Here is a 288,358-nt window from a genome sequence, read left to right as displayed (position 1 = left end):
CATTACATCACTCACCTAAAAAACTGCAGAACAGATGCTGCAGGATTTATATTTTGCATTAAAGAGGACAGTGAATCCGCCTTAATGAAAGTCACAAAACCTCTGTTTCCAGACACAAACCGCCTAAATGTGCACTTAAATTCATACATTTTCCTTCGCCAAATGTGACATGCTACAGACGCTGAAACATCTCTTGTGAAGATAGATAGATGTGATCTACACAGGGCAACATGTCATTTGTGAACCTCTGGATCCCCATGGTGGGGGGGGGGTGAGGTTTAACAGTGGTTTTAATATCTAAAACAAGTGTTGAACCTCATCCAAATAGGTAGGATTCAGAACAATGTATCAAATGTTGTTTTTGTTTTCCTTGCCCATAAAACATTACATGGACCTTGATCATAATGGGAAGATGGGCGACAACTGGAGGGGGGTGGAGACAAGCACAAAGATGGGTGAAACAGATCAGGATGTGACAATCACTTCAAACGGCTTCTGTAAGCCTAGTTACCTGCACACATTCACTCTAAAATAATTCCCGTATCCATACACTGCACATGCCATTTGATGAATGGAAAGATGCATATGTTACAAAAGTTTATTGAATGACATTTGGTAATTGTCAAATAGGGCTACACTTTTAACCTGAATTGATGTGTCCACTGCTGTCCTTGCACGTCTCGGTCTCGGCCACTCATTTCTGCCTTCGCAAAATGTCTTTTTGTTTTTGAAGACGATTCACAAAATTTTCAATAAATGCAGTAATGATAAATAGTATAATAGCCTACCGTTTTCTTGGCATCTTTGCTTTAACTATTGTGATATATGTTCAGACGGTACGGCATACCCCCACTATTAATTTTCCCGGAGGACTGGACCGCTCCGGCTTACTTTCACCTCTGCTTCCATGAGAAATTCCATAATTTGGTGTTTTGTTGATGGTGGGCGAAAGTGCTGTCTCAGGCGCCGCTCCAGAATCCCCCTTAAGTATTCAATTGGGTTGAGATCTGGTGACTGTGACTGCCATGGCATATTAGGTACACCCATCTAGTATCGGGTTGGAGCCCCTTTGCCTCCAGCACAGCCTGAATTCTTCTGGGCATTCAACAAGGTGTCAGAAACGTTCCACAGGGATGTTGGTCCATGCTGACGCGATGGCATCACGCAATAATCCTTAATGTTATCCGGGATCCTTGGGACATGCCTAACCCTAACCTTTACCCCTACCCTTACCATTTTAAATGTCAACTTCAATAGGGTAAGGTCCCGGATAGCATGGATTCCAAAATAATGGCCTGCCCAGCATTTTTATACATGAACTTAAGCGTAATGGGATGTTAATTGCTTAATTATGGAAGTATGCATGGAAGCACCTGCTTTCAATATACGTTGTATCCCTCATTTACTCAAGTTTTTCCATTATTTTGGCAGTTACCTGTATGTAATAACTTTCCATTTTATTAGAAAATAATCAATTTATCTTAAATAATCAGATACAAATCTGTAAAATGTATGGTGTGTAGTGGCATGTCCTGAAATGCTTCCAGATTTCGAGAGCTTGGGACTATAAGGTTCTATCTACAAAAATATATTTCGGAGATAATTGGCTTTAAAGTTCCGAACCCTCAGTGGTTTGAATGGTGTCAGCAATTTGTATAGAGTATTATTTTGAACTTAACCACATTAGTTGGGCGTATTTAGAGTACTATATAGGTAGAGAACATTGAACAGAACAAGGCTATGTCAATAACTCAATTTAGACAAAGATAGCATCTTTATAGTCCCAAGCTCTCTCATTTCTCCAACGCATAGGCTTAATACATCATGTACTTCCACTGTATAGACACATGGTCAAGTAGCCTATCCATTTTCTCCACCAAAACGTGATTATGGTAAAGCAGTAAAGCTTGGAAATATAATTAATGATAGGTATTCATAGCCTAACAGCCTGCAACATTGATGTATGATAATAACTGAAAGGGTTCTATGTTCCCTGTAATATACCACAGATGAGGGCTTTGATACATAAGGCTAAAGATACCAATGTCTATTTAGGGGAGGGGGGGTGGTCAGTTTTATCCAGGGACTGAATGACATATTCTGTAAGGTCCGACGTGTGCCGTGCAGACAATCGCCTTATTTAATGTCTCTCAGTGTTATTACTGAATCTTGCCTACTACTGACTGGTGATGAATGATTTCCTCCAACTCATTTTTGAGAGTATAAAATCTAACTCCTCCACTCTCTCCATCTCCCCACCAGTTAGACATTACACATATCGGAAAGATGATGTTACATTATGTTGCAGCTTAATAGGAAACTATTTTGTTTGGCACATAATGGTGCACTAGTTACACTGACTAGCATTACATCACTCACCTAAAAAACTGCAGAACAGATGTTGCAGGATATATATTTTGCATTAAAGAGGACAGTGAATCCGCCTTAATGAAAGTCACAAAACCTCTGTTTCCAGACACAAACCGCCTAAATGTGCACTTAAATTGATACATTTTCCTTTGCCAAATGTGACATGCTACAGATGCTGAAACATCTCTTGTGAAGATAGATAGATGTGATCTACACAGGGCAACATGTCATTTGTGAACCTCTGGATCCCCATGGTGGGGGGGGGGGGGGGGGGATGAGGTTTAACAGTGGTTTTAATATCTAAAACAAGTGTTGAACCTCATCCAAATAGGTAGGATTCAGAACAATGTATCAAATGTTTTTGTTTTCCTTTCCCATAAAACATTACATGGACCTTGATTTTACAAGCACATTTAAACACTTACCCAAAATAGGTCTGGTTGCTATGTGACTGAGAGCTGCATCACTGCCTCATTTACCTATTTATCTCACTGAGCCGTGGATTGGTCTATTGAGGGCCGTATCAAGTTCTATATGTAGCATGTCTCCCAATGGAACACACCCACCTATGTCGCTGTTAGCTAGATGGAATGACAGAGCTTGATTCAATGCACCCTGCAGTTTTATTCAGCTGGTAAAAATAACTTTATAAGATACTGACCGGATGAGTATCCTGTAGATTAACCCCAGATGAATTGCCCAACAGAGAGGTTCTGGCCATGATCACCATCTTGGAGCATTAGGAGGCAGAGAGGAGAGGTCCTGACTCAATTGTTAGTAATGAACAGTGCTTTGGTTTCCGCTCCCTGTGCATTAGCAGGGCAAGGAAGACTGTAACCATAGCCACAGTTATGAGCAGATTGCACCTTCACCCTTCATGTTCCGGAAAGACTTTAATAAATGAACAATGAACTTCCAGTTGTCATGATACTGTTGTTAGGCTACATGTCAGAATGAAGATTGAAGGGGGACATAATAATGAAAAAGGATAGAAGGATATTAGGATAGAATTAGGATAGAATTGTAGGGAAACGGCAGTATGTCATCTACACGTAAACATTCTCACCAACCACTAGATTAATAAATACTTGGACTTTGAAACAGTTTGGTCACTTTAACAGCCATGTCTCTCAAGTGACTCATGTTAACCACAAGTGCAACACTGAATCTCAATGTAAGGATCACCATCAGCGCTGGGCTAAAAATATAGAATGATCCTTTTAAAACAACAACATCGGCTCTCGCACCAACTTTATGACTTCATTGGGGCGTGTGGATGTTAACATTCAAGTAGAATAAGTTGTGCATTAGCAGGACCTCCATGTGAACATATACATCTGTTTCTGAAGTACTGAATAGCATTACAGTAAGCAAAGGGTTGTGTCCCAATTAGCAGATGCCATATTTCAACAAGGAGACCTACCAACTTAGCACCTGTCTGAAGTTCCAGCTTTCATGTGTCATTATAGAAACTACTTGATTAATTGAGCTTTAAGTTAGTTTTATTGGAAAGAGTCGACAAGTTGAGTTTATTATTTTCTATATAATCGTGAGTGGTGATGCGGCTGGAGTTTCTCTCACAGTGAATGTTTACGGTACATGAATACCATAATTGAAACAAAGACATGTTGTTCAAGTGGCTCGGTGCGAAAGCCATTGTAAATTACGTGACCAAGGTCATACACTCCTGCCCAATAAAGTCGATGACCCTTTGGTGTCAACAGAGCCTATATTTGTTAAGACAGCAGAACTCTCACAGGAGTGGATAACTGCTCTTCATTTATATTTCCATGTTTTGACTTGTATTTATTGGGAACAATAACAAATAGTCATGGCTCTCGATAAATTATTTTGTTTGAAAAGGCTAACTTGGCCCCTGTGCAGTATCAGTAGTCTAATCCTTCTTTTGAAAAATTGTTGAGCAAGCCAATGGATGCATAATGTTGGACTACCTTTTACACCAAATAATAAACTAACTTCTGAAGGGTTGTGTAGGTTACCTTCTAAATCTAATCCGTTAGTTACTAACTACCTGTCCAAAATTGTAATCAGTAACATAACTTTTGGAATACCCAAACTCAGTAATGTAACCTGATTACTTTTGGATTACTTTCCCCTTATTAAGAGGCTTTAGATGAAGATTAAATCAAATGCATTTGGTGTGTCATCATAGTGGTCTCTGACTTGTGCTCATCATAGTGGTCTCTGACTTGTGGTCAGACTCGCTCAGGTGTCATTTTGAAAGCAGGAAGGTGTCATAATACATTTTTATGCAAACATACTTCTTGAATTTATAAGTATTCCAAGAAGTAATCATCTAGTTTTTCAAAAGTATTCTTAATCTGATTACAATATTTTTGCTGGTAATGTAACTGATTACAGGGCAATACTTTTTTGTAATCAGATGACATATAACTGATTACATGTAATCAGTAACTCCCCAACCCTGCTTAAATGGTTGAAGGCAAAATGGTGATCTCATATTATTTATCTGCTATTTTCTCATTTGCTTCTTAGAAAAGATTGAGCTCTTATTGCTAACCCTGCCTCTACTCTGGTGGGAGTGGTTGAGCTGGACTTCCCCTGCCTGCTTCAGAGTGGGATAGTTCAGCTGTCTGAGAGGCTTGGAAAAGCCTCCTTCAATCTGCTCAGCTGCTAACAGCCATGAGTGACTGAGAACACTTGTTAAATATAGCTTTCCAATACACTCAAGAGTTCTACAGTCTCCTGCCCAGGAACAACAGGTGAAAAGTCAGGGTCTTGGCTTCTGACAAAGGCTGTCTGCACTTACAGTATCTACCCTCCTCTCCATCTAACTCTGGATATCTCTATTTGAAGGGAAAACGGTGGCAAAAAGTGACAGTTGAAGCAACTCTGACCACCTCCTCTTGTCTGCTGGTCTCTCTCTCGATCACTCACTCACTCGCGCATCGCCTCACTGTGACTCTGCTGGGCCAAACCCCTGGGTTAGGACAAAGCTTGGGGTTTATCTTCAGACGGCTTTTCATTGCCTCTGTAACTTTGACAGGAGAGAAGAGGAGAAGCAAGGTAAAAGAGAAGAGTAACAGGAGAGAGGATAGGTATCTTTTGACAAATCTACCTTTATCATGGTGTCTCTTTTTGACACACACAGTCAAGGTAACTGAAGTACATTGAGACATTGAGGAGACACTGTTTTTACTGTGGGACTTGATTCTCAGTAACTCAGATATTCACCTTTTAACCTGTCGTCACCTGTGATTTGGAACCATTGAGAACAGGTAAGGAAAAATTCCATTCATAAAGTGGAATGAATTGTTACATTCACTGCTGTATTTCATGAAAGACTTGTGTCTACTGAGAATGACTTTATATACAGTAGTTCTCTATAATGAATAAGATGTTACTTAGAATTAAAAATACATGCCGTTTCAGTCCATGGTTCAGTATTGATTCATTCTTGATAACATCCACTAACCCATGTGTGTAGAGGATGACCCAGTCATGAATGGGTCAGTGTGGAACACATTGTGAATCAGTGAGTTGGTAAAGAACATTAGTTTTGTTGCCACTCGCTCTGACGTCCGGTCCAGGCTCAACACAGGAAATGGTACGTTAGGAGGTTAATTGATTACATCTTTTACCAGAAGAAAGCTTTAGCTCGCTCTCTCTCTCTCTAGAGGAACTCTTAAAAGTACTAATAGCAGAGTAACAAAACAGAGTAGAGAGAATAGTTCAAGGGTAAGCAGCTAGATTTTTGTCGGAGCGGATTGTCAGGGGGCCGGAACATAATTATAATAAATTGTACACTGCAAATTGACCACAACTAAGCCCAGATAGAGATTGTATTTTCAAATACAATAATTTTATACCTTGATTACATTGAGACATCGCATCTCTTTTTTTATTTGTGGGAATACTTGGTGAACAGATTTCTTCAATGAAACTAATTTTCAGCAGAATTCCTGGTGATTTCAATGTTTTATGCTAAAAAAACGATGGCTTGTCGGTTTTTGGCCCGCGGGCCACCTGTTGCCGACCCCTGCAATGGTTGTTCAACTTTCTCAGGACTGTGAAAATCCTTGAAACGTCAAATGTGTTCAAGTTGAATGACAGTTGAACTAAGAACAAGTTAAATTGAAGTAATTAGTGTTCACGAATATCTCACCTTCTTAACCTAAGGAGACATCCATTACATTACATGGACAGATAATATCTTGTCTCTCCACTTAGACGTTTTCCCATGTGAAAACAATAGCTGTACACAAAGGGCTTTATTCTGATAAGAGCTTCCATGAGAGCCCCCTCTGTTTGAAGGCACAAAGTAAACAGTGGAGCTGCCTCACCCCTTCTGTTACTCCAGTGGCAGCCAGTGGTCCCATGTGGCGCAGTCGGTCGAGCATGGCGCTTGCAACGCCAAGGGTTGTGGGTTTGATTCCCAGGGCCACCCATACGTACAATGTATGTACGCATGACTGTAAGTCGCTTTGGATAAAAGCATCTGTTAAATTGCATATATGATGTGGGCTCCGCCAGCCTGTGGTACCATTCATCCCTAGGCGGACTAAGGAGCGTTTCATTAATAACTTTTTCCACTGTTTTTATTGTAAGTTATTTTGAATCAGATCTAAAGAGTTTTCCCCTCTGTGATGATACAATAAATGTCTGCTGTCCATGCGGGTTAGGGAGGGCTTCAGTGGCTTTGCGTCATCCCATCATTGTCATCGGTGATAGGAACTCCACACAGAAATCCTGTGTGTTATGTGGGGGATGAACAAGGGGTTTAAAATGTCTATTGTCATTTGTAATAGACAGCTCATAGGTCAGTTTGTTTTGAAATATTTTTGACAGTGCCAATAGCGTTCAGAACAACTAAAGACATAGTGAGGTCCTGTTGCATATAAATGCCAATTTCTCAGAGTGCAATTTACAAGGACCCCTTTTTTTTGTAATTTATAAGAATATTATTCTGGACAATTTTACACTTCCTCCTTAATCTAAATTAAGAAGCTGGTATGACTTTAATGGAGTGTACCTTCTTGGACAGATTACTGACATGTTGGGTAGTTAACGGGTATTACGTATGAACACTCGGGAACCCAGGGGCTCTCGAGTGGCGCAGCAGTCTAAGGCACTGCATCTGTGCTAGAGGCGTCACTACAGACCCTGGTTAGATTCCAGGCTGTATCACAACTGCCCGTGATTGGGAGTCCCATAGGGACACAACTGGCCCAGCGTCGTTAGGGTTTGGCCGGGGTAGGCCGTCATTGTAAATACGAATTTGTTCTTTAACTGACTTGCCTAGTTAAATAAAGGTTAAATAAAATGACTGCCTGTGGATGTCTCTCCTCTACTCCAGTCTGTCTAGAACTCAGATTGTCATTCTGCATTCCCTTGTGGTCTTGTAAGTTTCTCTGACAGCGCTTGTCTCTAAATCATCTGATTTACTGTGTGTCGGTGGCATCACTTCACTGGCAGCCAAAGCCCAAGTGATAAGACAGTGAACCATGAGATCACTTAACTAATTTAGCTCAGCAATCTTCCAGTGATGGAAACAGCAGTGCAGGTCCTCATGTTTGGTTTCATAACAACAGCACCTCTGTTCCCATGACAACAAAATAAGGGACTAGAGAGAGATGGATTACATTTGCCTTCTTACCAGATAGGAGATCACAGTGAAATATTACTATATTATCCCTTTCTGTCCAGAGACCAGTGAAATATTACTATATTATCTCTGTCTGTCATAGTATGTGCACTTCCTTAAAAAAAGAAGTATCTCAAGAATGTTGAATGGAGATGACTGATGTGATCGTTTGAGTGAATAACCCATTGACAGCAAAATGCTGTGGGTGATTTTACATCCCTCAAGGGTGTGCCTCATAGAAAATGATCAAGGGAAGCAATGCATTGCCACCATGCTATTTAACATTCCATATCAACCCACCCTTCATGAAATCATCCAGCTTGCCTACACACTGAAGAGTGGAAGGTGTGGTACATGGGATGGACAGCAGGACCAAGACATGCACAAACGCACACAGACACGCACATACACAGAGCGATTTAGAGTGGTGCTGGACTCATGCAACGTCTCTGGATTCTTCACTCATTATCTTCACTCATTATCAGCTTGAACAGCTGCATCTGAAGCAACACAGAATCATTTCCAGCCCTTGCTACAGGACTGGTCCTAACAAAGGGAATTAAAGTCCTTGAAATTATAGCAGGTCAGCTGATTCAATTCAGCTTTGTAAGAGCCGCTGTACTATGTGTATTTTCACCTGAATGAGGGACCATTTTGAAATGTGTGTTCAGAATATAACACATCTTTCAACTCACCTTTACTAATATAAAGCCTTATTAGCATGTTATATAGAAAAAATATTATATTTACTGTAAGATAATTTTGTGAGCTGTCTTTTTTTTTTTTTCTCTTGCAAGAATTTAGTCCTCGCCCCATTTGTCCTGACTTTCCTAGAGGTTATGACAGTATGTGTTTTCTGGGAAACTGATGACAACCAAATAGTTGAGTGTTTCATGCTTAAGGAGAAAATAGGCTGTAAATACCAAAATAATAAAACACACAGTCAGCATTAATCCCCCTGCTCACACACTTTCCTCTCTCCCCCTTTCTCCTTCCTTCACTCTCCCTCGTAGATGTCTCTCGCTTTAAGGGAAGTGACTTCATCATCATTCCACTAGAAAGGCATTTGAGACTGGCCAGCTTGACAGAGGACTGCAGCTGGCCACTGATGTCAGTTTGCTAGACCCATAGCCACGTATTAGACATTAGCACATAGGCTTGTGAAGATAGATACAAACATGCCATACATTTTGCTCATTCATTTTCATTGTTGTTTGACTGGGAATTGAATTGGATTGTGAGAGGAGAGGCATGATGATGTTAGGGGAAGTCAAGTCATGGTCAATAGGATTTCTGCTAAAACCCCTGGCCTGGCTTCTTGTTGTTTAGAACTTTCAACTTGGTCAAGAGTCTGATTTCTAATTTTATACCAGCCTTTCCATGAACCCTGCTGCTCACTCATTGTCTGACTTCACATACCCTTGTAAGGTGGCAGATAATTATGTAATGTAATGTTGCCAAACGGATGTGGATCATCAACTCAAATATACCACTCTACGAATCACAGAAGTGTCTTCTGTGACTCAGACTACCAGATAGCTTCCTTGTACAGTGCTCCTTCAAATTATAAGGCTATCTTGATAACCCTGACATTTCAGGAACCATTTAATCTTCCCCTTTGCTTTTCCGATAAGAGTAAGAATTAATTCTGTCCAACTCCAATGTTATAAGCCCTACAGATGATGATGATGATGATGATGATAGAGATGTACTATATGAATGAGTGTATGTGGGGGTCCAACACTAGCAGGTGGGTTCTGCACGGGCCAGGGGGGAAGTTGTCAGTAGCGAGGTGAGATTAAGATCTGAAATGCTACAGATTGGAACCTGACCAGGACCCAGTGATATTCTACTCTCAGTCCACTGTATACATCAGCACTTCATGCAGTAAGCACTTAATATTAATAGCAGACTATATCATTGTACAGTGTAGTGTGTTGATGTCTGCAGAGTTACATTTACACAGTGGTAAGCTGTCCCCAGAGGTTTAGTAACATGTATATCAGTGGTCTGGACATTTTTATATGGTATGATAGCACATAACAAACCATAGCATTACTAACAACATGGCGTTGTGGAATATGTAACCTAACCAGATGCATATAACCAGATAACAATGTTGTTCTATTTACACAGTCTATAACTTTGGTCTCAGCTTTGTCTGTCTGAAACCATGGAGACAGTTTTCCTTCTTGTACAGAGTTTCACAGAGTTTTGTTTTACCACCCTGGTCTGGACCCGCAGTCACTCGTGACCCCACCTGACCTTTGGTCACAAGGTTGTCTTGGTCCTGGGATGGTAGGAGACTTCAGGAAGTGACTGCTTTCCATTGCATTTACAGAGAGTTGTGACATCGAAAAGACAGAGTGACCTCCTCTTGAACCTATAAACTCTGTGATATGCATTTCACAGAGGGAGACTGAATAATAATATGCTGTAGCTAATCAGTCTACCCCAGAGGTGACCAGGGTTTGAAATGTACAGAATCTCCACACAGAGTAATGGGGGTTCCATTCGAGCTGTGTTCTCATTAGAAGTGACTTATTGTAACTTTGTTTTAGTTTTGATAGCTTTGTTTGGATTGTTCCACCCCCCCCCCCAACCCCAGCTGGCAGTGGTACTTACTGACAGTGGCAGCTGAACTCATGAATACAACATGGTCCAAAGCAGACTCCCAGAGAGGGCTCACTCAATCATCTGATAAACGAAGTGCAAAGCTGTGTGAAGTTCTGATGTTGAACACAGCTCTCTCTGCTGTGTACCCCATACAGGGTTGTCAAGACAACCACAACATAATATTTAACTTTTGGAAATGGGGTGAAATCTAGTCAGCATATTATCACCATTATTATTCTCAGAGGAGTATAGCTATGGCAAGTGTATGGTCAGTTATGCCTCTAACTCCAGTTACGCTGATTTTTACCCCTTCACTCCGAGTTACTGTACAGCAGCAGGATTGGATTTTAGGTCTTCAAAATAAAGTCTCTCCACAATCAATGTACCTCTTCCAATATGTAGTCACATTGGGAGTCTTCAGTCGCATTCCATTTCAAAGGCATTTTTTTAATAGCTACAAATTCAAGTGGGGAGGATTTGGACAGCTGCCAGCACCTGTCTGTCATGCCTACTCCTGCTCCCCCTCTTCAGCGCTCGACGTCGCTGGTCTACTAACCACCGTCCAGGGACCGTCATTACGTGCACCTGCTCCCCATCATTAAGCACACCTGGACTTGGGATGAACTGAAAGCAGTTATATCCTACCAACGGGACATTAAAAACTGTAATATCTTATATTTCACCGAATCGTGGCTGAACGACGACATTAAGAACATACAGCTGGCGGGTTATAAACTCCATCGGTAGGACAGAACAGCAGCCTCTGTTAAGACATGGGGCAGGGGCCTATGCATATACTGTATGTAAACAACAGCTGGTGCACAACATCTAAGGAAGTCTCGAGGTTTTGCTCGCCTGAGGTAGAGTATCTCATGATAAGCTGTAGACCACACTATCTACCTAGAGAGTTTTCATCTGTATTTTTCATAGCTGTTTACATAACACCACAGACTGAGGCTGGCAATAAGACCACACTGAATGAGCTGTATTCCGCCATAAGCAGAAAGAAAACGCTCACCCAGAGGCGGTGCTCCTAGTAGCCGAGGACTTTAACGCAGGGAAACTTAAATCCGTTTTACCAAATTTCTATCAGCATGTTAAATGTGCAACCAGAGTGAAAAAAAACTCTGGATCACCTTTACTCCACACACAGAGACGTATACAAAGCTCTCCCACACCCTCCATTGGGCAAATCTGACCATAATTCTATCCTCCTGATTCCTGCTTACAAGCAAAAATTAAATCAGGAAGCACCAGTGACTCAGTCTATAAAAAAAGTGGTCAGATGAAGTAGATGCTAAACTACAGGACTGCTTTGCTAGCACAGACTGGAATATGTTCCGGGATTCTTCCGATGGCGTTGAGGAGTACACCACATCAGCAATGAAATGCTTTGTAAATCTGGTCATGCTCACATCAACACCATTATCCCAGAAACCCTAGACCCACTCCAATTTGCATACCGCTCCAACAGATCCACAGATGATGCTATCTCTATTGCACTCCACACTGCCCTTTCACACTTGGACAAAAGGAACACTTATGTGAGAATGGTATTAATTGACTACAGCTCAGCGTTCAACAACATAGTGCCCTCAAAGCTCATCACTAAGCTAAGGACCCTGGGACTAAACACATCCCTCTGCAACTGGATCCTGGACTTCCCAACGGGCCGCCCCCAGGTGGTAAGAGTAGGTAACAACATATCCGCCACGCTGATCCTCAACACGGGGGCCCCTCAGGGGTGCGTGCTCAGTTCCCTCCTGTACTCCCTGTTCACTCATGACTGCACGGCCAGGCACGACTCCAACACCATCATTAAGTTTACTGCTGACACAACAGTAGTATGTCTGATCAACGGCAATAATGAGACGGCCTATAGGGAGGAGGTCAGAGACCTGACCGTGTGGTGCAAGGACATCAACCTCTCCCTCAACGTGATCAAGACAAAGGAGATGATTGTGGACTACGCCCCCATTCTCATCGACAGGGCTGTAGTGGAGCAGGTTGAGAGCTTCAAGTTCCTTGGCGTCCACATCCCCAACAAACTAACATGGTCCAAGCACACCAAGACAATCGTGAAGAGGGCAGGACAAAACCTATTCCCCCTCAGGAGACTAAAAAGATTTGTCATGGGTCCTCGGATCCTCAAAAGGTTTTACAGCTGCACCATTGAGGGCATCTTTATGGGTTGCATCACTCCCTGGTATGGCAACTGCTTGGCCTTTGACCGCAAAGCACTACAGAGGGTAGTGCATACGGCCCAGTACATCACCGGGACCAAGCTTCCTGCCATCCAGGACCTCTATACCAGGTGGTGTCAGAGGAAGGCCCTAAAAATTGTCAAAGACTCCAGCCACCCTAGTCATAGACTGTTCTCTCTGCTACCGCACGGCAAGCGGTACCGGAGAGCCAAGTCTAGGTCCAAGAGGCTCCTAAATAGCTTTTACCCACAAGCCATAAGACTCCTGAACGGCTAATCAAATAGCTACCCAGACTATTTGCATTGCCCCCTGCAAAAAACTCAGTTTCTGCACCTGCTTCCTAACTCCAAGTGCGTACGTTACACTGTTAGTACCTAGTTTCACATGGACTACGTAGGCTGGTCTGGGTGACCGTCCACAAGTAGCCCTGATTGCACCAGACACTGCATCAAATCTTCCACTGTAACTATACAGCAGAAGAGGCTGGTGGGAGGAGCTGTAGGAGGACGGGCTCATTGTAATGGCTAGAATGGAATAAATGGTGGTTTCCATATGTTTGATACTGTGCCATTTATTCCATTCCAGCCATTACAATGAGCCTGTCCTATAGCTCCTCCCGACCAGCCTCCTCTGCTATACTGGAACAAAATTTGCCAAAGAATAGATTTCAAATGAGTTGTCTGACAACAGGACTGCCTTGAACCAAACCACCAACTGCCTTGGCCCACACCGCCAGTCTGTTTCCCAGATTAGCTGCACTGTCCACATGCCCATGGAGGAATGTGAGTGCGAGAGAAGCCAGGAAGTGCTATCATTATCCACCATTTGTTTCTATAAATAGCAGAGGTCTTTCAATATTAGACGATGTAGCATAAATCTTGAAAAAATGTGTGCAGAGAATCATAGGAGCGAATTAGTGAGTTAGCAACTGTGTGATCATATGAGCACTGCAGCCCAGTCTGACAAGCAGCAGCGAAGATTTATTTACAATTGTTGGCTGGTGTATGTGAGACCTATAGTTGTGGAGTAAAAGTATTGTCATCTGTTTAGAATGCTGATGGCTTATAAAGTGATAGTCTTTTGGAGTTTCCCCTTCTGGATCCCACTGCACAAGTGGAGGGATGGGGTCCACTATAAATACTTATGGAAAACTTCACCAGCAGACAGCTGTGCATGCCGCCCAGCCCAAGGTCCAACTCACAAATAGGGGTCTTGCCCTTACTTACCTCCCTCTTTTCATGGGCAGAGAATTCACATACAAATGTAGGATTTTAATTTGAGCCAGTTTGCTACAGCAGAAAAATAATCCTGCAATTATTATGTGGATTATAATTCATGGACATTTTTGTAGGGGTTAAAGGGAAATCAAGTCTGAAATTTCAAAGTGAAAATGACAACAATGCCTTTTTAAACCTCAAATACACCAAGTTTTAAAATATAAGTTTTCATAAAACAGGATGATCAAATTAAGATCCTACATCTGTAGTTCGCATCCCAAATGGCACTCTACTACCAATGGGCCCTGGTCAAAAGTAGTGCACTATGTAGGGAATAGGGTGCCATTTGGGATGGACTTAATGGTACACTGTACCATCAGCGTAAGTGTAAGTTGGGGACACCAGCCTGGCATGATCACATCCCTATAAGTGAAATACAAGTTGTGAACAACAGCAAATAGTAGATTTATTTTCTGTTTTAACTTCACTGTTATTGAAGGATGGGCATGAGACGGAGGAGAACATGTACATTGTAGTGGGTGACTTCATATGGTTTGAAGCAACTTCTGAATAACATCGTAAATATTGCCACCCTTTCCCCAGAGCCTGTTCAAGATATTCAATACAGAGCCTTTAGGTAAACGCCCCAACGCAATATTCTACCTGCTGTCACCCACAGCTTGTCTTAGCTTTATTTTCTTTCCACATTTCTTCATTTTGGTTCAAATCAAACTGACGCTCCATGGCTGTACCCGCGGGAGCGCTTGGCTTCTCCCCTGAAACAACGACTATTAACGCCCAGCTCTAAAGTAGCTGCTACTGTTTTGCTGACAAGATTCTCTAAGTCTGAGTCACACACTTCTTTCATCCGAGACTGTGCGAACTTGGGGCACTTTGGCCTCATTCAGATGAAATGGCTTCTTTCCCTGAGCACCCTCACCACAGATTATGGATCCCCTGTGTCTGCTCTCTGGGCTATTGTGTTGATGTGTCATCATCATCATCATACCTGGCATTGTCCCAAAGCACGACTCCCGAAAATAGTTGATTATTTTGATTCAAACAAATAGATGAAAAGTCATCTTCCATATTCAATCAAAATTGCCCATCTGTTATGAGTATATTGCGTGATCCGCCTCTGATACACAGAGATAATGATGCTTCTGAAGCTGACTCATTCCTTAGACTCTAATTACAGAGTTACAACAAACACACTGGTCAGATCAATGTCCATACAAGGCCAGCCAGGCCAGGCCTACTGTAGCCTAGCTCCCTGGTGTGAGATGATGGAAAGCCTGTCTCTGGCTCTCTAGATTGTAGGGCAATGGAAACAATGGATCTGACTTGGCTGGCACCGTTGGGGGCCGAGAGCGCTTGGCCAGGAAATGTCCTCATTTCTCTTTCATTATAAGTGCAGAGTGTCCAAGCAGCAGTAAAGGCATTAACTAACCCACTACATATACTGTAGTTACAATTACAGTAACCTTGTCCCCAGGCTAATTGAACATAGCGGGGAGGTGTCTGGTGAAAGAGATTAGAGTTACACATGAATATTGTAAAGTCATGGCAGTCCTGTATTGGTGTGGGTTTATATAGCCTACCATTCAAGGTCACCTGTTTTTTGATGCATTAACATCACACTGAATATATTACTTTATCCAGGTTAGAAGAACACAGTTGCTATTATAGCTACTTGCCTCATAATATTCATTTGGTTCCAGATGTTGTTAAAAGTCCCCATGAGAACATTCTTCTAGAACATTCTCACTCCTTAGGTTGGGTCCCACACCTAATCACAATCAAGAACAGCAATTTAAGAAACAGAAAAGGGGAGCAGTATGAAATGCTATGCACTCTGGGAGTACAGCAGGAATGACACGGAGCATTAGTCAGAGGTGAGGGAGAGTATGTGAGATCACAGAGGAAATACTGTGAATATGCTGCATTTCTGCTATTGATTAAAAGTCTGAGGTCATACTTAAACGTGGCTGAGATTACATGAAGAACATTTGTTCTCTTGTACAAGCTTTTTTACTGGCCCCCATTCACATCGACTGGGCAGTAGTGGAGCTGGTCAAGAGCTTCAAGTTCCTTGGTGTCCATATCACTAAGGATCTATCATGGTCCACACACACCAACACAGTCATGAAGAGGGCACGACAACGCCTCTTCCCCCTCAGGAGGATAAAAAGATTTGGCATGGGCCCTCAGAACCTCAAAGTTCTACAGATACACCACTGAGAGCTTCTTGACTGGCTGCATCACCGCTTGGTATGGAAACTGCTTGGCATCGGACCACAAGGTGGTACAGAGGGTAGTGCGTAAGGCCCAGTACATCACTGGGCCCGAGCTCCCTGCCATCCAGGACCTCTATACCAGTTAGAGGAAGGCCCAAAAATGTTTATATCAGGCGGGGTCAGAGGAAGGCCTCCAGCCACCCAAGTCATAGACTGTTCTCTCTGCTACCACGCGGTCTCGCTCTCGCTCCGTCTCGCTGTCTCTCACGCTCTCGCTCGTTCCCTCTGGTTTGTTCAAATTTGATATCAATGGTTTTTGTTTGGCATACATTTTAAAGTTAAAAAAACAGAGACAAAGTGCAATTCCGTTACCGTGGAATTGCCCATATTCTATTTGGGCTGTGGATTCAGAGTCCCTCTCGTCCGTCTTCCCCCTGCAGGTGAGAATGCGGTCCAGGAGCAGCACAGCCATGGAGGACCCAGATGACAGACAGATAAACCGGGCTACCCAGCCCACCAAAGCCTTCAAAGAGGAGGAGGAGAACACACTAGAGAAACAGAAAGAGGGGAAGATCCAGACGGTGGAGCCTGGAAAGGTGAAAAGGCCTAGTAGAACCCCAGAAATCAACAGAGGACAACAGAATGCAGCATGGGTGATGGACCTCTCTAAGGAGGACTTTCTCCGTCTGCTGGGGGTCATGGAGGGAGAGGTGCAGGTGAGAGGTTCTCCACTGACACTGTGCTGCTGTTTGCTAGCTACTGTAACTTCTAACATTTCTTGCGTCCCAAATGGTGCCCTACCCCCTTGATAGCGCTCTGGTAAAAAAAAGAAAGTAGTGCACTAAATAGGGAATAGCGTGCCATTTGGAATGCACACAGAGTTTCTTCACACTGTGCTGCTGTGTGCTAACTGCTAACATTGTGGTCAGTGGTTTTGGTTATATTTGGCAGGTGGTAACATCTCAGTGTCAGGCTTGACATGTTAGTGTAACCAGGAGTCATCCTATTGATTCACTGCTGGGGAGTCAACCTCAGTGTCAGCGGCCATGAACTCTGGTCCCTTCCAACTCTGCCCCACTCTGCAGATCCCAATGAGCAGGAAGCAAAGACCACTAAGGGCTGTCCAGTGTTAAGCCTGCTGCTAATTATTTTCTTAACAGAGTTCCATTTCTAAACAAACCTCCAGGGAGAGAGGGCTGCTGCTGCTGTCAGTTCTATCCTCAACCCTCGCTCCGTCCAGCTGACTTGTTTAGGTGTGTTGATGACTTTCCAAAGTTGCAACTTGGGGTAAACAACATGCCCTCCTACTACACCGTATGTTGAAATCTAAACCTGAACATGTTGAAATCTAACCCTGAACATGTTGAAATCTAACCCTGAACATGTTGAAATCTAACCCTGAACATGTTGAAATCTAACCCTGAACATGTTGAAATCCAACCCTGAACATGTTGAAATCTAACCCTGAACATGTTGAAATCTAACCCTGAACATGTTGAAATCCAACCCTGAACATGTTGAAATACAACATGCTCTGAACGTCTAATCAACACTGAAGAATGGTTCATACTATCTAAATGACTTGCTAATGATAGTACAGTGGTGTGACGATAACTCAACTCTCTATTAACAGTTTAAGGAGTGAGATAAAGAAGGGTTTTGTTGTATAACTGTGTCCTGACTGGCACCCTATATGGTGCACTACTTTTGGGTTCTGGTCAAAAGTTGTGCACTACATAGGGAATAGGGTGCCATTTGAGAAGCAACCTGTGTTATGAAAATTGCATTTGAATGAAAGGAGACACTCAGGAGTCTGACTAGAACAGTGCCACCCTGTGGGGAGAGTTAAGATCACAGTGCTGGAAAAAACACCATAAAATCTACTGTTAATTTTCAATAGTTGCCCCACCCTGTGGTCATGTCAATATGATGATCATACTTCAAAATAATTGTATATGGTTTCTCCTGGATTTTCTCTAACCATTCTGACAGCTCATAAACCACTTAAAAGAACTAAAACCTCAATCTCTAATCACAATAACAAAGCCACATCTGTCAGTTTGAAGTGGTTTTATTGTCATCTAGAATAAAGAAGATCAAAGTAAAAAGAAGGTTATTGTCTTTGTCTCAGTTTAAATGGTTCTTAGATGACCTAACGTGTCCACCTGCTCCTCGTGTCTGTAGGCCAGAGAGGATATCATCCACATGCTGAAGTCAGAGCGTACCCAACCCGAAGCCCTGGAGGCCCATTACGGCTCAGCTGCCCCAATCAAACCCCTCCAGGCCCTGCAGAGAGACAGCCTACTGACCAACAACACTACAACGCTAGGGGACGACGTCTACCAGATGCCCATGCAAGAGGTAAGGCAGTGCCACGATAGAAATGTATATCAAAATGAATATAGATTAAAGATAGCTAGCCATTAGCTACCCTGTGTTAGTAAAGAAGTCAATGTTTAATGAATATATTGGATAGATACCAGTGTATGAATGAGTCAGACAAATGGCTTCCTATTCCCTAATTAATGCACTACTTTTGACCATATGGGCCCTGGTCAAAAGTAGTGCACAAATTTGTTATTAGGGTGCCATTTGGGACGAAACCATGGTGGTTGTCATTGAAGACCCTCTAATATGTTGATTAGTTGGACCGGTTGGAGGACAAGCATCGCGAGACTTATAGGCGTATGCTGGAGCAGCTGCTGCTGGCTGAGAAGTGTCACCGCCGCACAGTTAACGAGCTGGACAATGAGAAACGCAAACACACCGACTTCATGAACAAGAGTGATGACTTCACCAACCTACTGGAACAGGAGAGGGAGAGGTGAGGGGAAGTGTGTGTGTGTGTGTGAGTGAGATTTGCCTGTTCCTATCGCATTCCATGTGAGTACGCACATCATGTTTACTACAGAATTGGTTGCGTGTCACGGGGACGTTGAGAAACAGGACATGATGAGGGATGAAAGAGAAACCAATCTCAGCCATGGTGGGAGAGGGTTGGCGTCACTATCACACCGTCACACACCACAGCCCTCTGCTCTGATGCCAGCTCCTCTCTGTCTCTGTTTCTCACACACACACGTTTGTTTTCCTATCCTTGTGGGGACCAACCTAACCCTTAACACCTAATTCTAACCCTAAACTATAAGCCTAAAATAGTTTTTGTTCCTTGTGTGGAACGGCGAAATGTCCCAACTTGTCAGAATTTTCCTTGATTTACTATCCTTGCTGGGACTTCTGGTCCCCACATGGATAGTAAAACCAAAAAAACACACACAGTCTCCATCAAGCAGTTCTGCCAAAGCAATACCGGACAAAGAGCGAGGGACAAAGCTGTACATGAGACAGAGGCAGCTTAGGAAGAGGCCTGACGTAGCGTGTAAAGACACCCGAGCAAGTTAACCCCTCAAAGGGCTGGAAAGAGGTCCTAAGGGGTCCTGCAAGGCCCAGTTGATGAGGGCGAACAGTCAATGCTCAATAGAGTGATTGAATAGACTCAACCAATAAAAAAATGACACACCAGGACCAGGCAGTGCCACGTTCTCCAAACCTGTTCCTGGAGAGCTACCCTCCTGTAGGTTTTCACTCCAAACCTGTTCCTGGAGAGCTACCCTCCTGTAGGTTTTCACTCCAACCCTGTTCCTGGAGAGCTACCCTCCTGTAGGTTTTCACTCCAACACCGTTCCTGGAGAGCTACCCTCCTGTAGGTTTTCACTCCAACCCTGTTCCTGGAGAGCTACCCTCCTGTAGGTTTTCACTCCAACCCTGTTCCTGGAGAGCTACCCTCCTGTAGGTTTTCACTCCAAACCTGTTCCTGGAGAGCTACCCTCCTGTAGGTTTTCACTCCAACCCTGTTCCTGGAGAGCTACCCTCCTGTAGGTTTTCACTCCAACCCTGTTCCTGGAGAGCTACTCTCCTGTAGGTTTTCACTCCAACCCTGTTCCTGGAGAACTACCCTCCTGTAGGTTTTCACTCCAACCCCAGTTGTAACTAATCCGATTCTCCAGGAACAGGGTTGGACAGCCCTGACGTAACCATTGTCAATGAACACACCATATAGAAGAAGTACTGACATAGTGAAATATATGTTGCTATAGCTATGAGTCACAGTATTATGGCAATATTACTTAGATTACTTTTCTAATGGCATTGCTGTTATATTAATAACACACCCATTTACCTTTATTATTAAAAAGCTGCCATTTCCCATCAAATACACTTATCCTACTGTGAGACCAACTATGTTTTTGGCTATGGCTTTAAAGTAACTGTCCAGTGAAAATCTCACTTTTAAAAGTTCATATTCTGTTAACTCATACCCAAATAATGTTGTTGACCCATCCTATGCTCGTATTTGTGGCCAAAAAATAAAAAATATATATATATATAAACACAGAAAATGTGTATCTGAAACAAACTGTTTAAAAAAGACTTGCTATTTCCTCATGGAGGATGATGTCATCCTAAGCTGGCCAATCAGCGGTCTACTCGCATGAATATTTTTTACAACTGGTATACGCCAACACCATTCTGTTGTTGGGGTACGCCCACACCATTCCAACACAGAAAAGCAGATTTTTAACATACTTAATTACCATTTTCTGGAAGGGAAAACTATTTTACCCATATGGTAATTATAGGGACAGTTACTTTAAAACAAGAAGATGTAGAAGAGATTTACAAAATCCAATACCAGCATGATGCTCCAAAGTGGAATTTATGAGGCTCATAACAGAGGTGGAATCCAGATGTCAATCTAATCTGGCCCCCAGTAAAGTGCCTCAGTGGTACCCTGTTCCGTATGTAGTGCACTAGTTTTGATCAGGGCCCATAGGGCTCCGGTTAAAGGTAGTGCACTATGTAAGGAATAGGGTGCCATTTGGGATGTAGACTTAAAGACCTGCAAGTCAGGACAGAACCACTGACATCATCACCTATGTACAGAAGGGAAAGGGGAAAGGGGGATACCTAGTCAGTTGCACAACTGAATGCATTAAACTGAAATCAGTAATCTGAGTAATGTGATAAGACCCAGAGCAGGGATCTGTCTATCTGATAATGCATGGCCATGAATGGCCCCTCACCATCAGAACACTACAGTGCTACTCCAGGTGTAAAACACTCCCCAATGGAAAGAACTCATGCCTCACTGAACCGTTTACCCACAACATGAAAATATGGTAGTGTTTTGACAGTGGGTTGCATGCTTATTGACTAGTGGGCTTATGTAAGGAACTGATGGTTGGCCGTTCCTATTTGAGGAACAAATTGTGTTGTATATGTCTTCTTCTATGAGAAAAAAGCTGCCCTGCGTTTCCAAATAAACGCTGTGTACGCAAATCATTTCTGTCCATTATAATTTTCTATAATGAATGACCTTGTACTTATTTATTTAATTGCCTCTTGTTCATATGTTTTTCACATGTTGTTCGTTACATTTCCGTACATGCAAATACATACATGCTCCTTCAGTAGTGCACTGTCTGACTTCCCATTAGGCAGAAGAGATCATTGCCTCAGGCCTCACATCATCAAGGGGCCTCATGAGCTGTGCATAAAAAAATAAAAACATTTTATTTTCTCATTTCTCCACTTGAGGCCCCCTCATGCTCCACTTAAGGCATTAAAACAAAAATCCACATCAAAATGTATCTGCGGTGGAAGGTGGCTGAGCTTCAGTGATGTTTTTCAGACCAGGAGACATCCTGAAAATCTGTCTTCTCACGAAAGCATGTGAAGTGTCCGAACGGTTTGGGACGTACCCCTCTCTGGAAAGATAAGAATCTTATGAGCACTATCTGCTCTACAACCCCCACAAGTGCCACGAGACTCGTCTGAAAGTAACCCCGGTAGAGGGACGAAAAATATATGGGAGTGACTAGGGCATTTCCACGTAAAAGGTATACATCTTTTTTGAGGGCTTCTTATATCGCTCAGATATAGGACAGACACTTCAAAACATACTTCCTTTCGATTACGTTTTTACTATCCGTTTTTGCATGTATGAATCTGTTATTAAAAGGCTTTTCTATGGGCTAATAGCAGTGTTTGATCAAATAATATATACCTGTAGTTTTTACTCCTGCAGGGTTACTAAAAATGTAAAATCAAATAGCTAAATGATCATTGGTATGACCATCTTAAAACAATTCCATATGTTAGCTTAGTAGAAACCCAGCCTCGGGCCCTTAGACTCTAGGTGGATACAATAAGCATTTCTTTAGTAAAAAGACAGGTGCTGCTGATAATACTGCAATCGTCATCGAGGCAGAGGACATGTACGTGTAGCCCATGTATCTGATGCTGTCTGGCCAAAAAGATTATGGCATGTCATACTCTTTGTCTTGACAGCATCAGATACATGGGCTACATATAGTAAGACAGAGGGGGCCATGTTTCGCTTGCTTGGATGCTGTTTTCGGTGAGAACATGCAACAATTGCAAAGGAGTTACAGTTCATGTAAGGAAATCAGTCAATTGAAATGAATAAATTAGGCCCTAATCGATGGATTTCACATGACTGGGAATACAGATATGCATTGGTTGGTCCCAGATACCTTAGCAAAATGAGGTGATGTCGGCGGATGAACAGCACAACAATGGGCTTCAGGATCTCATCACAGTATCTCATTCAAAAGTGCATTCAAATTAACGTAGATAAAATGCAGTTGTGGTATGGGCAATTGTGCCCATACCATAACCCCACTGCCACCATGGGGCACTCTGTTCACAAGGTTGATTCAGTGTAGTTTCAGTCACTTGCTAATTAAAGGAAAGTTGGCGGGTGCACAGTGCACTGTTCGGATGCTGGAATTACTTTGGATGAATGTGACAAGGACATTTTTTAAGTGATTTGTTTGACAATCAGATGAACACATGACTGTTTGTGTTCATGGCACAATAAAAAGGTAATACATTTTTTTTTATATAGTTAAATGACATGTCTTTACTATAAATCCTGAGGGGGTCCTCAGACTGGCCTCTGCCTGGGGCCTCCAAATCACTAAGTCCACCACTGCAGTGGTGAGACTTTTCTCTCTCTGTTTGTGAGAATTAGACAAGAGGATGTTACCAGTAAATGCCAGACAGACGCTTCCCGGCATACACTCTGTGTTTTTCAGACATACAGCCCAGCGTCCAGAATGGCACCCTATTCGCTACATAGTGCACTATTTTTGACCAGAGCCTTATGGGCCCTAGTTAAAAGTAGTGCATAGGGCTCTGGTCAAAAGTAGTGCACTATATAAGGAACAAGGTGCTATTTGTGACACATCCAGTCTTTCCATGGACCCAATACACCTCTGCATAGTCAGGGCTTCACATTACTTAATGATTTTGAGGAATGCCCTTGAAATCCTAGTACCCCACCTGTGCTCAACCTGAGAACTGCCTTGTTTTTCTGAGTTGAGGACATGTAGAGTGGTTGGTTCAGTGAACTCGTGATCAAATTCACGGAGGGTTCACGGTCTGTTGGACGTAGCGTGGAGAAGACAGCCCATGACTTCAGTCTAATTACCTTGTTGAAAACAGCCAGCATGCTAGCAGATACCCATAGACTTCCAGTCACTGCGCTTACTTACGCTAGTTAGCATTGGCCCACGAAACTACGTCGAACTTCCTTCATACTGGACATAAAAATGTTATCCACAAGTTGATTTGACTTAAAGGGCCTCAAAATCCCAAAGTATTCCTTTAAGCAGGCTGAGAACAACAAGCTGACCAACAACCATACATTTAGTTAAAGCCTTTAGCTAGGTTTATATGAATGGAGTCTTAGAGGGAGTGTTAAAAATATGACATGTTTAAATAATACATTTGAGGGGTTTTATATTCCTATTTGGTTTGAGTGGGTCACATTCAGCAACATGGGAAATGACAGACTAGTGACCTCTGCACGATTCAAATGCATGAAAGTGATTATACTCCATCTCCAAACATGTTGTCACCTCAACATCATTACTCATTTGGTGAGCAGATGTCCATCTCTGGTTTCTCTCAGTCTCGAGTTTTGAAAGATTTTGTAAAGCAGCATGTGCTTTGTCTGTGGGAGTCTGTATACTGCAAACTAGATACTTACATGCTCTTGTCTTGTGCTCTCTGACGCACAGATTTGCAGTTGCCCCATCAACCCCCACCCCTCACGGATGACCCTTCCCCTCCGCGCCTCCCCCATCAACCCCCACCCCTCACCGATGACCCTTCCCCTCCGCGCCTCCCCCGTCAACCCCCACCCCTCACGGATGACCCTTCTCCTCCGCGCCTCCCCGTCAACCCCCACCCCTCACGGATGACCCTTCCCCTCCGCGCCTCCCCCGTCAACCCCCTCCCCCGCTCTCTCAGCACCGTGTGATAACACATTCCTCCCAGCTGCAGTCATCTCAGAGATTCACTCACTGTAGGTGATGTCATAGACTTGACAACCCTGAGCACCTGTGAAAGGATGCAAGTCAGCGCACATACAGAGACGGAGACAGAGAGAACTCTGCCTCCACTCTGATGGAACCTCTCCCTCTACCACCACTCCTTTTCTATCAGGTCTTCTGTCAGTAGTTATTCTTACAAGAAGATAGATATGTTTTCCCTAAATGAAAATATAGTGATATGGCCGTCTCTGTGTTACTTTAAACTGAAACAAAAAAAATCTGACAAGATGATACTCTCCCAGAGGAAAACATTCTCCCTGAGTAGAGTAGTTTTTTTCAAATGTGACTTCTTCCTTTCTGTTGAAAGTTTTTTTAATTTTTTTTATAGTAATCGTGATTGTTATAGTAATTGGTGTGTCATTAGTTTTGTCTATCCTGTGGCTTTGGCCACAGACATGTGGTATGGGAGGTTTGGACCTTCTCTGCTAGACGTCACTGATAGGCCTCTCAACAGAATGCCGATGAATAGCCCTGCCCACCAGGAAACACACTCGTCATCTGCTAAAGGACGTATTCATAATGCCATGAAACACTACCATCACCACTGATAATGGTGGAATCCAGGGAGTATCTTGTATCACAACAATATTAGTCAATAGTAGTGCACTATAAAGGGAATAGGGTGCCATTTGGAACGCAAACGTGGTCTCCCCAGTAAGATTTTCTGCATACCTTGAAGTAGCCTTGTTGTATAATTCCTCTCTCCTGAAATGCAGTGGTAGCTAATGGTAAATATTTGCAGAGAGTCATGCAACAGTTAATTCCTCTATTTCCTTTAATCTGGAGCCTTTTCTCCTCGACAGCTGCCAGGCAGATTGTGTTGAAGGCCACCCTGGACCTCGTGACGCAGGTTTTAGGATTCATATGACAAGTGACATCGTCTGTGTGGTATTTGCATGATTCCATTTTAACAAGACCATAAGTGTTGCTCCCTAACCAGGAACTGTAGTGTGGGTGTGAGATCCTGTATGTGCTTTAATGGTGAGAGCATTGCAGTGCTGCAAATATCTGCAACCTTCCTGCGACAGACTAGCGTTCTGTCCAGGGGGTGTATTTATTCATCAAGCTTCCTTACAGTACAGAAACGGGAGCTTGGCCCATAGGGCAGGAGTCTTTCTGGTCTACTTGTATCCCACCTTGGGATTTGGCATCTATTAATTACACTGTGTACTATGGATGTAGCATCCTACACAGATAGACATTTGGGTTTTGTTCTACCACTTTGCTTCCCTTTGCATTCAAGGGACAGAAGATAATGAACTAGAGGGTCTGGCACTAGTGTGACATTGTTCTCCCCGAAACAAAACTTTCCCCTTGTTGCCTTGTTTCTATGGAAACACGATTGGTCACAAGAAGGACAAGAGACAATTGGGTCAGGCAAGACACCAGCTAGTGTATGGGAAGTGGAAAGACACTGCTAACTTAGTATCACTTTACCTCTGGTCTAAAAGGCTGCTGCAAATCTACTGTATTTCTCACAAATACAATTCCCGCTCTCTGTTGGAGGAGAGTGAGAGAGAGAAAGAAAAGAAAGAGGGGAACAGGAAAGAGTGTGAAAAGCCTTCCCCCCTGGCTTGAACTCCTCCTCTGTGGCCAAACAAGGGCAGCACCATTCTGTTCCATGAATGGGAGGAGGGATGACATCACCACCCGCTAGTGGAGCAGGGCTAGTTTTACACAACATTCACCTTTCATTGTCCATTGATGACATGTTTGGAATGTGATGGCTAAGTCCCTGTGGAGTGGGGGCCCTCTCATGACCCTGTGAGAGAGCTGCTGCCTGCCTGCATACAGCTCAGCTCCTGCACTATCCAAAACACACTAGGCATGGACCTACCTGCTATGCATCCCTCCTGACTAGCAGTCGGTAAGTCTGATAGCTTAAGCTGTTGAAACTTTAAGAAAACAGTGAAATCTGCCTACGATCAATGTTGTTAGACCGGCTCCTGGTGGATTTGGGTAATGTGCCATGCAGGGAGAATGTTTGTAATACAAAGTAACAGGCTTCAACAAAGGACAATGATGTGCAGGACTCACTCCTGATTATAATATGTTTCTAGTGTGTCTACCATATGGATGGGGACCTGTTGCAGGTAGCAGACTCTCTATAGCACTTGGACAGAGAGACTCCCGCAGAGATTAGTTAAACATATACTAACATTATTCCGTTAAGGTTCACTCGGTGTCCCTGGGTTGGCAGTGTGCCACATTAAGAACACTGGTTGTGTTTTTACAGTTTAGCTAGCATATCTCTGATGTTGTGGTCCTTTGCTTTGTGTGAAGGGCAGGGTTACGGGTTACCCCTGTTGAGGAGAATCACGAGGGTTCAGGCTTCTAATCTGCCCTGCTGTTGTTCCCTCCTATCATGCCTTTGCCATCTCTTCTGCTTGCCTGCCTCCCATTCCAGCTCCCACCACTGCCCACGGGACTCTGGGCTGGGGGTAAGGAACTCATTTTGAGTCTGGTCAGGCTCCTCTACTCTGGGAACTACAGAGATGTGAAAGTGCACACTAACAGGGCAATCTATACAGTATAGTTCACTTCAGTGTCTCACATGCTACCTATCACAAATAAATGTTAGTCAACTTTGGAGATTTGTGAGAAATGTTGAGTTAGAATACTTTTTCATTCATTCTGTTAATCCTTTTTTATTTGTACTTTACAAACTCATAGGTTCAATAGTTGTAAGTGCTATGTAGCAGTAGTTGACTACAGTGTTCCTGTACACTGTTCCTGTGGGTGTAATTACAATGTAGTAGATTCACAGTGTCTTAATATAGAAGGGGATCAATCATTATTACATCAGGAGCAACATCTGAAAATCTCAAATAGAGAATTTCAATCACACTTCATATCTCTCTCACTCCCTCTGTCACTTTCTCTCTCTCCCTCTCCCAGATTAAAGGAGCTGTTGGAGCAGGAGAAGGTGTACCAGGCTCGTAAAGACAAGGATCAGAGCAGGAGGCTAGAGAAGGTCCGTGAGGAGCTGGTCAAACTCAAGTCCTTTGTCCTGATGCTGGTGGACGAGCGGCAGCTCCATATCGAGAAGATTGACCAGCAGAGCCAGGAGGTCCAGGACCTCAGCAGCGAGCTCCAGGAGAGAGAACAGCGACTGGTTGCTGTCAGCGGCAACGCCAAGGAGGACAGCCAGAAGGTCCTCAAACTCAAGGCGGAGCTAGAGTGCAAAGCTGCCAAGTTCACCCAGGAGCGTGAGGAGATGACTGCCAAGCTGGCCAACCAGGAGTCCCAGAGCCGCCAGCTCCGCCTGAAGCTGGCAAGCCTGGCCCACAGGATCGAGGAGCTGGAGGAAAGCAACAAGGCACTGCAGAAGTCAGAGGAAGATCTCCTAGAGCTGAGGGACAAGATCAGCAAGGGGGGGTGTGGGAACTCCAGCCTCATGGCGGAGCTGGAGACACTGCGCAAGAGAGTCCTGGAGATGGAGGGCAAGGACGAGGAGATCACCAAGACAGAGAGCCAAGCCAGGGAGCTGAGGAAGAGGCTACAAGATGAGGAGACCACTGGCCGGGAGCTGAGGCTGGAGGTGGAGAAATTGCAAAAGAGAATGGGGGAGCTGGAGAAACTGGAGAGGGCTTTCAACACAAACAAATCAGAGTGTGCAACACTTCATGTTAACATAGTAAGAGAGAAAGGACTGACAAATGACTTAGCTGGTGAGCTGGACACAGTGAAAAAACGTATGAAAGAACTGGAGAACTCTGAATCGAGACTTGAGAAAGCAGAGATGGACCTAAAGGATGACCTGATGAAGCTGAAGTCATTTACAGTGATACTAGTGGATGAGAGGAAGAACATGACAGAGAGAATTAAACAGGAGGAGCTAAAGAGCGATGATTTAAATAAGATGTTCAAAACTGAGCAGGGTAAGGTTATGGAAGTCACAGAAAAGTTGATTGAGGAGAGCAAAAAATTCCTCAGACTGAAATCAGAAATGGAGGTAAAAGTGACGTCTCTTACTAAAGAGAAAGATGAACTGAAAACGAAACTCGCAAGTGAAGAGGAAAAGTGCAGGGATCTTAGCTTCAAGGTCGGCGTGATGAAAAAACAAATGAAGGGGCTAGAGGAGGCAGAAAGAGAATCATTAAAAAGCAGAGCTAATGAGTACAAAAGATCCCTAGATGAGCACAACAAAGTCAAGGAGCTAACGCAGGAAATCGAAAGACTCAAAAAACGCCTAAAACAGCTAGAGGTGGTGGAAGGTGACCTGATGAAGACAGAGGACGAGTACGAATTACTGGAGAAGAAGTTCCGAACGGAGCACGACAAGGCCAATGTTCTCGCTCAGCTGCTGGATGAGATAAAGAGTCAGACCGCCATGAACAAGGCCATAGAGAAGGGAGAGGCAGTGAGCCAGGAGGCTGAGTTAAGGATGCGCTGCAAAATAGAAGAGGCCAGAACCAGAGACCTGCAGGCAGACGTCCAGGCCCTCAAAGAGAAGATTCACGAGCTGATGAATAAGGAGGACCAGCTCTCCCAGCTGCAGGTGGACTACTCCCTCCTCCAGCAGAGGTTCCTGGAGGAGGACGACAAGAAGAAGAGCCTGAGCCAGGAAGTGGTCAATCTCACCAAGGAGCTGGAGGTCACCAAGCGCTACAGCCGCGCCTTGCGTCCCAGTATGAATGGGAGGAGGATAGTAGACGTCCCAGTCACCTCCACCGCAGTGCAGACAGATGTAGTGGTCAATGAGCCTGTTGAGGAGGACACACCTGCAGTGTTCATCAGGAAATCTGTCCTGGAGGAGAACCATATTATGAGCAACCTGAGGCAGAGGGGTCTAAAGAAGCCTGCAACCGTGCTGGAGCGCTATCCCCCTGCAGCCACTGATCTGGGCCTGAGAAAATCTTGGATACCTTGGATGAAAAAGAATGATGCAGTGACGATCACTCAGACCACCCCAGAGAAGACCCTATCCCATCAGGTTAATGGGAACTCTTCCCCTCATCCACCCGAGCTGACCATGTCCCAAAAGCCAGGCCAGCCGCTGCACATCCGAGTGACCCCCGATCACGAGAAAAGCACTGCCTCCTTGGAGATCACTGGCTCTCGTGCTGAGGACTTCTTCTCCAGCACCACCATCATCCCCACCCTGGGCCTTCAGAGGCCCCGCATCACCATTGTTCCCAAGCCCACCACCGTGTCCTCAAAGAGCAAGCCAGGTGAGGGCATGATGGGGGGGCCTGAGCGGTGCAAGTCTCCAGTCACCATCACCACCATCTCCAGGGCCAAGTCCCCAGACAGGAGTAAGGGCTCCTCCTACTCAGACTCAAACAGACCTAGAGAGGCCCCCGTCTCCATCATCACAGTGAACACCACTCCAGTGGCCTTTGCCTCCGCATCCCCTGAGCCCCATGACATGAGCACCATGGGCAGGGCTGTGTTCAAGGTGACCCCTGAGAAGCAGACAGTGCCCACGCCTGTCCGAAACTACAACTCCAATGCCAGTATCATTACCACCACAGAGGACAACAAGATCCACATCCATCTGGGAGCTCAGTTCAAGAGGCCATCACACCGCAGCAGTAGCAGCCCCACGGTGACAGTAAGGCCCCTTAGTGTGAGCACAGAGAGCAAGGAGGCACCCACAGGTACGGTGCTGCGCTCCCCATGTCACCCCAACAACACCACCATGCCTGGGAAGACGACGCCAAGCAAATTGACCAGCAGCATCACCATCACCCCCATCACCTCTGCCCTCTCCAGGCCAACTCAGTCTGTGGTGAGTATTCAAAATCGAGTATATTTACATAAGCTCTCTCTCTCTCTCTCTCTCTCTCTCTCTCTCTCTCTCTCTCTCTCTCTCTGTCTCTGTCTCTGTCTGTCCCTTTATATGATGATTTGAACAAGGACTGTCTCACTAACAGATGCCTTTTATTGCACAAGAAATAAAAGAAATTGATTGGATGTAGTCATTTACAGATGGTAGGCTAAGTACATTCTATTCCATTATTAGTAACAAAGTATTTGTTCAATTATGTAACTTTCTTTTCAGATAAAACAATCTAAATGATATCCAATCTTCTATATTTCAGTTGCTTCTTAAATGTTTCAAAATGATATCAGGTGGGGTCTGCTCCCTAGATAGCACTGTTTCCAGGTATACCAAAATAAATACACTTCTTATACTATGTATTACTGTACCAATACTAACACTGGAATGAATTGAGATGCATATCCCCAACATAAAAAGGCCACTCTTAAAGGGCCTTGTTTTGACACACCAGTTTCTACTGGCACAAACTGACATGTTCCTTCCTTTTAACCCAAAATAGACCAGTGATGACCAATTTGGATGTTTGACTACTAAAGTGGGCTGACCTGCACATCAGCAATAAGACCAGCTTACTGTAGTGTATAATATCTTATCCCAGGTTCTGTTAATGGGATGCTAGCTTTGAAATGCACTTTCCTAATGCTGTGAAGTGTGAGGTGAGCTATGGTAACTATGGTAACATTGTGGCATTTCATACAGATAGATTTAAAAGAAGGTCTTTATGGATGGAAGCTTTTTGAAAGATAAGAAATGCAACACTTCAATTATATTGCAATTCAAATCAAAATCAATATCCAAGATGGCCAACTCTTGTCATCCCTCTTGAATCGGTGTGAATGTATTTCTTTCATTTACATGTAATTCTGCAACACTGTTTTAACAATGATAAAACAGTGGTCTCACAGCAACAAGTATATAGCTTGCCAGCTTGAATTTGCTTCCACCAAATGTACACAAAGTTGTTGTTGTTGCTATTGTGCTTGTCTATGATACTATGATAATAATACTTGAAAAAAACTTTTCTGTCTGTGCTTTTGTCTTACTTTGTGTAATTCCTTTCAGCCCGGGGCAGATGTGCAGTCATCTCGGGCCACGGCCACACGAATCCCTATGCCAAAAGGTATGAAAACAGGCAAGGCAGTTGTGACAGGCGTTTCCACTGTGACACGGTTAGAGTCGCGAGCCGAGAGCCAGTCTATGAAAATTGAACTGAAGAGGTCGACAGTCTGCAGCTCTACCTCCTTAGGGGGAGGGAAGTGCTGAGGGCCACATGCTGCCCCCACTATCTATCTATGGACTCAGAGTCACCCATGATTCAATTCTGACCAGTCTGTTGCCAGCCAAAAACAGATAGAATAGGATACTGTAGCCGGCACTGGACTTTATCTGCTCACAGATACACACAGAATAGCTCTATCAGAAACACAGACATGTCCCTTTTCTCCATTTCAAACATTGGGGCAAAGCACATTGAAATGTGATTGTATTGTAGTTATGTATGTTTTCCAAAAATATTTGTATATCTATGTTGATTTCGATCAGGCTGTGTGGCACGTTGACCAGAATGCATTTCCATGCATGTTTTAATCTGCCCAGAATGCAATGCTTTTTGTTTTGATTGACACAATGTTATTAGTCCCTCATCAGGCTTGTTGTCACACTGAGAGTTGCTGATATTTTTTGGTTTCATAATTCATGTTGTTAAAGGTCTAATGTAGACATTTTTTATCTCAATATCAAATCATTTCTGGGTAAAAATGAAGTACCTTAGTGTGATTGTTTTCAATTAAAATGGTCAAAAAGAAACAAAAATAGCATCTTAGCAAAGGACAATTTCTCAAGCAAGAATTTATGGGAATAGTCTGAGTGGGGAGGGGAAAACTGAAAATTAACTGTCTTTTTCAAACAGCTCTTACACCAAAAGGTGTTATGAATTTCGTGTGTAAAATGCCTATTGATCAGTCATCAACAACACTAATTTGTGCCACATTTTTTAAAATTATTTTTCTTTGGAATAAAGTACGACTGTTTGTTTATATTATTCATGTGGAGATATTACAATGCAAAATCTTCTTGATGTTCACTAAATAAATAATTTTGTGAAAGTAGGAGAGTGAGAGTAACAAACAGGAAACCTTCCATAGTGTTTTATCCATACTACTCTGAGGACTCATCTTTATATCTGTACCATTAGTGTCTGTGACAGCATGGGCAGCGCCATCGAGGCTACGACCCATAGAAATCCCGACCCGGTTGACTACTTTAACTACTGTAAAATAGCGCAAGCATGGTGCAAGCCCTCAATGGCAACGTCCATGCTAAAACGGGTTACATCCATGATGAGTCCTCTATCTATCTCTGTGACTGCGCCGTAGAATGACATCTGTAAAATGGCTTACAGCATGTCAGAATACTGAGCAAAAATGAACTCTTCAAATCAAATGTATTTATAATGCCCTACTTACATCAGCTGATACCTCAAAGTGCTGTACAGAAACCCAGCCTAAAACCCCAAACAGCAAGCAATGCAGGTGTAGAAGCACGGTGGCTAGGAAAAACTCCCTAGAAAGGCCAAAACCTAGGAAGAAACCTAGAGAGGAACCAGGCTATGAGGGGTGGCCAGTCCTCTTCTGGCTGTGCCAGGTGGAGATTATGACAGAACTTGGCCAAGAAGTTCAAATGTTCATAAATGACCAGCATGGTCAAATAATAATAATCACAGTTGTCGAGGGTGCAACAAGTCAGCACCTCAAGAGTAAATGTCAGTTGGCTTTTCATAGCCGATCATTGAGAGTATCTCTACCGCTCCTGCTGTCTCTAGAGAGTTGAAAACAGCAGGTCTGGGACAGGTAGCACGTCCGGTGAACAGGTCAGGGTTCCATAGCCGCAGGCAGAACAGTTGAAACTGGAGCAGCAGCACAGCCAGGTGGACTGGGGACAGCAAGGAGTCATCATGTCAGGTAGTCCTGAGGCATGGTCCTAGGGCTCAGGTCCTCCAAGAAAGAAAGAAAGAAAGAAAGAAAGAAAGAAAGCATACTTAAATTCACCCAGGACACCGGATAAGACAGGAGAAATACTCCAGATATAGCAGACTGGCCCTAGCCCCCCGACACAAACTACTGCAGCATAAATACTGGAGGCTGAGACAGGAGGGGTCAGGAGACACTGTGGCCCCATCCGACGATACCCCATGACAGGGCCAAACAGGAAGGATATAACCGCACCCACTTTGCCAAAGCACAGCCCCCACACCTTCAACCACCAACTTACCATCCTGAGACAAGGCCAAGTATAGACCACAAAGATCTCCGCCACGGCACAACCCAAGGGGGGGCGCCAACCCAGACAGGAAGACCACATCAGTGACTCAACCCACTCAAGTGACGCACCCCACCTAGGGACGGCATGGAAGAGCACCAGTGACTCAGTGACTCAGTAAGCCAGTGACTCAGCCCCTGTAATAGGGTTAGAGGCAGAGAATCCCAGTGGAGAGAGGGGAACCGGCCAGGCAGAGACAGCAAGGGTGGTTCGTTGCTCCAGAGCCTTTCCGTTCACCTTCACACTCCTGGGCCAGACTACACTCAATCATAGGACCCACTGAAGAGATGAGTCTTCAGTAAAGGCTTAAAGGTTGAGACCGAGTCTGCATCTCTCACATGGGTAGGCAGACTATTCCATAAAAATGGAGCTCTATAGGAGAAAGCCCTGCCTCCAGCTGTTTGCTTAGAAATTCTAGGGACAATTAGGAGGCCTGCGTCTTGTGACCGTAGCGTACGTGTAGGTATGTACGGCAGGACGAAATCGGAAAGATAGGTAGAAGCATACCCATGTAATGCTTTGTAGGTTAGCAGCCTTAACAGGAAGCCAGTGTAGGGAGGCTAACACTGGAGTAATATGATCAAATTCTTTGGTTCTAGTCAGGATTCTAGCAGCCGTATTTAGCATTAACTGAAGTTTATTTAGTGCTTTATCCGGGTAGCCGGAAAGTAGAGCATTGCAGTAGTCCAACCTAGAAGTAACAAAGGCATGGATTAATTTTTCTGCCACATTTTTGGACAAAGTTTCTGATTTTTGCAATGTTACGTAGATCGAAAAAAGCTGCCCTTGAAACAGTCTTGATATGTTCTTCAAAAGAGAGATCAGGGTCCAGAGTAACGCCGAGGTCCTTCACAGTTTTATTTGAGACGACTGTACAACCATCAAGATTAATTGTCAGATTTAACAGAAGATCTCTTTGTTTCTTGGGACCTAGAACAAGCATCTCTGTTTTGTCCGAGTTTCAAAGTAGAACGTTTGCAGCCATCCACTTCCTTATGTCTGAAACACAGGCTTCTAGCGAGGGAAAATTTGGGGCTTCACCATGTTTCATTGAAATGTACAGCTGTGTGTCATCCGCATAGCAGTGAAATTTAACATTATGTTTCGAATGACATTCCCAAGAGGTAAAATATATAGTGAAAACAATAGTGGTCCTAAAACGGAACCTTGAGGAACACCGAAATTTACAGTTGATTTGTCAGAGGACAGACCATTCACAGAGACAAACTGATATCTTTCTGACAGATAAGATCTAAACCAGGCCAGAACTTGTCTGTGTAGACCAATTTGGGTTTCCAATCTCTCCAAAAGAATGTGGTGATCGATGGTATCAAAAGCAGCACTAAGGTCTAGGAGCACGAGGACAGATGCAGAGCCTCGGTCTGACATCATTAAAAGGTAATTTACCACCTTTACAAGTGCAGTCTCAGTGCTATGATGGGGTCTAAAACCAGACTGAAGCGTTTCGTATACATTGTCTTCAGGAAGGCAGTGAGTTGCTGCGCAACAGCTTTTTCAAACATTTCTGAGAGGAATGGAAGATTCGATATAGGCCGATTTTAGTTTTTTATATTTTCTGGGTCAAGGTTTGGCTTTTTCAAGAGAGGCTTTATTACTGCTACTTTTAGTGAGTTTGGTACACATCCGGTGGATAGAGAGCTATTTATTATGTTCAACATAGAAGGGCCAAGCACAGGAAGCAGCTCTTTCAGTAGTTTAGTTGGAATAGGGTCCAGTATGCAGCTTGAAGCTTTAGAGGCCATGATTATTTTCATCATTGTGTCAAGAGATATAGTACTAAAACACTTTAGTGTCTCCCTTGGTCCTAGGTCCTGGCAGAGTTGTGCAGATTCAGGTCAACTGAGCTTTGGAGGAATACGCAGATTTAAAGAGGAGTCCGTAATTTGCTTTCTAATGATCATGATCTTTTCCTCAAAGAAGTTCATGAATTTATTACTGCTGAAGTGAAAGCCATCCTCTCTTGGGGAATGCTGCTTTTTAGTTAGCTTTGCGACAGTATCAAAAAGAAATTTCGGATTGTTCTTATTTTCCTCAATTAAGTTGGAAAAATAGGATGATCGAGCAGCAGTGAGGGCTCTTCGATAATGCACGGTACTGTCTTTCCAAGCTAGTCGGAAGACTTCCAGTTTGGTGTGGCGCCATTTCCTTTCCAATTTTCTGGAAGCTTGCTTCAGAGCTTGTGTATTTTCTGAATACCAGGGAGCTAGTTTCTTATGACAAATGTTTTTAGTTTTTATGGGTAAAACTGCATCTAGGGTATTGCGCAAAGTTAAATTGAGTTTCTCAGTTAGGTGGTTAACTGATTTTTGTCCTCTGTCCTTGGGTAGGCAGAGGGAGTCTGGAAGGGCATCAAGGAATCTTTGGGTTGTCTGAGAATTTATAGCACGACTTTTGATGCTCCTTGGTTGGGGTCTGAGCAGATTATTTGTTGCGATTGCAAATGTAATAAAATGGTGGTCTGATAGTCCAGGATTATGAGGAAAAACATTAAGATCCACAACATTTATTCCACAGGACAAAACTAGGTCCAGAGTATGACTGTGGCAGTGAGTAGGTCCAGAGACATGTTGGACAAAACCCACTGAGTCGATGATGTCTCCGAAAGCCTTTTGGAGTGGGTCTGTGGACTTTTCCATGTGAATATTAAAGTCACCAAAAATTTGAATATTATCTGCTGTGATTACAATGTCCGATAGGAATTCAGGGAACTCAGTGAGGAACGCTAAATATGGCCCAGGAGGCCTGTAAACAGTAGCTATAAAAAGTGATTGAGTAGGCTGCATAGATTTCATCCCTAGAAGCTCAAAAGACGAAAACGTGTTTTGTAAATTGAAATTTGCTATCGTAAATGTTAGCAACACCTCCGCCTTTGCGTGTAATCTTGCATGTCCATAATGTTTTAGGGACAGATTGAAATTTACTGGGTGGGAGGGGATGGTCCAACTCAAGGTGTCATTAAAAAACAAAATGCATCCCCTTCCCCAAAGTAAAAAATATTTTCACATGACCCTCCCCTTGTACTATAAAACAAATTGAACACCCCTCTCATTGAATTAACTGAAGATAATGTTTACGACCACAAATAACAATAACTGTAGCAACAATGTGTTTATAAATGTAAATATCAACTTTGCCACTTCAGCATGCTTTTGTGGAACAGTTGATGCCACGCAGGGCTATGGGCCAGAAGGTTGAGGGATCGCCGACCACCACAGATGAGCTCTCTCTTCCTGCCTGTTTTATTACACTACAATCAGAGCCGGCTGCAGACAATGATCAGCTAAGAGGAAATCAGATGTTCTACATTTTCATGCCACATTTATAATTATATAAAATATATGCAACACATTTTCAATGAACAGGTTTCTGTGCCAATGCATCACACAACCAAGAAACAAAGCATACTGAATTTGGGCACTTCAATATCATGGTTTGTGTTTTAACACCACAACAAATAAACTATGTCAATCTCGAGAAACAAAAAATACATCCCTCCCGACTTTGTAGGCTTACGCAGTATCGAAGGTTTGGTTTGACAATCTCAGAATGTCATTAAACTTTTTGCTGTTTTGTAACAGATGTCTCTTTACATTCATCAATTAACTGCTGCACCGCTTGGATTGATTGATTGATTGATTTTAATTGTCAGTAAAAAAAATACATACAATACCAGTCAAAATTTTGGACACCTCTTCTCATTGAAGGGTTTTTATTTTTTACTATTTTCTACATTGTAGAATAATAGTGAAGATATCACCATTGAAATAACACCTATGGAATCATGTAATAACCAAAAAAGTGTTAAAGAAATCAAAACATTTTTTATATTTGAGATTCTTCCAAGTAGCCACACTTTGCCTTGATGACTGACAGCTTTGCACACTCTTGGCATTCTTTCAACCAGCTTCATGAGGTAGTCACCTGGAATGTATTTCAATTAACAGGTGTGCATTGTTAAAAGTTCATTTGTGGAATTTCTATCCTTCTTAATGCGTTTGAGCCAATCAGTTGTGTTGTGACAAGGTAGGGGTGGTATACGGAATATGGCCCTATTTGGTAAAAGACCAAGCTCAAGAAGAGCTCAAATACCTCTGCTGCAGAGGATAAGTTCATTGGAGAGTTAACAGCCTCAGAAATGGTCAATTAACTGCACCTCCGATTGCAGCCCAAATAAATGCTTCACAGAGTTCAAATAACAGACACATCTCAACATCAACTGTTCAGAGGAGACTGAGTGGCCTTCATGGTTGAATTGCTGAAAAGAAACCACTTTTTGATAAACTGATTGTGGGGGCTGTCTTGTTAGACTTCAGTGCAGCTTTTGACATTATCGATCATAGTCTGCTGCTGGAAAAACTTGTGTTATGGCTTTACACCCCTTGTTATAATGTGGATAAAGAGTTACTTGTCTAACAGAACACAGAGGGTGTTCTTTAATGGAAGCCTATCAGATATAATCCAGTTAGAATCAGGAATTCCCCAGGTTAGCTGTTTAGGCCCCTTGCTTTTTCAATTTTTACTAATGACATGCCACTGACTTTGAGTAAAGCCTGAGTTTCTATGTATGCGGAACGACTCAACACTATACACTTCAGCTACTACAGAAACTGAAAGGACTACAACATGCAACAAAGAGCTGCAGTTAGTGCAGATGGGGAGAAGTCTGTCTATAACAAAGCGATGCTCTGCCTTCTTAACAACACTAACAACAAGGCAGGTCCTATAGGCCCTAGTTTTGTCGCACCTGGACTACTGTTCAGTCGTGTGGTCAGGTGACACAAAAAAGGACTTAGGAAAATTGCAATTGGTTCAGAACAGGGCAGCACAGCTGGCCCTTGGATGTACACAGAGCTAATGTTAATAATATGCATGTCAGTCTCTTCTGGCTCAAAGTGGAAGAGAGATTGACTTCATCACTACTTTTATTCATGAGAGGTATTGACATGTTGAATGCACCGAGCTGTCTGTCTAAACTACTGGCACACAGCTCGGACACCCATGCACACCCCTCAAGACATGCCACAAGAGGTCTCGTCACAGTCCTCAAGTCCAGAACACACTATGGGAGGCACACAGTACTACATAGTGCCATGACTACATGGAACTCTATTCCACATCAAGTAACTGACGCAAGCAGTAAAATTAGATTTAAAAAACAGAAGAAAAACACCTTATGGAACAGCGGGGACTGTGAAGCAACAAACATTGGCACAGACACACACACGATAACATACACACTATACATACACATGGATTTAGTAATGTAGATATGTGGTAGTGGTGGAGTAGGGGCCTGAGGGCACACAGTGTATTGTGAAATCTGTGAATGCATTGTAATGTTTTAAAATTGTATAAACTGCCTTAATTTTGCTGGACCCCAGGAAGAATAGCTGCTGCTTTGGCAGCAGCTAATGGGGATCCATAATAAATACAAATACTAAAGGACACAAATAAGAAGAGACTTGCTTGGGCCAAGAAACACAACCAATAGACATTAGACCTGTCCTTTGGTTTAATGAGCCAAAATTTGAGATTTTTGGTTCTAACTATTGTGTCTTTGTGAGACAGAGTATAGTAGGTGAACGGATGATCTCGGCACGCGTGGTTCCCACCATGAAGCATGGAGGAGGTGTGATGGTGTGGGGGTGCTTTGCTGGTGACACTGTTTTCTGATTTATTTAGAATTCAAGGCACACTTAACTAGCATGGCTACCACAGCATTCTGCAGCGACACGCCATCCCATCTGATTTGCGCTTAGTGGGACTATCATTTATTTTTTAAACAGGACAATGACCCAAAACACACCTCCAGGCTGTGTAAGGGCTATTTGACCAAGAAGGAGAGTAATGGAGTGCTGCATCAGATGACCTGGCCTCCACAATCACCCGACCTCAACCCAATTGAGATGGTTTGATGAGTTTAGTTGGACCCTAGAGTGAAGGAAAAACAGCCAACAAGTGCTCAGCATATGTGGGAACTCCTTCAAGACTGTTGGAAAAGCATTTCAGATGAAGATGTTCGAGAGAATGCCAAGAGTTTGCATCTCCCCCTGGCCAGAATCCCCCCCCCTTCTAATTTCCTTAGTTTTGTGGCTAGAGTCAAATACTTTCTATAGAACAAACTTCACATCAGGATAGGCAACCAAACTTAATAATGAATGTATGTATGTCATATTGGCAGGGGGGAGATTTTCAGGCACAACACAGGAATTAAACAGTCCAAAACTGAGAGGCGCCGGATCCTTTTCCGTCAGGATCCGACTCAAATGAAGCACTGCCAAAGGGCTCTGGTCAAAAGTAGCGCACTATATAGAGAATAGGTTGCCAAGTACCTTAACGTTGAAGTATTGACAAGGGAATTGCGAGCTATTTGGGATACACCCAGTGAGGGTGAGAGACCAAGAGTGAAAACAGGAAGAAACAGGTCATGCTTTGGCCCAGGTTCTTGATATGATCTAGTCCTGATGTATATCTCTTTCTGGAGGGAGGGGAAATGTCTTGTGTACCTGTTAGAATAATTTGATATCTTGATGATAATAATCAATTCGCCTTGACTAATGCCCAAGGTTTGTAAGACAATGGGTTAAATAATTAGGCAAGGACTCAGCTTTCTGCAAAAGGTTTCTGTAGCTTTATTCAGAGAACGTTCTGAGGTCAGGATAACAAAACAGTCATTTTATAGTTCTTGCTTACTTACGCACATGCATTTACACACAAACTGTTGGTGACCTGCATCCCCCATTGACTTCCCACACTGTTTATCACTATCTAGCTCAGCCTGTTCCTTTCCCTTTCAGTTAAGAACCCTTTGAAGTTTTACTCCCTTTACCATCTGTCCCCTGCTCTCTATACTAATTACATACACACATTTCTTTCCCTCTCCAGTGGTTCTTTGTGGACTTTCTGGAACTAATCAGACCAATCGATCACTACATTGATCATTACATTGATTATTCATTAACCATGCTGTATGACTAATAATTCATCATGGTTTATTGATTCATTTACCTTTATTAGATAATTCTCTTATCAATTCCACCCTTAAATTATTAAATAATTCACCATGATGATCGAACACTATATGTAAACACTACTAATCACACGCTATATGTAAACACTACTAATCACACGCTATATGTAATCACAAATAATTACACACTATAAGTAAACACAATTGTGATACAAGGATTAAACAAAACCAATACATGAATATTCCTCCCATACCCATCAATGACAGTGCTAGGCCTATTTCCAATTATGACACTTCGATTCAGGATTTTCATCATAATTTTCATTAAAGGAACAGTCTATCTAAACGTTGAAAATTGTTTCATCAAACATTGGCATCTCATGATCAAAAGAAACGGAGCGATCTTCCTGGCCTGGAGGCCCGCTTTCATCCTCCCACTGATTGGAGCTCGGAATCGGTCCATATCTCACCAACTGCTGCGTCCTCGATCTCTCTGGAGTCCTGGTGATTGAACCTCTCACACATGGGACGAGACAACATTCACACAACACAAACACACTCATACAGGTGAAAGTAGCCCATAATACAGTTCTTACAACACTTTTCCATTTCCCAAACATGAGCTGTGTTATCAGGAATGTACGTGCAGCAATGAACCTAATCATTCTACCTACACCGCCCTCTTCTGCCAATAACCTATCGAGAGTCAGTCTATTTTACCAGGTCATGAGGGAGGTGGCGGATAATTGGTCAGAGAACCTCTTTACTGCATCCCCGGTTTCATTCATGAATCTCTGTTGATTATAAAAGATCTCATTAATCCCATCCACATTTTTATTTATTGTCAACCACCAAAATAACGTAGTGTTAGAGCCTTCACATATTTGATTCATAGCTTTGTATTCATCTGGAACTTCCCTGAGGATGCCAATAGCATCCATCTAGACAAAGCTACTCCCATCCTGGTCAATCCTCCTCCTGTGCCTACTTTAGCCTCCTATAACTGGCCTCTGATGACTAACTCGAACTGGTTGGACCTATAACCCCAGGGCGCAAATTCCTAACCACCCTTTGTGGTAATTTCTGTCGTATGCGTCCTTTGCTGGTACTAACCCACCCTACATCAGTTATAGGTGCTATGAGGTTAAGAATTTTCTCCTGTGCTTTCAAACCTAAGTCAGTCACATTAAACAACCTCTTACATCTAGACGTTCCGCTAGCGGAACACCTGCTCCAATATCCAATGATAGGCGTGGCGCGAATTACAAATTCCTCAAAAATCCCAAAACTTCAATTTTTCAAACATATGACTATTTCACAGCATTTTAAAGACAAGACTCTCCTTTATCTAACCACACAGTCCGATTTCAAAAAGGCTTTACAGCGAAAGCAAAACATTAGATTATGTCAGCAGAGTACCCAGCCAGAAATAATCAGACACCCATTTTTCAAGCTAGCATATAATGTCACAAAAAACAAAACCAAAGCTAAATGCAGCACTAACCTTTGATGATCTTCATCAGATGACACTCCTAGGACATTATGTTATACAATACATGCATGTTTTGTTCAATCAAGTTCATATTTATATCAAAAACCAGCTTTTTACATTAGCATGTGACGTTCAGAACTAGCATTCCCACCGAACACTTCCGGTGAATTTACTAAATTACTCACGATAAACGTTCACAAAAAACATAACAATTATTTTAAGAATTATAGATACAGAACTCCTTTATGCAATCGCTATGTCCGATTTTAAAATAGCTTTTCGGTGAAAGCACATTTTGCAATATTCTGAGTAGATAGCCTGGCCATCATGGCTAGCTATTTTGACACCCACCAAGTTTGATACTCACCAAACTCCGATTTACTATAATAAACATATCTGCTAAATGACTTAAATGTAAATGTAATGTAATAAAAATTGGATTACCTTTGCTGTTCTTCGTCAGAATGCACTCCCAGGACTTCTACTTCAATAAGAAATGTTGGTTTGGTTCCAAATAATCCATAGTTATATCCAAATAGCGGCGTTTTGTTGTGCGTTCAAGACACTATCCGAAGGGTGACGCGCCCGGCGCATTTCGTGACAAAATTTCAAAATATTCCATTACCGTACTTCGAAGCATGTCAAACGCTGTTTAAAATCAATTTTTATGTGATTTTTCTCGTAAAAAAGCGATAATATTCCGACTGGGAGTCGTTGTTTTCGTTCAAAGACTGAAAATAAAAACATGGAGTCTCCTCGTGCACGCACCCCCAGTCTCATTGTTCTCAGATCGACCACTATCCAAATGCGCTACTGTTTTTCAGCCATGGCCTGCAAAGGCATCATTCAACGTTTTGCCGCCTTCTGAGAGCCTATGGGAGCCGTAGGAAGTGTCACGTTACGGCAGAGATCCTCAGTTTTCAATAAAGAGAGTGTAGAAGGCCAAGGAATGGTCAGAGAGGGCACTTCCTGTAAGGAATCTTCTCAGGTTTTGGCCTGCCAAATGAGTTCTGTTATACTCACAGACACCATTCAAACAGTTTTAGAAACTTTGGAGTGTTTTCTATCCAAAGCTAATAATTATATGCATATTCTAGGTTCTGGGCAGGAGTAATAATCAGATTAAATCGGGTACGTTTTTTATCCGGCCGTGAAAATACTGTCCCCTATCCATAACAGGTTTAACGATTACCTTTCAGCCATCAAAATCATCTTAGTTCTCGGTGCCATTCTTGTATCTATAACACTGGTATTCATCCAGAGTTAAGGTGAACCGAGGTGTGTTGGCTGAGTACTTCAATCTGGCCAACCCCAATTCCTGTACAGTTTTCTGCTTCACCAGGAAATTGTTTAATGTTTACCTTAAATTCTACATCTTGATCTTTTTTGATTCCTTAATCTGTATGTCACTCATCAGTGTATTATATAGTTTATCTTTTACTTCTCAATGACAACAGTATCGTATGATTAGTCCCGGAAGGTGGTGGATCTGAATGTATCAGAAAGGTTACCAAAACTATGATGCAGCTCAGAGTCTCTACTCTTCCCAAAAACCGCCAACCCTCTCCTGCCCTTAGTCGTTCTGCTAGGTACCACCCCATACTCACACCTCTAGGAGCACCCACAGTGATGAACGGTCGGGATAGGGAATCTTCGTTAAGGAGGTAACCCCCGGACCCTGTTGGTCCACGGTTCTTCTCCTAACTCTGTGTGTGATCAGCAGTGCTCATATGTGTACATACCTTCTTGCAGTGGGTAACATGGACCCAAATTACTCTTTCAGCTTCTCTAATGGCAAAGGCAGTGGTTTAACAGAACCTGGTATGGGCCTTCCCACCGGGACTGCTTCCAGTTTTTTCTCCTCAGGGACTGGATCCACACACAGTCTCCTGGTTGGATCGAGTGAATCACCTTCTGTAATTCACCTGTTGGACACAAAATCTTGGACATACGGGTTTGGTTAACAAACAGTCTTCTCATGTGTTCTGTTAGTATTTCTTCAACTTCTATGTCTACCTGTTCTGGTATCTCTAACTCTGGCATTCTATTTATTCAACCCGATTAGCTAAAATGTCATCCATCATTTAAAAAGATGGCTCCTAGTAAACCAACTCTAGGGATCATATCTTGACCTCATGTTTTAGCTACCATAATCATGTCCACCAAGTAAGTTGGGAACGCTTCTACCCATTTGCTATACTTATCTATTCTTGTTAAACACCCCTTCTTCCCCTCATTTCGGAATATCTCAATAAGGCCCATTTCCAACTGTTGGAATGGATATTCTACAAAAAAATGTGTTTAAGTAATTATCCTAACCTGTTCTATCTTACTTCTCCCCCCTATTTATACATTGCTTAGCCCATGTATCAATATTGCTGCATATCTAAAAAATGTCTTTGGTAAGATTAGTAAATTATCCTTATGTCAGACCTTCTTTTGTAGGATTGCCCACTTTGATTTTCCACATGTCCAATTCTCTCTGGGGCCTTCATCCTTGGCTATCATTTAACAATTCTCTGTCAAGTTTCTTATCGTCTTTAAGATTTAACAACTACTTTCAACAAAATTACCAAACCTAACTTAAAATCGAAGCTAAAATACATGCCTGCCAACGGAGCCGATAGTCTCTCCATGAATTAATATCTTAAAGCTAAGTGAACCAAATTATCTTCCTATTTACTCCTGCTGGCCCCCCTCCTTTCTTCCTGCGACTCCCCAACCCTCAAGGTTTCAGCAGTGGAGGGGAGGATTTCTCCGTCTACCCTTCTATCTGTCTCCAGCTTTTTCTCATAACAGAAAGTATCAAATATGGGTTGTTTCCAAATATTGACTAAATGTCTCATTGTCTCCTTGGTTGCACTCCTGAATTTTAGAAAAATCTACCTGTCTAGATATTGCATATCTAGTTAAATGTATCTCAATACCCTCAATGATCCTAGATCACCTACAGATGTCATATATCCCTGTCCTGTTGACATAAGTCTACCATTATTAAACTTATTCACAACAAAATATAGTAACACTATTATATCAATTCCACAGCCTTGTTGTGTTAAATCTCTTACACTGCTTTCAACCACAGCTGACTTCCTAAGGGAAAATAAACGGATCTAGATCATGTAAAAAATACCCCTGCTACTGGTCAAAATATTTTCAAATAACATAATCAGATCAAAATGACTAATCTGAACTACTCCACAAAGAAAAATCATTGTACCCTTATTGTCATTCTGTCTTCTCATTGGTTCAAATTATCAATTGTGTCTAAGAACTTGAACTCCATCATAATTATCAGTTAAAATCCCTTAAAATCAATATCACCAATGACCTTAAATTCTCCATCCAAATGGCTTTTCATTGCGGCTGATCAGACCACAAAAGGAAAAGTCACCAGAGGGGTCAAAAGTCATACCACCCTTTCAGAACCGTGTTTCTTACTACATTAGACAAATGAAGGCTAAGAATTTTATCTACATTTTGTATCCCAGGTTCCCAGAACATTCCCTATCAAAAGAATTTCACGTGCTTAATTAAAACTCAGAAAACAAACTTCCAAAATGCCATGTGTGTACCCCTTTAAACTTGGTCAGCGTTTCATCCTACCACACTGATTCAAAAGCCCAAAAATTGACTATAAACAAAACCTAATAATACTTATAATTCCATTGTACTCCCCCAATCATTAGTTTTAAACTTCCTCAATGGTTTATGTGATTGAACATGCCTTTCCTTCCTCTGAGTCTGGCTGTGGGCGCCTGACCTTCTTCTCTCTGTATTTGTCTCGACCCCCTCTCTGGCCTCTGTTACTTCCCTCAGATCTGCTAGCCCCCACCCTACGAGGTTCTGTTTGATGGCACGACTTATCTCGGGACGCATTCCACTGAGGAAAGTAAATTTCAATTGCTGATAACACGGGGCATCAAATCCATCCACTACCGGGGGTTCTATTAACCCACTATTTGCGTTGGACACGTCCTTCAATCTCTCTAGGTATTGGCTTATAGTCTTATGAAATGTCCAAGGGTTTAAAAAAAATATCATGTATATCGCCACAATTCTGTCACAATTATTAATTTACGCTCCTTATAATTCATTAGATTTAGGTAACTGCCTTTTCCTTGATTCCGTCATTCAAATACAACTCCCATTCTCTATAAATCCTTTAAGCAGGCCATTTAGACCACAAACAACATACTTTATCGAATTCGCCTCGCTATTATTTTGAAAGAATCTGTCTTCCTATTTAAACTAAACAAGCTATCAAAACATTCGGTTTCTATCTTAAACAAACACTAACAACCGTATCGTTCCAGTCAAAACATAACAATAATTAAATAACATTTTAGTCCCATGGTGCATGGGCTGGGAACCAAACCCGGGCCCCCCGCATGGCAAGCAAGAATTCTACCACTTAACCACTCAGGCTATTGCTTCGAATTGCAATTTTTGTAGTTGTGTCCTACTTGGTCACAATGTTTACAGGGTGTTTTACAGTTTCTGGCGAAATGTCCTGTTCTATCGTAATTAAAACACTGCTTCTCTCCGTCTTTGTCAGCGCGTCTCCCTGTTTTTCCCCTTCTGTCTACAGTGACTGTCTCTATCCACTTTTCTCAATAAGTTTGCTAAATCCTGTTCTCCTCTCTGTCTATCCCTAAACTGTCTCTGTCTACAGTTCCTTGGTGGGGCCTTACAATCCTCTGCCATGTGGCCGGTTATATTGCAGTTGTAGCACTTTCTGTCCTCGGGTTCTATCCACTTTCTACATAAGTTTGTTAAAACCTGTTCTCCGTTCTGTGTCTCTTCCTCTCTACCTCCCTTGGCTCCCTTAGGACCAGCATATGGGGGAGGGGGTAAAGGTACGGGCGGCACTTGATGTGGTTGCCTCCGTCTCACTACCACCTCGTTATCTGGGTTCTCCCGCCACCCCTGGTCAGCCAGGGAGGGGTATAATTTGGGTTTAGATGGTGTCTCTGTGGGAGCCGTGGGAGTCCTCTCTGTCTGCTCCTGGCTACCCAAATCATTGTTAGTAACGCCCTTATCCCTGGCCCCCTCCGCTCTCTTCCTAGCTTCTGCCAGCCAAACACGAGCGGTGTCAAGGCCTTCTGTGCGCTGCTTCTCTGTCTTATCCCCACAGACCCTATGTATTTGTTTTATCCTTAATTGCAACCTTTTAACATTTAAACATCCATCCTCCATTTCGGGCCAAAATAAAATGTTCCTCTTATCTTTTCCCAGCATAAAACATTCATCTCCCGTCAATACCGGGATTTCCTTAGAGGATTTACTACCCATATTGTTAAAGTCCACTCGTAATTATTCTGCTTCTTCTCCCAATCTAGAATTTTAGAAGGATTATTCGTAAAAACCCTAAACTATTTTTTATTCTATGTGCTTTAATTTATAAAACTCTGGATCAACTACAATCAGTGTCTACTCGTTGTTAATATTTATGTGTATGCTATTTACCGTTGTTAAGCTAGAATTGAAGAATAATTATTCTCATGCTATGTGACACATTGCTTCTATCTCACGCTTAAAAGAACAAACCAGCTTTTTTCGCGACTGTTGATTTTAACAATATGTTTTCGTTATTAACCTAGAATTTGGGGAATAATTATTCGCATGCTATGACACATTGCTTCTATCCCACGCTTAAAAGAACAAACCAGCTTTTTTTTTGCGACTGATTTGAGCAATATGTTTTCTATGTGTAACAACACCCATTAATTTCCTTCTCACAATATAGAGTTATTCTGCTAGAATGATCATACGTATCTATCCTGACACCCTGTCTTTATCTCACTCATAGACAAACACTGCAACCCGTATTATTTTTAGGTTTTACTGCCTGTCTTTTTCTCGCGATTGTTGACAGAATTCTCCTCACACGCAATCACTCATCCCAGCATAGTTACTCTATCTCTCTCGAAACTTTATCTATAGAGGGGACTGTCGATCAGACATTAGGTCGCATACGTATGCAATTATAAACTATTTTCCAGGGGTCGTAAAGCCCTAGTTAACAGCCTATTTATCTGTTGCTTCATGTAATTGTTGACAATAATATCTGTTTCTCACTCCGCCATATTAGGTCTCTCTTCTCCCATAGATATCAGACCTAAATAACCTATATTTAGGTACCGACTATCCCCTTATGGTTTTTTGACCCTTTTGCTACGTTATCAGGTCTCACCATAAGCCCTAGTTTAGTTTTATGCAGTGGCCACAGTTGCCCAGAGTCGTTTCAGACCCTGCTTTGTTTTCAAATTCGTCGTTTTCAATTTACAACTAATTCCTGCCTTCCATTCGCGCAGAATACTTGATTCCCTTTAAAACCGTTTTCTCCATGCGAACTTCTGAAGCCAGGTCACCAGCTATAACATTCACCAATTTCAGCGTCTAACACCCAGAGTACATTAAAATCCTCTACTTGCTCCCGCCTTTCACTCTCACATCAATCGCTTTTGCCTTTCACTCACATCAATGTTTCCTCATTTAATGCCAACACCCAATTGTGTCCCTTATTCCATCATGCAATGCAGACATACAGGTGTATTCCTCATTTCATCATGCAATGCAGACACACAGGTGTATCACTCACTCCTTATTTAATGTAATCATACAGGTGCTATTCCCCAAAAGTATAAATAAAGCTTACTAACCTTGTTATTTGCAGCTGAGTTTTTCAATGTTCGTTGAATCTCGTCACCACCTCTGTCGCGTACCAGTTTGCCACCGTCCTGTAAAGAACCCACAGAAAGGGCCAGGTCTTTGATTTACGGATTTTTCATCCGCCCGTGCACGGTTTCGGTGTCTCCTTGGAACGACAGCGGCAGTTTTTGAGATCCGGCTCGAAGGACCAATTGTTAGAATAATTTGATATCTTGATAATAATCAATTCGCCTTGACTAATGCCCAAGGTTTGTAAGACAATGGGTTAAATAATTAGGCAAGGACTCAGCTTTCTGCAAAAGGTTTCTGTAGCTTTATTCAGAGAACGTTCTGAGGTCAGGATAACAAAACAGTCATTTTATAGTTCTTGCTTACTTACGCACATGCATTTACACACAAACTGTTGGTGACCTGCATCCCCCATTGACTTCCCACACTGTTTATCACTACCTAGCTCAGCCTGTTCCTTTCCCTCAAGGTTAGGAACCCTTTGAAGTTTTACTCCCTTTACCATCTGTCCCCTGCTCTCTATACTAATTACATACACACATTTCTTTCCCTCTCCAGTGGTTCCTGGACTTTCTGGAACTAATCAGACCAATCGATCACTACATTGATCATTACATTGATTATTCATTAACCATGCTGTATGACTAATAATTCATCATGGTTTATTGATTCATTTACCTTTATTAGATAATTCTCTTATCAGTACGGTATTGCCTCAGGGCTAGATCGCAGAGGACGCGGAGGACATTCTACATCTCTGTACAAAATAGTTTTCATTCTCACATTTATGTTTCTGCTTCAAGAGCACCCAGACTGTAAGGTGCAGCCTTGTCATTGAATTATCAAGTCAAGTTTGAGTCAGATGCATTGCATCATCATACTTTAGCTTCCAGCATTTGTCCCTATGTAGCCTGTCTCAAGATGATTTGATGTTCTGATGATGATCTATGGTTCCCTCATCTGGACAAATATGGACAGCTCAATTGGAGAGTAAAAAAGAATGAACCCGTCTTTCTGATCTGATGACTAAATGTAATGTTATTTATATGGTAAATAATGAATGTAGCCTACATTTACCTGGACTATGGACGTACAGTAAGGTCCACTACATTTGGCTAGTGACCATCGAGGCCTACAGTATTTCCTCCAAATTACTCCTGTTCCAAAATGTATTTAAACAAGGATGTGAAAAGGAAGTGCTGAGGGAAGGTAGGCCACAGGTCTGGACCCAGACAGAGAGGAAATTCAACACAGGGTGGTGATGCGCTCATAGCCATGCACCAGTTGATTAAACATACCCTCTAGAGCGATTAAGAAATACTTATTTCTAACAAGCAGACTTCCTCTCTGTAAAGTGATAACAAAAACCACACACTACTGCTCCCAAGAGAACACAACCTCCTATCCTAATACTTTACAAGCATTCCGCTACACCACAATCATTTCACTACACCCTCAATAAAATCTGCTAAATATGTGCATGTGACCAATAAAATTTGATTTGATGAGCAGATGAACAAAGGTTTATGTAAGTGGAATGAGACAAAAGAAGAAAAAAACTTGCTGATAACATGGTGCATGGGAGGGCATAACTGAATATTCAGTAGGGAGACGGGTACCAGACCCAATGGAAACAGGATGTGTCCCAAATGGCACCCTATTCCCTATATAGTGCACTGTTTTTGACCAGACTCCTATGGGCCCTGGTCAAAAGTAGTGCACTATATAGGAAATAGGATGCCATTTGGGACGCAACCATAGAGAAGAGAAGGTGATGGTGGGTTAATGTAGGGTCTGCCTGCGAAGAGAAGCATCTGGAAACCAGGCCTGGGACAGTAAACATGAGATGGCTGAAACTCAGATTCAATAGTCAATTCCACTTTCATTCAGATGCATCTTGATCCTGCATATTGTCGCCTGCCTTCACTTCCCTGGGGTTGTTTGACTGCCTTCACTTCCCTGGGGTTGTTTGACTGCCTTCACTTCCCTGGGGTTGTTTGACTGAGATGTTGGTGGAATAAAGCTTATGTGGATTATTCTGATGATCAAATTTTGAACACAAAGAATCATTCATGTTTTCAAAATGCTGTGTTATAGAAATACAAAGTTAACCTTGAAATAATAGTATCAGTAGGTTATTAGAGGACTCTGTTCTTGTCTTCTGTGTCCCATATGGCACCCTATTCCCTATATAGTGCACTATATAACCCTATGTGCCTTGGTCAAAAGTAGTACACTATAAAGGGAATAGAGTGCCATTTGGGATGCAACCCTTACCTCGATTTGAATAATGACCCTCATGTATTCACTGGTTGGTCTGAGTGAGGATACAATGGCACAGTATTACTCATGGTTCTTTTAATGATTTCTTGTCCCCACAGGAAATATTGTGCACCATGTGATAGTTGAGCCCAGACGAGACAGTGATGTGGAACTTCCTTCACCTTCTGACAAGTGGCCTGCACAGCAACCATATGGCCAACTGATCAGCAAATAGACAGTCAGCACTTAGCAGGCTGTCATGGAGATGATTTCTAACCTTGGGAGCACCTCAAAATGCACTCTTCTCAATTCTGTGGGCTTTCTGATAGCATTACCACTGGATTCTGGCTTACACCACAATGCAAAGTAGGGCCAGGAGTTGTATCGGAGGTATGAAAAGTGTACTTTGCAGTAGATTTGGTCCAGGCTTCAATGGAAGGCTTGAAGAAGACTCAAGCCACACGTAACACCCTGGATCAGAGTTAACTCTGCAGCAGTTTGTGTGTGAGGAAAGATACTCTTAAGTCAATTTTTTACAGGAATTTGACTCTGTGAAATGGTGCTGCTACAGAGTTACAGACAGTAAAAAAAATATACTTTTTTTAATTTAACCTTTATTTAACTAGGCAAGTCAGTTAAGAACAAATTCTTATTTACAATGACAGCCTACGAACAGTGGGTTAACTGCCTTGTTCAGGGGCAGAACGACAGATTTTTTCGTTTATTTTTTCGGTTACTGGCTCAACGCTCTAACCACTAGGCTACCTGCCGCCCCAATATACAGACGCAGAATTTACACAATCCACATACAGTATGTACACAGGCACTAAACACAATATATACTATAAACGCTGCATAAACTATATTATAACTATGTGTAGAGATGGATGAATAAAAACTAATTAGAGAAACAATTTAACAGGACGATGTGCAATTGGGGAAATCTACTGAACAAAAATATAAACGCAACATGTAAAGTGTTTCATGAACTGAAATAAAAGATCCCAGAAATGTTCCATATGCACAAAAAGCTTATTTCTCTCAAATGTTGTGCATTAATGTGTTTACATCCCTGTTAGTGAATATCTCTCCTTCGCCAAGATAATCCATCCACCTGACAGGTGGGGCATATCAAGAAGCTGATTAAACAGCATGATCATTACACAGGTGCACCTGGTGCTGGGGACAATAATGCCACTCTAAAATGTGCAGTTTTGTCACACAACACAATGCCACAGATGTCTCAAGTTGAGGGAGCATGCAATTGGAATGCTGACTGCAGGAACCAGAGCGGTTGTTAGAGAATTTAATGTTACATTTCTCTACTATAAGCCAATGTAATTGTAGAGAATTTGGCAGTACGTCCAATCGGCCTCACAACCACAGACCACATATAACCACGCCAGCCCAGGACCCCCACATCCAGCTTCTTCACCTGCGGGATCGTCTGAGACCAGCCACCCGGACAGGTGATGAAACATTGGGTTTGCACAACCGAAGAATTTCTGCACAAACTGTCAGAAACCGTCTCATCTGCGTGCTCGTCGTCCTCACCAGGGACTTGATCTGACTGCAGTTCAGCGTCGTAACCGACTTCAGTGGGCAAATGCTCACCTTCGATGGCCACTGGCACGCTGGGCAAGTGTGCTCTTCACGGATTAATCCCGGTTTCAACTGCACTGGGCAGATGGCAGACTACGTGTATGGCATCGCTGTCTGTCACCCCATGTTGCAAGGATCTGTACACAATTCCTGGAAGCTGAAAATGTCCCAGTTCTTCCATGGCCTGCATACTCACCAGACACGTCACCAATTCAGCATGTTTGGGATTCTCATGAGTAACGGGTATGACAGTGTGTTCGTGTTCCCGCCAATATCCAGCAACTTCGCACAGCCATTGAAGAGGAGTGGGACAACATTCCACAGGCCACAATTAACATTCTGATCAACTCTATGCAAAGGAGATGTGTCGCGCTGTATGAGGCAAATGGTGGTCACACCGTTTTTTAAAGGTATCTGTGACCAACAGATGGATTTCACATGACTGGGAATACAGATATGCGAAATCCATAGATTAGGGCCTAATGAATTCATTTCAACTGACTGATTTCCTTATATGAACTGTAACTCAGTAAAATCTTTTAAATTGTTGCGTTTCTATTTTTGTTCAGTGTACACTACACTGCGTGCACAATTATTAGGCAAATTGTATTCCTCTGGATTAATTTTATTGTTGAACAAACACAATGCTCTCAGTCAATCCAAAATGTTATTGAACCTCAAACCTGAATGTTTAGCAAAGGAAAAGTGAGTTTTGTCTTTCTCAGGGAAATATATAAGTGTGCACAATTATTAGGCAACTAAATCACAAAAGTAATTTCAACTCACTTGTTTATTCTCAATTTTTAGAGTAAGTGTAACAGATAAGTAACACAAAATGACAACTATAACATTTTTGGCCTTTCAAAAATATTCAGTGACCAATATAGCCACCCTTATTTTCAATAACTGCCATGAGCCAACCATCCATAGAGTCTGTCAGTTTCTTGATCTGTTCACGATCAATTTTCGCTGAAGCAGCAACCACAGCCTCCCAAATGCTGTTCAAAAAGGTGTATTGTCTTCCATCACTGTAAATCTCACGTTTGAGAAGGGCCTACAAGTTCTCAATAGGATTTAGGTCAGGTGAGGAAGGGGGCCAGGTCATTATTCAGGCATCTTTGAGGCCCTTGCTGGCTAGCCAAGCAGTGGAGTACTTGGATGCATGTGATGGAGCATTGTTCTGCATAAAGATCATGGCCTTCTAGAATGCTGAGGACTTCTTCCTGTACCACTGTTTGATGAAAGAATCTTCCAGAAACTGGCAGTAGGTTTGGGAGTTGAGTTTCAGTCCATCTTCAACCCGAAAGTGTCCAACTACCTCAATGATAGCAGCCCACACCAGTACCCCTCCTTCACCTTGCTGGCACCTGACTCAAAGTGGTGCCCTGTGTCCATTACTGATCCAGCCACGGGCCCATCCATTTGGTCCATCAAGAGTCACTTTCATTTCATCTGTCCATAAAACCATTGAAAAATCTGTCTTCAGGTATTTCTTTGTCCAATCTTGATGCTTCAACTTGTGAATCTTATTCAGTGGTGGTCTTGTTTCAGTCTTCTTGACCTTGGCCATGTCTCTGAGCACTTGACACCTTGTACTTCTGAACACTCCAGGTAGGTTGCAGTTCTGGAATACGGTGGCACTGGAGGATAATGGGTTCCTGGTAGTTTGACGTTTAATTATTCTCAAGTCTTTTGCAGTTAATTTGCACCTTTTCTTCCCCATGCGTTTTTTGCGCCCCAGTTGACTATTCACAACAAAACGTTTGAATGTCCGGTGGTCACACCTCAATAGTTTAGCTATTTAAAGAGTGTCGCATCCGTCTGAAAGGCATTTTACATTTTTGGCTTTTCAGTGTCAGTTAAATTTCTTTTTTGGCCCATTTTACCTGAGGTAATGAGGCTGCCTAATAATTATGCACACCTTGATATAAGGTGTTATTCACTTTCGCCACACCCTCCGTCATTACACAAATACATATCACCTGAAAATGATTAAATCCAATAAGCATTCAAGTTTATATGGTTTGGAGTTCAAAAATGTGAATATAAACAATGATAAGATCAGAATACTCACTTGCCTAATAATTGTGCACGCAGTGTATATACTGTATGTGGGATAGAAACACAATACTGGTCACACCAAATGTATACAGTAATATGTTTATTCCCACTATTTTGTGTGTATGAGGATAACCTAAAGAAAATCCACTTCAAGATGGTCAAATGGTTAACCTCAGATCAGGAGTGCACTGTGTTTTATTTCAATTCTTAGAAGCATGATATGAATTTTGGTAAATCATTTTAGATATAAAAAAAGAAGAAAAACACCACTACCCTAACATTGTCTATGGTAGACTGACCTATATGATGAGATCATCACTTGCTAGAATCAGTCTCGGTTTGCCAGACTCATGGTGCACGATGTCTGTGAAAACAGACCCTGGCCTTGACCCCACTTTACGTAGGTGTCTCATGGAGAGTTGGGATTTGCAAAAAACACAATTCCAATTCACACATGCATATTAATACACACTTGTACATTTGTGAAATAGGACAAATATAAGCACCCACCAAATGGTTTGTATTATTAAGAGACTGGGATTGGATTAATAGGCTATGCATTACTATAAAGCAGATAAAAACATGCTACCAGACACCATCAGTTGACGATGGCTATATGGTGAACTATATGGACAACATACAGAGCATTGTGTGCCTTGTATAGCATACACACAGTCTAGATAATATGCCCTAAAAAGGTAATTTATGATATCAATCAAGGTAATCAGGCACAGTTGTCCAAGGATGACCCATGTATGCTATATTAGCTGGTTATTTATTTGCCTCAATAAATCTGAATATTCAAACGGATGTTTATCATTATATAAGAATTCATCATTTGATCTCCAAGTAGACAAATCAAGACCATGGTTTTGGTCAACTCAGGTCACGAGAATGTTCAACATCAATTTATTGGGAAAAACAAAAACATATTTTATTACATTAGAAAATAATTAGAATTAAAATGATATTATGAATGAAAATGAGATTTTGTCACTGGTGAAACGTTCATCATATTTGATGATGTCATCACGTATGTCAAAAAAAAACAATAAAAAAAAAACTTCCTGACTTGGCTGTTCGTAACGCTGGGGTAGCTCGATTTCATTAAAATTAGTTATCTTGCGAAATAACCTATAGAAAGCGACCACAATTATACCTTATTTATCAGAGCATGCTCATACTTGTCTCAGATAAATTGTTAGCTTCTTCAGCTTCAGGGAGTCTCGCTATAATAGCTGCCACTGCAGTGCCACTGGTTGTTTTATTTTAGAACAGAACCGTTCTGAGTGAAGCCATGATGGCGTCGAGCTACAACGCGAAGGAAGACGGTCACGTCGCCGTACCTGGTGATGGGACCATCCAGAATAAAAAGCCCGATAACACAGCGTTTAAACAACAACGATTACCTGCTTGGCAACCCATCCTGACAGCGGGCACAGTTCTTCCAGCTTTCTTCGTTATCGGGCTTATCTTCATCCCCATTGGTATCGGCCTCTACGTCACGTCCAACAACATCAAGGAGTTCGAGGTAAGGCCCGTGCTATCCGGGATCCTTAGCTAGCTGTTTACTGTACTCAATAAGTCCAAGAGGAAGGGGGCACCAGTATCACTAGGGAGGGGGATGGGACAGGTGTATGGGGAAGCCTGATCCCGCCACCAAAAACCAAAAAAAAGCTCATTTTGACACACTTCCATGTGCCTCAAAATTACTATTTGCGTGTATATTTCCCCCCACCAGTGTTGTTTCTCATGATGATCGGTTTCAACAAAAAATATAGCCTAAACACAAACAAGTCCTACAAAGGCCATTAGAAAGGGAATGCTGATTGGCTGTATACCGTGGTATATGAGACCATATAGTATGACAACATTTATTTTTGTTAGTTTTAATTACAATTGTAACCAGTTTATAATAGCAATAAGGAACCTCGGGGTTGTGGTTACAATACCACGGCTATGGGCTGTATCCAGGCACTCCGCATTGCGTGTAATATGCCATATACCACACCCCCTCGTGCCTTATTGCTTAATTAGACCATGGCTTATATATTTGTAGCCAACAGATTCCGACCCTACCGCTTTATGCTTGTTCTATCTTAGCTGCACTTGCGTCAGAACACAATCATGGTTAGATTAAGACACAATGTACCTCAATGCAGGGATGGGATGTGCCACTGTATTCCAAATTGTACCTATATCCAAACTGATACATCGAGAAGATTGAAAAACTGCCCGTTTTTCCCAGAAAACTGCACCTTTTGTCTTCATGCTAGCTAACAGTAGCCATATCAGCCATTATGAATTGGCATGTCACGTTGAATAACAAAGGAGCTGATTTGCCTCGGTGTCTTAATCTAACCATGATTGTGTTCCGACCTCCGTGTAAATAAGCGGAATCTACTTGTTAATGTACTGTATTTGATGTCAGGTCACAGGTGCACCATTTGTGGATTAGTAGGCCATCATTGTAAATAAGAATTTGTTCTTAACTGACTTGCCTGTGAAAGGTTAATTAAATAAAATAAATAAATACATTTGAAATAATGTTAGGCAGCAGATTACCAGCCATTTGGAATTACTGTTTGGATGTATACATGTCATTACAGATTGATTATACTGGGACTGACATGTCCAGCCCATGCTTCAACTGCTCCCAAAGCTTTAGTTGGAACAGCACAAGACCATGCACCTGTGTACTGCCCTTCTCTCTGGAACAGCCCTTTGAAGTAAGTATGAAGCATGATGTCTGCATCCCAAATAGCAACCTATACACTATGTCAGTGGTTACTATACCACCAACTGAATTTTGCTCTCCCTGGAGTACCATTTGAATTACCCCCTCGTGCATTTTACCAGTGGGCCTAGGGTCTCATCAGTCTTCTCAAGTACCCACTGTTGAAAGGTTTCTGAATTTCAAATGTGATCATCATGAACATTGAATAGAATTTTGTCTCAACAGAGCAACGTATTCATGTATTATGGCCTGTCCAACTTCTACCAAAATCACCGGCGCTATGTCAAGTCCAGGGATGACAGTCAACTGAATGGTGACACCACCTCTCTAATGGTACATATTATGCCTTTAAAACGGGCTACCTGTTTTCCCACTGCATTCCTGAATCTCTGCAATGACTTTTGACTGATCATCAACAATTTTACATCTTTAGTTATCTGACATATCCATGAAATTGGCGAGATGTTCTGTGCAATGATCTAAAGTTGCATGTCTGCTTGCAATGTCCACAGAACCCCAGTAAAGAGTGTGAGCCCTATGCTCGCAATGAAAAAATGCCAATTGCTCCCTGTGGTGCAATCGCCAACAGCATGTTTAATGGTAAGACCGTTATGTCCTTTTTAGACCATCATTACTAGAATTGCAATAAGAGCAGCTCTGTTTATTCATGATCTCTTTCCTCAGACACTTTGGATCTGTATTACATTGACCCTAATGGCACAAGAATCCAAATTCCTCTGATGAAGAAGGGGATCGCTTGGTGGACAGATAAGCATGTGAAGTTCAGGAATCCAGGAGGCAACCCCAACCTCACAAGTGCTTTTCAAGGTGAGCAAGCACTCAGCAGAATTGTTACTATTGAAGATGATAAAGAGTAAAAAAAAAATGTACTTAGGAATCTCACTGTCTTTTACTTAGGAATCTCACTGTCTTTTACCTAGGAATCTCACTATCATTTCCTCTCCCAGGTACAACCAAGCCGATCAACTGGCGCAAGCCTGTCTATGAACTAGACACAGACGCTGAGAATAATGGCTTCATCAATGAGGACTTCATTGTGTGGATGCGCACAGCTGCCCTCCCCACTTTCCGTAAGCTGTACCGTATTATCCAAAAGAAGAACAACATGACGCCGACACTTCCCCGTGGCAACTACACCCTGGAAGTCACCTACAGTATCCTTTCACTGACAGCTGTTCAATGATACAGCTGTACAGGAAGTTTGGGTTTGTGGAATGATAGCTTGTGTTTTGATAGGAATGTTCAAATCAGTCATTGTCATAATAGGTCAGACAGACCAGGTCAATGTTGGGCCGTGTTCAGTAGGGGGCCATTCCTTCACTTGCTAATAACAATAGGTATCACCAGCTGGGTGATGACGAATACTGGCTTTCTTTGTTTTTTCCACTAATATAGACTACAAATTATATAATACCAGTCCACATTGTTATTGTATGATACGTTTTTAAGATGGCAGTGGCTCCTGATCCATGACTATCTTTTCTGTCTGAGCCTCAGAAATAAATAAATAAATAAAAGATCCAATCACAGATCAGGAGCCACTCCCTTTTAAGATCCTTCTTGCTAGAGTTATTTTGTAAGTCAAATGTTAAATGGGTCTGAAGTTGAGCATTTGTTGAGTCTTCCTTAATGAGTTGATCCTAGACTATCCTGTTCGTAGCTTTGAGGGCCGGAAGCGTGTGATCCTGAGCACCATCTCCTGGATGGGGGGCAAGAACCCTTTCCTGGGCATCGCTTACATCACTGTGGGCTCCGTCTGCTTCTTCCTGGGAGTGGTCCTCCTCATCATCCACCACAAATATGGCAGCCGCAACAACACCGCTGACATCCCTAACTAAAGACATCTTGTATGTATGTTGCATGCTGGCTAGCAGAGGCATGGGTGTAACCAGTGGTTAATTACAAGCACTGGTGGTCTCTTGTGTACTGTGTGTAAGAATGGCCTGCTTGTCAAAAGTGCTGTGCAAGTATTGGAAGAGCAAATACATCAGGGGAGAGTTCACTCATATTTATTTTTCATTGTCAGAAAGCTATGCAGTTACGTAGGTTTTTCTGTCAAGATGTTGTATTGACAGTGAGTTGAAATGTAATGACGCTACATCAATGTGCAGATAGTACCGTTTTAATGCAGAAATATGTGTCAGTCATAGATGTTTATTAGTTTACTTCTATATGAATAAATTATTTAACATAATGTTTGAATATGGTCAAGCGAATTGGAACAGTCCGTTAGGCTAAATGTTGAATTGCTTTGAGTCAAGGCTGTTTATTCATACAAGTATGTTCTTGTTACATACAGTACAGTAGTTTGAGGAACATATTTCTGGTCTGTTTACACTACAGATAGGTCTCTATAGATTGCACAAGGATGTGCACAGATTTTCAGGTCAAGCGTTATGGAACGCTTGCAATGTTTTCAATGTACTTTAGAACTTATTTTCTCAGTGTATAAGTAGTAATTCTGTTCAGCTGCCTAAAATATGCAGAGTGAAGTTTAAGTAACATAACGCAAATGAAAATAGTAAATTTCAAGGTTTTCAGGGACCAAAGCTCCATGTAGCCTGGGTGCCAGTCTGTTTCTGCATTCTTGCAAATTCATTATGTAAAACATGTTTAGCATGGCAAATAAGTAGGCAAGAACACAGATATACCTTGGACCAGTCTAGCATTCATTTTATTCTATGGAAAAACATCCTTATTTATTTTCTTACTAAGATTGTTGCAAATTGGTGAAATATGTTTTGCACATGAGTTACCTGGAGATTATACGCCTGTTGCTTGACAAATAAAATAATATTTGGACAACTCATGTTGTTAACCAGAATTTTATTTGAAAATGTTTCAAAATTAAAAAAGTGAATGTATACTTAATATAATGTTTGAATCTTGAGCCACTTTTGACAGTACTTTTATAGCCCAGATACAGTAGCTGGTGTTGGCTTGGTTATTCTCCAAGTTCACACTTCTACCCAGTATGTGGCAGTATGCCCACTTTCCTGACGCGTCAGTAAATACTCCAAAGAAGAAACTAGCGGAAACGTGGTGTTCCGGTGTCCTTGTACGACGACTGACGTGGGGAGAAGATCTACCGACACATTCAAGTAAGATATCGATTTAGTCATGTTTTGATTGCAGTTGTTAATATCTGTATTCAACGGAATCGATTTGACTCTTTTATGCTCCCTAGAAGACGGGTAGCGTCACTAGCCTTTAGCGGTCATGGGATGACAGGTAGTAGCTACTACTAGCTAGCCATTTAACTAGCTATTTAGCTAGCTTGTTAACGTTATCTGCTAACTGTTAAACGTTTTTTTATTTACTTGTGTTTATGGCAAATTAACTTGGTTAAATACATAGGTAGACAGCGGCCTATTCCAAGCCAGCGCTGATCTTAAAATATATCTGTAAAACTACAGTGCCGATGGGCTTGAAATTGATGCTTCTTTTTCGTAATTTGACAGGCGCTCCAGCATGTGTCGCGGCGGACGCTGAGCAGCAGCTCCCGCAGGCAGTTGGAGAAGAAGGTTACACAGAAGCAGAAGCATTTCCAGGTAATTGACAGGGTTTATATGGCTGACGGCTTTAATAGGCAATGTCCTTAAAATATGACGTTCAAATCAACTCTTTGGAATGTTAGTTTAATGTCATGGAAAATGTAGCTTGAAATTATTGTTGACAGGGATTTTATGTTTTGATGACTGGTGACATGTCCACTTGTAGTTCCCCTCCAATGAAGCCCGAGTTACATATAGTTGGCGGATAAGTATATGTGATTGACAAAAGCTCATTGGGTTGGAGTTAATGCTTTGCATGCTGGGTGTAAACTGAAAACAGTCAAATAATGTGTCCCAAATGGCACCCTATTCCATACATAGTACACTACTTTTGACCAGAGACCTATGGGCCCTCGTCAAAGGTAGTGCATTAAATAGGAAAAAGGGTGCCATTTGGGATCGTATCAACGTTGTGAGAGAGATGAGAAACCCATGTCTGACTCTAATTACCACTGGCAACTGATCAGGGGAGAGTGATGCCACTGCCTCATCATTGGCTGCTTTTCAATAAGTGATTGTGCAAACTGTGTTGCTTTTAAATGCTTTCTAAAACTTGGTGCAGATCTTGCTGTAAATAATTACAAGTGCAATGGCTGGATTGCTGGAATGTACTTGTTGCATTCTGTGGTTAGAATGGTCAGTTTGTGGGCATTAATGACCATTCAACCACCCAGACAGAGTTCTCTGGAGATGCACTGTTGAATCCCTTTGCTCTACTAGGAGATGAAAAGATACATTCAAGTAAGTCAATGTCCACTCAAATGGTGCTTTTCCCTTGAGACTTACCCACACTAGTGGGCCGCCAGAGTTTTATGTTAATGTGAGCTCTAGTATATTGTGTATATATCAGGAGTGTAACACTAAAAACTTGCGATGAGCAGAATCAACAACCTCTGCTTTGTGAGATGGTGTTAAAGTTCACAGTTAGGCATTGCTATGTAAATGCAAGATGAAAAGTACCTAGGGCCTTGCCTTGGCTCCAAGTCAGAGCAGGTCCGCCGGAGTCATGGCTCAGTGAGACATAGGGTGCAGGCCTGTGTAGATGGAAACATTGTCTAAGCCTTTCGGTTATAACACTGGGGTGAATCCTCATTGGAAATGCGCCAAAAGAGAACACCACAGCTTTGGTGAGCTTAAAGGATGCAGGATGCTTGTACTTCATGTTGCTGTGTATTACATGAATTTAATACGGTATATTTTTCTTCACCAGGAGGACAATGAAATTCCAATTCATTTGAAAGGGGGTGTCAGCGACGCTATCCTATACAGAACAACAAAGGCACTCACTATTCTGGGTGAGTACAGATGGACTCCATGGCAAACTAATCCATGTAGACATAAGATCTTGGTTTAGTATGGTTGTACATTACTACATTAAATTGCTCAGTACCTTTTTGTAATAACACTTTATTTAATTAGTAATAACGTCTTACATTTCATTGCAGGATCTGCATATGTCATATATGAGCTGGTTTGTGCATCTTTCCCCAAGAAGGAGTGACTGCAGCTCCTGGGCTCACATGTTCTACAACACACACTTAGTTGTAAAACGTTGTCTCCATGTCCTCAGGGTTGATTTGTCCTGTCATAATGATTTCTGTTTCATGGGATCAATATTTATTTATTGTAACAGGATGATTAAATATGCCTCATAATGAAGTGTCATTCGTCCTTTTTGTATGTTTAAATTTATATTTTAAGTACAGGACAAACCATAACGAACGTTGGCTGTGTGAAGTAGATCACCTGTTGTGTGGCGACGAACGGTGGTGATTCAACATGTAGAATCGTCTGAACACGAACAGAAAATTACGGCAGGTGTTTTGTGGTCAGCGGTGATAGATGGCCACCTGCTGCGTGGATGACATTCGTTATGGTGTATCCTTTAAACTAAACTGAATAAACAATGTTAATTGCTTTACCTATTGAAATGATGTAGAACAATGTTGATAGAACCAGTGTGTAGACTAGATTCAGCCAAGGTCAAGTTATTTTTTTTTTTTTCTTCTTCTTGAGCGGGTGGTCAGGGGGCCGGAACATTATTAGCTGATTTCCTGGTGTTTTTTGTGTGTGTGTTTTTTGTCCAATAATGAAAATAATTTACTCCGAAAACTTGTGGGGCCAAAATAAAACCACGCACCGGCCATATTCGGCCCACGGGCCGCCAGTTGGGGAACCCTGGTGTAGACTATAGAGGAATGTTGGTGCTAGCCTACGTCTGGTTGTCTGGTATGATCATGTCGTCACAACAGCAGAGGAAGAAAGACGTTAACATCTTGGTCATTTAGCAGAAGCTCTTATCCAGCGCGACATACAGGAGTAATTAGGGCTAACTGCCTTGCTCAAGGGCACATCAACAGATTCACCCAGTGGGCACAGGGATTCAAACCAGCTACCTTTCGATTTCTGGCCCAACGCTCTTAACCGCTAGGCTACAGTGCATTGGGAAAGTATTCAGACCCACAGTTTGTTACGTTACAGCCTTATTCTAAAATTGATTAAATTCTTTTTTTCCCCCTCATCAATCTACACACTACCCCATAATGACAAAGCAAAAACAGTTTTTTAGAAATGTTTGCTAATTTATTTTAAAAAAATTATTGGGAATATCACATTATACATAAGTATTCAGACCCTTTACTCAGTACTTTGAAGCAGCTTTGGCCGCGATTACAGCCTAGAGTCTTCTTGGGTATGACGCTACAAGCTTGGCACACCTGTATTTGGGGAGTTTCTCCCATTCTCTCCAGATCCTCTTAAGCTCTGATAGGTTGGATGGGGAGCGTCGCTGCAAAGCTATTTTCAGGTCTACCCGGAGATGTTTGATCGGGTTCAAGTCCAGGCTCTGTCTGGGCCAGTCAAGGACATTCAGAGACTTGTCCTGAAGCCACTCATGTGTTCTCTTGGCTTTGTGCTAAGGGTTGTTGTCCTGATGGAAGGTGAACCTTCGCCCCAGGCTGAGGTTCTGAGTGCTCTGGAGCAGGTTTTCATCAAGGATCTCTCTCTACTTTGCTCTGTTCATCTTTCCCTTGATCCTGACTAGTCTCCCAGTCCCTGCCGCTGAAAAAACCCCACGCTTCACCGTAGGGATGGTGCCAGGTTTCCTCCAGATGTGACGCTTGGCATTCAGGCCAAATAGTTCAATATTGGCTTCATCACACCAGAGAATCTTGTTTCTCATGGTCTGAGTCCTTTAGGTGCTTTTTGCCAAACGCCAAGAGGGCTGTTGTGCCTTTTTACTGAGGAGTGGCTTCTGTCTGGCCACTACCATAAAGGCCTGATTGGTGGAGTGGTGCAGAGATGGTTGTACTTCTGGAAGGTTCTCCCATCTCCACAGAGATACTCTTGAGCTCTGTCAGAGTGACCGTCGGGTTCTTGGTCACCTCCCTGGCCAAGGCCCTTCTCCCCCGATTGCTCAGTTTGGCAGGGCGGCCAACTCTAGGAAGAGTGTTGGTGGTTCCAAACTTCTTCAATTTAAGAATGATGGAGGCCACTGTTCTTGGGGACCTTCAATGCTGCAGAAATGTTTTTCTACCCTTCCACAGATCTGTGCCTCCACGCAATCCTGTCTCGGAGCTCTACGTACAATACCTTCGACCTCATGGCTTGGTTTTTTTTCTCTGACGGGTTTAGCGATGTTTGCAAATGTATTCAAAACGGATATACCTTTATTTATGCTGTCAACTGTGGGAGCTTTTATATAGACAGGTGTGTGCCTTTCCAAATCATGTCCAGTCAATTGAATTTACCACAGGTGGACTCCAAGTTGTGGAAACATTTCAAGGGTGATCAATGCACCTGAGCTCAATTTCGAGTGTCATAGCAAAGGGTCTGATTACTTAGTATATAAGGTATATCAGTTTTTTATTTTTAATACATTTGCAAACATCTCTTAACCTGTTTTTGCTTTTTCATTATGGGGTATTGTGTTTAGATTGAGGAAAAAAATATTTAATCCATTTTAGAATAAGGCTGTAAGGTAATAAAATGTGGAAAAAGTCAAAGGGTCTGAATACTTTCCCGTTGCACTGTACGTACAGACAGGGGCGGAAATCCCGGGGGGGACGGGGGGGACACAACCCCCCCCATCCTGGGAAAAATATGATTTGTCCCCCCCAATATATCACTGAAACATAACTATGTAATTTAAATAATAATAATAATACGCAATGAAAGCAATTGTGCTGATTATAGACACTTAATAGTGCGTTTTTAAGTTTCAAAAGATTGCGACCCCCCCCCCCCCCACCCTTTGCCTCAATGGTTTGATCCACTGCTAGTTCCTTAGTTGGCAAGGTAACAGAGGGGTCGTGTCTACTGTCTGAAAAGCACTCAATGAACGTAACTGACGTGAGGTTAATCCAGTCAATCGCGCACACACACTAGCTGAATATGCAGAGCTAGCGTGCAAATATTAACTATTAAGCTAGCTAGTAATTATTCCATTTGTGGCCTCGTCAAAGATGGAATCTTTGCTATCGTCAATTTATTCCAAGATCAGCATGCAGATGATGTAAGCTAGTGCTTCAAAGTCCCTGTGATAAGGTTAGCGATAAACTGAAGTCCAAACTGAACAGAATTACACTCTCTTCTACCATTGTCTTAAATATATTTAATGGTCTCGTTGCAAAAGCTAAATTGTCGCAAGGGAACTTTTATTTATTTATTTTATTTCACCTTTATTTAACCCGGGTAGCAAAGATTATAGCAAACACCACTGAAACGGAATTGGTGCTCACTAGCTTTGCAAATTCAGCTATTGTTGGAAGCCAGCCAATATGAAACAAACTATTAAAATTACAAAAGGTTGCAGCATATGTTGTGTAAATGGTGAACTCATACAGCTGTCAACTCTTGTCATTTTAATCCGTTTCACATTTGCTAGCTACCTTTTAGATCGAAGCCCAAATAGAATGATAGAAGATGATAGAAGCCCATCTCCTACTGTAAATAACCTACACACTGTGTGTGTGTGTAGCCAGCCAGCCAGGTAGAAAAATGGCAGAAAAATAAAAGACGGACATCAGAGTATTTTTCAATACACCAAAACGCATAGTAAGAACCCTAGTAGCCTAATATCTCAAAGACTAGTTGATAAAATGTTCATAAGAAAGAAATGAAATTCTAATGGAAATGTTTCACAATGATGTCATTAGGCAGAGCAGGCAACAGATGGCACACAGACAGCAGAGTTGGGGACAGATATGCAGGGACAGACTGGCAGAGACAGGGAGTCTCAGGTAAGTTTGTTGAGTCTTTGTTTGGCAACATTATGAAAGGTTCTCCATTTTTTTTACTTGTAAAATAGGAACATAATTGGAAAATGCCATGGATACCCCCACTCAACTTAAACTGGTGACTGAACTAAGATTTGTTAAAGGCAATGGTATTGCTGTTGTGATTAGTTGTGTAGTTTTGGGTACCGGTAGTTAGGAGTACAGCAAACACCTTATTTCTTTGGTTCCTCAATATACATTTACCATATTACAATGTAGGCTGTGTTACAGCACTACTTTTGGTGTCCCCCTCAGGAATTGCTCTTGAGAAAACTTCATGTAATTGTCCCCTCCAAAGTTGATATCAGATTTTCGCCCGTGCGTACAGATCTTATTATAAACACAAGTGTACCATTTAAGGTCTGACTTCAATGGTTTACATCCACATATCACACGCATAGTAAGTAGGCTACACTTTTCCTCAATATATTGATTTTATCTTCTACATGTGACCAAGTGTTCCCCACTTTTGCGGTGTGGCTCCGTTTTAAAACTTGTCTGTAAGATTAGTACCTTATCGTTCCAAACCAAGGGCACATTAGGCCAAGGGCAGTGTTAATATTGTCATCAATTGATACTTTGTAAAGAAATGAGTATATCTACGATTAGAATGACTTTCCTATTTTGGAATGTCCTTGAGCTCCAGCCTACAGAAATCGGGTCTAGATCATGGGAAAATGTCATGAGATGCAATTTGCTCTATTGTTTACTTTTTTGTTGGTGATTTGATACACTATGCGTGCACATCTTACAGTGTTGTATAGCAGATAAAAAGTTTCAATTTTTTTGTTTCAGACGTTTATGAAATGTTAATAAAAAAACATTTCCTGAGCTTTTTCTGAAGCAATGCACCAGAAAACATCGCTGCAGGGCTTTCGCATTTGCATTTTGCCTTTTGAGCCGCTAGAGGGCAATGTCTTCAAGGGAATTGATTGGGTCTCACATTATGATAGACCGATGGTCGGGAAACTGAATTCTCTTGTCTGAAAAAGTTGTGACTTTCTGTTTCCATTTCAATAACACGTCAATAATCAATAACGTTCATTTGAAAAAGTTGTTTTTCAGTGCTTGAAAAAATATATTTTTATCAACTATAAAAATGTATCTTTGCAAGACAAGGATTGTCCTGATTTTCAATAATGGCTGAATTGCTTTGCCTTGCTTTCTAGTTGGCTAGCTAGTTTCACCATCCAATTATTTCAGATCTACAGGAGTGCAAGTCTCACCATGGCACGGACCTTGGTGATACATTGGCACATGATAATTATTAGAATATGGCAAATATTAGTCAGTTATTGCATTCCATCCATGCTGGATTTCCCAGGCTACCTGAGACATGAAACAGATAGGTGGGAGGGGAGACTACAGGCTGTCACCAATGCGGAATTTGCGTAAAAGAGTAATAGAAACACTTTTATTTTTATTCAACACTAAGTTTTTGTGAAAAAAGTGTTTTTACAATTCAGTAATTTAGCAGAGCTCTTATCCAGAGCGACTTACAGTTAGTGTATTCATCTTCAGATAGCTAGGTGAGACATCCACATATCACAGGCATAGTAAGTAGGCTACACTTTTCCTCACAACAAAGTCAGAGCTAGAAGGGGGGGATTATGTAAAATACTCTTTGAAGAGGTAGGGTTTCAGGTGACTTCGGAAGAGAGGCAGGGACTCTGCTGGCCTAGCTTCTCCATGCCAGGACAGAGAAGAGCTTGCACAGGGCTGCGCCATAGCTGCCCTCCTGTAGGGGTGGGAGGGTCAAGAGACTAGAGGTGGCAGAACGGAATGCTCGGGTTGGTGTGTAGGATTTGAGCATAGCCTGAAGGAAGGGATGGGCAGTGACGTCATTACGTCCAGCTGTTTAAATCGACACAAGACAGTTCAATGGAAACGCACCCTAGCAGGCAATTGTTTAATCTATTTTCCATGCGAACTTTCTAAATGTTGACAAAAACTCCCTGAACAAGTTGATGGAAACATAGCTAATCTTGTTCATGTCTGGTTTGCTACTAATGCCATTCTCATGATGGGAAATATTACCAGTAGGTAGGTTTCCTTCCAAATGGCGACAGATTTTCATGCGAATATTCTAAAATCAGCATAAACACACAACTGCCTCCCACGAAGCACCATTACCTTTTTGTCTTCTCAACAACAAATCAATACAGGAACTACATGTGGGAACACAAGTATATATAAATAATATACAAAGGACAATTGGGCTAGGGGGGATAAGGGGCGTGGCTGGGGCGGGGCTAGGGGGCACAATATCACATTACACAAGGACATACAGACACTTATTATTCTAACAGCTTTTTTGTTCATAGAGTATTTAATTGTCTTAAAATATAGTTCAATTTCTTTTTGTATGGTAAGAAAATGTTTTTTTTTGTTTGTAAATTTACATTTGTGAATATAAAATTTGGCCAAAAGAATAATGAAATGAATTACATAAAAATGTTTCAGTTTATTTCTATCGTAGGTAAAGAATCCAAGCAGTACATCTCTCCACAATAGTGTAAGATCTTCATAAATGTGTTCAATTATACATCTACTGATGTCTTGCCACAGTTTCATTACATGAATACGATGCCAAAAAAGATGCAACACTGTTTCTGGGTGGTCATTACAAAAGGAGCACTTTGAGTTGCTGTTTTCCTTAAACTTCTTCATATAGTGGTTGGCAGGATAATATTTATGAATAATTTTAAAGGAAACTTCCTTAATTTTGTTAACAAGTAGGTATGTGTGTGGCAACATCCAAACTTTTTCCCAACAGATATTATCAATAAATCCATTCCAATAAGGCATGACATAAGGTATAGATACAACATCCTGCTGAAACAAGGTTCATATAGCTCTGTTGTTGAATGGACCAAAAGAGAAACAAATCTTTCCAACTGATGAGTCAACAGAGTCAACAGAAGGTAGGCTCTGAGGGTCAGGTCTGAATAATAAAGCAACACCTGAGGGAATGGCATCTAAAACAATTGCAAAATCTTTAGGTGTTAAAGGGACCTTGTAAAGTGATAAGAATTCCTTATAACTGAGTAAAAGACCCCCTGGCTCACCAATAGGATATTATTTCGGAACCAATAATCTAAAAACAAAGAAGTATTTTTATACAATATATCGCGATTATTCCATATATAATATCTGTGTGGAGAAAAAGCATGCTTACAAATTAAGGACCATGACAAGAAAACCTGCTGATGAAAAGCAGAAAGTTTCACCGGAACTTTGTCAATATTATAATTGCAAACCAACATGAAGTTAAGGCCACCAAAAATTCCACATAGAAGAAGGTCTTAGGAATTGTTTTATCCAATTGATCTTAAAAGTATTATTTAAGGTAGTAAAGTCCAGAAAATTCAGCCCACCATTCTCATGTGTTTATTATAACAGTTTTCCTAATGTAATGGGTACAGTTTCTCCACAGAAAGTTGAGAAGCATCTGGTCTATCTCCTTGCTTATTTTACTGTCAAGACAACGATAGAGCGCCATATGTTAGTCTAGAGATACCTTATTAGGACTCTTCCTTTTAAAGATAAGTCCCTCTGTAGCCATTGATTTAGCTTCTTCTGGGTTTTTTTTATTAAGAGGGTTAAAATTTAGTAAGCCACTAGACTTCTGATCCTTAATGGTTATGCCTAAATATGTAAGATCTTCTTTTTTTAATCTTTATTTAACTAGGCAAGTCAGTTAAGAACAAATTCTTATTTTCAATGACGGCCTAGGAACAGTGGGTTAACTGCCTGTTCAGGGGCAGAACGACAGATTTGTACCTTGTCAGCTCGGGGATTTGAACTTGCAACCTTTCCAAAGCTCTAACCACTAGGCTACCCTGCCGCCCCAGGGTATTCCCTTTACTGGAATACCATAATATGAAGGTGTCACTCAATCTTTGACAGCCATGAGTTCACATTTATTAATGTTAAGATATAGACCAGACGCTTTGGAAAAGGATTGTATCACATTGATCGATATGGGAATTTGGTTAGCGTCTTTCAGAAAAAGTGTAGCATCGTCAGCCAGCTGGCACGAAGCACCATTACTGTCTTCAAGAGCTCAGAGCGAGTGACGTCACCGATTGAAACGCTATTAGCGCGCACCCCGCTAACTAGCTAGCCATTTCACACCGGTTACATATAGACTGCATGATGAGATTATTATTGTGGACAAAAGAGCAAGATCATTTTCATTTGTCAAACTGCAGGCAAGCATCGATTATCATGTCACCAGAATAAGACTTTCACCACCCTGTGAACGTCATCATAATTTATTTAATCTGTAGCCTAATAAATTGCATGCTTTCTCGACGAGTGGTAGTGGACCTCACATGTTATCGCGTGACTCCCAAGTTTACTTCCATGGTTATTATATCAATATTGGCGGTTAAAACTGTTTCCACCGACATTATTCGCATAATTAACCAAACAAAACAAAAACAAAAAAGATCCCACCTTGTCTAGCGTATCTTGCTCCAATTCCAATGGTTTATTTTATGGGGAAAACACTGGTATTTACTTAAATAGTAATATGTCATTTATCTTCTATATGTGAATACAATTCCTCACGTTTTCACTGTCTTGCTCCTTTAAAGCCAGTCTGTAAGATTAGTACCTTATTATTAGAAACCAAGGAGGACACATTAAGCCAAGGGCAGTCATAATGTTGTCATCAAATGATACTTTGTAAAGAAATTACGAGTATATCTACAATTAGAATATGACGTTCCTATTTTGGAATGTCCCTTGAACTCTACACAGAAATAAGTACTAGATCATAGGAAAATGTCATGAGATGCAATTTAATCAATATTGTTGACTTTTTGTTAGTGATTTGATATGCTATGCTATACGCTATGATGATATGCTATACGCACATCTTACAATGTGTATAGATAATAAAAAGTGCCATCAGACATTTGTGATAATGTTAGTAACGTTTTTTTAACCGAGTTTTATCTGAATACTTTATTAAGTAGAACCTAATGCTCAAGGAATCAGCGATGCTTTTTGCCTCTTGAGCCACTAGAGGGCTATGTCTTCAAGGGAATTGATTGGGTCTCGCATAACAGGCCGGTGGTCGGGAAACCGAATTCTGTCATCTGAAAAAGTTGACGTGCTTTTTTATCTCTGTTTTAATTTTATTAACACGTTTTATCAATAAAACGTTCAGTTGAAAACGTTTTTCTGCTTTCAAATGATCTGTAGGGCTATAATTTATTGCCTACGTAATTGATAGATCAAATAAAATTGTATTGTCACGTGCCGGAATTCAACAGGTGTAGGTAGACCTTACTGTGAAATGCTTACTTACAAGCCCTTAGCCCTTAATAACCAACAATGCAGTTCAAGAAATAGATTGAAGAAAATATTTACTAAATAAACTAAAGTGAAAAAACTAAACAAAATAAAAATAAAAAAGTAACACAAGAAAATGACAACAATAACGAGGCTATATCGGTACTGAGTCAATGTGCAGGGGTACAGGTTAGCCGAGGTCATTTGTAAAGTGAGGGAGGGGGGGGGGGGGGTCAATGTAAATAGTCCAGGTGGCCTTTTTGATTAATTGTTCAGCAGCCTTATGGCTTGGGGGGTAGAAGCTGTTGAGGAGACTTTTGGTCCTAGACTTGTCGCTCCGGTACTGCTTGCCGTGAGGTAACAAAATAACAGTCTATGACTTGGGTGACTAGAGTCTTTGACAATTTTTTGGGCCTTCCTCTGACACCGCCTAGTATATAGGTCCTGGATGTCAGGAAGCTTGGCCCCAGTGATGTACTGGGTCATATGCACTACCCTCTGTAGCGCCTTACGGTCATATGCCAAGCAGTTGCCATACCAGGCTGTGAAGCAACCGGTCAGCATGCTCTCGATGGTGCAGCTGTATAACTTTTTGAGGATCTGGGGACCCATGCCAAATCTTTTCAGTCTCCTGAGGGGAAAAAGGTGTTGTTGTGCTCTCTTCACAACTGTCTTGGTGTGTTTGCACCATGATAGTTAGTTGGTGATGTGGACACCAAGGAACTTGAAACTCTCGACCCGCTCCATTTCAGCCGATGTTAATTGGGGCCTGTTTGGCCTTCCTTTTCCTATAGTCCACAATCAGCTCCTTTGTCTTGATCACATTGAGGGAGAGGTTGTTGTCCTGGCATCACACTGCCAGGTCTCTGACTTCCTCCCTATAGGCTGTCTCATCATTGTCGGTGGTCAGGTCTACCACTGTTGTATCGTCAGCAAACTTAATGAGGGTGTTGGAGTCATGCTTGGCCACGCAGTCGTGGGTGAATTGGGAGTACAGGAGGGGACTAAGCAAGCACCCCTGAGGGGCCCCAGTGTTGAGGATCAGCATGGCAGATGTGTTGTTGCCTACCCTTACCACCTGGGGGTGGCCCATCAGGAGGTCCAGGATCCAGTTGCAAAGGGAGGTGTTTAGTCCCAGGATCCTTAGCTTAGTGATGAGCTTTGTGGGCACTATGGTGTTGAACGCTGAGCTGTAGTCAATGAACAGCATTCTCACAAAGGTGTTCCTTTTGTCCAGGTGGGAAAGGGCAGTGTGGAGTGCAATTGAGATTACGTCATCTGTGGATCTGTTGGGGCGGTATGCGAATTTGAGTGGGTCACGGGTTTCCAGCATGATGGTGTTGATGTGAGCCATGACCAGCCTTTCGAAGCACATCATGGCTACCGACGGTAATCATTAAGGCAAGTTACCTTTGCTTTCTTTGGCACAGGGACTATGGTGGTCTGTTTGAAACAGGAGAGGTTGAAAATGTCAGTGAAGACACTTGCCAGTTGGGTACAGGTCCTGGTAATCCGTTTGGCCCCGCGGCTTTGTGAATGTTGACCTGATTAAAGGTCTTGCTCACATCGACTACGGAGAGCGTGATCACACAGTCGTCCGGAACAGCTGGTGCTCTCATGCATGCTTCAGTCTTGCTTGCCTCGATTCGAGCATAAAAGGCATTTCGCTTGTCTGGTAGGCTCACGTCACTGGGCAGCTCGAGGATGGGTTTACCTTTGTAGTCTGTAATATTTTGCAAGCCCTGCCACATCCGACGAGGAGTCAGAGCCGGTGTAGTAGGATTCAATCTGAGTCCTGTATTGACGCTTTGCCTGTTTGGTGGTTCATCTGAGGGCATAACGGGATTTCTTATAAGCGTCCGGGTGAGGATGGATTAGGCTTCTCCAATAGCCTATTTTCAATAGCAAGGCCAAAATGACTGTTTGATGTAGGCCTTGCCATTTTAGTTTATAGGTTTAGGTTGATGGATTAACTTTTTATTTCACTTTGAAGAAGGAATCAGGACAGAAAGCATCACCCTTTATTCATGCCTCACCTGTATAATTATGATTGGACAGTGTTAAGAATGTCTTGACATTTTCTGAGTGGAATCCAAAGACTTATTAAATACTTCAATAACATAACAATACATTTATAAATATTTATCTACTGACATAAATCCCATTCAATTAAAATGACGTTGTTAGGCCTACCGATTCTTAAGTGGTCACTGAATAAATGGGCTGTGGAAGATTTTTCCATTGTTCCATTGTGTAAAAAAACGGCTAAACGGCTGCCAATAACAATACATCTCCTGGTTTCCAAACGCAGATGCTATGAACTTGTGGATAAAACACATAGAGAAGCATCATCGAAAAAGAATGCAGAAAACTATGCTCAGTTTCCAAAAGTATATCCCCACACTTTGAGAGGCTGCATTTATCAATCTATGGCAGGGTTCCACGCTTGCTGAGTGTCGTAAGAGCTTACGATAGTAAAGGGAGAGTTGGGAACAGCCCCCTATTAAGTAGCAGATAGTAGAGAGTCTTCCCACTTGGAAAAAGGCGTCTGATCTGTGACCTCCGCAAGAGGAGAACTGAGTTTTCGTCTGTGCTTAGAATATTGATTATCCTCCCGTAAAACTTGTATCCATCATTACCAGAAGGGGCATATCCAAAGAGGCTTTACTGTTTTTGTATTTTGAAATCAAACGAGCGACTGCACAACTTCATTTCTACAGGTCAGTATTGAATTAATTGAATATGGAATTATGGATTGGACTACTGTTTAGACTATCTGGCAGGTAAAGGGAGATTAGTTATGCTCATCTGCACACCAGGGAAGTAGGAAATCCCAATATTGTGCTCTGAATTTTTCTATTTATTATTTGCCTATTGATCATTTTCGTCAAGGTGTCTTTATGTTAAGGTGTCTTTGAAATTAATTATTGCCCATTATTATTGCCCATCAACCATGCCATAAATGCCGTGTGTCTTGGACTCATGTGCATTGGGCATATAGGTCGGCGTTGGAATATTCTTCGCGGTTTAAACATGCAGGTTAATTCCTAATGTGTGAAGTAAATTAGAATTTAATTTGAGAAGAAAGGAAACATGTATCACTTAGGACTGGTGGCCTATACAGTGTTCGATATTACACGATATTGTTTTTTTTTTGTGCTTGGAGACACGGGTTGGGTTTTCATATAGTTTGTACATGTTGGATAGTTTATAGCTTTTGACTCATGCTCTAGCCTACTCCCATCTCCACCAAGGCAAGTCTTGACTGAACGGGGACCGCCTTTTTGATCAGATAGGCTACAGCAGGAAGCGCGTTTATCCTATAGAAAAGTGTATAAGAGACAGTTTTCGATTTGCAGCTGTGCATTAAAAGTTGATAGTGAGTTTTCTTACGATGTTTTTAATCCCTGTTTAAATTGGACCAATATGATAAGACAATGTAGTTTAGATGTTCAATTGTCTTTCCATTGTCTTTGAATGCACTTGCTATATGACACATCTATAGTGTATTTGGGATTATAAGGCATTTAAATGTTTGATGCTTGTGTTAAAGTACAATGTGGAATGTTGGAGCATTGCTGAGATGCGTGCGTAATTGCACGTTGTTTTTGTAGCCTCATTCATGTTCTGCTGAACCAGAGAGAGAAAGAGAGTCAAAATGAAGATCAGGCTGTCTCTGGCAGCGGCTGCCTTCCTTGCAGTGCTACTATCCTCCGTCGAGGCCCAAGGTAAAGTTATCCCTCACCTGCCATTTTTTCCCCCTCCTCACCTCAATTTTTTTTCTACTGTTAATTAAACACAACTGAATGAAAATGTGCAGCCTCCCCGTCTCTCTCTCTCTCTCTCTCTCTCTCTCTCTCTCTTTACCTCCCCTCCCCCATATCTCTTTCTCCGACTGTAGCTAATGGTGTCGGTTCTTTAGCTCTTCATGGTGAAATTGCAATACTTTCACCAATACATTTTATTTTATTTTATTAATAAATGTTTCCTGAAAGAAAATGTCTACATTATTTGTATCTCATGTAGAACTATAGGCATATTTCATCGGTAGATCTTTGGATTCATCGGTAGACCTATGGATTCATCTGTAGGCCTATGGATTCATCGGTAGACCTATGGATTCATCTGTAGGCCTATGGATTTATCGGTAGACCTATATATTCATTTCTAAACCTATGGATTCTTGTCTTTTTGTTGTGTTTGTATAGGTTGGCTATTTCAATTGTCTTTTTACCCAATTTTGTCTGTCTATTCATTGGAACAGGTTGAATTAACTCAAACAAGTAGCTTAGGGTAGGATATTGAAACAGTCTGAGGAATGCAACATTATATTTTTCGATCAAAAAGTGCGTTTCAAATAGATTTTTTTATGTCTAAAAGTTCAAAGTGGAACAGGCCCCATTATAGTGGTCTGGAAGTTAGTGAAAGGCTAACTCTCTAAGCATGGATAGTTGCAGTGAAGTCTTTCTTACGCTAGGAGGGGCACTTGCTTGATATTTTTAATATACATTTCTGTCTTAGTTTATCTAGTATGCATATAGTCGTTCTCTGGGGAAGGGAAGAATTTCAGCTGTACAAAAATTAATTAGCCTAAAGGAACAATGTAATGATAAAGGAACTAGGTAATGATAAAGGAACTAGGTAATGATAAAGGAACTAGGTAATGATAAAGGAACTAGGTAATGATAAAGGAACTAGGTAATGATAAAGGAACTAGGTAATGATAAAGGTACTAGGTAATGATAAAGAAACTAGGCAATGATCAAGGAACTAGGTAATGATCAAGGAACTAGGCAATGATCAAGGAATTAGGCAATGATCAAGGAGCTAGGTAATGATAAAGGAACTAGGTAATGATAACGAAACTAGGTAATGATCAAGGAACTAGGTAATGATCAAGGAGCTAGGTCATGATCAAGGAGCTAGATCATGATCAAGGAACTAGGTAATGATAAAGGAACTAGGTCATGATAGAGGAACTAGGTCATGATAGAGGAACTAGGTAAAAGAAAAAAGTTTGCCCTTAAGGGATAAGCTATAACTACAATGTACATTTTTTCCCAAATTAACCGAGAACTCGATTGTATGTCTCCACTTTCATTCGGAGAAAAACGGGGCTTGACGCCAATTGTCCTTCTTGTGATCTTTTTTTCTCTGATGAAACGGAAAGACAAAATGTAAGTGTCTCTAACATTATTTTCCAGAAACTGTTAGACTGAGAAAGAACATTATTCTGAAGCTCCAAAGACCATTCATATAAATTACAGATTACAGAGGTCAATCACACTATAAAATGTAAAATATTCTGTTAGAATATCATATTTTTTAAGAGAAGCCTTCTCTTTTGGTATTTTCCAAAATCTTGACCTACTAGGAGAAACCAGAAATGAAGAGAAAGAGTCATAACAGCAACAACACTAAAATACGTTTTATTTTGTCATTGAGATGAATTGGGTAACACTTTATTTGGATAGTCCATCCATCTGTAGATGCTCTACAGACTATCAGTAACATATCAACGATCTACTAACCCTAGCTCTAGCCCTAACCTTAATCCTTACCCTAACCCTTATTCTAAGCCTAACCTTAATCCTTACCCTAAACCTTATTCTAAACCTAACCTTAATCCTTACCCTAAACCTTATTCTAAACCTAACCTTAATCCTTACCTTAACCCTTATCCTAAACCTAACCCTAACCTTAATCATTACCCTAACCCTTATTCTAAACCTAACCCTAACCTTAATCCTTACCCTAACCCTTATCCTAAACCTAACCCTAACCTTAATCCTTACCTAAACCCTTATCCTAAACCTAACCCTAACCTTAATCTTACCTTAACCCTTATCCTAAACCTAACCCTAACCTTAATCCTTAATCCTTACCTTAACCTTTATCCTAAACCTAACCTTAATCCTTACCCTTATCCTAAACCTAACCCTAACCTTAATCCTTACCTTAACCCTTATCCTAAACCTAATCTTAATCCTTACCCTAACCCATATTCTAACCCCGACCCTAATCTTAAACTTGGCAAGCAGTTGCTCATCAATAGATAGTTTGTTGATGGACCATTTGGACAATCCAAATAAAGTGTGAACATGAACTTTTCGCTCATCATTGAGATGATGTGTGTGTGTTGTGTGTGGGTATTTGGTATTTTTTGGTGTTTTATTAGGATCCCCATTAGCTGTTGAAGAAAGTAGCAGCTACTCTTCCTGGGGTCCACATAAAACATGAAACATGACATAATACAAAGCATTAATAGACAAGAACAGCTCAAGGACAGAACTACATTAATAAAATAAATACACACGTAGCCTACTGAACATATCAATACATGCACACAAAATATCTAGGTCAAGTAGGGGAGAGGCATTGTGCCATGAGGTGTTGCTTTATCTGTTTTTTGAAAGCAGGTTTGCTGTTCATTTGAACAATATGAGATGAGAGTTCCATGCAATAATGGCTCTATTTAATACTATGCTTTCTTGAATTTGTTTTGGATTTGGGGACAGTGAAAAGACCCCTGGTGACATGTCTGGTGGGGTAAGTGTATCAGAGCTGTGTGTATGTTGACTTTGCAAACAATTTGGAATTTTCAACACAATAATATTTCTTATAAAAAGAAGAAGTGAGTCTTTGCAGTCAGTCTTTCCTAAACTCTTAGCCAAGAGAGACTGGCATGCATCGTACTAATATTAGCCCTCTGATTAAAATGAAGAGCAAGACGTGCCACTCTGTTCTGGGCCAGCTGCAGCTTAACTAGGTCTTTCCTTGCAGCACTTGACCACATGACTGGACAATAATCAAGATAAGACAAAACAAGAGCCTGCAAGACTTGCGTGCACTTGCTTGTAGTATTTGTGTGTGAGTTTGTGTTCATAAGTGTTTTAATTAAGAGCTTCTTAATTAAGGAGGACAATGTGGGTAGTACTATATGGTTATGATGGGCCCATTTGGAAACAGAGAAGGAGCAGACCATGGCCCTTGAGTTGATCTGCCAGGTTGGTGGTTCTCATTTTTGATATCCTGTACTGGACAAGCTTCACTCAGGTCATTTGCTATGCAAATTTGCATTCAATTTGTCCCGAGTCATGGCTTTTCAATAATATTTTAGAATGATATTCTTGATCCCTGCAGGCTTCCCTATTTAAAATACCCTTATATAGACTACAATCCTATTCTAACCCTGATATGCACCACTATGCACTGATACACTATCTTGTTAAAGTTCATCAACAAGCAGATTTCATCATTCATCACCATTAGCCACTACACATACAGTGGTCTTATTTACTTTACTTGTGATTCTAGACGTTCTCTTTAGACATTCTGTAATTACAGTATAGGCTACTTAAGACTTTACTCTTCATAACACTCTTCGGCTATTATGACAAAAGAGCATTAAACTTACCCCATCCCCCAACAGACGAATATCATTAGAAAATATTTCTCAAATATGTTCTCTGGTCCGTCTTGTACATGGAAACTTTTGTCCAGTTCCATAAGTTGTTACAAACAACTTTTCATGTACATGTGCATGATCTTCAGACTGTCCATTCAGTGTGACCAATCACATTTCTGGTTTGTTTGGCTTGTCTATTTGATTTGTTTCTTTGTAAATCTTTTTTTCCATTGTGGATTGTCACTACTTAGTGCCAGAGCGGTTTGAAAATATGTACAGAGCGTCATTAAGCGCATTGTGTATTCTTTTAAGAGGTTTGCAGTGGATGGGAGTCATACACATGGGTCAGTCAGAAAGAAACAATGTACTGAAGGCTATGTATGGCTGCATGTAGGCCTTTACACAACCAAGTTTTATGGAAGGTGTATGTTTTTGTCGGTCGACTCAGTTTAGGCATGAGTTGGGTTGACCTTATCAGCATGTAAGATGTTAGTTTGTCAATGTCATTTTTTTATTGTGCCCTTGGATATTTTTTTGCCACCGTTTGTCGTCTCGTCACTATATGTGCTTGAGTTGTCGACTGTGTTTGGACAAACACGGCCGGACAGCTCAAACGAATGTCATTTTTCTTGAAAATGGCTGCTCGAGTCTGAAATGTTATGTTTGTTGTCGTTATTGTCACCTCTTGCTGTTTGCCCCAACAATGAACAGGATAACTTCAACCTTGAAGTGTTAATCGTTGGGATATGAGCTACCTACAACTTGTGTTTTATCATAAATACACTTATTTAGCAAATGCTGTAATTAACATTGTCTAATTTTTATTTTCGCAGTTGAACCACCTTCAGACTTGAGATTTAAGATTTTAAATGAGAACACAGTACAAATGACATGGAAAGCGCCGTTAACACGGATAGAGGGATTCAGGATACAGGTGGCCTCAGACACAGGTGTGTGGTCTGTATTGCTGCAAGCAATCTCTCTCAATCTCTACCTTCACTGCAACATTACCTGTGTACTTTACAACAAGCAATCAATGCCATTGACACAACAAAATACCTGAAATTACTGTTCTGACCAATTCATTGTGGGATCCACCGCTATATTAATTCTCTATAACCCTTTATTCCTAACTTGGTACTTTGTTATTTCCATAGACAAACCAACAAAAGATTTAACCCTCCCTGCCACAGCCACTAAGACATCCATTACAGACCTTACTCCAGACATGGACTATGTAGTAACAATCATCTCATACTCTGGCTCAGAGGAAAGTTTGCCCACCTCAGGACAGCTCACAAGTGAGTCATTTACCATCACATCTGGTACATGTATTATCTTATGAAGACTGCTGGTGAATGAAGTGAGTCACTTATCGATATCCAGGTTGCGTCCAAAAGGGCACCCTATTCCCTATTGGCCTTGGTCAAAAGTAGTACACTACATAGGGAATAGGGTGCCATTTGGGATACAGGCCCAGCTTCTTATTTAGTCTAATGATGAATGATTCAGACTGTATAGAGAGAGGAATGACAATTCATAGGTCCTAACAGGCAACCCCACCTCCCAAGTCTAACAGTGATTAGAGTATGCTGTAATGTAATATGCACCGCTTCATGGGGAAGCCTCTTTGGCACCGGCCCTTACGTCTGATTCTACAGTCCTAAGCAGCCCAGCCAGGGTCTTTAGGGATTACTGAGAGAATTGCCGGAACTAATTGCATCAGTCCATTATAATTTGGGAGCCGGCTGCTTGCCTGCTCTTTGTGACCGCAAGTGGATTTGAGGTTATTAGAGACACCCACATTAAATACATACACAATGTTTATCTTATTGTATAAATTCGACAATATGTTTACTTAAAAAATGTTTCATGCTACTAGATGATTCATTCACTCCCATTAGGGAGTTGTGCTTATGGTTAAATACAGTAGTTTGTTTGACTCAAGTTTGACTTTATTTAATCTTGTGTTTCAGTCCAATCAAGTGGCACAGCACAAGGAGGTCCCAGGAAACCACAGCTCACAGACTCCGTCAGTAAGTCCACATTTTCCAGTTTGTTCATAGTCTACAATCGTTTTTATTTATCTTACTGTGCCTGGGCTCTTTCCATTGATGTGTGGTCAACAGCCATTGGAGGGTGTTTCCACATTAAATACTATATAAATCTAGAAAAATATTGGTAACTAAGTTGGTAAGCTGCCTGTCATAGAGCCAGGCTGTCAGTCATGCCAAGTGAGGGAGTTTGCACATGCTCAGTGTGGTGTTCAGGGGTGTGGCGGTAACAGCTGTTTCAGGGGGGCAGGGCCTCTAGTGCTGGTGCTGAAGAGTACTGTACCCTGCCCGGTCCTGAGACAGCCAGGCTAAGAGAAGTGGAAACCATTACAGATACAGCTGTTTACAAGAGCAATGTGGCCTCCCTACAGATGATGCATGCTTACTGCTGCTTGGGAAAACCTCTCTCTGTGAATTTTTTCCTATCCAGAAAGACAGAGTTGGAAAATATCCTCCAGGGTAACCAAAGCTATTCACTCACTGTACCTTATGTAGTATTCCCAAAGGAGCACCTGTTGTGGCTCTGGTCAAAAGTAGTACACCACACAGGGAATAGACTATCCACTATGATGGCTTCTATCTCAAAGTACCACCTTAGTTTGCAGAAGTTAAGTACATCAATCTGATTATTGTCGACTGCGCTTGATATGTTGATGCCACTATCTCTAACACCGTCCTCTGGTCTAGTGCGGGTGTTGTATGCCCTGCAGCCTGTCAGACAAAAGTCGGATGAATAGCCTGATGAATACGGTGACAGTTTTGACAATGGTGTTCTGTCAAAAAAAGATGGCAATAACATAAACATTTTTCATTGCATTCATTCTTCATCACCTTAGTGTCATATCTGACATATATGAATTGATATTCCATAGTTCCTGTGTAGTATACAAGTGTTAAGAGGGTCATTTTTGTTGTACAATAACGATATGCATTTTGCAAAGGGGAAGAAATACTGGACTGCAGTTTCCCCCCGGAGGCTACTTTTACTGTTCGCTGGAACACCTTCCTACTATTGAGTTGTTACCCCTTTGACCACAGAACTGCCTCAATTCATCAGGGCATGGACTACAAGGGGTCGAAAGCGTTCCACAGGGATGCTGGCCCATGTTGACTCCAATGCTTCCCACAGTTGGGTCAAATTGGCTGAATGTCCTTTGGGTTGTGGACCATTCTTGATACACACGGGAAACCGTTGAGTGTGAAAAACCCAGCAGTGTTGCAGTTCTTGACACATTCAAACTGGTGCACCTGGCACTTACTACCATTTCCAGTTCAAAGGCACTTATGTTTTTTGTCTTGCCCATTCAACCTCTGAATGGCACACATACACAATCCATGTCTCAATTGTCTCAAGGCTTCAAAATCCTTATTTAACCTGTCTCCTCCCCTTCATCTACACTGATTGAAGTGGATTTAACAAGTGACATCAATAAGGGATCATAGCTTTCACCTGGATTCACCTGGTCAGTCCATGTCATGGAAAGAGCAGGTGTTCTTAATGTTTTGTATACTCAGTGTATATTTGACCAATAGCACACTTTACTCTGTTTTCTTTGGTCAATGATATGGCTTCTGGGGAAAAAATATGTCTTCGGGTCAAATGGTTTACCTCTTCCATTTTTTTCAATTTTTTTTTTCAATTTCCTTTCCCTCGCTCCTCTCCTCTACCACTCCTTCTCTCTCAGAGTGTTCTTACAGTGCCATCGCAGATCTGGTGTTCCTGGTTGATGGTTCATGGAATGTTGGAAGAGACCACTTTAAATACATCCGTAGCTTCATCTCTGCCATGGCGGGAGCCTTTGAGATTGGGGAGGACAAGACCAGGGTAGGTGTGGTCCAGTACCATACTGATACCAGGACAGAGTTTAACCTCAACCAGCACATGAAACGGGGCGAACTTCTCAGAGCCATCAACACACTGCCTTACATGGGTGGCAACACCATGACAGGTACCTAACCCGACCCATGTACAATACCTGGTTACACTCTCTTATACAATACATAATCATATCATTACCTCTAGCATAATACTAACTCACAAAGCTGTATTTCTTTATTAATAACTCTTTGCAGTTGGTAGAGTGAATCAAATTAACAATGTAATAACTGAAAGGGGTGTCATGCCACTGTGTTACAGGGGAGGCCATGGAATATCTGCTGAAAAACACGTTCACTGAGGCAAATGGTGCCAGGAAAGGCTTTCCCAAGGTGGCCATGATTATCACAGATGGGAAGTCTCAAGACCCTGTGGAGGCGATCGCCAAGAAACTCAACAACATGGGGGTGGAGATCTTCACGTTGGGTATGTGACTACAGGCTACCTTTCAATCATCTAACCCTGTTGATGTGTTACATTGAAGAAATAAGGCCAGAGGAGGTGTGGTATATGACCAATATACCAAGGCTAAGGGCTGTTCTTATGCACGACGCAACACGGAGTGCCTGGATACAGCCCTTAGCCGTGGTATATTGGCCATATACTACAAACCCCTGAGGTGCCTTATTGCTATTATAAACTGGTTACCAATGTAATTAGAGCAGTAAAAATAAGTGTTTTGTCATACCGATGGTATATACGGTCTGATATACCACTGCTGTCAGCCAATCAGCATTCAGGGCTCCAACCACCCAGTTTATAAATACTAATAATCCTGTCTATATGTATTCTATAGTCATGAGAGTAAGTTGAAGTATTCATATCACAAAGGAAAGGAAGAAAACTAACAAACCTACCAGCTAGAATGGTATCAGATGGGTTTTGCACATTTTGCCCACGTTGTCATTCTTTCCAGCTAAAGTCATGACATGGTTATATGTTCCATAGTGAATCCAGCTGGTTCTTCTTAAATATGGAAAAGAAGGAGAGACCTGCTTCATTTCATATATTTATAGATCACTTGTTTTACTCAGCATTTCTAGCACTCGAACCTGAGAAACTATGAAACAATAATTCCTACATTCTGAATCATTTTCATGTGCCGTCATTGACTTCAAAGAGGTGACTTTATTGGGGCTTTATAGGTGTTGACTCTTATCTATGAATGAGTAAACCTTCTGAAACGGGCAGGAGATCAGAATTACAATGGTGATATGGAACATTTTCCTCAGTTTTTATGAGGCCATATACATTTTACACCACTTTTTTGGTTCTTTGTCCAATTTAGGGATCAAAGGAGCAGATGATGAGGAGCTGAAACAAATGGCTTCGACCCCCTACAGGACCCACGTCTATAACGTCTTCAACTTTGACCTTATCAAGGATGTGCAGAAAGAGCTCATTACCAATGTGTGCTCGGGGGTGGACGATCAACTCAACTCACTCGTCAGCGGAGAGGAAGGTAAAATGCAGTTTTAAGACTTGAATGTTGGAAGTGGTTTTGGCATGGATAACATAGAAATGCTTAGAGATGGATGATCAAACATTTGCAGGTGGGGAGAGGATGGTTATTTACTAACAAACTTCCGTCTTAATTCATTTTTTGGGGGTTGTTTATTTACAGTTATTGAACCAGCATCAAACCTCCAAGTTGTGGAGGTGGCCTCCAAGTCTATGAGGGTGACATGGGACGCTTCCTTTGGAGATGTGTCGGGTTACAAGATCCAGCTGATCCCCATGATGGCCGGCAGCAAGCGCCAGGAGCTGTACATAAGCCCCAGCCAGACCTCAGCAACGGTTACGGGCCTGTCTCCAGACACAGAGTACCAGATCAGCCTGTTCGCCCTCAAGGGCCTCACACCCAGCGAGCCCATCATGGCCATGGAGAAGACTGAGCCAGTCAAGGTGTCCCTTGGTGAGTATACCCTACAACAATACATCCTTTGGTCTTTTAGTAAAGAATATGTTAGTCAATGGCATGACAAATGTTTTTGTGTCCTCTTCTAGAATGTTCTCTTGGAGTGGACGTGCAAGCCGACGTTGTCATTCTGGTCGACGGCTCATACAGTATCGGACTGTCCAACTTTGCTAAAGTCAGATCTTTCCTGGAGGTGCTGGTGAACTCCTTTGACATCGGACCAGACAAGGTTCAGATCAGCTTGGTTCAGTATAGCAGGGACGCTCACACTGAGTTCTACCTGAACACCCACCGCGATCTGAGCGCTGTGGTCAAGGCCGTCCGGACTTTCCCCTACCGTGGCGGCTCCACCAACACCGGCCGGGCCATGACCTACGTCAGGGAGAAGGTTTTCTTGGCCAACCGAGGATCACGGCCGAACGTGCCCCGCGTCACCATCCTCATCACAGACGGGAAGTCATCCGACTCTTTCAAGGACCCTGCCACCAAGCTAAAGAAAGCGGACGTGGAGATCTTTGCCGTGGGCGTGAAGGATGCTGTGAGATCTGAGCTGGAAGCCATTGCTAACGAGCCCGTGGAGACCCATGTGTACACCGTGGAAGACTTTGATGCTTTCCAGAGGATCTCCAAGGAGCTCACCCAGTCCATCTGCCTGAGGATTGAGCAGGAGCTCCTCAACATCAAGAAGAGAAGTGAGTAGTACCCTCTATATTGATTGAGCCACTGTTGTTAGTCACTAAACCCAGGCCAAGTGTACTCAAGTCAAGCTAATAGTGATGGGATAAAAAAATGATATAGTTACATATCGGGATACTATTTTTGACAATATATTGTATTGTATTGTTTTGACAATATCGCAATATTATTTTTGCGCTATAATATTGTATTGTGACGTCCCTGGCAATTCCCAGCCCTACAAGCTAATGGTTTACACAGTAAGTAAGTTAAATTCCTTAGCCAAAGAGAATATCTTGCAAACAATAAATATTGGGGACATTTGTGAATGCCATAGATTCTCACAGTAGATAATGGCCCAGCACCCAATCTTACCGAAGTCTAAGATGTTTATGGAAGTGCTTAGAGAAAGTACTTTTGCAATACTAAAGTAAGTGCTAGCATTCTTTGAATTACAGTAGGCAATGTATCTTGTTCCTTATGATTCATATGCCAAGCTATTTACACCAGAGTGGGATACACTGTATATAAACGGATCAATGTAAAGCTTGCACTTGGCACAGTAACAGCTCCATATGGCAGTAGGCAATGAGAAGTTTTCCAGTGTATAACTTACATCCAAAACATTGGTCAGTTTTCAGGTTTTTGATTTCTTGATTTTGAACAAATAACCATGTTTTGAAATACAATATACTTGGCTCATTTGATGAATTATGGCATAATTGTTCAAATTTTGTACAACTTTTTAGTCAATCAAATTTTGATCAACTGCTCCTTTTTGGACATTTTGGAGGGAATAACTCTTGAAAATAACTCCACTCTACCTTGGCCTTGATGGTCCTTGACCTGAGAAATAGAAGACACAATACTATGAGTATACAGCATATGCTTGCAATTACTTCTGTTGTGTCACAATACCCTTTTCCAAATTTGTCATCTTCTGTTTAGCAATGTGTTACACACAACCTCTTGCTCTCTCAGGGTTAGTAAGAGTACTCCCATGTGGAAATGTAATGCCAAATATTAGTCACTCTGCATTACATTGCCAAAAAGCATTCAGCTCTGCCAGTATATTGTGCAACTCACACAAGGTTTGATTACCTGTGATATAATCTTTATATACTAATCTATTATGACAACATGGAGTACCATACACATAGAAAACAATACAGGGATTTTCACTAATGCAATTTAGATCATGTTGTTGTGTTTTTCAGGTTCCATCTCAAATGGCACTCTATTATTCCCTATACAGGTCATTACTTTTGACCAGAGCCCTATGGGGTGCCAATAGGGACACAGGAATTAAGGTCCCATTTGGGATGCATCCTGAGTGGTGTCACCTAATGTTTAGTCTTCTTCTATCTCCTCAAGGCTTACTGCCACCGAGGTCGTTAACGTTCTCTGAGGTGGCCTCCAGGAGCTTCAGAGCTACCTGGGAGACCGATGCCTTCAATGTCCTGTCCTACCTGATCCAGTTCAGACCAGCTGCTGACACCAACGGGGACTTTGTGTCCATGTCCGTTCCCGGGGACACGCTCACCGCTCTACTGCCTCACCTCACGCCTGTCACCCTCTACGAGGTCAACGTCTTCGCCCAGTATGCCCAAGGAGACAGCTTCCCTCTGAATGGATTCGAGACCACACTAGATGGTCAGTACCATCAGACCAACAGATACCAACAGAGAAATAATTTGAAGCCAATGCTATAACTTCTGTTTTAATATTTGTATGACCTCTTACCCCAATATCTTTGTCATAGAACAAGGAACAGTGAGTAACCTGAGGGTGTCTGAGGAAACAACAGACAGTTTCCAGGTGTCGTGGGCGCCGGCACCAGGAGCGGTGGTACGGTACCGTCTGACCTATGTACCAGTAAGGGGCGACAGCGCGAGACTAGAGACGGTCACCGTCGGCCAAGAGACCACCATCGTGCTGCCGGAGCTCAACCCCTTAACGACGTACCGTGTGACGGTGGCTGCAGAGTACCAGTTAGGCACTGGCGAAGAGATGCAGATCGATGGCACCACCAAAGAAGGTGACTAGGCATCTGCTTATGTAACAGTCACACTGTGCTTGCTTAAAGGGATAGTTTTTGGCAATGAGGCCCTTTATCTACTTCCTCAGAGTCATATGAATTTGTGGATACCATTTTTATGTATCTGGGTTTAGTTTGAAGAAAGTTGCTAACTAGCATTAGCGTGATTGCTAACAAACATGACCGTCCGCTTGACAACTTCTTAGACAATTACGCTAGCTATTTAAGACATTTCAAGCTGAGGAGTGACACTACGAATCAAACTCGGTTACACTTAGCATCAAGGGGTGTGAACATGCATGCCTATTGCTTCAAACCAGTGCTAATTCTTTCTACTTTATGTTCTACTGAGCTAATATTCTACCAAATCTTACTGTGTCATTATATTTTGGCGGGGAGTCAATGGAAGACATCACAAAGGGTTAGTCTCTAAGGGGGGTATTTTTTGATACATACCAGAGGTCTGTGTGAGTGTGTGTGTTTGTGGTGAAATGTTGATCAGAAATGCAGGAGTTTACAGCGCCGGAGCCAAAGGAGCAAGGGAGGCTGACGGAAAAATAATCAAAAAATTACTCCTATTCACCACAGCAACCACATTCTTCTCAGTGAATATTAGCACTCAAAGCAGTTCCAGCTCCTTTAAATGAAGCAGCTGTTTGTTTAAAGGAGAGAACGTATCCCAGCCTGTGGCTCTTTCCCATCCAGCACCCAGCTGACTCCGAGATGGGTTTATGTTTTGTCCTCAATCTTCTTTTCAATGATGCCCTTGTTGTGCTATTCACCGTGTACCTTTTCCAAAAACCTTTATATTACTTGAAGACTTGTGGTCTTTCCAATCTATCTAGTGTAATAACAGACACCTTAGTTAATTGGTCATATGTCAGAACCTACACTGTGCCCAACAACTTCAACCTTGATTGACTCCTCATTGACAGCGTGGCTTTTCCCGTCTCTTCTCTTTTAGGGCAGGGATCTCCACGGGACCTGCGGGTCTTCGACGAGACTATGTCCACCATGAAGCTGTCGTGGGCGGCGGCACCGGGCCGCGTCCTCCAGTACCGTATCAATTTCCATCCGTCGGCGGGTGGCGAGAGGAAGGAGGTGTCAGTGAAGGGAGAGAACACTAACGTCCTCCTGAAGAACCTGCAGCCTGGCACTGAGTACGACCTGGCCGTCAGCGCACGCTACTCCTCTGGCCTAGGAGACACTCTGAAGGGGAAAGGAACCACACTGGAAGGTAAGCAGAACAGAGACTTCCCAAAATAGGTACATTGTTCTTGGACTATATTGGCTGGTTTCTGACTAAAACCATTTGTTATGGATTTTCTTCATTGACCATGATGCGCCAGGAGGATAGGCTTAATCTGGGTCTGGGGAACCAGTCCTAAGAGTCAACAGCACAGTAGTGTAGTGAGGGCTAAAACTCCTTTAGTGCTTTTAACTGTGCTATGACAAAACCTGGGTCTATACCTGAATCATTGAATGGTGCTTTGAATAAAACATGGCATTCATTTCCAAAGTTATGAGTTGCTCTTCTGTCAGTTCTCAGAGAGATTCTTCAAAAAGCTGTCTCTTTAGAAAGACAGCAATAATAAACAACCAGAGACTGAGAGAGAGCTGCCTCTTTACACAGCAATGAGAGAGAGAGACTGAGAGAGAGAGGAGAGAGAGCTGCCTCTTTACACAGCAATGAGAGAGAGAGACAGAGAGAGAGGAGAGAGCTGCCTCTTTACACAGCAATGAGAGAGAGAGACAGAGAGAGAGAGAGAGCTGCCTCTTTACACAGCAATGAGAGAGAGAGACAGAGAGAGAGCTGCCTCTTTACACAGCAATGAGAGAGAGAGACTGAGAGAGAGAGGAGAGAGAGCTGCCTCTTTACACAGCAATGAGAGAGAGAGACAGAGAGAGAGCTGCCTCTTTACACAGCAATGAGAGAGAGAGACAGAGAGAGAGAGAGAGAGCTGCCTCTTTACACAGCGATGAGAGAGAGAGACAGAGAGAGAGCTGCCTCTTTACACAGCAATGAGAGAGAGAGACTGAGAGAGGAGAGAGAGAGCTCCCTCTTTACACAGCAATGAGAGAGAGAGACAGAGAGAGCTGCCTCTTTACACAGCAATGAGAGAGAGAGACAGAGAGAGAGAGAGAGCTGCCTCTTTACACAGCAATGAGAGAGAGAGACAGAGAGAGAGCTGCCTCTTTACACAGCAATGAGAGAGAGAGACTGAGAGAGAGAGGAGAGAGAGCTGCCTCTTTACACAGCAATGAGAGAGAGAGACAGAGAGAGAGAGAGAGCTGCCTCTTTACACAGCGATGAGAGAGAGAGACAGAGAGAGAGCTGCCTCTTTACACAGCAATGAGAGAGAGAGACTGAGAGAGGAGAGAGAGAGCTGCCTCTTTACACAGCAATGAGAGAGAGAGACAGAGAGAGAGCTGCCTCTTTACACAGCAATGAGAGAGAGAGACTGAGAGAGGAGAGAGAGCGATGAGTCAGCTATCTGGTACCCCTATAGCCTTTTTAGTAGCATTCAGCTCAGCGCCATCCCTCTGGAGGCTGGTAATCATGTTGTGTGATTGTGCTTTGTCTGGGGGTCAAGCTGTTTGCTCCAGAGTGCTGCCACAATAACACAGCTACTACATCACCTGATGAAATCACCAGCTATAGGGTGAGAGGTCACCAAGCTGAACTGTGTTAGGGCCAGTGCTAGTCAGCTAGTCAAAGCTGCTTCCGTGGGGCTTTGATCACACAGGATTGGAAGGGGGGGTGGGTGGTATGAAGTCATTCTTCTCTCTCCTCTCGCCCTGTACCTTGTTTGTGAGGGCTTGCCTGTAATTTAATATTCTTGTCCACAATAATTGTGTCCTTCTGTTGCACGTCTGAGTGCAAGGAGTTGTGCAGACCTAGTTCTTTACTGTGGCCCACTTTCAATGGAATGGACTTTGAAGTGGCATCAGAGTTGACATGAAGCAGAACCACTAGGCTCTATTAGACTGTTTTTGAAACAGTCACGCATAAAGTACAGGCAGGAACAAAAGAGGAGTCTTGTACTGTGAAAATCTCAGCCTTTCGCCTTTTTTCCACTGAATCCATCCCTTTTACATTCATAAAGAAAATGACAGGAGCTTGACTTTAGCCAGCATTCCTTCCCCAGGCTTTGGACAATGGTGCATATTTGACTGGTCCTTGACTTGGCGCTGCAATTGGGAATGGCTCCTGGTCCCAGAACGCATCTCAGCCTGTCACGGAGGCTAGGATGATTGGGGAGGCCCAAGCCCCTGTCGGCCGGCTGACTTCTCCCCTGATGGACATAGAGTAGCAGAATCTCTGAGTTTGCTGACATAGCGTCCAGGACTCTCTCAGCTTTCACTCCACCAAGCCAACACACACTGAACACTTTGTGCTGGGCTCCGCTGGGAGGCTAGGGTTTCAACAACTAAGGAGAGACTACGGTCCTGTGGGGCTCAGTTGGTAGAGCATGGCACTTACAATACCAGGGTTGTGGGTTTAAGTCCTACGGGGGACCAGTATGAACGAAAATGTATGCACTCACTAATGTAAGTCGCTCTGGATAAGAGCATCTGCTAAATAATGTAAATGTAAAATGTATGTTTAAATTATTTGTCAGGCTCTTAAGGGGTCCTGGACCCACGGCCTGTATCCCAAATGGTACCTTATTCCCTATATAGTGTGCTACTTTTGACCATGGGCCAATGGGGCACTGGTCAAAAGTAGTGCACTATATTCAGTATGGTGTGACATGCCCTAGGCCTGCCTATGCTGCTGGCCGTTTCTGTGGAGCCTCCAGTATGGTGAGGAACTCACTCCAGCACAGCTCACCTCAAGTCCCTGTTGCAGAAACAATGACAGTCTAGATGACCTGGACTTCACGTTCCTTCTATTCTCACACCAAGGAAATCAATTGAGTGAACATACTGTGCGTTTCCCTCTAAGTCTGTTGATGTGGCAGGAGGAGGACAGAATAATTGTAACAAAACAAATGAAAAGTGATGAGATGATGAATGTGAAAGACAGAGGAGGCATATGGAAAATGTTACCTGTGAAAAACCTTCAAAGCTGATGTATTCTGGCCACCTCCATACTGAGCACTCACCATCCACTTCCATCAGGGAGGGGTGATGATGAGGAGCCAAAACTGTGCTAGGATTCAAAAATAACCAAAGAGGTCATAAAGGTTACAGGCCAAGTCAAGAGGTGGTTTACGCTTACTGTGACTCAGGCTCTGAAGTTAGTAGTAGTTGTGTAACTGTCCTCCCTCAGGATATAGCCCCTGAGAATCCCCCCTCTCGTTGGGCTGAATGGTTCCTCCCTTGGCCCCTCTCCTACGGATGTGGGATCTTAATTTGATCACTCTGTTGCAGGAGAACTTTCCTGCAGTGCAAGAAATGTAAAACTTGTAGTGTATTTAAGGTTTAAAAATGCTTCTGAAGTTTGTAATTTCCATTTTGAAACTTCAGACTTGATTTTCCCTTACGAAAAATGGATAAACTCCTACAAAAATGTCCATGAATTACTGTATAATCCACATAATAATTGAAATGTCCTGTTGCTGCAGGATTATTTTCCTGCTTTAGCAAACTGGCTCAAATTAAGATCCCACATTTGTATCTGGCATTTGTCAAAGTTAATAAAGGTTTCAAGCTGCTGTTGTCTGACCCTTAGGGATGTCATTAAGACAAACATGCAGTGGGCAGACTGCACGGCTTTTCAGCACCTACACTCTCCCTTCCAATGGACCAGGGTCTAAAGAACATGATCCCAACTTAAAAAATAAAGCTACAGTTTATTCTGACTGCGGTACAGAACTTTAGGCTCTTTTGGCTTAATAGTATTAGTGCTGGATGCGAACGCACGGCAGATTTTATCCCTAGGCTAGAGTTTTGTCTTGAGCGTAGAACATTGCAATGTGCTTGAAATTTCAAGGCTATTTGAAATGTAAAATGCATGAACAAAATCAATCCCGCCTGATGTTGTGAGGCAACAGGGAGGGGAAGATCATATAGACAGAACAACAGTGTGTATATTTTGTTATGTTTCAACAATTGATTAATTTGAGTGGCTTATGCAGGCAGCCATAAAATCACATAGTTGTTTATTCAGAAAATATTCCAAGCCAATGAAAAGGTTAAGTGTAGTGTTTAAAAGAAAGGAAGAGAGAGAGAGTGTGAGAGAGAAAGGGAGAGTGCTTGGGAGAGAAAGGGAGACAGCATGTATCGACCCCTAGAGGAGGGGGTGTTGAATTTACTGTGGTTTTGTACAGTTTTTCCTCATGATGGGCGATGGAAAAATGGGGTTGAGTGTGTTTCAGGTCGGGCTGCCGATCGCCAGATTCCATGCGAGAGCTGTCTGTGGCCTGGGATTTAGAAAAAAACTCCAGACTCTCCCAGAAGTTGAAAAAATTAGCTTGTCCACAGATAAAAAATGGCCGTGGAGGGGTCCCAGCTGATAGAGGTTGCTGAGTCTCTGTGGTGGAGACGAAGAGCCTGCCCATGTGGACCGAGGCAGCACATGTGCAGTAAAATGAAGAAAATTAGAATTTATCCAGGACTGGAATGGGTTGCTTCAGAGGAATAATATGTTTGATAGATTATTTCTGGCGTGACAGTTGGAAAGACTTTTCCTGAACTCAGACACAGCTTACTTGTTGATCTATAAAATTTAACACATGCTTAAAGTTAATCTCGCTCTCCTTATGATTTTGAGTTAGAAAACAAAAAGTATTTCTTTCCCCCTGAAGTGTATGTTTATGTTTCAATATGAAAGAGGATACATGTTCACATGTTGATTTGATGGGGAACCAGACGTTTGCATTTATCGGTTAGCTTGTTTGGTTTCGGTGGTAAGACTGAACAACAGAAGGCATATGGATGTGAGTCAGAATCTGCCTCACGTACTTGTGGTGACATGATCAGATTGATCACATGTCTTACCAGGAAATAGCCAACAGTAGTTGTGCTCCTAGAATTACTCTAGAGTCTGTCTCAGACCCAAACTACTAGAAACCAAACAGAGGGTTTGATGATTGCATGACATGTAATCTTCTGTCTTTGGAGAGTACTGACTGTGGTCCACTATAATCAGCAGTTATACTGGCTGTGGTCCACTATAATCAGTAGTTATACTGGCTGTGGTCCACTATAATCAGTAGTTATACTGGCTGTGGTCCACTATAATCAGTAGTTATACTGGCTGTGGTCCACTATAATCAGCAGTTATACTGACTGTGGTCCACTATAATCAGTAGTTATACTGGCTGTGGTCCACTATAATCAGTAGTTATACTGGCTGTGGTCCACTATAATCAGTAGTTATACTGGCTGTGGTCCACTATAATCAGTAGTTATACTGGCTGTGGTCCACTATAATCAGCAGTTATACTGGCTGTGGTCCACTATAATCAGTAGTTATACTGGCTGTGGTCCACTATAATCAGCAGTTATACTGGCTGTGGTCCACTATAATCAGCAGTTATACTGGCTGTGGTCCACTATAATCAGTAGTTATACTGGCTGTGGTCCACTATAAGCAGTAGTAATACTGGCTGTGGTCCACTATAATCAGCAGTGATACTGGCTGTGGTCCACTATAATCAGTAGTAATACTGGCTGTGGTCCACTATAATCAGTAGTTATACTGACTGTGGACCACTATAATCAGCAGTTATACTGGCTGTGGTCCACTATAATCAGTAGTTATACTGGCTGTGGTCCACTATAATCAGTAGTTATACTGGCTGTGGTCCACTATAATCAGCAGTTATACTGGCTGTGGTCCACTATAATCAGCAGTTATACTGGCTGTGGTCCACTATAATCAGTAGTTATACTGACTGTGGTCCACTATAATCAGTAGTTATACTGGCTGTGGTCCACTATAATCAGCAGTGATACTGGCTGTGGTCCACTATAATCAGTAGTAATACTGGCTGTGGTCCACTATAATCAGTAGTAATACTGGCTGTGGTCCACTATAATCAGTAGTAATACTGGCTGTTTTCCACAAAATCAGTAGTAATACTGGCTGTGGTCCACTATAATCAGTAGTAATACTGGCTGTGGTCCACTATAACCAGCAGTGATACTGGCTGTGGTCCACTATAATCAGTAGTTATACTGGCTGTGGTCTACTATAATCAGTAGTAATACTGGCTGTGGTCCACTATAATCAGTAGTTATACTGGCTGTGGTCCACTATAATCAGTAGTAATACTAGCTGTGGTCCACTATAATCATTAGTAATACTGGCTGTGGTCCACTATAATCAGTAGTAATACTGGCTGTGGTCCACTATAATCATTAGTTATACTGGCTGTGATCCACTATAATCAGTATTTATACTGGCTGTGGTCCACTATAATCAGTAGTAATACTGGCTGTGGTCCACTATAATCATTAGTAATACTGGCTGTGGTCCACTATAATCAGCAGTGATACTGGCTGTGGTCCACTATAATCAGCTGTTATACTGGCTGTGGTCCACTATAATGTCACGCCCTGACCAGGTGAACTCAGGTATATTGGGTCAGGGTGTGTCATGTTAGGTATTTTTCATTGGTTTGTGTTTGGTTTACGTTTTAGCCTTGTGTAGGCTCTAGGTGGGTTATTTCTATGTTGGGTTCTGTCGATTCCCAATCAGAGACAGCTGTCGCTAATTGTCTCTGATTGGGATCACATTTAAGTTGCTGTTTTCCCCACGCTGTTTGTGGGGTGTTGTCTCTTTGTTTGAGCACGTAACGTATCTGCATTTTTCTTGATTTTTGTGTACATGTTTAATTCCAGTGTGTTGAATAAACATGTGTTCGCTCCCAGCTGCGTTTTGGTCCGCTTCCTCGTCACCAGGCGACGAACGTTACATATAATCAGTAGTAATACTGGCTGTGGCCCACTATAATCAGTAGTTATACTGACTGTGGTCCACTATAATCAGCAGTTATACTGGCTGTGGTCCACTATAATCAGTAGTTATACTGGCTGTGGTCCACTATAATCAGCAGTTATACTGGCTGTGGTCCACTATAATTAGTAGTTATACTGGCTGTGGTCCACTATAATCAGTAGTTATACTGGCTGTGGTCCACTATAATCAGCAGTGATACTGGCTGTGGTCCACTATAATCAGTAGTAATACTGGCTGTGGTCCACTATAATCAGTAGTAATACTGGCTGTGGTCCACTATAATCAGTAGTAATACTGGCTGTGGTCCACAAAATCAGTAGTAATACTGGCTGTGGTCCACTATAATCAGTAGTAATACTGGCTGTGGTCCACTATAACCAGCAGTGATACTGGCTGTGGTCCACTATAATCAGTAGTTATACTGGCTGTGGTCCACTATAATCAGTAGTAATACTGGCTGTGGTCCACTATAATCAGTAGTTATACTGGCTGTGGTCCACTATAATCAGTAGTTATACTGGCTGTGGTCCACTATAATCAGTAGTAATACTGGCTGTGGTCCACTATAATCAGTAGTAATACTGGCTGTGGTCCACTATAATCATTAGTAATACTGGCTGTGGTCCACTATAATCAGTAGTAATACTGGCTGTGGTCCACTATAATCATTAGTTATACTGGCTGTGGTCCACTATAATCAGTATTTATACTGGCTGTGGTCCACTATAATCAGTAGTAATACTGGCTGTGGTCCACTATAATCATTAGTAATACTGGCTGTGGTCCACTATAATCAGCAGTGATACTGGCTGTGGTCCACTATAATCAGCAGTTATACTGGCTGTGGTCCACTATAATCAGTAGTTATACTGGCTGTGGTCCACTATAATCAGTAGTAATTCTGGCTGTGGTCCACTATAATCAGCAGTGATACTGGCTGTGGTCCACTATAATCAGTAGTAATACTGGCTGTGGTCCACTATAATCAGCAGTTATACTGGCTGTGGTCCACTATAATCAGTAGTAATACTGGCTGTGGTCCACTATAATCAGTAGTAATACTGGCTGTGGTCCACTATAATCAGTAGTAATACTGGCTGTGGTCCACTATAATCATTAGTTATACTGGCTGTGGTCCACTATAATCAGCAGTTATACTGGCTGTGGTCCACTATAATCAGCAGTTATACTGGCTGTGGTCCACTATAATCAGTAGTTATACTGGCTGTGGTCCACTATAATCAGTAGTAATACTGGCTGTGGTCCACTATAATCAGCAGTGATACTGGCTGTGGTCCACTATAATCAGTAGTAATACTGGCTGTGGTCCACTATAATCAGTAGTAATACTGGCTGTGGTCCACTATAATCAGTAGTAATACTGGCTGTGGTCCACAAAATCAGTAGTAATACTGGCTGTGGTCCACTATAATCAGTAGTAATACTGGCTGTGGTCCACTATAATCAGTAGTTATACTGGCTGTGGTCCACTATAATCAGTAGTAATACTGGCTGTGGTCCACTATAATCAGTAGTAATACTGGCTGTGGTCCACTATAATCAGTAGTAATACTGGCTGTGGTACACTATAATCAGTAGTTATACTGGCTGTGGGCCACTATAATCAGTAGTAATGCTGGCTGTGGGCCACTATAATCAGTAGTTATACTGGCTGTGGTCCACTATAATCAGCAGTGATACTGGCTGTGGTCCACTATAATCAGCAGTGATACTGGTTGTGGTCCACTATAATCAGTAGTAATACTGGCTGTGGTCCACTATAATCAGTAGTTATACTGGCAGTGGTCCACTATAATCAGTAGTTATACTGACTGTGGTCCACTAAAATCAGTAGTAATACTGGCTGTGGTCCACTATAATCAGTAGTTGTACTGGCTGTGGTCCACTATAATCAGTAGTTATACTGGCTGTGGTCCACTATAATCAGTAGTAATACTGGCTGTGGTCCACTATAATCAGTAGTTATACTGGCTGTGGACCACTATAATCAGAAGTTATACTGGCTGTGGTCCACTATAATCAGCAGTTATACTGGCTGTGGTCCACTATAATCAGCAGTTATACTGGCTGTGGTCCACTATAATCAGCAGTTATACTGGCTGTGGTCCACTATAATCAGTAGTAATTCTGGCTGTGGTCCACTATAATCAGCAGTGATACTGGCTGTGGTCCACTATAATCAGTAGTAATACTGGCTGTGGTCCACTATAATCAGCAGTTATACTGGCTGTGGTCCACTATAATCAGTAGTAATACTGGCTGTGGTCCACTATAATCAGTAGTTATACTGGCTGTGGTCCACTATAATCAGCAGTTATACTGGCTGTGGTCCACTATAATCAGCAGTTATACTGGCTGTGGTCCACTATAATCAGTAGTTATACTGACTGTGGTCCACTATAATCAGCAGTGATACTGGCTGTGGTCCACTATAATCAGCAGTGATACTGGCTGTGGTCCACTATAATCAGTAGTAATACTGGCTGTGGTCCACTATAATCAGTAGTAATACTGGCTGTGGTCCACTATAATCAGCAGTTATACTGGCTGTGGTCCACTATAATCAGTAGTAATACTGGCTGTGGTCCACTATAATCAGTAGTTATACTGGCTGTGGTCCACTATAATCAGCAGTTATACTGGCTGTGGTCCACTATAATCAGCAGTTATACTGGCTGTGGTCCACTATAATCAGTAGTTATACTGACTGTGGTCCACTATAATCAGCAGTGATACTGGCTGTGGTCCACTATAATCAGCAGTGATACTGGCTGTGGTCCACTATAATCAGTAGTAATACTGGCTGTGGTCCACTATAATCAGTAGTAATACTGGCTGTGGTCCACTATAATCAGTAGTAATACTGGCTGTGGTCCACAAAATCAGTAGTAATACTGGCTGTGGTCCACTATAATCAGTAGTAATACTGGCTGTGGTCCACTATAACCAGCAGTGATACTGGCTGTGGTCCACTATAATCAGTAGTTATACTGGCTGTGGTCCACTATAATCAGTATTTATACTGGCTGTGGTCCACTATAATCAGTAGTAATACTGGCTGTGGTCCACTATAATCATTAGTAATACTGGCTGTGGTCCACTATAATCAGCAGTGATACTGGCTGTGGTCCACTATAATCAGTAGTAATACTGGCTGTGGTCCACTATAATCAGTAGTAATACTGGCTGTGGTCCACTATAATCAGTAGTTATACTGACTGTGGTCCACTATAATCAGTAGTAATACTGGCTGTGGTCCACTATAATCAGTAGTTGTACTGGCTGTGGTCCACTATAATCAGTAGTTATACTGGCTGTGGTCCACTATAATCAGTAGTAATACTGGCTGTGGTCCACTATAATCAGTAGTTATACTGGCTGTGGACCACTATAATCAGAAGTTATACTGGCTGTGGTCCACTATAATCAGCAGTTATACTGGCTGTGGTCCACTATAATCAGCAGTTATACTGGCTGTGGTCCACTATAATCAGCAGTTATACTGGCTGTGGTCCACTATAATCAGTAGTTATACTGGCTGTGGTCCACTATAATCAGCAGTGATACTGGCTGTGGTCCACTATAATCAGTAGTAATACTGGCTGTGGTCCACTATAATCAGTAGTAATACTGGCTGTGGTCCACTATAATCAGCAGTTATACTGGCTGTGGTCCACTATAATCAGTAGTAATACTGGCTGTGGTCCACTATAATCAGTAGTAATACTGGCTGTGGTCCACTATAATCAGTAGTAATACTGGCTGTGGTCCACTATAATCAGTAGTTATACTGGCTGTGGTCCACTATAATCAGCAGTTATACTGGCTGTGGTCCACTATAATCAGCAGTTATACTGGCTGTGGTCCACTATAATCAGTAGTTATACTGGCTGTGGTCCACTATAATCAGTAGTAATACTGGCTGTGGTTCACTATAATCAGCAGTGATACTGGCTGTGGTCCACTATAATCAGTAGTGATACTGGCTGTGGTCCACTATAATCAGTAGTAATAATGGCTGTGGTCCACTATAATCAGTAGTAATACTGGCTGTGGTCCACAAAATCAGTAGTAATACTGGCTGTGGTCCACTATAATCAGTAGTAATACTGGCTGTGGTCCACTATAACCAGCAGTGATACTGGCTGTGGTCCACTATAATCAGTAGTTATACTGGCTGTGGTCCACTATAATCAGTAGTTATACTGGCTGTGGTCCACTATAATCAGTATTTATACTGGCTGTGGTCCACTATAATCAGTAGTAATACTGGCTGTGGTCCACTATAATCATTAGTAATACTGGCTGTGGTCCACTATAATCAGCAGTGATACTGGCTGTGGTCCACTATAATCAGTAGTAATACTGGCTGTGGTCCACTATAATCAGTAGTAATACTGGCTGTGGTCCACTATAATCAGTAGTTATACTGGCTGTGGTCCACTATAATCAGCAGTTATACTGGCTGTGGTCCACTATAATCAGTAGTTATACTGGCTGTGGTCCACTACAATCAGTAGTAATACTGGCTGTGGTCCACTATAATCAGCAGTGATACTGGCTGTGGTCCACTATAATCAGTAGTAATACTGGCTGTGGTCCACTATAATCAGTAGTAATACTGGCTGTGGTCCACTATAATCAGTAGTAATACTGGCTGTGGTCCACAAAATCAGTAGTAATACTGGCTGTGGTCCACTATAATCAGTAGTTATACTGGCTGTGGTCCACTATAATCAGTAGTAATACTGGCTGTGGTCCACTATAATCAGTAGTAATACTGGCTGTGGTCCACTATAATCAGTATTAATACTGGCTGTGGTACACTATAATCAGTAGTTATACTGGCTGTGGGCCACTATAATCAGTAGTAATGCTGGCTGTGGGCCACTATAATCAGTAGTTATACTGGCTGTGGTCCACTATAATCAGCAGTGATACTGGCTGTGGTCCACTATAATCAGCAGTGATACTGGTTGTGGTCCACTATAATCAGCAGTAATACTGGCTGTGGTCCACTATAATCAGTAGTTATACTGGCAGTGGTCCACTATAATCAGTAGTTATACTGACTGTGGTCCACTAAAATCAGTAGTAATACTGGCTGTGGTCCACTATAATCAGTAGTTGTACTGGCTGTGGTCCACTATAATCAGTAGTTATACTGGCTGTGGTCCACTATAATCAGTAGTAATACTGGCTGTGGTCCACTATAATCAGTAGTTATACTGGCTGTGGACCACTATAATCAGAAGTTATACTGGCTGTGGTCCACTATAATCAGCAGTTATACTGGCTGTGGTCCACTATAATCAGCAGTTATACTGGCTGTGGTCCACTATAATCAGCAGTTATACTGGCTGTGGTCCACTATAATCAGTAGTAATTCTGGCTGTGGTCCACTATAATCAGCAGTGATACTGGCTGTGGTCCACTATAATCAGTAGTAATACTGGCTGTGGTCCACTATAATCAGCAGTTATACTGGCTGTGGTCCACTATAATCAGTAGTTATACTGGCTGTGGTCCACTATAATCAGCAGTTATACTGGCTGTGGTCCACTATAATCAGCAGTTATACTGGCTGTGGTCCACTATAATCAGTAGTTATACTGGCTGTGGTCCACTATAATCAGTAGTAATACTGGCTGTGGTCCACTATAATCAGCAGTGATACTGGCTGTGGTCCACTATAATCAGCAGTGATACTGGCTGTGGTCCACTATAATCAGTAGTAATACTGGCTGTGGTCCACTATAATCAGTAGTAATACTGGCTGTGGTCCACAAAATCAGTAGTAATACTGGCTGTGGTCCACTATAATCAGTAGTAATACTGGCTGTGGTCCACTATAACCAGCAGTGATACTGGCTGTGGTCCACTATAACCAGTAGTTATACTGGCTGTGGTCCACTATAATCAGTAGTTATACTGGCTGTGGTCCACTATAATCAGTATTTATACTGGCTGTGGTCCACTATAATCAGTAGTAATACTGGCTGTGGTCCACTATAATCATTAGTAATACTGGCTGTGGTCCACTATAATCAGCAGTGATACTGGCTGTGGTCCACTATAATCAGTAGTAATACTGGCTGTGGTCCACTATAATCAGTAGTAATACTGGCTGTGGTCCACTATAATCAGTAGTTATACTGGCTGTGGTCCACTATAATCAGCAGTTATACTGGCTGTGGTCCACTATAATCAGTAGTTGTACTGGCTGTGGTCCACTACAATCAGTAGTTATACTGGCTGTGGTCCACTATAATCAGCAGTAATACTGGCTGTGGTCCACTATAATCAGTAGTTATACTGGCTGTGGTCCACTATAATCAGTAGTAATACTGGCTGTGGTCCACTATAATCAGCAGTTATACTGGCTGTGGTCCACAAAATCAGCAGTTATACTGGCTGTGGTCCACTATAATCAGCAGTTATACTGGCTGTGGTCCACTATAATCAGTAGTTATACTGGCTGTGGTCCAATATAATCAGCAGTAATACTGGCTGTGGTCCACTATAATCAGTAGTAATACTGGCTGTGGTCCACTATAATCAGTAGTAATACTGGCTGTGGTACACTATAATCAGTAGTTATACTGGCTGTGGGCCACTATAATCAGTAGTAATGCTGGCTGTGGGCCACTATAATCAGTAGTTATACTGGCTGTGGTCCACTATAATCAGCAGTGATACTGGCTGTGGTCCACTATAATCAGCAGTGATACTGGTTGTGGTCCACTATAATCAGCAGTTATACTGGCTGTGGTCCACTATAATCAGTAGTTATACTGGCTGTGGTCCACTATAATCAGCAGTTATACTGGCTGTGGTCCACTATAATCAGCAGTTATACTGGCTGTGGTCCACTATAATCAGCAGTTATACTGGCTGTGGTCCACTATAATCAGCAGTTATACTGGCTGTGGTCCACTATAATCAGCAGTTATACTGGCTGTGGTCCACTATAATCAGCAGTTATACTGGCTGTGGTCCACTATAATCAGTAGTTATACTGGCTGTGGTCCACTATAATCAGCAGTTATACTGGCTGTGGTCCACTATAATCAGCAGTTATACTGGCTGTGGTCCACTATAATCAGTAGTTATACTGGCTGTGGTCCACTATAATCAGCAGTTATACTGGCTGTGGTCCACTATAATCAGTAGTAATACTGGCTGTGGTCCACTATAATCAGTAGTAATACTGGCTGTGGTCCACTATAATCAGTAGTAATACTGGCTGTGGTCCACTATAATCAGTAGTTATACTGGCTGTGGTCCACTATAATCAGCAGTTATACTGGCTGTGGTCCACTATAATCAGCAGTTATACTGGCTGTGGTCCACTATAATCAGTAGTTATACTGGCTGTGGTCCACTATAATCAGCAGTGATACTGGCTGTGGTCCACTATAATCAGCAGTGATACTGGCTGTGGTCCACTATAATCAGTAGTAATACTGGCTGTGGTCCACTATAATCAGTAGTAATACTGGCTGTGGTCCACTATAATCAGTAGTAATACTGGCTGTGGTCCACAAAATCAGTAGTAATACTGGCTGTGGTCCACTATAATCAGTAGTAATACTGGCTGTGGTCCACTATAACCAGCAGTGATACTGGCTGTGGTCCACTATAATCAGTAGTTATACTGGCTGTGGTCCACTATAATCAGTAGTTATACTGGCTGTGGTCCACTATAATCAGTATTTATACTGGCTGTGGTCCACTATAATCTGCAGTTATACTGGCTGTGGTCCACTATAATCATTAGTAATACTGGCTGTGGCCCACTATAATCAGTAGTAATATTGGCTGTGGTCCACTATAATCATTAGTAATACTGGCTGTGGTCCACTATAATCAGCAGTGATACTGGCTGTGGTCCACTATAATCAGTAGTAATACTGGCTGTGGCCCACTATAATCAGTAGTAATACTGGCTGTGGTCCACTATAATCAGTAGTAATACTGTCTGTGGTCCACTATAATCAGCAGTTATACTGGCTGTGGTCCACTATAGTCAGCAGTGATACTGGCTGTGGTCCACTATAATCAGCAGTTATACTGGCTGTGGTCCACTATAATCAGTAGTAATACTGGCTGTGGTCCACTATAATCAGCAGTGATACTGGCTGTGGTCCACTATAATCAGTAGTAATACTGGCTGTGGTCCACTATAATCAGTAGTAATACTGGCTGTGGTCCACTATAATCAGTAGTAATACTGGCTGTGGTCCACTATAATCAGTAGTAATACTGGCTGTGGTCCACTATAATCAGTAGTTATACTGGCTGTGGTCCACTATAATCAGTAGTAATACTGGCTGTGGTCCACTATAATCAGCAGTGATACTGGCTGTGGTCCACTATAATCAGTAGTAATACTGGCTGTGGTCCACTATAATCAGTAGTAATACTGGCTGTGGTCCACTATAATCAGTAGTAATACTGGCTGTGGTCCACAAAATCAGTAGTAATACTGGCTGTTGTCCACTATAATCAGTAGTAATACTGGCTGTGGTCCACTATAACCAGCAGTGATACTGGCTGTGGTCCACTATAATCAGTAGTTATACTGGCTGTGGTCCACTATAATCAGTAGTTATACTGGCTGTGGTCCACTATAATCAGTATTTATACTGGCTGTGGCCCACTATAATCAGTAGTAATACTGGCTGTGGTCCACTATAATCAGTAGTAATACTGGCTGTGGTCCACTATAATCAGCAGTGATACTGGCTGTGGTCCACTATAATCAGTAGTAATACTGGCTGTGGCCCACTATAATCAGTAGTAATACTGGCTGTGGTCCACTATAATCAGTAGTAATACTGGCTGTGGTCCACAAAATCAGTAGTAATACTGGCTGTTGTCCACTATAATCAGTAGTAATACTGGCTGTGGTCCACTATAACCAGCAGTGATACTGGCTGTGGTCCACTATAATCAGTAGTTATACTGGCTGTGGTCCACTATAATCAGTAGTTATACTGGCTGTGGTCCACTATAATCAGTATTTATACTGGCTGTGGTCCACTATAATCAGTAGTAATACTGGCTGTGGTCCACTATAATCAGTAGTAATACTGGCTGTGGTCCACTATAATCAGCAGTGATACTGGCTGTGGTCCACTATAATCAGTAGTAATACTGGCTGTGGCCCACTATAATCAGTAGTAATACTGGCTGTGGTCCACTATAATCAGTAGTTATACTGGCTGTGGTCCACTATAATCAGTAGTAATACTGTCTGTGGTCCACTATAATCTGCAGTTATACTGGCTGTGGTCCACTATAATCAGTAGTAATACTGGCTGTGGCCCACTATAATCAGTAGTAATACTGGCTGTGGTCCACTATAATCATTAGTAATACTGGCTGTGGTCCACTATAATCAGCAGTGATACTGGCTGTGGTCCACTATAATCAGTAGTAATACTGGCTGTGGCCCACTATAATCAGTAGTAATACTGTCTGTGGTCCACTATAATCAGTAGTAATACTGTCTGTGGTCCACTATAATCAGCAGTTATACTGGCTGTGGTCCACTATAGTCAGCAGTGATACTGGCTGTGGTCCACTATAATCAGCAGTTATACTGGCTGTGGTCCACTATAATCAGTAGTAATACTGGCTGTGGTCCACTATAATCAGCAGTGATACTGGCTGTGGTCCACTATAATCAGTAGTAATACTGGCTGTGGTCCACTATAATCAGTAGTAATACTGGCTGTGGTCCACTATAATCAGTATTAATACTGGCTGTGGTCCACTATAATCAGTAGTAATACTGGCTGTGGTCCACTATAATCAGTAGTTATACTGGCTGTGGTCCACTATAATCAGTAGTTATACTGGCTGTGGTCCACTATAATCAGTAGTTATACTGGCTGTGGTCCACTATAATCAGTAGTAATACTGGCTGTGGTCCACTATAATCAGTAGAAATACTGGCTGTGGTCCACTATAATCAGTAGTAATACTGGCTGTGGTCCACTATAATCAGTAGTAATACTGGCTGTGGTCCACTATAATCAGTAGTAATACTGGCTGTGGTCCACTATAATCAGTAGTTATACTGGCTGTGGTCCACTATAATCAGCAGTAATACTGGCTGTGTTCCACTATAATCAGTAGTAATACTGGCTGTGGTCCACTATAATCAGTTGACTGTGCAGTGGACTTACCATTACAATATCAATATGTCCATTGGCACAAAGTGAAGTGTTGTAATGTCTAAAGGCTACTCTCTCAGTTTTCTTGTTTAGTTGGATCATATTTTCTGTTATTATCATAAACAGACAGACAGAGCTTAACTTGATAATGCAGACAAGGGAAGCCTGTTTGCCATAACATATAGATTTGTTTAACAAAACAAGACCAAATGTAATTTTCCCTGCATATGTTACGGCAGTAAGACACATGGATCTTGTGCTCCACAGAGCCAGCATACTATAGGGATTATAGAGATGACAGATTCAGTAGAGGGTTTGTGAACAACGGTGACGATGTCCATTGTATCTGTTACATGGATGCAAAAAAGTTTTACTGTGAATGTTTGTTTTTGTTTTTCTTTTACTGCACAGAGCTTAACCAGTAATTTTGTTTACAACCCCCTCTTTATGCATTGTTTTACCTCTGTTCAATTTATGACCAACAAGGTTGAGGGTGTGTCCATTAGTCGTGTTCATTTTGTGTCGCAAACATACCACGAATAAAAACAAACATTCACAGTAAAAAATGTTGCATCCATGTAACAGATACAATGGAGATCGTCACCGTTGTTCACAAACCCTCTACTGAATCTGTCATCTCTATAATCCCTATAGTATGCTGGCTCTGTGGAGCACAAGATCCATGTGTCTTATTGCCGTAACATATGCAGGGAAAATTACATTTGGTCTTGTTTTGTTAAACAAATCTATATGTTATGGCAAACAGGCTTCCCTTGTCTGCATTATCAAGTTTCATATTTTTAATGTCACGTGCACAAGGAATGCCTTTCTTGCAAGCTCCAAACCTAACAATGCCGTTAGGAAAAGTGGTGAGATCACACAACATGACCGTTCTCTCCCATAGACCCATAGCTCCTGTCAGTGTCCTCCCTCCCTCCCTCCCTCCCTCCCTCCCTCCCCCCTCCCTCCCTCCCTCCCTCCTCCTCCCTCCCTCCCTCCCTCCCTCCCTCCCTCCCTCCCTCCCTCCCTCCCTCTCTCTCCCTCCCTCCCTCCCTCCCTCCCTCCCTCCCTCCCTCCCTCCCTCCCTCCCTCCCTCCCTCCCTCCCTCCAGTATGTGAAGCAGATGTGTACTGTGGTGGAGCTTTAGTTTATTGGGAGTCTCCTATATGTCAGCCGGGCTCATATGTCACGGTGAGAGGCATGTTTGTAGTCCTAGTTTATCCCTCTGAAATGAAGGACATCAGGGTTCTAAAGGGATCCATTAACGCAGGTAGGGTAGCAAAATTCCCTGGTTCTCCAGAAATCCTGTTCTGGATTTCTTGCTTCTTCCCTCCTCATTCCAGGTATCCTCCAACTGGGATTTCGGGAAAATCAGGGAATTTATTGAAAGTTCCCGGAATTCTGCAACCCTACCTGCAGTTACCTGACTCCATCTGTGAACCTAATGAATGAGTTGCACCACAGATTACTGTGTGGTCTCTCTGTCTGGGTAGATTACTGTGTGGTCTCTCTGTCTGGGTAGATTACTGTGTGATCTCTCTCTCTGGGTAGATTACTGTGTGGTCTCTCTGTCTGGGTAGATTACTGTGTGGTCTCTCTGTCTGGGTAGATTACTGTGTGGTCTCTCTGTCTGGGTAGATTACTGTGTGGTCTCTCTGTCTGGGTAAATTACTGTGTGGTCTCTCTGTCTGGGTAGATTACTGTGTGGTCTCTCTGTCTGGGTAGATTACTGTGTGATCTCTCTCTCTGGGTAGATTACTGTGTGGTCTCTCTGTCTGGGTAGATTACTGTGTGGTCTCTCTGTCTGGGTAGATTACTGTGTGGTCTCTCTGGGTAGATTACTGTGTGGTCTCTCTGTCTGGGTAGATTACTGTGTGGTCTCTCTGTCTGGGTAGATTACTGTGTGGTCTCTCTGTCTGGGTAGATTACTGTGTGGTCTCTCTGTCTGGGTAGATTACTGTGTGGTCTCTCTGTCTGGGTAGATTACTGTGTGGTCTCTCTGTCTCGGTAGATTACTGTGTGGTCTCTCTGTCAGGGTAGATTACTGTGTGGTCTCTCTGTCTGGGTAGATTACTGTGTGATCTCTCTCTCTGGGTAGATTACTGTGTGATCTCTCTCTGGGTAGATTACTGTGTGGTCTCTCTGTCTGGGTAGATTACTGTGTGGTCTCTCTGTCTGGGTAGATTACTGTGTGGTCTCTCTGTCTGGGTAGATTACTGTGTGGTCTCTCTGTCTGGGTAGATTACTGTGTGGTCTCTCTGTCTGGGTAGATTACTGTGTGGTCTCTCTGTCTGGGTAGATTACTGTGTGGTCTCTCTGTCTGGGTAGATTACTGTGTGGTCTCTCTGTCTGGGTAGATTACTGTGTGGTCTCTCTGTCTGGGTAGATTACAGTGTGGTCTCTCTGTCTGGGTAGATTACTGTGTGGTCTCTCTGTCTGGGTAGATTACTGTGTGGTCTCTCTGTCTGGGTAGATTACTGTGTGGTCTCTCTGGGTAGATTACTGTGTGGTCTCTCTGTCTGGGTAGATTACTGTGTGGTCTCTCTGTCTGGGTAGATTACTGTGTGGTCTCTCTGTCTGGGTAGATTACTGTGTGGTCTCTCTGTCTGGGTAGATTACTGTGTGGTCTCTCTGTCTGGGTAGATTACTGTGTGGTCTCTCTGTCTGGGTAGATTACTGTGTGGTCTCTCTGTCTGGGTAGTTGTGTGTCTCTGTGCTGCTCTCCAGTCTTTTTAACTATGACTAACTGTTCAACTATTTGTTTATTTGGATCCCCATTAGCTTTTGCCGAAGCAGCAGCTATTCATCTTGGGGTCTGCAAAAAACACAAAACATGACAAGTAACAAAACACTGATACACTGATAGACAAGAAACGTGACACAAATTTCGAATACAACGATATACAAACAATGCCACCAAAAAATTATACAAACTATGCTGTCCTCCGGACGCAGTTTCAATAGTTTCCATTTTGAATAATCCAATCAGTCCAGACGCTGTCAGACAAATGTCTTCTGAGCTTCAGCAGGGGTGTGGGGATCTGTCAGAAGCACTGATATGTGCATATGTTGTTTGCCGAATTGCATACGATTTTTGGTTCTAAGCACCCTTTTTACTTGTTTACACAAGAGGATTTAGTGTTGAGCGTGTTCTTTTCCTTTACTGAGCAGTGTCGATCCAGATAGTGTGTTGGCGCGTTGATTGATTATCAGCAACCAATCACTGTATCCTGTATCCTCTCCCAAACCCTTACCCAGAAATCTAATCTGTTTTCCTCCATGTTTGTTTCAGAACTGGGCTCTCCCAAGGACCTTGTCACCAGCGACGTGACGGACACCAGCTTCGCTGCGTCTTGGACGGCTGCCCTTGGGAACGTGAAGATGTACAAGATCCGCTGGAAGTCCATGTACAGTGACGAGTCAGGGGAGAAGATGGTCCCTGGAGACATCACCGACACCATGCTGGAGGGCCTTACCCCTGAGACCCTCTACCAGGTGTCTGTCCTGGCCTCCTATGACAGAGGAGACGGAAGCCCGCTGACTGGACAGGAGACCACTGATGGTACTACTGTTTATTACACATCATTCTCTGTTCGTAATGTAATCCACAGGATTACTCAAAATGACAAGCGTAATCTGATTACTTCCTTGCTTAGCCAGCATCTGCCTCGTCAGTTTATGGTGAAGACCGATTAGTTCCCTCTCCAACTCTGCCCGCCCAACCCCTCGGAATCCTTGGGAAAAGTGCTGGCTCAACTTCCTGCTTCATTTCTTCTTGATCTGTGCCACTGACTTAGTCTGGCAGGGAAACCTCTGTGTTAGATTTCAGAGATGGACACAATGGGTGTGTCCTAAATGGAACCCTATTCCCCATTAAATGCACTACTTTTGACTAAGACCCACATGTTTCTGGTCAAAAGTAGTGCATTGAGTAGGGAATAGGGTGTTATTTGGGATGCAGACAATGTCTCATCACTGCTAGGGATGAACAAAATCACTGAAGTGGTGTTGTTAGTTGCTGAGGTTTGGAGGTGTACTTGAATGGTTTTGTAGATCTGTAGAACAGTTTGAAACTCTCTTTGGGCCATCACATCAATTTTCATGCAATGGCACTATGGCATACCAGTGCCAAGATGATAAGGAAAAAACATCTAAAAAATGAAAAAATCCCATCCAAGTGCTCATCATCGTCACTCTCTGAAACCTTTTTATCTTGGTGCCAGGTATTATGGAAAAAGGCCATTTCTGAGACTCCCTTTTAAGCTGTGGTCGACAGTGGAAAACTGAGGGTGGTGACAGTTATGATGCATTATGTGTTCTAAAATCTCAGATAACGTCACTTTTGTGGAGGGGATTTAAAAAAAAATTATGCATATGTGCAGCGCATGGCGTAATATGTCCTGTATGCTGCCTGTTAGGGTGCGTGGGAGCAGAATTTAAGACAGGCTCAAATCGACCACACATTCTCCTATTCTACTCATGCACACATGGGAAATCATATTGATGGAAATTTCCTCAAACTCTTGAGGAACCAGTGTGATGGTTTGAATAGACATGTAGATATGGAAAGCCATTTCGTTTATTGACTCTGGCAGGCCAAGTCAAGCACATTTTGAACAGAAAACATTCTTGAGACATTCTCAGGAGACCTCGCCTCTTTCAAATCCGTGCTTACCTCGTTACGTTCGCACAGCGGAACCAATGGATCTCCGGTAACAATGTCACAGGTCCATTCAGGTCAAGCAACACATTGAGAAGTTGGAGGCCAATATCAGTCCTCAGTGAGAGTCAAGTCTAGTGGTCTGACATTCTTTCCTGGGATCATTAAGTGTTTGGAAGGATTGACTTTGGTTTGACTAGTCTTGCTTGCAGAAATGGTGGAACAAACAGACCTTTTGACATGATAGTACATGGAGTTCTATTCAGAATGGGAAAAGGGAAAGTTAAGATGACCAGATTTGGGGATAAGAGCCTAACTCTCTTTTAGATCGTTGTTCTCAGCATCCTCGCTACATATCGAAGGGTAGATGTTTATGAAATATTGCCCTCCTCTCTGTCCTTAGTGTCTGCTGCTGCTGAGGCGCTTACTGTGTCCGACGAGACTGAGCGAAGCATGAAGGTAACGTGGATGGCCGCGCCGGGTAAAGTCATCAACTACCGAGTGACCTACACGCCCACCGCTGGGGGCAAAGAGATGGTCGCTAGGGTTCCCGGCACTTCCACCTCCACCGTGCTGAAGCGCCTGACGCCCATGACCACCTATGGCATCAAGGTGCACCCCATTTACAAGCGGGGAGAAGGAAAAGCAAGGCAAGGAGTAGGAACGACACGTACGTTGGTGCATAATTCAACCCCATGATATGAGAGACAGTAGGACACACTATGGGAGTATTGTAGGTGGAGCAGCTGTCTTTTCACTAACACAACCTCAGACTCTTGGTTAATACAGAGAGCTTACCACTAACACATGGCATACCATTGGGTTGTAAGACACTGGAATTCCCTATATAGTGCACTACTTTTGACCAGACCCCTATGGGCCCTGGTAAATAGTAGTGTACTATAAAGGAAATAAGGTGCAATTTTGGACACAAGCTAGGACTTAAGACTTGTATTATGGACTAATGAGAAACTGACTGGAATGTGTGTTGGCTGATCTCAATGAAAAAAGACTAGCGTTGCCAAAGTTGAAGTTATTACGTTATTACTTTTCTCCCATGAATTTGAACTGATATGGTTTCTCTATTTGTCTGTCCTCTTGTAGTGTCACCTTACAAAGCTCCCAGAAACCTACAGACCTCAGAGCCCGGCAAGAACAGTTTCAGAGTCTCCTGGGACCCAGCTCCAGGAGATGTTCGTGGCTACAAGGTCACCTTCCACCCCAGTGGCGATGATATCGACCTGGGAGAGCTGCTGGTTGGGCCCTATGACAACACTGTGGTGCTTGAGGAGCTCAGGTGAGACACAGGAAGTTCTATCTTCAGACAGAAAGTTGTCGGTGTTGTGACATTGATCTGACATTCTTAGACGGTTACATAGGACATTGTGAGGATAAAAGTAACTTTAAATCTCATCTGTCCATCTCATCAGGGCCGGAACAAAGTACTCTGTGACTGTGCTTGGAATGTTTGATGGAGGCCACTCTGCAGCACTGGCTGGAGAGGAGAAGACTACCCTCTTCGAGGCACCCGAAGTGCCATTGGAATCTTGGAACGGTAAAACCTTATAATACCTTAACATAACCGACTATAATACACATATGTACAGACTTAGGATGCGTCCCAAATGACACCCTACTCCCCACATAGTGCACTACTTTTGACCAGAGCAGAGGACGATATAGGGATTAGGGAATAGGGGGCCATATGGGATGCAGCCATAGAACAGCCACAGAACAGCCACTCCGATAGACACACGGACCAAACCACAGACACACAGCATCCCAGCCACAGCCCATCTCTGCGCCCACCCCCATTAGAGCAGAGGAGTGGTCTTCCCACTGTGAGAGACATGGTACTAATTATCCCACTAGTGAATTATGTGTTTGTCTAAACTAATCAACATCACAACCATTAGAATAACACACCACATTATACAGCCATTGATTATAATGAGTCCTAATCATTTATAGCTGTTTGGCTTTAATGGGCTTTTCTGCCTCATATCATGTTAAGACTGTGATGGGGTGTATTGATAAGTGGGACATTGATATTTTCATGATTAACTGCGGGTGTTTTGACCTCCTTTTTCTTGCTCCAGTGCCAGTGAAGGATTAGTCAGGTTACACCCCCCCCACCCACAAACGTTCAGCATGCCAAACCTATTACGTTGCTGATATTTCTCATCACCGTGCCCATTTGGCCCAGCAGCCATATTGTTTCATCCCTAATACTTCTTGACATGCAAAAGTTAATATTTCCCATTTTTACATCGCAAAAAAAGTTAGCATAATGGAAAAAAGTTTCTCTGCTTGCAATTAGAGATGTTTTACAACCAGGAGATTACGCAGTGCCAACCGGGCTGCCGTGGAACAGAACTGCATGCGGCTAGGAAAATGTTCTGTTTCTCGTATAAGACCCCAGAGAGAAAGCTGGTGACCCTGGGCAGAAATTAGTCTCAGTAACGTGGGAGCAGACACACTGACACACAGTAACACACTGCCCACCGCACCAATCGGAGCAGAGCTAGAGATGTTCCAGTCCACCATGCACCCAGACCTGACCTTGGACACACACACACACACACACACACACACACACACACACACACACACACACACACACACACACATGGGCGTTCACCGCTGACACTAAAACTACTGCAGTAGTTTGGCCCTAGAGTTTAATAATGACCAAGCTAGTGTGGTTATAGGGTGGAATTGGGTTTTTCTTCTCCCTGGCTCAGAGGGTGGTATAGCCCTCGGGGTACTGTATATATGTACCCATAGTGACTGTATGTGGTAGAGCCAATTAGAACTAGGATGACACCAGTGGTGGAAAAAGTATCCAATTGTCATACTTGAGTAAAAGTAAAGATACATTAATATAAAATGACTCAAGTAAAAGTGAAAGTCACCCAGTAGAATACTACTTGAGTAAAAGTCTAAAAGTATTTGGTTTTAAATATACTTTATTGTCAAAAGTAAATGTAATTGCTAATAAGTGTATTCCTTATATTAAGCAAACCAGGCCGAACAATTGTTTTAATTTGTCTTTATTTGCTGATAGATGGGGGCACACTCCAAGGCTCAAACGAAGCGTTTGTGTTTAGTGAGTCTGCCAGATCAGAGGCAGTAGGGAAGTCCAGGGATGTTCTCTTGATAAGTGTGTGAATTGGAACATTTTCCTGTCCTGCTAAGCATTGAAAATGTAACGTGTCAGGGAAAATGGATGGAGTAAAAAGTACATGATTTTCTTTAGGAATGTAATGAAGTAAAAGTAAAAGTTGTAGAACATATAAATAGTGAAGTACATATACCCCCAAAAAACTACTTAAATAGTACTTTAAAGTATTTTTACTTAACTTCTTTACACCACTGGATGACACTATAAACAGACTACAGAATGAATCAGTCCTTTAAATGAACACATACTAGCCAGTCAACGTAGATAGATTCATCTATTTGCTTTATGTATTTGCTTAATGTGACACTGTATCCTGTGATGCATTCTAAACAACAAAGTCAGCGTCATGTGTTTTTTATCAGATGCCTCTCAGACAGTGTACACGGTCTCAGTTGATGACATGTGGTTTTGTTGATGAATGTCTCCGAGACTTACACTGCTGGTCAAAAGTTTTAGAACACCTTCTCATTCAAGGGTTTTTCTTTATTTGTATTATTTTCTACATTGTAAAATAATAGTGAAGACATCAACATTAAGAAATAGCACATATAGAATCATGTAGTAACCAGAAATATTCTAAACATGGATTTTATATTTGAGATTCTTCAAATAGCCACCCTTTGCCTTGATGACAGCTTTGCACACTCTAGACATTCTCTCAACCAGCTTCACCTGGAATAATTTTCCAACAGTCTTGAAGGAGTTCAGACATATGCTGAGCACTTGTTGGCTGCTTTTCCTTCACTCTGCAGTCCGACTCATCCCAAACCATCTCAATTAAGTTCAGGTCGGGGGATTGTGGAAGCCAGGTCATCTGATTCAGCACTCCATCTCTCTCCTTCTTGGTAAAATAGCCCTTACACAGCCTGGAAGTGTGTTGGGTCATAGTCCCACTTAGCCCAAACCAGATGGGATGGCGTATCACTGCAGAATGCTGTGGTAGCCATGCTGGTTAAGTGTGCCTTGAATTCTAAATAAATCACAGACGGTGTCACCAGCAAGGCACCCCCACACCATAACACCTCATCCTCCATGCTTTACGGTGGGAAATACACATGCAGAGATAATCCGTTCACCCACACCGCGTCTCACAAAGAGACAGCGGTTGGAACCAAAAATCTCTAATTTGGCCTCCAGACCAAAGGACAAACTTCCACCGGTCTATGTCCATTCAATGAAATGTATTTATAAAGCCGTTTTACATCAACCGATGTCACAAAGTGCTATACAGAAACCCAGCCTAAAACCCCAAACAGCAAGCAATGCAAATGTAGAAGCCCGGTGGCTAGGAAAAACTCCCTATAAAGGCAGGAACCTAGGAAGAAACCTAGAGAGGAACCAGGCTCTGAGGGGTGGCCAGTCCTCTTGTGGATTATAACAGAACATGGCCAAGATGTTCAAATGTTCAAAGATGACCAGCAGGGTCAAATAATAATAATCACAGTGGTTGTAGAGGGTGCAGCAGGTCAGCACCTCAGGAGTAAATGTCAGTTGGCTTTTCATAGCTGAGCATTCAGAGTTAGAGACAGCAGGTGCGGTAGAGAGAGAGAGTCGAAAACAGCAGGTCCGGGACAAGGTAGCACGTCCGGAGAACATAGCCGCAGGTCAAACAGTTGGAACTGGAGCAGCAACACGACCAGGTGGACTGGGGACAGCAAGGAGTCATCAGGCCAGGTAATCCTGAGGCATGGTCCTAGGGCTCAGGTCCTCTGAGAGAAGAGAGAGAGAAAGAGAGAGAGAGAGAATTAAAGGGAGCATACATACATAAATTCGCACTGGACACCGGATAAGACGGGAGAAATACTCCGTATATCACAGACTGACCCTAGCCCCGCTACACATAAACTATTGCAGCATAATTACTGGAGGCTGAGACAGGAGGGGTCAGGAGACACTGTGGCCCATCTGACTTTACCCCGGACAGGGCCAACCAGGCCCATTGCTTGTGTTTCTTGGCCCAAGCAAGTCTCTTCTTCTTATTGGTGTGTCTGTTACTCTGTGAAGCATTTATTTGGGCTGCAATTTCTGATGCTGGTAACTCTAATTAACTTTTCCTCTGCAGCAGAGGTAACTCTGGCGGTCCTCATGTGAGCTAGTTTCATCATTGCGCTTGATGGTTTTTGCGACTTAACTTGAAGAAACGTTCAAAGTTCTTGAAATGTTCCGTATTGACTGACCTTCATGTCTTCAAGTAATGATGGACTGTTGTTTCTCTTTGCTTATTTGAGCTGTTCTTGACATAATATGGACTTGGTCTTTTACCAAATAGGGCTATCTTCTATATACCCCCCTACCTTGTCACAACACAACTGATTGTCTCAAACACATTAAGAAGGAAAGAAATTCCTCAAATTAACTTTTAACAAGGCAGTCCTGTTAATTGAAATGCATTATCAGGTGACTACCTGATGAAGCTGGTTGAGAGAATGCCAAGAGTGTGCAAAGCTGTCATCAAGGCAAAGGGTTTATATTTTAAGTATCTCAAATATAACATATATTTAGATTTGTTTAACACTTTTTTGGTTACTACATGATTACATATGTGTTATTTCATAGTTTTGATGTCTTCACTATTATTCTACATGTAGAAAATAGTAGAAATAAAGAAAAACCCTTGAATGAGTAGGTGTTCTGAAACTTTTGACCAGTAGTGTACATTAAGCTTACGGAAAAGCGCTTGTTTACCAGTGTTATAACTCAAACAAACTGGTCCATTATATAATCAGATATGCATTTTACAAGGGGCGATCCCCCACACGTCGTTAAGCATCTGTTTCTCCATGTTTCAATAAAGAAAAGTGGGTAAATAATTGTTTTCTCTTCTAACCTTTTTTCAATTTCGCAGACACCGTGGCAGATTGCATAGCTCGGTGTCCAATCGACTCGGTGCATCTGGGTCTTTTTGCTCGGCTGCAGGACGAGCAAGCAGCAACCCCTTTCACCCCCACAGGTGTCTGGTGTAGCAAATAGTGAGCACAGCAGGAATTTGCAGTAACTCTGGGAGAGAGGAGTCTGTCGTATATCATCTGTCAGCAGGGTCGGTCTAGTTGTTCAGGGCAGGGGACAAACCCAATGACTGCCCCACATACAGTACATCAAGAAGGCTGCAGGCCATAAAAAGACCTTGAGGATTTACAACAGGATTGACACAGAAGAAGAAAAAGACCAGAAGAAGACAACAAATAACAAGACCCAAGGGGAAAACAAGAGTTCATCCCCTCTTCAAGAGAAGAGAAAAATACGCTGCAAAACGAGTTGTAGCAAAACATGTTTATTGTAAATAAAAACGTTCAATGTTAGTGTGTTATTGGGATTTTGGTGATGTCTTTCTGCTTGTTGTTCATCTCTGTGTTTGGTGTGCATATTTTGTTTGTGCATGTCTGTCTGAAAGTGTTTATATTATTCTGTTGTTCTTTGGCACCCTTCTCGCCCTTTCTGACACACATCCTCTCATTTATCACACTACATGAACTGTACACATCCGAGGAATGTCCATGGTATCAGGCCTCCCTCTCACAGCCCTCTCCTCCACTCCTTACAGAGGCCAAGTGTAAGAGCCAGGCCAAGGCTGACATCATCCTGCTGGTCGATGGCTCATGGAGTATTGGCCGTCTCAACTTCAAAACCATCCGAGCCTTCATCGCTCGCATTGTTGGTGTATTTGACATCAGCCCTGAGAGAGTCATGATCGGTAATCTATCTTTTGATCAAATCCCGTTGGTGATATGTATGATGGCATAGGTTCATCACCCAGCCCATTCTCTTTAAGTTTGGTCTGGACTTGGTACTGGAAATGGAAATGCATGTTGGATTCTGATCAATCACGCTGGCGTCATACTGTGGTTCTGTTTGTTCTCTCCAGGTATGGTTCAGTACAGTGGAGACCCCAAGACTGAGTGGCATCTGAATGCCCACCCAACCCGTGACGGGCTGCTCAAAGCTGTGGCTGACCTGCCCTACAAAGGGGGAAACACCATGACAGGTGACATATCATGAAATAAAGGGCCAACTGCAAACTGTCATCTTTTTAACTTAAAGATGCGCTCTCAAACTTTTGTCTAATTTCAGCCAGTAGTACTACGTCATCCATTGCGTATGATATGTTACGTCCTTTTTGTTTTTGCGATTCGTATGATATGTTACGAATCCAATTCGTACTATATTTTGTGGATTTGTTGTGCTTAAGATCCTGGAGTGCATCTTTAACTGAAGTCAACTTGACGTAACATGAAGCATTCTCTCTAATATCTCTGTAGGTATGGCCTTGAAGTACATCCTCCAGAACAACTTCAAGCCCAACGTGGGACTGCGTAAAGACTCACGCAAGATCGGTGTGCTCATCACTGACGGCAAGTCGCAGGATGAGATTATCACCAGCTCCCAGGTGCTGAGGGACGAAAACATCGAGCTCTACGCCATCGGTGAGTGACCCTCCTAGTGTATAACCGAACAACATTGCATGTTTCAGTTAACCATCAAAGTTTGTGACCATGTCAAACAACGCAACAGTAAACATGTCATCCGCCAAGAATGATGCAGCACCCCCTTTCGGCCAATCATTGTAATTTTGCAAGAAGCATATTTCACCCATGTTTAATTAAATTCGGGCCAGTGGTGTCTGAGATATTGTGTGTGAGTAATGTACGTACAGTTAATTACTATAGTGCCTCCCTTGGGCCAATCAGTGTAATTTTGTAAATTCAGGATCTCTATGGTAAGATGCATCATTCATCATTCACCGAAGCAGGTAGCCTAGTGGTTAGAGTGTTGGACTAGTAACCGAAAGGTTGCTAGATTGAATCCCTGAGCTGACAAGGTAAAAATCTGTCGTTCTGCCCCTGAACAAGGCAATTAACCCACTGATCCTAGGCTGTCAGTGAAAATAAGAATTTGTCCTTAACTGACTTGCTTAGTTAAATAAAGGTTAAAAAAAAATTAAATAAAAAATAAATTGAGCCAGTGGTGTCTGAGATATCGCGTGGGTTAGCATATCCCTGAGTATGTGTGCCAAATTTCCTCATTCAAACAGATAAAGAGATATAAACATGTGCGTATTATAACGCTACTGTGTGGTTGATATGATTGTTCTTGCATAGGTTGAGTCTTGACAGTGTTTGCAACATATGTACCAAATTTTGTTACAATACGAATTTCCTTGACTGATTTATATGCATTAATGTGCCAGACCCCAACCACGTGAATGTTTATTGGTCAATAGCGGCCATGTTGTTTTAGGTAGTGGTCTGAAAATGATTGCGTTGACAGTTTCGTGCAGATCGGTCATACGGTGCTAGAGGAGGAGCGTTTTAAGTGTTTTTCACAAAATGTTAAATGCTGGCAATTCCATCATGGCGGACCTTAGGGGAGAGGGACATATGTACGGAATTTCATGACTAGGTCAAATGGGGTGAGGGGCGTTACCTTTCAGAGTTAGCATTTTCAATCGCTTGTTATAGCGCCACCATCTGGCCAATCAGTGTAATTTTGTAAACGCCAGATCACTATGGCAAGACGCATCATTCACCCATGTTTTGTCAAAATCGGGCTAGTGGTGTCTGAGATATCGCGTGTGATGAACGTGAAAATGTATGCACGTACTAATGGACAGATCCACAGTCCTCTTTTCAATTTCATTGTGGGGGACAATGAAAACGGACATTTTACAATAAACAGATTTTTGTGTTGTGATTGTATCATAAACAGAAGACAGTTGAGTCTATTTTGTCATGATCCCAACAGAAGTAAATATTGTGGTGTGATGTGGTTTCTAGGTGTGAAGAACGCTGATGAGAATGAGTTGAGGTCCATTGCCTCAGACCCAGATGATATTCACATGTACAACGTGAATGATTTCTCCTTTCTGCTGGACATAGTGGATGAGCTCACCATCAACCTCTGTAACAGTGTGAAGGGTCCAGGTAAGCCCAACATCATCTCTTATTCTCTCTCTCTCTCTCTCTCTCGCTCTCAAATCACAGTAAGCTAGTTCTTTGTATGCTGGGTATTGTACTTGGTACAGCATTTAGGGGTTTAGGGGTATTTCTAATCTAAGACAGCATCAGATGGCAAGGAAAATACATTAAAAAGCCATTTAACCTGTAAGCCAGAAAAAGCTGTACTGATATCTCCCATCAGTTGAATAAATGGATTAGCATAGCAGGTGGAGAATAGCAATAAGACCAGCATGATTTATGAGATGAGCCAATGAAAAGACAGAACAAATGCCAACACTTGTGGATATTGCCTCGAAACTGTCACTAGTTTGCCTAACACACTTGATAAATTTAAGTTTATTGACTTAAGTTAGACAAGGTCCAACCAGTTGATGGAAACTTTTGTTTTTTGGACACACTCTTGTCCTTCAATCAAATTTATGAGGAGACAAAATAGTGATTTACTCCATGGGGATTGAAACTTTAAAAAAAGAAAGTATTTTTTCAAAATGGTGCAGGTTCGCATTTATTGTAATATATCTTGTCATAAAATCTGATTTTGAACCTAACCTTAACCCTAAACTTAGCCACACTGCCAACTCTAATGCCTAACCCTAACCTTAAATTAAGACCAAAAAGCAAATGTATGTTTTCATTAATTTTTACGATATAGACAATTTTGATTTTGCAGCTGGCCCAGTTACCGGAAATTGCTCGGTTCTGCCTCCAAGGCAAGATTCATGACAATAAATGTCAACTCGCTATATAAACAGCCCTAACAGCCCTGTGTCGGTGAGGCTGAGGTGAAAGGGACAGATTTGTGGTTGGAGAATTGAGTGTGTGAAATATTTGACGTGTCGGCTCACATTCCCTCTGCTCTTCAACCAGGAGGAGGCCTGGAGCCGCCTACTAACCTAGTGACCTCCGAGGTGACCCACCACTCGTTCCGTGCCACCTGGACAGGGCCCGAAGGTCCCGTGGAAAAGTATCGCATCGACTACATGCCCGTGGCGGGAGGAATCACTGAACAGGTAAGCCTATAGTACTATACCTCCCCTCAACTCAATCAACTCACCTCTCCAAGGTCATAGCATTTTAAGAGCATCAGCTATTCATCGTCACACCTGGTTTGGATTTGACAGAGAATTGGCTGAATGATTCCTTTTGGTCTGAATTCCTCTCTCAGACCTCCATGGTTCATCTTGCCATGAGGTGATCTGGTTACTTTGGCAGTGGTCTAATTTTAGTCTGTTTATCCAGGAGTTTCTGGTGTAGGTACTGCCCTATATGCAGCCTCGCTGGAGATTTCACAGTTATCAAGTGTATCCAGTGTAACATTTTTGCTTAAATCCACCTAGTTCCCATCTTCAATCCATTTCTTGCGGATCTGATTCAGTCAGATTAAGCTCAAGTGATCTGGCGCTCTTCTCAGCATTGACAAGTGTACCACAGTGGCTGAGGCAGACCTGCATTCAGTTACACTTACTGTAACCTTCTGTCACTTATGTCCTCATAAATACAGGACTGGGTCTGTTCCGTGCATTGTGTTTTCATTGTCCCTGGTCAGGGTTTGGGTGGTTCTAGTGAGCCCTGTCTGAAAGCAAGACAAAAGAGTTTCCACCAGGCCCCAACCTTGGCCCAGTGTTGTCCGGTTTTGGCCTGGGTAGGCCGTCATTGTAAATAAGAATTTGTTCTTAACTGGCTTGCCTAGTTAAATAAAGGTTCAAATAATTTAAAAAAAACCTTAGACCAGACCCAGTTAGTTTAGACTTGTTGCTTAACTCCTGCTGGAAAAGAGAATCCTGGCCTTCCAACCATTCTCCTTCATTTTTATTGCTTGCATTGGAACCCTAAACACTTATTCACACAAATAAATCAGATTTCACTTTCGATTTGCTGATATGTGGTCATTTCTTTTGGATATCCCTCTGAAACATAGAAGCGAGAGTACGTGTGCGAGAAAATGTCAGCTTTGTTTTGGGTTTCCTAAACGTGTGCCGTATTAGGAACATTTTATTTTGACCTGCTGTAATTACAATGTTATCCCATGACGAATTTGAAACTCCTTCGCAGGGAGGGGTGACTTGAGGTCACCATCTATCTTCTGGTCTACCTCCTGTTGAATATACTTGGATTTTGAGCTTGGGGTTTCCTGCATAACGACCATGCCCTTTTCTCTCTCTTTAGATGATTGTCGATGGGACGGTCACCACTGTGGTCCTGACCAAGCTGACACCTCTGACCGAGTACATGGTCAACGTTTTCTCCGTGACTGGAGAGGAGACCAGCGCAGAGCCGCTGAAGGGAACTGAAACCACCTGTAAGTGTTGCAGCTGTTCTGCTCCCTCGCCTCCTCTCCTCTTGTCCTTTCTGTTTGTCTTCCTCTTCGTCGGTTTCCTCACACAACCTCATCCCAATTACGCATCCCAAACCTTGAAGTCACCTCCTATAAAGGTGTCCAGGTTCAGCCAATCCAATATCCTTATTTGGATGTCGAATTATGTAAGAAGAGCTACAGTGATAGACAGGAAGTGTATTGAGATGAGTTTCACAAAGACGCTGGACAGAGATGGTTAAAAGGAAACTTTAATGTGGGGATAGCAGCTCTTATGACTTCCACTCTTGTGGGAGTGCATTTGTTTCATTAGGGTACACAATGCTGAAATAAACAACATCCCCTGCCCTCCATGCTCATTAAGTTGTGTTAAATGGGTTAGACATGGATGGAACTTGTTTATATTGCTCTTGTAGGCCTATTAAACAAGGTCATTTACACAACCAGGGATATATTGGGTCTGATTGGTGGCAGTAAAATGTTAAACAACAACAAGTTCCCATAGGGTTTCCCATTAGAAAATGCAGAAGTATAGGTTTCTTATGGGGAGAATAACCATCATTCTCTCCTTCTTGGCTTCATTAAGAGTGTCTTAAGAAAACTGACATAATTCCACATGATGGTTAAGTACACAGGGCTTAGATTTTTATGGTGGACGTTATAAGATATTTCTCACTGTCATAAAGCATTGTTATTGTTTTGTAGGCCGCCACTTAGACACCACAACAGTAGTGTTAGCTCACTTGTGGTTTCCTTTATTTGTCATTTTAAACTAGCACTGTGAGTAGGATCATCATGCTTCTGTCATAAACACAGAGGCTGGATGTGATGTGGGTGGGTGGGTTGTGTTGTGGAGGTCCGTAGACTAGTACTTAGGTGGTAACTGTGGTTGGGGATGTCTCTACACTAGTAGTTAGGTGTAACTGTGGTTGAGGATGTCTCTACACGAGTTGTTAGGTGGTAACTGTGTGGTTGAGGATGTCTCTACACTAGTAGTTAGGTGTTAACTGTGGTTGAGGATGTCTCTACACTAGTAGTTAGGTGTTAACTGTGGGTTGAGGCTGTCTCTACACTAGTAGTTAGGTGGTAACTGTGGTTGGAGATGTCTCTACACTAGTAGTTAGGTGGTAACTGTGGTTGAGGATGTCTCTACACTAGTTGTTAGGCGGTAACTGTGGTTGGAGATGTCTCTACACTAGTAGTTAGGTGTTAACTGTGGTTGGGGATGTCTCTACACTAGTAGTTAGGTGTTAACTGTGGTTGAGGATGTCTCTACACTAGTTGTTAGGTGGTAACTGTGGTTGAGGATGTCTCTACACTAGTAGTTAGGTGGTAACTGTGGTTGAGGATGTCTCTACACTAGTAGTTAGGTGGTAACTGTGGTTGAGGATGTCTCTACACTAGTAGTTAGGTGGTAACTGTGGTTGGAGATGTCTCTACACTAGTAGTTAGGTGTTAACTGTGGTTGGGGATGTCTCTACACTAGTAGTTAGGTGTTAACTGTGGTTGAGGATGTCTCTACACTAGTAGTTAGGTGGTAACTGTGGTTGGAGATGTCTCTACACTAGTAGTTAGGTGGTAACTGTGGTTGAGGATGTCTCTACACTAGTTGTTAGGTGGTAACTGTGGTTGAGGATGTCTCTACACTAGTAGTTAGGTGGTAACTGTGGTTGAGGATGTCTCTACACTAGTAGTTAGGTGGTAACTGTGGTTGAGGATGTCTCTACACTAGTGGTTAGGTGGTAAGTGTGGTTGGAGATGTCTCTACACTAGTTGTTAGGTGGTAACTGTGTGGTTGAGGCTGTCTCTACACTAGTTGTTAGGTGGTAACTGTGGTTGAGGATGTCTCTACACTAGTAGTTAGGTGTTAACTGTGGTTGAGGATGTCGCTACACTAGTTGTTAGGTGGTAACTGTGGTTGAGGATGTCTCTACACTAGTAGTTAGGTGGTAACTGTGGTTGGAGATGTCTCTACACTAGTAGTTAGGTGGTAACTGTGGTTGGAGATGTCTCTACACTAGTAGTTAGGTGGTAACTGTGGTTGAGGATGTCTCTACACTCCCCCTCTCTTTCTGTCTCTGTCTGTCTGTCTGTCTGTCTGTCTGTCTGTCTGTCTGTCTGTCTGTCTGTCTGTCTGTCTGTCTGTCTGTCTGTCTGTCTGTCTGTCTGTCTGTCTGTCTGTCTGTCTGTCTGTCTGTCTGTCTGTCTGTCTGTCTGTGTCTCTCTCTCTCACACACTCTCTGTCACTCTCTGTCACTCTCTCTCATTCTCTCTCTCTTTCTCTCCCTCTCTAAAACTGTTTTCCCTCACAATACAGGTGGTTCTAAGACTCATTCACTTTCATTCCCCTGCCCCCCTCTCACACTCTTTCTTTTCTCCCTCTCTGTCCATTTCTCTGTCATTCTTCTTCCCCAGTATCCTTGCCAATATCGGGTAAGCTGCAGATCACTGCTGTCACCCATAGCACCATGAAGCTCAGATGGGATGCCTCCCCGGGGAAAGTCCTCAAGTACATCATCACCTACAAGCCAGAGGATGGAGAGCTCAAAGAGGTGACACTATCTAACACCAAACATTTACACACTGACGTCATTGGGAAAGTGTTAGTGAAGAACTCTATGTTACTTCTGAATGCGTCCCAAATGCTACCCTGTTCCCTCCAGAGTGCACTACTTTTGACCAGAGCCATATGGGCTATAATGTAGATTTCCGCCTAAATACACATACCCAAAGGTAATTATTTATCATGAGAGGGCCATAAACAATACCTAGTAATGCTTACACTGCCAGAAATATTCAAATCTCACCTTTCTAGTAAAAATAGTTATACATCTTTGAGGTGTAGTCACTTTTGAGGACACAAGCTCAAGTACACAGTACAAATATGATAAAAATATATATATTTCCTTTTCAACAAAAGTGGGGATTAGGGTTTGAAATGATTTAAATGCTTTCTAAATATAGTAACAATCAAATTATAAACGACTTATCTAATATTTAACCTTTCTTAAATAATAAATAAATATGATCATACTTAGTGAGTGTACAAAATTGCCACCATTTTATGGTGACTGAGCATTTTCTGCCTAGCATTTTCTGCCCAGCATCCTCTGGGCGATGCGCAGAGACCATTCAAATCCCTGCTGACTCATTACGACTTCAGCTTTAAGCACGGGGTGCTGTGACCAAGAAAAGTGGTCTTGTTAAAATTCTATGAAATTATTCATTATTTTTTCATGTTGAGAGCACTAAATCCATCTGAGAACATCAAAGTGAGATACTCACTTTCATATGTTTCATATGCCATATTGTAAGTGAAGCTGCAAGCTTCATCACCAGGAGAGTTCGATCCTTTGTCTGGATAGGCCAGGAAATGTGACGTGTCGCTGCCTATGCTCACATACTGCATTTCAGATGAGAGCGGAGAACGGCATGCGAAGCGGGACAACCAGTGCTGTCACAAAGTGCACAACAATTGATGTTGCGCCGTTCACTAAGCGCCCTGTACACAAAAATGTTGGTTGGAAACGGTCCAGAACCGTTCAAAGTCCCCTAAATAGGGGACAGAGTTTATTAAGGGAAAGTCACAAGTCATTGATGTCACAGGGTGTTATATTAGCTGCACATTCAGTAGACTGCGATCTTGACTCCATGGGCAGGCTTGGCCAGGACGACATGCTGAAAGAGGCATACTGGCACCCCAGCACCCCAGTACCTCAGCACCCCAGTATCCCAGTACCTCAGCACCCCAGTATCCCAGTACCCCAGCACCCCAGTATCCCAGTACCTCAGCACCCCAGTACCCCAGCACCCCAGTACCTCAGCACCCCAGTATCCCAGTACCCCAGTACCTCAGTACCCCAGCACCCCAGTACCTCAGCACCCCAGTATCCCAGTACCTCAGTACCCCAGCACCCCAGTACCCCAGCACCCCAGTACCTCAGCAGCCCAGTACCCCAGTAACTCAGCAGCCCAGTACCCCAGCACCCCAGCATCCCAGCACCCCTGCACCCCAGTACCTCAGCACCCCAGTACCCCACCACCCCAGCATCCCAGTACCTCAGCACCACAGTACCTCAGCACCCCAGCATCCCTACACCCCATCACCCCTGCGCCCCAGTACCCCAGGACCCCAGTACCTCAGCACCCCGGCACCCCAGCATCCCAGTACCTCAGCACCACAGTACCCCAGTACCACAGTACCCCAGCAGCCCAGTACCTCAGCACCCCAGCACCCCTGCACCCCATCACCCCAGTACCTCAGCACCACAGTACCCCAGCACCCCAGTTCCTCAGCACAACTGCACCCCATCACCCCTGCACCCCAGTACCTCAGCACCCCAGCATCCCAGTACCTCAGCACCACAGTACCCCTGCACCCCAGTACCTCAGCACCCCAGCACCCAGCCACAGACTCAGAGATGCAGTAAAACACTGGGCATCCATCGTCATTATTTCTCACTTGGATTTAAGAGACTTTCAAGCTATGATGAAAGTTCAAGTGAAGTTGAACAAAAGTGTCTCCTTGGACACCCCAACAAGAACATTTAGAAATGACTGATGGAAGAGCTAAGGGTCTCGACTGGATACATCTCTACCACAGGAGTACTGGATACATCTCTACCACAGGATTACTGGATACATCTCTACCACAGGAGTACTGGATACATCTCTACCACAGGAGTACTGGATACATCTCTACCACAGGAGTACTGGCCACATCTCTACCACAGGAGTACTGGATATATCTCTACCACAGGAGTACTGGATACATCTCTACTGTACCACAGGAGTACTGGATACATCTCTACCCCAGGAGTACTGGATACATCTCTACCACAGGAGTACTGGATACATCTCTACCACAGGAGTACTGGCTACATCTCTACCACAGGAGTACTGGCTACATCTCTACCACAGGAGTACTGGCTACATCTCTACCACAGGAGTACTGGATACATCTCTACCACAGGAGTACTGGATACATCTCTACCACAGGAGTACTGGATACATCTCTACCACAGGAGTACTGGACACATCTCTACTGTACCACAGGAGTACTGGATACATCTCTACTGTACCACAGGAGTGCTGGATACATCTCTACCACAGGAATACTGGATACATCTCCACCACAGGAGTACTGGATACATCTCTACCACAGGAGTACTGGCTGCATCTCTACTGTACCGCAGGAGTACTGGATACATCTCTACCACAGGAGTACTGGCTGCATCTCTACTGTACTGCAGGAGTACTGGATACATCTCTACCACAGGAGTACTGGATACATCTCTACCCCAGGAGTACTGGATACATCTCTACTGTACCACAGGAGTACTGGATACATCTCTACCACAGGAGTACTGGATACATCTCTACCCCAGGAGTACTGGATACATCTCTACCACAGGAGTACTGGATACATCTCTACTGTACCAAAGGAGTGCTGGATACATCTCTACCACAGGAATACTGGATACATCTCCACCACAGGAGTACTGGATGCCACAGGAGTACTGGCTGCATCACTACTGTACCACAGGAGTACTGGATACATCTCTACCACAGGAGTACTGGCTGCATCTCTACTGTATCACAGGAGTACTGGCTGCATCTCTACTGTATCACAGGAGTACTGGCTACATCTCTACTGTACCACAGGAGTACTGGATACATCTCTACCACAGGAGTACTGGATACATCTCTACCCCAGGAGTACTGGATACATCTCTACCCCAGGATTACTGGATACATCTCTACCCCAGGAGTACTGGATACATCTCTACCACAGGAGTACTGGATACATCTCTACCCCAGGAGTACTGGATACATCTCTACCACCGGAGTACTGGATACATCTCTACTGTACCACAGGAGTACTGGATACATGTCTACTGAACCGCAGGAGTACTGGATACATCTCTACCACAGGAGTACTGGATACATCTCTTCCACAGGAGTATTGGATACGTCTCTACTGTACCATAGGAGTACTGGATACATCTCTACTGTACCACAGGAGTATTGGATACATCTCTACCCCAGGAGTACTAGATACATCTCTACCACAGGATTACTGGCTGCATCTCTACTGTACCGCAGGAGTACTGGATACATCTCTACCACAGGAGTACTGGCTGCATCTCTACTGTACCGCGGGAGTACTTGATACATCTCTACCACAGGAGTACTGGCTACATCTCTACTGTACCACAGGAGTACTGGATACATCTCTACCCCAGGAGTACTGGATATATCTCTACTGTACCACAGGAGTACTGGATACATCTCTACCACAGGAGTACTGGATACATCTCTACCCCAGGAGTACTGGATACATTTCTACTGTACCACAGGAGTACTGGATACATCTCTACCACAGGAATACTGGATACATCTCCACCACAGGAGTACTGGATACATCTCTACCACAGGAGTACTGGATACATCTCTACCCCAGGAGTATTGGATACATCTCTACCCCAGGAGTACTGGATACATCTCTACCACAGGAGTACTGGATACATCTCTACTGTACCACAGGAGTACTGGATACATCTCTACTGTACCACAGGAGTGCTGGATACATCTCTACCACAGGAGTGCTGGATACATCTGTACCACAGGAATGCTGGATACATCTCTACCACAGGAGTACTGGATACATCTCTACCACAGGAGGACTGGATACATCTCTACCCCAGGAGTACTGGATACATCTCTACTGTACCACAGGAGTACTGGATACATCTCTACCACAGGAGTACTGGATACATCTCTACCACAGGAGTACTGGCTGCATCTATACTGTACCACAGGAGTGCTGGATACATCTCTCCCACAGGAGTACTGGATACATCTCTACCACAGGAGTACTGGCTGCATCTCTACTGTACCACAGGAGTACTGGATACATCTCTACCACAGGAATACTGGATACATCTCCACCACAGGAGTACTGGATACATCTCTACCACAGGAGTACTGGCTGCATCTCTACTGTACCGCAGGAGTACTGGATACATCTCTACCACAGGAGTACTGGCTGCATCTCTACTGTACCGCAGGAGTACTGGATACATCTCTACCACAGGAGTACTGGCTACAGCTCTACTGTACCACAGGAGTACTGGATACATCTCTACCACAGGAGTACTGGATACATCTCTACCCCAGGAGTACTGGATACATCTCTACTGTACCACAGGAGTACTGGATGCATCTCTACCACAGGAGTACTGGATACATCTCTACTGTACCACAGGAGTCTTGGATACATCTCTTCCACAGGAGTACTGGATACATCTCTACTGTACCACAGGAGTACTGGATACATCTCTACCCCAGGAGTACTGGATACATCTCTACTGTACCACAGGAGTACTGGATGCATCTCTACCCCAGGAGTACTGGATACATCTCTACTGTACCACAGGAGTCTTGGATACATCTCTACCACAGGAGTACTGGATACATCTCTACTGTACCACAGGAGTGCTGGATACATCTCTACCACAGGAATACTGGATACATCTCCACCACAGGAGTACTGGATACCACAGGAGTACTGGCTGCATCTCTACTGTACCGCAGGAGTACTGGATACATCTCTACCACAGGAGTACTGGCTGCATCTCTACTGTACCACAGGAGTCCTGGATACATTCTACTGTACCACAGGAGTACTGGCTGCATCTCTACTGTACCACAGGAGTACTGGCTACATCTCTACTGTACCACAGGAGTACTGGATACATCTCTACCACAGGAGTACTGGATACATCTCTACCCCAGGAGTACTGGATACATCTCTACTGTACCACAGGAGTACTGGATACATCTCTACTGTACCACAGGAGTACTGGATACATCTCTACTGTACCACAGGAGTGCTGGATACATCTCTACCACAGGAGTGCTGGATACATCTCTACTGTACCACAGGAATGCTGGATACATCTCTACCACAGGAGTACTGGATACATCTCTACCACAGGAGTACTGGCTACATCTCTACCCCAGGAGTACTGGCTACATCTCTACCACAGGAGTACTGGCTGCATCTCTACTGTACCACAGGAGTACTGGATACATCTCTATCCCAGGAGTACTGGATACATCTCTACCACAGGAGTACTGGATACATCTCTACCACAGGAGTACTGGATACATCTCTACCACAGGAGTATTGGATACATCTCTACCACAGGAGTATTGGATACATCTCTAATGTATCACAGGAGTACTGGATACATCTCTACTGTACCACAGGAGTAGTAGATACATCTCTACCACAGGAGTACTGGATACATCTCTACCACAGGAGTACTGGATACATCTCTACCCCAGGAGTACTGGATACATCTCTACCACAGGAGTACTGGATACATCTCTACTGTACCACAGGAGTACTGGATACATCTCTACTGTACCACAGGAGTGCTGGATACATCTCTACCACAGGAGTGCTGGATACATCTCTACTGTACCACAGGAATGCTGGATACATCTCTACCACAGGAGTACTGGATACATCTCTACCACAGGAGTACTGGCTACATCTCTACCCCAGGAGTACTGGCTACATCTCTACCACAGGAGTACTGGATACATCTCTACCACAGGAGTACTGGCTGCATCTCTACTGTACCACAGGAGTACTGGATACATCTCTACCACAGGAGTACTGGATACATCTCTACCACAGGAGTACTGGCTGCATCTCTACTGTACCACAGGAGTACTGGATACCTCTCTACCACAGGAGTACTGGATACATCTCTACCACAGAAGTACTGGATACATCTCTACCACAGGAGTATTGGATACATCTCTACCACAGGAGTATTGGATACATCTCTAATGTATCACAGGAGTACTGGATACATCTCTACTGTACCACAGGAGTAGTAGATGCATCTCTACCACAGGAGTACTGGATACATCTCTACCACAGGAGTACTGGATACATCTTCACCACAGGAGTACTGGATACATCTTCACCACAGGAGTACTGGATAGATCTTCACCACAGGAGTACTGGATAGATCTTCACCACAGGAGTATGGTGGCACCTTAATTGGGGAGGATGGGATCATGTTATTGGCTGGAGCGGAATTAGTGGAATGTTATCAAATACATCAAACAATTGGTTTCCATGTGTTTGATGCCATTCCATTCACTCCGTTCCAGACATTATTATGATCCCTCCTCCCCTCAGCAGCCTCCACTGATCCCTACCCAGATCCTCTCATCTGCAGACTGCTGTCTCCAAAGGAGCCTCTCTCTGTGGACTTATGTTCTATGGTCTGTTCCTCTGCGTTGCTATTGGAGAACTATCGCTGTTATGGATACCCTTTCTTGATTTTTTTTCTTGAAGTTCGAAGTGGAAACTGAGGTAAGACATTTCTCAGCATTTCTGCTGGAAGCTTTTTGACATCAAGAGTTTTTCCTACCATCAAATATCCTCTGGAATTACCAATATAGCCTCAATACTTTTTTTAAGGACACGGTATATTATTCATATGGCTTTTCTCATTTAGAAATAAAAAGGAAACATAGAGGGGGAGTTCACGTTGAGACAACAACTCCCAACGTTTTATTGGTTGACATCAATGTTCAAAATACTACAGTTGTCAAGATTTTGCTGTAAATTCTATAGTCATACCACAAATCATAGTTTATGTTCATGTTGGTAGTGTTAGTTCATGCTAGTTCTTCAGCAAAAATAATATTGTTACTTTGTTGTTCCTAAAATCGTTATCCTTATATCTCTTTTCTGCCAGGTTGAAGTCAATGGAGATATAACATCCCTGCCTCTTGCCAACCTCATCTCTCAATCTGAGTACGAGGTTGCTGTCACCCCAGTTTACGACGCAGGTGTTGGAAACCCAATGCTTGGCCAAGCCATTACAGGTGTGTGTGTGTGTGTGTGTGTGTGTGTGTGTGTGTGTGAGAGAGAGTCTAGTTAATTATATATGGGCCTACAGACTTTGTGTGCGAGTCTGCTATCGCTCACTGCATGGGGCCTTGTTCATCATTAATCCCAGATGATTTGAAGAAATGTTGTTTTCTATACACACACACACACACACACACACACACACACACACACACACACACACACACACACACACACACACACACACACACACACACACACACACACTCAAAACCCATTTGTTGGCCATTTATTTATAAAATGGACTCACAGCTAAAATGTTCCTCACATGGTTCGCAGCCCCTCTGACGAACGGAATGGCCTTGCCTCATCTCTCAGGACTTCCTCATAATAATCAGAATAATCTCCCTCTCTCACATCTCCGTCCATGTGTACAGATGTTGTTCCTGCCCCGCAGAACCTGAAGTTGTCCGAGGTGACCCAGACCTCGTTCAGGGCCACATGGGAACACGGGGCCCCTGACGTGGCCCTCTACCGAATCGGCTGGACCAAGAAGGGAGAGAACAACTTCCAATATGTATGTTGATCTACTCTAGCCGATGGTGATTGCTGATTCTGGTCTATTTACTGCTATGGAGTGGACTGGGACTGTTTATGCCCTCTCTCTCTTCCCCTCTCTCCCTGTCTCTATCTCTCCCCCTCTCGCACTCTCTCTCCCCCTCTCGCCCTCTCTCCCTGTCTCTATCTCTCCCTCTCTGTCTCTCTCTCTCTCTCTCTGTCTCTCCCTCTCTCGACCTCTCTCTCCCCCTCTCTCCCTGTCTCTATTTCCCTCTCTCTCCCCCTCTCTCCCCCTCTCTCCCTGTCTCTATTTCTCCCTCTCTCGCACTCTCTCCCCCTCTCTCCATCTCTCCCTCTCTCGCCCTCTCTCTCCATCTCTCTCTCCCTCTCTCGCCCTCTCTCTCCCCCTCTCTGTCTCTGTATCCCTCTCTCGCCCTCTCTCTCCCCCTCTTGCCCTCTCTCTCTGTCTCCCTCTCTCTCTCCCCCTCTCTCTCTCCCCCTCTCTCCCTCTCTCTCTCTCTCCCCCTCTCGCCCTCTCTCTCTGTCTCCCTCTCTCTCCCTCTCTCTCTCTCCCCCTCTCTCCCTCTCTGTCTCTCCCTCTCTCGTCCTCTCTCTCCCCCACTCTCCCTGTCTCTGTCTCTCTCCCTCTCTCTCTGTCTCTCCCTCTCTCGCCCTGTCTCTCCCCCTCTCGCCCTCTCTCTCTGTCTCTCTATCTCTCCCTCTGTCTCTGTTTCTTTGTCTCTATATCTCTCTCTCTCCCTCTCTCTCTATCTCTGTCTATGTCTCTCAATCTCTCCCCCTCTCTTTGTCTCCCTCTCTCTATCTCTCCCTCTCTCTTTCTGTCTCCCTCTCTCTTTCTGTCTCCCTCTCTCTTTCTGTCTCCCTCTCTATTTCTGTCTCCCTCTTTCTCCATCTCGTTCTGCCCACCACTCTCTCTCTCGCTGTCCCCCTCTACCTGTTCCCCTCTATCTCTCCATCCATCTCTCCAGGCTATCCTGAACAGTGATGAAACGTCCCATAATCTGGAGAACTTGGACCCGGACACCCTATATGATGTCACCGTCACGGCCATCTACCCAGACGAGTCAGAGAGCGAGGACCTGATTGGCAGCCAGCGCACATGTAGGTTCACCCTTTTGTTCTTCTCCTCTCTCATTCTCCTATCAGTGACATTCATGTTTTACATTTAGATCACAGATGTGGTCCATAACGTATTGAAATAACCTTGTTCTTTCCCTGTTCTCATGACATTCTCTTTTTCCAGTGTTAAAGATGACTACAGCTGGTATGTTATTTGAAACGGAGAAGGACATTATCAATGTAATGTTCATGATTATGATTAAAATGGTAATGCGAATGATAATTAAAGTGTTGTTGATGGAAAACACACTTTTATAAAATACATCTGCATGTGCATTGCTGTGCCTTGAAAGAGCTGCAAATACAAAAGTGTGACTACTGACCCGGCGGTGTCCGGACGTTCCACAACAGACACCTAATTGTCAACCATTTGCCATAATATCATTTCTCATGTCATTAAATGGATGTCGTTTTTCATGTCATAACATTGTCATTCCTCGTGTCGTTAATTTCAATCCTCATCATGTCACAATCATTCCTCATCAATGTCCCCCATCATTGGAAATGCATGTGTCATATAGTATAGTAACCTTACTGGCTGCTTCACTCTCCATCATGTCGTTTATGTGTACTTCATCACCAAATCATGTGTTCTCATCATCTCACCCCCTATTCTCATCATCATTGTTTCATCCAGCTTCCTGACCACCATGTGATTGTGGATTGGTAAAGGCTGCCTAATGTTCCCTGCAGCCATTTTATATAAACCACCACTGTCTTGGGTCAGTGTATTGATTTGAATGTGTTCCTAGCTCCCACTGGACCTCCGCAGAACTTGCAGGTGTTCAACGCGACCACGGTCACTCTGACAGTGAAGTGGGACCACGCCCCAGGCCCCGTCCAGAACTACAAGATCTCCTTCCAACCTGTGGCAGGAGGCAAAGCTCTCTCGGTAAGTACAACACACACCCTCCAGTAGTTTCTGTTATCAATTCCCAGACTGTTTTGCACTGATAAGTAGTGTCTACCCAGAACTAACTTCTAAATCCTAGGCCCTCTGGGTATGACATCTCTCAGTTCACTTACCTATAATATAGAGGAAGCTGTTCTTGCTCTCTAGTCTGTAACTGAGTGGTGACGGAGCTAGTTTAACCCCAATGATGAAACCATAAGTACTTCCCAGTGCAGTAAAAAACGTGATTTTCCTGTGTTTTTTTTTATATAATGGCCTTTTAGTGTAAGAGCAGTTTAAAAAGTCTGCATGATATGCCAGTCTGTTGTCGTGGGATGGAGTTTTGGCCTGCCTGGTGAAATCACCAGGTGGTAAATGAATGAATAGTCTCTGCCAATAACAGCTAGTTTTCAGTTTTCCCCTCCCCATTCAGACCACTCCCAGACAATCCTAGCAAAATTCTAGCTTGAGAAATTGCTTTTTGCTAAGAAGATATTTTTGTTTATTTTTGACCATTTTAATTGAAAACAATCACAGTAAGGTACTTAATTGTTGCCCAGAAAGGATTTGATATTGAGATAAAAATGTCTGCATTGAACCTTTAAAGTCAAATGGCTAATTCCGTTCTCATAAAAGTACTTAAGCATTTCTAAATTGGTTTATTGTAATATGAAATCCCTTTCCTCTTGGGATCCACAATTGGTGTCCTCCCTGGTATTTTGTCTTCGTCCACATTGTTAGTTTGACGTTAGAATTATGTCACGCCCTGACCATAGAGAGCACTTGTTTCTCTATGGTGTAGTAGGTCAGGGTGTGACTAGGGGGTAGTCTAGTTTAATATTTCTATGTTGTGTTCTAGTTTATATTTTCTATGTTGGTGTTTTGTATGATTCCCAATTAGAGGCAGCTGGTAATCGTTGTCTCTAATTGAGGATCATATTTAAGTAGCTATTTTTCCCCACCTGTGTTTGTGGGATATTGTTTTTTGTTTGTGCACCATGTCGTCATGTTTAGTTGAGTTATTTGTTTTTGTTTGAAGTTTCACTTTGGAATAAAGATGTGGAACTCTACACATGCTGCGCCTTGCTCCCGTTCTTACGACAACCGTGACAAATTATGACATGGTCCTCCTATCCAGTCTGTTTGTGTACTTTAAGGAGGTCTGTATCTAGCAGCCAAGCCCACATTCCTAACTGATAACTTAATTGTGACCTGCTACGGAAATTGTTAGGAAATACCTTTTTTTTTTCTCGGTTGACGATGCGCTTATTTGAAAAGAATTTGGTTAGTTTAAAATGTTTTAAGTGTCTGAGAAGTTATGACAGGGTACCCCAAACATTGTATCAGTTCTCTAAACTGTGATTTCAACATGACACCATAGGACAGAGCTGTTACATGTCTATCTAATCCCATCATAGCACATCATTGGAATTATATTATAGTATCGCTGTCCACTTAAAACAGTATGGAGACATACTGCTGTTGTGATGTTGTGGTCTGCAGACTTGTTGATTTAACATAAGCCAGGCATGACATTCACACTTGGGACCCTCAAGTGCCTGTCTCCAGTGGTGTAAAGTACTTAAGAAAAATAATTTAAAGTACTACTAAGTAATTAAGTAATTTTTTGCGGTGTCTGTACTTTACTTTACAATTTATATTTTTTGCAAACTTGTACTTTTACTTCACTGCATTCCTAAAGAAAATAATGTACTTTTTACTCCATAAATTTTCCCTGACACCCAAAAGTACTCGTTAAATTTTTTATGCTTAGCAGGACAGGAAAAGTTTCTAATTCAATCATTTATCAAGTGAGTATCCCTGGTCATCCCTACCTCTGAACTGACGGACTCACTAAACACAAATGCTTTGTTTGTAAATGATGTCTGAGTGTTGGAGTGTGCCTCTGGCTATCTGTAAATAATAAAAAACAAGAAAATGCTGCCGCCTGGTTTGCTTAATATAAGGAATCTTCAATTTATAGTTTTACTTTTACTTTGATACTTAAGTATATTTTTGCGATTACATTTACTTTTAATACTTAATTATATTTAAATACCAAATACTTTTAGACTTGTACTCAAGTAGGATTTTACTGTGTTACTTTCACTTTTATCTGAGTCATTTCTCTGAAGGTATCTTTACTTTTACTCAAGTATGACAATTGGGTACTTTTTCCACCACTGCCTGTCTCTAATATAATGGTTTAGTGATGTCGAAATACAAAAAGTGGATGTGTAGTCTAGGTGATCTGCTAAATGAATGTCAGACAAGCAAATACAATGGAAAATGTATTGTATGTTGTCCATTCCGTGGCTATAACGTTTCATGCCATTGGTAGATGTTGCTTACTGTACAGTTGTAGGATCTTAATTTGACCAGTATTGTCACAGCAGAATACTCTTGCAATGACAGGATTTTACCGTTTAGTCCATAATGTTGCTTGAACGGTGGTTAGGCTATTAGCTAGAAATGTGGTTAAATGAAAAGTGCAATACTGTTAATATAACCCTGTGTTAGTGCGAGTTTTCTGTGAATTTATGGAAATCACAAAGCTCATCTGCATATCCAGGAAAATTTCCAGGAAAATTCTTAGCATCAAAAAGTGCTCAAATTAAGATCCTACATCTGTAGTTCCCATTAAATGACAGGATACATTTAAAATATTGGCTTGTAGTATTACAAAATTGTTCTTCCATGATGTCTAGTGTCCCTCAAGACCAATGAATCTTCCCTTTATACACTACTAGTTTATGAACACAGTAGTGAAAGAAAGGCAATTGTTCTTTCTTATAAGGTGTTTGAATCAGCAACTCTGTTCACCCAAATGGGTAAATAATTCATCCTTGGGGAACCCCGCTTTTGTTTCTGCTAGACTGAAATGAGGGGAAAGGCATTGGCTAATGAGAGAGTTAGAGAGTTCCCTAGCCTCGTAAAAGTCAAAATTGATGTAAGAGCTTTGGAGTTTACATTGGTCATGTTTGGATGGCTTCCCTGTGACAGTGTAGAAGAACTCTGCTTGGCCCCAACGACCCCAATTGGGTAATATTTCGTTGATATGTTAATCAATGAGATTACAACCTATTTTCACCTACTCAAAAAGACAGTCAATAGTTGGTTGAATACTCAATGTTTTATCACTATGCTTTCAACCATCTAAAAGCATAACCAAATTCCAATGGGAATACAATGTTAGATTTATTTTATTTTATTAGGACCGTCAAAGTTAACATGTTGTTAATGCGTTGCATTTTTAATGGAGTTAATTGTTTAGATGCCATTGATGACATCTCCATTTTATCACCACACAGAAAAGCGCAACATACAACACGCACAAACGCTCTCAGTAGCTCGGTCTGTCTCTATTGTGGTGCTTAAACATCCACTATGCGCGCAGCTTTGAGCAACAATTTTGAAGAAAACCTCAATTAGTAGGACTCAATCAAATCAAACTTGAAATGCACTTTAAATATAGTTTGACTTAATTTAGTAATTCTTTAATTTAGATTATTTTTTGTTAGATGGAGACATGAATCCAACATGTTTTTTTAAAACGAAATTTACCAAAGATGTCTATTTTTAGTTGAATCCATGGTTGAATTGAAACAATAGCTGTTGATGACTGTCCAAATGGTATATACTGTAGGCCTAAATAACATCATTGATGATACAGGATTGATAAAGTATGGTTACATTTCATTTGCTCTGTTAGATCTACCCATTGGAAATGACTTTGATAGCAACAGTGAATCTATTAAGTTGAGATTTCTCAATGGTCATTCTCAAGATAGCACATTGGAAACGGTCTGTGACAAATATCATAGCTAAGCAGGGCTGGGCTTGGTTAAAACCCTGGATGGGAGACCAAAGGGTAGCTGTAGATAGATTCATTCTAGGAGGTGCTGCTCAGCCTATAGTTTTTTTATTATACGTTGAAGATCTGACGTTGTTTCAAAGTGACAAATTCAACAGATTTTATACAAGGTTTGTCAATGTTGAAAATTGGTTACCATGATGGCATAATCCTGTGGTTGAAATTTCACCCTGAAAACAACAGTTTGATTACTTTTTTCAAATGCAATGTATTTTCCATGTAGATTCCACAATACAATACAGTGATAAATTACATTGAAAAATGTTGATTTCACCAGTTTGTGCCCAGTGGTGAGCTAATGAACTTCAGGGCTTTTTGTCTCTGAGCCGAGGAAAGGGAAAGGGGGATACCTAGTCAGTTGTACAACTCAATGAATTCAACTGAAACGTGTCTTCCGCATTTAACCCAAGCCCTCTGAATCAGAGAGGTGCTTAGGGCTGCCTTAATCGACATCCACGTCTGCGGCAAGAGGACAGCCCTAACCATTAAAAGAGTTTAGCTTGTCATCCATCTGTCACCCTGTCCTAATAAATGACTGTTTTAACATCGATGTGAGATGTTCTCGCTTCACTTCTCCTCCCAGAGACAAAGAAAACCCTCTGACTTTGTTGTTGTCCTCCAAACAGACCCAGGTGGGAGGAAAGAAGAACAGTGTAATCCTCCAGAAGCTGACGCCTGACACTCCCTACTCTGTCACCGTGGCAGCTATCTACCCCAGCGGAGAGGCCAAAGACATCTCAGGCCAAGGAAAGACCAGTAAGTGGACCTGGAACCACCAGACCTGTAAAAGGCCAGAAACCACCTACAACATTCTCCTAATAGATGTATCATTTTAGAGTACAACTAATGAAGCAGATAACTCTTTTGTAAAGTATTTTGATTTCAGTTCACTCAATATAAAGTAAAATGTTTAAAACACCATATTAAAGCACTTTATGGTTTAATCCAGAGCCTCTGGGTGGAGTGAAGAACCTGCAGGTGACCAACCCAACCATGACCACCCTGAACGTGAAATGGCAGGCGGCCGACGGAAAAGTGAAAGAATACAAAGTCATCTATGTACCTGCTGCCGGTGGAGCTGAGAGCATGGTAGGACTGGCAGGAAGTCTCTCAGCTTACTGTTGGCTGACTGTGTAAAAAAATATTCCAACAGTTCACATCTCAAAATTAAATGAGAAATAGCATATTCATGTATTGTTTGAAGTTGTTTGTTTTATGAATCACAGAATATGACAAACAACTATCTTCAGTCAAACAAGAGTTGGTAGTAGGCAGACGTTTATAGGTGTGATGTCTTTGTGTAATGTAAAGGAGACTGTAGCTGCCACTACCACCACCACTGTTCTGAAAGGCCTCCTTCCAGACACCCTCTACACTGTCTCACTGGTGCCAGTCTACGAAGTGGGAGATGGACAGAAACAGTCTGAAAACGGAAAGACAAGTAAGACTGTCTGCAATCTAAGTCTAAAGATCTTTAAAGATCTTCTAAAGATCACTTATTAAGTGATCTTTTCAGGGACTGGGTAATGGCCTTCTTAGAAGCTGATTTATGAAGTAAACCCATAAGTAACCATCAATGCAGAGGATACCTCTCCATTGAGTCTGTATTTAGACTTCATACAGACTCCTTGCAATGCTAAGTTCAATCAGTATAAAGTTTCAGGGACTGAGTAATGGCCTTCTTAAAAGACATTAGTTACATCAATGGAGAGGATAACTCATTATTGCTGGATTTGAACTTCATACAAACTCCATAAGAGAAGTTAACATGAGATAATATAGTAATTTATTAAGTACTTTGAGATAGTACTTTAATAAGTACTATCAATCAGTATAAAGATCTATTATTAAATGTCCAGAGACTCTGGGTGGAGTGAAGAACGTGCAGGTGACCAACCCCACCATGGTCACGTTGAACGTGAAATGGGAGGCGGCCGAGGGGAAAGTCAAAGAGTACAAAGTCATCTATGTACCTGCTGCCGGTGGAGCTGAGAGCATGGTAGGACTGGTAATTGACACTGTAGAAAGTGTGGTTACTTTCAAGGGTATGAGTACCTATGCACTCATAATCCTTATACACTCCTGTTTGACTGAATATAGTTGCTTGTCATATTTTGTGATTTATATAATATTAGTTATTGTTAAGTTGGGAGTGGGCAGGCGTTAATAATTGTATTGTGTATGTGTAATGTAAGGAGATTGTGGCTGGGACCAACACAGTCCTGAAGGGCCTCACACCCGACACCATCTACACCGTTTCAGTGTTGCCTGTCTACGATGTGGGAGACGGCAAGAAAATGTCTGAGAACGGAAAGACAAGTAAGGAAGTCTGACACTGGGATGAGGGACGGAGAAATTGATCATTTCAGAGAATCATCAATAGTGAGGATAGCTCTTCATTAGTGGACTGTAAATCCATACGATACCAAGTTCATTCAGTGAAAAGTGACAGCCCCATATTTAAGTCTTGTTTGGTACAGCTGTAATATAGCTGTCAAAATTCAATTTGGAAAAAAGCTATATGCATTCATATTGAATCAATTCGACTCAGTAACGGCTTGAGGATATTGACGCCATTTACTTGGAATGATGTTGATGTGTCTTCTACCTCAGGGCCTCTGGGTGGAGTGAAGAACCTGCAGGTGATCAACCCTACCATGACCACCCTGAACGTGCGCTGGGAGCCAGTCGAAGGGAAAGTCAAAGAGTACAAAGTCTTCTATGTACCTGCTGCCGGGGGAGCTGCTGAGGCAATGGTAGGATTCTGCTGTAGCTGACAGTGTAGAAAGTGTTGTTTCCACATTGCGTGCCATAAAATGAATTGTGGGTGTGTTTGGAGTGGGCTGAGGTTAATATTTTGGTTGTGTTTGTGTAATCTTTAGGAGACTGTGGCTGCTACTGCCACCAGCACTGTCTTGAGAGGCCTCCTGCCAGACACCCTCTACACTGTCTCACTGGTGCCTGTCTTCGCAGAGACAGAGGGCAGGAGGCAGTCTGAGAACGGAAAGACAAGTAAGACTGGCTGACATCTAAGCAATCATTCCAATACGCACTTCCATGTTTGCAGTACACCTCAGATCTCAGACCAAGCATAAATTCCCTACATTTCATAAATTGTCATCAGTACCTGTTGTATAATGTGTGTTTGTATTCACTTTTTGTATTTTCCTTTTAAGATAACTTAGTCTGTACGGTATGGAAGTGTGGAAGTTGCTGCCACAAACACATTTTCTTTGTCCGACCATTTAAAAAACATGTTTGGGTAGCAACAACCTTCTGTAAACTGTGAGTTTTCAGTGTAAGATGATTAGCAATAAGATAATAGAATTACATTGGACATAGAACAGGTTTTCTATATTTTGTTGTTTTCCTCACCAGGACCTTTGGGTGGAGTGAAGAACCTGAAGGTGACTGAACCCACCATGACCTCTCTGAAGGTCGACTGGGACCCAGCAGATGGAGCCGTGCGTCAGTACAAGATCTTCTTCGTCCCTGTGGCTGGAGGAACACCAGAGGAAATGGTGGGTCTCTTTCACCTTATGACCTCAGAAATAGCCTTAAGGTAATACACTTTGATAAAGCATTTCATCTGTAATCAGTCATCTAATTCAAATCATTTTCCACCTGTTTGTAAACAGGAACAAGTTCCTGGAAGCACCACCACCATCGTTCTGAGGAACCTCAAGCCTGACACACCTTACACAATATCAGTGCTACCTATCTACCCTGCCAGAGAGGGGAAACGTCAGGCTGAGAATGGAAAGACGCGTGAGTAGCAATGTAAAATGAAGTGGTAGCGTATGCAATCTCGAAAAGTGATTTGGGAACATTGGAAATATAAACTGAGAAGCATAAAATAATGGTTTACTTGATTTCCCCAATAATCACATAATCATAATACCACACTTAAAGTTATTGAATTTTCTTTCCCAGTGCCTTTGGGTGGAGTGACCAATCTGCAGGTCACCAACCCTACCCACACCACCCTCACCGCCAGCTGGGACGCAGCCGACGGCAACGTGCAGGGCTATAAAGTCATCTACACTCCCGTCGCAGGAGGCCTTGAGATCATTGTGAGTATTCTACTGTACTGTTAACCACACTGCCTCTCCATAGGCCTATTACTCAACAGTGACACGTGATGTCACATTTGTGCCAGCCTAACACAATGGCTTCCAATCCTGTGGGAAGAAAGAATCCTGTTTCATTTCGCCGCCATACTTTGTGGAGTGGAGATATCGTCAGCCCGACATGAGAAGTTAGCGTTGACGAGTTAACGTTAAGGACTTAGCGTTGGCGGTTAGCCTGCTGTGCTAAGCATGATGAGAGGCAGCAGCAAAGTGGTCATGCCGCCGTGATGTTGTAGCCTAGTGGTGATGGAGTTCAGGCCGGGTGGGAGCTAACAGACTGTGAAACAGCTCTGTGATCACAATTATAATGCAATTGACTTTTTGGTTTGGCCGCTTATGTGGAACAAAATCCTCTAAGGCACTGTTTGGTTTATCTGTGTAGAATTGGCCTGTTCCGTGTGGTGTATGCCATAGCTCTCACTCTCAATCAAACCTCCCATCAAAATAAACTCCACAGAAGGGAGATGAACTGGACCAGTAGAAGTTGTAGTTCATGTAGTTTTACAGACCATAGAACAACTGTGGTACATGGGCCTTATCTTGTGGATCTGGTGTATGACATACCATCTGCATCCAAAATGGCACCCTATTCCTTATATAGTGCACTACTTTTAACCAGCTGAGGTCAGAAGTAGTGCTCTATGTGAGGAATAGGGTGTCTTTTGGGAGGCAGCCATAGTGTTCATGTATGTCTGTTGGAGCTTCTTTTGTTGAGACACCATCTCGCTCTACTTTGTAGGAGCAAGTCTCAGAGAGCACAACCACCACAGTTCTGAAGAGCCTCTCACCTAATACACAGTACACAGTCACTGTTCTGCCAGTGTACCCCGAGGGGGATGGGCAGACCCAGGCCAAGGATGGAACAACAAGTGAGTAACGACGACTTATACCACAGCAATGTTGAATACAATATCTTTCTGTAACTTTGTAGCAAGCACAGTCTGCATATGTAGGTGGATATTGCATCATGATTGCAAGGTGTCCCGATATCTTTTCTTCACCTGTCCCGACATCTTTTCCTACCTGTCCCAATATCTCCCACCTGTCCCGATATCTTTCCAAACTGTCCCGATATCTGGTTTTAATGTCCAATCTAAAATACCCTTCTAGCCAATCAGAAGGGCATTCTAGAATGGAAGGGCATTCTAGAATGGACATTAAAACCAGATAACGGGACAGTTGGAAAATTGTATAGTGAAAGAGATGAATATATTAGCTCATCTGCAGACATACAATCTATATCATGGTTTTCAAATCAAAGTGATGGCTAAGCTACTCTGTTTTCTTTTGGTGCTCAGAGCCCCTGGGCTTCGTGAAGAACCTGCAGGTCATTGAACCCACCACCAGCACCCTGAAAGTGCGCTGGGATGCAGCTGAGGGGAACGTGCGCGAGTACATCATTGTCTACATCCCAACTGCAGGCGGAGAGCAGGACGTGGTACGTCCTGGTAGTCTCACCAACATAACACCCCTCCTAATTCTCTGAGAATGGTCTACTCCAGTGGAGGCTTGTGGAGGGTGAAATCCATTACAATGAGGCCATCCTTTGATTTAAAGTGAACAAGCCTCAACTGGTGTGTTCCCCTGAAGCTAGTCAACATGGCTTTCTGCTGGTGTATTCCCCTGAAGCTAGTCAACATGGCTTACTGCTGGTGTATTCCCCTGAAGCTAGTCAACATGGCTTACTGCTGGTGTATTCCCCTGAAGCTAGTCAACATGGCTTTCAGATTCTGACTGATATTCTATCTTCTTCTTTCTTGAACAGGACCAGGTGTCTGGAACAACGACCACCACTGTTCTGAAGGAACTCAATCCAGATACGGAATACACAGTGACAGTGGTGCCTGTCTACCATGAGATGGAGGGTCTCTCTAGGTCTCAGAATGGAAAGACAAGTGGGTTGAAATGACAGGGTGAAATTAAATGATACGGGTGGCAGGTAGCCTAGTGGTTAGAGTAACCAAATTGTTGCTTGTTCGAATACCTGAGCCGACAAGGTGAAAAATCGGTCAATGTGCCCTTGAGCAAGGCACTTATCCCAAATTAGCGCATGGGGGGCCTTGCTACTATGGCTGACCCTGTAAAACAACACATTTCATTGCACCTATCCGGTGTATGTGACGATAAAAACATCTATTTTTTCTTCTTAAAAACGAAATGTGTCTGCTACTTGTTCAGGAATTGGCAGCTCGTACAGTACAGTAAGTGTGATGCTATAACATTGTATCCTCTGCCTCAGATCCTTTGGGTGGAGTGAAGAACATGAAGGTCATCGACCCCACCATCAACAGTCTGTCTGTTCGCTGGGACCCAGCTGTCGGTAACGTGCGCAACTACAAGGTCTTCTACGTGGCCCAGCCAGATGGGAGGGAGCAAATGGTATGTATCCTATTCATCTCTCCATCCCTTTTACTATCAACCCAGTCGTGTTTACATTATAATCAAGTTGTGTAATTGTCATACAGTGCTAACATTGATCTTCACTTTGCCCTGAACAGGAACAAGTCTCAGGGGGCACCACCAACCTTATCCTGCGTAACCTGGAGTCTGACACCCAATACAACGTGTCTGTTGTCCCAGTCTACCCAGACGTGGAGGGCATACTGCAGTCTGAGATGGGAAAGACAAGTGAGTGAAGCATTTCAGTACTTACTTTAGCTCATGAACCCTATTCTCTAACACTATGGAAGCATATACCTGTCAAAATGTTTCATTTTGAAATTACAGCTTTTTGACAGCTACAAGCTTCCATATCCCATATTACAGTTGTATGATTCCATATCAGACTAAATTTTACTCAGTAACGGCTTAAGAACATTAGCGTTGACATTTACTTGGAATGATGTGCGTCTTCTTCTTCCTCAGAGCCTCTGGGTGGAGTGAAGAACCTGCAGGTGACTGACCCCACAACCAACTCCCTGAGGGTACGCTGGGAGCCAGCTGAGGGGGACGTGCGCCAGTACACTGTCATCTACGCCCCGCTAGCAGGAGGACCTGAACTTAAGGTACAAAAACAACACTTTATACGGTATAGAAGCGATATTTGAAGACTTGGTAAACTGATCACTTTGAGCACTATAAACATGTAGGTTGAATACTTGATTAAGATAGCGTAAATTCCGGACTATAAGCCGCAACTTTTTTCCCAGCTTTGAACCTCGCGGCTTAAACAATGACGCGGCTAATATATGGATTTTTCCCGCTTTCAATTTTTTTTCCAAAAAAAAAAACACATTCTGTGACGTGCTCAGTTTTTTGGCGGCATGAAGCTTTCATTAGACCAATGAAATTGCCGAACGGGTTAAGGTCAAACAACTTTTTTGTTTACTGTTTAGATTAAATCGAGTGCTCTCAAACTTCCCATCATTCTGATTACGGTAGTCATTTTGTCACCCTCATCATGGCAAAGACACAGAGAAATGCATATGATGCAGCTTTCAAGTTGAAGGCGATTGATCTGGCTGTTGGAAAAGGAAATAGAGCTGCTGCACGGGAGCTTGGTCTTAATGAGTCGATGATAAGACGTTGGAAACAGCAGCGTGAGGAATTGACTCAGTGCAAAAAGACAACTAAAGCTTACTGCAAATTTTTTGTTACAAGCCGTGTTTTGTTAAAGCCTATTTATTTTTGTTACAAGCCGTGTTTCGTTAAACCCTATTTATTTTTGTTACAAGCCGTGTTTCGTTAAAGCCTATTTATTTTTGTTACAAGCCGTGTTTTGTTAAAGCCTGTGTAAAGTTCATTTGTTTCAATGTACCGTTAGGCACCTGCGGCTTATAGACATGTGCGGCTTATTTATGTTAAAAAAAAATAAAAAATTAATTCTGTGGGTGCGGCTTATATTCAGGTGCGCTTAATAGTCCGGAAATTACGGTACCTCTTTATTAGGGTGGTTTTAACATTTTTGCTAATCTGATGACTCTTTTTCACAGACTACGGTTTCTGGGATGTCAACCAACACCGTTCTGAGGAACCTTGTGCCAGACACAGAGTACAAGGTGACATTGGTGCCTATGTACGGCGATATTGAAGGGAAGAGAAATTCTGAAAATGGAAAGACAAGTAAGTCATGACTGAAAAAAACAGACAATACAGGGACAATGAGTACAGTGAAGAAGAAAAAAAAGGGTTACAAAATAGAATAAGTGATTTTATGCTAAACTTGTTGTTTTGTGTCTTGTCAGAGGCGTTGGGTGGGGTGAAGAACCTGCAGGTCACTGACCCCTCTACTAGCTCCCTCAAGGTGCGCTGGGAGCCAGCGGAGGGCAACGTGCGTCAGTACCGCCTCTTCTACGTCCCTGCCTCTGGCGGAGCCGAGGACATGGTAAGACCACCAACTATCCATGCCTTAACTTCTGATGCTGCACAGGGTATCTCTTGACCAATCAGATTTGAGTCGACTACGGCATCCATATTAGGAATTTATATACCTAAGAATCTGATGACTTCCTAATATGGATGCAATAGGATTCAACCAATCTATGTTATAAACACTGATAATGCAACTCAAACACCTCTCTGTGAACAGGAGCAAGTGTCTGGTGGCACCACCAACACCATCCTGAGGAACCTTCTCTCAGACACACTGTACACTGTCACCGTGGTCCCCGTCTACCCCGAGGGAGAGGGCCTGCGCCAGTCAGAGACTGGAAAGACGCGTAAGTTATCAAGTGACGAAATTCCAATCATCCATTTTGTTTTCATCGGGATAAAGACATGCTCTTTTCAGTTGGTTTGATTCAGTGGCATTTCAAATTTGGAGCCTGTTTGGTTTTTCCAAAGTTTGAACTCAAGATACCGGTAGATAGGTCTCAGAATAATAGATACCCTCATAGGGAAACATTGTTGATGAGGTCAACATTTAACAAAACTGAGTGGAAATAGAAAATGTTGTATTGAAATCTCTGAACCAGATAGCATTTGCACAACCCCCCTCCCCCATAACGCTTAGATGGAACAAAGGTGTAGTTTATCTCACAATAACAATAATAACAAGAATAATAACAATAATAAAAATAATAACAATAACACTAATAATACTAATAATACTGACAATAATAATAATAATAATAGGTTGCCCTGCCTGTGTCTGTTTTTTGATACCCTGCTGTGTGCATCGATGTTGTTTCTGCTCAAATGGTTTGCCATGTGCAGTCAGCAGAAATCCATCCCAGTGAAGTGAATTGGAGAGCTGTGATTCCAGCGGAGCATATCAGTATTACAGAACACATGGTGCATAATGATTCCAAATGGGAAGATACTGTATGTTTGACAGACTAGTCTTCCTAAACACACCATATGCATGTGTTTCATATAGAATGAACCTCGCTGTTGGATAAACAGGTTCTATTTGGAATGTTTTTACTTATGAATAAGGTGGCTGGGTCTGAGACTACGTACTGCATCTAATCTTTAATGGGCTAAGGTGCTGAATGCCAGAGGAATATGCACATCTGTTTTAGTTTAAAAGTTAAGTTAAGAGGCTTTTGCATAAGCCCAAACGGTGCAACTTCTCCATACGTTCTCTTCACATAGACACTATAAAATCACTTGGTTACTAGAGACTACTTCCCTCAGCATTTGAGTCCCCCCTCCCCCCTTTTTTTACTGAGCTACATCCTGTTTGAAACATAGCAGTCTATTAATTCTCACATTTTCTTGTGGTATCTTCACTTAGTTAGTACTCTTCTAAGTAATCAGAGTTGTTGTTTGTAGAGTAGAATCAGAGTTGTTGTTTGTAGAGTAGAATCAGAGTTGTTGTTTGTAGAGTAGAATCAGAGTTGTTGTTTGTAGAGTAGAATCAGAGTTGTTGTTTTATGTTTTTGAGGTTGTATATATAATTCTTGACTTTCTCTGACCCTCTTTGACCCCCAGTTCCACGAACCCCTCCTAAGAACATCCAGATCTACAACCCCACTACCAACAGCCTGAACGTGCGCTGGGAGCCCGCCTCTGGCCAGGTGCAGCAGTACCGCATCGTCTACGCACCTCTGTCTGGAGACAGACCCGCCGAGACAGTAAGTTCTCCAGATGCATCCCAAATAGCACCCTATTCCCTATGTAGTGCCCTACTTTTGACCAGGGCCCATAGGACTGGTGAAAAGCAGTGCACTATATAGGGAATAGGGTGCCATTTGGGACTTACAAATGATCTCTCTCCACTGTTAACCAGAGCCTGTCATTATATTAAGAGGGGAGGCACGTTCACTCAACCGCTCACTCTCCCTGCTCAGACCACTCAGAGGGAAAGGTAAAGTCCACTTAAGCAATAAAAGTGTAGAGTAGGGTTGCTGGGCTCTATGTTTGATGAAGATATCGAAAACCCTCACTCGAAGAGTTTGTTAGGGAGTTTGTTTAGAATCTCCACAGATGGCATTCCTTTAGTAATGAGGTTGGTGTTCATTAGGCTAATGGGGAAATCCAGACTTTTTGGCTTTTAATTCTCTGTCTATCAGCATTGATTTTATGCACCGATGCGATACACATATCTTGGATTACAGGAGAAAGATAGAGCTAATTGGCCTACAAACAGCTTTTACTGTACCACTAGCAGTTTGGAAAATGTGCACATGCACATCTGCGATAGACATAGATGAAAATTGTAACGTTTGATGTTTTGGCCTTGGTTGAACGATAATGAGGCTGTTTTTATTGGAATGTTCTTTGATGCAGCAGTAGGCCTTAAAAATTCCTCATGCTAAGAGACATGCTAAGCTCAGCTAACCTCCTGTCTATTCTCAATCAGACTCCATTTTGTAAGGAGGACAGCCTTATGAGTGCTTTTCACAGGAAATATACTTTATTATATACCTCAGCTACCTGCATGTCTTGTCCATCACTCTTTCAACTAGGAGATTTTCAGTTAAATCCTCAGATAAGCTTTAGATGAAGGTATTTAGCATGATGTGATGGCCGTCCCCCAGACAAGGTAATAGATAATGTGCTGCTTAGTGACAGTGGTGACCCTGGTGATATGACGAGACTGGGCTCCACTGTTGTTAGAAACAGGGGTGAGATAGATACAGTACACGTTGAGGCCTGTCCAATGACAGAGCACCGGTCCCGTGGTGTTGGTTACGTCTTTGCATTTACCAGACGATGGATGCTTCATAACACTCATTTGTTTATCAATCACTTCTTCGCTAAATTCATGTATTTGTTTAGCGTTTTAAACCTCTTCAGGGCTTTGTTAGTACTTCATGTTAACCTTTGGCACTAGGCTCCCTCCAAGAAGACTCTAGCATGGATTAACAGTGAGCTCATTATGTACGTTAGCAGTGCCAGAGCAGTATGTAATGCATGAAAAAGGTCATTTGAATAAGAATCCTTCTTCCAGGATGCATCCCAAATGACGCCCTATACTAACGTAGTGCTCTAACTAGGGAATAGGTTTCCATTTGGGATGCAAAACAATGTTCCTTTCTGGGAAGCCATCATTGTGATCTATGTGTTATGACCTCTCCAAAGGTCCTGGTCCCAGGAAACATCAACAACGCGTTCCTGGATTCGCTCATTCCCGACACGCCGTACTCGATCAGTGTCCTGGCTCTGTATGCCGATGGGGAGGGCTCACCAGTGAAGGGAGACGGCAAAACATGTGAGACTTGAATCCAACTTTGTTGTTTACATTGATACTACTGACTCATGCGACTCTTGTTTACATTGATACTCTCGACTCATGAGTTTTACTAATGCTTCCACACATACTTGCTTATACTATAGTCTACATTCAAATACGCGCACACACACACGTAGCTATATATAGTGGTGGTTACTAGGTCAAATCAAATCAAATGTTATATGTCACATGCTTTGTAAACAACAGGTGTGGACTAACAGTGAAATGCTTACATATAGACCCTCCCCAACAATGGAGAGAGAAAAAAAAATAGAGAAATAATAGAAACACATAATAACAAAAGTAATAGTAAATACACAATGAGTAACGATAACTTGGCTATATACACAGGGTACCTGTCACAAACTTCTTCATCATCCGATGATATAGCGAAATCGTCGTCTGAAAGTGTGGACCAATACGCAGTAGAGTTGGTGTTCATTTTCTTAATTTATTAACGAACGTTGAACACGAGAAAACAAGAAAACAATAAGCACGACAAATGACAGTTTTGCAGGCTCACAAAAACACGCAATGCAAAAACAATCTCCCACAAATCCCAAACACGAACACACCCTAATATATGGGACTCTCAATCAAAGGCAAAGAGAAAACACCTGCCTTCAATTGAGAGTCCCAACCCCAATTAATCAACCATAGAAACACAGACTACCTAGACTAGACATAGAATTACCTAAACATAGATCATAAGCCAAAAACCCTGAAATACTAAATCAAACGCCCTTTTACCAAAACACCACCCTGAACCACATAAAACAAATACCCTCTGCCACATCCTGACCAAACTACAATAACAATTAACCCTTATACTGGCCAGGACGTGACAGTACCAGTACCTAGTTGATATACAGGGGTACGAGGTAATTGTGGTAGATATGTACATATATTATATGATATATTATATGATTAGGCAAGAGGATAGATTATAAACAGTAGCAACAGTGTATGTGCTGAGTCAGAAAAGGGTCAGGGCAGATAGTCTGGGTAGCTATTTGGTTAGCTATTTAACTAAATATTTAGCAGTCATATGGCTTGGGGGTAGAAGCTGTCCTGGGTCCTGTTGGTTCCAGACTTGGTGCATCGGTACCGCTTGCCGTGCGGTTGAGAGAGAAAAGTCTATGGCTTTTGGCTGGAGTCTGACAATTTTTAGGGCATTCCTCTGACACCGCCTGGTATAGAGGTCCTGGGTGGCAGGGAGCTCGGCCCCAGTGATGTACTGGGCAGTACACACTACCCTCTGTAGCACCTTGCGGTCAGATGCCAAGCAGTTGTCATACCGAGTGGTGATGCAGCCAGACAAGATGCTCTCAATGGTGCAGCTGTTTAACATTTTGAGGATCATGTGGTGTGCAGCGTTGCTAGGTACATGTGTTTGAGTGTAACCCAGTATTTTTGCTGTTGCTGTTGCAGTGCCCCGTGTTGGACCTAGGAACCTGCGGGTGTTTGATGCCACCACCAACACTCTGACCATCGTTTGGGACCACGCGGAGGGCCCAGTGCAGCAATACAAGATCGCCTACGCCCCCACCACAGGAGACCCCATCACTGAGTTTGTGAGTTCATAGGTTGGGTCCCAAATGGCACCCATAGGGCTCTGGTCTAAAGTAGTGCACTATATAGGGAATAGGGTGCCATTTGGTGCACATACAGAGTCTTTCTCGACAGACTTTCACGTAGCAGGGAACTTTAAGGTTTACTCGAGCGACGAGTGAGTTCATGACCTAAACATGTCTCTTTTTATATGTGGCTGAGTTGCAAATCAAATACACTCCTCCACACTCCCATGAACTTACTGTTCAACGTGTTACTACTGCCGAAGCGCTGTAGGCCTACATAGTCTTACTTCAGCGTCTGTTTGGTTAACTCCAGCAAATAACTGCTGATTAGTAAGATGAATTAAAGGCTCAGTTAGATCAACATTATCACTGGAAACATTACGTTACATTACGTTGGGTTATTAATGACTTTAAACACAGAGCTGGAGCACTTTAGGGCCGCACAGCAGCGCTGCATAATTATTCCCTAGTAAGCCAACCATTGAGTGACATAACAAATGCTTCTAAACGAGAAAGGTCAGGAGAGCTAACCCTCCAGTGTTCCAAGAGGACGGGGAACTTTCATTAACAGCCTTCTTTTTGCTCTCTGCTGCATTGATGTAGGAGCAAGCCTAGAATTAGTGCATAGCTTCCAAAAGTAATTCCATAATTATGTTCCTTTTTTAATGAACTGACTAAGTTCTCTGTGGTATTTTTCCTCACAGACGGTTGTTCCTGGCAACAGAAACAATGCCATCCTGCAGAACCTGCTTCCTGACACTCCCTACAGCATAACTGTTGAAGCCATCTATGCTGATGGAGCAGGGCCATCTCTGATCGGGCCCGGACGCACAGGTAACGCAGTTAGGAAAAGTGTTCAGGAAGTGTTCAGTGTAGTATACTGTACACCTGGTCGGTCTAGCTAGCTGGACAGAATTTCCAAGCCTGATGAGCTGAGCTGGGAGTGAGAACTGGAAAATACTTACAAGAGCCATACTATATTCAAACGATTCCAAAAAGATATATTTTGAAGAGTTCGGAAGATTGGGAATTCACAGTAGAGGCAACTGGGAAAGCTCAGCGACTGGTGAACAATTGCCCCGAGTTACACAAACAATAGAAACTTCATGTCTTGGCTTTAAAAGAAGCACCACTGTGGATGGGCCTCGCTCCAATGGGTTGTCACCACCCACCCACGCAAACAAACCTACCCACTACCCAGTTCAGCTCCCTCAGCAAGACTGAAAAAATCTATCCAGTCTAAACACATGTATTACTCATAATAGTCTTCATAAACTGAGGAGGAGGAAAAACAACAGTGGCTGCTGTCGACTTGTAGCCCAGGATATGCTGTGGTAATGTGGTGACTTACTGCACTGGGGGCTAGCTATTCTGGAAATGGGGTTATAGCCTCACTTGTTGTTGGCAGTAATTGCCGTCTGATTGAATGTTGACATGTGTCTGCTCTCTCTGCTGTTGCTGTGCCTCTGTTATAGTCGGCCTGCTGGAGCCCTTGAGCCTGCGCGTCTCAGACGAGTGGTACACCCGCTTCCGTGTGGCCTGGGACCCCTCTCCGTCTCCAGTGCTCGGATACAAGCTGGTCTACACGCCTGCGGGTGAGATAACGTCAGACTCTGGGCCACGTCTGTGCAATCATGAGAAGGGACCCATAACACCCTGAGTTACAAGACTTCTCAGTATCATGCTTTGTCATGCAGGGTTTTATATTTCATTGTCCATATCAACCAGCCACACTTTCTAGTACAAAGCCAAAGTTTATTAACAACAATGAATAAGTAATGATGCAGAATAATTTTCATGAAATCTAAGGGCCATACCTTGACATTTCAATTGAGATGATTTCGGGTTTATAGCAGACCGCTCCTCTCCTCTCCGTATGAGTTTGTGTTGTAGTGTTACTGTTGTAAAGTAGTTTGTGTTGTGTTTTGCCTGCAGAAGAAGATCAGAGTAAGAGCTTGGATGTATTTGTGGGTGACGTGACCTCATACACCCTCCAGAACCTGCTCCCTGGCACCACCTACGATGTCAAAGTGTTTGCCCAGTATGGGGCTGGCATGAGTGGGGCCCTCGAAGGACAGGGAACAACACGTATGTGTTTGAATAACAGAAATATCCCCTTGCTTGAACATCAATGCTAACCTGAAGACATGCTTAGTCCCAAATAGCACCCTATTCCCTACATAGTGTACTACTTTTGACCAGGGTCCACTGTAAGCCTCAGTCTTGAAGTCAGTCTGATATCTTCTTCTTGTGTTCTGCTCCACAGTCTACCTGAACGTCACCAACATCGAGACCTACAACGTTGGCTTCGACAAGTTCTGCATCAAGTGGAGTCCTCACAGGGCTGCCACTTCCTACAGGATCAAGCTCAACCCTCTGGACCGTAAGTCTCAATCTTAAAGCCATAATCCTGAATTCCTGTTTCAGCCAAACATTAATCGCAGATTTCACCTTTAAGCTTGGATAGACGAGACATTTCTTCTACCCTGAAAAATTGCTGCATTCCAATTGAGTATATGCTTCCTTTTATGTAAAAAATCTGAAGCCACAAAGGAGAATGTTGAAGGGACATCAACACATGATGTATTTGTCAGTCACTAGTCAGAGATGCTATAGATTCTCCACGGATCAGAGCCACACCCTCTTCTGTGTTCAGAACATTGAAATGGCACTGTGCTGCGTGTTGAGATTCAGTCTAGACATTCACACGACTGTTTATCCTTAGCCCTCCCCTGTGTTTATCCCTCGAAGGAGAATGCATGATGTGGCGTTTTCTGAATGCATACGTCCACCAAATTTTAATTGTATCGCTGACTGAATAGAGGACATCCTTTTAATTACTGTCTGCCTTTGAATCAATCTGTTTCATATTCACACATAGAACCAGGGTATAAACTGTTAAAAACAGGAAGCAGTATCGCAAGGATTTAAATATTGACATGATAGTCATTACCCATGACACATTTCCAAACGAAAGCAGGCTTTGCTTGTGTGAGAAGACAGCTGCTGCAGAAAGCACTCCCCGAAGGTAAACAGTCCCCATCTTTTGAGAAGCTAGCAACCTTTTAAAGATGCTTCAGACATAGACAGAGGCAATGGTTTGTCTGAAGTGGAATGCAAACAGTGGTGGAGGAGCGAGGATCATGGCAAACGTCTCTGACCAAAAATGACTAAGAAATGACTATGGGAGCCTTAAACAGAAAGGGGTCAGCCTAGGAGAGGTGAATGAGGGGATAATTCCACTTTATAAGGCCATTGTCTTGGTCTCATGGTTCATTTGACCCCCCCAAAAAACATTCTCAAAATATTTCTGCATTTTCCCCAAAACAATTCATATTGAATTACATGTGTAAAGTGATAACACAGATATTACATGTATTTTGACATTATTGTTTAACCGCAGAACTGTCAAATAACCCCAGCTGAATGGCATTAACTCTGGTTTGCGTACTCAGAGAAGACCTGTGATTTTTATGAGGAGCAACGTTTCAAGCAGCAGCCTCAGCACTCAACACATGTCAACATGTTTCTCTTCTCAACACATGTCAACATGTTTCTCTTCTCAACACATGTCAACATGTTTCTCTTCTCAACACATGTCAACATGTTTCTCTTCTCAACACATGTCAACATGTTTCTCTTCTCAACACATGTCAACATGTTTCTCTTCTCAACACATGTCAACATGTTTCTCTTCTCAACACATGTCAACATGTTTCTCTTCTCAACACATGTCAACATGTTTCTCTTCTCAACACGTCAACATGTTTCTCTTCTCAACACATGTCAACACGTTTCTCTTCTCAACACATGTCAACATGTCTCATATTTGTCTTTGTGCTGTCTCTGTCTAGCCTCCAGTAAAGGTCAGCAGGAGATCACCATCACTGCAGCTCAGAGCCAGTACTGCTTCGAGGGTCTCTCCCCGGACGCTCTCTACAGCGCCACCGTGTTCGTTCAGACCCCCAACTTGGAGGGCCCCGGAGTCAGCACCAAGGAGAGAACCCGTGAGTATCGAAAGTCTTCAAAATGTTACTTTAAGTGTTGTTTTGTGAATTGTCCATTCTTGTCTATTTTGACTGATTGTTATCTCTTTGTCAAAGTGGTCAAGCCTACTGAAGCGCCAACACAACCCCCCACTCCTCCACCACCTCCTACCATCCCCCCTGCATGGGCAGGTAAGCAGAAATGGCACCATATCCACCACATCCATAAAGCCACAGAACCACACGGAACCAATCATAACCCAACGGAACCATACAGAACCACACTGAACCACACAGAACCATACAGAACCACACAGAACCACACAGAATCATACAGAAACACACAGAACCATACAGAACCACACATAACCACACAGCACTGCATCCACCAATGCTATGGAATATTTGAGCTTCAAACCAGCTGTAAGCTTAAAAGACATCCGAATGGTTTTATTTGTGTGTTTTTAGTGCCATCAGAATGGTTTTATTTGTGTGTGTTTTAGTGCCATCCGAATGGTTTTATTTGTGTGTGTTTTTAGTGCCATCAGAATGGTTTTATTTGTGTGTGTTTTTAGTGCCATCAGAATGCTTTTATTTGTGTGTGTTTTTAGTGCCATCAGAATTTTTTTATTTGTGTGTGTTTTTAGTGCCATCCGAATGGTTTTATTTGTGTGTGTTTTTAGTGCCATCAGAATGGTTTTATTTGTGTGTGTTTTTAGTGCCATCCGAATGGTTTTATTTGTGTGTGTTTTTAGTGCCATCCGAATGGTTTTATTTGTGTGTGTTTTTAGTGCTATCAGAATGGTTTTATTTGTGTGTGTTTTTAGTGCTATCAGAATGGTTTTATTTGTGTGTGTTTTTAGTGCCATCAGAATGGTTTTATTTGTGTGTGTTTTTAGTGCCATCCAAATGGTTTTATTTGTGTGTGTTTTTAGTGCCATCAGAATGGTTTTATTTGTGTGTGTTTTTAGTGCCATCCAAATGGTTTTATTTGTGTGTGTTTTTAGTGCCATCCAAATGGTTTTATTTGTGTGTGTTTTTAGTGCCATCAGAATGGTTTTATTTGTGTGTGTTTTAGTGCCATCCGAATGGTTTTATTTGTGTGTGTTTTTAGTGCCATCCAAATGGTTTTATTTGTGTGTGTTTTTCGTGCCATCAGAATGGTTTTATTTGTGTTTTTAGTGCCATTAGGTGAAAGTAATAAAAAGGCAGGTTTAGAGAATATGCAAAACACTCAACATCTCATTATTTGGCAGAAGCAGAGACCTGCAGACTTATTTCCTCTAGATCAGAGTTAGTGTTAGTGCCAGTGTTAAACTAATGGCCGCCACATGGTCCACACAGACCCCCAGGGTTTTTCAATGGAACACAACCATTGACTAATGAATAACCTAGGTGTCCAAAGAAGCTGTTTGTTTGATAAGATATTGTGTAAAACTTGTTTATGGACTCAGACTTGGAGCACAGGATTGCGAGAGATAAAAAAAAGGTGCTCTACCACATCAGGCAGACATTATCTTTTGTTTTGCCAACTACTTTTTTTGTACTAAGCGAGAAAGCCATTAAAGAGCAGTTCATTTCCAGCCCTCATGGTGACCAAATGTTTCTTGTTTTGATCATTTTTTTCAGGAAAGTTTGATCAGTTAAACCAATAATTGCTATGTACAGCTTCATTATGTCATTGTTTTCCTCGATGGTTTTGTTTTTGAGATTCCTGCAGACGTTTTTATTTTCTAGGTTGCCCACTCTCTTTCTGATGCCTGGCTGATGCCTGGTGTTCCAGGCAGCTCAGAGTCTGTGGCCTGCCATGGAATCTATGTAGTGCAGTTCATTGAGTTGTTTTTCTTCTGTCTCAGTGTGCAAAGGTGCCAAGGCAGATGTGGTGTTCCTTATTGACGGCTCGTGGAGTATCGGGGAAGAGAGCTTCCGGAAAGTGGTGCAGTTCGTCTTCAGCATGATTGGAGCCTTCGACGTCATCGGATCGACAGGAATGCAGGTGTGTAGTGCTGTAAATAGAGGTATAAATCGTGTTACAATATGCTTTTAAGACTATTATTGTTAGTCAACTTGGTGATAGCTGTTAGTTTTAGCATAACATACTACATAGAATACCAGGTACGCCATGACATCATACTACAACTCCTCGTAATGCTCATGTCTGTTTACTTTGGAAACAGGTGTCGTTCGTTCAGTACAGCGATCAAGCAAAGACAGAGTTCAGACTGAACTCTTACTCGGACAAGGGCAGCGGTCTCGCTGCTCTACAACTCATTCAGTACAGAGGAGGAAACACTAAGACCGGTGAGCCTCTTCCCAAACCCAGCACCCACCAACTAGTCTCAGGTTGTAAACGTTACAATGACACCAACACGTTCCATGAGCCTGGTCCCAGATCGGTGTCTGCTCTTAACAAATCCATTACTGTCACTGGCATGATAATGAGTGACAAGGAGTTGGCATTATGGCACAAACAGACTGGCATTCAGGCTAACATTTCAATGGATGCAAGTCAAACATGCTTATTCTTTATAGATCCATCCACTAAATAGACATTGTTGTCTATACAAAGTTATCCGATATCACACTAATTAAATTGTCATTTTCATTGACCTTTCTTTGTTCTTGATCAGGTGTTGCTCTGAAGCATGTCAAGGAGAAGGTATTTACGTCCGAAAATGGAATGAGGAGGAACGTCCCCAAGGTTGTGGTAGCTGTCACAGACGGTCGTTCTCAGGATGAGGTGAAGAAAAACGCTGCCGCCCTGCAGCATGCTGGTAAGGGTTACTGAGTTTGCTGAACAGGAATCTTCCAGTCAAACCGTCAATCACAACGAGTGTGTTGTTTGTGTTGTTTATCTTGTCATTGAATTATCGACAATCTGTAACTTATTAGAATCATCAATACACATAGTTGGTTATGTGAGTTTATAAACTGGGTGGTTCAAGCCCTGAATGCTGATTGGCCGACAGCCATGGTATATCATGTCGTATACCACCGGTATGACAAAACATACATTTTCACTGCTCTAATTACGTTGGTAACCAGTTTATAATAGCAATAAGGCACCTTGTGTCCAGGCACTCCGCGTTGCGTCGCGCATAAGACCAGCCCTTAGCCGTGGTATATTGGCCATATATATACCACACCTTCTCGGGCCTTATTGCTTAAGTGTGAACATGTTCCTCCTCCAGGTTACAGTGTGTTTGTGGTTGGTGTTGCCGATGTGGATTATGCTGAGCTGCAGAACATTGGGAGCAAGCCAAGCGACAGACACATCTTCGTTGTGGACGACTTCGACGCCTTTGCAACTATCCAAGACAACCTTGTGACCTTCATTTGCGAAACCGCAACATCATGTGAGCTTTTTTGGGTCTTTTGTATTTTGGATAACACTTAAATTAATCGCTAACTGCTAAATAATTTATCTGCTATGAAAATAAATTCTAGAAACAAATTAAACTGTTGCTTATCTTTGATATTATCTTCACAGCTTGTCCCCTGATCTACCTAAATGGATTCACATCACCTGGTAAATATGCTTAGATGATTAATTATGTGCATCCCAAATTAGAACCAACTGCAGAAACAGCATGCATTATTTCCTCATTATTGTATATGAGGAATTTCTTAGAACGCCCTAGAACTTTGTAGAACTTCCTAGAACCTCCTAGAACTTAGTAAGACTTATTTACCTTGTGTTCTAGGCTTCAGGATGCTGGAGGCGTTTAACCTAACAGAGAAGACCTATGGCTATATCAAGGGAGTGTCTATGGAAACTGGTTCCTTCAACAGCTACACAGCCTATAGACTCCATAAGAACTCCTTCCTGACCCAGCCCACCACGTGAGTCTGAGATACCATTGTCTTGGATTAGAAAATTCTGGTATTTTACCACAGGTATTCCAGGTTTGAAAATTCCCGGAATCAGGAGGGAATAATAATCCAACCAACCAGAATTTCTGGATAACCAAGGCATTTTGTGAAAGTTGACAGAATTTTGCAACTCTACCATCGTCTCTGGCTTGGATTGCTCAATTCTACATCTTGTGGTTGTATGTCTGCGCTGTTTTTCTGAGCTAATGGATTTAACGGATAATTGAGTTGCAGCACAAAACCTGCCAGCACTTGCTGTGGATCTCTGGTGAATTACATGTCTTTAAAACATGCTGGAAAACATTATCTCAAAACCCTACTTAGCTGAGCACGATTTGTTAATATGTTCCCTAATCATTCCATATGCTGTGGGTGACCTTGTCATGGCTTGATTGACCTTTGATGGAAAGCAGCACCTAGAGTAGCATTTGATCTGCAGAATAAAAACATCAATACTTTTTTTCATCAATACTTTTTTTCCATTGTAAAAACTGTAAAACCAAGGAATTTGGGGAAAGTTGCTGTACTTTCGCAACCCTAATACTGTTTGTTCAGATTCTAATGATATTCTCAGACTGAAAGCTTGTCTACGCTCAAGTGGAGGAAGACTCAGGAGATGGAGGTCAATGTAGGGAGACAACCGTTAAGAAGTTATATGTTTTCGAACGTTACTTTTTTGTGGGTCCTTTCCATCATGTAAAAACTGTATAAACGTCTGTTTGGCACTTGGATATAGGCCAGGCCACTAACATGACACGTCTTGCCCAACTATGTTCAGACTGACTGTTAGACACCATTCCCCTCTAAACTAGGTCAATAGATTTACGACATCCTGTTAAGTGTTAAGCAGTGATCTGAAGTTCTGGCATATTGTTCAATCTGAAGTTCTGGCATACTGTTTATTTCACTCAGCCCACGTAGCTCAGAGACATCCAACTCCACTGTCTATCTCCTACATCATACATCTCTAAGCGCTTTATCAGCTGCACAGTAGGCCTATCAAATATCCCCGGTCAGCTTAACATTCCACATAGTTTTACCTCTGTTTTTTACTCAAAGGAACAAATTCATCCATATCCCAGTGCTACATAAACATATGGTAATACTGTTTTACCCATTTCATATGTATATACTGTACTGTATTCTAGTGAAATCCTATTGAACTATTTCTGTACATATGCTATTCTATCCACGTATTCTTCAGATATCCATATACTGTCCATAATGTCTATACATCCCATCACATATTTACTGTATATTGATGGTGAGTTGATTTTGTAGTTTTTGAATGGTCAGTCTAATTGTGGGTGTTGCGTGGGGGTTTGAACAGAGAGATCCACCCTGACGGACTACCTCACTCCTATACCATCATCATGATGTTCCGTCTCCTCCCGGACACACCCACTGAGGCCTTCGACATCTGGCAGGTGTCCACCAAGGACGACAAGCCTGAAGTCGGGGTCACCATCGATCGTAAGGCATTCTAGCCTCTTTGACTTGTGCTGAATGGTTGCGGTTGTGGATTTGAAGGGGTTGAGGGTGGAGGGTTACAGTAAGGGTTACAAGAGGTTCCTGGGGCTGTATCCCAAATGGCACCGTATTCCCTACATAGTGGGCCCTGGTTGAAGAAGTGCACTACATAGGGAATAGGGTGCCATTTGGGATGCTGCATAGAGGAAGGATGAAGTAGTGTTCTGTGAGGAGAAGATATCCAGCAGCTGTAGATATCTTTCTGTGGTTCTGTCTGATATCCTCTCATGGGATCAGTGAATGGATTGTAATGGGCTCCAGAGCACAGGGCTGCATTGGTCTCCCTCAGTAACCACACACAGCCTCATCCAACATCCAGCATTCTGTACTAGCTAGCTTCAGCTGGCCTTTATAAAGCCCCAACCATGCTGTTTTATGTTGTAGCTATCACAACGCATATCTGTTTGTGCTTCATGATAAACTATCCATTGATGATGGTGGAGTCCTGTTTCTAGTTTAGGAGCTTTGCATGACACCAAGTCCTAATGTGACGTTGGAGACCTATCTGTAACCTCTTTCTTTCTCTCTCTAATTGTGTTTTTGTCTTTTCAGCTTCTAGCCAAACTATATCGTATTATAACAAGGATACGAGGGGGGAGATCCAGAGGGTCACTTTTGACAATGATCAAGTGAAGAGAATCTTCCATGGAAGCTTCCACAAGGTAAACACCGACTGCTTGTCTGCGTGACTGTTGGGATTGGAGGAATATACTGGGTGTAGTGAAGTAAATGGCTGGATTATATAACATTCTGGGCCTGGCAACTAAGACTGGAGGTGTGGTACACCAATCACAGCTGGCCCCTTTGTTCTTGCGGTAAGCTTGGCATGTCCCGAGGATATACAGACACTGAGAAGGGATACCTGGCATTCCAAATATGTTATATGTTACAGGAGGTGTACCTCCGATACAGCTACAGACATGTGTGCTGCAAAACGATGTTTGCTTAATCAAACAGATGGTCTTTGACTGTAAATTGTAAAAACCCCAATGTCACATGATGCATGGATTGTTGTTATTGATGGTAATCAATACCTCTCAAAGTAATCAAGAGATAAAAGTGGCAATTGATCTTGTAGCAGTTTCTTAGGACATTAAAGCTAATCAAATGGCTGGTTCATGCTAAGCTGAAGTGGTCGTGTTTGGTCCAGGTCCAACTCCACATAGGTTGGAGCTGGATGAAATTCTAATTCCTTGGTTGTTGGTTTCCAATAGGAACTAGTGGGGCAGAGAAATCAGGGGTGTTGCCATATTTGATCACTTGGATTAGCATTAAGTTCAGTCCCTGAGTTGTAGCCTAAAGGAAGAGAGACCACTAAAGACTATAGGCATAGAGTAGTAGACTGTGTATAAAGAGCTATAAAGAAGAACTCCCCTCTGGTACTTACAGGAATGTTTCTAACAGTGGGAATGCGTCCTTCACCATAAGGTCAGAGCAGGGTGCTCATGGGGGCTGTGGAAATGACGTACTGCAGGGGATGGTGGTGTGGACAACCCTATTACACATTTTCACTACAATCTATAAGTCTTTTTGGGGAGACCATTAAGTCACTGCTGGCGCGCGAGTCTGGAAAATATTGGGTCACTGCTATTGCTATTAAACAATTACATCAGAGAGGCAGTGGAATGCGAGGCTAGGGGGAGGTTTTCTCTGTCTGCCTCTTTCTCACAATCACACTCACTCTTTCTCTCTCTTTCTCTTTCCTTTTTGGCACTGCTGCAGTTTCTCTGCCTGGATGTTGGAGGCAGGCCTAGTTTTGCCTCTGGTAGCTAAACACAGGGGAATTCTTGCTGCTGCTGTTGGGGGGGTGACTCTGTTCTGGGGTTTACCCAGTGTTCCAGCAGGGTTGTGTAGGCCTATATGCTGTATCTGTCCCAGTGTTCCAGCACAATTGTGTACATGCTGTATCTGTCCTAGGGTGAGAGCATATGCCAGATAGAGCTGATACTGGCCACAGCTTCAAATTCAAATCAAATCCAATTTTATTGGTCATACACATATATAGCAGATGTTATTGCGGGTGTAGCGAAATGCTTGTGTTTCTAGCTCCAACAGTGCAGTACTATCTAACAATTCACAGCAAAACACACACATCTAAAAGTAAAAGAATGGATTTAAGAAATACAGTACCAGTCAAAAGTCTGGACACACCTACTCATTCCAGGGTTCCTCACCACTTCTACCACCCTCTACATTGTAGAATAATAGCGAAGACATCAAAACCACAAAACAACACTTATGGAACCTTGCAGTAACCAAAAAAGAGCTAAACAAATCAAAATATACTCCACATCTGAGATTCCTCAAAGTAGTCACCCCCTGCCCTGATGACAGCCCTGCACCCTCTTGGCACTCTCCCAACCAGCCTCATGAGGTAGTCACTTGGAATGCATCTCAATTGCCTTGTTAAAAGTACATTTGTGGAATTTCTTTCCTTCTTAAGGTAGGGTTGGTATACAGAAGATAGCCCTATTTGGTAAAAGACCAAGTCCATATTATGGCAAGAACAGCTCAAATAAGCAAAGAGAGGTCAGTCAATCCGGAAAATTTCAAGAACTTTGTGCAGTCGCAAAAACCATCAAGCGATATGATGAAACTGGTTCTCATGAGAACCGCCACATGAAAGGAAGACCTAGAATTAGCTCTGCTGATAAGTTTAACCAATGGCAAAGCCTGTCATGTCTCCTTTAATAGATGGCACATGACAGGAGACTAGGCGGTTTACTGCTCTCACTGGGGACAGGACCTCAACCACACTTCTCACAGTGACTCTCCCAGTCAGACAGACAGACAGACATACAAACAGACAGTAATGAGCTGGGATTGATTAGTGTAAGCGCTTTTCACTTGTAATTTTCTCTTCTGTCAGTGGAGAGGTTGAGTCTTTCTTTTGCAGAGTGGCAAAATGCACATGTCTTTTTAAGAGGCAGATGACCAATAGTTACAGAGCTGTTGACTTGTAGAATCCACTTCTCCATCCCTGCTGCCAGCATATGCAGCATAAACAAACATGATTTAGACAGGCTAGCTTGAACCCAGACTCTCACTCCCTTATTTGATTGATGTCCTGATTAGTTTTTTTAGCCATCTCTGGCAGGATTATGAAAGTGTTGTATGCTGAGGAAGGCTATGGGCTTTCAAACAGCCGGGTTGCACTGCTTCACCGCAAGGCTGATTTACCTCGATCTAATCAGTCAGGAAAGAGCTAACTCAGAGTTTGAATGGTCTTAGTCGTTCTGCCCCTGAACAAGGCAGTTAACTCACTGTTCCTAGGCCGTCATTGAAAATAAGAATTTGTTCTTAACTGACTTGCCTAGTTAAATAAAGGGAAAAAAAATAAAAATTGTTACCGGCGATGATCCAAAACTCCCTAAAATGGGTTTAACAGACGTGCTCTACTCAACAGGACAAATCCTATGAGGATTCTGAAGGAATTCGGAGCCTCCTGTGGGTATATTTGGTTGAAATACAATACCATTCTATCAACAGGCAAAAAAAACAACTCCCTGCTACTACTGTATAAACCTGCTCTAGATGCCCTTCTCGGATGACAGTTTGAGGGCTTGGTTCTCTCACCAGTAACCCTCTCTTTCAACCGAGATTAGGTAAGTTTACAGTAGGTTTAGCAGATCCACAGGATTCAAACTCTAAAGCAGTTACTTAGACCATGATTGATAGTTGTTAGGAATCATGCAAATATTCATGTCCATAAAGATGATAAATTAGTGTTGACATACCCTGACAGCTCGACTATGCTTTTCATCATTCAACATGAACGTATCAAAAGTTTAATTAATTATCGAAAACCATTGTCTTGTGTTTGGATAATACAATAACAGTCTTATGCCTATCATACCAAACAATACTCAAACAAAGGCATATGGATGTCATGGAAGCTTGAGTCAATGAACAAAAGGAAAACCATAAAGATGTAGGATCTTAATTTGATCACCCTGTTGCAGGAGAACTTCCCTGAATGCAGAACATTTAAAACATGTAGTCTATTTTAGGTTTAAAAAGGCTTCTGAAGTTTGAAATTTCCACTTAGAAATTTCAGACTTGATTTTCCCTGTACCATCCCTACAAAAATGTCAATTAATTATTTTCATGCCCTAGTAAATTGGCTCAAATTAAGCTCTTACATCTGTACAGTATATAGTCCAAATGGGTAGAGAACCCTCAAGACGTATGTATGAAGAGGCTAATATGCTTTAGACGATGGTGAGCATGAGGTCCGAGAGAGAGAGGACATAATCATACTTGAACGGTAGAAGGTCTGGCATAGGGAGGTGCTGTGTAATCTGTCCCAGTGACTGACCGGAGGTCAAGGGAAACCCCAACATCTGTAACGTGGCCGTCACGTCAGTGAGCTTAGAGGGAATGCCATTTTTAACTATGCTGCTTGCTGCACACCACGTTTTTACCAAGACAGGGAAACCTTGACCAAGGGTTTACCTTTTGGTCATTATAGCTTCTTGGCATCTCTTTTCTGCAGGTTAAACTGTCTGATTTTTTTATTGGTCACAAAGATATTTGTTGTATTGCTCTGTTTGAATAGCTGGGTCTAACTCAGAGCTGGGCGTTCTTAGAACTTTCTCTGAACGTTACTAAAGTTTTCTTCTTTAATTGTTTTTAAATAACATTCTTACAACATTGGAACGTTTTCTTAATGTTCTCAGAAGAATTTGAGAACCTGACTTTAAATAGAACCATGAGTAAACCTGTAGGAAACGCTATGATGACGTACTGAAGTTGCCACAGAAATTGCCACAGAATAACACATTCTTTAAACTATTTGAGAACATCCCCAATATCAAACCAGTTGGCGAACGTTCATAGAACATTACCAACATTAAAATTAAATATAACCATGTTTGAACATGAAGGAAACCCTCTGTTAAAGTAATGAAATACTAACTAAATAAAGTTTTTTTGTGAAGTTCCTTAACTGTGCTGAGAATGTTTCAAAGCCAAGCAACTATCCTACAGCATTCCCGGAAAGTTGTGGGAAGGTTGTATGTAAAATAACCATAGGATAACCACGCTCTCACCAAGCGCTAAGAAACATATGGTTCTCAGAACGTTATGTGTTAACTGGGCTTAAACTGAACTGGAGACTGTATAGAGCGCCGTCTGATGATGTAATTTCCTCGAGTGGAGTTGATCATTTCTCCAAGTTGCTTTCTTAGGCTATATATTTACCTTATTTACCCGCTCTCTGTCCAAAACAGATTCACAGTTTCCATAAATTGCTGAGCGTGCTCCACTGTCTGTCTACTCGCTCTCCCAGAAGAATCCTGAGATACAAGCTTCCTCCGCTAGTGGTCTGCAAAACATAGCTATACATTTCCAACGATGTTGACCACAATGAATGAAACCGCATGTGGTTGCCAAATCTCTGGGACTGACTCCATGGCTTGGTACAGTAACATGTTGCCTGCTAAGTAAGAATGTGAATGAACTCCACAGAACAGCAGCTAGCCTCTTGGCAGTAGAGGGAGAGAGTAAAAGGGAGCACTTCTTATGGCACACCACAAAACTACATCATCAGAAGATGTGAGGTTGATCTGAGTAAGGAATAGCAACATAATGCATACATGTGAAACATAGCGGTGGAAAGACTCATCCTTGGTGTACACCACATACACTTTAACCCCATCAGCTCTATAAATCATTGAGCAAGCATTTTTTGCTGAAAACATCTGATCTGGTATTTCCTATTGTGTTTTACCACACCAGATTCATTTTACTGATGATATTACATGCTATATGACTAATATATGTAATTAACAGTTAATACATTAGTACAGATGACTTTTTGAACCAGAACCATGTATCTTATCCTGAGAAAACTTTTAGGACACTGTACATCCTTAGAATTTAGTGTTAGCTATCAGAATGTGTTGAAATCGTGTGGCTTTATTTTTCTCTGGTCTACCTCTTTTGGAGGCTATCAGTGATCACCACATCAAGGAGAGGAAATAACACATCCACATACACCCTGTGTCTCTCTGCGCTCTGTTGTCAACCCCAGATAAGCCAATGATTTGCAGAGTTTCAAGATAGAAAGCAGATGGTCCTAGACGAAAGTATGTCCTGGACGAAGAATGTAACAACTCTCAATCTTTTCTCTATACAGCTCCACATCCTTGTTTCCCCCACCAAAGTCAAGCTGAACCTCGACTGCCAAGAGGTGGCGGACAAGGAGATTAAGGAAGCTGGAAACACGTCCACGGACGGCTATCAAGTCCTAGGCAAAATGTCCAAGTCCATTGGCTCCAAGGGGAAAAGTGCAACTGTAAGTGAACTGTCATACAACGTCAAAGCATATGGACCTGCTGCCCTAGCAGCCTACAAGCAAGTCAGTTATAGTACCCATGTGTATCTGAGTGCTGTTATGACAGGAGGAAGCCTTGAAGCTTACTGTCTCCATCATAGTTTACCCCAAGTGGAGTGTGCCTCAGTTATCCCTATCTGATTCTCTGTGGGCTCTCTGTCTGCATGCTCTTAGTTGGTATTTTTGGATGACAAGGAAGTATCAAAGACACATGTAACTAACACTGTTTCACTTTTTTTCTTGTTCCACAGTTCCAGCTCCAGATGTTCGATATTGTGTGCACCCTGGGCTGGACGAGCAGAGACAGATGCTGTGACCTTCCATCTATGGTGAGTAAGAGCAGCCTCAGTGGACCTCCGCTGAAGTTTTCCCTAGGTACAGATCTAGGATCAGCTTCCTCTGCCAGAATCCTAAACATAGCCCATTAGTGGGGGAAATGCAAAATTCATCCCAGATCAGTGTTTAGGGACAACTTCACCCTACATCTGGACCTCCCTGGAGGGGAGAGGCGGGCAGTACAACTTAACAGACGCAAAACAAGCTCTGAGCAGTCTGTTAACATTTTCACTGACCCATCTCCTTAGTTCTCCTGTTGAGCATATGTGTGTGTGTGTGTGTGTGTGTGTGCGTGCGTGTGTGTGTGTTTGTGCACATGCATATTAGACACATGCTTCTAATGCTTGTTGCTTGTCTCATCTTTTAACATTGCAGTAAACAAATGCATACCAAACCCGCATCTCTTAAGGACACACTTACAAAATCCTGAACACATGAAGAAGAAATCTGATTTTCCCAGTGGTCAATTAGTGTGCAGACAGCGAGCTCAGTACATTTCACTTAACCTATGGAAAAGTGATAGCAGCGAAGCATTGCATGATTAGAACTTGACTCTACCAACCCTATGCAGTTGTCCTATCTAATATGTCAAAGACATCGTTGAATGAAAACGTGCCTCAGTACAACGTACATTTCTGGCAGCGGATAAGGAAAGTCATTCAGTCTATATAGAATAGGAAAACTTTAAGCCACCTGTTTTTTCTTCTTAAATTATTCCAACTCTTGGAAGACTCCCATTGGATGTTTGTGAAGCACATGAATTAGGCTGTGCTATAATTGTTTAAATAGCCCAGCTGCAGCTTCAAACGCCTTTTGTCAAGTAGTGTATGTCACTGATTTGCAGTTACCCTGCCTGGTTTCCCCAGAGCCTTGCCATTCGGCGGAGAAGCAATGGCTATCGACTGTAAAGGCATCACAACTATGAACGGCCTTCAACAATACGCACATTAAACAACAAACAGTGCCGAGCTACGAAGACGTTGTCAACAACTCTTGTTACACGTTTCACGTGATGCTTTTACTGTACCACAGGCTCTGGTGTTTTGACCCTGGGTCCTATGCCTCAAAGCCCCTGTTCGACCTCGACTTTCTCACTTTAGTCCCACCAGAGTTATCCATGAACCCGCCTCTGTTTCAACAAGTAAAAGCAGCTTTTGTTTCAAGAGCCCCACGATCACTGTTGCTTGGATACCCAGAATGTAAAAAAAAAATTCTTGTGGGTAGGGCTTTTCAACAATTGGCTTGCTGGAAGCTCATGATGTCCATTGCCACAGGATCGTTGCATGCAACACAGCGGTCTGATTGAGCTGTTCTAGTGAAATATTGCTGTCAACTAAAGAGCATGTACTTCATCTGTTGTATAGTCTTAACATGTACAGTACTACTGGTACTAATACCATCTAATCATTCCAAATAAGCCATATTATCCTGTAACCTCCTGACCCTGCCTCCGTTTACATTTACATTACCATTCAGTCATTTAGCAGACGCTCTTACCCAGAGAAACTTACAGTCATGAAGTCTGTAATTCTGCGTACATGAGACTGGCTGAGCGCATTACCTGCACAGAGAACTTGGTCTGTGTTTTAGGCCAACTCCTGTGCCTCTCTGTTTCCTTTCCCTATCAGAGAGAGGAGTCCAAGTGCCCGTCCCTCCCCAAAGCCTGCACATGCACCTCAGAGAGCACAGGACCCCAGGGACCACAGGGGGCAGTGGTAAGACATCCTCTACAGCTACATCTCAAACGGCACCCTATTACCTGGGCTCTGATAAAATAATAGTGCACTATGTAGCCAATAGGGTGCTTTTTCGGACAAACACTCTTTCCCTCTCTCTGCTGCAGGCCAGGGGGTTCTAGTGAACTCCTTGATCTGCCGATGGAAAATTATCTTTTTTGACACGTTCTTATAAATGTTATGACTGTACAGTTTCACTCTAAAACATATTCATTATGCAGGACTGACTGTACAATTTGGCCTTTATTTGTTTTTAAAAGGGCAAACCAGAAGGAAACTACAGTAGTCTGCATGTTATGACTACGGAGCCCCCAGGGAGAGAGCATCCATCCTGACAGCATCCTGACAGATGTTGCTCTGGGCTTCTAGACACTCCTCTCCCTCACAGTGTTAACTTGACTAATGCTCTTCCTTCCCCAGGGCGCGCCTGGTAGCAAAGGTCCCAGGGGTGAAAGAGGGGAGAGTGGCCCGGCTGTAAGTACCTCACTAACCTCACCTCTCAGAGTCCCTCTTTAGAGCTGCAGGGTTACATTTTAAAGTCATAACTGATGTCAGTCATAAAGTGGTCAAGGTTGTTGACACAGTTTGGAGAATGTGGAATATTGGAGTGTCCTTTAAACTGAGAACTGTTTGCAGTTTCATGGCTTTGATGTGGAAGAAACACATCTGAATTCACTTATTGGCAATGTGTTTGTCTTCTCGAAACTGAGGGAGGCTCTGTTTGACAGTGCATGCATTCCACGGTTTCTGGTGCCTTCTTCCACATATTGCAACAGTAGCATTTGACTGCACTACTACTTTCAGTCTGGAGATCTCAATATTAACATTCTTTCCAGGTCTAATGGATTCTTATCTCTTGTCTTTGTTTCTCTAATAGGGTCCAATTGGACCACGTGGAGATACAGGCTTGCCAGGACCTATGGGTCTGCCCGGCCCTCAAGGACGCAGTGGGCTGTCTATTCCAGGAGAAGCTGTGAGTCTCACTCTCCCATTGAACACTCCACACTCCTACACACACTCCCCTCTCCCCAGCCACTGCCACACAACGCTCGTTTACAACGGTTAAACGTAAATCCCACGATGACTACACACACCAAATAGGGATAATTTCGGCCATGTATTATGTAAGGAATTTACAAGCTGGAGTAATTGTGGCAAGGGCCTGTAGAGCCTGCATTCCTCCATGTCTGGGGCTAAACATGATATCTGAGGCCTTTAAACCAGCCTGTGCATAAATCACCACTGGGATTTCCTTCTCTGAAACGTACCCAGACTCAAGAGAAATGTCTCATTAACCCATGGCCTGTTTGGACATCACCAATATACTTCCACACATCTCGCACACAACTCTCATCACAGTGTATTTACCTTGGGTTACACAAAGACAGATTGACAGATTTTTGTATTAGGTCTGTCACCCAGGTTAGTGTGTGTTGTGTTATGTATTATATGATCCACTGAGTGTGAATGGGTTTCTCCCTCCACTGTTTCAGGGCCGACAAGGACCAAAAGGAGAAGCTGGTGATTCTGGGCTACCTGGACAGAAAGTGAGTGCTGCTTTGGCTCGCGGCCCCGGCTGTGTTTTAGAACAGGAAACCAAGGATAATTCATAGATATGCTACTACTCTGGCCTCTATGTGGCAAGCCAGAAACAATATTTCTTATGAAGAGGACTCACAAAGAGACAGTAACTAACAACAGGTTGAGATTCCCCAATTTGGATTTATTCTCTGTTAAGTGAGTGGAAAACCATTCAGCCTGATAAACCATTTCTGTTAAACAAAGGCTTCTAGTCAGGCCGTCCACATTAGGCCTTCGTCCTTGTGTCAGTTGTTGTACTGCAGTGCCTCCCTCTTTGTGTCAGTTGTTGTACTATGGTGCATAGAAAGCTGATGAGGTGATAAAAAATGTAAGAAAGAAAAATCCGGTTTCCTGGAGCCTATGTTTTGTAACGTACCAACCGTCTATGATAGATGGCATAGCTACACAGAACATCATGGTAAACGACATTTACATTTTACATTTACGTCATTTAGCAGACGCTCGTATCCAGAGCGACTTACATAACGAAGCTGGCTCTTCTGTTTAATCAACATTGACAACATTCAATGATTTCCAGGCTTAGCTTGTGACTTTTTACACAACAACAATGCACTTCCATGTGTCCTCAGACATCTGCATTTTAGAGATCTTCTGAGATGGTCTTCATTAGACCGACAGCGCCACAAATAAATAGGAGCTCCAGTTCTCATACATAAAATGGCATCTTTGTACTTCTAGAAATAGCCCACTTCTTTGATTTATAGATTAAATAAAAGAAAAGAGAAGCCTCTTTTGTGACTGAAAGATGTCTGCTAGTAAACTCAGAGTATTTCTATGCTGAGTGAATTCTGATTTAGGAACCAAGCCCTCACCCTCCCCGTATAAAATAAAATAAAATAAACCTTGGTTCGGAATGAATGCAGCTGTGTTTATGCCACAAGACACTGGCGAATGAATTACCCAGTGTAAGATAATTATTGATTCCAAGTTAAAAGCCTTGGTGAACCCATCCCCAAAGTGATTGTGGGTAGTGTTTGCAGGTGACCATGCTAGAACAGATGCTGTGGCAACATGCATTTAATGACTTGCAGAGTACGCAGCCCTGTTTTATAATGGCCAATAAAATGGATCTGGAATATATTATGTTCCCTGTAAATCTTATGCCAAAGCATCAAAGGCGAGAGAGGATTGACAATAAAAAAGTGAGCAGGGTTTTTGAGCAAACGAGAAATAAAATGGAGATTTACTGTCTGACACACGGAAAACTTGTGGTGAAACAAACTGGTTTGAGTTGGTTGGTCAAAGGAACGTGACCTGTGTTAATGTGGGCTGTGAGGGGGAAAACATATCCAGTTCTGAAGTGGGTTATGTTTCTGTCTTTTTCCCCCAGGGTCCACCTGGGGTAGCTGGGACCATCGGCCCAATTGGACCTGCTGGACCTAGGGTGAGTCAATAGGCCATTGTCTAATGATCACACAATGTCTAGGCCTAGGGTTTAATGTGCTTGATCCTGTCATCTCAATAACTTGTTTAACTCTATTGTCTGTGTGTTGCAAATGCAGGGACCCCAAGGAAAGGAGGGACAGGCCGGATCCAGAGGCCCAACAGGACCAATGGTATGTTCAGACAAAATGCAGTCAGAGAGAGAAAGGAATCTATGTACTGCATATCATGTCACTGTCAAGCTCATAATCTCCTAAACTATAGTAAAGACAGACCATAAGTCTCTTGAATGTAATCTGATTGGTTCCTTTGTTTGTGTCACTGTATCTGATTGGTTCCTTTGTTTGTGTCGCTGTATCTGATTGGTTCCTTTGCTTGTTAATGTCTTAACTGATTGATTGATTTTATCTGCCAGTAAAAAAAAAAAACATATGCACACAGTACATAAATTTTTTTACTTTCCATTGTGTTCCCTTAAAGTGCATGGTGTATCAGATTGATGATTTTGTGCTTGTCACTGTTCAGGGACCTCCCGGATCTCCTGGAATGCCTGGGGCTTCAGGAAAACCAGGAAAGTCTGGTGACAGAGGTGTTTCGGTAAGCATATATCTCACCAAATTTCATAATCCAGTTCTCCGTGTTATGCAAACCACGGAAAGGCAAAGTTGTTGCATCATACAGTGAAATGTAAGGGCCTTGTATTCTTCTGTTAATTCAGGGAGCCAATGGTATGAAAGGGGACAGAGGAGAGAGAGTGAGTAACATCCCCAAGGGTCCATCTTCAAGTTTTTAACCTCAGTTAATCTCAGTAAGTCATGTATATTCATCACCAAGCCTTCCTCCTTGTTTGCTTCTAGGGTGACTTTGCTCCTCAGAACATGATGCGATCCATTGCCAGACAAGTGTGCGAGCAGATAGTTAATGGTGAGTGGGCCTTTTTTTTAGCACTACATTCAGAAGGAGTTCTGCCACTACAGTGAAATCAAAGTCCTAACAGAGTCTGTATTTCATTAAATGTCTGAAATCAAAGTCCTAACAGAGTGTGCATTTCATTAAATGTCTGTTACCTTTTCAATGTCGACTTTTAGGACAAATGAGTCGAGTCAATTCGATGCTGAACCAGATTCCCAGCGGTTACCGTAGCAGCAACAACCCAGGTCCCCCCGGATCCCCAGGGCCCAGCGGTAACCAGGGTCCCCGTGGAGAGCCCGGACAGACAGGCAGGAACGGATTCCCAGGAAGTCCTGGACAACCTGGCCCGCAAGGAGAGAGAGGTACGTTGTCCCGCATGTCCATTGCTGTCAGAAGCCCAAGAATTCCCCTATGTTGACTAATAAAGATGTTTGTCAATAGGTCTATATGTTGACTAATACATTTTTTTGTCAATAGGTTTAGCTCAGGAGTGTCAAACTCAATTCCTGGAAGGCTGTGAGTCTGCGGGTTTTCGCTCCTCCCTTGTAGTTAGGAACTCCTCACCTGGTTGTCTAGGTCTTAAGTGGACACACATTGAAAGGAAATAACAAAACCAGCAGACACACAGCCCTCCACCGCTGACCTAGCTGTTCAATATCAGTAGGCCTAACTAGTGTCTTGCTGTGTGGAATCAGAAGATAATCAATCATATCACGGTTGGAACAAAGACTGGACATTTTTCCATAGACGAGCCATTTTGTCTTACTACTGTCTTAGCAATGGAATGAAGCCTTCAGGGACTTTTCCAAAGTCTCATCTTCACAACATATTCCATTCGTCTCAGTAGCTCTGTCTGTATTTCTGTGTGTCTTTCTGTAGGCCTGTCTCAGACTGTTTTCAGTGGCTTGGGAAATGTCCATCAATTTTTCCCCCTGCAAGCTTTATTAATATTTAACTTCCTGTGTCATAATGGTTTCATTAGGCTTTTCTCTTTGAGTTGTCCTTGTCTTTGTCTGCTGTCAGTGATTCTGGTTGTTTGTTTCTCAGGCCCGGCAGGAGAGAAAGGTGATCAAGGAACACCAGGAGTCGGACAGAGAGGACAAAGAGGACCACCTGGTTAGTTTCACACAACATTTCCGCTCCAGGTCCACAACAATCCACTCCTCCTTTGTCCTGTATTGCATCGTATGTGAGTCTTAATAGCAACACCCATCTCCTTCCATGAGGGTGCTCATTCAGTAAACTTATTATTTTGTTTCAATCTGGGGAAATCAATCGTTACTTTACTTTAGCTACAGTAATGGGAGTCATTTCTCACCACATCTCTCATTGTAAGTTGGGTGTGTCACTGTGAATTGAACCATTCCTCCCATTTAAAATCTGCCTTGCAGGAAGTAACTACAGGCTACAGATCAGCTCAGAGGTGTTGCCTGAAGCTGTGCTGGGCCAGCTGTGCTTAATAAATTATCAACGCTGCTGTCCAGTGTTTTCCCAGTTAAACACTCTGCATTCTAGGGAGATTTATGTTGCCTTTGTGTGTGAGGTGCTCATATGCACAGATGTTGAAATAAATGCTCTGTTCACACTGGGGTAAACATTAATTACCGCACCTGAAGATAGGACCCATCCGAACTCTATGACACCTCATGGTTCGAAAACTGCCAGTTCAGATTGAAAGCAATGGAGAGCAGTTACAGTTGCAAATGTGAAAACCAAAAGAGTGAGAGAGGTTTATGTGTGCGACTTATCTGTACCAAAAAGATAAGTGACATCAAACTGTCTGGATATAGTCACCAGAGTTGATTTCAGAATGAGCTCTGCTTAGACACTCTCCATCCCTTCTAATGGCTTGAGCTGACAGAGGTCATAGTTTGTGTACTGAAACCAAGGATTCCCTTTGGTTTAACCCTGTAATGCAGAATCATTAGATTCCAGACAAACTGCCTACCAAGACATCCAACAATAACATGAGCTCATCCAGCCAGGGGCTGTAGCGTAACAATACAGGTGTAGCTAATACAGTCATCCAGTCTTCCACTTCCATACAGCACGTTTAACTATAAAGCACTGGACTTCCAGAAGCCTGGTCTTCACCAAGGAGAGCCTGGAGAAAAAACATGCAATTTACTTAGTACTACAAGGTCAAGACTTGTGGAAAGTGGTCTTGAATCGGGGGGAAAGGAATTTCCCAGGATACTGGGGAAGCTAGCTGATGGTGAGTGATTGTTCATGGGCTGATCAGATGGACATGCTGAGGTCTTCTTGTGGCCTCATTCACAACCCATGTTTAAAGGACTTGAAGGAACATGGATGAAAGGCTGAAGGAGTAAAGGTGAAAATTCCAAGCTTAGGCTTTTATAAACGTCTAGACGAAACAGAGGAGGGAAAAAGGTTCAACGAAGGAATCCAGGTTTTTCCTTCAGCTTCAGTTTGTCCTTTTTTTAAATTGAATGTTCCAAGTTGTTGTGGCAGAACCAGGTACTACTCTTATAGTTCCCACTGATGTCACAGGGCGACGACACTCAGATGGGTTCTGATTGGTTGGTTGTGATATTTTCTCTCTCAGGCCCAGCAGGCGAGACACGGACCGGCCCTCCAGGCTCCGCAGGCTCCACCGGGCCCCGCGGTCCTCCTGGGCGCCAAGGGTTCGCAGGTATTAGGGGCCAACCTGGCACTCCTGGCTACTGTGACTCTTCCCAGTGTGTCGGCATTCCTTACAATGGACAAGGATACCGAGGTATGTAACTGGAAAGGTAGATTGCATGACATCCTCAATGACTGCATGACGCCGCAGCATGAAACATGAGTTACAAGCATGAGTAGTTACTACATAGTTACTACATAGTTACTACATAGTTGCTTCATAGTTGCTTCATAGTTGCTTCATAGTTGCTTCATAGTTACTACATAGTTGCTACATAATATAAGTACAGTACAGGCTGATGACAAATGGATATATTCCAGAAAGGACTATATATAAATTGTGATAATTGATTTGTTAACATTAGGAGAGAAAGTAAATATTCCCATACCAACTGAAGACTAACACCCTGTTTGACCTTATTTCAGGTTCACCATAGTAAACTTTCTAAATCGCCTGTGCTGCTTTCACTTTGAATTCCTGAAAAAAGTCCTCTTACTGAGATACTTGCTCACGCGCTCTAGAGCTGTTTGAGGATAACCACCAAAGGATAACATTAACAAACTATGTAGAGAAAGACAAGAACAACAACGTGGACTGGTACTAACAACATTGTAGAGCAACTAGAACAAACAAGCATCGGTGATGGCAACAACGTAGTGGTCTGTTTGCATCTTGAAGCCAAAGAACGAACAGAGAAACCTATCGGGTGGAGGACCATATACAAACAAACAAACAAACAAAAACAAACAAAAACACTAACCAGGTTGTATTTTGTAGCAGAGAGAATCAACAACTTCAACAATATTAATATTGTTACTCTTGAGGTGTTATCTGTAAATAAACTAATGGTCCCTTGTAAATTATGTTTGAATCACATCCACAAAATGTAGGTTTAACACCTGTAGTTACACTTTTGCCTTGTAACCTGCTGCTTGCTGAATGCCAACATGAATGCCTCTTTTTCTACCACGTCCCCACAAGTGATGTTTCTGTAGCCTACACACACACACACACACACACACACACACACACACACACACACACACACACACACACACACACACACACACACACACACACACACACACACACCGACTGCTCAGGCTCATATTGTACCACGTTCCCCTGGAGGTAGTGTTTCTCTCTACGTACACAGTAGGAGCATTCTAAGAATCGTCATTCATACATTTTTCTGGTTCTCATTTCTTTATTTTGCTGTAGTATTAATGGATATTCTACCACTACCAGCTGGTTACCTCTGTTATGTTATGAGGAATAACATCACAAAATGTATGAATAGGCTGGTGCTAGAATGACTTGATTTTTGATATTTTGTGTTGATATTTTGTAAATGAATGAGCTGCAGAAAATGGCAATGATGATTCTGTTAAATTATTGAACCCACCCACCACCACTCAAACTGGACTAACATTGAAATGCTAACATCAGACAGATTTAGAAAATGCACTGAATTGTTTACAAACCCTTTCTATCAGTGCCCTTGAAAATCACAACCTATCTGTATATGGCCACGTCCACTCAATTGTGTCATTTCACCAGTATACTGCATGTCCAAGCCTGAAAATAAAACATACTGTAACACAACAGTTCATTTTGTGCATGTTGAGACATACTCTGCAAATTACACTCATGTTCAATCGGCATAAAACACTATTTCCAACCAGAGCCATATTCACCTGAGCCTGAAACCTACGTAGTCCCAACACCTGAAGAAGAAGATGATTCACAAAACGAGCGTTGAGAGAGGTCACTATCAAGAAAGGAATCCAAAAGGATAGCGTTATAAAATAGGTTATTTTTTGTTCTTCTTGTGTTTGTTTTTGTTTTGTTCACATATGGTGTCATTAAGGGCTATGCACATTTCACTAAAAAGAGGTTTGATACCTCATCTATATTTGGAAGTACCTTAAATCATATGTGAATTCATCTTTTGTTGGGGGGAGGGGGAAACAAAAACAAAATCCTATACATTTTTCCATGACAATCTGTGAGCTTGCTGTTTTTTTCCTATTGTGTATTTTGCTTGTAACATATCTGCATTAAGTGTTTATCGAATTGCAGTGTTGGACAATGCAAATGTTTGTTCACACAGTGTTGGGCATCCAATGAAAAACACTTCTCTTTTCAATCACGGTTCATTCAAAATGTCTGATTATCAATTTATGTTTTATTCCTATTTTATACTTTTGCTCTCTTTTTCACTTGAAAGATGGCCATCTGTTCACCATCTACCTAAAGTTTTCATCTTCAGTACTGCAGTTTAACATGGCTTCCATTTTGTATCTTTAGACTAAATATTTATCAGTTTTCTTATATCAACTCACAGCTGATTTTACCAAAGGTTGCATGTTTGTGGTGTATATTTAGTATGTTTTTTAATCAGAATATAGTTGTTATCATTGTTGTTTTATCAATATCGAATGCAGTTGGAATTTGTGTGCAAGACTATGAATATGGTATTGCTGCTTCATGTTTTAACTTCAAATTGTGAGTACCACAGCCTTATTTTCTTATTTATTTCTGAAACAGAAGAGGCATTTTTCAATAAAACTACTGAAAATGTGCTCTCGTGTCATTCATTATTTCACTGCAGCTTAATATAGGATTTGGAAATTGATTGTTTTTCAGGGGTATGGTTTAATACATTCACAACAATCAAATCAAGAAAGAAGCCACTGCTAGAAAACTGCCATAAAAAAGCCAGACTACGGTTTGCAACTGCACATGCGGACAAAGATCGTACTTTTTGGTCTGATGCACGGGGGTGGCAGCATCATGTTGTGGGGGTGCTTTGCTGCAGGAGGGACTGGTGCACTTCACAAAATAGATGGCATCATGAGGAGGAAAATTATGTTGATATATTGAAGCAACATCTCAAGACATCAGTCAGGAAGTTAAAGCTTGGTCACAAATGGGTCTTCGAAATGGTCAATGACCCCAAGCATACTTCCAAAGTTGTGGCAAATGGCTTAAGGACAACAAAGTCAAGGTATTGGAGTGGCCATCACAAAGCCCTGACCTCAATCCCATAGAAAATGTGTGGGCAGAACTGAAAAAGCGTGTGTGAGCAAGAAGGCCTACAAACCTGACTCAGTTACACCAGCTCTGTCAGGAGGAATGGGCCAAAATTCACCCAACTTATTGTGGGATCCTGTGGAAGGCTACCCGAAACGTTTGACCCAAGTTAAACAATTTAAAGTCAATGCTACCAAATAGTAATTGAGCGTATGTAAACTTCTGACCCACTTGGAATGTGATGAAAGAAATAAAAGCTGAAATAAATAATTCTCTACTATTATTCTGACATTTCACATTCTTAAAATAAAGTGGTGATCCTAACTGACCTAAGACAGGGACATTTTACTAGGATTAAATGTCAGGAATTGTGAAAACTGAGTTTAAATGTATTTGGCTAAGGTGTATGTAAACTTCCGACTTCAACTGTATATCTGATGGTTAGACGACATGGATGAGAGCGTGACCCTGGACAACACCCTGTCGTTCTCCGCTAACATCAAGGCGGTGACCCGATCCTGTAGGTTCATGCTATACAACATTCGCAGAGTATGACCCTGCCTCACACAGGAAGCGGCGCAGGTCCTAATCCAGGCACTTGTCATCTCCCGTCTGGATTACTGCAACTCCCTGTTGGCGGGGCTCCCTGCCTGTGCCATTAAACCCCTACAACTCATCCAGAACGCCGCAGCCCGTCTGGTGTTCAACCTTCCGAAGTTCTCTCACGTCACCCTGCTCCACGGCACACTCCACTGGCTTCCAGTTGAAGCTCGCATCTGCTACAAGACCATGGTGCTTGCCTACGGAGCTGTGAGGGGAACGGCACCTCCGTACCTTCAGGCTCTGATCAGGCCCTACACCCAAACAAGGGCACTGCGTTCATCCACCTCTGGCCTGCTGGCCCCCCTACCTCTGCGGAAGCACAGTTTCCACTCAGCCCAGTCAAAACTGTTCGCTGCCCTGGCACCCCAATGGTGGAACAAGCTCCCTCACGACACCAGGACAGCGGAGTCAATCACCACCTTCCGTAGACACCTGAAACCCCACCTCTTTAAGGAATACCTGGGATAGGATATAGTTATCCTTCTAACCCCCCCCCCAAAAAAAAGATATAGATGTACTATTGTAAAGTGGTTGTTCCACTGGATATCTTAAGGTGAATGCACCAATTTGTAAGTCGCTCTGGATAAGAGCGTCTGCTAAAGAGTAGAGTTCAGATTTTGGAGAATACACAGAGGTGTACAAATCCATTAGGACTATGTCTTATTGTTTTTCCCATTGAGGACCAAGTGTTTTCATTCATTATTTTAAGCGCTATCCTCTGGATCCACATTGTACATTTTGTTGTATGTCTTTTACCCAAATAAATGACATTAAATTAGATTCAATTCAAACAGATGGAGCCATTTATTTATTTTTACTAAAAAACACGTTCCTAAGGGTACAATGAAAAGATTTAAGGAAGTTCACTACGTCTATATGCAGCTCTGGCGTTTTTCATCAGCACAGTTCTGGTATTTAATTGAAAAGGGATGAGCAGGGAGGGAGGAGGAATGTCCTTGCTCCTCAGCGTACCACTCTTATCAATAATGAGCCTTTGAAGTGAATCCATGATTTTCCCTAGAGAGGCATGGAGATTAAGATGCTGCTCTTTGATGGTGGTAAAATTAAAAACAGATTTCCAGGAGAAATAGTCTCAAGTCGCCATTTTCTCTGAGTATAAAACCAATATCATGTGACCTCTTCTTGAACCCGCCCAACAAAAAGTTCATCAAAGGGACGACTGGACGTCAAATCCCAATTGTTTAAACAGTATCAGTATCCTTGATCCTTGAAGTAGTTGTGAATGATGGTCGTTCTGTCATTACACTGTAAGTTCTACATGATTGGAAAAGAAGGTGTCATCATTGTCGTGTTTTTGATGCATGTTATGTTATAGATGCATAAGATTACTGCCTATAAAAAGTAGTTCACCTCTCAAAGCCAGGGGTGACTCACGTCTTGGGGTCAGAGACGATACTATTGGCACAGGTGCTCTGGCTGAGTGCAGCACGTTGTCTCGCAGACGCCAGGCCAGATGAAAGAGCAGCCTTTTGCACATTTGCAAACCATTCCTGGTGCACTGTGTGCGTCCCAAATGGCACCCTATTTCCTTTCTGGTGCATTACTTTTAAACAGGGCCCATATGGCTCTGTTGGAAAGTAGTGCACTATATAGGGAATATGGTGCCTTTTGGGATGCAGTCCAGTGTCTGGTGGACTGTGGGGTCTGCAACTGGGGCTCACATTTGAGTTGGCGCACATACCTCTCACATCTGCAGAATATAATCAAACACTTTAATGTGAAGCCTCATTTGTCAGTGTGGACTTCTCTGATTAATGGCACTTGGGCACTTTAGCGTTGCATACACAGGGCTCGAGCAGATGAATCAGTTTCAAAGTGATGAATACTTTCATATCACATGGCCCGAGTGTGTGGACGGAGGAATGAACGAAAGCATTGCGTTATCTTCCTTCACCTGTTCATGTGTGAAAAACAATATTGTAACCATACGATTTGAACTGAACATTTTTAGCAAAGAAGCTAACAATTTGGGACAAACCATAAAGAGTCAAAGGAGAGCAGCTTTCAAAATGGTGCAGACCATTGTTTATATGTTACTGTGAAGTGGAATAAAAACCCATCTTCTGTCTGGCTTTTGGAGGCACTTAGCAGAACTATAAACTCGCAGAATCTCCCTGGCCAAGAATGACCTCATGGAAAGAGGCAGCAGCAGCGAGGAGATGTGAGTCTGGCAGAGGGGCTCGTCTGCGCAACACGAGGTGTTCCTTGAGCAGCAACTCCATTTCCTGATAGCACAGAGATGATCATATACCTGTTATGACCAGGTTTCCTTCTCTGTTTGCTCCCATTCCAATAGAAGAGTCCTCATGCAAAATCAGAGAGCGGATGAGCACCCGGAGTTCAAAGTAACAGAATAACTCAACTTGGTTCTGGAGCATTGGCTCTTTCTCCACATTACATGGTGTCACCTCAGTTCAATTGGAATCGCTGACAGAATCCATACACAGATGACATCATCACATAAAGAGAGAGAGAGAGAAGAGAAAGAGCAAATATGAGGGTTCAAGATGTGATATTGAAAACATGCAGATACAGTTGTTTTCCAGAGAAAGTCAAGTGAAAATGTATGTCAATTGTGCAATTACCCATACAGTAAATCATATGTTTACACAGTAATACACTGTGCAGTGCCATCAAACTGGTTGTTAGACCATCATAGTATGGGAGCATACTAAATTACATGGTACAATGGCTGAGTAAGACAAGATGGTAAATTATGATATACTGTGTCGTTGTATTTATTATACACCATGAACAAGTCTAGATCAAAGTTTAGTCTCAATTAAGCTTTAAATACTGTTTATGGACAAGGGGATGTTTTAGCGTATCCAGGGTACACATGCTAGATAATGTATACTTGGAAAGAGAATCTGAGAGAAACTATGCTTAACCTTTTTGTGTTTACTTTAATAATCCCTCTCAGGCTCATTGTGATTATATATAAGCTTGTATGCTGTCATCGTAGTTTAAATACTCCATGTATTCACGGTCTCCACATGCACTGTTGGCGTGCCAAAAATTTACAGTAAGACTCCAAAATTGGTTTTAAATATTACATTTTGTGGCACATGTTCTCAGTGGGATGAATGAAAAGGACTCTTAACAATCTCCCTTGACTGCACATTTCTCCTCTACAATAAAAAGCCTCTAGATGCTTCTTGTTGACAAATAAAGTACAGAATTACATGGCTAAACAGTCAAATTTTCTCTCAGTTTTACAGTAGATGCTTAGTAAGGCTCAGTCGTTTAGCATTCAGTCAACATTACAACAACAGACCGCAAATCATTCAAGAAGAGAGAGGGCTTCAATTAAGATGTTCTAGTTAGGCATGATATTTATACAGCCCCTTGTCTTGAGTTACACCCAAAGATCATCTCTAGTGTCTCACTAGGTCGATGAGATCATTGTTCCATTACTACATGGTTACATTTATCATGTTCCTCAAAGAAGGGATTGTGTGTGTGAGTTTTGCTTTGAAAGAGAGAAAAAGTAAATAACAATCCCATTTTTCATATAGAAGTATTATAGCCATAACTTTATAGGGCAATGTATACCGAGTGTACAAACATTAGGAACATATTCCCTCAGAACAGCCTCATTTAGTCGGGACCCACACTCTACAAGGTGTAGAAAGCATTCCACAGGGATGCTTCTCAAACCGGTGCACCTGGCACCTACTACCATACCCCGTTCAAAGGCACTTAAATATTGTGCATGTGTGTCAGTGTAGATGAAGGGAGGAGACAGGTTAAAGAAGGATTTTTAAGCCTTTAGACAATTGAGACATGAATTGTATATGTGTGCAGTTCAGAATGAAAATGGGCAAGACAAAATATTTAAGTGCCTTTGAACGGGGTATGGTAGTAGGTGCCAGGCGCACCGGTTTGAGTGTGTCAAGAACTGCAACGCTGCTAGATTTTTCACGCTCAACAGTTTCCCGTGTTTATCAAGAATGGTCCACCACCCAAAGGACATCCAGAAAACTTGACCCAACTGTGGGAAGCAGTGGAGTCAACATGGGCCAGCATCTCTGTGGAACGCTTTCGACACCTTATAGAGTCTATGCCCCGACGAATTTAGACTGTTCTGAGGGCAAAAGGGGGTGCAACTCAATATTAGGAAGGTGTTCCTAATGTTTTGTGCACTCAGTGCATGTCAATGTTCTTTAGGAGCGAAGCAATAAACAGTCAGATTTATTATGTAGGAGACATATGCTGAGCTACTCTGTTACCATGAGCAACCAGGCTAAAAATATTTTAGTATACAGGTTGGGGTGAATTCCTACTTGAGTTAAGCGTAAATGGAACGTAATTCCCTTTTTATGCTCTTTTCTCTCTATGCGTATTCTGACACCAGCTATTCGTTTGGGGTGGAGATCAAATAAATGAAGGTGTGGCGGAGGTGTGTCTACAGATCTACCGTATTCTGACCTTCACTTTATTCCCTCATAATTACACCACCCTTACACGCGATGACACAATGAATATGGTTTGTCATTTGTAAATTGATAAAAGCTATTGATAAGAGCTAAGTAAATGAGTAAGCCGTTTGGACAAGGGGATTGTGTCACGCCCTGATTTGTTTCACCTGTCCTTGTGATTGTTTCCACCCCCCTCCAGGAGTCGCCCATCTTCCCCATTATCCCCTGTGTATTTATACCTGTGTTCCCTGTTTGTCTGTTACCAGTTTGTCTTGTTTGTCAAGTCAACCTGCAGTTTTCTTAGCTCCTGCTTTTCCCCAGTCTCTCTTTTCTCGCCCTCCTGGTTTTGACCCTTGTCTGTCTGGACTCTGAGCCGCCTGCCTGACCACTCTGCCTGCCCGTGAGCCTGCCTGCCGTCCTGTACTGTTGCTCCTACTCTGGATTACCGACCTCTGCCTGACCTGACCCTGAGCCTGCCTGCCATCCTGTACCTTTGCCCCACCACTCTGGATTTTCGACCAGTGCCTGCCGTAACCTGTTGTTTGCCTGCCCCTGTTGCTGTAATAATAAACATTGTTACTTCAACACAGTCTGCACTTGGGTCTTACCTGAAACGTTACAGATTGTAAATATAAATTATAATTAATTTAGATCGATTTACTTTATGATTGCTGGAGATAAATGTGAAACCAGTCATATGCCAGCAAACTGAAGCATATCAATATACTGTATCACCTTTTTCACAGTGAAGTTGATGAAATTCTAGCCTTATAATTTGGGAAGAAATTTGGAGACCCAAGTTATAGGCTTCTGTAGCAATGTGCAAATGACACTATAGCGCCAAACCTACCGAGTTGATTTATGATTTCTAGAATATTTTAATTATATGCCCAAAAATGTGTATTGTGTTAAATATTAGCCACTATCGGTAGCCACCATCAGTTATAACCAAATACATTTATAACTGTCACTGACTTTAGCATTAGATTCCGTACATTTTGTATACTTCCTTTGCATCGTTAGTTTACTGTTCTTTCCTCTGTCACGTTTATGTAGTAGTCCGCTATCAGTAGTGGATCATATTATGCTAACATATTACAAGGGACATGTAGCCTATTTGAATCAATATGGAACACAGAGCATATGTAGCAGTTTAAACCTGGAGCCAGGCACATGGTTCACATTGACTGGACTATTGTCATCACAGATCCATGATTAGTGAGGATTATTAGGGTAGATTTATAGGACTGCTGTTTGTACACTTTTCTCACCTTCCAATTTTTCATGGCTTGAACAATTGAATATGGCATCTTTCAGGATGAATCAAACCACTGTATTTTTGATTCACCAAATATATGTATATATTTTTATTATTCATATATACTTTCCTAGCCCTAAATAATATACAAGACTAGAGTATTTTTAAATATACCAATTGGTGCTAAAAATAAGACGAATATGTGTGTATTTACATGGCTTTCATTGATCCCTAATATTCTGAACCATTCTCTCTATATATTCTTGTGAGTGTTGAGAAAATTCTAACTAATGTGTCACGGTCGTCGTAGTAAGTGGACCAAGGCGTAGTGGGTCGAGTGCTCATCTTAACTTTATTTGTGAACACTTAAATAACAAAACAAGAAACAAACAAACTAATAGTCTTGCAGGCTAAATACAGCAGTGCAAAGAACAACCTCCCACAATACCCATAGCAAATACACTCCTAATTATAGGACCTTCAATCAGAGGCAACAATAACCAGCTGCCTCCAATTGAAGGCCCCAATCACAATACCTAAACATAGAAATAAACACCCTAGAACCGACATAGAAATATACAATATAGAACTTAACCAAAAACCCCGGAATACATAAATCAAACGCCCTTCTACATAAACACACACTCAAAACCATATAAAACAAATACCCCCTGCCACGTCCTGACCAAACTATAATACCAAATAACCCCTTTACTGGTCAGGACGTGACATAATGGTACACTAAATGTAAAGGGATGGCTTTAGATAACTGTTCTGAAAACCCCAATGAATGAAAATTCCACAAGAAGATCTGTTGGCCAGCAGGTGTGAGGGTTTTCAGTGGTTTAATTCAATGTATTCAGCGTGCGCAAGGGAACCAGCTCTGCAAAGCCTATGACGCACCTCCATAAGGTAAGTTTGAGTACCAACAACTGAGAAGTGCGTAGGAAAGGCATGCGCAGGATAGGCCACCATTGAGACAAGGGTCTCTTTCACAAGGGAGCCCTGCATATGCAATTTCATAAGACAAAATAAAAAAATCTAATATGTAATGTATTTTGTAGTTGGTTCCGGCAATAAGGTATTTTAAAACTAAAAGCGGATTTACCTAGTTCGGTGGAGACCCGAGGAACCTCAAGCTTTAACTAACCTTGTGAATGGGTTTGGCATGTCATGTTTTTACATTTTAACGGCAAAGTTAGGTAAGGCGGCAGCTTGTGTAGTAGAGCTTTGTGGACAAAAAGGGAATAATGCAGTGATCTGCAGGACTTTAATGACAACCAGACAACCTTTTGATACTGGATGGTGTCACCATAGTCATGAACTGGCAGGAACGTTGAGAGGCAAGATCTATTTCTAAATAAGAAGCCCACAACCATAGTTTTTAACTAGCTTATCCATATGTTTTTTTAAACATTAAATCTTTGTCAACCCAAATGCCCAGATATTTATAGGCGGGAACCCAATTGATGGGAGAACCTTTCAATGAATCAATATGTAGTCCATCTAAAAAACATTTGTGAGAATTAGAGAACAACATATATTTAGTCTTGCCCGCATTAAGTACACGTTTTAAACCATCAAGGGCTTTCTGTAAGGCAACAAGGTTAGATTGCAGCTCTAACATAGCCTGGTCAACAGTTGGGGAAATGGCATAGAGGGGCTCCCGAGTGGCGCAGTGGTCCAAGACATTGCATCTCAGTGCAAGAGGCGTCACTGCAGTACCTGGTTTGAATTCAGGCTACATCACATCTGGCCGGGATTGGGAGTCCCATAGGGCGGCGCACAATTGGCCCAGCGTCGTCTGGGATTGGCCAGGCTAGGCCTTCATTGTAAATAAGAATTTGTTCTTAACTGACTTGCCTAGTTAAATAAAAAAAATCTAACAATTTAAGTAGATAAAAGTGTCGTCTGCATACAGATGAACATTTTAACAGATAGACCAATATGAATTATATAAATAGTAAAGAGAACAGGTCCCAAGACGGACCTTGTGATACACATTCTGTAATATCCAGTAACCTAGACGACGCCATCAAAGTTTTGTTTCAGATATTTGATCACTTTCTAGAAAATCGCTCGATTCCCATCATTCTCAGATACACGGTTCAAGAAGTATGTTGACTTTGCTTTTCTATTTCTGAAATGTCTGAAGGACTGCCAGTCCAACATATCAGTCAATCTAGCCCAAGCTGAATTTCTTTCCTGTCATTTTTCAGACAATTCATGTGTGAACCAAGGGTTTGAGCTATCCTTTACTCTTAGTTTTTTATACGGCGCATGTTTATCTGCAACAGTGTTAAACAAAGAAGTAAAACAATTTAGGGAATGATCAGAGTCAGAGATAGATGACACAATCTCCCAGTCACACATCCCCAGATCAGACATGAACTGTTGCTTATTAAAATTTACAAAATGTCTCTTTATAATAATGCGTGGGTAGGATTTAAGTAGCTTAGCATCTCGTATGCAGGCAATGGGACAATGGTCACTGAGATCATTAGCAAAGATTCCATTGGCAGTATACTTATATCATGGGTTTTTAGACAAGGGCTCTTGCTACTGAGAAAAGTTGTTCATTTTAGCCATGAGAACAGTGATTAACACAAAGTTAAGCTGTGTGATGGATGCAGTGAGGATGTCTCTGATAGGATGAATTCAACTGGAAAGACACAGAAGTCAGGACAGATTTCAAATCATCTATATTAAAATCCTGATATTCATTGCTTTTTTGAAAAGATAAAAAAAACTTGCTATGACATCCACAGACATTGGATTAAAGAGAGACCTACCTCCTTTCTATCACATATAGAGACATGCTTCTTTATTTAACTACACTGTACATTGTTCATATATTTCTTATGAATACTAACAATGTAATGGTCCTCATCTGATAATTGAATGTACATAGAACAGCATTTATGTTAAGAAGGAGTCTGCAATCTGGACCTGTCAGAGAGGGGCAGGAGAAAAATAACAAACAGCTAGCAAGCAGTAAGAAATGTGATTATTATTTATTGTCTGTTTGGTTATTGAGAACAGCTTCAACATATACACAGCAGTAGTAATCCCTGTTGCTGGTTAGGAATGCCTATTAGTATGGTTGTGTCCCAAATGGCACCCTATTCCTTATACTGAACTACTTTTGACCAGAGACCTATGGACCCTGGTTAAAAGTATAAAATAGGGTACCATTTGGGACGCCACCCATGTGTCTTTGAAGTGGAGTCCCGTCTATGTTAATTATGGGGCTAAGTTAAGTTTGCTGCTGTTTCACTGTCTGCCTCTTAACCTCAAGATGTGCAGAGGACATATCAAAATGTCTCAGTGCAAGCAAAGCATGTCTCCATCTCCGCTCCTCTGTGGCTCTGTGTGAAGATCAAGGCTACTTCCCAAATGTCACCCTATTCCCTTTAAAGTTCACTACTTTTGACCAGGGCCTATAGCGCTCTGGTCAGAAGTAGTGCACTATTTAGGGAATATGGTGCCATTTGGGACGTATTTCAAGTCCCAGTCACTTCATAAGCCCAGTGTGAGTTTAACAAGAACCATTTACAGCCTGTTAATTATGTCACTGTCACAGTAAAGAATTCATCACACATGGAAATGAAACCCTGTCTTTGAATAGGTCCTACGGGAGCAAATATACATGTTCTGCTGCATCATATTCTCGTGTCACATGTTCAAACATAGGTGAAAGCAAGTGATCTAAGTATAGGCCTACCTTTCACTTATCTACAATATAAAAACAACATATTTTTTAATGCAAGCTTTCCTTCAGCTCTGTTCATTTCTGTGAAATAAACAAATGGGACATCATTCTCTCTAGTGTGTAACAAAATTGTAATGTTCATTGCGTGTCAAGAATGCGCCTCAGCTGTGTTTAAGCTGGAATAAGTGCCATGCTAACATTTTCTCTCTAAAAAGCTTCAACCAATTGCAATAAAAGGTAATTGAGCATCATCCAGCCCATGTCATCAAAGGTTTGGACCATGCTCATGTGTTTAGTTATTCAAGTGCACATCCTATGAAATGAAGGCATTACATTTAGGACATCCGCAGTTGATGTTGTCCTAAAATGGATACCGTAGATACCTAGACTGCCCAGTCTTTGCATGTTCAAATGGAATGCAATGTGTGAAGTCTACAGACATGTCACAAATATGCAGCTTCAAGTTCCTTGGCGTCTACATCACTAAGGACTTGGTTCACACACCCGCATAGTCGCGAAGAGGGCTCGGCAGCGGCTTTTCCCCCTCAGGAGGTGGAAAAGATTTGACATTAAAAATGTTTTGTCATTTAACAGACGCCCTCATCCAGATCGACTTACATGAGCAATTAGGGTTAAGTGCCTTTCTCAAGGGCACAACAACATATCAGCTAGTCGGCTCAGGCATTCAAACCAGCAACCTTTCGGTTATTAACCCAACACTCTTAACCACTAGGCTACATGCCGCCCGTCGATCCTCAAAAAGTTCTACAGCTGCACCATCGAGAGCATCTTGTCTGGCTGCATCACCGCTTGGTATGGCAAATTAACTGCCTTTGACAGCAAAGCACAACAGAGGGTGATGCGGACAGCCCAGTACATCACTGGAGCCGAGCTCCCTGCCATCCAGGACCGTTATATCAGGCAGTGTCAGAGGAAGGCCCCAACCACCAAAGCCATAGGCTGTTCTCTCTGCTACCATCTGGCAAACGGTACCGAAGCGTCGGCTCTCGACCAACAGGCTCTGAGACAGCTTCTACCCCCAAGTCATAAGACTGTTAAATAGCCAGACTGCTAAATAGTAAACGTACCATTCAATCTGCACTGACCCTACACACACTCATTAGACTATATATACACACCATATACAGACTCACTAACACACACTACATTGACACTCCCACACAAAACCCACACACATTCACTACATTCGCACACACACACATTCATACTGACACAACACAAACACACACTTTACACTCATAATTTGCTGCTGCTACTCTGTTCATCATTTTACTCTCATTGTTAGCTATCCTGCTGCCTAGTCACTTTACCATGCCTTCATGTACACATCTACCTCAAATACCTTGTATACCTGCACATTGATCTGGTACTCGTACTCCCTGTATATATACAGTTGAAGTCAGAAGTTTACATACACCTTAGCCAAATAAATTTAAACTCAGTTTTTCACAATTCCTGACATCTAATCCTAGTAAAAATTCCCTGTCTTAGGTCAGTTAGGATCCCCACTTTATTTTAAGAACGTGAAATTTCTGAATAAAGTAGAGAGAATGATTTATTTCAGATTGTATTTCTTTCATCACATTTCAAGTGGGTCAGAAGTTTACATACACTCAATTAGTATTTGGTAGCATTGCCTTTAAATTGTTTACCTTGGGTCAAACGTATCGGTAGCCTTCCACAAGATCCCACAATAAGTTGGGTGAATTTCGCCCATTCCTCCTGACAGAGCTGGTGTAACTGAGTCAGGTTTGTAGGCCTCCTTGCTCGCACACGCTTTTTCAGTTCTGGCCACAAATTTTCTATAGGATTGAGGTCAGGGCTTTGTGATGGCCACTCCAATACCTTGACTTCGTTGTCCTTAAGCCATTTTTTGGAAGCATGCTTGGGGTCATTGTTCATTTGGAAAACCCATTTGTGACCAAGCTTTAATTTCCTGACTGATGTCTTGAGATGTTGCTTCAATATATCAACATAATTTTCCTCCTTATGCCATCTATTTTGTGAAGTGCACCAGTCCCTCCTGCAGCAAAGCACCCCCACAACATGATGCTGCCACCCCCATGCTTCACTGTTGGGATGGTGTTCTCCGGCTTGCAAGCCTCCCCCTTTTTCCTCCAAACATAACGATGGTCATTATGGCTAAACAGTTCTATTTTTGCTTCATCAGACCAGTGGACATTTCTCCAAAAAGTACAATCTTTGTCCCCATGTGCAGTTGCAAACCGTTGTCTGGCTTTTTTATGGCGGTTTTGGAGCAGTGGCTTCTTCCTTGCTGAGCGGCCTTTCAGGTTATGTCGATGTAGGACTCGTTTTACTGGGGATAAAGATACTTTTATACCTGTTTCCTCCAGCATCTTCACAAGGTCCTTTGTTATTGTTCTGGGATTGATTTGCACTTTTCACACAAAAGTATGTTCATCTCTAGGAGACAGAACGCGTCTCCTTCCTGAGCGATATGGCGGTTGCGTGGTCCCATGGTGTTTATACTTGCATACCATTGTTTGTACAGATGAACGTCGTACCTTCAGGCATTTGGAAATTACTCCCAAGGATGAACCAGACTTGTGGAGGTCTACAATTTTTTTTCTGAGGACTGGCTGATTTTCCCATGATGTCAAGCAGAGGCACTGAGTGAAGGTAGGCCTTGAAATACATCCACAGGTACACCTCCAGTTGACTCAAATTATGTCAATTAGCCTATCAGAAGCTTCTAAAGCCATGACATAATTTTCTGGAATTTTCCAAGCTGTTTTAAAGCACAGTCAACTTAGTGTATGTAAACTTCTAACCCACTGGAATTGTGATACAGTGAATTATAAGTGAAATAATCTCTCTGTAAACAATTGTTGGAAAAATTACTTGTGTCATGCACAAAGTAGATGTTCTACCCGGCTTGCCAAAACTATAGTTTGTGAACAAGAAATTAGTAGTGTGGTTTGAAAAAACAAGTTTTAATGACTCCAACCTAAGTGTATGTAAACTTCCGACTTCAACTGTATATAAAAAACTAGTCCCCCAAAAAATATCAAAAGGAAGTTTGTTCTGAAGTGTCTCATATATCTAAGAGCTATAAGACAGATCAAGATTTTTATTTTCTATATTATTTTTTTTACATGTATTTAAACACATATGTTTGGCATTAAACTGTAAATTCTTTAAAGCTACCATTGGCCTCATGGTGAAATCCCTGAGCAGTTTCCTTCCTCTCCGGCAACTGAGTTAGGAATTACGCCTGTATCTTTATAGAGACTAGGTGTATTGATACACCATCCAAATTGTAATTATTAACTTCACCATGCTCAAAGGGATATTCAATGTCTGCTTTTCTTATTTTTACCCATCTACCATTAGGTGCCCTTCTTTGCGAGGCATTGGAAAACTTCCCTGGTCTTCGTGGTTGAATCTGTGTTTGAAATTCATTGCTTGACTGAGGAACCTTACAGATAATTGTTTGTGTGGGGTACAGATGAGGTAGTCATTCAAAAATCATGTTAAACAATATTATTGCACACAGTGAGTCCATACAACTTATTATGTGACTTGTTAAGCACATTTTTTACTCCTGAACTTATTTTGGCTTATTCACTCAAGACATTTCAGCTTTTCATTTTTAATGTGTCAAAACATAATTTTAATGTGTCAAAACATAATTCCCCTTTGAATTATGGGGTATTGTGTGTATTGTGGGTATTGTGTGTAGGCCAGTGACCCCAAAAAATCTACATTTAATCATTTTTAAATTCAGGCTTTAACACAACAAAATGTGTAAAAAATCAAGGGGTGTGAATACTTTCTGAATGCACTGTACAAACACTGATACACCTCATATGTATATACTGTATTCTATACCATCTACTGCATCTTGCCTATGCCACATGGCCACTGCTCATCCATATATTTATATGTACATATTCTTATTCATCCATTTACATTTGTGTGTAAAAGGTAGTTGTTGTGAATTTGTTAGATTACTTGTTAGATATTACTGCATTGTCGGAACTAGAAGCACAAGCATTTTGCTACACTCACATTAGCATCTGCTAACCATGTGTATATGACCAATACATTTTTTTGATTTGATTACACACCGTGAATGATGGAACCAATGACCGAACGATGATGAAGTCAATCATGATTACTGGTCATCAATACTGGCATAGCCGCGAGAAGTAGGGGTGCTGAGGCTGCTGCAACACCCCCTGAAAATCTGAATGAAAAAAATATGAAAATATTGTACTGGGCCTGTATTAGTCCTGTATTAGTGGACCGATATAGTCGTCTGTAGCACGGGCAAAAAAAGGATTCCCGCGGCTATCGATACTGGTCTTCAAAGGAAATATAACGATTGATATAGGTTTGAATGTCCTCATTTCCAATAATACAGATGTTTCTTACTTTACTGCAGTACTCTATCACAACCAGGTGTAACGGTCGTCGTAGTAAGTGGACCAAAGCGCAGCAGGTTGAGTGCTCATTATATATTTATTTAGAACACTTAAGAAAACAAAACAAGAACCCATCCGAACGACCATGATTACAGGCTAAACACAGCTATGCAATCACAACCTCCCACAATTCCCATAACAAACACACTCCTAGTTATAGGACCTTCAATCAGAGGCAACGATAAACAGCTGCCTCCAATTGAAGGCCCCAATCCCAATTACCTAAACATAGAAATAGAATGACTAGACGGAACATAGAAATACACTAACATAGAACATAGACCAAAACCCCGGAATACGTAAATCAAACACCCCAAACCACATAAAACAAATACCCCCTGCCACGTCCTGACCAAACTGCAATAACCAATAACCCCTATTACTGGTCAGGACGTGACACCAGGGGATACTTGAATCTCTTCTCGTTATAGGGATCAGTGCAACACAGTTCACTGTGCCTGCCCCTCTTAAAAGTCTTGAGATTTATCCTCAGAGAAATGGAACATGTTGATTGATCGGAGCAATTTGTTTTAACAGCAACGTCGGTCCAATCTAAACTTACTTTATAATTATCTCCAGGTCACAACAGCGTCTACGTCCGAAATGGCACCCTATTCCCTATGTAGAGCACTACTTTCGAACCGAGCCCTACTGTACCTTTTGGTCCGGGTCAAAAGTAGCGCTCTACATAGGGAATAGGGTGCCATTTCAGACGCACACATTGAGTATCTGTTTGGTTATCAGTGAGAGCAACCTCTATCAGTCCAACAGGCAACTTTAATTACAATATCATTGTAATTAATTAAGACCCAACTGAAGGAAAATGTTTGCTTGTATAGATATTAATGACTGACTAATAATAAACTTGAACAAGCGAGATTGAAATGAGCCATTGTGAGTTTTGCAGCTATTCCGAAGAAAAGCCAATTGAGCAAGTATGTGACAAGTACTTTCAAAGTACAGTACAAGTACAGAGACATTGACAGACCTCATAACCAGACATGGCATCATATTCTTGTCAACAACTCCTCACTACTGAAAACCTTAAAGACATCGTCCAGCGATTTTCAAACTTTTCCTTTTGAAAAGCGATATCCGAAATATAAATACAGTACAGTACACACACTAAAGGGTAAAAAAATATTTTTTGAGCAAAATTGTGTTTTTTAGACACAACTGAAAAAGTTAAGGAGTAGGGCATTCAAGGAGCACTAGCGGTTCTGGGGGGGAGGGCAAGGGGGGCCAGTGCCCCTGTGACAACAATTTTGGACCCCCTTTTGGCCCCCCTAAATGTGGAGTATGAAATAATTTTTACATAACTAATTTTTGCTATCGTTCTTTTTTTACATCCGTTATTAGACAGTGACAACGCGGAACACTAATTTAACCCACACATTTTCTAGAGGGACGGCTTTAGGCGGAACACAACAGTATCGGACCACATGCAAAACGATTTGACAACAATAACGTCTAATGTAATTGGCCCCTCTGGCCCCAGCTTGGTCCAGTTGAAATGGTCTAGAACCGCCACTGTCAAGGAGTTGGTCTGATGGTCAAATGTGATGTCATCAGCCTACCCCCTTGCTTGAGAACAAAAGAGGAAAGCCCCCCTACATGTCATGTCTGACCTGGACCCCATGTTGAGATGTGCCTTTTTTAAAGTAAATAAGCTGTTAAATGAGGTGAAAAGGAAACTGGAGGAGGACTTTAAAGTGGCAAACTTCAGTTGCTACATCCATTTTCAGACTTGTAAATTAATTATATACAGTATACCCACTGATTCTTAAATCATTTAACTTATAGACGTCTCATGAGTTTAGTTCAACTGTTATACCTTATCAGAACCCGAAATATAAACTTATTTTAACTCATAACTTGTGTAAACAATGTAAAAGTAAACAAACACGGTATAGTTTCAAAACATGGTTAAAACTATAATTTTGATATCATGGATGGTCAGTCCTTGTATCCATAGCTCTGTCCATGCATTTAACAGCGGTGACATTTCTCTAGCCCCATCCCTCAGCTGTTTACCAAATCAGTGGCGGGGTGGGTGTATTGTTATTGTGCTAACTGCAGATTGCCACTTAAATAGATTCATATTATATACGCAGAGTATACAAAACATTAAGAACTCCTGCTCTTTCCATGACAAAGACTGACCAGGTGAATCCAGGTGAAAGCTATGATCCCTATTCATGTCACTTGTTAAATCCACTTCAATCAGTGTAGATGAAGGGGAGGAGACAGGTTTAAGAAGGATGTCTAAGCCTTGAGACAATTGAGACATGTATTGTGTAAGTGTGCCATTCAGAGGGTGAATGGGCAAGACAAAATATTTAAGTGCCTTTGAACAGGTTATGGTAGAAGGTTTTTCACGCTCAACAGTTTCCTGTGTTTATCAAGAATGGTCCACCACCCAAAGGACATCAAGCCAAATTGACACAAATGTGGGAGTCAACAGGGCCAGAATTGAGGCTGTTCTGAGAGCAACTCAATGTTAGGAAGGTGTTCCTAATGTTTGGTATACTCAGTGTACTGTATATTAGCATGTTTCTTAAAAGAGGACAAACAGACATAAGGTCGGTTTTCCGAATAGAACCCTATTCCCCACAGTACACCAGAGCTATATGGGCCCTGGTCAAAAGTAGTCCACTACATAAGGTGCCATTTGGGACGAATCTCTTGATTTCTTCCTCTATGACAGAAAGAATTCTAAATAAGGACTCATCAGGGTTACCACATCAGAGTAAATGACAGTGGAGGCTGCTGAGGGGAGTACAGCTCAAATGGAACGGAGCAAATGGAATGGCATCAAACACATGGAAACCATGTGTTTGCTGTATTTGATACCATTCCACTTTTATTTTTTAAAATATTTTTTTCACCTTTATTCAACCAGGTAGGCAAGTTGAGAACAAGTTCTCATTTGCAATTGCGACCTGGCCAAGATAAAGCAAAGCAGTTCGACAACATACAAAAACACAGAGTTACACATGGAGTAAAACAACATACAATCAATGATGCAGTAGAAGAAAAAAAAATAATGCTATATACAATGTGAGCAAATGATGTGAGATAAGGGAGGTAAAGGCAAAAAGGCCATGGAGGCAAAGTAAATAAAGTATAGCAAGTAAAACACTGGAATGGTAGATTTGTAGTTTGAAGAAAGTTCAAAGTTAAAATAGAAATAATATGGTGCAAAGGAGCAAAATAAATAAAATAAATAAATACAGTAGGGGAAGAGGTAGTAGTTTGGGCTAAATTATAGATGGGCTATGTACAGGTGCAGTGATCTGGGAGCTGCTCTGATAGCTGGTGCTTAAAGCTAGTGAGGGAGATAAGTGTTTCCAGTTTCAGAGATTTTTGTAGTTCGTTCCAGTCATTGGCAGCAGAGAACTGGAAGGAGAGACGACCAAAGGAGGAGTTGGCTTTAGGGGTGACCAGAGAGATATACCTGCTGGAGCGCGTGCTACAGGTGGGTGCTGCTATGGTGACCAGTGAGCGGAGATAAGGGGGGACTTTACCTAGCAGGGTCTTGTAGATGACCTGGAGCCAATGTGTTTGGCGACGATTATGAAGCGAAGGCCAGCCAACGAGAGCGTACAGGTCGCAGTGGTGGGTAGTATATGGGGCTTTGGTGACAAAACGGATGGCACTGTGATAGACTGCATCCAGCTTGTTGAGTAGGGGATTTGGAGGCTATTTTGTAAATGACATCGCCGAAGTCGAGGATTGGTAGGATGGTCAGTTTTACGAGGGTATGTTTGGCAGCATGAGTGAAGGATGCTTTGTTGCGAAATAGGAAGCCAATTCTAGATTTAACTTTGGATTGGAGATGATTGATGTGAGTCTGGAAGGAGAGTTTACAGTCTAACCAGACACCTAGGTATTTGTAGTTGTCCACAAATTCTAAGTTAGAACCGTCCAGAGAAGTGATGCTGGACAGGCGGGCAGGTGCAGGCAGCGATCGGTTGAAAAGCATGCATTTAGTTTTACTTGTGTTTAGGAGCAGTTGGAGACCACGGAAGGAGAGTTGAATGGCATTGAAGCTCGTCTGGAGGGTTGTTAACACAGTGTCCAAAGAAGGGCCAGAAGTATACAGAATGGTGTCGTCTGCGTAGAGGTGGATCAGAGATTCACCAGCAGCAAGAGCGACATCATTGATGTATACAGAGAAAAGAGTTGGCCCAAGAATTGAACCCTGAGGTACCCCCATAGAGACTGCCAGAGGTCCGGACAGCAGGCCCCCCGATTTGACACACTGAACTCTGTCAGAGAAGTAGTTGGTGAACCAGGCGACGCAATCGTTTGAGAAACCAAGGCTACTGAGTCTGCCGATGAGGATGTGGTGATTAACAGAGTCAAAAGCTTTGGCCAGGTCAATGAATACGGCAGCACAGTATTGTTTCTTATCGATGGCGGTTACGATGTCGTTTAGGACCTTGAGCGTGGCTGAGGTGCACCCATGACCAGCTCTGAAACCAGATTGCATAGCGGAGAGGGTGCGGTGGGATTCGAAATGGTCGGTAATCTGTTTGTTGACTTGGCTTTCGAAGACCTTAGAAAGGCAGGGTAGGATGGATATAGGTCTGTAGCAATTTGGGTCAAGAGTGTCACCTCCTTTGAAGAGGGGGATGACAGCAGCTGCTTTCCAATCTATGGGAATCTCAGACGACACGAAAGAGAGATTGAACAGGCTAGTAATAGGGGTTGCAATAATTTCGGCAGATAATTTTAGAAAGAAAGGGTCCAGATTGTCAAGCCCAGCTGACTTGTAGGGGTCCAGATTTTGCAGCTCTTTCAGAACATCAGCTGAATGGATTTGGGAGACGGAGAAATGGGGGAGGCTTGGGCGAGTAGCTGTGGGGGGTGCAGTGCTGTTGAATGCAGTAGGGGTAGTTAGGTGGAAAGCATGGCCAGCCGTAGAAAAATGCTTATTGAAATTCTCAATTATAGTGGGCTTATCGGTGGTGACAGAGTTTCCTATCCTCAGTGCAGTGGGCAGTTGGGAGGAGGTGTTCTTATTCTCCATGGACTTTACAATGTCCCAGAACTTTTTAGAGTTTGAGTTGCAGGAAGCAAATTTCTGTTTGAAAAAGCTAGCCTTGGCGTTTCTAACTGCCTGTGTGTATTGGTTTCTAACTTCCCTGAAAAGTTGCATATCGCGGGGGCAGTTCGATGCTAATGCAGAACACCACAGGATATTTTTGTGTTGGTTAAGGGCAGTCAGGTCTGGGGAGAACCAAGGGCTATATCTGTTCCTGGTTCTACATTTCTTGAAAGGGGCATGCTTATTTAAGATGGTGAGGAAGGCATTTAAAAAAAATAACCAGGCATCCTCTACTGACGGGATGAGGTCAATATCCTTCCAGGATACCAGGGCCAGGTCGATTAGAAAGGCTTGCTCGTTGAAATGTTTCAGGGAGCGTTTGACAGTGATGAGTGGAGGTCGTTTGACCGCTGACCCATTACGGGTGCAGGCAATGAGGCAGTGATCGCTGAGATCTTGGTTGAAAACAGCAGAGGTGTATTTAGAGGGCACGTTGGTTAGGATGATATCTATGAGGGTGCCAGTGTTTGCGGCTTTGGGGTTGTACCTGGTGGGTTCATTAATAATTTGTGTGAGATTGAGGGCATCAAGCTTGGATTGTAGGATGGCTGGAGTGTTAAGCATGTCCCAGTTTAGGTCACCTAGTAGCACGAGCTCTGAAGATAGATGGGGGGCAATCAGTTCACATATGGTGTCCAGAGCACAGCTAGGGGCCGAGGGGGGTCTATAGCAGGCGGCAACGGTGAGAGACTTGTTTTTGGAGAGGTGGATTTTTAAAAGTAGAAGTTCAAATTGTTTGGGTACAGACCTGGATAGCAGGACAGAACTCTGCAGGCTATCTCTGCAGTAGATTGCAACACCGCCCACTTTGGTCGTTCTATCTTGTCTGAAAACGTTGTAGTTAGGGATGAAGATTTCAGAGTTTTTGGTGGACTTCCTAAGCCAAGATTCAGACACAGCTAGGACATCCGGGTTGGCAGAGTGTGCTAAAGCAGTGAATAAAACAAACTTAGGGAGGAGGCTTCTAATGTTAACATGCATGAAACCAAGGTTATTACGGTTACAGAAGTCATCAAAAGAGAGCATGTGAGGGTGGAGGAACTGAGAGGTTGGATAAGGTATAATGAGCAGGGCTAGAGGCTCTACAGTGAAATAAGCCAATAAACACTAACCAGAACAGCAATGGACATTGCATATTGACATTAAGGAGAGGCATGCTTAGCCGAGTGATCAAAGGGTCCAGTGAGATTCAGACAGCTAGCCGGGCCATAGGTAGCAAGCTGGTGGAAGATGGAGGGAGGTCTGTTTTTAGCCACCTCCTGCGTTTCCGTCTGTGGGTTAGTGGGGTTCCGTGTGGAAGGGGGGACCTGTCCAAGTTGGCAAAATAGTTAGTTATAGTGGCCCAAGAAAAGTGTCCGATAGACCTATTCAGATCGCAGCCGATAAGACAGCTAACGATTAACGATTAGTGGGCCGCAGATGGGCGATCAGGTTACGTCGCGACGGAGGGGCCAGTTGGATAACTCCTTCGGGCAGATAACGTCGGTGGTCCAGTCGTGAAGACCCAATAGGGCTCCGCATCGGCAGTAAAAAGGGTCAGGATAGGTGATTGTAGCCCAGGAGACACTTCAGCTGGCTAGCTCAGGAAAAGCCCACGAGTGGCTGACGGAACTCTTCAGCTGGCTAGCTTCGTAATAATGTGTGTTTATTCCGGGACCGACGTTGCCAATAGTCACTCAGGTAGCAGCTAGTTAGCTGCAAGATCCAGGTGTAATGTCCAGAGCCTGCGGTAGAAATCGGGGAAAGGAGAGAGAATAGGTCCGGTATGCTCTGGTCTGAGTCGCGCTGTACAAAAACTGGCGATAGCTTTTCGAGCTAATGGATAGCCGAGGACAGCTAACCGTGGCTAGCTGAACTCCAACGTTAGCCAGTGAAAATGGCTAACCTCTGGCTAGCTTCTGTTGTGGAATTCAGATGAGGTAAATAATACTTTCTTTTTTAAATTGGTGAGGCGAGGCAGGAGAGTGCTTTGAGGTTGAGTTTTTAGAAGAAAAAATGTAAAAAGATAAGTGAAGAAAAATATGTAAATATATATATATATACACTGGACACGACAAGAGGAGGGTAGAGGGAACCTACACTGTTACATTGATGCTGTTGACCCGGATCATTGGTTGCTGCGGAAAAAGGAGGAGGTCAAAGGGGGGTGAGTGTAACCGATGTGAAATGGCTAGTTAGTTAGCGGTGGTGCGCGCTAATAGCATTTCAATCAGTGACGTCACTCGCTCTGAGACTTGAAGTAGGGTTTCCCCTTGCGTTGCAAGGGCCGCGGCTTTTGTGGCGCGATGGGTAACGATGCTTCGGTGGGTGTCAGTTGTTGATGTGTGCAAGGGTCCCTGGTTCGAGCCCGGGTTGGGGTGAAGAGAGGGACGGAACCTACACTGTTACTTATTCCGCTCCAGTTATTCCCACGAGCCCGTCCTGCCCAATTAATGCGCCACCAACCTCCTGTGGTAAATCAACAAATGATCTATTCAACGAAGGCCATATACAGTGCATTCGGAAAGTATTCAGGCCCCTTGACTTTTTTTTCACATTTTGTTACGTTACAGCCTTATTCTAAAATCGATTACATTTTAGTTTTTCCTCATCAGTTTGCCAAACAATACCCCATAATGACAATGCAAAAACAGTTTTTTTTGGTGCAAATTTATCCATAATAAAAAACAGAAATACCTTATTTACATAAGTATTCAGACACTTTGCAATGAGACTCAAAATTGAGCTCAGGTGCATCCTGTTTCCATTGATCATCCTTGAGATGTTTCTACAGCTGTATTGGACTTCACCTGTGGTAAATTCAATTGATTGGACATGATTTGGAAAGGCACACACCTGTCTATACAAGGTCCCACAGTTGACAGTGCATGTCAGAGCAAAAACCAAGCCATGAGGCCGAAGGAATTGTCCGTAGAGCTCCGAGACAGGATTGCGTCGAGGCACAGATCTGGGGAAGGGTACCAAAAAAATTCTGCTGCATTGAAGGTCCCCAAGAACACAGTAGCCTTCATCATTCTTAAATGGAAGAGGTTTGGAACCACCAAGACTCTTCCTAGAGCTGGCCACCCTGCCAAACTGAGCAATCGGGGGAGAAGGGCCTTGGTCAGGGAGGTCACCAAGAACTCAATGGTCACTCTGACAGAGCTCCAGAGTTCCTCTGTGGAGATGGGAGAACCTTCCAGAAGGACAACCATCTCTGCAGCACTCCACCAATCAGGCCTTTATGGTAGAGTGGCCAGACAGAAGCCACTCCTTAGTAAAAGGCACAGGACAGCCCGCTTCGAGTTTGCCAAAAGGCACATAAAGACTCAGACCATGAGAAACAAGATTGTCTGGTCTGATGAAACCAATACTGAACACTTTAGCCTGAATGCCAAGCGTCACGTCTGGAGGAAACCTGGCAACCTGGCACCCCTACAGTGAAGCATGTTGGTGCCAGCATCATGCTGTGGGGATGTTTTTCAGCGGCAGGGACTGGGAGACTAGTCAGGATCAAGGGGCAAAGTACAGAGAGATCCTTGATGAAAACCTGCTCCAGTGTGCACAGGACCTCAGACTGGGTCAATAGTTCACCTTCCAACAGGACAACGACCCTAAGCACACAGCCAAGACAACGCAGGGGTGGCTTCGGGACAAGTCTCTGAATGTCCTTGAGTGGCCCAGCCAGAGCCAGGACTTAAACCTGATTGAACATCTCTGGAGAGACCTGAAAATAGCTGTGCAGTGACACTTCCCGTCCAACCTGACAGAGCTTGAGAGGATCTGCAGAGAATAATGGGAGAAACTCCCCAAATACCGGGGTGCCAAGCTTGTAGCGTCATACCCAAGAAGATTCTACGCTGTAATCGCTGCCTAAGGTGCTTCAACAAAGTACTGAGTTAAGGGTCTGAGTACTTATGTAAATGTCATATTTCAGTTTTTTATTTGTAATAAATCTGCAAAAATGTCTAAAAACCTGTTTTTGCTTTTTTCATTATGGGGTATTTTGTAGATTGATGAGGGGAAAAAAACGATTTAACCCATCTGTCACGTAACAAAATGTGGAAAAAGTCAAGGGGTCTGAATACTTTCCGAATGCACTGTATATGTCACAGACTGGGTTGGTTTGGTACAAGAAGCCGACATCGGTGACTCATTTCTGTGTGGCTCATTTGGTAAAGCATGTTGCTTGCAATGTCAAGGTTGTGGGTTCAATTCCTATGGTGGACCAATACAAAAAAAGTACAGAAATGTATACAGTATTCTTGCTACTGTAAGTTGCTCTCAATAAGAGTGTCTGTAAAATATTCAAAACAACACCCCTGTGAGAAATCAAAGGTGTTTCTTTAGGGACAGGCATGTTTTGTTGTCCAGTAATAGTATTATGTCTTTGTTTACTCATTCCTGCCCCTGCGTGTGAGCCATTCCCCCTCCATGGTGTCCTGAGACTGTGCCCTTAGTGCCCTCAGTGGGATGGGGCATTGGCAGATTGCCCCAACTAGGAGGGTCTGCTCTCCATTTCACTAATCGCCGCATCTAGGCAAACACATGTAGTCCTCTGTTTATTAGGAAAACAGTTTGAGACACTTTTGTTGACTCATTTCATGTACATTGAACCTATGGGCCTATGGAAGCAGATTCATGCCCCTAAAATGCTAATAGAAACAAGGAAATCATGTTTGGCATGAGTATTCTTCAGTATGACCCAAGGTATTTCATACATTTTAATCTGCTTTTAGACAGGCATAACCACATTACAATTAATGACACTGAATGTAGATGAATCATTTGTAAAGAATCATTTTTCACCCAAATAATAATTTTCACCGCATAAAATTGTGGAAGAGCTCATCAAGTTTAGGTCGCAGTTGTAAATGAGAACTTGTTCTCAACTAGCCTACCTGGTTAAATAAAGGTGAAATAAAAAATATAAAATAAAAATAAAAACAATAACACATTCGCTCCCACACACCACATGTCCCCACTCCCAAGTTGTAGGCTAAGCATCGCCCCATAAAGAACTGGTTCTCACACCTGGTGCTGGGAACCCAAAGGGGTGCACATTTTAGTTTTTGCTCTAGCTCTAGACAGCTGATTCAAATTATCAACACATCACAAGGCTTTGATGATTTGAATCAGGTGTGTAGTGCTCCTGCCCTCACAATGTTGAAGTTTTGACATAAAATGGCCATTCATACATAATGTGTTTGGTCAAAGGTATGACATAATGCATCCCCTAGCAGGGATACAGTGCCACATTCAATTATCATCTTCTTGCGCAACCTCTAATGGCTATGAAAGACCTGCTATGTGTTTTACTAGTGAAATGTCATTGATTCCAAGGCTCTCCACAACATGATGAGAGACTTGAGGGGGTTCTTAGCAATTCCTCATCCACTGCAGGGCTCATGTAATGTCCATTATGCAATGGTCTCCTGTGGATCATTACACTCCGAACACCTTAACAAGTTCACATTGACTCTGTGGCAGCTTCCTGATGCAAATACAGTAACATCATGCATGGCCCAGCTGTGAGTGAACAGGGAATTTTTTATTATGGGAATCAATTTCCTAGTGGACCCCTTCAGCCAACATCCAAGTGTCGGAGCTCTCCAACCCCTCTGCTCCCTGCAGTTCAATGATCTCTGGGCAACTCTGTTTTCAACATATTTTACTTTTATGTGTCTGAAACAGCCTGTGTGTATTTCTCCCTTTTCCAGTATGAGCAGAACAAGAGCAGAAACACTCCTATTCATCTGGAGATTTCAGAGATCCATTCAAGCCAAGACAGAGACAAGACATGCTGCAAGCCCAAGTTCTGTGTTAATAACATCATTAGTTGCCATGGTGACAGGATGACGTTGGCTAATTTGAGGCGAAATTTGACATCTTTAACCACTGAGTGAAGAAGTTCCACTTCCAGCTACTTCCTGATGTGACTAAGAAATAATAACTTTTCCTCCTAAATGAGACCCAGGCTGTTTCTTCCTGATTGATCTGGGTCATAGAGTCATGACGTCAGCCTTTGTGTGAGAACCGCAGTGCTTTTGCCATAAGACACACTTCTCATTAGCACTGTATTAGCGTTATAGCTTTAATTAATCATATTTAGCAATACAAGCCTATTAGCACAGGGCAGATGGAGGCCAGGTGACACATATTGGACTGAAATATATAGTTATGCTGAATGGAACGTCTGGTAACGCGGGAAAGTGGAAACAATCCCCATATTATGAAAGATTGTGGTGTGGATGGAAGAATTATAGAATATAGAATAATCAGTGTCACTCTGAAAGAGGGTTCAGGAAAAGCCATATGTTTGATAGACATGTGCTTACCCTTAAAGAGACATTTAATGAAGTTGGAAACACTTATCTTCCTTTATATTTTTAACTACTTAACATAGGAATGCGCTATTTTCACATATGTTGATGTTGGAGTGGTGTTGGAGATGATGAATATGAAGTAGACATTTATTGAAATGTTCCTTTATTAAGGGTAACCAACAGAGACTGGAGTATAGACTAATCCTATTGGGATTTGGAATCGCTTGGAATTGGAATTGCTAAGGCAAGATTTAGAACAGCCATGCATGTGGCTAGCCAGTGTTGAGTTCTGGTTTTATTTGTCATATTTGGTTGAATTTATATTATGAGTGGTACAATAGCAATAGAACAAAATATGACAATAAAATTCAGTCAGTTAGAGCACAGTGAGAGAACAGAATCAATCAATCAATCAATCACATTTATTTCTAAAGCCCTTTTTACATCAGCTGATGTCACAAAGTACTGTACAGAATCCCAGCCTAAAACCCCAACCAGCAAGCAATGCAGATGTAGAAGCACAGTGGCTTGGACAAACTCCATAGAAAGGCCAGAACCTAGGAAGAAACCTAGAGAGGCTATGAGGGGTGGCCAAGCCTCTTCTGGCTGTGCCGGGTGGAGATTATAACAGAACATGGCCAAGATGTTTAAATGTTCATAGATGACCAGCAGGGTCAAATAATAATAATCACCGTGGTTGTAGAGGGTGCAACAGGTCAGCACCTCAGGAGTAAATGTCAGTTGGCTTTTCAAAGCCGATCATTCAGAGCATCTCTACCGCTCCTGCTGTCTCTAGAGAGTTGAAAACAGCAGGTCTGGGACAAGGTAGCACGTCCGGTGAATAGGTCAGGGTTCCATAGCCACAGGCAGAACAGTTGAAACTAGAGCAGCAGCACAACCATGTGGACTGGGGACAGCAAGGAGTCATCAGGCCAGGTAGTCCTGAAGCATGGTCGTAGGGCTCAGGTCCTCCTCCAAGAGAGAGAGAGAGAGAGAGAGAGAGAGAGAGAAAAAGAGAGAGAGAATTAGAGAGAGCATACTTAAATTCACACAGGACACCGGATAAGACAGGAGAAATAATACAGATATAACAGACTGACCCTAGCCCCCCGGCACATAAACTATTGCAGCATAAATACTGGAGGTTGAGACAGGAAGGTTCAGGAGACACTGGCCAAACAGGCAGGATATAACCCCACCCACTTTGCCAAAGCACAGCCCCCACACAACTAGAGGGATATCGTCAACCACCAACTTACTATCCTGAGACAAGGCCGAGTATAGCCCATGGAGATCTCCCCCACGACACGAACCCAAGGGGGGGCGCCAACCCGGAAAGGAAGATCACGTCAGTGACTCAACCCACTCAAGTCGTGCACCCCTCCTAGGGACAGCATGGAAGAGCACCAGTAAGCTTGTGACTTAGCCCCCGTAATAGGGTTAGAGGCAGAGAATCCCAGTGGAGAGAGGGGAACTAGCCAGGCAGAGACAGCAAGGGCGGTTTGTTGCACCAGTGCCTTTCCGTTCACCTTCACACTCCTGGGCCAGACTACACTCAATCATAGGACCTACTGAAGAGATGAGTCTTCAATAAAGACTTAAAGGTCGAGACCGAGTCTGCGTCTCTCACACGGATCGGCAGACCATTCCATAAAAATGGAGCTCTATAGGAGAAAGCCCTGCCTCCAGCTGTTTGCTTAGAAATTCTAGGGACAATAAGGAGGTCTGCATCTTGTGGCTGTAGTTTACGTGTAGGTATGTAAGGCAGGACCAAATCGGAAAGATAGGTAGGAGCAAGCACATGTAATGCTTTGTAGGTTAGCAGTAAAACTTTGAAATCAGCCCTAGCCTTAACAGGAAGCCAGTGTAGAGAGGCTAGCACTGGAGTAATATGATCATATTTTTGGGTTCTAGTCATGATTCTAGCAGCCGTGTTTAGCACTAACTGACATGTATTTAGTGCATTATCCGGGTAGCCGGAAAGTAGAGCATTGCAGTAGTCTAACCTAGAAGTGACAAAAGCATTGATTAATTTTTCTGCATCATTTTTGGTGATTTTTGCTGTCCTTGAAACAGTCTTGACATGTTCGTCAAAAGAGAGATCAGTGTCCAAAGTAACGCCGAGCTCCTTCACAGTTTTATTTGAGACGACTGTACAACCATCAAGATTAATTGTAAGATTCAACAGAAGATATCTTTGTTTCTTGGGACCTAGAACTAGCATCTCTGTTTTGTCCAAGTTTAAAAGTAGAACATTTGCCGCCATCCACTTCCTTATGTCTGTAACACAGGCTTCCAGGGTAGACAATTTTGGGGCTTCACTATGTTTAATCGAAATGTACAGCTGCGTGTTGTCCGCATAGCAGTGAAAGTTAACATTATGTTTTCAAATGACATCACCAAGAGGTAAAATATATAGTGAAAACAATAGTGGTCCTAAAACGGAACCTTGAGGAACACCGAAATTTACAGTTGATTTGTCAGAGGACAAACCATCTACAGAGACAAACTGATATCTTTCTGACAGATAAGATCTAAACCAGGCCAGAGCTTGTCCGTGTAGACCAATTTGGGTTTCCAATCTCTCCAAAAGAATGTGGTGATCGATGTTATCAAAAGCAGCACTAAGGTCTAGCAGCACGAGGACAGATGCAGAGCCTCGGTCTGACGCCATTAAAAGGTAAATTACCACCTTCACAAGTGCAGTCTCAGTGCCATGATGGGGTCTAAAACCAGACTGAAGCATTTTGTATACATTGTTTGTCTTTAGGAAGACAGTGAGTTGTTGCACAACAGCTTTTTCTAAAAGTTTTGAGAGGAATGGGAGATTCGATACAGGCCGATAGTTTTTCATATTTTCTGGGTCAAGGTTTGGCTTTTTCAAGAGAGGCTTTATTACTGCCACTTTTAGTGAGTTTGGTACACATCTGGTGGATAGAGAACCGTTTATTATGTTCAACATAGGAGGGCCAAGCACAGGAAGCAACTCTTTCAGTAGTTTAGTTGGAATTGGGTCCAGTATGCAGCTTGCAGGTTTAGAGGACATGACTATTTTCATCAATGTGTCAAGAGATACAGTATTAAAAAACTTCAGTGTCTCCCTTGATCCTAGGTCCTGGCAGTGTTGTGCAGACTCAGGACAACTGAGCTTTGGAGGAATACGTAGATTTAAAGAGGAGTCAGTAATTTGCTTTCTAATGATCATGATCTTTTCGTCAAAGAAGTCCATGAATTTATCACTGCTGAAGTGAAAACCATGCTCTCTTGGGGAATGCTGCTTTTTAGTTAACTTTGCGACAGTATCAGAAATAAATGTTGGATTTTCCTTATTTTCCTCAATTAAGTTGGAAAAATAGGATGATCGAGCAGCAGTGAGGGCTCTTCGATACTGTACGGTACTGTCTTTCCAAGCTAGTCGGAAGACTTCCAGTTTGGTGTAGAGCCATTTCCGTTCCAATTTTCTGGAAGCGTGCTTCAGAGCTCGGGTATTTTCTGTATACCAGGGAGCTAGTTTCTTATGACAAATGTTTTTTGATTTTAGGGGTGCGACTGCAACTAGGGTATTACGCAAGGTTAAATTGACTTCCTCTATTGGGTGGTTAACTGATTTTTTTACTCTGACGTCCTTGGGTAGGTGGAGGGAGTCTGGAAGGGCATCTAGGAATCTTTGTGTTGTCTGAGAATTTATAGCACGGCTTTTGATGAGCCTTGGTTCGGGTCTGAGCAGATTATTTGTTGCGATTGCAAACGTAATAAAATGGAGGTCCGATAGTCCATGATTATGAGAAAAAAAACATTAAGATCCACAACATTTATTCCATGGGACAAAACTAGGTCCAGAGTGTGACTGTGGCAGTGAGTAGGTTCCGAAGTTATGATGAACACAACTAAATGCGACGATGATGGCTTAGAAAGCCTTTTGGAGTGGGTCTGTGGACATTTCCATGTGAATATTAAAGTCACCAGAAATGTGAATATTATCTGCCATGACAACAAGGTCCGATAGGAATTCAGGGAACTCAGTGAGGAACGCTAAATATGGCCCAGGAGGCCTGTAAACAGTAGCTATAAAAAGTGATTGAGTAGGCTGCATAGATTTCATGACTAGAAGCTCAAAAGACGAAAACACATTCGTTTTTTTTTGTAAATTTAAATTTGCTATCATGAATGTTAGCAACACCTCTGCCTTTGCGGGATGCGCGGGGATATGGTCACTAGTGTAACCAGCAGGTGAGGCCTCATTTAACACAGTAAACTCATCAGGCTTAAGCCATGTTTCAGTCAGGCCAATCACATCAAGACTATGATCAGTGATAAGTTAATTGACTGTAACTGCCTTGGAAGTGATGGATCTAACATTAAGTAGCCCTATTTTGAGATGTGAGATATCACAATCTCTTTCAAAAATGACAAGAATGGAGGAGGTCTATAATCCAGTGAGATTGCTAAAACGAACAACGCCATGTTTAGTTTGCCAACCTAGATCGAGGCACAGACACGGTCTCAATGGGGATAGCTGAGCTGACTACACTGACTGTGCTAGTGGCAGACTCCACTAAGCTGGCAGGCTGGCTAACAGCCTGCTGCCTGGCCTGCACCCTATCTCATTGTGGAGCTAGGGGAGTTAGAGCCCTGTCTATGTTCGTAGATACAGTAAGAGAAGAGCACCCCTCCAGCTAGGATGGCGTCTGTCACTCCTCAGCAGGCCAGGCTTGGTCCTGTTTGTGGGAAAGAGGGCAAATTATCTACAAATTCTATCTTTTGGGAGGGGCAGTAAACAGTTTTCAACCAGCGATTGAGTTGTGAGACTGCTGTAGAGCTCATCACTCCCCCTAACTGGGAGGGGGCCAGAGACAATTACTCGCTGCTGACACATCTTTCTAGATGATTTACATGCTGAAACTATGTTGCGCTTGGTGACCACTGACTGTTTCATTTTAACATCGTTGGTGCCGACTTGGATAACAATATCCCTATACTCTCTACACTCGTCAGTTTAAGCCTTAGCCAGCACCATCTTCAGATTAGCCTCAACGTCGGTAGCCCAGAAGTCTATGGAGTACGTATGCCTGCCTGGCCTACTAGCAGTGGTGTAAAGTCCTTCAGAAAAATACTTTAAAGTACGACTTAAGTCATTTTTTGGGGTATCTGTACTTTACTTTACTATTTATATTTCTGACAACTTTTACTTTTACTCCAGTACATTCCTAAAGAAAATAATGTACTTTTTACTCCTTACATTTTCCCTGACACCCAAAAGCACTTGCTACATTTTGAATGCTTAGCAGGACAGGAAAATTGTCTAATTTACACACTTATCAAGATAACATCCCTGGTCATCCCTACTGTCTCTGATCTGGCGGACTCACTAAAAGGAATTTGAAATGATTTATACTTTTATTTTTGATGCTTAAGTATTTTTTTGCGATTACATTTACTTTTGATATATTCAAGTAGTATTTTACTGGGTGACTTTCACTTTTACCTGAGTCATTTTATATTAAGGTATCTTTACTTTTACTCAAGTATGACAATTGGGTACTTTTTCCACCACTGCCTACTAGTATTTGTCTCAGACTAACCTAGGAGGAGGGCAATGAAATCTGAGGACAAGACTCCCATGGATATAAAGTACATTTCCACTGATTACGAAGTAGTCAATTGCCCCCTTTAAAGGATAAATTAGCCTATTTTATCAGATTATATTTGCATGACTTAGTTTCCATTCCTGACGGACTTTTACAATGCCCCAGTCCTCCCTAGGTAATGTCATACCTTATTTCAATCATGCATTTTTTATGTGAAAATAAACTTCTGTATTGTCTTTATATGGTAGTATACCTTCAGATTCAAGGGATTCACTGGTAATATTGTTTTAGAAAAGAGTGAAAAAACACTTTAAAATTAATGTTCCTTCCAAAACCCATAATGCTCCTTGATGCACTAGAATAGATAAACAACAAGGAACATTATCTTTTGGGATTTAGATAGCTCTTTTCCACCTAGGTGCTTGAAGTGCTTTACAAGAGGGAAAATCACCTCATCCACCACCAATGTGTAGCACCCACTTGAGTGATACACAGGTAACATTTGTGCCAGGGGGAATATTGAGGTGTGCCAAAGTTCAGAACACTGTACCAATGAACCCATTTTAGGTCATTCATGTCATGACACACAAAAAAGCGAGTATAAAAATATAAAAAATATCTATGAAATGTACTGGAACCCCAAATAGAATTGTGGACATCTCGCAATGCCAAGGTTGTGGGTTCGATTCTCACAGGGGACCAGTATGGGGGAAGAAAAGTATTGACATGTATGCAATCACTACTGAAAGTCGTTCTGGATAAGAGTGTCTGCTAAATTGTAAATGTCTATACGAGACCCATTGGAAACATTTATGCACATTGTGCTAATGTAAACCAGAAATTGATCCATGTGAGATGCACTGTACCATGTAGCCTTCTGGTAAATCTTTGCTGAACAGAAACAAAGTAACTAAAGTAAAATATTCCCCAAAACAGATATCCTGAAGAAAAAAATCACCCACCATCACCCCCACTCCTTGGCTGACAACTTGTCTCAAATACATAAATACTGGATAAAATTTAAACGCAACATGTAAAGTGTTGGTCCCATTCTCCATGAGCTGAAATAAAAGATCCCAGAAATGTTCAATTTGCACAAAAAGCTTATTTCTCTCAAATGTTGTGCACAAACTTGTTTACATCTGTTACGCTCGTCGTAAACATTGGACCAAGATGCAGCGTGGTAAACGAACATTTTACTTTTATTTAAAATGGACACCGACAAAACAACAAAATACAAAAACAAACGTAAAGTTCTGCAGGCTACACAACATCTATGCAAAAACAAGATCCCACGAACTAAGGTGGGAACAAGGCTGCCTAAGTATGATCCCCAATCAGAGACAACGATAGACAGCTGCCTCTGATTGGGAACCATACCCGGCCAACAAAGAAATAGAAAAACTAGAATGCCCACCCAAATCACACCCTGACCTAACCAAATAGAGAAATAAAAAGGCTCTAAGGTCAGGGCGTGACAGTACCCCCCCCCCCAAAGGTGCGGACTCTGGCCGCAAAACCTGACTCTATAGGGGAGGGTCTGGGTGGGCATCTAGCCTCGGTGGCGGCTCCGGTGCGGGACGTAGACCCCGCTCTGCTCGCGGATCCGCCATCTTCGGTGGTGACTCTGTTGCGGGGTATCGTCGCCAGAAGCTCTGGACCATGGATCGTCACCGGAGGAACCGGACCGTGGATCGTCGCCGGAAGCTCCGGACCGTGGATCGTCGCCGGAGGTGCCGGACCGTGGGTCGTCGCCGGAGACTCTGGACCGTAGATCGTCGCAGAAGGCTCCGGACTGGGAACCCACGCTGGAGGCTCCGGACTGGGAACCTTCGCTGGAGGCTCCGGACTGGGAGCCGTCGCTGGAGGCTCCGGACTGGGAACCGTTGCTGGAGGCTCTGGACTGGGAACCGTCGCTGGAGGCTCCGGACTGGGAACCGTCGCTGGATGCTCTGGACCACCGACTGTCACTGGAGACTCTGGACTGCCGACCGTCGCTGGAGGCTCTGGATTGCCGACCGTCGCTGGAGGCTCTGGACTGGCGACCGTAGCTGGAGACTCTGGACTGCAGACCGTCGCTGGAGGCTTCGTGCCATGGATCATCACTGGAGGCTTCGTACCATGGATCATCACTGGAGGCTTCGTGCCATGGACCATCACTGGAGGCTTCGTGCCATGGGTCATCACTGGAGGCTTCGGGCCATGGATCATCACTGGAGGCTTCGGACTGGGAACCCTCACAGGAGGCTCCGGACTGCGGAGGTGCACTGGAGGCCTGGTGCGTGGAGCTGGCACAGGGCGTACCAGGCTGGGGAGACGCACTGGAGACCGGGTGCATGGAGCAGGCATAGGGCGTACCAGGCTGGAGAGACGCACTGGAGGCCGGGTGCGTGGAGCAGGCACAGGTCGTACCGGGCTGGGGAGACACACTGGGGACTGGGTGTGCGGAGCTGGCACAGGATATACTGGGCCGTGGAGGTGCACTGGAGGTCTGGTGCGTGGAGCCGGCACAGGGCGTACCAGGCTGGGGAGACGCACTGGAGACCGGGTGCGTGGAGCAGGCACAGGGCGTACCAGGCTGGAGAGACGCATTGGAGGCCGGGTGCGTGGAGCAGGCACAAGTCGTACCGGGCTGGGGAGACGCATTGGGGACCGGGTGCACGGAGCTGGCACAGGATATACTGGGCCGTGGAGCCTCCAGTGATGATCCATGGCACAAAGCCTCCAGTGATGATCCATGGCGCGGAACCTGTAGTGACGATCCATGGCACGGAGCCTGCAGCGACGGTCTCCCGTCCGGAACCTACAGAGATGCGCTCCAGTCCGGAGCCTCCAGCAACGCTCTCCAGTGACTAGGATTAGGAATCATACTTAGGCAGTCTTTCCCCACCTGCAGTTGTGGGATCTTAATTTTGTACTGCTTGTCAAGCCTACAAGACGTGACGGTCGTTATCATTGTTTATTCTTTTTGTTTGTAGTGTTCTGAGGTAAAATAAATACGTGATGAGCACTTACCACGCTGCGCTTTGGTCCACTCCTTTTGACGATCGTGACAGTGGGAAGCTTGTGGAAGGCTACCCGAAACGTTTGACCCAAGTTAAACAATTTAAAGGCAATGCTACCAAATACTAATTGAGTGTATGTAAACTTCTGACCCACTTGGAATGTGATGAAAGAAATAAAAGCTGAAATAAATAATTCTCTCTACTATTATTCTGAAATGTCACATTCTTAAAATAAAGTGGTGATCCTAACTGACCTAAGACAGGGAATTTTTACTTGGATTAAATGTCAGGAATTGTGAAAAACTGAGTTTAAATGTATTTGGCTAAGGTGTATGTAAACTTCCGACTTCAACTGTATATATATATATATGTTTATATCATCACTGTCTTGACACAAATTCAGTCATTTTATTTTCATTTAATAATAATTATTGATTTACATGAAATGTATACATGATGTAGTATCATAGTTATAGATTCTTTAATAAAGCATGAATGTTATAACACATCATTCTCAGCAAAAATCATACCAATGTCAGAAATGTGATTAATTGCTGTACAGTTCCAGGGATGCTACTTGTCTCCTGATTATAACTCATACAATACCTAAGGGCACATACAGACTACATGAGAACATGGACTTAACAGGGATGTATACTATCTTTATATTCCTTTCTTTCCCATACTTTACCGCAACCAGATTTATGGCATTAGCATGAATGCGCTATCCTGAGGAAATAATAGTGTTTATCTGCAGTGAACCACAGTTGAGCTGTGTGAGTGTTGGAGTGTCTGTAAATGTTATCTGTAAATCTGTAAATGTTAAAAACAATAAGATTGGGCCGCCTGGTTTGTTTTAATATAAGGAATTTGAAATGATTTATACTTTTACTTTTTATACTTAAGTATATTTTAGCAATTACATTTACTTTTGATACTTAAGTTGATTTAAAACCAAATACTTTTAGACTTTTACTCAAGTATTATTTTACTTGGTGACTTTCACTTTTACTTGAGTCATTTTTTGTTAAGGTAGATTGATTGATGATGATTTGTGATAAAGGGTTAACATATCAAAGTGAATACAAATCATTGTTTGAACTTCGGACGTTTTAAGTAATATACAAAAAGTAGACAATATCCACCCTAAAGTTCCTGATGGCTCATGATTAAATTATTCTGTTTTCTTGATTCCGTTTTCTTTGTCCCTAACAAATAGTTATGGGTGGTAACTCTACAATTCATTTGAAAAGGCAAAGTACACTGGGAAATTATATTGGAGGTGTGGTTTAGTGGGGACAATACTCAAAAATGTCAAGCTGATACAACTGAATTCTGGACCCCCTACAGGGTCACAGTGACTCTATCTGAGTCACACAGAAAAGTTAATGATGAACATCATGCTTTATGACTTAGTACATTTGCCTTCAGACAATCATTGGTCCTCTCTTTCTCATGCTTTTGAGACCCTATAGTAAGATATTGGGAGTTTGCGTACTGAGAAGCACCCATGGTTTTGAGGAACAGCAATATCACAAAGCCGCTTGTTTTTTTTAATGTAAACTTTATTTAACTACACAAGTCAGTTAAGAACAAATTCTTATTTACAATGACAGCCTACCAGGGAACAGTGGGTTAACTGCCTTGTTCATGGGCAAATCAACAGATTTTCTACTTGTCAGCTCAGGGATTCAATCCAGCAACCTTTCGGTTACTGGCCCAATGCTCTTACCACCAGGCTACCTGCCGCCCCAAACATTGGTGGGGGATAGTAGTCAGCCAGTCGTTCATCATAACTACCAGAAAGTAAGGGGCCCACCTTCCAAAGAGTCAGTAGCTGGGTATCATTCACTGATGAAGCTAATGGGGAGAATAATAGAGGACAGATGTTGATGTTATAGAGGGGGTGCTGGGGCCCGGCTAACTAAGTGAGCCCAAGTCCATTTCACTCTGATTAATGATCTGAGTGAATCACCAGTGGAGGGAGAAGTGAACGCTTGGCTCACTGTTTGGGACTCTCTGACTGCAGTAACTGACTGCAGTGTGTGGTTATGAAATATGTGACCGACCACCTGGATTCGGTCTTATGTAGCAACATTTGAAAAGCCAGAAGGCATTTCTGCCAAAAAACGCATTTTGATAAAAAATATATATATTTACGTTCAAAGGCCTCTCCTGTGAAGTAGTGACGTGTGACATATGCCTAGTTTCCTGAAACGAGTCACATATGATGGAGTTTGTGTGCTTGTTTAGACCTTCAGAAGGTTGACAAAGTGAGTTCTTACAGGGCTTTGCGAGTCAGTAGTTCTGACTGGGAGGAATGCTCCTTCATTGGGCCAGCCATACCTCCCACAGCTTACTGTGTTGAGGGGAAACTCACTCTGCTACTGAAGAAGGACTCCTAGACTTGCCATATCTTTCTCACATAGCTAGAGAAAATAAGATTTTGAACATATGGTTTATACAGATCTATTCTTAGAGATATTCAGTGGCGTAGTGCTATTTTTTAGTTGAGGGAGCGCTCATTTTTGTTTTACGTCATCATTTCTCAGTCAAAGTTTGTACCGACAGATGTAGCCTATTGAATATCCTCCAATTGCAACATCTGCCTATGCCCACACATATTGTCTCAAGAACATGTTCTATTTTAATACCCTCAAACACCAAGTTAGGCATACCTCATTTCAAAATAGGCCATCATCAATGTCCATCGTGAATTATAATTCTTCACGTCAATTAGTTTCATGGGAATATGCATTTAGATCTTGTTGAATTACTGTTTCGTGAGCAAATGAAAGCAGATGGTGTTAACAAACTATTAACCTTTCTTGTGGGCCTATTCAATCAAAGCATATATCCTGCCTAATGGTGCGCGCTGTTGAGTTTTGGCTGCATGAGGAATTGTTTTGACTATTCGGCTTCAGATAAGAAATGACTGAGGATGTGTTTTTGGTGTAACATACAGTATTATAGATAACGTTGCATAATTCTGGTAAATTTCCCAGGTTTACCAGAAATCCCGGTTGGAAGATTCCTGGAAATCCTTCAACAAGAATCAAAAAAAATAACTGGGAATTCTGGCAAAGTTATCAGAATTTTGCAAACCTACTTGTAGCCCTGATGTAGCCTGTACACCATGAGTTTCATGCCACTGTACTAAGGTAAAGCTAGGCCTAAAATTAGGCCTCATGAGATATGTAATGTATTGTCATAAAGAGTTTAATTAAGCTATAAGGCCCGAGGGGGTGTGGTATATTAGTAATATACCATAACCCCCAGAGGTGCCTTATTGCTATTATAAACTGGTTTCCAACATAATTAGAGCAACATAATTAGAGCAATACAAATAATTGTTTAGTCGTACCCGTGATATACCACAGCTGTCAGCCAATCAGCATCAGCAACCACCCAGTTTATAATTATCGTACATATAATGATAACATTTGCCTAGAAACTGACTTGGTGAAGGCTACAGGACTGAAATGATGAATTCAACAACCATGTCTCTGTCCCTAACAAATAGTTATGGGTGGTAACTCTACAATTCATTTGAAAAGGCAAAGTACACTGGGAAATTATATTGGAGGTGTGGTTTAGTGGGGACAATACTCAAAAATGTCAAGCTGATACAACTGAATTCTGGACCCCCTACAGGGTCACAGTGACTCTATCAATTTGAGTTATGACTACAAAATCACTTTAAGTAACTGTACTCAGATACTGTATATTAATAAATATTCTTAGGGCTAGGGTCCTTTTTTCAGAATTTCCGCCTGACTGTTACTCAGGCCCAGAAGCCAGGTATTACGGATACAGGTATCCTGTGTATGTGTCCTGTGTGTGTGTTTCTTTTCTCTCCTTCTCCCCTCACAGGTGACAATCATCATTCCCCAATCAGTCATCAATCAGTCACCAACCAAGACACCTGCTCCTTTTCCCTCAACAAATCACATCCCTTTCCCTTGGTTTAAAAACCCAGCCAGTTGTTTTCTCTTGAGCTCAATCTCTCTCTAACTCATTCTCTCTGAATCTCTCTCTCTATGGATTGATCTCTCTTTTGTTTTTGGCAACTACATGTCACTTTGTCTGTCAGCCTGTGAGTATTGTTTTTGTTAAAGTGTTGACTGTTTGTTTGATGGTGGGGAAAAGGGGGTTCCAAGACAAGTCGCCCATGGGCATACACTACCCGTAGGTAACCCTTGTCTAAATACCCTAGTTAGAACTGGGCGGACCACCCACTGTATTTTTGGTTAGTTAGCTAGCTGTTCTTGAAGTAGGCTAGTCTAGCTTAGGGGTGTTTTGGATTATTGTTTCTTTCCTTGGGTCCAGCTCAGCCCCTTTTCCCGCCCCCCTTTACCGTGTGTTTTAAAATAAACCTTTAGTGTTTGACGGTAAATTTAAGTTGTCTGTGGTTTTTGTTCTCACTGTCCTTTATCACTATTATTTGCATGAGTTATGTTACGGGTCTCGTTTCCATCCCCCCTAGATGGCAGGGCCAAAGGGATTCGTAACATAAGTGGGGGCTCATCCGGGATCTGTCTTTACTGACACCCATGCCGCTCGTGCAGATTGTTGTAGTGGTCTAGTTCAGTGTTGAGCGTCATAGCTGATGTAGCATTAGTATTTGGTGGCTCTTGAGTAGTAGTTCAAAATGGCTACTTTTGATTTGAAATCCTTTTTGGATAACCCTTCGTGGGAGCTTTTTGACAAATGTCGTAGAGTTGATTTACTGACCTTGGCTGACCATTATTCTGTATCGATTCCGCAAAGTTTAGTTAAAGCGGAGGTTAAGCAACTGGTGTTAAATGTTTTGTTGGAAGAACAAGTGCTTGTGTTACCGCTGCCTGAGCCTACTACCCCTGTAGGGGATGTTACTGCTCCTGTAAGCCCGTCGGTGTCTGAGACCGAGGGCGAGGCTAAAGCTCCAGCCACATTGCCCCATTTTGATCCACTCTCCCCACTGTCAACCGGTGATGCCAGGAGGGATGTCCGTTCGATACAGTTCCAACTGGAGGCGGAAGAGAGCCCAAATTAGGCGAGAAAATCTCCAGTTGGAAATGTGTAAAATTGAGGCAGAAGGAGAACAGCGACAGATGGAGTTCAAAATGTGCCAGATGGAACTGGAGGCAGAGACATCGAGGCTAGCCTTCGTTCCTGCTGTGCCTGTTAGTGAGGCATCCTCACCAGCAGTAGCTTCCAACACGTTTGACATTAGTAGGCAGATTGCCTTAGTACCTTTGATCAGACAGTCAGAGGTTGACTCCTATTTTTGTGTGTTTGAGCGAATAGCCGTAGCATTGAAATGGCCTGAAGAGGTATGGTGCTTATTACTTCAGTGTAAATTAACTGGTAAACCCCAAGAGGTTTTGTCAGCGCTACCTCTGGAAGACAGTTTGAATTATGAAGTGGTCAAAGCTACTGTTCTTCGTGCCTATGAGCTTGTTCCTGAGGCATACCGACAGAGATTTAGGTCTCATAGAAAGTCTTCTAGTAAGACTTATGTGGAATTTGCTAGAGACAAGGGAAATCTGTTTGATAAATGGCATTCTGCTAGCAAGGTAACTGATTTCAACTCTCTCCGGGAGTTAATCTTGTTGGAATAGTTTAAAAATTGCTTACCCAAACGCATTGTAGTTTACCTAAATGAACAGAAAGTATCTGTCACAAAAAGAGCCGTGTTGAATAGACCAAACTGCAGCGGGAATATGGATGCTCATGTTTTAATTAAAAAAAGGAGTAACGCATCCACTGGAAAACAATATACACGACAGGAACAGTTTTGCAGGCACACAACACGCAGTGCAAAAACAACTACCCACCAAAACCAAACAAACACACACCTACTTATGGGACTCCCAATCAGAGGCAACTAGAAACACCTGCCTCCAATTGAGAGTCCAGCACCCAAAATTACACATAGAAAAACAAACCTAGAACCTATACCAAACTAATACACCCCACTACACCACACACAAAACCCCATAATACAAAACAAATATACCTCTGCCACGTCCTGACCAAATATAATAGAAATAATACCTAAATATTGGTCAGGACGTGACATTACCCCCCCCTAAAGGTGCAGACCCCGGAATGCACCTTAAAAGAAAACACAAAAAATCCCCATTACCCCAACAAAACCAAAAAGCAATACCCCATAAACAATAAGGGAGGGAAGGGAGGGTGGCTGCCGTCAACGACGGCACTGTGCTACACCCTCCCTCCCCAACCCACCTATCCTGGAGGTGGCTCCGGTGCAGGACGTGGACCCTGCTCCACCCTCGGCGTCGCCCACTTCGGCGGAGCCGATAGCTGCGCCAGGCAGACGGACCCCTCGGGCTGGGCCGGAGGACAGGAGGGCCCCTCGGGCTGGGCCGGGGGACAGGAGGGCCCCTCGGGCTGGGCCGGGGGACAGGAGGGCCCCTCGGGCTGGGCCGGAGGACAGGAGGGCCCCTCGGGCTGGGCCGGGGGACAGGAGGGCCCCTCGGGCTGGGCCGGGGGACAGGAGGGCCCCTCGGGCTGGGCCGGAGAGCAGGAGGGTCCCCTCGGGCTGGGCCGGAGAGCAGGAGGGCCCCTCGGGCTGGGCCGGAGAGCAGGAGGGCCACTCGGGCTGGGCCGGAGGGCAGGAGGGCCACTCGGGCTGATTCTGACAGGCTGGGCACCCTGGCAGATCAGGGCAGGCGGACCACTCGGGCTGGGCCGGAAGGCATGCGGGCCACTCGGGCTGGGCCGGAAGGCATGCGGGCCACTCGGGCTGGGCCGGAAGGCATGCGGGCCACTCGGGCTGGGCCGGAAGGCATGCGGGCCACTCGGGCTGGGCCGGAAGGCATGCGGGCCACTCGGGCTGGGCCGGAAGGCATGCGGGCCACTCGGGCTGGGCCGGAAGGCAGGAGGACCACTCGGGCTGGACCGGAGGGCAGGAGGACCACTCGGGCTGATCCTGACAGGCCGGGCACCCTGGCAGTTCAGGGCAGTCTGGCCACCCTGGCAGTTCAGGGCAGTCTGGCCACCCTGGCAGTTCAGGGCAGTCTGGCCACCCTGGCAGTTCAGGGCAGTCTGGCCACCCTGGCAGTTCAGGGCAGTCTGGCCACCCTGGCAGTTCAGGGCAGTCTGGCCACTCTGGCAGTTCAGGGCAGTCTGGCCACTCTGGCAGTTCAGGGCAGTCTGGCCACTCCGGCAGTTCAGGGCAGTCTGGCCACTCCGGCAGTTCAGGGCAGTCTGGCCACTCCGGCAGTTCAGGGCAGTCTGGCCACTCCGGCAGTTCAGGGCAGTCTGACCTCTCTGGCAGTTCAGGGCAGTCTGACCTCTCTGGCGACTGTTGACTGGCGGGCAGCTCTGACGACTGTTGACTGGCGGGCAGCTCTGACGACTGTTGACTGGCGGGCAGCTCTGACGACTGTTGACTGGCGGGCAGCTCTGACGACTGTTGACTGGCGGGCAGCTCTGACGACTGTTGACTGGCGGGCAGCTCTGACGACTGTTGACTGGCGGGCAGCTCTGACGACTGTTGACTGGCGGGCAGCTCTGGTGATGGTTGACTGGCGGGCAGCACTGACGACTGTTGACTGGCGGGCAGCTCTGGTGACTGTTGACTGGCGAGGCTGGGTTGACACACTAGACTCCTGATGCGTGGGGCTGGTATAGGACGTGCCAGCCTGGAGACACGCACCTCCATGCTAGTGCGTCTGGCGGGAAACACCGGACCGAAAGGGCGCACTGGCGGTCTTGAGCGCAGGGTTGGCATCACCCCTTCCGGCTCGATGCCTACTTCGCCCCTGGCACATGCGGGGCGCTGGTACCTTGCCTACCGGCCTGAAAATCCCAGGCCTCACCACAGCCCCAACCCCAAAGCACGGGACCTGTCCAGTCTGCCCTACAAGGGTACGGGGAGCTGGCCTGGGGCTGTAATCTCGCCCCGCCAAATAGCCCTTGTGCCCCCCCCTAAAAAATTATTGGGGCTGCCTCCAACATTCCTCCCTCACTTGCCTCTGTCCTCTTCTCCGCTGCTTGGTCCTTTGGTGGTGGGTAGTTCTGTCACAAAAAGAGCCGTGTTGAATAGACCAAACTGCAGCGGGAATATGGATGCTCATGTTTTAATTCAAAAAAGGAGTAACGCATCCACTGGAAACCAATATACACGACAGGAACAGTTTTGCAGGCACACAACACGCAGTGCAAAAACAACTACCCACCAAAACCAAACAAACACATACCTACTTATGGGACTCCCAATCAGAGGCAACTAGAAACACCTGCCTCCAATTGAGAGTCCAGCACCCAAAACTACACATAGAAAAACAAACCTAGAACCTATACCAAACTAATACACCCCACTACACCACACACAAAACCCCATAATACAAAACAAATATACCTCTGCCACGTCCTGACCAAATATAATAGAAATAATACCTAAATATTGGTCAGGACGTGACAGTATCCTCCTTGTCAGAAGCGTCTGTGTTGACAGACGAGTTTGTGTTGATGCACAAGAGCGTGTTTTCGGCTCATACTGAGAGTAGAGCCACTGAATTGCCTACTTTTAGTCCTAGTCAGCCAGCAGTATATCAAGCACGCCAGAAAAATGAGCGTCCCTGTTTCTATTGTCATAAAGTGGGACATATGATTAATGATTGCTTTCTGCTAAAACGCAAACAAGGGATGCCTATTCGTGCCAAGCCGCCAACAGGTGTTGGGCTAATTTGTACGGTTGTGAGGTCTGAAACAAAACAAGTGCCTCAGGGTAAATGTAGTTTGAAAGTCTCAGTCCCCGACCGCAGTTACGAACCGTTCATTTTTGAGGGGTTTGTGTCCATAACGAATGACGAAGCGTCTCAGCGCCCGGTTAAAATCCTTAGATACTGGTGCGGCGCAGTCGTTTATATTGTCTGATGTGTTGCCCTTATCCGAAAATACATACTGTGGTTCCAGTGTGTTAGTACAGGGTATTGAAATGGGTTTTGGCCCATCAGTGGAATATTCAGAGTGGGGGTACGTCCTATGTTGCCAGTAAAAGGTGTGACCTTTATAATGGGTAACGATATTGCCGGAGGAAAGGTAGTACCCGTATTGGAAGTGTTGGATAAAAGTGACCACTCTCTCCAATGAGCTGGCACAGAGTTATCCACATGTGTTCCCCACTTGTGCTGTCACTCGTGCTCAGGCACGACAAGTGGGTGACGTGATAGTTTTGTCGAACACTGTTCTATTCAAAGAGGTTGATCAAGAGGATGGGTTGTGTGCTACCTCTGAGAAGCTGATCACCTCTGACAAACAGCCAAGGGAAGAATCGAAGGATGTTGAACTTATTGCTGAGGCAATACAGTTACCAGTCACTCGTTAGCAGCTGATTGCTAATCAAAAGGTTGACAACAAGCTTGCTAGATGTTTTTCTAGTGTTGTCTCATTGGAAGAGGCAAAGAAGAAGAACGTGGCTTACTTCCTTGATGGTAATCTCCTCATGCGTAAATGGACATCCCATGTTGACGCGGACGGAGATTGGAATGCTGTTTACCAAATAGTGATTCCTACACCCTTTTGACACAATGTGTTATCCCTTGCACATGATCACCAGTGGTCTGGTCATTTAGGAATCACAAAGACTTATGATCGGATCCTTCGACATTTCTTTTGGCCAGGTTTAAAACAAGATGTGGCTCAGTTCTGTCGGACATGTCACACATGTCAGATAACAGGAAAACCAAATCAGGTTATTCCTCCCGCTCCTCTTTGTCCAATACCTGTCATAGGTGAACCATTCGAACATGTGGTGGTTGATTGTGTTGGACCGTTACCGAAGACAAAATCAGCTAACCAGTTTCTGTTAACGATTATGTGTATGGCAACAAGATACCCCGAAGCCATTCCTCTGAGAAGGATTACAGCTCCGGTAGTGAGTGAAGCCTTAATTAAATTCTTCACGACATTCGGGTTACCTAAGGTGGTACAAACTGATCAAGGTACAAATGTTACGGGTCTCGTTACCATCCCCCCTAGACTGCAGGGCCAAAGGTATTCGTAACACCAGGATATGCATATAATTGGTATCATTGGATAGAAAACACTTTGAAGTTTGTAGAAATGTTAAAATAATGTATGAGACTATAACACAATTGATATGGTAGCCGAAAATCCAAAGACAAACCAACCTGAATTTTTTTTTTGGAGATCTAAGCTATGGGTCCTATGTAATTCCAGCTCCGAGATTGTAATTCCTATGGCTCCCAGTAGATGTCAACAGTCTTTGTTCAAGGTTTCAGGCTTGTTTCTTCCAAAACGAGGAAGAATTTAGAGTTTTTGTACCGGGAGTCACAGTTGGAAATCAGTCTGTGAGCGCGCGAGGAAGAGGGCGTGCACTTGGTAATTTTACTTTTCTATTGAACATACTTCTTTCCATATGAAATGTTATAGTTTATTTACATTTTATGGATTAAATATAAACGTAGTTTGACTTGTTTTAACGAAGTTTAGCGGTAGTTTTTTGGATTCCTTTGTCAGCATGTTGAACGAGTGGATTACTGAAATCGATGGCGCCAAATAAACTGACTTTTTGGGATATAAAGAAGGATTTTATCTAACAAAACGACCATTGCATGTTGTAGCTGGGACCCTTGGGATTGCAAACAGAGGAAGATTTTCAAAAAGTAATCTATTATTTAATCGCTATTTGTGATTTTATGAAGCCTGTGCTGGTTGAAAAATATGTTGATGTTGGGCACCATCCTCAAACAATTGCATGGTATGCTTTCTCTGTAAAGCCTATTGTAAATCGGACTATGCAGTTAGATTAACACGAATTTAAGCTTTTAACCAATATAAGATACTTGTACGTTCATAAATATTTAATATTACGATTATTTATTTGAGTTGCGCGCCCTCCAATTTCACCGGATGTTGTCAACAGGTGTCCCGCTGACGGGACGCCTAGCCCTAAGATTTTTAATTTGAAATCTATTTAATTACCACTTAAATTCCATGAAAACGATAGAATGACAAACTAAATAAATATGTAGGCTATAGCAGCCTATACATGTTGGTAGGTAAATGTTTTTTTTCTTCGCTGTCTTCTCTCTCTCTGGCGGTGGAGCGAATGATGAATGTACACTGTAAACCCCAATGTGCTGTCATTACTCAAAACTTTTGAGGAAACCCATTGCACTTCTTATTAAATAGGGTTTTGTATTTCCAATGTCTTCATTAGTAGGCGAGGACTTCATTTGACACACCACAGTCCCTGAGAGGTACTTGTCCCCTTTCTCTACTCTTGGCATGGTCTTTGTTGAGTAAGGATTTTAAGATTCTTTAGGGTCATTGGAATGCTCACACTCATTTGCCCTTCAGCCAATATCTGAAATACTGTGCCAAACTGATTTTTTTTTTCCTGTATAGAATAGGCCTTGATCACTGCATCGTCAACTTCAATAGTTCTGGCATTTATGAAGTGGATCATAGTGAGTATTTTACTGTTTATTTGCGTTGGCAGTCTATCTTTCTCATCTCCCTCCCACCTGTCTCTGCCATGTTCACCCACTCACCTACACACGCTGATGGTGATGTTGGCCACATTTAGACGGTCACTGTAGTGATTCGATGATGCAGAGCCAGATTTCAGCAGATGTCTTTGGTTTCATCACAACTTTTCATTTTACACTCCAGCCTCACTGTGAAAAACATCTCAGATTAGAACAGATATGGCACAGTTTCACCTTACAGCATCTCTAACTCTGTTTCCACTTACGCTCCTCGCATCAATGTCCAATTACTGGATCAGATCTGTCCTCTTGCCCAATGCAATGCATCATATTAATGACCCACAGTTATCTATTTCCATACATTCTGAAGATGCTAGTGAAAATGAAACGATAAATAAACCATTAGATGCTTGGCATTCTAGAATATAATAGAATTATGTTGTCGAAGAAAATAGTTTTTCTTACCCAGCCCCACAGTTACTGTTTTTGTTAGATTTATTAAGATCTCCATTAGCCGATGCCAATGGTGACAGCTAGTCTTACTGAGGTCCGACACCTAATGAAAAAGAAAAAGACATTACAGACAAAATATTTTACAATTTACATACATTTAAAAAACATTAATGTGTGTGTGCATCTATCCGTTACACATACACTACATGGCCATAAGTATGTGGACACCTGCTCGTCGAACATCTCAATCCAAAATCCTGGACATTAATATGGAGTTGGTCTCCCCTTTGCTGCTATAACAGCCTATAACAATGTTGGAACATTGCTGCGGGACTTGCTTCCATTCAGCCTTTAGTGAGGTCGAGCAATGATGTTGGGCTGATTAGGCATGGCTCGCATTTGGCGTTCTAATTCATCCCAAAGGCGTTCGATGGAGTTCAGGTCAGGGCTTTGTGCAGGCCAGTCAAGTTCTTCCACACCCATTTCATGAAGCTCCCTACGAACAGTTCTTGTGCTGACAATGCTTCCAGAGGCAGTTTGGAACTCGGTAGTGAGTGTTGCAACTGAGGACAGATGATTTTTACATGCTGGGCGCTTCAGCACGTGGCGGTTCCATTCTGTGAGCTTGTGTGGCCTACCACTTTGCGGCTGAGCCTTTGTTGCTCCTAGAATTTTCCACTTCACAATAACAGCACTTACAGTTGACCGGGGAAGTTCAAGCAGGGCAGAAATTTTAAACTGACTTGTTGGAAAGGTGGCATCCTATGACGGTACCACACTGATAGTCACTGAGCTCTTCAGTGAGGCCATTCTACTGCCAATGTTTGTCTATGGAGATTGCATTGCATTGTGCTTGATTTTTCTACACCTGTCAGCAACGGGTGTGGCTGAGATAGCCGAATCCACTAATTTGAAGAAGTGTCCACATACTTTTATATACATAGTGTACTGTACATGTCAGTACATACACACAACAAGCATGTCACTGTGCTGAGGAACTTCAGAGGTCAAGACACAGTCAGTGTCTCGTGCTTCTCGGTGAAAGCAGGACCCACACGTTCCTTGGACATGTTGATACTGTAAGGTGTCTTAAGCTCCACAGTGACAGGTTGGGGGTTTAAAAAACTTTATTTCTGCTTTTTACAGACCACAAGCACCTTCCCTCCCACTGTACCCACAGGGTTTGGAGACATAGAGCTGCTTTGATTTCATTTTGAATGCCAAGACAGTTGTTTTTGTGTATGTCTGCAGTAACAAAAATGTGGCCTAATATATTCATCAATGATGAATGATAATGTCAAACAATGACTTAATGTTATTTTTTCAAAGCACACAGGTCATGTACCAGTCAAACAGTTGCAAGGCTTCATCCAATGAGTCAGCGGACATCAAATGAGTATTAGGATCGCCTGGCTCTCAACAGTTGGGTTTGGTCCATGATATGAGGCCAGATATAAAAGCATACAATGTAGCGAGAACTACACTGCCTCCCAGCGACTCACTGCAGCATACCACCTCATCAGAAATCTTGCCACACCCAAAAAAGGGATTCAGTTTGATATTGAGGACTCAGTATAAGACTAAATAGTTTATAAAGAGAATGAAGTCACTTGATCAATATTTGTTTACTACAAGACCCACAAGCCCACAGCCAAAACGTTCTGTACCGATGCACGCCATCCTCCCAGAATGTTTTGTGAGCAGCAGGTCATGACCTTAGTTAACTGTAGCCCTAATTAAAGTAAAGATTCAGCCATTTTGAATGTTATTGTTTTTTGTGCATCTCTGAGTGATGTTCTATCAACTCCCAGAGTCATTTCATACATAAAGTGCCTTGCAAAAGTATTCAACCCCTTGGCATTTTTTCTATTTTGTTGCATTACAACCTGTAATTTAGACAGATTTTTTAACATAATTAGTTAAATGAAGTCCACCTGTGTGCAATGTAAGTGTCACATGATCTCAGTGTATATATACATACCTGTTCTGAAAGGAGACAGAGTCTGCAACACCACTAAGCAAGCGGCACCACCAAGCAAGCGGCATCATGAAGACCAAGGAGCTCTCCAAACAGGTCAGGGACAAAGTTGTGGAGAAGTACAGATCAGGGTTGGGTTATAAAAAAAGATCAAAAACTTTGAACAGAGCATTAAATCCATTATTAAAAAATGGAAAGAATATGGCACCACAACAAACCTGCCAAGAGAGGGCCGCCCACCAAAACTCAGACCAGACAAGGAGGGCATTAATCAGAGAGGCAACGACCAAAGATAACCCTGAAGGAGCTGCAAAGCTCCACAGCGGAGATTGGAGTATCTGTCCATAGGACCACTTTAAGCCGTACTCTCCACCGAGCTGGGCTTTATGGAAGAGTGGCTGGAAAAAAGGCATGTGGGAGACTCCCCAAACATATGGAAGAAGGTACTCTGGTTAGATGAGAGTACAATTGAGCTATTTGGCCATCAAGGAAAGCACTATGTCTGGCACAAACCCAACACCTTCCATCACCCCGAGAACACCATCCCCACAGTGAAGCATGGTGGTGGCAGGATCATGCTGTGGTTATGTTTTTTATCGGCAGGGACTGGGAAACTTGTTAGAATTGAAGGAATGATGGATGGTGCTAAATGCAGGGAAATTCATGAGGGAAACCTGTTTCAGTCTTCAAGAGATTTGAGACTGGGACGGAGGTTCACCTTCCAGCAGGACAATGACCCTAAGCATACTGTTAAAGCAACACTCGAGTGGTTTAAGGGGAAACATTTAAATGTCTTGGAATGGCCTAGTCAAAGCCCAGACCTCAATCCAATTGAGATTCTGTGTTATGACTTAAAGATTTCTGTACACCAGCGGAACCCATCTAACTTGAAGCAGTTTTGCCTTGAAGAATGGGCAAAAATCCCAGTGGCTAGACGTGCCAAGCTTATAGAGACATACCCCAAGAGACTTACATCTGTAATTGCTGCAAAAGGTGGCTCTACAAAGTATTGACTGTGGGGGGGTGAATAGTTATGCACGCTCAAGTTTTCTGTTTTTTTGTTTTATTTCTTGTTTGTTTCACAATAAAACATATTTTACATCTTCGAAGTGGTAGGTATGTTGTGTAAATCAAATGATACAAACCCCTCAAATACATTTTAATTCCAGGTTGTATGGCAATAAAATAGGAAAAATTCCAAGGGAATTACTTTCGCAAGCCACTGTATCTGAACTATTGACCCCAGGAATCGATAGAACATCACTAGTGTTAACTTCATTTCATGACCTACTGTTCACAAAACATTTCTGGGAAGATAGCATGCATTGGTACAGAATGTTTTGGCTGTGTGCTTTGCAACTGAAATGAGTAATGATCAAGTTTTTTCAACAACCTCATTCTGGCGGACCAGAATGACACGCAGGCCCTGCTATTGGTGCAGAGTGTCCAGGTAAGCCATTCGGCACCGCTAAAACATTGTAAGGGTGGATCACAAGCTCTTCACCTAATGGGGGAAGTTGTTCTTTGACAGGTGCAGCCATTTCTTTGAGGGCTAAGGGTCTGAAGGTGCTGTAGGATGTTTCTCTTTGAGGGGTATGTCTTTGGTGATTACATCCTTCTGTAATTTTGCTGTAAGATTTTGGTGAACGTTTGTGGTGTTCCTGGATAGAAATGTGACAATGAAATATGATTTATATTTTATTGATTATCTGCAGGAGCTCTCATAATCATGACTTAATCCAGTGTTATTCAACTACATGTAACTGCCAAAGTAATGGAAACCCTTGAGTAAACGAGGAATACAAAGTATATTGAAAGCCGGTGCTTCCACATAGTGTGGTTCCTGAGTTAATTTAGCAATTAACATCCCATCATGTTTCAGGTCATAAATAAAAAAAGCTGGACATGCCATTTATTCTGGCAATTATTTTGGCTACCATGGCTATGCCCCCATAGAATTCCAATGCACCCATCCACTCGGCATGAGTGGTCACTGAATGTGTTGATGCGCATGAAAACAATGTCTGTCACCGAGCTCAAGCCAATTTATGGGAGATTCTGGAGCGTCACCTGAGACAGCGTTTTCCACCACCAGAACGCATCCCTTCAATAGAGCTCCAGACACTTGTAGGATCTATGCCAAAGTGCATTGAAGCTGTTCTGGCTCAATGCCCAATGAAGACACTATGTTGGTGTTTCCTTTATTTTGGCAGTTACCTTTATAATCTCACTACTAAAAAGCATTTTTGGCTACTAAAAAGCTTTTTTTGCTACTATATATGGTGTCTCTGAGAAAACAAACAAAAACGAAGGTTCAACATAATCCACATTTCCTTTCCTGCCAAGAGTGGCAGCTTTATCCTCTGGTGGTGATGAGCAGACAGCTGCTGTTAGCTCAGACTGTGATGACCTCCTGGTATTCTATTAATTGTTGGTTCCATGCAAGGACTGAAACAGTTGGGGAAAGTTTGTCGTTTCTTTTGCCTTTTTAGCCGTTTGGTTTGACAACCTGTGTTTTCATGCCCATGTCTTTGTTAAGTTTTCATAGCAGTGGAAAAATAACAGCTGTTTGAAAGCAGCTACAGGATGCTAATTTAGAGAAGTTAAGAGTCAGAAAAAAATAACAGATGTTACCATTCTGTACTATAGCTTAAGTTATGGTTGAGTTATTCTTCAAAAGGTGTCATATCTGAAATTATGGCCCTCTTTGAATACTTTGAAAACGCAATGGGCCGATATCCTTCATTCCCTTATGTGATCACTGATCTGATGGAATTGGCCCAGGAAAATAATGGGTTTCAACTAAACACTTTCACCTATCCAATCGTGTCAGATCAGCAATTAACTTGGGAGAGGATGGAGGTAGTGATCTCCAACAAGGCACAGGTTTGAGTGGTCCCATCTGAGAAGAAAATACTTTTAATATATTTAACATCACGTAAAATATATTTAAAATACATGTAGATACATTTGCATCTTTGCTCAAATGCAGGTAATGCCTGACAATATTTCAGAAATGCATGGCTATGACATCTAGTCTACGTGATGGCCAAAGTGGTTCCTAATTCGGCTTCTTAAATTACTCTTTACGTATTGATCAATGTCGATCATGTTTTAGGCCGCCAAAACTTTGGCAGGGATATAATTTAACGATACACCATGCAGAAATTGCTCTGCCATTTCCTGGTTGCTAACATTCAAATAGTTCGCCTAATTTCAGTTTGTGACAAAACAAGCAGTAATTGTGTAGAGAATCATTGTACCATCTAAACCAATGTGAAATATCTTTTCCATAAGAAAAAATATTCTATCTTCAGTTGTTTGAAGATGGTGTACAAAACCAAAAGTTAATGACGCAAAAACGAAACTGCAGAACGGGAAGCTTAGAAATGGCACACATAACAGATCTTGCTTTTAATGGGAATTAAACATCCAAAACTCACATTTCTGCGTTCACAGGGTTCACCTTAAAATGAGGGCCAAATGTAAATGAATCACTACTTACATAAATAATAATCTTCAGAATTAACTTTGTCAAAGCAATGAAATAACTATGGTTTTACAATGATGGTGAAAAGTTGGAGGATTTTGGAGGGTTAGTGGGTTAAAATCTTCCTAGAAGTCAGAGGGTGCACGGAGACATGTCAAAATGCAGAACTTTGGCACTTCAGCAAATCTTTATTCATATTGAAAATCAGATTTATTGATTTCTCCATGTGGTCTATATTAACGGGCACTTCATTTCATATAACATACTTTCAAAATTCAATATTGGTGCATAACTTCTACTCAATAAATCAAAAGGACCCAAAAGGCACTCATTTCGTTGGACATTGGTTGAAATGCTGTAGTCAAGTTTGTTTATTTATTTGTCACATGCACATGGAGTCACAACATGTACGATAATGTATTATGTTTGTAGTCATTTTAGTTGTTATTTAGGTACATAAACAAGACTGCTACATAACTAATCAAATGGCTACCCGGACTACTTGCAATTACTTTCTTTTGCACTAACTCTCCAGCACTGACTCTATGCACACACATTGGAGTCTACCCACACACTCACACATACAGTACATTATGAAAGTATCCACACCCCTTGACTTTTTCCACATTTTGGTGGGTTAAAGTCTGAATTTAAAATGGATTAAATTGAGATGTTGTGCCACTGGCCTACACCCAATACCACAAATGTCAAAGTGGAATTTTTTTCAACATTTTTGCAAATTAATTAAAAATGAAAATCTGAAATGTCTTGAGTCGATAATCCCTTTGTTATGGCAAGCCTGTATAAGATAAGGAGTAAACATTTGCTTAACAAGTCACATAACAAGCTGCATTCTGGGTGCAATAATAGTGTTTAAGATTATTTTTGAATGACTACCTAATCTCTGTACCCCACGCATACAATTACCTGTAAGGTCCCTCAGTCGGCAGTGAATTTCAAACACAGATTCAACCACAAAGATCTACCTATCGGTAGATGGGTAAAAAAAAAATCAGACATGAAATCTCCTTTTGAGCATGGTGAAGTTATTAATTACACATTGGATGGTGTATCAATACACCCAGTCACTACAAACATGCAGGCATCCTTCCTAACTCAGTTGTCCGAGAGGAAGGAAACCGCTCAGGGATTTCACCATGAGGCCAATGGTGACTTTAAAACAGTTACATAGTTTAATGGCTGTGATAAGAGAACTGAGGATGGATCAACAATATTGCAGTTACTCCACAAAACTAACTTAATTGAAAGACTGAAAAAAAGGAAGCCTGTACAGAACACAAATATTCCAAAACACGCATCCTGTTTGCAATAAGGCCCTAAAGTAAAACTGCAAAAGAAATGTGGCAAAACACAATAAATCAATGAGTACCACTCTTCATATTTTCAAGCATGGGGGTGGATGCATCATGTCATGGGTATGCTTGTCATCGGTAAGGACTAGGGAGTTTTTTAACACTAAAAATACATGGAATAGAGCTAAACACAGTCAACATCTTAGAGGAAAACCTGGTTCAATTTGCTTTCCAACAGACACTTGGAGACAAATTAACCTTTCAGCAGGACAATAACCTAAAACACAAGGCCAAATATACACGAGCTGCTTACCAAGATGACATAGTTACAGTTTTGACTTAAATCGGCATGAAAATCTATGGCAACACTTGAAATGGCTGTCAAGCAATGATGAACAACAAACTTGACAGAGCTTTAATAATTTTTAAGAATATATGCAAATATTGTACAATCCAGGTGTGAAAAGCTTAGACTTACCCAGAAAGACTCACAGCTGTAATCTCTGCCAAAGGTTCATTCTAATATGATTCGGTACCACTACCCCCTGTATATAGCCTCGTTGTTACTTTTTTATAATTTTTTACTTTAGTTTATTTGGTCAATATTTTCTTAACTCTTTCTTGAACTGTACTGTTGGTTAAGGGCTTGTAAGTAAGCATTTCACGGTAAGGTTGTATTCTATACCTGTTGTATTCAGCGCTTGTGACAAAGTTTGATTTGAATATGTATTTCATTTTCAAATAAATGTTTCACAGAGTTCAAGTAACAGACACATCTCAACATCAATTGTTCAGAGAAGACTGCGTGAATCAGGCCTTCATGGTTGCTGCAAAGTAACCACTACTAAGAGACACCAAAAAAAGAGACTTGCTTGGGCCAAGAAACACGAGCAATGGACATTAGACCGGTAGAAATCTTTCCCTTGGTCTGATGAGTCCAAATTTTAGATTTTTGGTTCCAACCAACGTGTCTTTGTGAGACGCAGATTAGGTGAGCACCCCCCCTATCCACATCAACGCGACTGCAGTGGAGAAGGTTGAAAGCTTCAAGTTCCTCGGCGTACACATCACTGACAAACTGAAATGGTCCACGCACACAGACAGTGTGGTGAAGAAGGCGCAACAGTGCCTCTTCAACCTCAGGAGGCTGAAGAAATTTGGCTTGGCCCCTATAACCCTCACAAACTTTTACAGATGCACAATCGAGAGCATCCTGTCGGGCTGTATCACCGCCTGGTACGGCAACTGCACCGTCCGCAACCGCAGGGCTCTCCAGAGGGTGGTGCGGTCTGCCCAACGCATCACCAGGGGAAAACTACCTGCCCTCCAGGACACCTACAGCACCCGATTTCACAGGAAGGCCAAAAAGATCATCAAGGACAACAACCACCCGAGCCACTGCCTGTTCACCCCACTATCATCCAGAAGGCGAAGTCAGTACAGGTGCATCAAAGCTGAGACCGAGAGACTGATGGCCTTAAGATAGAAGCTGTTTTTCAGACTGTTAAATAGCCATCGCTAGCACATTAGTGGCTGCTGCCCTATATACATAGACTTCAAATCACTGGCCACTTTCATAATGGAACACTAGTCACTTTAATAATGTTACATATTTTGCATCACTCATCTCATATGTATATACTGTATTCTATTCTACTGTATCTTAGTCTATGCCGCCCTGACATTGCTTGTCCAAATATTTATATATTCTTAATTCCATTCCTTTACTTTAGATTGTGTGTATTGTTAGTTACTGCACTGTTAGCGCTAGAAACACAAGCATTTCGGTACACCCGCAATAACATCTGCTAAACACGTATGTGACAAATAAAATTTGATTTGGTTGATCTCCACATGTGTGGTTCCCACTGTGAAGCACGTAAGAGGAGGTGTGATGGGGTGCTTTGCTGCTGAAACGGTCAGTGATTTATTTAGAATTCAAGGCACATTTAACCAGCATGGCTCCCACAGCATTCTGCAGTGGTACGCCATCCCATCTGGTTCGCACTTAGTGAGACTATCATTTGTTTTTCAACAGGACAATGACCCAACACACCTCCAGGCTGTGTAAGGGATATTTGACCAAGAAGGAGAGTGATAGAGTGCTGCATCAGATGACCTGGCCTCCACAATCACCTGACCTCAACCCAATTGAGATGGTTTGGGATGAGTTGGACCGCAGAGTGAAAGAAAAGCAGCCAACAAGTGCTCAGCATATGTGGGAACATTCCTCAAGCTGGTTGAGAGAATGCCAAGAGTGTGCAAAGCTGTCATCAAGGCAAAGGGTGGCTACTTTGAAGAATGTCAAATATAAAAAATATTGTGATTTGTTAAACTTTTTTGCTTACTACATGATTCTATATGTGTTATTTCATAGGTTTGATGTCTTCACTGTTGTTCTGCAATGTAGAAAATAGTAAAAATAAAGAAACACTGGAATGAGTAGGTGTGTCCAAACTTTTGACTGGTACTGTACATTAAATACATTTTTCAACGCATTTAACAATTTTGTTTTACTGGTAACTGCCAAAATATCGGAAACGCCAACATAAAGTGTCTTAATAGGGCATTGGGCCACCTCGAGACAGAACAGCTTCAATGCACCTACAGTATGTATAATTACATTCCGTAATTTATGTTGGAATGTATTTCAAATGTATAAAACACATTTTAAAAAACATTATTTTTACCATATTAAAAATACCAAAAGAGTACCAAAAGAGGTAACATGCATTTAAATTATTACAAAAAAGACTACCAACATGATACATTATTGAAAATATAGTAGTGACTTCTTTCACATGCATATGACAAACAAAAAACGAACTTGACAATAGCAACGTCCAACGGGCAGAACTTTATTTTAATTTTAATTTCTTTACTTGTACCTCCTTTTCAGCCCAATTTTGTGGTATCCAATTGGTAGTTAGTCTTGTCTCATCGCTGCAACTCCTGTACGGACTTGAGAGAGGCGAAGGTCGAGAGCCATGCTTCCTCCGAAACAGGACCCAACCATGCAGCACTGCTTCTTGACACAATGCCCGCTTAATCCGAAAGCCAGCCACACCAATATGTCGGAGGAAACACCATACACCTGGCGACCGTGTCAGTGTGCATGGGCCCGGCCCGCCACAGGAGTCTCTAGAGCGCGATGGAATAAGGACATCCCTGCCGGCCAAACCCTCCCCTAACCCGGACGATGCTGGACCAATTGTGCGCAGCCCCATTGGTTTCCAGGTCGCGGCCGGCTGTGACAGAGCCTAGACTCGAACCAGGGTCTCTAGTGGCACAGCTAGCAACTGCCTGAACGGGCAGAACTTAACGTGTATTGGGTGGTTCCACGAATTGACTTTTGCATGATTATGGTAGTTCCTGCCATCAAATGACCAAATCACCCTCTAGTGGCCTCATTGGCTGGAATGTTATTCATATTTTTCAGAATTTCAAAATTAAGCAACATTATTTATTTTTTTAATCGCAGAAAATTCAGTGTTTCTATGTCAAACGTTTTTTTTGTTAGATTTCAGTCTTCTGTGTTGTATATGAAGTGTAATATTGGGATGCAAACTCAAAATTATCTCCATTGATCAATACGTAAAGAGTAATTTAAGAAGCCGAATTATGAACCACTGAATATATTGCGATTAAAAAACTATTCCGGATGGGTTATGTGGAAAACAATTTGGACTTCCCCTTGTCAGAGTCCATGCCCAATTGCCCATCCAAGTAAACAACGGGGTACTTGTGAGGTGAGAGTAGCAAGGCTTGTGTGGTTGGCATCCACGTTTTATCACCGTGGATTCCATTAATCCATTTGATCTAAGGTTGGGAGCACCACGTCTGTTATTATCAAATACCAGACAGTCTGCCCTGTCTGGAATCCCTCATGGAAATAATAGTTATCAAGGTTCACTGAGGTGCACCATCATTATTATGCTTCATTTTGTCATTGATGACATGTTACAATACATGCTCTACATACAGCTCTGAAATTGGAAAGTAGGCTACTTGAAGAAGGAAGGGAAATTGCTTTCACCATGTTCTACATCTGTCCTACATCTGTCTGTTTTTCATTGTTGCAGAACAAATCTCAGTAAGACATACAGTGCCTTGCAAAAGTATTCATCCCATCCCATATTTTGTTGCATTACAACCTGTAATTTAAATTGATTTTTATTTTATGTAATGGACATACACAAAATAGTCCAAATTTGTGAAGGGAAATAAAAAAAATAACTTGTTTCAAAAAAGTATAAAAACAGAAAAGTGGTGCATGCATATGTATTCACCCCCTTTGCTACGAAGCCCCTAAATAAGATATGGTGTAACCAATTACCTTCAGAAGTCACATAATTAGTTAAATTAAGTCCACCTGTGTGAAATCTAAGTGTCAAATGATCTGGCACATGATCTCAGTGTATATAAACACCTGTTCTGAAAGGCCCCAGAGTCTGCAACGCCACTAAGAAAAGGGCACCACCAAGCAAGCGGCACCATGACGACCAAGGAGATCTCCAAACAGGTCAGGGACAAAGTTGTGGAGAAGTACAGATCGGGTTGGGTTATAAAAAAATATCCAAAACTTTGAACATCCCACAGAGCACCATAAAATCCATTATTAAAAAATGGAATGAATATGGCACCACAACAAACCTGCCAAGACTCACAATGACCCTAAGCATACTGCTAAAGCAACACTTGAGTGGTTTAAGGGGAAACATTTAAATGTCTTGAAATGGCCTAGTCAAAGCCCAGAACTCAATCTAATTGAGAATATTTGGTCTGACATAAAGATTGCTGTACAGCAGCGGAACCCATCCAACTTGGAGCTGGAGCTGTTTTGCCTTGAAGAATGGGCAAAAATCCCTGTGGCTAGATGTGCCAAGCTTATGGAGACATACCCCAAGAGACTTGCAGCTGTAATTACTGCAAAAGGGGGGGGGGACAGCTATGCACGCTCAAGATTTAAGTTTTTTTGTCTTATTTCATGTTTGTTTCACAATAAAAAATATTTTGCATTTTCAAAGTGGTAGGCATGTTGTGTAAATCAAATGATACAAACAAAATAGGAAAAATGCCAAGGGGGGTGAATACTTTCGCAAGCCACTGTACCTTCCTTATCGCAGAAGTTCATCGTTACAGCGTGATTGAAATGTAAAGGAAATGTTCCCACATTAGAGGAGACTACATTCACGGTGAATGCTGCATATGTCTGCTCAACCGGAAATTACCTTTAAATGTATATTGCACAATCTGTAACGCTTCAGCAATACAGAGGCAATAGAGCCCCTTGTTTTGTCATGTTCAGATGTCTTCAGTGTATGCTCTGAAGGCATGTAGGAAAGACATTGTGCTGATGTGATTTCACATTATGCTTTATCGAGCCCATCAGCATGTATGGTTTGTTTGCTCCATTGACTGTGAGATCATTCTGCTGTAGACATCGAATCATCTAGCGGAAACGCAGCTCACTGCTCAGTTTTGTTATGAGTACTTCTATAGCCTAAAACAGTACAATGTCCATATTAGGGTAGCCTCAGTTTTAGCCAGACTTGTTTCAATCTCAGCAGCACATGGTAGGGATGTGGTATAGCCTGCTATCAATTGCTCTCCTTGTCATAATGCAGTGTTAATCCAATTAGGCGTCTTACTTGTTTATTACAGCATTTTGTTTTACTTTGCTGACACAGACCAATAGAAAATACCAGTCCGACAGTCTGAGACAGTGCAGGTGCATAAGAGCTACAACTGAGAGACTAAAAAACAGCTTCTATTACCAGCCCATCAGACTGTTGAACAGCTTCTATTAACAGACCATCAGACTGTTGAACAGCTTCTATTACCATCAGACTGTTAAACAGCTTCTATTACCAGACCGTCAGACTGTTGAACAGCTTCTATTACCAGACCATCAGACTATTGAACAGCTTCTATTACCATCAGACTGTTGAACAGCTTCGATTACCATCAGACTGTTGAACAGATTCTATTACCATCAGACTGTTGAACAGCTTCTATTACCATCAGACTGATGAACAGCTTCTATTAACATCAGACTGTTGAACAGCTTCTATTACCAGACCATCAGACTGTTGAACAGCTTCTATTACCATCAGATTGTTGAACAGCTTCTATTACCATCAGACTGTTGAACAGCTTTTATTACAATCAGACTGTTGAACAGCTTCTATTACCAGACCATCAGACTGTTGAACAGCTTCTATTACCATCAGACTGTTGAACAGCTTCTATTAACATCAGACTGTTGAATAGCTTCTATTACCATCAGACTGTTGAACAGCTTCTATTACCATCTGACTGTTGAACAGCTTCTATTACCATCAGACTGTTGAACAGTTTCTATTACCATCAGACTGTTGAACAGCTTCTATTACCAGACCATCAGACTGTTGAACAGCTTCTATTACCATCAGACTGTTGAACAGCTTCTATTACCAGACCATCAGACTGTTGAACAGCTTCTATTACCATCAGACTGTTGAACAGCTTCTATTACCAGACCGTCAGACTGTTGAACAGCTTCTATTACCAGACCATCAGACTGTTGAACAGCTTCTATTACCAGACCATCAGACTGTTGAACAGCTTCTATTACCATCAGACTGTTGAACAGCTTCTATTACCAGACCGTCAGACTGTTGAACAGCTTCTATTACCAGACCATCAGACTGTTGAACAGCTTCTATTACCAGACCATCAGACTGTTGAACAGCTTCTATTACCATCAGACTGTTGAACAGCTTCTATTAACATCAGACTGTTGAATAGCTTCTATTACCATCAGACTGTTGAACAGCTTCTATTACCATCAGACTGTTGAACAGTTTCTATTACCATCTGACTGTTGAACAGCTTCTATTACCATCAGACTGTTAAACAGCTTCTATTACATCAGACTGTTAAACAGCTTCGATTACCAGACCATCAGACTGTTGAACAGCTTCGATTACCAGACCATCAGACTGTTGAACAGCTTCTATTACCATCAGACTGTTTAACAGCTTCTATTACCAGACCATCAGACTTTTGAAAAGCTTCTATTACAAGACCATCAGACTATTGAACAGCTTCTATTACCACACAATCAGACTGTTGAACAGCTTCTATTACCAGACCATCAGACTGTTGAACAGCTTCTATTACCAGACCATCAGACTGTTGAACAGCTTCTATTACCAGACCATCAGACTGTTGAACTGCTTCTATTACCATCAGATTGTTGAACAGCTTCTATTACCATCAGACTGTTGAACAGATTTTATTACCATCAGACTGTTGAAAAGCTTCTATTACCAGACCATCAGACGGTTGAACAGCTTCTATTACCAGACCATCAGACTGTTGAACAGCTTCTATTACCATCAGACTGTTGAACAGCTTCTATTACCAGACCATCAGACTGTTAAACACCTTCTATTACCAGACCATCAGACTGTTGAACAGCTTCTATTACCAGATCATCAGACTGTTGAACAGCTTCTATTACCAGACCATCAGACTATTGAACAGCTTCGATTACCAGACCATCAGACTGTTGAACAGCTTCGATTACCAGACCATCAGACTGTTAAACACCTTCTATTACCAGACCATCAGACTGTTGAACAGCTTCTATTACCAGATCATCAGACTGTTGAACAGCTTCTATTACCAGACCATCAGACTATTGAACAGCTTCGAATACCAGACCATCAGACTGTTGAACAGCTTCGATTACCAGACCATCAGACTGTTGAACAGCTTCTATTACCAGACCATCAGACTGTTGAACAGCTTCTATTACCAGACCATCAGACTGTTGAACAGCTTCTATTACCATCAGATTGTTGAACAGCTTCTATTACCATCAGACTGTTGAACAGATTTTATTACCATCAGACTGTTGAAAAGCTTCTATTACCAGACCATCAGACGGTTGAACAGCTTCTATTACCAGACCATCAGACTGTTGAACAGCTTCTATTACCATCAGACTGTTGAACAGCTTCTATTACCAGACCATCAGACTTTTGAAAAGCTTCTATTACAAGACCATCAGACTATTGAACAGCTTCTATTACCACACAATCAGACTGTTGAACAGCTTCTATTACCAGACCATCAGACTGTTGAACAGCTTCTATTACCAGACCATCAGACTGTTGAACAGCTTCTATTACCAGACCATCAGACTGTTGAACAGCTTCTATTACCATCAGATTGTTGAACAGCTTCTATTACCATCAGACTGTTGAACAGCTTCTATTACCAGACCATCAGACTGTTAAACACCTTCTATTACCAGACCATCAGACTGTTGAACAGCTTCTATTACCAGACCATCAGACTGTTGAACAGCTTCTATTACCATCAGACTGTTGAACAGCTTCTATTACCAGACCATCAGACTGTTAAACACCTTCTATTACCAGACCATCAGACTGTTGAACAGCTTCTATTACCAGATCATCAGACTGTTGAACAGCTTCTATTACCAGACCATCAGACTATTGAACAGCTTCTATTACCATCAGACTGTTGAACAGCTTCTATTACCAGACCATCAGACTGTTAAACAGCTTCTATTACCAGACCATCAGACTGTTGAACAGCTTCTATTACCATCAGACTGTTGAACAGCTTCTATTACCATCAGACTGTTGAACAGCTTATTTTACCATCAGACTGTTGAACAGCTTCTATTACCAGACCATCAGACTGTTGAACAGCTTCTATTACCAGACCATCAGACTCTTGAACAGCTTCTATTACCAGACCATCAGACTGTTGAACAGCTTCTATTACCATCAGACTGTTGAACAGTTTCTATTACCATCAGACTGTTGAACAGCTTCTATTACCAGACCATCAGACTGTTGAACAGCTTCTATTACAATCAGACTGTTGAACAGCTTCTATTACCAGACCATCAGACTGTTGAACAGCTTCTATTACCGTCAGACTGTTGAACAGCTTCTATTACCAGACCGTCAGACTGTTGAACAGCTTCTATTACCATCAGACTGTTGAACAGCTTCTATTACCAGACCATCAGACTGTTGAACAGCTTCTATTACCAGACCATCAGACTGTTGAACAGCTTCTATTACCATCAGATTGTTGAACAGCTTCTATTACCATCAGACTGTTGAACAGCTTTTATTACCATCAGACTGTTGAACAGCTTTTATTACCAGACCATCAGACTGTTGAAAAGCTTCTATTACCAGACCATCAGACTGTTGAACAGCTTCTATTACCAGACCATCAGACTGTTGAACAGCTTCTATTACCATCAGACTGTTGAACAGCTTCTATTAACATCAGACTGTTGAATAGCTTCTATTACCATCAGACTGTTGAACAGCTTCTATTACCATCAGACTGTTGAACAGTTTCTATTACCATCTGACTGTTGAACAGCTTCTATTACCATCAGACTGTTGAACAGCTTCTATTACCATCAGACTGGTAAACAGCTTCTATTACCAGACATTCAGACTGTTGAACAGCTTCTATTACCAGACCATCAGACTGTTGAAAAGCTTCTAATACCAGACCATAAGACTGTTGAACAGCTTCTATTACCAGACCATCAGACTGTTGAACAGCTTCTATTACCATCAGACTGTTGAACAGCTTCTATTAACATCAGACTGTTGAATAGCTTCTATTACCATCAGACTGTTGAACAGCTTCGATCACCATCAGACTGTTGAACAGTTTCTATTACCATCTGACTGTTGAACAGCTTCTATTACCATCAGACTGTTGAACAGCTTCTATTACCATCAGACTGTTAAACAGCTTCTATTACCAGACATTCAGACTGTTGAACAGCTTCTATTACCAGACCATCAGACTGTTGAAAAGATTATATTACCAGACCATAAGACTGTTGAACAGCTTCTATTACCAGACATTCAGACTGTTGAACAGCTTCTATTACCAGACTATCAGACTGTTGAACAGCTTCTATTACCATCAGACTATTGAACAGCTTCTATTACCAGACCGTCAGACTGTTGAACAGCTTCTATTACCAGACCATCAGACTATTGAACAGCTTCTATTATCACACCATCAGACTGTTGAACAGCTTCTATTACCAGACCATCAGACTGTTGAACAGCTTCTATTACCAGACCATCAGACTGTTGAACAGCTTCTATTACCATCAGATTGTTGAACAGCTTCTATTACCATCAGACTGTTGAACAGCTTCTATTACCATCAGACTGTTGAACAGTTTCTATTACCATCTGACTGTTGAACAGCTTCTATTACCATCAGACTGTTAAACAGCTTCTATTACATCAGACTGTTAAACAGCTTCGATTACCAGACCATCAGACTGTTGAACAGCTTCGATTACCAGACCATCAGACTGTTGAACAGCTTCTATTACCATCAGACTGTTTAACAGCTTCTATTACCAGACCATCAGACTTTTGAACAGCTTCTATTACAAGACCATCAGACTATTGAACAGCTTCTATTACCACACAATCAGACTGTTGAACAGCTTCTATTACCAGACCATCAGACTGTTGAACAGCTTCTATTACCAGACGATCAGACTGTTGAACAGCTTCTATTACCAGACCATCAGACTGTTGAACAGCTTCTATTACCATCAGATTGTTGAACAGCTTCTATTACCATCAGACTGTTGAACAGATTTTATTACCATCAGACTGTTGAAAAGCTTCTATTACCAGACCATCAGACTGTTGAACAGCTTCTATTACCAGACCATCAGACTGTTGAACAGCTTCTATTACCATCAGACTGTTGAACAGCTTCTATTACCAGACCATCAGACTGTTAAACACCTTCTATTACCAGACCATCAGACTGTTGAACAGCTTCTATTACCAGATCATCAGACTGTTGAACAGCTTCTATTACCAGACCATCAGACTATTGAACAGCTTCTATTACCATCAGACTGTTGAACAGCTTCTATTACCAGACCATCAGACTGTTAAACAGCTTCTATTACCAGACCATCAGACTGTTGAACAGCTTCTATTACCATCAGACTGTTGAACAGCTTCTATTACCATCAGACTGTTGAACAGCTTATTTTACCATCAGACTGTTGAACAGCTTCTATTACCAGACCATCAGACTCTTGAACAGCTTCTATTACCATCAGACTGTTGAACAGTGTCTATTACCTGACCATCAGACTGTTGAACAGCTTCTATTACCATCAGACTGTTGAACAGTTTCTATTACCATCAGACTGTTGAACAGCTTCTATTACCAGACCATCAGACTGTTGAACAGCTTCTATTACAATCCGACTGTTGAACAGCTTCTATTACCAGACCATCAGACTGTTGAACAGCTTCTATTACCGTCAGACTGTTGAACAGCTTCTATTACCAGACCGTCAGACTGTTGAACAGCTTCTATTACCATCAGACTGTTGAACAGCTTCTATTACCAGACCATCAGACTGTTGAACAGCTTCTATTACCATCAGACTGTTGAACAGCTTCTATTAACATCAGACTGTTGAATAGCTTCTATTACCATCAGACTGTTGAACAGCTTCGATTACCATCAGACTGTTGAACAGTTTCTATTACCATCTGACTGTTGAACAGCTTCTATTACCATCAGACTGTTGAACAGCTTCTATTACCATCAGACTGTTAAACAGCTTCTATTACCAGACATTCAGACTGTTGAACAGCTTCTATTACCAGACCATCAGACTGTTGAAAAGATTATATTACCAGACCATAAGACTGTTGAACAGCTTCTATTACCAGACATTCAGACTGTTGAACAGCTTCTATTACCAGACTATCAGACTGTTGAACAGCTTCTATTACCATCAGACTATTGAACAGCTTCTATTACCAGACCGTCAGACTGTTGAACAGCTTCTATTACCAGACCATCAGACTATTGAACAGCTTCTATTATCACACCATCAGACTGTTGAACAGCTTCTATTACCAGACCATCAGACTGTTGAACAGCTTCTATTACCAGACCATCAGACTGTTGAACAGCTTCTATTACCATCAGATTGTTGAACAGCTTCTATTACCATCAGACTGTTGAACAGCTTCTATTACCATCAGACTGTTGAACAGTTTCTATTACCATCTAACTGTTGAACAGCTTCTATTACCATCAGACTGTTAAACAGCTTCTATTACATCAGACTGTTAAACAGCTTCGATTACCAGACCATCAGACTGTTGAACAGCTTCGATTACCAGACCATCAGACTGTTGAACAGCTTCTATTACCATCAGACTGTTTAACAGCTTCTATTACCAGACCATCAGACTTTTGAACAGCTTCTATTACAAGACCATCAGACTATTGAACAGCTTCTATTACCACACAATCAGACTGTTGAACAGCTTCTATTACCAGACCATCAGACTGTTGAACAGCTTCTATTACCAGACGATCAGACTGTTGAACAGCTTCTATTACCAGACCATCAGACTGTTGAACAGCTTCTATTACCATCAGATTGTTGAACAGCTTCTATTACCATCAGACTGTTGAACAGATTTTATTACCATCAGACTGTTGAAAAGCTTCTATTACCAGACCATCAGACTGTTGAACAGCTTCTATTACCAGACCATCAGACTGTTGAACAGCTTCTATTACCATCAGACTGTTGAACAGCTTCTATTACCAGACCATCAGACTGTTAAACACCTTCTATTACCAGACCATCAGACTGTTGAACAGCTTCTATTACCAGATCATCAGACTGTTGAACAGCTTCTATTACCAGACCATCAGACTATTGAACAGCTTCTATTACCATCAGACTGTTGAACAGCTTCTATTACCAGACCATCAGACTGTTAAACAGCTTCTATTACCAGACCATCAGACTGTTGAACAGCTTCTATTACCATCAGACTGTTGAACAGCTTCTATTACCATCAGACTGTTGAACAGCTTATTTTACCATCAGACTGTTGAACAGCTTCTATTACCAGACCATCAGACTCTTGAACAGCTTCTATTACCATCAGACTGTTGAACAGTGTCTATTACCTGACCATCAGACTGTTGAACAGCTTCTATTACCATCAGACTGTTGAACAGTTTCTATTACCATCAGACTGTTGAACAGCTTCTATTACCAGACCATCAGACTGTTGAACAGCTTCTATTACAATCCGACTGTTGAACAGCTTCTATTACCAGACCATCAGACTGTTGAACAGCTTCTATTACCGTCAGACTGTTGAACAGCTTCTATTACCAGACCGTCAGACTGTTGAACAGCTTCTATTACCATCAGACTGTTGAACAGCTTCTATTACCAGACCATCAGACTGTTGAACAGCTTCTATTACCATCAGACTGTTGAACAGCTTCTATTAACATCAGACTGTTGAATAGCTTCTATTACCATCAGACTGTTGAACAGCTTCGATTACCATCAGACTGTTGAACAGTTTATATTACCATCTGACTGTTGAACAGCTTCTATTACCATCAGACTGTTGAACAGCTTCTATTACCATCAGACTGTTAAACAGCTTCTATTACCAGACATTCAGACTGTTGAACAGCTTCTATTACCAGACCATCAGACTGTTGAAAAGCTTCTATTACCAGACCATAAGACTGTTGAACAGCTTCTATTACCAGACATTCAGACTGTTGAACAGCTTCTATTACCAGACTATCAGACTGTTGAACAGCTTCTATTACCATCAGACTATTGAACAGCTTCTATTACCAGACCGTCAGACTGTTGAACAGCTTCTATTACCAGACCATCAGACTATTAAACAGCTTCTATTACCACACCATCAGACTGTTGAACAGCTTCTATTACCAGACCATCAGACTGTTGAACAGCTTCTATTACCAGACCATCAGACTGTTGAACAGCTTCTATTACCATCAGATTGTTGAACAGCTTCTATTACCATCAGACTGTTGAACAGCTTCTATTACCGTCAGACTGTTGAACAGTTTCTATTACCATCTGACTGTTGAACAGCTTCTATTACCATCAGACTGTTAAACAGCTTCTATTACATCAGACTGTTAAACAGCTTCGATTACCAGACCATCAGACTGTTGAACAGCTTCGATTACCAGACCATCAGACTGTTGAACAGCTTCTATTACCATCAGACTGTTTAACAGCTTCTATTACCAGACCATCAGACTTTTGAACAGCTTCTATTACAAGACCATCAGACTATTGAACAGCTTCTATTACCACACAATCAGACTGTTGAACAGCTTCTATTACCAGACCATCAGACTGTTGAACAGCTTCTATTACCAGACGATCAGACTGTTGAACAGCTTCTATTACCAGACCATCAGACTGTTGAACAGCTTCTATTACAATCAGATTGTTGAACAGCTTCTATTACCATCAGACTGTTGAACAGATTTTATTACCATCAGACTGTTGAAAAGCTTCTATTACCAGACCATCAGACTGTTGAACAGCTTCTATTACCAGACCATCAGACTGTTGAACAGATTATATTACCAGACCATAAGACTGTTGAACAGCTTCTATTACCAGACATTCAGACTGTTGAACAGCTTCTATTACCAGACTATCAGACTGTTGAACAGCTTCTATTACCATCAGACTATTGAACAGCTTCTATTACCAGACCGTCAGACTGTTGAACAGCTTCTATTACCAGACCATCAGACTATTGAACAGCTTCTATTATCACACCATCAGACTGTTGAACAGCTTCTATTACCAGACCATCAGACTGTTGAACAGCTTCTATTACCAGACCATCAGACTGTTGAACAGCTTCTATTACCATCAGATTGTTGAACAGCTTCTATTACCATCAGACTGCTGAACAGCTTCTATTACCATCAGACTGTTGAACAGTTTCTATTACCATCTGACTGTTGAACAGCTTCTATTACCATCAGACTGTTAAACAGCTTCTATTACATCAGACTGTTAAACAGCTTCGATTACCAGACCATCAGACTGTTGAACAGCTTCGATTACCAGACCATCAGACTGTTGAACAGCTTCTATTACCATCAGACTGTTTAACAGCTTCTATTACCAGACCATCAGACTTTTGAACAGCTTCTATTACAAGACCATCAGACTATTGAACAGCTTCTATTACCACACAATCAGACTGTTGAACAGCTTCTATTACCAGACCATCAGACTGTTGAACAGCTTCTATTACCAGACGATCAGACTGTTGAACAGCTTCTATTACCAGACCATCAGACTGTTGAACAGCTTCTATTACAATCAGATTGTTGAACAGCTTCTATTACCATCAGACTGTTGAACAGATTTTATTACCATCAGACTGTTGAAAAGCTTCTATTACCAGACCATCAGACTGTTGAACAGCTTCTATTACCAGACCATCAGACTGTTGAACAGCTTCTATTACCATCAGACTGTTGAACAGCTTCTATTACCAGACCATCAGACTGTTAAACACCTTCTATTACCAGACCATCAGACTGTTGAACAGCTTCTATTACCAGATCATCAGACTGTTGAACAGCTTCTATTACCAGACCATCAGACTATTGAACAGCTTCTATTACCATCAGACTGTTGAACAGCTTCTATTACCAGACCATCAGACTGTTAAACAGCTTCTATTACCAGACCATCAGACTGTTGAACAGCTTCTATTACCATCAGACTGTTGAACAGCTTCTATTACCATCAGACTGTTGAACAGCTTATTTTACCATCAGACTGTTGAACAGCTTCTATTACCAGACCATCAGACTCTTGAACAGCTTCTATTACCATCAGACTGTTGAACAGTGTCTATTACCTGACCATCAGACTGTTGAACAGCTTCTATTACCATCAGACTGTTGAACAGTTTCTATTACCATCAGACTGTTGAACAGCTTCTATTACCAGACCATCAGACTGTTGAACAGCTTCTATTACAATCAGACTGTTGAACAGCTTCTATTACCAGACCATCAGACTGTTGAACAGCTTCTATTACCGTCAGACTGTTGAACAGCTTCTATTACCAGACCGTCAGACTGTTGAACAGCTTCTATTACCATCAGACTGTTGAACAGCTTCTATTACCAGACCATCAGACTGTTGAACAGCTTCTATTACCAGACCATCAGACTGTTGAACAGCTTCTATTACCATCAGATTGTTGAACAGCTTCTATTACCATCAGACTGTTGAACAGCTTTTATTACCATCAGACTGTTGAAAAGCTTCTATTACCAGACCATCAGACTGTTGAACAGCTTCTATTACCATCAGACTGTTGAACAGCTTCTATTAACATCAGACTGTTGAATAGCTTCTATTACCATCAGACTGTTGAACAGCTTCTATTACCATCTGACTGTTGAACAGCTTCTATTACCAACAGACTGTTGAACAGCTTCTATTACCATCAGACTGTTAAACAGCTTCTATTACCATCAGACTGTTGAACAGCTTCGATTACCAGACCATCAGACTGTTGAACAGCTTCTATTACCATCAGACTGTTGAAAAGATTATATTACCAGACCATCAGACTGTTGAACAGCTTCTATTACCAGACATTCAGATTGTTGAACAGCTTCTATTACCAGACCATCAGACTGTTGAACAGCTTCTATTACCATCAGACTGTTGAAAAGATTATATTACCAGACCATCAGACTGTAGAACAGCTTCTATTACCAGACATTCAGACTGTTGAACAGCTTCTATTACCAGACCATCAGACTGTTGAACAGCTTCTATTACCATCAGACTATTGAACAGCTTCTATTAACAGACCGTCAGACTGTTGAACAGCTTCTATTACCAGACCATCAGACTATTGAACAGCTTCTATTACCACACCATCAGACTATTGAACAGCTTCTATTACCACACCATCAGACTGTTGAACAGCTTCTATTACCAGACCATCAGACTGTTGAACAGCTTCTATTACCAGACCATCAGACTGTTGAACAGCTTCTATTACCAGACCATCAGACTATTGAACAGCTTCTATTACCAGACCATCAGACTGTTGAACAGCTTCTATTACCAGACCATCAGACTGTTGAACAGCTTCTATTACCAGACCATCAGACTGTTGAACAGCTTCTATTACCAGACCATCAGACTGTTGAACAGCTTCTATTACCATCAGACTGTTGAAAAGCTTCTATTTCCAGACCATCAGACTATTGAACAGCTTCTATTACCACACCATCAGACTATTGAACAGCTTCTATTACCACACCATCAGACTGTTGAACAGCTTCTATTACCAGACCATCAGACTGTTGAACAGCTTCTATTACCAGATCATCAGACTGTTGAACAGCTTCTATTACCAGACCATCAGACTATTGAACAGCTTCTATTACCAGACCATCAGACTGTTGAACAGCTTCTATTACCAGACCATCAGACTGTTGAACAGCTTCTATTACCAGACCATCAGACTGTTGAACAGCTTCTATTACCAGACCATCAGACTGTTGAACAGCTTCTATTACCATCAGACTGTTGAAAAGATTCTATTTCCAGACCATCAGACTGTTGAACAGCTTCAATTACCAGACTGTCAGACTGTTGAACAGCTTCTATTACCAGACTGTCAGACTGTTGAACAGCTTCTATTACCATCAGTCTGTTGAACAGCTTCTATGACCATCAGACTGTTGAACAGGTTCTATTACCATCAGACTGTTGAACAGCTTCTATTACCAGACCATCAGACTGTTGAACAGCTTCTATTACCATCAGACTGTTGAACAGTTTCTATTACCGGACCATCAGACTGTTGAACAGCTTCTATTACCATCAGACTGTTGAAAATATTATTTTTACCAGACCATCAGACTGATGAACAGCTTCAATTACCAGACATTCAGACTGTTGAACAGCTTCTATTACAAGACCATCAGACTGTTGAACAGCTTCTATTACCTTCAGACTGTTGAACAGCTTCTGTTAACAGACCATCAGACTATTGAACAGCTTCTATTACCAGACCATCAGACTGATGAACAGCTTCAATTACCAGACATTCAGACTATTGAACAGCTTCTATTACCATCAGACTGTTGAACAGCTTCTATTACCAGACCATCAGACTGTTGAACAGCTTCTATTACCATCAGACTGTTGAACAGTTTCTATTACCATCAGACTGTTGAACAGCTTCTATTACCAGACCATCAGACTGTTGAACAGCTTCTATTACAATCAGACTGTTGAACAGCTTCTATTACCAGACCATCAGACTGTTGAACAGCTTCTATTACCGTCAGACTGTTGAACAGCTTCTATTACCAGACCGTCAGACTGTTGAACAGCTTCTATTACCATCAGACTGTTGAACAGCTTCTATTACCAGACCATCAGACTGTTGAACAGCTTCTATTACCAGACCATCAGACTGTTGAACAGCTTCTATTACCATCAGATTGTTGAACAGCTTCTATTACCATCAGACTGTTGAACAGCTTTTATTACCATCAGACTGTTGAACAGCTTTTATTACCAGACCATCAGACTGTTGAAAAGCTTCTATTACCAGACCATCAGACTGTTGAACAGCTTCTATTACCAGACCATCAGACTGTTGAACAGCTTCTATTACCATCAGACTGTTGAACAGCTTCTATTAACATCAGACTGTTGAATAGCTTCTATTACCATCAGACTGTTGAACAGCTTCTATTACCATCAGACTGTTGAACAGTTTCTATTACCATCTGACTGTTGAACAGCTTCTATTACCATCAGACTGTTGAACAGCTTCTATTACCATCAGACTGGTAAACAGCTTCTATTACCAGACATTCAGACTGTTGAACAGCTTCTATTACCAGACCATCAGACTGTTGAAAAGCTTCTAATACCAGACCATAAGACTGTTGAACAGCTTCTATTACCAGACCATCAGACTGTTGAACAGCTTCTATTACCATCAGACTGTTGAACAGCTTCTATTAACATCAGACTGTTGAATAGCTTCTATTACCATCAGACTGTTGAACAGCTTCGATCACCATCAGACTGTTGAACAGTTTCTATTACCATCTGACTGTTGAACAGCTTCTATTACCATCAGACTGTTGAACAGCTTCTATTACCATCAGACTGTTAAACAGCTTCTATTACCAGACATTCAGACTGTTGAACAGCTTCTATTACCAGACCATCAGACTGTTGAAAAGATTATATTACCAGACCATCAGACTGTTGAACAGCTTCTATTACCAGACATTCAGACTGTTGAACAGCTTCTATTACCAGACTATCAGACTGTTGAACAGCTTCTATTACCATCAGACTATTGAACAGCTTCTATTACCAGACCGTCAGACTGTTGAACAGCTTCTATTACCAGACCATCAGACTATTGAACAGCTTCTATTATCACACCATCAGACTGTTGAACAGCTTCTATTACCAGACCATCAGACTGTTGAACAGCTTCTATTACCAGACCATCAGACTGTTGAACAGCTTCTATTACCATCAGATTGTTGAACAGCTTCTATTACCATCAGACTGTTGAACAGCTTCTATTACCATCAGACTGTTGAACAGTTTCTATTACCATCTGACTGTTGAACAGCTTCTATTACCATCAGACTGTTAAACAGCTTCTATTACATCAGACTGTTAAACAGCTTCGATTACCAGACCATCAGACTGTTGAACAGCTTCGATTACCAGACCATCAGACTGTTGAACAGCTTCTATTACCATCAGACTGTTTAACAGCTTCTATTACCAGACCATCAGACTTTTGAACAGCTTCTATTACAAGACCATCAGACTATTGAACAGCTTCTATTACCAGACCATCAGACTGTTGAACAGCTTCTATTACCAGACGATCAGACTGTTGAACAGCTTCTATTACCAGACCATCAGACTGTTGAACAGCTTCTATTACCATCAGATTGTTGAACAGCTTCTATTACCATCAGACTGTTGAACAGATTTTATTACCATCAGACTGTTGAAAAGCTTCTATTACCAGACCATCAGACTGTTGAACAGCTTCTATTACCAGACCATCAGACTGTTGAACAGCTTCTATTACCATCAGACTGTTGAACAGCTTCTATTAACAGACCATCAGACTGTTAAACACCTTCTATTACCAGACCATCAGACTGTTGAACAGCTTCTATTACCAGATCATCAGACTGTTGAACAGCTTCTATTACCAGACCATCAGACTATTGAACAGCTTCTATTACCATCAGACTGTTGAACAGCTTCTATTACCAGACCATCAGACTGTTAAACAGCTTCTATTACCAGACCATCAGACTGTTGAACAGCTTCTATTACCATCAGACTGTTGAACAGCTTCTATTACCATCAGACTGTTGAACAGCTTATTTTACCATCAGACTGTTGAACAGCTTCTATTACCAGACCATCAGACTCTTGAACAGCTTCTATTACCATCAGACTGTTGAACAGTGTCTATTACCTGACCATCAGACTGTTGAACAGCTTCTATTACCATCAGACTGTTGAACAGTTTCTATTACCATCAGACTGTTGAACAGCTTCTATTACCAGACCATCAGACTGTTGAACAGCTTCTATTACAATCCGACTGTTGAACAGCTTCTATTACCAGACCATCAGACTGTTGAACAGCTTCTATTACCGTCAGACTGTTGAACAGCTTCTATTACCAGACCGTCAGACTGTTGAACAGCTTCTATTACCATCAGACTGTTGAACAGCTTCTATTACCAGACCATCAGACTGTTGAACAGCTTCTATTACCATCAGACTGTTGAACAGCTTCTATTAACATCAGACTGTTGAATAGCTTCTATTACCATCAGACTGTTGAACAGCTTCGATTACCATCAGACTGTTGAACAGTTTCTATTACCATCTGACTGTTGAACAGCTTCTATTACCATCAGACTGTTGAACAGCTTCTATTACCATCAGACTGTTAAACAGCTTCTATTACCAGACATTCAGACTGTTGAACAGCTTCTATTACCAGACCATCAGACTGTTGAAAAGATTATATTACCAGACCATAAGACTGTTGAACAGCTTCTATTACCAGACATTCAGACTGTTGAACAGCTTCTATTACCAGACTATCAGACTGTTGAACAGCTTCTATTACCATCAGACTATTGAACAGCTTCTATTACCAGACCGTCAGACTGTTGAACAGCTTCTATTACCAGACCATCAGACTATTGAACAGCTTCTATTATCACACCATCAGACTGTTGAACAGCTTCTATTACCAGACCATCAGACTGTTGAACAGCTTCTATTACCAGACCATCAGACTGTTGAACAGCTTCTATTACCATCAGATTGTTGAACAGCTTCTATTACCATCAGACTGTTGAACAGCTTCTATTACCATCAGACTGTTGAACAGTTTCTATTACCATCTGACTGTTGAACAGCTTCTATTACCATCAGACTGTTAAACAGCTTCTATTACATCAGACTGTTAAACAGCTTCGATTACCAGACCATCAGACTGTTGAACAGCTTCGATTACCAGACCATCAGACTGTTGAACAGCTTCTATTACCATCAGACTGTTTAACAGCTTCTATTACCAGACCATCAGACTTTTGAACAGCTTCTATTACAAGACCATCAGACTATTGAACAGCTTCTATTACCACACAATCAGACTGTTGAACAGCTTCTATTACCAGACCATCAGACTGTTGAACAGCTTCTATTACCAGACGATCAGACTGTTGAACAGCTTCTATTACCAGACCATCAGACTGTTGAACAGCTTCTATTACCATCAGATTGTTGAACAGCTTCTATTACCATCAGACTGTTGAACAGATTTTATTACCATCAGACTGTTGAAAAGCTTCTATTACCAGACCATCAGACTGTTGAACAGCTTCTATTACCAGACCATCAGACTGTTGAACAGCTTCTATTACCATCAGACTGTTGAACAGCTTCTATTACCAGACCATCAGACTGTTAAACACCTTCTATTACCAGACCATCAGACTGTTGAACAGCTTCTATTACCAGATCATCAGACTGTTGAACAGCTTCTATTACCAGACCATCAGACTATTGAACAGCTTCTATTACCATCAGACTGTTGAACAGCTTCTATTACCAGACCATCAGACTGTTGAACAGCTTCTATTACCATCAGACTGTTGAACAGCTTCTATTACCATCAGACTGTTGAACAGCTTATTTTACCATCAGACTGTTGAACAGCTTCTATTACCAGACCATCAGACTCTTGAACAGCTTCTATTACCATCAGACTGTTGAACAGTGTCTATTACCTGACCATCAGACTGTTGAACAGCTTCTATTACCATCAGACTGTTGAACAGTTTCTATTACCATCAGACTGTTGAACAGCTTCTATTACCAGACCATCAGACTGTTGAACAGCTTCTATTACAATCCGACTGTTGAACAGCTTCTATTACCAGACCATCAGACTGTTGAACAGCTTCTATTACCGTCAGACTGTTGAACAGCTTCTATTACCAGACCGTCAGACTGTTGAACAGCTTCTATTACCATCAGACTGTTGAACAGCTTCTATTACCAGACCATCAGACTGTTGAACAGCTTCTATTACCATCAGACTGTTGAACAGCTTCTATTAACATCAGACTGTTGAATAGCTTCTATTACCATCAGACTGTTGAACAGCTTCGATTACCATCAGACTGTTGAACAGTTTATATTACCATCTGACTGTTGAACAGCTTCTATTACCATCAGACTGTTGAACAGCTTCTATTACCATCAGACTGTTAAACAGCTTCTATTACCAGACATTCAGACTGTTGAACAGCTTCTATTACCAGACCATCAGACTGTTGAAAAGATTATATTACCAGACCATAAGACTGTTGAACAGCTTCTATTACCAGACATTCAGACTGTTGAACAGCTTCTATTACCAGACTATCAGACTGTTGAACAGCTTCTATTACCATCAGACTATTGAACAGCTTCTATTACCAGACCGTCAGACTGTTGAACAGCTTCTATTACCAGACCATCAGACTATTGAACAGCTTCTATTATCACACCATCAGACTGTTGAACAGCTTCTATTACCAGACCATCAGACTGTTGAACAGCTTCTATTACCAGACCATCAGACTGTTGAACAGCTTCTATTACCATCAGATTGTTGAACAGCTTCTATTACCATCAGACTGTTGAACAGCTTCTATTACCATCAGACTGTTGAACAGTTTCTATTACCATCTGACTGTTGAACAGCTTCTATTACCATCAGACTGTTAAACAGCTTCTATTACATCAGACTGTTAAACAGCTTCGATTACCAGACCATCAGACTGTTGAACAGCTTCGATTACCAGACCATCAGACTGTTGAACAGCTTCTATTACCATCAGACTGTTTAACAGCTTCTATTACCAGACCATCAGACTTTTGAACAGCTTCTATTACAAGACCATCAGACTATTGAACAGCTTCTATTACCACACAATCAGACTGTTGAACAGCTTCTATTACCAGACCATCAGACTGTTGAACAGCTTCTATTACCAGACGATCAGACTGTTGAACAGCTTCTATTACCAGACCATCAGACTGTTGAACAGCTTCTATTACAATCAGATTGTTGAACAGCTTTTATTACCATCAGACTGTTGAACAGATTTTATTACCATCAGACTGTTGAAAAGCTTCTATTACCAGACCATCAGACTGTTGAACAGCTTCTATTACCAGACCATCAGACTGTTGAACAGCTTCTATTACCATCAGACTGTTGAACAGCTTCTATTACCAGACCATCAGACTGTTAAACACCTTCTATTACCAGACCATCAGACTGTTGAACAGCTTCTATTACCAGATCATCAGACTGTTGAACAGCTTCTATTACCAGACCATCAGACTGTTGAACAGCTTCTATTACCATCAGACTGTTGAACAGCTTCTATTACCAGACCATCAGACTGTTAAACAGCTTCTATTACCAGACCATCAGACTGTTGAACAGCTTCTATTACCATCAGACTGTTGAACAGCTTCTATTACCATCAGACTGTTGAACAGCTTATTTTACCATCAGACTGTTGAACAGCTTCTATTACCAGACCATCAGACTCTTGAACAGCTTCTATTACCATCAGACTGTTGAACAGTGTCTATTACCTGACCATCAGACTGTTGAACAGCTTCTATTACCATCAGACTGTTGAACAGTTTCTATTACCATCAGACTGTTGAACAGCTTCTATTACCAGACCATCAGACTGTTGAACAGCTTCTATTACAATCAGACTGTTGAACAGCTTCTATTACCAGACCATCAGACTGTTGAACAGCTTCTATTACCGTCAGACTGTTGAACAGCTTCTATTACCAGACCGTCAGACTGTTGAACAGCTTCTATTACCATCAGACTGTTGAACAGCTTCTATTACCAGACCATCAGACTGTTGAACAGCTTCTATTACCAGACCATCAGACTGTTGAACAGCTTCTATTACCATCAGATTGTTGAACAGCTTCTATTACCATCAGACTGTTGAACAGCTTTTATTACCATCAGACTGTTGAAAAGCTTCTATTACCAGACCATCAGACTGTTGAACAGCTTCTATTACCATCAGACTGTTGAACAGCTTCTATTACCAACAGACTGTTGAACAGCTTCTATTAACATCAGACTGTTGAATAGCTTCTATTACCATCAGACTGTTGAACAGCTTCTATTACCATCTGACTGTTGAACAGCTTCTATTACCAACAGACTGTTGAACAGCTTCTATTACCATCAGACTGTTAAACAGCTTCTATTACCATCAGACTGTTAAACAGCTTCGATTACCAGACCATCAGACTGTTGAACAGCTTCGATTACCAGACCATCAGACTGTTGAACAGCTTCTATTACCATCAGACTGTTGAAAAGATTATATTACCAGACCATCAGACTGTTGAACAGCTTCTATTACCAGACATTCAGATTGTTGAACAGCTTCTATTACCAGACCATCAGACTGTTGAACAGCTTCTATTACCATCAGACTGTTGAAAAGATTATATTACCAGACCATCAGACTGTAGAACAGCTTCTATTACCAGACATTCAGACTGTTGAACAGCTTCTATTACCAGACCATCAGACTGTTGAACAGCTTCTATTACCATCAGACTATTGAACAGCTTCTATTAACAGACCGTCAGACTGTTGAACAGCTTCTATTACCAGACCATCAGACTATTGAACAGCTTCTATTACCACACCATCAGACTATTGAACAGCTTCTATTACCACACCATCAGACTGTTGAACAGCTTCTATTACCAGACCATCAGACTGTTGAACAGCTTCTATTACCAGACCATCAGACTGTTGAACAGCTTCTATTACCAGACCATCAGACTGTTGAACAGCTTCTATTACCAGACCATCAGACTGTTGAACAGCTTCTATTACCAGACCATCAGACTGTTGAACAGCTTCTATTACCATCAGACTGTTGAAAAGCTTCTATTTCCAGACCATCAGACTGTTGAACAGCTTCAATTACCAGACTGTCAGACTGTTGAACAGCTTCTATTACCAGACTGTCAGACTGTTGAACAGCTTCTATTACCATCAGTCTGTTGAACAGCTTCTATGACCATCAGACTGTTGAACAGGTTCTATTACCATCAGACTGTTGAACAGCTTCTATTACCAGACCATCAGACTGTTGAACAGCTTCTATTACCATCAGACTGTTGAACAGTTTCTATTACCGGACCATCAGACTGTTGAACAGCTTCTATTACCATCAGACTGTTGAAAATATTATTTTTACCAGACCATCAGACTGATGAACAGCTTCAATTACCAGACATTCAGACTGTTGAACAGCTTCTATTACAAGACCATCAGACTGTTGAACAGCTTCTATTACCTTCAGACTGTTGAACAGCTTCTGTTAACAGACCATCAGACTATTGAACAGCTTCTATTACCAGACCATCAGACTGATGAACAGCTTCAATTACCAGACATTCAGACTATTGAACAGCTTCTATTACCATCAGACTGTTGAACAGCTTCTATTACCAGACCATCAGACTATTGAACAGCTTCTATTACCAGACCATCAGACTGTTGAACAGCTTCTATTACCATCAGATTGTTGAACAGCTTCTATTACCATCAGACTGTTGAACAGCTTTTATTACCATCAGACTGTTGAAAAGCTTCTATTACCAGACCGTCAGACTGTTGAACAGCTTCTATTACCACACCATCAGACTATTGAACAGCTTCTATTACCACACCATCAGACTGTTGAACAGCTTCTATTACCATCAGACTGTTGAACAGCTTCTATTAACATCAGACTGTTGAATAGCTTCTATTACCATCAGACTGTTGAAAAGCTTCTATTTCCAGACCATCAGACTGTTGAACAGCTTCAATTACCAGACTGTCAGACTGTTGAACAGCTTCTATTACCAAACTGTCAGACTGTTGAACAGCTTCTATTACCATCAGTCTGTTGAACAGCTTCTATGACCATCAGAATGTTGAACAGGTTCTATTACCATCAGACTGTTGAACAGCTTCTATTACCAGACCATCAGACTGTTGAACAGCTTCTATTACCATCAGACTGTTGAACAGTTTCTATTACCGGACCATCAGACTGTTGAACAGCTTCTATTACCATCAGACTGTTGAAAATATTATTTTTACCAGACCATCAGACTGTTGAACAGGTTCTATTACCATCAGACTGTTGAACAGCTTCTATTACCAGACCATCAGACTGTTGAACAGCTTCTATTACCATCAGACTATTGAACAGCTTCTATTACCACACAATCAGACTGTTGAACAGCTTCTATTACCAGACCATCAGACTGTTGAACAGCTTCTATTACCAGACCATCAGACTGTTGAACAGCTTCTATTACCAGACCATCAGACTGTTGAACAGCTTCTATTACCATCAGATTGTTGAACAGCTTCTATTACCATCAGACTGTTGAACAGCTTCTATTACCAACCATCAGACTGTTAAACAGCTTCTATTACCAGACCATCAGACTGTTGAACAGCTTCTATTACCAGACCATCAGACTGTTGAACAGCTTCTATTACCATCAGACTGTTGAACAGCTTCTATTACCAGACCATCAGACTGTTAAACACCTTCTATTACCAGACCATCAGACTGTTGAACAGCTTCTATTACCAGACCATCAGACTGTTGAACAGCTTCTATTACCAGACCATCAGACTGTTGAACAGCTTCTATTACCATCAGACTGTTGAACAGCTTCTATTACCAGACCATCAGACTGTTGAACAGCTTCTATTACCAGACCATCAGACTGTTGAACAGCTTCTATTACCATCAGACTGTTGAACAGCTTCTATTACCATCAGACTGTTGAACAGCTTATTTTACCATCAGACTGTTGAACAGCTTCTATTACCAGACCATCAGACTGTTGAACAGCTTCTATTACCAGACCATCAGACTCTTGAACAGCTTCTATTACCAGACCATCAGACTGTTGAACAGCTTCTATTACCATCAGACTGTTGAACAGCTTCTATTACCATCAGACTGTTGAACAGCTTCTATTACCAGACCATCAGACTGTTGAACAGCTTCTATTACAATCAGACTGTTGAACAGCTTCTATTACCAGACCATCAGACTGTTGAACAGCTTCTATTACCGTCAGACTGTTGAACAGCTTCTATTACCAGACCGTCAGACTGTTGAACAGCTTCTATTACCATCAGACTGTTGAACAGCTTCTATTACCAGACCATCAGACTGTTGAACAGCTTCTATTACCAGACCATCAGACTGTTGAACAGCTTCTATTACCATCAGATTGTTGAACAGCTTCTATTACCATCAGACTGTTGAACAGCTTTTATTACCATCAGACTGTTGAAATGCTTCTATTACCAGACCATCAGACTGTTGAACAGCTTCTATTACCAGACCATCAGACTGTTGAACAGCTTCTATTACCATCAGACTGTTGAACAGCTTCTATTACCATCAGACTGTTGAACAGCTTCTATTACCACATCAGACTGTTGAACAGCTTCTATTACCAATCAGACTGTTGAACAGCTTCTATTACCATCTGACTGTTGAACAGCTTCTATTACCATCAGACTGTTGAACAGCTTCTATTACCATCAGACTGTTAAACAGCTTCTATTACCAGACATTCAGACTGTTGAACAGCTTCTATTACCAGACCATCAGACTGTTGAAAAGCTTCTATTACCAGACCATAAGACTGTTGAACAGCTTCTATTACCAGACCATCAGACTGTTGAACAGCTTCTATTACCATCAGACTGTTGAACAGCTTCTATTAACATCAGACTGTTGAATAGCTTCTATTACCATCAGACTGTTGAACAGCTTCGATTACCATCAGACTGTTGAACAGTTTCTATTACCATCTGACTGTTGAACAGCTTCTATTACCATCAGACTGTTGAACAGCTTCTATTACCATCAGACTGTTAAACAGCTTCTATTACCAGACATTCAGACTGTTGAACAGCTTCTATTACCAGACCATCAGACTGTTGAAAAGATTATATTACCAGACCATAAGACTGTTGAACAGCTTCTATTACCAGACATTCAGACTGTTGAACAGCTTCTATTACCAGACTATCAGACTGTTGAACAGCTTCTATTACCATCAGACTATTGAACAGCTTCTATTACCAGACCGTCAGACTGTTGAACAGCTTCTATTACCATCAGACTATTGAACAGCTTCAATTACATGACCATCAGACTATTGAACAGCTTCTATTATCACACCATCAGACTGTTGAACAGCTTCTATTACCAGACCATCAGACTGTTGAACAGCTTCTATTACCAGACCATCAGACTGTTGAACAGCTTCTATTACCATCAGATTGTTGAACAGCTTCTATTACCATCACACTGTTGAACAGCTTCTATTACCATCAGACTGTTGAACAGTTTCTATTACCATCTGACTGTTGAACAGCTTCTATTACCATCAGACTGTTAAACAGCTTCTATTACATCAGACTGTTAAACAGCTTCGATTACCAGACCATCAGACTGTTGAACAGCTTCGATTACCAGACCATCAGACTGTTGAACAGCTTCTATTACCATCAGACTGTTTAACAGCTTCTATTACCAGACCATCAGACTTTTGAACAGCTTCTATTACAAGACCATCAGACTATTGAACAGCTTCTTTACCACACAATCAGACTGTTGAACAGCTTCTATTACCAGACCATCAGACTGTTGAACAGCTTCTATTACCAGAACATCAGACTGTTGAACAGCTTCTATTACCAGACCATCAGACTGTTGAACAGCTTCTATTACCATCAGATTGTTGAACAGCTTCTATTACCATCAGACTGTTGAACAGATTTTATTACCATCAGACTGTTGAAAAGCTTCTATTACCAGACCATCAGACGGTTGAACAGCTTCTATAACCAGACCATCAGACTGTTGAACAGCTTCTATTACCATCAGACTGTTGAACAGCTTCTATTACCAGACCATCAGACTGTTAAACACCTTCTATTACCAGACCATCAGAATGTTGAACAGCTTCTATTACCAGATCATCAGACTGTTGAACAGCTTCTATTACCAGACCATCAGACTATTGAACAGCTTCTATTACCATCAGACTGTTGAACAGCTTCTATTACCAGACCATCAGACTGTTAAACAGCTTCTATTACCAGACCATCAGACTGTTGAACAGCTTCTATTACCATCAGACTGTTGAACAGCTTCTATTACCATCAGACTGTTGAACAGCTTATTTTACCATCAGACTGTTGAACAGCTTCTATTACCAGACCATCAGACTCTTGAACAGCTTCTATTACCATCAGACTGTTGAACAGCTTCTATTACCAGACCATCAGACTGTTGAACAGCTTCTATTACCATCAGACTGTTGAACAGTTTCTATTACCATCAGACTGTTGAACAGCTTATATTACCAGACCATCAGACTGTTGAACAGCTTCTATTACAATCAGACTGTTGAACAGCTTCTATTACCAGACCATCAGACTGTTGAACAGCTTCTATTACCGTCAGACTGTTGAACAGCTTCTATTACCAGACCGTCAGACTGTTGAACAGCTTCTATTACCATCAGACTGTTGAACAGCTTCTATTACCAGACCATCAGACTGTTGAACAGCTTCTATTACCAGACCATCAGACTGTTGAACAGCTTCTATTACCATCAGACTGTTGAACAGCTTCTATTACCATCAGACTGTTGAACAGCTTCTATTACCACTCAGACTGTTGAAAAGCTTCTATTACCAGACCATCAGACTGTTGAACAGCTTCTATTACCAGACCATCAGACTGTTGAACAGCTTCTATTACCATCAGACTGTTGAACAGCTTCTATTAACATCAGACTGTTGAATAGCTTCTATTACCATCAGACTGTTGAACAGCTTCTATTACCATCAGACTGTTGAACAGTTTCTATTACCATCTGACTGTTGAACAGCTTCTATTACCATCAGACTGTTGAACAGCTTCTATTACCATCAGACTGTTAAACAACTTCTATTACCAGACATTCAGACTGTTGAACAGCTTCTATTACCAGACCGTCAGACTGTTGAAAAGATTATATTACCAGACCATAAGACTGTTGAACAGCTTCTATTACCAGACATTCAGACTGTTGAACAGCTTCTATTACCAGACTATCAGACTGTTGAACAGCTTCTATTACCATCAGACTATTGAACAGCTTCTATTACCAGACCATCAGACTATTGAACAGCTTCTATTATCACACCATCAGACTGTTGAACAGCTTCTATTACCAGACCATCAGACTGTTGAACAGCTTCTATTACCAGACCATCAGACTGTTGAACAGCTTCTATTACCATCAGATTGTTGAACAGCTTCTATTACCATCAGACTGTTGAACAGCTTCTATTACCATCAGACTGTTGAACAGTTTCTATTACCATCAGACTGTTGAACAGCTTCTATTACCAGACCATCAGACTGTTGAACAGCTTCTATTACAATCAGACTGTTGAACAGCTTCTATTACCAGACCATCAGACTGTTGAACAGCTTCTATTACCGTCAGACTGTTGAACAGCTTCTATTACCAGACCATCAGACTGTTGAACAGCTTCTATTACCATCAGACTGTTGAACAGCTTCTATTACCAGACCATCAGACTGTTGAACAGCTTCTATTACCAGACCATCAGACTGTTGAACAGCTTCTATTACCATCAGATTGTTGAACAGCTTCTATTACCATCACACTGTTGAACAGCTTCTATTACCATCAGACTGTTGAACAGTTTCTATTACCATCTGACTGTTGAACAGCTTCTATTACCATCAGACTGTTGAACAGCTTCTATTACCATCAGACTGTTAAACAGCTTCGATTACCAGACCATCAGACTGTTGAACAGCTTCGATTACCAGACCATCAGACTGTTGAACAGCTTCTATTACCTTCAGACTGTTTAACAGCTTCTATTACCAGACCATCAGACTTTTTGAACAGCTTCTATTACAAGACCATCAGACTATTGAACAGCTTCTTTACCACACAATCAGACTGTTGAACAGCTTCTATTACCAGACCATCAGACTGTTGAACACCTTCTATTACCAGAACATCAGACTGTTGAACAGCTTCTATTACCAGACCATCAGACTGTTGAACAGCTTCTATTACCATCAGATTGTTGAACAGCTTCTATTACCATCAGACTGTTGAACAGATTTTATTACCATCAGACTGTTGAAAAGCTTCTATTACCAGACCATCAGACGGTTGAACAGCTTCTATAACCAGACCATCAGACTGTTGAACAGCTTCTATTACCATCAGACTGTTGAACAGCTTCTATTACCAGACCATCAGACTGTTAAACACCTTCTATTACCAGACCATCAGAATGTTGAACAGCTTCTATTACCAGATCATCAGACTGTTGAACAGCTTCTATTACCAGACCATCAGACTATTGAACAGCTTCTATTACCATCAGACTGTTGAACAGCTTCTATTACCAGACCATCAGACTGTTGAACAGCTTCTATTACCAGACCATCAGACTGTTGAACAGCTTCTATTACCATCAGACTGTTGAACAGCTTCTATTACCAGACCATCAGACTGTTGAACAGCTTCTATTACCATCAGACTGTTGAACAGCTTCTATTACCATCAGACTGTTGAACAGCTTATATTACCAGACCATCAGACTGTTGAACAGCTTCTATTACAATCAGACTGTTGAACAGCTTCTATTACCAGACCATCAGACTGTTGAACAGCTTCTATTACCGTCAGACTGTTGAACAGCTTCTATTACCAGACCGTCAGACTGTTGAACAGCTTCTATTACCATCAGACTGTTGAACAGCTTCTATTACCAGACCATCAGACTGTTGAACAGCTTCTATTACCAGACCATCAGACTGTTGAACAGCTTCTATTACCATCAGACTGTTGAACAGCTTCTATTACCATCAGACTGTTGAACAGCTTCTATTACCATCAGACTGTTGAAAAGCTTCTATTACCAGACCATCAGACTGTTGAACAGCTTCTATTACCAGACCATCAGACTGTTGAACAGCTTCTATTACCATCAGACTGTTGAACAGCTTCTATTACCATCAGACTGTTGAATAGCTTCTATTACCATCAGACTGTTGAACAGCTTCTATTACCATCAGACTGTTGAACAGTTTCTATTACCATCTGACTGTTGAACAGCTTCTATTACCATCAGACTGTTGAACAGCTTCTATTACCATCAGACTGTTAAACAACTTCTATTACCAGACATTCAGACTGTTGAACAGCTTCTATTACCAGACCGTCAGACTGTTGAAAAGATTATATTACCAGACCATAAGACTGTTGAACAGCTTCTATTACCAGACATTCAGACTGTTGAACAGCTTCTATTACCAGACTATCAGACTGTTGAACAGCTTCTATTACCATCAGACTATTGAACAGCTTCTATTACCAGACCGTCAGACTGTTGAACAGCTTATATTACCAGACCATCAGACTGTTGAAAAGCTTCTATTACCAGACCATAAGACTGTTAAACAGCTTCTATTACCAGACCATCAGACTGTTGAACAGCTTCTATTACCATCAGACTGTTGAACAGCTTCTATTACCATCAGACTGTTGAACAGCTTCTATTACCATCAGACTGTTGAACAGCTTCTATTACCATCAGACTGTTGAACAGCTTTTATTACCATCAGACTGTTGAAAAGCTTCTATTACCAGACCATCAGACGGTTGAACAGCTTCTATTACCAGACCATCAGACTGTTGAACAGCTTCTATTACCAGCTCAGACTGTTGAACAGCTTCTATTACCAGACCATCAGACTGTTGAAACACCTTCTATTACCAGACCATCAGACTGTTGAACAGCTTCTATTACCAGATCATCAGACTGTTGAACAGCTTCTATTACCAGACCATCAGACTGTTGAAAAGCTTCTATTACCAGACCATAAGACTGTTAAACAGCTTCTATTACCAGACCATCAGACTGTTGAACAGCTTCTATTACCATCAGACTGTTGAACAGCTTCTATTACCATCAGACTGTTGAACAGCTTCTATTACCATCAGATTGTTGAACAGCTTCTATTACCATCAGACTGTTAAACAGATTTTATTACCATCAGACTGTTGAAAAGCTTCTATTACCAGACCATCAGACGGTTGAACAGCTTCTATTACCAGACCATCAGACTGTTGAACAGCTTCTATTACCATCAGACTGTTGAACAGCTTCTATTACCAGACCATCAGACTGTTAAACACCTTCTATTACCAGACCATCAGACTGTTAAACAGCTTCTATTACCAGATCATCAGACTGTTGAACAGCTTCTATTACCAGACCATCAGACTATTGAACAGCTTCTATTACCATCAGACTGTTGAACAGCTTCTATTACCAGACCATCAGACTGTTGAACAGCTTCTATTACCAGACCATCAGACTGTTGAACAGCTTCTATTACCATCAGACTGTTGAACAGCTTCTATTACCATCAGACTGTTGAACAGCTTATTTTACCATCAGACTGTTGAACAGCTTCTATTACCAGACCATCAGACTCTTGAACAGCTTCTATTACCATCAGACTTTTGAACAGCTTCTATTACCAGACCATCAGACTGTTGAACAGCTTCTATTACCATCAGACTGTTGAACAGTTTCTATTACCATCAGACTGTTGAACAGCTTCTATTACCAGACCATCAGACTGTTGAACAGCTTCTATTACAATCAGACTGTTGAACAGCTTCTATTACCAGACCATCAGACTGTTGAACAGCTTCTATTACCGTCAGACTGTTGAACAGCTTCTATTACCAGACCGTCAGACTGTTGAACAGCTTCTATTACCATCAGACTGTTGAACAGCTTCTATTACCAGACCATCAGACTGTTGAACAGCTTCTATTACCAGACCATCAGACTGTTGAACAGCTTCTATTACCATCAGATTGTTGAACAGCTTCTATTACCATCAGACTGTTGAACAGCTTTTATTACCATCAGACTGTTGAAAAGCTTCTATTACCAGACCATCAGACTGTTGAACAGCTTCTATTACCATCAGACTGTTGAACAGCTTCTATTAACATCAGACTGTTGAATAGCTTCTATTACCATCAGACTGTTGAACAGCTTCTATTACCATCAGACTGTTGAACAGTTTCTATTACCATCTGACTGTTGAACAGCTTCTATTACCATCAGACTGTTGAACAGCTTCTATTACCATCAGACTGTTAAACAGCTTCTATTACCAGACATTCAGACTGTTGAACAGCTTCTATTACCAGACCATCAGACTGTTGAACAGCTTCTATTACCAGACCATCAGACTTTTGAACAGCTTCTATTACCATCAGACTGTTGAACAGCTTCTATTAACATCAGACTGTTGAATAGCTTCTATTACCATCAGACTGTTGAACAGCTTCGATTACCATCAGACTGTTGAACAGTTTCTATTACCATCTGACTGTTGAACAGCTTCTATTACCATCAGACTGTTGAACAGCTTCTATTACCAGACTCAGACTGTTAAACAGCTTCTATTACCAGACATTCAGACTGTTGAACAGCTTCTATTACCAGACCATCAGACTGTTGAAAAGCTTCTATTACCAGACCATCAGACTGTTGAACAGCTTCTATTACCAGACCATCAGACTGTTGAACAGCTTCTATTACCATCAGACTGTTGAACAGCTTCTATTAACATCAGACTGTTGAACAGCTTCTATTACCATCAGACTGTTGAACAGCTTCTATTACCATCAGACTGTTGAACAGCTTCTATTACCATCTGACTGTTGAACAGCTTCTATTACCATCAGACTGTTGAACAGCTTCTATTACCATCAGACTGTTAAACAGCTTCTATTACCAGACATTCAGACTGTTGAACAGCTTCTATTACCAGACCATCAGACTGTTGAAAAGCTTCTATTACCAGACCATAAGACTGTTAAACAGCTTCTATTACCAGACCATCAGACTGTTGAACAGCTTCTATTACCATCAGACTGTTGAACAGCTTCTATTACCACATCAGACTGTTGAACAGCTTCTATTACCATCATACTGTTGAACAGCTTCTATTACCATCAGACTGTTGAACAGATTTTATTACCATCAGACTGTTGAAAAGCTTCTATTACCAGACCATCAGACGGTTGAACAGCTTCTATTACCAGACCATCAGACTGTTGAACAGCTTCTATTACCATCAGACTGTTGAACAGCTTCTATTACCAGACCATCAGACTGTTAAACACCTTCTATTACCAGACCATCAGACTGTTGAACAGCTTCTATTACCAGATCATCAGACTGTTGAACAGCTTCTATTACCAGACCATCAGACTATTGAACAGCTTCTATTACCATCAGACTGTTGAACAGCTTCTATTACCAGACCATCAGACTGTTAAACAGCTTCTATTACCAGACCATCAGACTGTTGAACAGCTTCTATTACCATCAGACTGTTGAACAGCTTCTATTACCATCAGACTGTTGAACAGCTTATTTTACCATCAGACTGTTGAACAGCTTCTATTACCAGACCATCAGACTCTTGAACAGCTTATATTACCATCAGACTTTTGAACAGCTTCTATTACCAGACCATCAGACTGTTGAACAGCTTCTATTACCATCAGACTGTTGAACAGTTTCTATTACCATCAGACTGTTGAACAGCTTCTATTACCAGACCATCAGACTGTTGAACAGCTTCTATTACAATCAGACTGTTGAACAGCTTCTATTACCAGACCATCAGACTGTTGAACAGCTTCTATTACCGTCAGACTGTTGAACAGCTTCTATTACCAGACCGTCAGACTGTTGAACAGCTTCTATTACCATCAGACTGTTGAACAGCTTCTATTACCAGACCATCAGACTGTTGAACAGCTTCTATTACCAGACCATCAGACTGTTGAACAGCTTCTATTACCATCAGACTGTTGAACAGCTTCTATTACCATCAGACTGTTGAACAGCTTTTATTACCATCAGACTGTTGAACAGCTTCTATTACCAGACCATCAGACTGTTGAACAGCTTCTATTACCATCAGACTGTTGAACAGCTTCTATTAACATCAGACTGTTGAACAGCTTCTATTACCATCAGACTGTTGAACAGCTTCTATTACCATCAGACTGTTGAACAGTTTCTATTACCATCTGACTGTTGAACAGCTTCTATTACCATCAGACTGTTGAACAGCTTCTATTACCATCAGACTGTTGAACAGCTTCTATTACCAGACATTCAGACTGTTGAACAGCTTCTATTACCAGACCATCAGACTGTTGAACAGCTTCTATTACCAGACCATCAGACTTTTGAACAGCTTCTATTACCATCAGACTGTTGAACAGCTTCTATTAACATCAGACTGTTGAATAGCTTCTATTACCATCAGACTGTTGAACAGCTTCGATTACCATCAGACTGTTGAACAGTTTCTATTACCATCTGACTGTTGAACAGCTTCTATTACCATCAGACTGTTGAACAGCTTCTATTACCATCAGACTGTTAAACAGCTTCTATTACCAGACATTCAGACTGTTGAACAGCTTCTATTACCAGACCATCAGACTGTTGAAAAGCTTCTATTACCAGACCATCAGACTGTTGAACAGCTTCTATTACCAGACCATCAGACTGTTGAACAGCTTCTATTACCATCAGACTGTTGAACAGCTTCTATTAACATCAGACTGTTGAATAGCTTCTATTACCATCAGACTGTTGAACAGCTTCTATTACCATCAGACTGTTGAACAGTTTCTATTACCATCTGACTGTTGAACAGCTTCTATTACCATCAGACTGTTGAACAGCTTCTATTACCATCAGACTGTTAAACAGCTTCTATTACCAGACATTCAGACTGTTGAACAGCTTCTATTACCAGACCATCAGACTGTTGAAAAGCTTCTATTACCAGACCATAAGACTGTTGAACAGCTTCTATTACCAGACCATCAGACTGTTGAACAGCTTCTATTACCATCAGACTGTTGAACAGCTTCTATTACCATCAGACTGTTGAACAGCTTCTATTACCATCATACTGTTGAACAGCTTCTATTACCATCAGACTGTTGAACAGATTTTATTACCATCAGACTGTTGAAAAGCTTCTATTACCAGACCATCAGACGGTTGAACAGCTTCTATTACCAGACCGTCAGACTGTTAAACAGCTTCTATTACCATCAGACTGTTGAACAGCTTCTATTACCAGACCATCAGACTGTTAACAGCTTCTATTACCAGACCATCAGACTGTTAAACAGCTTCTATTACCAGATCATCAGACTGTTGAACAGCTTCTATTACCACATCAGACTATTGAACAGCTTCTATTACCATCAGACTGTTGAACAGCTTCTATTACCAGACCATCAGACTGTTGAACAGCTTCTATTACCATCAGACTGTTGAACAGCTTCTATTACCATCAGACTGTTGAACAGCTTATTTTACCATCAGACTGTTGAACAGCTTCTATTACCAGACCATCAGACTGTTGAACAGCTTCTATTACCATCAGACTTTTGAACAGCTTCTATTACCAGACCATCAGACTGTTGAACAGCTTCTATTACCATCAGACTGTTGAACAGCTTCTATTACCATCAGACTGTTGAACAGCTTCTATTACCAGACCATCAGACTGTTGAACAGCTTCTATTACAATCAGACTGTTGAACAGCTTCTATTACCAGACCATCAGACTGTTGAACAGCTTCTATTACCGTCAGACTGTTGAACAGCTTCTATTAACATCAGACTGTTGAATAGCTTCTATTACCATCAGACTGTTGAACAGCTTCTATTACCATCAGACTGTTGAACAGCTTTCTATTACCATCTGACTGTTGAACAGCTTCTATTACAATCAGACTGTTGAACAGCTTCTATTACCATCAGACTGTTAAACAGCTTCTATTACCAGACATTCAGACTGTTGAACAGCTTCTATTACCAGACCATCAGACTGTTGAAAAGCTTCTATTACCAGACCATCAGACTGTTGAACAGCTTCTATTACCAGACCATCAGACTTTTGAACAGCTTCTATTACCACATCAGACTGTTGAACAGCTTCTATTACACCATCAGACTGTTGAATAGCTTCTATTACCATCAGACTGTTGAACAGCTTCTATTACCATCAGACTGTTGAACAGCTTCTATTACCAACTCAGACTGTTGAACAGCTTCTATTACCACTCAGACTGTTGAACAGCTTCTATTACCAGACCTTCAGACTGTTGAACAGCTTCTATTACCAGACCATCAGACTGTTGAACAGCTTCTATTACCAGACCATAAGACTGTTGAACAGCTTCTATTACCAGACCATCAGACTTTTGAACAGCTTCTATTACCATCAGACTGTTGAACAGCTTCTATTACCAAGACTGTTGAACAGCTTCTATTACCATCAGACTGTTGAACAGCTTCTATTACCATCAGACTGTTGAACAGCTTCTATTACCAGACAATCAGACTGTTGAACAGCTTCTATTACCAGACCATCAGACTGTTGAAAAGCTTCTATTACCAGACCATCAGACTGTTGAACAGCTTCTATTACCAGACCTTCAGACTGTTGAACAGCTTCTATTACAAGACCTCAGACTGTTGAACAGCTTCTATTACCATCAGACTGTTGAACAGCTTCTGTTACCAGCCATCAGACTATTGAACAGCTTCTATTACCAGACCATCAGACTGTTGAACAGCTTCTATTACCAGACATTCAGACTGTTGAACAGCTTCTATTACCACCAGACTGTTGAACAGCTTCTATTACCAGACCATCAGACTGTTGAACAGCTTCTATTACCAGACCATCAGTTGAACAGCCAACCATCAGACTGTTGAACAGCTTCTATTACCATCAGACTGTTGAACAGCTTCTATTACCAGATCAGACTGTTGAACAGCTTCTATTACCAACTCAGACTGTTGAACAGCTTCTATTACCAGATCAGACTGTTGAACAGCTTCTATTACCCACCATCAGACTATTGAACAGCTTCTATTACCACACCATCAGACTGTTGAACAGCTTCAATTACCATCAGACTGTTGAACAGCTTCTATTACCATCAGACTGTTGAACAGCTTCTATTACCAGATCAGACTGTTGAACAGCTTCTATTACCAGACCATCAGACTGTTGAACAGCTTCTATTACCAGACCATCAGACTGTTGAACAGCTTCTATTACCATCAGACTGTTGAACAGCTTCTATTAACATCAGACTGTTGAACAGCTTCTATTACCATCAGACTGTTGAACAGCTTCTATTACCATCAGACTGTTGAACAGCTTCTATTACCATCAGACTGTTGAACAGCTTCTATTACCATCAGACTGTTGAACAGCTTCTATTACCATCAGACTGTTAAACAGCTTCGATTACCAGACCATCAGACTGTTGAACAGCTTCTATTACCAGACCATCAGACTGTTGAACAGCTTCTATTACCATCAGACTGTTGAACAGATTATATTACCAGACCATCAGACTGTTGAACAGCTTCTATTACCAGACATTCAGACTGTTGAACAGCTTCTATTACCAGACCGTCAGACTGTTGAACAGCTTCTATTACCATCAGACTGTTGAAAAGCTTATATTACCAGACCATCAGACTGTTGAACAGCTTCTATTACCAGACATTCAGACTGTTGAACAGCTTCTATTACCAGACCATCAGACTGTTGAACAGCTTCTATTACCAATCAGACTGTTGAACAGCTTCTATTACCAGACCGTCAGACTGTTGAACAGCTTCTATTACCACACCATCAGACTGTTGAACAGCTTCTATTACCACACTCAGACTGTTGAACAGCTTCTATTACCAGACCATCAGACTGTTGAACAGCTTCTATTACCAGACCATCAGACTGTTGAACAGCATCTATTACCAGACCATCAGACTGTTGATCAGCTTCTATTACCAGACCATCAGACTGTTGAACAGCTTCTATTACCAGACCATCAGACTGTTGAACAGCTTCTATTACCAGACCGTCAGACTGTTGAACAGCTTCTATTACCAGACCGTCAGACTGTTGATCAGCTTCTATTACCAGACCGTCAGACTGTTGAACAGCTTCTATTACAATCAGACTGTTGAACAGCTTCTATTACCATCAGACTATTGAACAGCTTCTATTACCAGACCATCAGACTGTTGAACAGCTTCTATTACCAGATCAGACTGTTGAACAGCTTCTATTACCATCAGACTGTTGAACAGCTTCTATTACCATCAGACTGTTAAACAGCTTTGATTACCAGACCATCAGACTGTTGAACAGCTTCTATTACAAGACCATCAGACTGTTGAACAGCTTCTATTACCATCTGACTGTTGAACAGCTTCTATTACCATCAGACTGTTGAACAGCTTCTATTACCATCAGACTGTTGAACAGCTTCTATTACCATCAGACTGTTGAACAGCTTCTATTACCATCAGACTGTTAAACAGCTTCTATTACCAGACCATCAGACTGTTGAACAGCTTCTATTACCAGACCATCAGACTGTTGAACAGCTTCTATTACCAGACCTCAGACTGTTGAACAGCTTATATTACCAGCCGATCAGACTGTTGAACAGCTTCTATTACCAGACATTCAGACTGTTGAACAGCTTCTATTACCAGACCATCAGACTGTTGAACAGCTTCTATTACCATCAGACTGTTGAACAGCTTCTATTACCAGACCATCAGACTGTTGAACAGCTTCTATTACCAGACATTCAGACTGTTGAACAGCTTCTATTACCAGACCATCAGACTGTTGAACAGCTTCTATTACCATCAGACTGTTGAACAGCTTCTATTACCAGACCATCAGACTGTTGAACAGCTTCTATTACCACACCATCAGACTATTGAACAGCTTCTATTACCACCATCAGACTGTTGAACAGCTTCTATTACCAGCCATCAGACTGTTGAACAGCTTCTATTACCAGCCATCAGACTGTTGAACAGCTTCTATTACCAGACCATCAGACTGTTGATCAGCTTCTATTACCAGACCATCAGACTGTTGAACAGCTTCTATTTCCAGACCATCAGACTGTTGAACAGCTTCTATTACCAGACAGTCAGACTGTTGAACAGCTTCTATTACCAGACCGTCAGACTGTTGATCAGCTTCTATTACCAGACCGTCAGACTGTTGAACAGCTTCTATTACCAAACCATCAGACTGTTGAACAGCTTCTATTACCATCAGACTGTTGAACAGCTTCTATTACCAGACCATCAGACTGTTGAACAGCTTCTATTACCATCAGACTGTTGAACAGCTTCTATTACCATCAGACTGTTGAACAGCTTCTATTACCATCAGACTGTTGAACAGCTTCTATTACCAGACCATCAGACTGTTGAACAGCTTCTATTACGCCATCAGACTGTTGAACAGCTTCTATTACCATCAGACTGTTGAACAGCTTCTATTACCAGACCATCAGACTGTTGAACAGCTTCTATTACCAGACATTCAGACTGTTGAACAGCTTCTATTACGACCATCAGACTGTTGAACAGCTTCTATTACCCATCAGACTGTTGAACAGCTTCTATTACCAGCCATCAGACTGTTGAACAGCTTCTATTACCACTGCAGACTTTTGAACAGCTTCTATTACCAGACCATCAGACTGTTGAACAGCTTCTATTACCATCAGACTGTTGAACAGCTTCTATTACCATCAGACTGTTGAACAGCTTCTATTACCATCAGACTGTTGAACAGCTTCTATTACCATCAGACTGTTGAACAGCTTCTATTACCAGACCATCAGACTGTTGAACAGCTTCTATTACCATCAGACTGTTGAACAGCTTCTATTACCACCAGACTGTTGAACAGCTTCTATTACCATCAGACTTTTGTACAGCTTCTATTACCATCAGACTGTTGAACAGCTTCTATTACCATCAGACTGTTGAACAGCTTCTATTACCAACATCAGACTGTTGAACAGCTTCTATTACCATCAGACTGTTGAACAGCTTCTATTACCAGAATCAGACTGTTGAACAGCTTCTATTACCATTCAGACTGTTAAACAGCTTCTATTACCATACCATCAGACTGTTGAACAGCTTCTATTACCAACCATCAGACTGTTGAACAGCTTCTATTACCCATCAGACTGTTGAACAGCTTCTATTACCAGCTCAGACTGTTGAACAGCTTCTATTACCATCAGACTGTTGAAAAGCTTCTATTACCAGACCATCAGACTGTTGAACAGCTTCTATTACCAGACATGCAGACTTTTGAACAGCTTCTATTACCAGACCATCAGACTGTTGAACAGATTCTATTACCATCAGACTGTTGAACAGATTCTATTACCATCAGACTGTTGAACAGCTTCTATTAACATCAGACTGTTGAACAGCTTCTATTACTCTCAGACTGTTGAACAGCTTCTATTACCATCAGACTGTTGAACAGCTTCTATTACCAGACCATCAGACTGTTGAACAACTTCTATTACCATCAGACTGTTGAACAGCTTCTATTACCATCAGACTGTTGAACAGCTTCTATTACCATCAGACTGTTAAACAGCTTTGATTACCATACCATCAGACTGTTGAACAGCTTCTATTACCAGACCATCAGACTGTTGAACAGCTTCTATTACCATCAGACTGTTGAAAAGCTTCTATTACCAGACCATCAGACTGTTGTACAGCTTCTATTACCAGACATGCAGACTTTTGAACAGCTTCTATTACCAGACCATCAGACTGTTGAACAGCTTCTATTACCACCATCAGACTGTTGAACAGCTTCTATTACCACTCAGACTGTTGAACAGCTTCTATTACCATCAGACTGTTGAACAGCTTCTATCACCAGACCATCAGACTGTTGAACAGCTTCTATTACCAGACCATCAGACTGTTGAACAGCTTCTATTACCAGACCATCAGACTGTTGAACAGCTTCTATTACCCATCAGACTGTTGAACAGCTTCTATTACCATCAGACTGTTGAACAGCTTCTATTACCAGACCATCAGACTGTTGAACAGCTTCTATTACCATCAGACTGTTGAACAGCTTCTATTACCAGTCAGACTGTTGAACAGCTTCTATTACCATCAGACTGTTGAAAAGATTATATTACCAGACCATCAGACTGTTGAACAGCTTCTATTACCAGACACTCAGACTGTTGACCAGCTTCTATTACCAACATCAGACTGTTGAACAGCTTCTATTACCATCAGACTGTTGAACAGATTATATCACCAGACCATCAGACTGTTGAACAGCTTCTATTAAGCATGCAGACTTTTGAACAGCTTCTATTACCAACTCAGACTGTTGAACAGCTTCTATTACCATCAGACTGTTGTACAGATTCTATTACCATCAGACTGGTGAACAGCTTCTATTAACATCAGACTGTTGAATAGCTTCTATTACTCTCAGACTGATGAACAGCTTCTATTACCATCAGACTGTTGTACAGTTTCTATTACCATCAGACTGTTGAACAGCTTCTATTACCCGACCATCAGACTGTTGAACAACTTCTATTACCATCAGACTGTTGAACAGCTTCTATTACCATCAGACTGTTGAACAGCTTCTATTACCATCAGACTGTTGAACAGCTTTTATTACCATCAGACTGTTGAACAGCTTCTATCACCAGACCATCAGACTGTTGAACAGCTTCTATTAACATCAGACTGTTGAATAGCTTCTATTACCATCAGACTGTTGAACAGCTTCTATTACCATCAGACTTTTGTACAGTTTATATTACCATCAGACTGTTGAACAGCTTCTATTACCATCAGACTGTTGAACAGCTTCTATTACCAGACCATCAGACTGTTGAACAACTTCTATTACCATCAGACTGTTGAACAGCTTCTATTACCATCAGACTGTTGAACAGCTTCTATTACCATCAGACTGTTAAACAGCTTTGATTACCTTACCATCAGACTGTTGAACAGCTTCTATTACCAGACCAGCAGACTTTTGAACAGCTTCTATTACCATCAGACTGTTGAAAAGATTATATTACCAGACCATCAGACTGTTGAACAGCTTCTATTACCAGACATTCAGACTTTTGAACAGCTTCTATTACCAGACCATCAGATTGTTGAACAGCTTCTATTACCATCAGACTGTTGAAAAGATTATATTACCAGACCATCAGACTGTTGAACAGCTTCTATTACCAGACATGCAGACTTTTGAACAGCTTCTATTACCAGACCATCAGACTGTTGAACAGCTTCTATTACCAGACCATCAGACTGTTGAACAGCTTCTATTACCAGACCGTCAGACTGTTGAACAGCTTCTATTACCATCAGACTGTTGAACAGCTTCTATCACCAGACAATCAGACTGTTGAACAGCTTCTATTACCAGACCATCAGACTGTTGAACAGATTCTATTACCATCAGACTGTTGAACAGATTCTATTACCATCAGACTGTTGAACAGTTTCTATTACCATCAGACTGCTGAACAGCTTCTATTACCAGACCATCAGACTGTTGAACAGCTTCTATTACCAGACCGTCAGACTGTTGAACAGCTTCTATTACCATCAGACTGTTGAACAGCTTCTATCACCAGACAATCAGACTGTTGAACAGCTTCTATTACCAGACCGTCAGACTGTTGAACAGCTTCTATTACCATCAGACTGTTGAACAGCTTCTATCACCAGACAATCAGACTGTTGAACAGCTTCTATTACCAGACCATCAGACTGTTGAACAGCTTCTATTACCAGACCATCAGACTGTTGAACAGATTCTATTACCATCAGACTGTTGAACAGATTCTATTACCATCAGACTGTTGAACAGCTTCTATTACCAGACCATCAGACTGTTGAACAGCTTCTATTACCATCAGACTTTTGTACAGTTTATATTACCAAATCAGACTGTTGAACAGCTTCTATTACCATCAGACTGTTGAACAGCTTCTATTACCAGACCATCAGACTGTTGAACAGCTTCTATTACCAGACACTCAGACTGTTGACCAGCTTCTATTACCATCAGACTGTTGAACAGCTTCTATTACCATCAGACTGTTGAACAGCTTCTATCACCAGACCATCAGACTGTTGAACAGCTTCTATTACACATCAGACTGTTGAACAGCTTCTATTACCATCAGACTGTTGAACAGCTTCTATTACCATCAGACTGTTGTACAGCTTCTATTACCAATCAGACTGTTGAACAGCTTCTATTAACATCAGACTGTTGAACAGCTTCTATTACTCTCAGACTGTTGAACAGCTTCTATTACCATCAGACTGTTGTACAGTTTCTATTACCATCAGACTGTTGAACAGCTTCTATTACCCGACCATCAGACTGTTGAACAGCTTCTATTACCATCAGACTGTTGAACAGCTTCTATTACCATCAGACTGTTGAACAGCTTCTATTACCAATCAGACTGTTGAACAGCTTCTATTACCATCAGACTGTTGAACAGCTTCTATCACCAGACCATCAGACTGTTGAACAGCTTCTATTAACATCAGACTGTTGAACAGCTTCTATTACCATCAGACTGTTGAACAGCTTCTATTACCATCAGACTTTTGTACAGTTTATATTACCATCAGACTGTTGAACAGCTTCTATTACCATCAGACTGTTGAACAGCTTCTATTACCAGACCATCAGACTGTTGAACAACTTCTATTACCATCAGACTGTTGAACAGCTTCTATTACCATCAGACTGTTGAACAGCTTCTATTACCATCAGACTGTTAAACAGCTTTGATTACCTTACCATCAGACTGTTGAACAGCTTCTATTACCAGACCAGCAGACTTTTGAACAGCTTCTATTACCATCAGACTGTTGAAAAGATTATATTACCAGACCATCAGACTGTTGAACAGCTTCTATTACCAGACATTCAGACTTTTGAACAGCTTCTATTACCAGACCATCAGATTGTTGAACAGCTTCTATTACCATCAGACTGTTGAAAAGATTATATTACCAGACCATCAGACTGTTGAACAGCTTCTATTACCAGACATGCAGACTTTTGAACAGCTTCTATTACCAGACCATCAGACTGTTGAACAGCTTCTATTACCAGACCATCAGACTGTTGATTAGCTTCTATTACCAGACCGTCAGACTGTTGAACAGCTTCTATTACCATCAGACTGTTGAACAGCTTCTATCACCAGACAATCAGACTGTTGAACAGCTTCTATTACCAGACCATCAGACTGTTGAACAGATTCTATTACCACATCAGACTGTTGAACAGATTCTATTACCATCAGACTGTTGAACAGCTTTCTATTACCATCAGACTGCTGAACAGCTTCTATTACCATCAGACTGTTGAACAGCTTCTATTACCAGACCATCAGACTGTTGAACAGCTTCTATTACCATCAGACTGTTGAACAGCTTCTATTACCATCAGACTGTTGAACAAGCTTCTATTACCAGACCATCAGACTGTTGAACAGCTTCTATTACCAGAATCAGACTGTTGAACAGCTTCTATTACCAGACATTCAGACTGTTGAACAGCTTCTATTACCAGACCATCAGACTGTTGAACAACTTCTATTACCATCAGACTGTTGAACAGCTTCTATTACCATCAGACTGTTAAACAGCTTTGATTACCATACCATCAGACTGTTGAACAGCTTCTATTACCAGACCATCAGACTGTTGAACAGCTTCTATTACCATCAGACTGTTGAAAAGATTATATTACCAGACCATCAGACTGTTGAACAGCTTCTATTACCAGACATGCAGACTTTTGAACAGCTTCTATTACCAGACCATCAGACTGTTGAACAGCTTCTATTACCAGACCATCAGACTGTTGAACAGCTTCTATTACCAGACCATCAGACTGTTGAACAGCTTCTATTACCATCAGACTGTTGAACAGCTTCTATCACCAGACAATCAGACTGTTGAACAGCTTCTATTACCAGACCATCAGACTGTTGAACAGCTTCTATTACCATCAGACTGTTGAACAGATTCTATTACCATCAGACTGTTGAACAGCTTCTATTACCAGACCATCAGACTGTTGAACAGCTTCTATTACCATCAAATTGTTGAACAGCTTCTATTACCATCAGACTGTTGAACAGCTTTTATTACAATCAGACTGTTGAAAAGCTTCTATTACCAGACCATCAGATTGTTGAACAGCTTCTATTACCAACACTCAGACTGTTGAACAGCTTCTATTACCATCAGACTGTTGAACAGCTTTTATTACCATCAGACTGTTGAACAGCTTCTATCACCAGACCATCAGACTGTTGAACAGCTTCTATTAACATCAGACTGTTGAATAGCTTCTATTACCATCAGACTGTTGAACAGCTTCTATTACCATCAGACTGTTGTACAGTTTCTATTACCATCAGACTGTTGAACAGCTTCTATTACCATCAGACTGTTGAACAGCTTCTATTACCAGACCATCAGACTGTTGAACAACTTCTATTACCATCAGACTGTTGAACAGCTTCTATTACCATCAGACTGTTGAACCTTCAGCTATTACCATCAGACTGTTAAACAGCTTTGATTACCAGACCATCAGACTGTTGAACAGCTTCTATTACCATCAGACTGTTGAAAAGATTATATTACCAGACCATCAGACTGTTGAACAGCTTCTATTACCAGACATTCAGACTGTTGAACAGCTTCTATTACCAGACCATCAGACTGTTGAACAGCTTCTATTACCATCAGACTGTTGAAAAGATTATATTACCAGACCATCAGACTGTTGAACAGCTTCTATTACCAGACATGCAGACTTTTGAACAGCTTCTATTACCAGACCATCAGACTGTTGAACAGCTTCTATTAACATCAGACTGTTGAACAGCTTCTATTAACATCAGACTGTTGAATAGCTTCTATTACCCTCAGACTGTTGAACAGCTTCTATTACCATCAGACTGTTGTACAGTTTCTATTACCATCAGACTGTTGAACAGCTTCTATTACCAGACCATCAGACTGTTGAACAACTTCTATTACCATCAGACTGTTGAACAGCTTCTATTACCATCAGACTGTTGAACAGCTTCTATTACCATCAGACTGTTGAACAGCTTCTATTACCATCAGACTGTTGAACAGCTTCTATCACCAGACCATCAGACTGTTGAACAGCTTCTATTAACATCAGACTGTTGAACAGCTTCTATTACCATCAGACTGTTGAACAGCTTCTATTACCATCAGACTGTTGAACAGCTTCTATTACCATCAGACTGTTGAACAGCTTCTATTACCATCAGACTGTTGAACAGCTTCTATTACCAGACCATCAGACTGTTGAACAACTTCTATTACCATCAGACTGTTGAACAGCTTCTATTACCATCAGACTGTTGAACAGCTTCTATTACCATCAGACTGTTAAACAGCTTCGATTACCATACCATCAGACTGTTGAACAGCTTCTATTACCAGACCAGCAGACTGTTGAACAGCTTCTATTACCATCAGACTGTTGAAAAGATTATATTACCAGACCATCAGACTGTTGAACAGCTTCTATTACCAGACATTCAGACTTTTGAACAGCTTCTATTACCAGACCATCAGACTGTTGAACAGCTTCTATTACCAGACCATCAGACTGTTGAACAGCTTCTATTACCAGACCATCAGACTGTTGAACAGCTTCTATTACCATCAGACTGTTGAACAGCTTCTATCACCAGACCATCAGACTGTTGGACAGCTTCTACTACCAGACCATCAGACTGTTGGACAGCTTCTATTACCAGATAATCAGAGTGTTGAACAGCTTCTATTACCATCAGACTGTTGAACAGATTCTATTACCAACATCAGACTGTTGAACAGCTTCTATTAACATCAGACTGTTGAACAGCTTCTATTACTCTCAGACTGTTGAACAGCTTCTATTACCATCAGACTGTTGTACAGTTTCTATTACCACATCAGACTGCTGAACAGCTTCTATTACCATCAGACTGTTGAACAGCTTCTATTACCAGACCATCAGACTGTTGAACAGCTTCTATTACCATCAGACTGTTGAACAGCTTCTATTACCATCAGACTGTTGAACAGCTTCTATTACCATCAGACTGTTGAACAGCTTTCTATTACCATCAGACTGTTGAAAAGCTTCTATTACCAGACCATCAGACTGTTGAACAGCTTCTATTACCAGACACTCAGACTGTTGAACAGCTTCTATTACCATCAGACTGTTGAACAGCTTTTATTACCATCAGACTGTTGAACAGCTTCTATCACCAGACCATCAGACTGTTGAACAGCTTCTATTAACATCAGACTTTTGAACAGCTTCTATTACCAACTCAGACTGTTGAACAGCTTCTATTACCATCAGACTGTTGAACAGATTCTATTACCATCAGACTGTTGAACAGCTTCTATTAACATCAGACTGTTGAATAGCTTCTATTACTCTCAGACTGATGAACAGCTTCTATTACCATCAGACTGTTGTACAGTTTCTATTACCATCAGACTGTTGAACAGCTTCTATTACCCGACCATCAGACTGTTGAACAACTTCTATTACCATCAGACTGTTGAACAGCTTCTATTACCATCAGACTGTTGAACAGCTTCTATTACCATCAGACTGTTGAACAGCTTTTATTACCATCAGACTGTTGAACAGCTTCTATCACCAGACCATCAGACTGTTGAACAGCTTCTATTAACATCAGACTGTTGAATAGCTTCTATTACCATCAGACTGTTGAACAGCTTCTATTACCATCAGACTTTTGTACAGTTTATATTACCATCAGACTGTTGAACAGCTTCTATTACCATCAGACTGTTGAACAGCTTCTATTACCAGACCATCAGACTGTTGAACAACTTCTATTACCATCAGACTGTTGAACAGCTTCTATTACCATCAGACTGTTGAACAGCTTCTATTACCATCAGACTGTTAAACAGCTTTGATTACCTTACCATCAGACTGTTGAACAGCTTCTATTACCAGACCAGCAGACTTTTGAACAGCTTCTATTACCATCAGACTGTTGAAAAGATTATATTACCAGACCATCAGACTGTTGAACAGCTTCTATTACCAGACATTCAGACTTTTGAACAGCTTCTATTACCAGACCATCAGATTGTTGAACAGCTTCTATTACCATCAGACTGTTGAAAAGATTATATTACCAGACCATCAGACTGTTGAACAGCTTCTATTACCAGACATGCAGACTTTTGAACAGCTTCTATTACCAGACCATCAGACTGTTGAACAGCTTCTATTACCAGACCATCAGACTGTTGATTAGCTTCTATTACCAGACCGTCAGACTGTTGAACAGCTTCTATTACCATCAGACTGTTGAACAGCTTCTATCACCAGACAATCAGACTGTTGAACAGCTTCTATTACCAGACCATCAGACTGTTGAACAGATTCTATTACCATCAGACTGTTGAACAGATTCTATTACCATCAGACTGTTGAACAGTTTCTATTACCATCAGACTGCTGAACAGCTTCTATTACCATCAGACTGTTGAACAGCTTCTATTACCAGACCATCAGACTGTTGAACAACTTCTATTACCATCAGACTGTTGAACAGCTTCTATTACCATCAGACTGTTGAAAAGATTATATTACCAGACCATCAGACTGTTGAACAGCTTCTATTACCAGACCATCAGACTGTTGAACAGCTTCTATTACCAGACATTCAGACTGTTGAACAGCTTTTATTACCAGACCATCAGACTGTTGAACAGCTTCTATTACCATCAGACTGTTGAACAGCTTCTATTACCATCAGACTGTTAAACAGCTTTGATTACCATACCATCAGACTGTTGAACAGCTTCTATTACCAGACCATCAGACTGTTGAACAGCTTCTATTACCATCAGACTGTTGAAAAGATTATATTACCAGACCATCAGACTGTTGAACAGCTTCTATTACCAGACATGCAGACTTTTGAACAGCTTCTATTACCAGACCATCAGACTGTTGAACAGCTTCTATTACCAGACCATCAGACTGTTGAACAGCTTCTATTACCAGACCATCAGACTGTTGAACAGCTTCTATTACCATCAGACTGTTGAACAGCTTCTATTACCAGACAATCAGACTGTTGAACAGCTTCTATTACCAGACCATCAGACTGTTGAACAGCTTCTATTACCAGACCATCAGACTGTTGAACAGCTTCTATTACCATCAGACTGTTGAACAGCTTCTATTACCAGACCATCAGACTGTTGAACAGCTTCTATTACCATCAGACTGTTGAACAGCTTCTATTACCAGACCATCAGACTGTTGAACAGCTTCTATTACCAGACCATCAGACTGTTGAACAGCTTCTATTACCATCAGACTGTTGAACAGCTTCTATTACCATCAGACTGTTAAACAGCTTTGATTACCATACCATCAGACTGTTGAACAGCTTCTATTACCAGACCATCAGACTGTTGAACAGCTTCTATTACCATCAGACTGTTGAAAAGATTATATTACCAGACCATCAGACTGTTGAACAGCTTCTATTACCAGACATGCAGACTTTTGAACAGCTTCTATTACCAGACCATCAGACTGTTGAACAGCTTCTATTACCAGACCATCAGACTGTTGAACAGCTTCTATTACCAGACCGTCAGACTGTTGAACAGCTTCTATTACCATCAGACTGTTGAACAGCTTCTATCACCAGACAATCAGACTGTTGAACAGCTTCTATTACCAGACCATCAGACTGTTGAACAGCTTCTATTACCAGACCATCAGACTGTTGAACAGCTTCTATTACCATCAGACTGTTGAACAGCTTCTATTACCAGACCATCAGACTGTTGAACAGCTTCTATTACCATCAAATTGTTGAACAGCTTCTATTACCATCAGACTGTTGAACAGCTTCTATTACAATCAGACTGTTGAAAAGCTTCTATTACCAGACCATCAGACTGTTGAACAGCTTCTATTACCAGACACTCAGACTGTTGAACAGCTTCTATTACCATCAGACTGTTGAACAGCTTCTATTACCATCAGACTGTTGAACAGCTTCTATCACCAGACCATCAGACTGTTGAACAGCTTCTATTAACATCAGACTGTTGAATAGCTTCTATTACCATCAGACTGTTGAACAGCTTCTATTACCATCAGACTGTTGTACAGTTTCTATTACCATCAGACTGTTGAACAGCTTCTATTACCATCAGACTGTTGAACAGCTTCTATTACCAGACCATCAGACTGTTGAACAACTTCTATTACCATCAGACTGTTGAACAGCTTCTATTACCATCAGACTGTTGAACCATAGCTTATTACCATCAGACTGTTGAACAGCTTCTATTACCAGACCATCAGACTGTTGAACAGCTTCTATTACCATCAGACTGTTGAAAAGATTATATTACCAGACCATCAGACTGTTGAACAGCTTCTATTACCAGACATTCAGACTGTTGAACAGCTTCTATTACCAGACCATCAGACTGTTGAACAGCTTCTATTACCATCAGACTGTTGAAAAGATTATATTACCAGACCATCAGACTGTTGAACAGCTTCTATTACCAGACATGCAGACTTTTGAACAGCTTCTATTACCAGACCATCAGACTGTTGAACAGCTTCTATTAACATCAGACTGTTGAACAGCTTCTATTAACATCAGACTGTTGAATAGCTTCTATTACTCTCAGACTGTTGAACAGCTTCTATTACCATCAGACTGTTGTACAGTTTCTATTACCATCAGACTGTTGAACAGCTTCTATTACCAGACCATCAGACTGTTGAACAACTTCTATTACCATCAGACTGTTGAACAGCTTCTATTACCATCAGACTGTTGAACAGCTTCTATTACCATCAGACTGTTGAACAGCTTCTATTACCATCAGACTGTTGAACAGCTTCTATCACCAGACCATCAGACTGTTGAACAGCTTCTATTAACATCAGACTGTTGAATAGCTTCTATTACCATCAGACTGTTGAACAGCTTCTATTACCATCAGACTTTTGTACAGTTTATATTACCATCAGACTGTTGAACAGCTTCTATTACCATCAGACTGTTGAACAGCTTCTATTACCAGACCATCAGACTGTTGAACAACTTCTATTACCATCAGACTGTTGAACAGCTTCTATTACCATCAGACTGTTGAACAGCTTCTATTACCATCAGACTGTTAAACAGCTTTGATTACCATACCATCAGACTGTTGAACAGCTTCTATTACCAGACCAGCAGACTGTTGAACAGCTTCTATTACCATCAGACTGTTGAAAAGATTATATTACCAGACCATCAGACTGTTGAACAGCTTCTATTACCAGACATTCAGACTTTTGAACAGCTTCTATTACCAGACCATCAGACTGTTGAACAGCTTCTATTACCAGACCATCAGACTGTTGAACAGCTTCTATTACCAGACCGTCAGACTGTTGAACAGCTTCTATTACCATCAGACTGTTGAACAGCTTCTATCACCAGACAATCAGACTGTTGAACAGCTTCTATTACCAGACCATCAGACTGTTGAACAGCTTCTATTACCAGACCATCAGACTGTTGAACAGATTCTATTACCATCAGACTGTTGAACAGATTCTATTACCATCAGACTGTTGAACAGCTTCTATTAACATCAGACTGTTGAATAGCTTCTATTACTCTCAGACTGTTGAACAGCTTCTATTACCATCAGACTGTTGTACAGTTTCTATTACCATCAGACTGCTGAACAGCTTCTATTACCATCAGACTGTTGAACAGCTTCTATTACCAGACCATCAGACTGTTGAACAACTTCTATTACCATCAGACTGTTGAACAGCTTCTATTACCATCAGACTGTTGAACAACTTCTATTACCAGACCATCAGACTGTTAAACAGCTTCTATTACCAGACATTCAGACTGTTGAACAGCTTCTATTACCATCAGACTGTTGAAAAGATTATATTACCAGACCATCAGACTGTTGAACAGCTTCTATTACCAGACATTCAGACTTTTGAACAGCTTCTATTACCAGACCATCAGACTGTTGAACAGCTTCTATTACCATCAGACTGTTGAAAAGATTATATTACCAGACCATCAGACTGTTGAACAGCTTCTATTACCAGACATGCAGACTTTTGAACAGCTTTTATTACCAGACCATCAGACTGTTGAACAGATTCTATTACCATCAGACTGTTGAACAGATTCTATTACCATCAGACTGTTGAACAGCTTCTATTAACATCAGACTGTTGAATAGCTTCTATTACTCTCAGACTGTTGAACAGCTTCTATTACCATCAGACTGTTGTACAGCTTCTATTACCAGACCATCAGACTGTTGAACAACTTCTATTACCATCAGACTGGTGAACAGCTTCTATTACCATCAGACTGTTGAACAGCTTCTATTACCATCAGACTGTTGAACCATCAGCTTCTATTACCATCAGACTGTTAAACAGCTTCTATTACCATCAGACTGTTAAACAGCTTCTGATTACCATCAGACTGTTAAACAGCTTCTATTACCAGACCATCAGACTGTTGAACAGCTTCTATTACCAGACCAGCAGACTGTTGAACAGCTTCTATTACCATCAGACTGTTGAAACAGATTATATTACCAGACCATCAGACTGTTGAACAGCTTCTATTACCAACCTCAGACTGTTGAAACAGATTCTATTACCAGACCATCAGACTGTTGAACAGCTTCTATTACCATCAGACTGTTGAAAAGATTATATTACCAGACCATCAGACTGTTGAACAGCTTCTATTACCAGACATGCAGACTTTTGAACAGCTTCTATTACCAGACCATCAGACTGTTGAACAGCTTCTATTACCAGACCGTCAGACTGTTGAACAGCTTCTATTACCATCAGACTGTTGAACAGCTTCTATCACCAGACAATCAGACTGTTGAACAGCTTCTATTACCAGACCATCAGACTGTTGAACAGCTTCTATTACCAGACCATCAGACTGTTGAACAGCTTCTATTACCATCAGACTGTTGAACAGCTTCTATTACCATCAGACTGTTGAACAGCTTCTATTAACATCTGACTGTTGAATAGCTTCTATTACTCTCAGACTGTTGAACAGCTTCTATTACCATCAGACTGTTGTACAGTTTCTATTACCATCAGACTGTTGAACAGCTTCTATTACCATCAGACTGTTGAACAGCTTCTATTACCAGACCATCAGACTGTTGAACAACTTCTATTACCATCAGACTGTTGAACAGCTTCTATTACCATCAGACTGTT

General features: G+C 42.1%; 4 protein-coding genes across 14 annotated transcripts; all 4 read left to right on the top strand.

Annotated features, from left to right (window-relative positions):
* The first annotated feature begins 5,033 nt into the window (after positions 1-5,033).
* LOC106571271 (filamin-A-interacting protein 1) lies at positions 5,034-32,522 on the top strand. 2 transcript variants are annotated; one of them, XM_014144112.2, is made up of 6 exons: positions 5,034-5,630; positions 16,711-16,986; positions 18,455-18,631; positions 18,916-19,094; positions 27,592-30,427; positions 31,544-32,522. In XM_014144112.2, exons 2-6 carry the CDS (start codon positions 16,717-16,719, stop codon positions 31,742-31,744), a joined length of 3,663 nt encoding a protein of 1,220 aa, XP_013999587.1. In that variant the 5' UTR covers positions 5,034-5,630; positions 16,711-16,716; the 3' UTR covers positions 31,745-32,522. The 2 variants fall into 2 exon arrangements, with proteins under 2 accessions (XP_013999587.1, XP_013999592.1); XM_014144117.2 differs by lacking the exons at positions 5,034-5,630; positions 16,711-16,986 and adding an exon at positions 17,385-17,523.
* A 23,416-nt stretch (positions 32,523-55,938) lies between these two features.
* Positions 55,939-62,858, top strand: LOC106571270 (cell cycle control protein 50A). Of its 2 annotated transcripts, XM_045695624.1 has the most exons (11): positions 55,939-56,422; positions 57,501-57,620; positions 57,854-57,961; positions 58,141-58,228; positions 58,313-58,456; positions 58,597-58,803; positions 59,294-60,750; positions 61,111-61,200; positions 61,878-61,944; positions 62,414-62,498; positions 62,649-62,858. In XM_045695624.1, the coding sequence occupies exons 1-7, from the start codon at positions 56,189-56,191 to the stop codon at positions 59,485-59,487; spliced, it is 1,095 nt and encodes a 364-aa protein (XP_045551580.1). In that variant the 5' UTR covers positions 55,939-56,188; the 3' UTR covers positions 59,488-60,750; positions 61,111-61,200; positions 61,878-61,944; positions 62,414-62,498; positions 62,649-62,858. The 2 variants fall into 2 exon arrangements, with proteins under 2 accessions (XP_045551580.1, XP_013999583.1); XM_014144108.2 differs by lacking the exon at positions 61,878-61,944.
* Positions 60,624-62,858, top strand: LOC106571296 (cytochrome c oxidase subunit 7A2, mitochondrial). The gene is made up of 5 exons (XM_014144203.2): positions 60,624-60,656; positions 60,730-60,750; positions 61,111-61,200; positions 62,414-62,498; positions 62,649-62,858. Exons 1-5 carry the CDS (start codon positions 60,624-60,626, stop codon positions 62,702-62,704), a joined length of 285 nt encoding a protein of 94 aa, XP_013999678.1. The 3' UTR covers positions 62,705-62,858.
* An 11,361-nt stretch (positions 62,859-74,219) lies between these two features.
* On the top strand, positions 74,220-178,598 carry LOC106571269 (collagen alpha-1(XII) chain). 9 transcript variants are annotated; one of them, XM_014144095.2, is made up of 80 exons: positions 74,220-74,503; positions 75,398-75,511; positions 80,025-80,141; positions 80,349-80,492; positions 81,168-81,227; positions 82,931-83,194; positions 83,383-83,547; positions 84,410-84,583; positions 84,746-85,036; positions 85,129-85,731; positions 87,089-87,367; positions 87,477-87,752; positions 88,717-88,989; positions 109,162-109,431; positions 110,933-111,199; positions 111,634-111,826; positions 111,960-112,084; positions 117,255-117,404; positions 117,576-117,695; positions 117,970-118,134; positions 119,485-119,631; positions 120,535-120,677; positions 121,834-121,966; positions 124,397-124,533; positions 131,770-131,899; positions 132,323-132,462; positions 133,433-133,565; positions 133,708-133,728; positions 134,336-134,475; positions 138,976-139,105; positions 139,299-139,438; positions 139,661-139,790; positions 140,209-140,348; positions 140,545-140,668; positions 140,963-141,105; positions 141,232-141,361; positions 141,728-141,870; positions 141,988-142,117; positions 142,283-142,422; positions 143,219-143,348; positions 143,778-143,917; positions 144,245-144,374; positions 144,719-144,858; positions 144,978-145,107; positions 145,345-145,484; positions 146,412-146,541; positions 146,664-146,803; positions 147,008-147,137; positions 148,354-148,496; positions 149,947-150,076; positions 151,529-151,671; positions 152,379-152,508; positions 153,150-153,269; positions 153,610-153,762; positions 153,941-154,057; positions 155,529-155,681; positions 155,778-155,852; positions 157,517-157,656; positions 157,838-157,961; positions 158,291-158,434; positions 158,852-159,016; positions 159,151-159,189; positions 159,365-159,503; positions 160,864-161,006; positions 161,616-161,725; positions 167,203-167,361; positions 167,652-167,729; positions 169,365-169,451; positions 169,893-169,946; positions 170,350-170,445; positions 170,966-171,019; positions 172,405-172,458; positions 172,577-172,630; positions 172,983-173,054; positions 173,176-173,211; positions 173,315-173,381; positions 173,546-173,731; positions 174,417-174,485; positions 175,936-176,106; positions 177,699-178,598. In XM_014144095.2, exons 2-80 carry the CDS (start codon positions 75,442-75,444, stop codon positions 177,773-177,775), a joined length of 11,172 nt encoding a protein of 3,723 aa, XP_013999570.2. In that variant the 5' UTR covers positions 74,220-74,503; positions 75,398-75,441; the 3' UTR covers positions 177,776-178,598. The 9 variants fall into 9 exon arrangements, with proteins under 9 accessions (XP_013999570.2, XP_013999574.2, XP_013999573.2 ...); XM_014144099.2 differs by having other exon boundaries at positions 176,439-178,598; XM_014144098.2 differs by lacking the exon at positions 133,708-133,728.
* Positions 178,599-288,358: the final 109,760 nt, after the last annotated feature.

This window comes from Salmo salar, chromosome ssa15 (genome assembly GCF_905237065.1).
Source record: "Salmo salar chromosome ssa15, Ssal_v3.1, whole genome shotgun sequence".
NCBI classification, from domain to species: Eukaryota; Metazoa; Chordata; class Actinopteri; order Salmoniformes; family Salmonidae; genus Salmo; species Salmo salar.
This window is presented reverse-complemented; position numbering and strand designations above follow the sequence as displayed.

What these genes read in the sequence shown, in the direction of transcription:
- LOC106571271 (XM_014144112.2), top strand. Translation starts at nt 16,717, where the DNA reads ATGCGGTCCAGGAGCAGCACAGCCATGGAGGACCCAGATGACAGACAG. An exon ending in ACCAGATGCCCATGCAAGAG is followed by an intron (nt 18,632 to 18,915) that starts GTAAGGCAGTGC and finishes TATGTTGATTAG; the next exon opens with TTGGACCGGTTGGAGGACAA. An exon ending in CTGGAACAGGAGAGGGAGAG is followed by an intron (nt 19,095 to 27,591) that starts GTGAGGGGAAGT and finishes TCCCTCTCCCAG; the next exon opens with ATTAAAGGAGCTGTTGGAGC.
- LOC106571270 (XM_014144108.2), top strand. Translation starts at nt 56,189, where the DNA reads ATGATGGCGTCGAGCTACAACGCGAAGGAAGACGGTCACGTCGCCGTA. An exon ending in ACAACATCAAGGAGTTCGAG is followed by an intron (nt 56,423 to 57,500) that starts GTAAGGCCCGTG and finishes ATGTCATTACAG; the next exon opens with ATTGATTATACTGGGACTGA. An exon ending in CACCCTGGAAGTCACCTACA is followed by an intron (nt 58,804 to 59,293) that starts GTATCCTTTCAC and finishes AGTTGATCCTAG; the next exon opens with ACTATCCTGTTCGTAGCTTT.
- LOC106571296 (XM_014144203.2), top strand. Translation starts at nt 60,624, where the DNA reads ATGTGGCAGTATGCCCACTTTCCTGACGCGTCA. An exon ending in AGATCTACCGACACATTCAA is followed by an intron (nt 60,751 to 61,110) that starts GTAAGATATCGA and finishes GTAATTTGACAG; the next exon opens with GCGCTCCAGCATGTGTCGCG. An exon ending in AGAAGCAGAAGCATTTCCAG is followed by an intron (nt 61,201 to 62,413) that starts GTAATTGACAGG and finishes TTTCTTCACCAG; the next exon opens with GAGGACAATGAAATTCCAAT.
- LOC106571269 (XM_014144095.2), top strand. Translation starts at nt 75,442, where the DNA reads ATGAAGATCAGGCTGTCTCTGGCAGCGGCTGCCTTCCTTGCAGTGCTA. An exon ending in TAACAGTGTGAAGGGTCCAG is followed by an intron (nt 119,632 to 120,534) that starts GTAAGCCCAACA and finishes CTCTTCAACCAG; the next exon opens with GAGGAGGCCTGGAGCCGCCT. An exon ending in GCTGGTCTACACGCCTGCGG is followed by an intron (nt 153,270 to 153,609) that starts GTGAGATAACGT and finishes TTTTGCCTGCAG; the next exon opens with AAGAAGATCAGAGTAAGAGC.